The sequence below is a fragment of the Dunckerocampus dactyliophorus genome, chromosome 4 (genome assembly GCF_027744805.1).
Source record: "Dunckerocampus dactyliophorus isolate RoL2022-P2 chromosome 4, RoL_Ddac_1.1, whole genome shotgun sequence".
NCBI lineage: Eukaryota > Metazoa > Chordata > Actinopteri > Syngnathiformes > Syngnathidae > Dunckerocampus > Dunckerocampus dactyliophorus.
In genome coordinates this window covers 6408723-6642293 of record NC_072822.1, presented here as the reverse complement: position 1 = coordinate 6642293, position 233571 = coordinate 6408723, and the positions used below count along the sequence as shown (strand labels likewise).

Genomic DNA, 233571 nt, shown 5'->3' with positions numbered 1-233571 from the left:
GCTTGCTAAAGCTTGTTTGCTTGACAGGCATGCTAAAGAAGTCACTGCTGTCACTGCTTGAACTGTTTGGTCTAACTCAGCATGTGGCTGAGCCCACCCACAACAGAGGGCACACTTTTGATTTGATCATTACTAAGGGTGTTGCTATTGCAAACGTGGATGTTGTGGATGTTGCTTGTTCTGATCACTGAACAACTTTCTTCAGCTAAATTCAGACAGAACTGAAATGATTGTCTGTGACCCACAGAAACAAAGGGAATGTGTTATTAGTCACATTGAAAGTTTCTCCCTAAAACCTAATCATCAGGTTAGAAATCTAGGAGCAATAATGGACTCAGACTTGAACTTTAACAGCCACTTAAAATCAATAACTTCAGCAGCTTTTTACCACCCAATAGTGTCTAAGCCAGCTTTACAGTAGAGAGACTCCAGCAGGCTAGACGACTGTACTGTACTGTAACAGCCATCTCACTGCAGTAGACGAGCTGTAAGACAGCAGCAGTACATACAGAATGCAGAACCAGGAAATATGACCATATTAGTCCAGTACTCAGGTCTCTGCACTGGCTTCCTGTTGCTCAGAGAATAGACTTTAAAACAGTACAAAACAGTACTTGTGTACAAGTCTTTTCATGGCCTAGTGCCAAAGTATATCTCCGACATGTAAGAGTCACATGAATGGTCTCGGGCTCTGAGAAGCTCAGGGCGTGGTCTCCTGCGGGTGCACAGAGTCTGGGGTAAACACGGTGAGGCTGCATCTCCTTTTTATTCTGCCAAAATCTGGAATAATCTTCCAGAAGGTGTGAGACAATCCTCAACTTCGGCCATGTTCAAATCCGGGCTGAAAACACTTCTATTCAGCTAGCTGTGCATGTGACAACAGAAAGCATTTTATCTGCACTCTTTTACTTTGAATTTATTCTTATGTTCATGTTTTATGAAATTATTTAATGAAGTCATTTTACCCTTCTTTTCTGTAAAGCACTTTGAAATAACTTGTGTACGAATTGTGTCATAGACATAGTCATAGACCCGAAAAAGCGATATCACTATTTTGCCACACGGGCCCCTTATAAAAACTGTAGGAAATCGATTCCCTGGACAAATACCATTTTATGACAAATTTGAGTCCTGCCTGGACCCAAATTGTTGTGTTGAGCTTTTATTGACTCTTCTGGACTGAAAAGGGGCCATGGGTGGAAAAAAAATGTGATTTTGCAACACAGCCTTACAAACCAGCAGAATATTGATTTCCCACTCACAAAAAGACCAAATATCGACTCTCCAGAAAAGTGGCATTTTGGTTATTTTCTGGTCAGGCATTTACTTTCTCTACAAAAACGGCTTAGTTTGCCTCCTCTCGCTCAGTGTCATGTCATTATATGACAACAGGTGGAGGGGCAAGAATCAAAATCTTGTTTGATTGATTAGAAGTTGCACAACTTGAAACCGATTTACAGTACAAACAAGCGTGAACACAAGTGTGCACTTCAAAAACGACCTATTATGCTTTTCCTCTCTTCTGACCTATAAATGTTGTTACAATGCGGTATTCTTGTGTGACACACACACCTATAAGCCCAATAAGATGAGGTGAACCTTCTTTAAATTGTTTCATTTTAGGTAATGCCAACACGTCAGAAAATGAGGTTTGCTCATTTGTAGGTAAAGCCCTAAAAGGGGTTTTGGATGGCTCTGCATGCTGTGGTTTTGTTTTTGTTTTTTACACCAAGTTCCATTGACGTCAATGCAACCCCAACTTCCTTATTCCCTCTGTTCAGGGTGTTAACACGTCGAGCAAAGGCTCCCAGGAAATGTTTGTTCGGGTGTGCCTTAAGAGGCAGGCATCAGGCAGAAGTGGTTGGAGTTGCTGATTCCAGCAAGAGAAAAATATGCTCATCTGGCAACGGCACTTCACCCGGGACTGTTTTGTGAACATGGGCCAATACACAGCTGGATTATCCGCCAAACTGTTGCTGAAGTCCAACGCCTTTCAAACGTTACTTGGTCGTGTTGAAGAGTCAGAAGAGCAAGCTGTGAGTACCAATTCATCAGTGTCCTAACTACGTTTATTGTGTGTAAGTAATCGGACAAAAGGGGTTCGGCAGCTGTCCGGAAGTCCTCTGGAGTGCTTGGGAATGTGACCAATCACAGCGGAGTGGGCTCGGCGGAAGGCGTACCTCGAGTAGAGCCGGAGGTGGAGTAAATTACACAGACTGTTTGGGAGGGAGGCAGCAAACCCAAGGAAATACTGCTGAAAGAGAGTCTGGAAGGTCAAGAAAGCTTTCTGTGCGGGTTATCATGTGTAGCTGCTCTATAGGAGTCCAGAAGTCAATACAAAGACCCGAAAAATTGTATAATAGGTCCCCTTTTAGAAGTCTTCATGAATCCGACAAAGATTCTTGTTTACAACATTGTTACATACAAATTCACAAAAATCATTGCGGTTAATTGGTGAAAGATGGCTCCCAATTCAATTTCAAATCCCAGATAAGAACATATTGGCACAGTCAGAGAATTTGTTCACATGACTTGTAGGTGAAGTATAGATCTTTCTAAGTGAAAGCAAACATCATTTTTTGCATATATTTTCCCTCTAACCTTTTTCTGTTTTTGCTTCATGTCACGGACTTGCCACTTAGGGGCAGAGATAAACAGGTCAGAGAGAAAAGCAGCACCCACTGGCTGAAACTCTCGACCTTTTTCTACACCTCGTCTCTTTTCTCAACCTGTCAGCTGACCTCTGGCCGTGAATGTTAAGAGGACCTTTGCATGTTGTCTATGGAGAGAGGGCAGTAAAGGAGGATAGGGAACAGCTCCACCTAATAATGTTAGGACTGAGCACCGGTAGCCTAGCAATGGTACTGTCATAGAAGAACAATATTCTGCGGTGCTGCCCTGTGGGCCAGTTGGAGCATCTTGAATTTGTTGGGATAGCGAAGTGAGCAGTGACCGTAAACGGCGGCAAGCGAGAGTAAATTTAGATTGGTTGAACAGCAGATGGACCGAATTCACCAAAGAGGTTTTAATGCAGGGGTGTCCAGACTTCCTCCACTCAGTGTGGCATCCAGGGCAATCGAAAAGTGTGGTGGGATGCTTTGATACTTTTTGGACATTAAAGATGCTAAAACCAATCCAATGTAGGTCAATATATGCAAAGCTATCTTAACAAAACATCCACATTTAAGCTTTGTCTTCTAGGTAACAAAGCAAATTAGTGCAATAACTATCCATCCATCCATTTTCTATGCCGCTTCTCCTCATCAGGGTCATGGGGGCATGTTGAAGCCTATCCCAGCTGACTTCGGGCGACAGGCGGGTTACACCCTGCAGGGCACATATAGACAAACAACCATTCACACTCACATTCATACCTATGGACAATTTAGAGTCGTCAATTAACCTAACATGCTTTTTTTTGGAAAGTGGGAGGAAACCGGAGTACCCAGAGAAAACCCACACACGCACGGCAACATGCAAAATCCACACAGAAATGCCCAAGGGAGAATCGAACCCAGGTCTTCCCGATCTCCAGACTGAGACTGTGTGGCCAACATGCTAACCACTACACCACTGTGTAATAACTGATACACATTTAATTAATAATGAATATATTTTATTTTTAGGGACATAAGGGACAATAAAAATCGAGCTGTGGGGCAAAAATGGCCCCATGTGACCCTTTGGGCACCCCTGTCTGAAGGCAAATTTGGAAGATGACAAGAGGAAAGTTAATGTTACAATGTTAATGCTTGAGTCATCGTGGGAAATTGTGAAAACCATGCATCACTCAATGCATTAGTAACAAAGAGACACACTAACACACAGCAATGGAGGAGAATGAGAGTCTTCTGTATTTACTTCTAGCTAATGTTGTCAATGAGGAAATTGTGAGCAGCAAAGCAGCTCAGTACCTCAGGTGAGCCTGAGCACGTATTGATTTTCACTCATTGACTAGCTGTCTTTAAATAGATCGACTGGGAGGGCACAAACTTCAACGTGGTGGACAGAAAGTTGGACTTTAGCTTCTGGGCTGCTACAAGTATAATTCTAACAGTCAACTCCCTTGTTACAACGTCTGTCAAGGAGGTACTGCTTTTCCAACATTGTCCACAATCTTCGGAAGCGGGTTTGCCACTTACAGGACTGGAGTGGAACAGCATCATATGCTGTTTTTCCGCTTGTCTTCTTGTTTGTTTGTTTTTTCTTGCTTACTGTACAGTAAGGACGCTGCAGTTCAAACAATCAGATCATTGATCCCACCAACACCTCTTTGATGGGTGCGTGTGGCAAATTCATGGATTTCATGTTTCATTGCATATCGTTTTTCAAGATACCTTTTAACGTGCTGCAGCATGAAGAAATATACTAATTAATGAAATATTTTTATGCCATTATAAAATTAGGGGTGTCACAAGATCCTCACAAGATTAAAACATGACAAGAGTTCCCTTTCAGAAAAAAAAGTCTGGTGTGCACTAGGCCTGGGATGATAATCAATAAATTAATCACACAATAATGAAAATGCACTTGATAATTTTGCCAGTCTCAATATATTTTCCATGTGCATGCGTGTTTGTTTTCTTCGTCTCCCACCTCCAAACAGCCAGGAAGAGGATTCACTCTGTGCATTGGTTTCAGCAAATTGGCCCGTTTGTTCCACAGAACAACGGCATGAACGGAGTGAGTCATACAGTCTCTTTGTCTCGGTTGGTGGAGTTGGGGCCACTAGCATACACACAAAGTAGCAGATTGCAATATACTGTCATATATTTTAAAAATATTTTTTCATTAGCACTTTTCATAAAAGTAATGTTAAAATCTTGTCTCGTCGTGTTCTCATAGACCCAATCTTGTGTATCGTGCCGTCTCTAGTGTCTCATCCATCCATTTTCGTTGCTGTTTATCCTAATTAGGGATGCTGGAGCTTATCCCAGCTGAGTTAGGGTGAGAGGAGGTGTACTGGTCGCCAGCTAATATAGACAAACAACCATTCACACTCACATTCATACCTATGGACAATTTAGAGTCACCAATTAACCTAAGATGTATGTTTTTGGAATGAGGGAGGAAACCGGAGTACCCACGCACGGGGGAGAACATGCAAACTCCACACACACGCCCAAGCGGAGTTTCAAACCCAGGTCTTCCCGATCTACTGACTGTGTGGCCAACATGCTAACCACTCAGCCACCCTGGATAAAATGTCATAAATACTGTAATAACGAATGAAATATATACTGTCTATACAGTATATTATATTGGTCATTAAAGAAGTCATCAATAATTTAATTACTTAATAGATCATTCACATCCTTATTAATTCATATTCTCAATTATCTATTTAATTAATTTATTTATTTTGGTACAAAAACCTCCCTATGGGTGAAACACTGCTGATTATCAATAATATTTTAAAAAGTCATAAAATATTCCTAAAAAAGTATTTCAATTTTGCACATTCTTTGGTGTGAATAGTATTTGATTATACCGTGATCCTGTATTATACGATACTATTATACTGTAGTGGCACTACATAGTTGACTACATATGCTTAATATGCTCACATCTAGCTACGGCCTAATGAGTGTCATTGCAGTTTTGTAATGATAATTACAGCACCTTTAACTAAGTACCTTCATTATCTCAACAAATATTACGAGAAACAAACAAAAACCCATCCAATTTTGCCGGAAAGAAAAAAAGAGAGAACATTAAATACATCTGGTATGGATACTGCAATCTATTTCGGCCATTTGGATAATGTATGCCAGCTTTCCATCAATTATCTAGACCCAGGAGAAATGCAATGCATAATTTTTGTGCCATTACAGTGAGAATGACTCCTAAACTACCCAAAACTGTACTAAAGAGGGAACTGCTGAGTCCAATATTGCTATGCATACACACATATATAGGGTGATATATTAGAGGATTAGGATTTACATTTCATGCTGTCAGCTAGAATGCTCTGCTTTGCATTGACAATAAGTTGCATTGGATAAATATCCCGTTCATACCATGCCCACTCTACACTCACTGGCCACAATATTAAGTACCGTTTAACCTAAATGTGGCACATTTAAATAAATATTAAAATCCTGAGTGGTAGGGGTTAAGCATACACTTTGTGCCCTGCATGTCATGTCGCGGTGAAGCCATGTGACCTGCTTGATGGATGATGTCATTGCGAGGTGTGATTTCGAGCATCCACAAAAGCTTGTGGCCGGTCTTCATACTTTAAAGCACTACGTCCTATGCATGATGAACCCCCCCCCCCCCCCCCCCCCCCCCGCACACGCACACACACGCACACACACACACGCATAAACCCAAAAAGATGAGGTGAACCTTCTTTAAATTGCTTCATTTGAGGTAAACACCAAGCACCTGCCCATCATTGCATTGTTTTTAAACAGTTTTTGTTTTTAAAGTCTCAGTTTGGAAAAGTAGTCATGCTGACTGCTAATGTGTTTTCTACCCCCCTCCCCAATAACCCCAGTAACACAACACCAAATTAAAATAAAATAAAATAAAAAATCGCAGAACGTTACAAATTCTTAGTTGAAACTCCCGGGAGGATGGCAAGACTCTTCAAAAGTAGTGTTGGCATTTAGAAATGTCATTTGAAAAAAGCCTTTACCCCCATCCCATGAGTGAAACATACAGCGGCAGCTCTCTTTAGAAGAAAACATTTCCAATTTATTTTGGTTTCGGGAGAATTTCCAAGCTCCAGTGGGGAAGTTAGGCTTACAAAGCAGCTGGACTCACAAGAATATTAAATGTTGGGAATTTATTTGCCAAGCTTCAAACTGAGATTGATTATGAATGCTTGGACCTATCAGCAGCCTTTTTGCGGCAGGGTTGGGGGTGGGGATGCTACGGCCCACAAGAGCATCATTGAACGCATCACATACGTTGGTATAGCAATAGATAACAAAGGAAAAGTAGCCAGTTGGTTTCACCTCAAGAAATGCATCCAATATCCAGATATTTACTTTATACAGGTGAGATTTCTATTTATAGTCCATAAATCAAATTGAATGATATCATATTGCCAGTATCGATGAACTGGCGGTGAACTGTCACGGGGGGCGTGAGAGGCAGAGAGGACCTTCAATGTTAGTGCAGACTTGCTAACATGTATAAAATTGTCGTACTCAGGATGCAGTTTGACTCTTGTATGCGCTTGTATGCGTCACTGCCCTCCATTTTGTTGCATTTTGCTGGTTTTAGTTTTGACTTCAGTGTGTACAGTACAGATGAATAAATAGATATTATGAGTATCTCAATAGTATCTCAAATCAGGGGTGCACCAAAATAGTTCTGTCCCCCAGTGGGGGCAAGACAGAAACTGACTGAGAACCACTGCACTCCAACACACTTACATCAGCACCTAAATTACACTTAAAAGAAAACAGGACCAAATTTCACATAAATAATGAAAAGTTTGACCGTACAAACCGTTTGACCGTGAAGTTAAATAAAACTGTACCGGTTTCTCTGAAAAAATATGAAATAACAATTTAATAATTGTCTCTTCCGCAGAAAAGCTACAACAGTACATTCTCTTAAAGTTTCACATTTTCTTGTTATTGTTGAAGCTGACATTGGAATTTGCCTGAATTTGTCACACAATCCCTCTCTTTGTTTATCTTTGTGTAAAATTTCTGCAGTCCACAAATCTCCCGTCAGCGAAAGATGTTTTGTTTTGCACCAATACCCATACAATCCTGATTTAACACTCATTTGCACGTTGCTGTGCTGTAAATGAATATTACGCTTGTACATTGTTCATCCTGGGCTCTACAGTTTCAGAGCACGTGAGACACAGCCGTATGACACTGGATTCTGGAAGAACGAACGTATACTGGTCCGCCCATTCACATTTAAATGTTTGTTTTTTTCGATCAACTGTTCTTACTTTGGAGCAAGCCATGGTTCTCATTTGCTTGTCAAGTGAACAATTTCATTGGCTCATTTTGAACGACGTCACTGCTTTTGCTGTCACGTAACCGTAACAACTGAAGTAATTACGCCCGCAAACTGCTGCTAAGATCGGTCCACAAGCATGATTATCTGTTATTATATTTCCCATTCGGTTGGTCAAGGGTCCGTAAAGGGCCATCACTGGGTCCGGATCCGGGCCGAGGTGCGCCATTTGGTGATGGCTGTTCTGGATGAATCGGGTTGTATTATTGTAGATGAGTAGGAGAAGAGGTGGGGTTTTAGCAGTCTTTTAAAGGTTGTCGGGTACTGACATATGCGGACGAAGAGGGGAAGACAGTTCCAGATGGAGGGGGCAGCGATGGAGAAGGCTCGGTGCCCCCAGGTTTGGTGTTGGGTTCCGAGGGGAGGGGACAGCTGGTGGTTGTTAGTGGAACGGAGGTTTCTGGCAGGAGTGTGAATGTTTAATCCAATCATATCATTCTAGATAAGCCAGGCAGTGTTCTTGAAATGAATTGAATCACATCGTTCTACATGAGCCAAGTATCGTTCTTAAACTGAATGGTATTATTAAAGATGAGCCAAATTGAAACATGATATCGTATCATTACCTCTGCCAAGGAGGTTATGCTTTTGCCGGCGTTTATCTGTTTGTGTTCATAATAACTTAAAAAGTTCTGAATGGATTTGGATTACATTTTCAGGGATTTTCGGAAATGGGATAGGGTACAACTGATTGAATTTTGGGGGTAATCTGGATCACCGTCTGGATCCAGGAATTTTTTAAAGGATTCTTTAAGATTGCGAGATAGGACTATTTTCGGCATTTGTGCACATAACTCAACAAAAAATGGTCAGAGCACTTGGAAAGAAATACAGGACAAGTTTCCAACACGTTCCTCAAAATATCCAAGACTGATCCAGATAGTGGAATAACTCCGGATACTATTATCCAGAATATGAAAACATAGAACACCTTTGGAATTTTCATCATAGGAAGACAACAAATGAAGCTACAAACCTGCAACAAACACCTTTATATATATTATATATAACCAAGACACTGTGGAATCTGCAGTGTGCCCATGGATTTGTTGTATCTTCAAAAGCTCTGGAGCTAAATCCAGAAGTAAACCACCATTACGGAAAATATGGAAAATATGACTAACTACTGAACTAATATTGATATGATAAGCAATCCAATTGCTAATGGTATGTTTTCATGGTCAAGGAATCTAAAAATGTACAAACAAACATACTGTAGGAATATTTATGGTGAATATTTATGGTGTAAATCACAATATGGGGGGGAACTATGGCGCACGGGGAAGTCTGGCCTCTCCGAGTGCTTTTCTAGTTCCAGATGAGCCAAGTATCGTTCATGAACCAAATCATATCGTATCGTTCTGGATGAGCCAAGTATGCCTTCTTGAATCAAATCGTATCAAGTTAGATATTTTATTGATCTCCAAGAGAAATTCACATTTCCAGCAGCTCTGAAAAAATGTCATCATGAACTTAAATCACAAAATAAAATAAAACAACCAAGGCAAGACATGACAGACAAGAAAAATAAGAAATAGAATAAAATATTTAACAATAAATGAACCAATAAATACGGGACAGATCATGTCAAGTTTGTAGTGCAATAATCCCTAATGACTAATAATAACACATCATAATAATAATAATACAGCATAATAGTAATACATCATAATTTAATACTGTAAATCCAATCCTGTGTATGTTTTCACCGCTCCCCCTCTGTTGTGTTGAAAAGCCGCATGGCGTGGGGGAGGAATGATCTGCTTAGTCTTTCGGCGGAGCAGGGCAGTGATAGTGATAGCTCCTTGCTCTCTTACCTCTTCCGCAGGCATGTGATACTTATTTTGGACGGTAACTAAAAGTGATGCTCCAAAGCCAAAGTGGGTAGGATGTCCACGAACTTCTTGCAGACACCCGGAGAGCAATCGAACACAATATACTGTCCAACTTTTACGTCCACAGGAAATGTGTCATCCATCACCTTCTTCACTGAGTGTTTCCATCTTTCAAAATGCACTCTGGACTGTTGTCAGCCTTTGCACTGACTCATCTTCATCGGCCTCTGCAATATTGCGCTAAACATTGCTCAATGTCACCGGAAAGAAGAAAGTTTCACGTCGTCAGCACTCCTACAAGAAAAAAAGTCCAGGCTGACCGGGCACCACTGTTGCCCCCACCCGCACCACAAAAGTTGGAATATGGCAGTTGCTGTCATCATGGTCCACCCAGAGATACAATAAAGTAGATACGGCAGTCAGTCAAAGTCAGACTGTAGCTGGGAGCCATAATTGCATTTGGCAATATCCAATGGTAATAACCGCAAAATGTGAGATGGCCAATTTCATTGTTGCAATGGAGTGTGAAGACCACTGCAATTCAAAACGCTCACTCATCAAATTCGGAGATGGGGGCTTGGAATCCTTCATCATCATTCTTTCTCGGGCTGCACGGCCATCACGCGATAGACTGATGGAATACGCTAACATGTAAGTGTCAATCAATAAGCCGTGGGCTCGGCAGGAAGTTCTTGGAAATTTGTGGTAGGTTCAAGGCCATAAAAAGGGAAATTAGAGCTCCACTGTGTGTACCCTCGAGCAAGGCACTAAAAACCCAAATGCTCTTTTGCTCGTTCCCAACCTGTAATTTTAAGAGGAAAATAGGTGTAATGTTATGAGACTCAGGTGGAAATTTTATGAGATTATCGTAGAGATTTTAGGAGCATAAAGTCGTAGTAAAATGTCTTATGAAGTTTTCATTTTACAATAACAGTTTCTATGTTTTTTTTCCAATATATGAAAATAACGTTTTAAAATTATGACAATAAAGTTGTCATTTTAGGAGCAAAATAGCTAAAATATTATCAGACGGAATTAGATTGAAATTTTACAAGAAGAAAAGTAGTGATGTTATGAGACTACGGTTGCAATTTGACATGAAAATAAGATTTACTTTCATAAAAAAAAAAAATATTTTTAAAATAAAAAATCTGCATAGTTGCAGGCATGAGAAGCACTTTTTTTTGTTTTAGCAGGGCCCTTTCTAGCCTGGTAGGGGTCCTAAGCAAGATGATGTTTGAGGGACCCTAGTTTGTTCTAAGATGAAGAGATTCCTAACCCTTAAATGGTCCACTAAGATGCCACAATTTATTACGCCTCATGAGCAAAACAGGCCGCAGTTCCAATAAAACATCCTCAGTTCAACTATAACACAAGCAGAAACATCCCCATGCTAACAAAGTATTTCAAAATAACTTCCCAACATATTGCATATATGAAGCATGGTCACGCACCATTTATGCTCATACATTAAAAAAATAATAACTACCACAGCACGTGACGTCGCAGAAGAGCTGTCGTAAAAATTAGCAAAAGGAGGAAGTGACGTAATCCTTGCGCATGCAGTGTAACAGGTGTAACAGGTAACAGGCCCTGTCACGCAGTCACAAGGCCTGTTACCGTTTTACTGTTAGCATTCTCAACTGACTGCTGAATGGTCTTGTTCAATTCTTTGACTGCGGGCAACACTTTAAAATGTCCATTATTGCCATCTACAGGACAAAAGTAGAACGGCATAGACATGAAAGTAAAGTCTGGATTGCCAGTTAGTTTGTTAGCTTCTGGCGATTAAATCCAGTAATGTGAGTTGTTTGTAAACATTGTTTTAAGTACGTTTGAGGCCTTAAAAATGACTGTAATTCCAAAATGCCACTTTTTTTTTGGTAAAACCTCTAAAGTTCAGATCCGAGTTCAATAAGGATGTTAAAAGAAGAACGAATAAAAGAATGTTGTTCTCCCACGTTTCCCTGTGTCATCATCCTACCACAGTCCCAAAATGCGCTTTCAGCTCGCCAAGTACAATAAACAGTTGTTTGAATTGTGAAATTACAAAGGTTGTCACCATGGAAACGGCTCAGTCCTCTGAGCATCAAGTGGGCCTCTTTTGGTTTCTAAAAAGGAGCAATTATCTCATGACATCAAACACAGGCCATGACGACATTGAAAGGCAAATAGCTGAAGAGAGCCTCATCAAGGCCAAAACCGTTTAGGACTCAGGTGGGGAATTTATGACAAATTACGACATGCATAATGGATACACAAATAAGAGGGAAAAAGATAATATCATAGCATTACAGCAATAAAGTGGTCATTACTAGAAACACAACGGTAATATTATGAGAGTAAAGATGTGATGAGGAAAAATGTGCAGTTTTATCAGATACATTTGTACATTTACGGGGGAAAATGGTTCAAACTAAATGCAAAGCGATAACATGAGAATAAAAAGGCATAAGGGATGTCAATATAGAATTACAAGAATAAAGTGGTAATTATGAAAATTCTGTTGTATGAGAATGGCATCGTAATGTTATGAGAATAATGGTGTAATATTATGAGAAAAAAAATTGTGACTGTATGGGAAAACAATTATAATATGAAAATAAAGTTGTCATTTTACAAGAAGAGCGTGAGAATTAAGTTGTAATTGTATGAGAAATAAAGGTCTTATAAGAGAAGAAGGAAGTCCTTTTATGAGGGTGTACAGTGGAACCTTGGTCAGCATCATTAATTAGTTCCACAAGGTCGGATTCTAACCAAAACCAATCGAATCAATGCTTCCCATAAAAAATAATGTAAATCCAATTAATAAGTTCCAGGAAGCCAAAATGTTAACACAAAACCCGTCTTTATAGTTTTACAATTATAGTTTGACTTACAGAAAACACGTCCAAATGCGTAGAAATACATATAAAAGATGAATGAAAGGTGTGAATGAACATTTCAGGTTTACCTTGATTGAAAACATGATTCTGGATGTGACTGTCACCAAAGACACGATGCGGCAGCGAGATCAACCACCACCACCGTCCTGTTTTCATATGAGTAGTTTCTTGAATGGTTGTTTGTTTGTCTATATGTGCCCTGCAATTGGCTGGCGACCAGTCCAGGGTGTACCCCGCCTCTGGCCCAATGTCAGCTGGGATAGGCTCCAGCATACCCCCACGACCCTAATGAGAATAAGCGGCATAGAAAATTGATTGATGGTTTAATGATTGCTGTTTCGTGGTGGACTATGGTCTATTATGAGTGAAAACATATTGAAATACAAGTGCTAAAGTATTTTGGTCACTAGGCAGCAGTAATGACACAAAACAATGAGACATTAGCTTACATTACATTATCTTATCAACCTTAAGCCATGAAGTCAGCCATGGTATGATTGCGTGGAAAAAAAGTTATCCTCCCATCCCATGGTGAAATGGTAAGTTTTGGGCTACTTAAGTTAGAAGAAATAAATTCAAGGCTAACTGGTGAGCTCGCTAGCTTGTTAGCTCACTAGCTTGCTAGCTAGCAGCCATCTCGAGTCCCTGCAGCATGAGAGTTGCAATGTGGTGTAAACAATGAATAATAGCAGTGCAAAGTTGACTAAAGGGGTGTCATTTCGTGTCCACGGGGCTCTAATAATGTTAAAAAAAACGTATTTAGAAAGTCATTCTATGCTGTAACTATGAAAATATTCCATTTATTAACATTGAATCCTATATTGCGGCAATTCATTTAATGTGCTCAGGTCTGGAACCACTTAACCGTTATAAAGGAGGGACGGGGGTGTATTAAGAACACAGATGGACTCACGCGGTGTATTAATAACACGGGAAGACGTGCGGCATATTGTAAGCTAAATGGCGAATGCACACAAACCGAGGCAAAATTGTGGGGTAAATTTTGAGATAAAAGTTGTGATTTTCTTTTTATTGTTTTACAAGAAAAATGGCGTAAAGTTCTAATTTCACAGAATGAAAATGTTTATTTATGAGAATAAAACATTATGATAATAGAGTTATAATTTTTCACGAGTAAAAAAAATGTGATGTTGTGAGAATAAAGTTGTAATGAGAATGAAGAAGAAATGACGAGGGTGGGAAATGGTGTGACATTCTGAAAACACGGTTATAATTTTAAAAAACTGAGTCTGTGATGAAGTAGTAACAAGAATTAGTGTAAGTGGTAATCGTCCAACAAAAAACACAAAAAGAATTATGACTTTGTTCTCGCAATATTGCGACTTTCCTTGTAAAAAGATTTATTCTTTATCCTTGTTACTACATTTGTGTAGCTTGCGACTTTTTTTATTTATTTTTATTTTTTTACTATTTTTCCAAAGTGAATCTTACGATATACTTTCTAGTGTGGCCCAAGTACTGACTTGATACTCATTATTCATTCTGAATGATTCCTTACTCAGGTGGGCCAAGCAGCTTCAGGCTACAACAGTTGACCAGGAGAAGCCTCAGGCAGTTGAGTTCACACGACGGTTCTGCAGCCCACACAGAAATGAGGACGCGTCATGTGTGAGTTTGTTGCAAGTGTGACTTGTTAAACACACGCGAGTGACACGCGAGGGCCTCCGTTCGACTTGACATTTGCATTCATCGTCCACAGAGACGCAATTTCGTTTCAGTCGAGAGATTCTGATCTTCAGCAAAGTTCAAGGAGGGAAATAAGCCACTCCTGGGCTCTTTGAAGAGTTCTTCTGAATCAGAGGCATGCATCAAAATATGCTGCATGCACGGTTATTAAAAACTAAACATGAACCGCCATAGAACATTATGAAAGAGGATATAGGCCACACAAAACACACAAAAAAGGAAATGGTCAAAATCCATGAAAAATGGCACCAACAAGCCAACATGGCTGACGCCCTGCGAGCCTTACAGAATAGGGTTCTTCCATGATTTTCATGCGTCCTGTCATGATGAACCTGTGTACTGGATTAGGTGTCAATGGGACGCCCTGTTGGCAGGTGCTCATAAAACTCCCTCTCTCCAGGGGGTGCTTCTGAGCAGCTTTTAGAGCCCTAAAACACGTACATTTTCACCAGGGTACTCATGCTTGCAACATTTGCTTTGGAACCCATAACACAAATCATGTAGGCATGTTTTTTTAATTGCTTAGTCCATTTTTAAACAATATATGCAACATTTTTAGCATATTAATAATGACAAGAATGCCAAAGTGGGCCCCCACCATACATTAACATTTTCTGTATGCAGACCTCATTGCAAAACATTCGGAAAGCTCTGGCCCAGATGGCCTTTGCAGTCGCACAAATATAAATAAATGCCAGATCTTGTGTTACGGCCATTTCTTTAAAAGGCTTTTATGATGGCCACAGCTTGACATCGGAACAGATTATTTCTATTTGCATTATTTCCTTTGGGGAAAAACAGTTTCCCACTGCAATAAAGAAACTGTGTTCCTCCACAACTATTCCTCATTTCATAGTTGCCACATTCAGATTTTCTTTTTGTTGACACTAAAACATTATATTTTACGACGGCTTTTTTGAATCATGGTGTTGAGTGGCGGGGCCCGCCTATGTCATCTTTTGTCCGATAACGCTACTGACGAACGAAAGCGAGCAGCCTAAGGCCATCCATTTTTACACAGCCTCCTTCCATATGAAGACATTTACAGTCTGCAAACTTCAGTGGAGTCAGTGAAGCATCCACAGCTCCATATTTTTATGTGTCCATTCAAGGTCGCCGGCTATGAGGATATAAGGCAGCCCCGGAGTTGACGAAATGTACAATCAATATCATTTTCATTAATTTGACCAAGTGGAGAAGATTTAGGAGAGTGTTTTTGTAGAAAAAAACCCACCTTTTAAGAGCAATGTTTCACTTTTTACATTTCTGGCCTGCAAATTGCTCTGCTGATGTAATCAGTCATACCAAGGATTGCTTATCCTCCACTCAAGAATTAGTTTTATTGTCGCGTTGGATGAGCACTTTGTCAAAAGATTTTGCAGCAAAAAAGTACAATTCAACCTCCATAGCATTAACACTGAATGCTAAACATTTTTGACTATTAAAAAACATTCAAGTTTGACCAAAGGCATATGAATAACACTGATTGGCTGCCAATTACAAAGGACGGGGCTAGAGAAGCTGGCTCCCCCAGGTGGTCCATTCATTAGCCATTTTTTATTAAGAAAGGACAAAATCTGGACTCCAATTAAATCCATTTAACTTAATTAAGATATGACGTTAGGTGATACAGTTCCCCTCCAGTCCTGTAGGTGGCAGCAACGATTTCTGCTAATCACATCCAGGATCTATGAATAACGCTAATAAAAAATGGAGGCATTTACAGCAATAAATAGCAATAAAAAATACATTATACATACAACAATCTAAACGTGCTACTATAAAATAAAAACATGAAAAATGATCAGTTCCCCCCCAGTCCCATAGGTGACGGTGATTAGTGTTACAACTCCCCACCTCGCCTTTTCTTCTGCCGGCTCTTGTGGGTGACTTCATCACCTGGCCCCAATGCAAGCAGTCTGTAACGGCAAAAGTCCAAACTAACTAATTTGCACCAAAATGCTCCTTCGCTCTCCCCGCTACAAAGTTGAATAGAAATAGATTATTGCATAATTTTACTTGCTAGTTAGCTAGCTATTTAATTGCTATCAAAACATAGAGTCACATGCTTGGCGGAGGTAGAAGAGAAGATGAAGAGGTAAGCAGTTGAACTGCCGTCAAAGTTAAGAAGTTACTGATGTGTAATGGAAATGCGGTTTCTGCCTAATTTGGCAACAACAAATGACAACAAAAACAAAGCCTCACACTGTTCAAGGTTGTTGCAGGTAGTAATAACCCGTTTCCGTTTGTTCTGTCACCTCAGAGACCTGCAGTAGTTTTCATGTGCACTCAGGCTGTTTGATAAGCAAGCAAAACGCTGGTTGGTTTCTGCTATTGTTCCGTTGTTGTTTTTTCATATAAAAAAAAAGCCTCAAGAGACAAGGTCATATTGCAGTGACGCAAAGGGTGAAGGCAAACAACAACAAAAGGAAATGAGGCACCTGGAGAAAACACGTCCATGGACAGTGTGTGCGCACAGGTGAAGCAGGCTGAATGATTGACTGACAGCAGGCTCAGCACACAGATATCACTTTGAATACATCACGCCTCCTGCTGGAGAGAAATGGAACTTGTTAGCCTAATCGTCAGCATCATTTGGATATATTGACTATGAGCAAAAATGAGCAAACATTCATGACAAAACGCATATAAAGGAGGTGGTGTGAATTTGATGTTAGTTTTTTATTTTCAGAGGGATTTTCCAGAAAAAAAATAAATATTTAAATGGAATTGCAGATAAACCTACAAAAACAAATCATAACACTATTCACCAGAATACAATAAAAATAACAATTATGTTATCCTCATTAATTTTGTCTGTATTGCCTGTCGAAGTGCTGTGAAATTTTTGAAATAAATATTAAAATAATAAATAAAACACAAATGTATATTATATTTAAAATTGAAAATATAATTTGAAATATATTTAATTAAATTTTATATTATATTTTATGTAAAAAATGAAAATTGAAATAATACAAGTTAAAAAAAAAGAAATTTAGTAGGAAACAGCACACATAATAAAATAAAAAATATTTTTAACAGTCAAGTCGTGATTTAATAACCACGTTGGTTCTTAAATTATGTAATTAAATAACAACATATTATAAATAGAATATAAATAGAATAAAATAGAATAATAATATTCTGTACTACAAAAAACATACAATTAAATGAAATAAAACAGACCTCTAAATAAATAAATATCAGAAATTTGGCAATGAGAAACTGCTGACTGCTGTCGGTGCAAAAAAATTCAAGGAGCCCACAACAGCTGCCATTATTCAGAGGCCAGGTGGCTGCAAGAAGGAGGAAGGCTGATAGTTGCTGCAGGCACTATATTAGGTTAGAAATGCATTCTACTACTACGGGGAGTGATGACAGTAGGGTGTATGTAGGCCACCGTATAGACAGTCAGTCAGGCTCACATGATGACTACTTTAAAAGGTAAGACTTGGTTAAAAGAAAGACAAACACCAAGACGTACTTTTCCAAAAGCATAAAGGCACTACCTGCAGTAGCTAATGTTGTGACTGTAACAGCACGTTGCGGCATTTGCCAGTGTTTGCTCCATTGTCATGCAAGCCTGAGCCTCAGTGCGAGCACCATTGTTTCTCTTCGGGAGTGATGACCTCGTCGACCGCAGCCTTCATGCAGGTGACGCTCCGGCGCTGGCCCCCCGCCACCTGCTTCACGCACGCTGCACTCTCCTATAACCCCGCTCTCACATCAGATATTAATTTGGATGGTGCTCAGCCAAAGAGAACAGCAAAGCATTAGTTTTCCTCGACACGACTATTCATCGTAAAAGCCACCTTCGTCTTGTTATTTAAAAGCGTATATTGCTGGGGGACGATGCCCGGTTTTAATGTCACAATTCAGACCTCGCAATAATGAAAGAATAAACTTTCAATGACAAAACTGCAGCTTTCATGTCAACAAAAACAGATATCCTACTTTGTAACACTCAGGTTTGCATGACGGCATGTTTGCGCAACTTTAGCGGCTTATTCTTCACTAAAACTTTAAAAGTTCCACTATTATCCAAAAAGACATGATGAAACTATGGAAGGAGCAGATAAAAGCGTACTGGCTTGAGGCTTTCTTTGATGTGACATAAATAATCTTATTTAGTCCTGACAGCGCATGATATGCTGTTTGCAACGATCGTTCAATGACATCACAAGGCAGATGCGGGGATCGATCGGCCACCGATCAGTATTGGCCGATTTCCATGAAAAACACGTGATCGGCAGCACAAAATTTGATCGGAGTGCGGCCGCAAACCCTACTTGTGTGCTGTGTCACGTCGGGTTGCCAACACCCGTATAGAGCCGACAAGGGACGCAATTTGTCCCGTATTGCCACAAGAATCAACACTAGTCTGTAAAACCTCAATGGTTTCAGTTTGACAGCTTGACACAGGCTACGCCAATCGATGCCAGCATGTTTGATCACTCCCTTATCAAACCTATTACTGTCACTGGTAGGAGCTGGCTAGCTAGCTAGAATTATCCGCCTAGTTTCTCGTCTTCGGACTTCGGATGTGACATTTTACCACAGTGACATTTTGTTTTTAAAACAAACACGCAATGTGGTTACTTCGGAGCTGGTTTTTGTCCCACAGGGAAGTGGATATCACTTTGGTGAGGTACGTGCTAACTTTTTCAAGTGTCACGGAACAATTTTGCTCTTTTGTTGTCATTATGCGAATTACGTCTTGTTCTCAAAACACTATTTGTGTGAGGTCGTTTAATTAACATAAACACATAGTGTGTCCAACTGAATGATGGTCATACTATGACAGGGGTCTCCTATCTCACCAGCTGATGTTGAGTAGCTAACAAAGGTTCAAAGAATACAGTCATGAAAAAATGTTTAGACCACCCTTGTTTCTTCAGTTTATTGATGCGTTTTAATGCCAAGTACAACTAAAGATACATTTATTTGGACAAATGTAATGATGACAACAAATACACTGCCATGTTATTCTTGATAATAACCAAAATTACATGAATAGCTATAGCATTGTACTGCCAAAAAATGTAACTCTTATGAGTTATTTTTGTTGTCATTGTTATATTTGTCCAAACAAAGGTACCTTTAGCTGTATCAGGCATTAAAATGAACAAGAAACTGATGAAACAAGGGTGGTCTAATCATTTTTTCCATGACTGTATGTTGCATGAACTCTTAGTAGTTTTGTATTATAACTGTTCAATTCAGACTTTACGCTTTCATGTAATGACAAATGAGTACAAAATAGCATAAAGACGACGGCCACATAGTTTGAGTGGAGATCTGCTTGGTAAATAAAATAGTGTACAATTGAAATGTTGCCAGTCATAAATAAAACAGAAATAGTTTACAGCTCTAATGGCGATGAAAGTTAGGGACCCCTGGAACATGGACACTCAATTTTTAATTTAAGCAGGAGAGATTTCTACTTAATAAAGATATTTATTTGAGTGTTAATTTTGTTATCTTGAACTAGGAAAGAAATGATTGAGGAATTTATTTCCCATGTATTCTTATTACTCCAAAACATACCGACAATTAAAATTCAGGTTTGTGTCAAATAGTACAAAAAACATTTCACAAAAATAAAGGCAAACAAAACCCCCAAAAAACCTAGCTGCCCAAATGTTTATTTTTTAATGATTACCTATTTGCTAGGGGCCCTTGGAATTGCCTAACGGCGGCCCTTGCCAATAGACCTCCTAAATAAATTGAAAAATGCACAGATAATCCATGCGATCGGCCAAGCTCGCTTGTACGCTAGGTTTACTTTGATGTCACAGAAATAAGATTATTTCATCCTGACAATGGAGACAATGGACAATGGACCCAGAATTGACACTGTGGACAAATACAGGCCCTGGACTGGTCACGTGATCGGTTGGGATATTTTGCTGCATTACACTTTAGTCACATGATCATTGCCTGTTTTGACAGTATCCCTGCAATTTGGTTTGTAGATGTTCTGCATGTCACCATGAAGGATTTTTATCGCAAAATGGCGCACAATTGAGTGGAAAAATCAGGCAGTGATTCTTAATCTTTTCAGTGTTATGCTGAAATAGTAATGCCCGAGCATGCATGATATGCTGCTTTGGCACAAATACTACTCTATATTAGCAGCAGCGTTGTTACTTTTATCATCCGGTTGTGTCCGTCTGTATTCAGAGTCTTCATAACACACACGGCACCCCAGTAAGAAGCTGCGTGTGATTAATGATTAATGTATAGGACCTCCTCTATATAGCAATATAGCCGAAATCTAATTATTACACGTAAACAGAGCTGTGATTGCCGAGAAGCTCTTATTATCCCACCGCTGCGGCATGTGGGCAGCTGCTCTGCGCTAATCCTCCTGCTCCTTGATGTTTAATCCACATCTTTCTGGTGCACATGCAATCCCACATACGTAAAGCAGGACATTACTGCACAGGCTCAACAAATGCTATGTCACATCTGCTGCTGCGCTGCAACTTCATCCACAACGCCCGCTGTGCACCAGCGTTAGCGCTCCCCCTTCATGCAAACAAGCTCACCTCCTACTGAGCAAAGCATACATATCTCTATACATATTTTACATATCTTGACCAGCTTTTCAGGCTACATAAGACGCTACAAACACTACAAACAACTCTCAGTGTGATGTCATGCAACTCTACGTGAAAGAAATAATCATAAACACAGACACATTGCGAAACAAATTGATTATTAACGTATTCGAGTAGTTTGTTGGATAATAATATTAATATTTTGCTTACTTTTTTGGTAGTTGGTTGGTTTTCTGGTTAGAATTTTAATCTGCTGAGGAGTTTGGTTAGTTGTGTGGTTGCTAACTGGATTGTTGGTTATTGTTTAGTTGTATGGTTGATTGATTGTTTGGTTAAAGGGAAAGTTCGGATTTTTTGACATGAAGTTGTATGACATCCTCATCAGCAGTGTAGTCCATCAACAGCGACTTACCCCCACCTTCCTCCCGTGAGCAGACATATGGTCGGATTTTGGTGATGAGGAACGTAGTTACAGTTAGTTGGTGGGGCCACTTAAGTAAAGAACTTGGCTTCTCAAAACAATATGCGTTCAAAAGAGTAATACATTTGCATCACAAAAATCTCCTCGAAAAAAGCAGACCTCACAATCGCTCGGCGTTACTTCCTCTCCAGTTGTATCACTGCGTGCTGTCGCACATGTAAACACTGTGGAATACATACACAACAATGGATGGGCACGTTTTTACTTGACTCGAGACTTGACGTTAAAGACTTGAGGCTTACTTAAAACTTGCTAAACACTGACTTGCTCCCACCTCTGGTTAGTTGTTTGGATAATTCTGTGGCTAGTTGTTTGGTCAATTCATTGGTTAATTTGTTTGAATTCTTAATTTGGTTAATTGTGTGGGCAGTTGTTTGGTTAATCACTTAGTTAGTGGTTTGGTTGATTTGTTGATTAGTTAATTCTGCTGTTTGTTGTTTGGTTGATATATTGGATGGTTGCTTAGTTGGTTAGTTTCTGGTTTGTTGTTTGGGAAATTATTCAATTGGTTAATGATTTGGCTGTGTGTTTAAATATTTTATAGTTGATTGGTTAATTAAATATTTAGTTGTTTGGTTGCTTGGTGTTTTTGGTTAATAGCGTGGTCAGTAGTGTGTTTAAGAAATTGGGTAGTTGTTTGGGTTAGTTTTTTGTTTTGAGTTTCTACTTGATAGTTGTTTGGTTAACTATTCAGTTGGTTAGTCATTTGGCTGTGTGGTTAATTGTTTAGTTTTGGTTGTTTAGTTAACTATGACATTCGTTTGGTCAGTTATGTATGTGATTGTAGGTTGCTTAATTAGAAAATCAGTTGTTAATTATGTGGGTAGCTGATTGGTTCATTATTTGGATAGAGCTTACATTTGTTAGTTTATTAGCACTGTGGTTAACACAACTATTGATGTGAATGTCCTTTGCAGTGGTAGCTCACACGTTACGGCTAGCGGGAAGACCTAAATGCATCATATAAGAAAATAACAGAGCAGGAATGCCTTTGCAGTGAGCGTTGATGTGAACCCTCTGGAGACAACATCAGCGCACACACACACACACACACACACACTGAAAGATAGAGTCGCAGCAGCAAAGACTGTTTAGAGGGGATATCCACCTGCACATCATTGTGTACTTGGACCCCACTTTGAAAGACATGATCCAAGTCTAATGCTTATATAAATATCAACCCTGCTGTGATAAGGAAGTGTCGAGCAGCGGGAAGCTCCAACCTCCAGTGGCCCCTCAGGGACTTCCATGTATTTCAAGTACATCAGCTGGGCTCAAATGTTCTCCTGTTTGCACGCGCGCTCAAGCATCCATAATTTAAACGTGTATTCAAAGGGAAAGTGTAGGGGAAAATAAACAGCCAATAAATATTCTACTTGACTAGCATTTAAACCAAACCATTCCAAATATAGTTGTGAAAGAGGGGAAGTGGCGGATTACAGCACGGAACTGAGGAGTTGCGTCGTCATGGAGGATATCAAAGATGAACAACGAAGATGAGCTGTTTGAATTTGGAACCAAGGAATCTAACCTTTGACCCCACTTGCACCTGAAATAGGATAGTCTTCAAAATAGATTCTCAGCTTTGACATAAAATTATTTAAAGAAAAAAAAATGCAAAAGTTGGAACTAGACCCCAGCACCTCATTCAAAATACGTAAAATCAAAGACAAATGCAACATTTTGATCGACTTTGACATTTAGATGTCATTTTTGACTGTCAGCATACCATTTAAAATGTGTAGGGTGCTTCCTTAACGTTGTTTTTGAAACAATTAGACTTTTGACCTCAGTTACCCCGACGACCCCCAGCATCTTGGATATGAATTTATGTCTCCTGGAATTTTAAAGGAACATACTCGGGCCTTCAACATTATAAAGGCAAAGGTCTCAGGCCACTAAATTCAAAATCAATAGGTCTCTTGTTTTGATATGCAAATACTGATATGTGAAGATTGGTTCAAAAATGTTACTGACTTTAAAATGTAGATTTTTGATCTTATATTCCTTGGCCAGCTTGTATCAGACAGAATTCAAAATGTGCAGGGTTCCTCCTGCAGGGTTCTTCTTTGTGGTGGAACTGTGCGCTAAACCAAAATTGAACCAATCAGACCTTTGACGTCAGCTATCCCCCTCGCATCTTGCATACGAGGCTAGCTTCGATCTACAACTTGAAATGCTGTGAAGAAAAGAATTTGACCTCAGCTCGCTCAGGGCCATATGAGTCCACTGAATTCTAAATGAATAGGTTTCATGGTTTGGTGTGTAACTATGACTTCTGATATCTAATGTAATGTCTTCTAAAACTGAAGAGGGGTTCAGGTCGAGTCAAGTCCGAAGTCTGAAATGTAAAATTTTCCAATCCTTACAAGTCATAAGCACTGTTTAGTGTTTCCCAAATAAAATGCAATTTTAACAATGTAACAATCAATTACATTTGACAAACACAATGAATTCCTTCCTGAGTCACCACTTTATCGTGGTGAAGGAGTTTTGCGTTTTTATTGGCCGGACCTGCACTCATGGGGCCTGGTCGGGCACAGCCCGAAGAGGTAACATGAAGAGGTCCACCCTCCCATGAACTCACCACTCGTGGAAGGGGCCAAAAGGGTCAGGTGCAGTGAGAGCTGGGCGGCGGCCGAAGGGAGACTATGTCTCTCAACGAGTCCACACCTTTGTAAAGCACTTACCATAATTGAACTTTAAATTTAGCAGTGTGTAGCTAGCAATGTTATTTTGTATAGGATATTTAAAATGAATAGCGGTCTGACTTCAGCAGAAGGAAAATGTGTTCACACACACCCACACACACATTTGCAACATTAGCATCCTGCACATACAGTAGATGCTGTAAATAGCTGCATCCCAATATGACGTGCAAATGTAAATGATAAATCACCTCATTCTTGATTCCATCCTCTTTTTTTATCGCGTTAATCCAGCATCACTTTGCATCTTCATCCTCAATGTCCCTGTGTGCTTTTGTGTTGGTTTATCTTCGCCTTGAGTCAGTCGTCTGCATTTTCTCTCATCTGCAGTTTTTTGACATGATTTTCAAACTGTTGGCTTGTGTGTGTGTGCATCACATTGTGTGTATTCTCCTCACCAGATTAAGACAAGAGAAAGGGGATGGGAAAGTAGCCAGGCTTCTGATGTCCTACTTCTGTATGAGAGACAGAAAGTGAAATAGAATATGCATTTTTTAAACTACAGATCAGTTTCTATGAAGTATTAGGGGCACACTGCAAAGAAAAGATTATGAGAAAAAACAGATAGATAACATCAAACCTTTTATTGGCCCGCGGCACATTCCACAAATTAAATTAAACAAAAAAAGAATAACAACAACAACAATGGGGAAAAAGAGCTTTCTGATCCAATACCCTTCTAGTTCGTTGTGATTAATTGTATCGAATGCTTTTGTTAAAGCCATAAATACTGCAGTTGCACACTCTCTGTGGTCTATAGCGTTGGTCATTTTCTTGGCTATTTCGATAAACGCCATTGAAGTTGAAATGTTAGCCCTGTATCCGTATAGGCTGTCTGCGAGTAAGTCATTCTTATTTAGAGCTATTTTCATTGTGGTTGGAAATGCACCTGTTTGAAAGGATAAATTACTGATGTACGTCAGTGCCTCTGCGATCTCATTAATTCTTTTGAATTTTCAATTACTTTTCTTTGTCACTCTTTAACTCACCAACATTTCTGAGACCAAGATCCCTGCAGACGGCCGAGTGGCACTTTGGCCACCCCTACTTTTGTGGATCTTGGTCGGGGTCGGGCTTGTGGCGTTGGCTCTATGTGAGCAAATTACAACTGGCTTGTTGGCCTGGTTTTGGGGACTGAGGCGCATGGGCGTGTTCTGTTGGAGGGGAAGGCACTGATGTGGTAATACATTTTTTTAATAATATTCTCGCGATCAACCGGCAAAGTCCCAACAATCGACCAGTGGCGCACGATCGATGGGTTGGTGACCCCTGCTTTAACTTTTCCCTTTTCCCTGGGTTAGGAGAACAAAATGGGAATGTTATGAGAGGAAAAAAAGATGCAATCCTGTATTACCTGAGTAAAGTCATAATATTGCGACAAAAACATCTGAATGTTCAGAAAAGTAATGTTAAGATAAGATAATAAAGTTGCACCTTTACACGGAAAAAAACCTTGGAAAATAACCTTCCAAGAAAAAGTCACAATGTTACAATATATATATATATATATATATATATATATATATATATATATATATATATATATATAACAAATATATAGGAGTAAAATTACAACTATAGTTCATGTTAAGACAATAAAGTAATATACAGTATTACGGCATAAGTAAACAAACGAAAAAATATAAGATCAAGTCAAGTTAAATAACGCAAAAAGTAGTAAAATAACAATAAAAAAGAAAATAAAGTCATAAAAATAATAAGTTCTGGTAATTCACAATAATTGTTAAAAGAGTAAAGTAGTACCTATTATTACTAGATAAAAAGTCCTAATAATTAAAAAAGTAAGTTAAAATGGAGCACAGTTGTAAATTTACACATAAAAAGGCATAAAATTATTAGAGTTGTAATAAGATGAGAAAGGAGTCAAAACGTTATGAGAATAAAATCTTATTACAAGAAAAAAGTCGCACTATTTTTTGATCCTCAAGATAGATGATTCTTGTAATACAAAAGATGCCCGCTATTTTTGGCGGTTACCTCCCAAGATCCCCTGCAAATGGCGAAAAACCAGGAATAATGGACGCACGGATAAAAAGCCTTAAAGCCTATTTTTGATACTGAAAATTCTTGTCAAAGCATCCTCTGCTGGATTCATAGCTGAAGCATTCTTGTCCCCTGTGGATAGCGCCATCAGGCCACTTTCTATTTAAGTCACCATAAAAATATTATTTATTTACAAATTTAAATTTAAATCCATATATATATATATATACATATACAGGGTCAGGCAAAATGATCTGACACATTTGTAGGTTAAATAAAAGGCAACTGAAGTAAAGAAACAAGAAAGTGTTTTTATTTTCGAAAAGTACATATAATGCCATTCTGTTTCATTATGTCTTCAGTCAGTCAAATGGGATCCATTATTGTCCACACACTCAATGCAGATCCAGTAGCTCTGAAGTTGGTAACCCATAACAAGATGGTGTTTCGAGCTGGTACGGGATCATGCCTACCAAGACTGAAGTGCAAACGGAACGCTCGTTGTGTTGCAGTTACAGATTCGTTTGTTTTGATAAACATTTCCAGAATGAAAGCGCGATGCTCACCAGTCCAATTCATGGCAGCAACTGAAAAAGAAATGAAAAACAATGGCATTATATGAAAAAAATTAGATTATATGTACTTTTCAAAAATAAAAAACACTTTTTTGTTTCTTTACTTTGTCTTTTATTTAACCTACAAATGTGTCAGATCCTTTTGCCTGACCCTGTATATAGATCCATAAATATGCAGGAGGAGCAAATAACAATAAGAAATAATATCGCCTCTTTATGTTGTATTTCCATGACTGTATTCTTGTAATATTACTTTTATGTTTTCTTTTGGTGTGGCCTCAATAAGAATCCAATTAAAATTAGAATAGCGTGTTTGCCAGTTGTTTTACGGTCCATCACATCAGGTGAAAAATCCTGCAGTTTTGTGGGAAAACCCTCAAAATGACAAGGTTCATATTGACATCACGGCACCATCACTGATGTGTGAGCAAACAATGAGAAGCCATGTTTGCCACATTTGTCAGCCAAACAAAGAGTGCACTGGCAAAAAGCCCACAATTGAAGCTACTGTATGCATTGAGATATTGTCTTTCAAGGTCAACTCATTGAAAAATGGAGCACAGTCTTTTCAGTTTCAGGTTTGGCTCATGAGAGCTTCTGATCATTTAGATTTGTTGCACGTCTGATTTTGTCGAAAACAATGTAGCACGTGTGAATGCTATCAGCAGTGGCTCAATGAGAGACGCTTACCTGCAGTGCTTCATAATTCATAGTTTGGCCAGGACCAATTAGTGTTTCTCCAGCACGCTCTCTCATGAGGACTGCATGCACACTGAGGCACAAATACCGCTGGGCTGTCAGTCAAAAGAGGAGCTTCTCTGGGGAATAAATGACACATTAGATCTTATTGAAGGACTTTCAGCCTAATAATAAGAGACCGACAGAACGCTGCAACGTGGGCCATGTCGTCACATTGTATGTTAATAATGCACACACATCCATCATTGTCACTTTCACACGCTTGAATGAGGAAAACCTAGCACCTTTAATATTAATGACTGTACAAACATGACAGAATATCACAAAAAATGTACCATGGAGTACTAGTAATTCATTTTGGGGCAAGGTGTTGGCACACTGATCAACTTGACAGATGCCACAGGTGGTGTGAAGCGGAAAACACCACGCCGCTGTCCCCCCTCGTTATCCTCACATTAGGACTTTGTGGTGTCAGGACTTTTAATTGATATTCATGCTTACTGCTTCAGGTGGGGATGCAACCTTGCACAGTTTTGTTTGTCATCAGGGTAAACTCATTTGGTTGGTTGTTCCCGAATGCATCATCATGAACGACATTAACATACGGATGTGGGGGTAATGCCTATACACGATATGTCTTTATTCATTAGCAAGTTGCAGGTTTACTGAAGTGCTCTCCACAGGACTGCATGGACGGCTTTTGATGGAGATCAATAATCAAGCAGTCTATGATGGCCCTGCAGCATCTTTCTGCTGTGTGTGTGTACACAGGAGGGATTTGGGGGGCAGGGTTGGACATGTCTGTTGAGATCATTCTCCTGTGACACAGCAATCGCGGTCATCCTCTCTGCACTCAAAGTCAACTCATTGCACTCTCATTTCACAGTTGAAGGCAACTGGCACGAGGGGGTGAGGAAGGAAAGGAGGGATCAGGTGCAAAAGGAGGAAGGATTGGATGGGATGGAGGAGGAAAATGATGGAGACTTACAGGAAGGCAAATGAGAAAAGCTTCTGTCTACCATAAACGCTCCGGTTATAGCTGGGGCGTTTATTTACTTAAACCGGGGGGATTCATTGGAGAGAGACTTGTTCGCGAAATTTTAAAACTATGTAATTTTTTCACTTTAAAGAATGATTCGGAGTGCATGAGAAAGTGGAAAGAAAATGGGCCAACAAAGAACCCCTTATGTCACCAGAGTGATGACAAAGGGGAAAATGTGATGAGAGCTAATGCAACACAGGAAAAGGTCTTGAAGTGCTATTCCATTTTGGTCACTATGACAAGGGTGTCCACAGTGCAACTTTGGGGCCATTTGTGGCTCACAGCACATTCTAAAACTACAATGTCTAAAAACAACAACAACAGGAAAAAAAGAGCAAAAGGCGTAATGTATGGAGAAAAAGTAGAAATGTTGATGCTAATAACAAAGTTGACATGTAAGCTATTTTTTCAGCAACTTCTGAGCATATAGGATTGGTATTTTTTACAAAATTAAAAATAAATCAACATGGTCCCCCGCATCCTAAAATTTATTTGTATGCGGCCCTCGGTGGAAAATTTTGGATACCCCTGCACTGTCATATCAATACTGCCGTCCACCACTGCCGTGGATCCCCACGCATTCACTGCCCTGCAAATTCGGATTTTTGTTTTAAAAGAAAATTTAAAAAATTGTTATTTTAAAAAAAAATGGTATTTAGCTTGTTCGCTTCCTTCGCGAGTGAACAATGGCAATTGAAGAGAGATGGCTCTGGAATTGAATCTAATATAATTCCAACACATCACTTTTATTGTAAATGTCAACATCAAGCTAGCAGGAAGGTTTGGAGGAGTAGGCGGGAGCATTGTAAAAATATTCTATTAATAATAATAAAATTATATTAATAATAAAGATATTTTAATGGCCGTATGAAATATTTGCAGGTTTTTACCATGGTGTGGAACGTAACTGCCACAAAAAGCAAGGATCGACCATGTAGTAGGAATTGGCCTGATGTCGAACATAAACACAAACATACTTAACATTTCATGCGTGTTGGTGGTCTGAGCTGTGGTGGGTGATATGTTAGGTATATTTGATCCTAATAGCCGCAAAAAAAAAAAACCCGATTGTAGCCTCATCGCTTTTTATGAATCTCTGACGAGATTCGTTGACATCACATTTCTCTTCCTTTTTCCAATCTGCCGTCTTCCAGTTTCGATCAAGCTCTGTCCAAGTAACTCCTCCAGAAGGGTTTCAGCTGGTTTCAACATGAAAAGCAAGTAATCAAGCAAGTAAAATTTGTGGAACACGAAGACTAAAAAAGCGTCACCATTAAACCTTTCGTGCTGGCAAAAACACACCAGGATATGTGCGAAAATGCTCACTATATGACAAAAGTGACTGTCTCATCCTTTGATTGCCAAAAACAACAAAAGTCATGTACGAGAAGAAAGAGGGTTGAAAGTTGAATGGGTGCAGTGAGGTCAGAGAGGAATATGCGTCTGCTCTAAAAGGAAAAAAAAAAAGAGCAGTGGTGAGCTTCAAACGTCAACCTCTCGTCTTTGTTGTTGTTGGAAGCTTTTCATGAAGTCTCTCTGTGACTCAAGAGCTCTCACGCTGCTCTTTTCCTGTGTGTGTGTGTGTGTGTGTGTGTGTGTGTGCGTGTGCGTGTCCCCACACCACTCGCAATGCCAGACTGAAGCCACTCAACTTGATCAAGGTATTCATATAACACCAATAAAGAAATAAGCATGCATCTATTTCTTTTCTCGCTTTTTTTTTGCCGTGGAGATGGAAGCTTTTTGTGGGATGAACTTGAAAGGCACCCGTTAGAGTGCAGAACTCAACAAATGTCCAGCAATCCTAACTTGGATAAAGAGCAAATTGCACAACTTTGCAGATAGCGCCACCTTCTCCTTATACCTGAATGTTGTCATTGATATCATCAATGCATTACTGACTAAGAAATTAGGAACACTGTAAAAAAAAATTCCTGTCTTTTAATGCCAAAGGTATGAATGTCTAACTGTGCTTAAGTGTTATTTCCCCCTTTATAAATGGAAATTGAGGTGCTCGGTAGAGGTAACAAGAGTTTCAACTCCATCTCATACCTGAATTCTGTTAAGAATTGTGCACTATACTTTGAGAAATTAGGAAAAACAGAAAAATGTTGCAAGATTAACACTGAATTTTCACTGTTATCGAAGCATCAAAGTCCTTCATTGGCCCATGTCCCACCCAGCTGTTGGATAAAGATAAAAGTATTAGAGAAAGGCCTGGAAAGCTTGTAATCTTAAAAGAAGAGAGGAGAAAAAAACTGCACTTTTACCCAGATGTGCACCAAACGTTTTGTAAGTTTTACTTGGCCCATGCCCACCTATCTGTGATATTAACGGCTTCATATAACTATCTCTCATGTGAAAACACTGGATGACTTAAAGGTGAACAAACGTGAATACAGCACATACAGGTAAATGCTATAAAAAACAGGGATTGGTATCGATACTTTGTGCCATTACAGTACACGAAAAACAAAGTAGATATCGGTATCGGTGTTCGGCGCTCATAGTTACAGTGCTATTAATTTAGTGGCACTGAAATGAGGCAAAAATGAGGTATAGTTATTGCTGAGTCAACTGTTGTGATGGCGTTATGCTTGACGTTAGTTTTTATCCTGCACAGACGACGGCGAGCGTGTAGCTAAAATGCTCAGGCCGAAACGCTCCAAAGTTTGGTTGTGCTTCACCAGATACAGACTCAGCCACCTGCAACAAGTGCATGAAGGTAATCTTGTGCAAGTAACGTCGTTTTGCTCAACTAATAACAACATTGTCCAACTGTAAGCAAACATCTGAGAAATATTTGCGGCTAGACATAGCACGGCGTGGCTCGAGGAACTCCACAAGTTTGGTGAATACGGCGTCTTGCACAATGGAAAAGGGATGGTTATCCAGTGATTTCCCGATTGATGGCTTTCGCCGAGGGAATTGGAAGTATTGAAGGAAGAAGTATTGATTCCTCCTCGCATAACCAACACTTTGCAGTCATTGCAAATCGCAAGTTTAATATCCGAAGGAGACACCACAGACCTAATGTTAATCAGGAGTGAGCTAGCTTGTTACTAGCCACCGACGACTGTTTACACAATTCAGACGCGTTTTGATGAGGTCATCATTTCCGCGGAGGAAAATACAGGAGCCCTTAGACCTATATACATAATTTTTTTTAATGGGTCTTCATTACAGGGAAAAAACCTGATACCAATATTGACCGATGTTACATTTTTATGCCAATATCGGACCGATATTATCGGTGGGCCGATATTATCGGGCATCCCTAAGACAAACGCATTGTTTTTGGACAAAATATGTACAGTTTCCTTATTTGAAATACTGGTTTGGGCAACGGCACTGGTATTAGATAATATCTAAGCAATTCCCAACCCGAATTTAAAAAATAGTATAGCGTAGTGTTATATATTATTACACCTTTAGATTCAGTCTATTAGCCCTGTGCATTTTCAGTCTAATAGCTTCTCAATGAAGACCTTCTTGACACACACACTCACAAAGCACAACCAAAGTTGCGCAAGACTTACTGTATATATGACTCAGGCAAAAATACTGGGACAAGAGGCAAGCATGCAACAGGTGCATTGTTTTCTCTCTCTTTCTCTCGCTCTCACATACAAGCTTAACTTTTACTTTATTTTTCTTGAGGGGCGCAGCACCTGCAATATAGACTTTGTGTACTTTCATTCATTGATCGATCTACCCCGACGCTTTAACCAAATAAATCGCTCTTATTTTTTAATACAATTTGAAAACCTTTTAAATTGTGTGATCACTGACTACTTCTCCCACAGCAATGCCGTCCCAAAGCTGAAGAAAAGAAATAGCTTTTAGAGTAGAATCCTAATTGCATTATAGGCTGCACCATTACTGCAGACGGTATGTGTATGCTGGCCTCAGGCACAGTGAGATGATGAGTACCTGAAAATCGAATAAGCTTTAGAGGAGCACATTGATGCAAATCAAGAGATTACAAATGCATGCGCTGCGGACGGACACAAATGGAGGGCCGGGGGGGTGAAACGTCCAACTTATGGGATTCTTAATAACGATCAGGCGCGGACACATAGTTATAACCCACGATGTGCCTTTGTTGCATCATGCAAAAAGAAAACTATTGAGGCAGCTTAATAAGCAAAGCATCTGCATACCACATCCACATGTATGGTGGGAGGGAGCCATGTGGAGCCATGCATTAAATAATAACGCCTAGTCAGTGGAGAAGTACACCATCCAGGATGTGGATGTATTCTTTCCTGACACTTACATTTTTATTTATTATTATTTTTTGGACGGGAGGGCCTCCGTGACCCGTCCATGCTCAGACACAAGGGGCCACTGGAAATCCCAATCCAGCCATTAGTCGCTCAAAACAGAGGAACATTTGATTGAGAAACACCTTCACAGTACCCCAAAGTCATGACTTTCTAGCACTTCTGCCACTTTTTGAAGGTCTAAACCAGGGGTCACCAACACAGTGACCGCGGGCACCAGGTAGCCCCACCCTGATCACATGAGGCGCCCGCAGGCCAGCTTTTCATTCAGGTTTTCAGTTAATAATGTGAGAACACTAGAAAGAAATGTATTCTGAAACATAAAATGTGAGTTGTGGATACCAGCATTTTGTGAATGTTTTGGTAAAACAAGCATATTTGATTTGTTTGGGTTGAAATAAGGTATGAAAATCATTTCTACAAAAATGAGTAGCTTGTGGCCATTTTCATTTTCTAAAAGTAGCTCTCACAAGAAAAAACATTGGTGACCCCTGCTCTAAACACTATGAATATTAATAGACACTTCTTTAGGTACAGATGTACCTAAAGCATTAGGTGCATGATGCTAATAAGATGTTATTAGTACATTATGTAGTACTAGTAGTAGACGTAGTATGGTTGAGTTATGGTGTATCATGCTGCATGAAATACAGCCTGTGAGAATATAAACTAGGCAAAGGCAAGCTACAGTATGGCAGGTGACGGCAACATAGACGTGTGATATACTGTAAGACATGCTCTCGCCATTTATTAACGATAACCACCAACTGGCATAATGGAAATAAACAAACTTGAAAGAATACACAAAGTCAGTGAAAATGGTATGCTCGCTTGAGCACTGGTACGTGTGTACGTGTCACGTATTTATTGCGATTGCTCCTCCCATCAATTATTAATGACAACCATCACCTTGCAGAATTGAAATAAGCTCAGTTAAAACAGTCCAGGTGAGAAACAGTGCATTATGTAAGACCAGTGGGTTTTCCCAACAATTTACTTAAACTATGACGGGGCAGTAGTCCCTTAAAAAAACAATTTAAAAAATAAATTGATTTCAGACAATAATAAACCCCCAAGCGGGATGTAAAAAAAAATGTTGTTTCAGAGTTCTGTCATTCTAGTTGACTTTGCTGATGAGGCACAAGAAAACAAAAACAGTGTTAAGTTTGCATTCATGTGTGTGTGTGTTACATACAATTTTTGAGAGGACCTTCGGCAAGAAGCATGACGATGTGATGTTGCAGCTACACCCACTGTGCCCATCATTTAGCACTATGCACCATCATTTACTGGGAAAAGGTGGGTCATCCAAAGGTGGTCTAAAAGCAATTTTCTTCACATCGATGGTGTCTGTCAGTCTGTCAGGCGAGACTTTCGGGTACATCATTTCAGCCGTGCACCCTTATTCACACACACACACACGCACGCACATGTACAGGCGGCAGTGAGAACCCACAGGACGAGCATGAGACCTCACCACCCATTGGCGAGAAGATATATTCAGTGAAACACCTGACAGAATTGGTTCTCTTACACTAAAAATAAGATAATAACATAAAAAGTCTGCAGGGGCCCAAATCCAACTGTCACCTGACCTACCTGGAATGTAGTCTAAAAAGCAGATTCTAGTGTAAGAAGAGGACTTTTATAAATCAGTGGGAATGATTTGTAGCACCTGAGGCAAACCTGCAGGCCAATCATGTCACAATCAATCTCATCCAGCTAAGTCGTGACCACCTGTGAGGTGCCTGAGCAGCGCGGCAAGGACAAGTTGGATCATTCTCCGGAAAGCCACGTGGCCCTAGCAAGGGGTGGATTGGCCATTGGGAGTATCGGGAGTTTTTCCGGTGGGCCGACCAAAACTGGGCCAAAGGACGGCCGTTTATTTATTAATTTATTGCTGCGCTTTACAATGTTATGGTATATTAAATGTAAATTGAGACAGGTCACGCACTACCACCAAGCGGAAGACGGTCGCTCATGTTGAAGCCTGTTTCCCTTTAGACCGACCAGAAGCTCACCGATTGGCTCTGTGTTTGTTTTTTGCGAACATGTGATTGGCCATCTCCGCCGGTCCTTTCAACAGGTTGACATTATACAGACATTATGCAGATGTATTGTCAATGCATTATGTAGCACCATACTGTCTGTTCTAAAATCAAGTTGTGTTTGTCTGTTTTTCAGATGGTTATATTACTGTTTTCATACTTCAGCCAACTAGTCAAAGTTCTGATTGCATGCACTCTTTTTTTTTTTTTTTGCATGCAATCTTGTTCAAACCTATTCCACACTATTCCTCTACTTTTCATGTCCAGATTTGTGATAAGTGGCAGGCATAGTAGTCTATACAGCCTCTCCAGCAGACATGATCTCATCAAAGACCGCAACAGCCCATTGAGTTCATCCATGAATGATTTCACTTATTTATTTATTCAAGGCTATAAAGGGATGTTTAGTCTGGTGGTGCAATTAAGGGTATGTGTGTATGTATGCACATCAATGGGGCAAGTCGACACTATCTATGTGTGGATTGTAGCAGGCCAGTCTGGACCACAAAGTCCAGGGCCATATTTTTGGCCCAGTCCACCCCTGGGCCTTTGTTTTTTCTTAGTTCATGGATGATAAAAGTTGCATGTCCCATTTTGGTGTCTTCAAGATGCCGGTTGTTTGACCTAACGTCGCACATTACGCAGAAAAAATGATGCTCAAGGCCGAGGTCTTTTTTCATAATGGAAAAAAAATTGAACTAATGATGGAACTTACTGTAAGAGCAGCATAGGGAATGTGTTTTTGGATTATGATGACATACACGTTCACTGAACAGAATTACAAAACATCTTATTTGTTAACCTTAATGGATCAAGAAGGGATCCCTGTGGGACACCACAGGGAGGATATAATGATGGGGGGAAAAAAGATTACATTTACACTTTATGTTGAAACGTAAATATGCAACACACATACAGGGATATTACATATACATGTGTTGTGAGTAAGCTTCCTATTTTTAAAGCAAGGCCTGTTAGATTGATTATTTATTAAAGGAAAACTACTGAATATTACATAAATGGTCAGGGAACACACTGTACAACACACAAACACAACATATAAAAAGCTCGGGTCTGATTCATCACCGAGGACTGATAGTGAGTCACAAGATCGTGAGGTTTTTCCAATGTACAGTATATACGGTGTGTGTACGCAAGACAGACGGTGAGGGTCACAGAAAATAAATGACTGGAGGCTCCATCCACTGGGGGAGATGGATGGTCACTGTCAGAGTGTGAGTTCCCATATTGACCACCATTACTGCTACCAAATTCAAACCTTGAATGTAAATGTAAAAGTGAAATACATACATATACATATACATATATATATACATATATCCATCCATTTTCTATACCGCTTCATCCTCTATATACACATATATATATACATATATATACATATATATATATATATATATATATATATATATGCATATATATATATATATGCATATATATATATATATATATATATATATATATATATGCATATATATATACATATATATACATATATCCATCCATTTTCTATACCGCTTCATCCTCTATATACACATATATATATATATATATATATATATACATGCATATACACATATATATATACATATATATATATACATATATATATATATACATATATATATATATATATATGTATAGGTAAATATATATGTATATGTTGCTGCTTGATTAAAATGTCATATGTCCGTTCAAAAGCCAAAGTAAACCATGGAACATAAAGTATGAATTTACTGTCTATAGGTGATGGGATTTTTGGTGTAATATACGACACAACACAACTACGTCTTCAATCACCACATGCCGTCAAAAACGTTGCGCTTCACTGAAGGTCAATGCAAAAGGTGGCTTCTCTGTCAAACATGACGGGCTGGCTTGAGAGCATATATTGTGACACACCTCTAATGAAAAGAACCTACTATGATAAATTCAGCTGTATGTTAACAACAAAATTGATCAATTTTTTTATGACTTCCGTAAATGCTTTAATTATAGCTGGGGTGTTTATTTACCTAAACCACAAAAAGGGCCGTTAATTGGAAGCAGGCAACACTTGGAGAAAGGCAGTTATTTCTGAAACTCATTACAGAAATCCGTCATTTATCTCAGTTGATTGGTTCCAGACCCGACCCTGATAAGTGAATGTCCAGGAAGTAGGATTTCTTATTATAAATTGAATATTAGTATTAATATAGTTTGGGCATAGGAAACCTGTTAACGACGCTCTAAATACGATTTTTTACATTAGAGCCCTCTAGACATGAAATAAGACCCCGATAGTCGCCTTTACACTCGTACGTCTCGACATAGTAGACATAATACAGAAAATAAGCCGTCTAAATAGACCTGCGCCTGTGTGTGTTGCTATAAATGTGTTCCGAGGGGAGCAGACTGGCAGGTGGACAGGACGTGACGTTGGGGGTTCAGAGTTGAGTTTCAGATTGTCGTGGGTTACGGCCGCAACAGTAGCCCCTGTTTTTATTAGGGATTTTAATTAAAGATTATTGTGTCTGTTGTGAGATCATTCAAACCTGCAATAAAAGCCTGGTGTTCCAGCGATAGAGCCTGGAGTTTGTGTGTCTCACCGAACACTACAGTAGCATTACTGACACCTAGTGACCAGTGTAGAATACTACATATCATCAACGTCTTTGACGTTTCAATGCTTTATGTTTGTATTTTAGTTCATGTAGCCATTTTTATGCCTGAAATGTATTAATTTATTAATTTAGGCAGAAAATATGTAAAATTTGCATCAATATACATAATTTTTGACTCATCATAGGCCATATTCACACACAAAACAGCATGATTAATTAATATATTTCGGAATAACCGTGATAAAGTGAAGCCGTAAAATCCGAAGCGCGAAGTGGCGAGAGATGACTGTATATAAACAAAGTAATTGTAACGGTAATTGTAACTATAATAATGATTGGAGTGCATGGGAAAGTGGGGAAAAAAACATAGCTCTCTTTGACAACATGGTCATTTGAGGACTTTGTGTCCCTTGAGCATGCCTGGCAAATATGGGAAACTGCGGTTAGCTGAACAGAGGTGTTAATTGGGGCTTTTATGGTATTTGTTAGATACAATACAAGGAGTAAAATATTAGAATCACATCTCAGTGTGATGCAGTACACCACTTCCAGAGTAATACTTCCATAAATTTGACAACTTTCAACCTTGCCATTTCATTTGTTTTACTTGAGACATGCGGGCTACAGAGAGGGACTGATCAAAAATGTAATATTCATTATATTATTTATTATTCATATTTGCATTGTCGGTTATCAAAGTGTGTAGACTGTGGGACTTTGTTACACGAGCCTAAAATGATACAGTATCTGAAAGTATGTTGCTAGAAGGTACACAGATGGGCATTTATCTTTCATGTTTTGGAGAATACGGCAGCCTAGCAGTGTCCAGGGCTCTGAGCATTCTTTACGACTTTGTCTGATCTCTCTTTGCCTTGACAAAGACAATATCGCTCAGTTGTGGATATGTTTGGTTGTAGTTCGCAATGGTAGATGCTGAAGTTGAGCCTCTGCACCATAGGGGAAAAGGCTCCGAGGTAATTCGTGATTCGTTTTTAAGAGAGGCTGCTTCTCTGCTCCGCTGTGGACGTCTTTGCAAGCACTGAGCACGCTTTCAAGAGGAAGGCCTCCATGCATGATGGATGAGAAGATCAATGCAGTGGTTCTGAACATTTTACTACTTTTTTTTTGTTCACTGCACTTTGGAAGGGCCTGTGCGCTCCACAGTTTTGCACTGCTATAAAATGAATACATCTTGCAATGGAGACGGCAGAGGTGGAGAATCACAAATTCAACTTGAACAAACGAGGAAGTGAAGGAAACATTCTAACATTTAGTTAACTGAGACTGTTAGCTTTGAAACTTTATTGTGTTGTTTGAACTTACAGCATTGGCTCTTTTTTTTTAAAAAATTGATCTGGAGGTGTCAATAGCAAATAGATTGTTTTGCAAAGCGTAGATCCACATACCAATAATTGTTGTTCATCCTGCAGAGGAGGACATGCTGTGCAAATGCCAGCACTTTAGCTCCATGTTATGAATCAAGGATGCCAATTAACAGAGTGTGTGTGCATGTGTGTGCGTGCTTTTATATCTACTATGAAGTATGAAAAAATGTTATTTTCACCCCTGGGAAGCATGATAATTTGACATTTCACCTCCCACCATGCCCACATCCTTACAATGAACCTTGTTCAGTATTAATAGCACATTTCTTTACAGATTTTAGGCTGCTCTCTCTCGCTCTCTTTCTCTCACACACACACACACACACACACCTACATGAAACAACTGTGTTTGTATAGAAGGGTCGCAAATAAAAAATAAAATGTTTAATTAATCAATTAAATTATTTGAATTATTTATTTATTTTAGGTTATATATTTGATTTATTTATATATTTAAATGTATATGTATTAAATATAATTGTTTTAATCAATATAAAATCTGTTTTATTAAAAAAATGACAAACACATTTTAAAAAATGAAATAAAACGACCCAAAAATACACAAGCTGACAACAGATTTGTATTAAGAAATACTGTATGTCTGAGTATGTCCAGCAGCTTAAACGATGCAATACAAATGTCTCAGACGACGGTACTTTTGCATCTTTAAGGAACCTCACTCTGTTAGGGCCATCAGTATTAGGACAATAACAGTGTTTTGGCAATTTTAACTTTGTACACCATCACACTGGATTTGAAACAAAAAAAAAATCAGTGTAGACTTTCAGTTTTAAATGAAAAGATTCCACAATAATATGACATTTATGAGTAAAAATTACACAGTTGCAATATATGTTGCATTCAAAGACAATACTGACAATACAAAAGCAATACTTCACGTATGCATTGTCGTGGTTAGATGGCATGGCACTGGAAAGAGCAGCCCTCCATCAAAGGCCCCAATTTGGATCACCCTCGTATACACTACTGATCAGAATTTTAAGACAAGTTGAAAAATTGCAAGAATGTACATTTTGCACTGGTGGATCTTAAGGAGGTTCTCAGTAGAGCTTTAAAATGCAAAAAGAAGAAATGGGAGTGAGACAAAAATGATTTATTGCAAACAACCATTAAACTGAAATAGGCTGTTCATCAGCTGATCATAAGTATAAGACCTTGAGATCCTCCGGTATTGGTCTCCTCATCATTCCAAAAGTCAGGACACACACGGGGAGGCTTCTTTTCAATATTATGGCCCCCATTTGTGGAACACTTTGCCAGAGGACCCCGGGGCTGCAGAGAATCTTCAGGGTTTAAGGCCAGGCTGAAGACCCACCTTTTTGATCTGGCTTTCATGTAATATTTATTATTGATCAATTTTATTAGAGCTACAGTGATGGAATAAATGAGTAGACCACCATTGTTTCTTCAGGTTCTTGTTCATTGTAATGCCTGATACAACTAAAGGCACCTTTGTTTGGACAAATATAACAATGACGACAACAAAAATCGTTGTGATAGTTTTTCCTCGCCTGGGTCATCTGTGCTCAGCCATATCTTAAATCCGTATTTCAATTCTATGGGTAAATGTGCGGGTGTAAGTGTGTGTGACTGGGATGCAGTGGTATGGGATAGGGCGTTGTTTTTAACTTGGAAAAGTACCGTGGGTTGCATTTTTAATGTATAAAATGCTCTAAACTAAAGTTTGATTTGATTTGATAAAGCTCAAAGACAATAGCTAAAAAAAAACCCCAAATCCCCCTAAAATAGAAATAAAGTGTTAAAAAAATCTCAGTAATGAGGAGCTGTACCATTCTTATTAATCACCTCAAAAATTGGTTTGGGCGTGCTTGATGCCAGTGTTTCCAGGAGGCTAGTGGGAATGTTGCTCCAGGTGGTGAAGATGGCTTCACGGAGGGCATCCACTGATGTCCATTTTTGTAAACTTTCCTTGCCATCCATCCCCCAATGTTCTCAATTGGATTTAGATCAGGGGAAAACGCAGGATGCTCCAAAAGAGTGAGTTTATTCCTCTGGAAGAAGTCCTTTGTCAGGCAGACGTTGTGAACTGCAGCGTCGTCCTGTTGAAAAAGACAGTCATTACCGCACAGACAAGGGTCAGTTGCCATTTGACGCCCCTGCACAACCTGACGCTCCCTTGTTCCACTGAAGGAAAAAGCACCCCAGATGATGACGCCGCCCCCTCCACTGTGCCGTGTGGAAAACATCTCAGGTGGGATGTCCTTGTCATGCCAGTAACGTTGGAAGCCATCAGGACCGTCAAGGTTACATTTTTTCTCATCAGAGAATAAAACTTTATTCCACCTTTCAATGTCCTGCATTTGGTGCTCTCATGCAAAAGGCAATTTTGTGGCGTTGAAGGAGACGAGGCCTTTGAAGATGTTTTTTGTTCCTAAAACCCTCTCTTACTGATGCCTTCTGATGGTTACTGGACTGCGCTCGGCACCAGTAACAACCTTCATTTGGGCCGAGGATTGTCCCGTGCCTTGACGGACAGCCAATCCAATCGGATCCACCGGCTCAGAGCGAGTGATTTTTTTGGGTAACCACTTGACTTTTTTGTTCAATAACCCCCAGGATCTTTGAAGAAGTTTCAAATGAATGTCTTGCCACGTCAAAACTCAGCAGCGATGGCCTTGCTTATGAAGTCAACCATCCCATTGCGTTCAAAGAGAGAAAGCCTTTTTGCCTTTGCCGTCTCGAGATCATGACAGTGTGAATGGCTGACAGAAAATTACATTGAATGCACATTTTGAGACTTTGGCTGTCTGTGGTCTATTTCACTTTAATGCTTGTTTGCAATAAATTGATTACTCAAAAACATTTATTTGATTCAGTTTAATAGTTGTTTGCAATAAATCATTTTTGTCTCACTCCCATTTCTTCTTTTTGCATTTTGAAGCTCTACTTAGAACCTCCTGAAGGTCCAACAGCGCAAAATGTAAATTCCTGCAATTTTGATCAGGAGTGTATACCTGCACCTCTACATACATGGAATGTATAGTTGGTGACACGAGATACACAGTGAGTAACATACATGAGCAGATGGAAATGACCGAGGAGGAGTTCACAATGAATCATGGGAAACCCTGAGGGGTCTAGGCCTATAGGAAATCACTGAGGGATGATGCAAAATAAGCCTCACTGTACGCCACATCAAAAGAGAGGAGTTCTAAGCCTTTTATGAAATATAGAAAATGTGTCTGCCTTGTAGACTAAATGTAGGAGAAGTTTCTTCTAGAGAAGAGCTGAAAGTTCTGCCGCTTGTTCTACTGTTGGAGATGTTGGAGCCTTAACTCAGTGGATAATATGAGCGCCATGCGTGGTCATTAAAGGTCCCATATTATGCTATTTTTCAACTATTTCTTATAAGTCTCACAATAGTGTAATGAAAGTGTAATACCAAAAATCTACTTAGCCTTCATGCTGGAATTTTGGACATTTAAAAGTGCTTTTATGAAGCCATACTGGAGGACGAGACCTCTCAGTCAGGGGCGAGGGCAACTCACCCAGGTATTCAGAGCCTGAGGACCGTGTAACATCCAGATCTCGCACAATAGAGTAACTCTTTATATTGTACATCACGCTGAATCCTCTACTTTAAAGCTGCTTCCCCTCTTTGGTTTGTTGTACTTGTTAAGGACCAACTAGCATAACTATGAGCTACAGTGCTAACATTACAATCACATTTTAACAGCAACATCACGCTAAGTTAGCCTATCCACTGAAGGAAAACCCACCCCAAACCGTGGCTCCCCGGCCCCCTATTCGGAATCAGCATGAATCAAGCTGGAATTAAACATTTTCAAAGTTTGCGCAACATTCGGGAGAGTGTTACGACTTCGTAAGAATGTCGTTCAAATACTTAGACTACGTTTCAAACCCGTCTCAAATTATTTTTGCATGTAGATGGACCACAGCAAGAATATTAAGAATACTGCTAGAATGCAGTCAGAATATTTCAAAAGCGCTTGGAACGCTGTACGAGTGCCATTCGATTGCTGCCCAAAGTCTGGTCGGAAGGTGTAGGTAACATCTTCAGGAATCATCAGGAATAGGAGCTGGCTCTCTGGCCTGTCCGGTGGTGGAGTTCCTCACCTTGGCTCCTTTTTTCCTCGGCGGCATGACGTGATGTGGCTAAGGGAACGCTTTAATGATGTGTGAGTGACGATTCAGGGGCAGCTGGCTGTGCTTTTATGTGATTATGCGGCGTTCCAAATTACATCCGGACTCATTCGAGAGACAGTTGGGACATTTCAACTGCATTCGAACGGAAATCGAAACATTATGACGGCATTCAAGGTGCATTCCAGATGAATTCTTTTAATATCACAATATATCCCAGCAGCAATTCATATGCATTCAAGCTGCATTCCAGGTAATTCGAGGCATTCTGGCAGGATTTGAAGTGGTTTGTTGTTTCGGTTCTCACTCAAATGCAGTCAGAATGTTCGGAATACTTTTGGAATGCCGTAGGAATATTTAGAATGCAGTAAGAATACCTTTCGAATGTCGTTTGATATTTTTACACTTCGAATGCACCTCGAAAGTTTTTAGCATGAGAGTTTGACGAGGGTTTTAATGAAGTCATGAAAACCCAGACTGTTCAAGCACCTTTTCTTTCAAAAGTGGAGCAAACAAGTGAGGTGCTCTGAGCAGACACATATTACTGTTAGAACATCATTAAAATGTCCATTTTGCATAATCAGAGACCTTTAAAAGCTTTCTAAGTGGGGAGACAGACTTGTAGAGGCTGACTATATGCAAAGTTACATCATCGAACCTAGAAGCTCACAAAGCACAGTCGAATTTTCACTATTCACGTCAAGAGATGAACGGCCGCATTTGATATACTACCGTTGCCTCACGTCAAGGAAAGAATTATGAGGCTAAGTCACAAGATTGATCTTTTGGAAGCATTTTGGTCCAGATTGAAGAGAACATAACAGTGTGATATCACTGCACAAAGCTGAAGAGAAGGTTAAGAGGATCAGCTCAAGAACGTCTAAGCAGTAAATCAAAGATGTATTCCGCAAAGAGGAAGTGAGCGGTTTTTTTTTGCACAGACCAAATTGTCTCATCTCTGTTTGCGGCATGGCCTGTTATTTGTACAGTACATCTTGTACCCTTAACAGAAGACAAGTCACAATTGTACAACGCTATCAGAAAATATAGGTCACTACTGTTGAACTCGCCAAAGAGTCATGCGTCTGTAAACAAACACGGTGCGGCCCAGCCTTTGGCTAGCTGGAGTCATGGCTAGCGATAGTGCCAAGGAGCAGCCAGAGCATTCTCCTATTTGGGAACACTTTCCACTTCCCAGTGAAATACGTAAATGGACCAAGACAGGCGTATGTGATGAAAGCAGTGTGTTCAGATCGGGGTTACAAGCTGGAACTATTAATGCCGCACTTTATAAAGTTAAACAGGGAACTTGAATTTCCTGTTGTTCCTTTGTTTATTCATTAAGTTAAGTTAATTGGTTCCAGACCTGACTGTTTTAAGTGAATGTTCACAAAGTATGATTCCTTATCGTAGTTACAGCACAGAAAACCTGTCGAAGACCTTCTAAATGTAGGCTTCCTCTAGACATGAAATGACACTCCAAAGTCACCTGTACACTCGTACTGCCCAACATTGTAGACATAACAAGAGAAAATGAGCCATTTAAGAGATCAATAAGACTCATGCTCGTGTCTGTTGCTATAAATGCGTTCCGCTGCTCGGAGAGCAGAGTAGCGGGCAGACAGGAAGTGACGTTGGGGGTTCAAAGTTGCGTTTTAGCTTGGCATGGGTTATTAGAGATTATCGTGCCTGTTGTGAAATGATTCTAACCTGCAATAAAAGCCTGTCGTTCCGGCGATCAAGACGAGTGCTTGTGTGTCTCACCAAACATTACAGTAACAATACTGACACCTATTGACCAGTGTACAATACTACAGCATGATTTATTCATGAACATATTTTTGAAACTGTGAGAGAGTGAAACCATAAAGTGGCGTAGGGTGACTGTAGACTATATTTTCATTTTTATTATTGTTACTTTTTGAGAATTGTATTTATTGGAGAATTACCATCCAGCTCGCACTTTTTTATGTTTCATTTTAAAAATCATTAAAAGCTAAACAGTTCTATCTTTCACTGTACCTAAAATGAACCAAACCGTGATCTTAAAACCAAAGTGTGTACATAAAACAGTGATTATGGCGTACCGTTCCAGCGCTACGACATTTGAAATATCATTAATAACTGGTGGGTGGAGTAATAGCATTAATTATATGACGCATTCACATCGTTTGCTCTTGCCTGATCGTCCTGGACCGCCTAGTCGCAGCAACGTAGCAACTTATCTGCGCTGACGCGAGTAAAAAGGACCTTGAGTGCGCCCGAAGTCCAGACTGAATGTTTCTGTCTGCAGCTTGCAGACCAGTTAACATTTGGAGGGTCTGCATAGATCACTCAATGATTACTCACTGAGAAATATCCCCCACGGACCGATAAACTTGATTAAAAGTTTCCATCATTTCAAATGTCATAGTTCAGTGGGGTGCACCCTCTGTGGCCCATGAATCTTCGCAGCATTTCATAAGGCAGCATGTGAGATAGCTCCGTCAAGCACAGAAGCAAATGACCAAATATAGTATTCCCACATTCTTTTGTTTCCGAGAGAACATGTAGGATCCTTGGACTGAAAGAACATCTCTGGAGGGAACATTAGGCAAAAGGAGATAGCAGAAACCTGGCATAATCCCCTGTTGCTGCATGAAAAACAATGATAATGAGTTCTGAGTAAAGTCTATCATTTGCAAATGCTGTACACTGAAGTGTGATGCCATACCCACTGCGTGACATGTCTATGAAGCAGGCAGCATCGCCAAGGGGGGCAGCATTTGACGAGCAAATCCCATCACTGTTCAAATCCTTTCCTCAACGTGAAAATCCTGAAACAAAATTAAAGCTATAAGCAAGCATGGGGTTTCAGAAAGGTGTCTGAACCTGCAAGGTGCCCATTAATCCCTTCTTTATGAGAAGTCACCCTGTCTGACATACGAGGTGGGAGTTGAGGGCCGCTTACGTCACTGTGAAAGCAGGTGCATGCTCATGCCGTCTCCTATATTAACATAGCAACATGAACTGCAGTCACTTTCCATTATAGAACCATCGTGATTGGATGGCAATGATGATAATGCGCTATTGCAGAGTTGGGCACACTTTGTAGCATGTAAAAACTAGACATGCTAGATACTGACTTTCTTACCGATATCCTATATTGTCCGATGTTTCATTGCCGATACTGATATTGGCAGCAGCTCTTCCCTCAAACTAATGTTGTGTCATGAACACACTATGCTTCTTCTACTGTCATGCCACTGGATGCATTTCACAAATAAACAAAATAAGACCAAAATAAGACCAACACTGCAATATGCAATATTTTTGAAAAGTGCCGAAACGCTGCATGTGACTCTGAGTGATGACTCCCGCATGACAGGTTGGTTAGTTTTCATGTTGTTTCCTGTTTTGTGCCCTTATTTTGGTTTTCTGTTTCTTGTATGGGGTGATGCGCAGCTGCTTTGCGGTTGCTGGAAAACGCGTTCAGTGGTACCTTTTTCATAGTAATCAGCGCTACTATTTAGGGGGAGCCGCATTATGCACAAAGAGCAAAACACTTTACAGTCATTGCCAATTGCATATTTACGGAGACTGGCATTTAGGTACCGAAACATGGTACCGTTTGGTTTTACATTCATCGGTGTTCGGTAACACCAACAAAATTCAGCCAATGCCTATAAAAGTACCGAATTGGTTACCTGTCCCTGATTAATGATTAATGAATGATTATGAATAGTAGGATGCTAGCTCGCAAAGGTCAAGCTAGAGTACATCGCTACCAACATGTTACAGGGATCTATTCATTTTGACTAAATGTTGAAATATTTGCAATATTTGACTGAGTCGGTTTGGGTAAGGCCAGACAGGTAGACAGGTAAAAAATGATGGTAAAATAAAAATCAGCTGGGTAGATGGTATATCTGGAGATTTTATTCCATGCTAAAGAAAGACACAGATTTAAAGACTGAGGTCAAAAATCAGTTTGGTACATCTAATTCTTATCAGTGTTTAAGGTTAAAACGTTCACTGATTTTTCTCACTAAACAAGCAAACTCTCCAAGCGGACCACACGCTGTTGTCCTGCTCTCAAATAAATAAAGAAATAAAAAAAGCCGGCCACCAATCAGCCACCAGCAGAGAGAGAGAGAGAGAAACAATGCAGACACAAAGAATGTGTCCTGATGATTTTATTCTCATGGGCGACCCCGGAAGGCGCACACGGTCAAACATCTCAAGAGGCCGACGGTCTGATTATAATTATTTTTTATTATTTCAACCTTTATCAAAGAGCCCATCAGCACCGCCGGTTCAACAACACAGCCTGTTGCCAAATAGGCTCTCAGCCGTTTCGTGGATGCCATTGAGCCAGTTACCACCAACACATGCACTAGCTAATGAAGTGCACTGTTCACACACATTCGGACTGTCAAAGCACTGTACTGGAAATTATTAGCAGAAATAGGCATCAATTTGAGGGACGGCTATTTGAGGATATACTATACATATGCATCACACTAATGGGTTGACTGTTCAACTACCATCTTTAAGAGCTTCTCAGATAGCTATTTACATTCATGCATGACCCTGCGAACAAACAAACAGGAGTGCACACGCTCAATAGACCTTCAAAAGGCAGGGAGTCAGGAATTCTGTGTCCTTCACATGCATTGTCCCCGTAGAATGAGAACGTCTTCATTCGCATTGCACTGAGTGCCTTAAAATGGCGAACAAGCGATAAGCGGACGTTTTAGATTTATAATGCCACTGATAACGGCAGGTTGCGGCCGTTTTAGACGCAGGTCTTATCTGTTGTCTGTCGTGCGCTGCTGCTTATCAACGATTCCTTTCCATTTCCGGGGATAAGGCAAGATTTACTTTAGGATTATTTCTCTTACGGAATTCCACCCGTTACTACTATCATGTCAGGTTGTATGATAACCTGGCACACGGCGCAACAAAAGTGGACTCACAGGTACGAATTAATCTGATTGGACGACATTGCCGTCTATTATTAATTCAAATGAATGATCGTTAATTAGGAGGTATGACAGAAGTGTCAAACTGCAGGTAGAAATACAGCACATCGCTAAGCTAAGTTAGAGTTGCCAGCTTGCACCTGCATCCTGTCAAACTGCACATAGAAATACATTTCCAAGATAAGGTTTTCAGCTTGCACTGTGAGCTGGAGGGGACAGACAGAAGTCATGCAACGCCAGAAAAAAACTGCAGCATATTTTGTTGAGTTTCCTGTTCACTTCATACTCCCGCTCTGAAAACCCCCGCCCTCCCGCCTGGTCACAATCCATCTCATTAACTTGCAGTGTAATCAGGAAAAGACCTGGTGGCAACTTGACGCATTCCGACCAAGTCAATTGCATTGCAACTCAGGTGCCTTTGAATGTTTATTTTTGCCAGACGCTCTGGCCTGGTTTCACTGCCCACAGGGATTTTCACACCCAACCTTGAATCTTTAACCCCCAGAAGCAGAAGCCCACTTCTGTACGCTAAAAACGGTGAAAGTGAGGCCATATATCACACAGGAAGGAAGATTGGGAAAACACATCCAGGTCAGACGAGTGTATTTCTGCTGTGAACATTCGGAAGGTTGGCTCACATTTTGGTGAAAGCATGGATACATCCTGCCTTCTATTAACAGCTCAGGCTGACAGCGGTGGTGGCGGGAGTGTGGATCACCTTCTAATTGCTACTAACTCCTACTCAAGATGGTTTCTTGTTCACTAGACTAAAAATTGACTATATAGTCGTCCCTTGACACACGGCTTTTCAAAAATATATTAAATAAACATATTAAATACATCATACTGTTTTGTGGTTGAATATGGCTTATTATTAGTAAAAAAATATGGATATTGAAGCAAATGTTACATTGTTTGCCTAAATTAAGCATTTTCAAGCATAAAAAGGGCTGAATGAACTAAAACACAAATATAACGCATTCAAAAACAATGATATGTGGTATTCTACACTGGTCACTTGGTGTCGGTACTATTACTGGACTGTTCAGTGAGACACACACACACACACACACACACACACCAGACTTGATCAACAACAGGCTTTCATTGCAGGTTTGAATGATCTCACACAGGCACAAGAATCCCTAATAAAAACATGGGCTACTGTTGCAGCCAAAGCCACGGTAAAACTCAACTCGGAAACTCTATCATCACTGCTGGTGCACCTGGCACTCTGCTCCCGCAGGGAACACATTTATAGCAACACACACGAGCACGAGTCTTTTATGTCTTCAAATGGCTTATTTACTCGTAGTATGTCTACTATATTGGATAATACGAGTGTGAAGGTGACTATAGGGGTGTTGCTTCATGTCTAGAGGGCTCTAATAATGTAAAAAAAAAAAAGAAAGAAACGGATTTAGAAGGTCGTAAACTGGTTTTCTATGCATTAACTACAAAAATATTCTATTTATTAATAAGGAGTCCTACTTCGTGGAAATTCACTTATAAAGGTCGGGTCTGGAAGCAATTAAGTGCGACAAACGAGAGATTACTGTGTTCATCAATCTCAAGTATGAGAACAGGAATTTACAATTATTAATCAGTACACCGAAATTGAAATTACATTGAACAAGGGGCATATGATTTTTTAAATAAATTGTAAAAAAAAAACAAAAAACCCCAATGTAAAATAATAATGCCTCTGCATGTTTTGAAAATCCTGTCAGTCAGAAATGAAACGTGTTACAAAACGTGTGTGTCCAATAAAGGCGGCATCAGTATTCTCAACCTGTTGTGCAGTAATCTTTCGTCTTCTACAAAACTTGTTTCATCCCCACAAACATGGATGTCTATAAGTCAGCCAATTACGGAGCCCCCTAGGGACACGGGGAAAATAATTTTGATGGGTTTATAAAATAAAAAAACAAAAAAAAACACCCCAAATTTGGTCATGGACTTCCGCCATAGATCACAAGCATCATTCATTTGTTGTTTCACCAACCATAAACATTTCTCAGATTCCTTATTAGCCATTATCAGCTGTTGAACCTCAAAAATTGTTATTCTAATTTTTTTAACCCATCAAAATTTCCCCCATTGTCCCCTGGGGACTCCGTAACCAATAGCATAAAGACCTGTCAATACAAACGATGTCTTCCTCGATTTCTAATTTCCTACAATGAAAGCTGAAAAACAGGACTAATTGTTGCGTACTAAAATTGTGAAAAAAAAGGGGGGGGGGGTGCATTAACTGACATTGCCGGCTAAAGCGGAAAATAAGCAACTCAATTTTAAAGCAGAAGCAAGGTCTCCCTTTATTGTCTTGATGAAAAGACGTGATGGGCGCGTTGGTTTCTGCTCAGCAAATGCCCAGAATACCTTCATACTTACTTTGTCATTATTCCTGCCGTGCAAGCTTGTAACCGCTAATTAAGCGGAGGGGGTGGGGGGTCAATGCAGAGCAATTACATGTAGTGAAAATACACCTTTATCTGACAGAACAGCCTACAGCTTCATATAGTCTCATTAGCACAATGTCAGATCAATCTATTCCAATTACAGCATCTGACAAGTGGTGGCTGCATTTGGAACATAGTAAGACTAACACTCTGACACTGCAACAGGAGACTGCACACGCTAAATCGTTTCCAACATACCAGCAGCCTGCAGCTAGAACAAAAAAACAAATGGAGGAAAAGTAGACGTGGCATGTCGATTCTTTGTCCCTTTCTTTTGTCCTCTCAAGAATGACAGTTTATTTTTGCTGTGTCTTAACATGAATGCTTTATGAAATTTGACTTTGCAGCCGCAGCTATGAACTTGGCTGCCTGAACGGCCTGCAGCAGACATTGAAAGTAAACATGAAGAGGTTGTTGTGAGAGCATTTCACACTGAAACACATTCATTTGAAATACTGCATTCCAGTATGAAGCTAAGATACAAGATAATGAATGGAGTGCATTTCAGTGTGACGGGGTTTAGCTCGGAGCCTCGGATCCTGCTGTCTTTACAAGCACTTTTAAAAATAATAATCTAAAATTCATTAATCTAAAGTAAATATAAAATTATAAAAAATAAAATAAATTAACTTAATGTACTAATAATATTTCAGTTTCGTTTTTAGAATTCAGATTTTTTTTAATGTATTTATTGTATTTAATTTTGTAGTGAGAAATAAATACTTTTTTGGACTTAGATGTATTAAATATTAGATACGTTATTAAAATTAAGTTATAATGCAATACAGTAATTTAAAATGTCTTTTTTTTCTGGCAATAAAACCTTCTCATCCCAGGGAATAAAATGTTATCTACCATTAAATTAAATTGAAATAATAACAATCATTAACACAATAGGAGTGTCACAAGATCTTGTGAGATTAAAACTTGACAAGGTTTGGCGTTCAGAAAAGAAAACGCCTCGTGGGCACTAGGCCTGGGACGATAATTAATTAATCACACATGAAAATTAACTCGATAATTTTGCCCGCTTCAATATATTGCCATTTGCATGCGTGTCTGTTTTCCTCGTCTCTCGCCTCCAAACAGGCAGGAAGAGAGTTCACTCTGTGCATTGGTTTCAGCACTTTAGTGCGTTTGTTCCATAGAGCAACGGCATGAACGGAGTGAGCCCTTTTGTCAGTCATACAGTCTCTTTGTCTCGGTGGGTGGAGGCGGGGCCAATAGCATACACAGAGAGTGTAGAAGAGTCTAATGTAGTAAAAAAAAAAATCATTAGTAGATTGCAAGATATTGTCATTTTTTTTAAAACATTTTTTCATTGCACTGTTGTTTAAGGTCTCGTCTCGTCCTTGTAGACCCAATCACGCACATCGTCTCACCTCGTGAACTGAGTGTCTTGTGACACCTCTGTTCACTAATGATCAACTTTGATTTGCAAAATGCTTGACCCATCCTACTACACACATTTTACTGTTTATGACAGAACACTGAAGCATTCTGAGAACATGACGAATTATCATATAGAAAATAATAAAAATCAAATTAATCAACTTAAAAATCAAATGAATACTAATACTAGCTATAATTAATATTAGTTTTGTTACCTAATAAATATAAAATATTAAAAATAAATCAACTTAAACATAAAATGTATACAAGTAATATTAGTAATAATAATAAATAATAATACATTGTTTTTCTTCTTTGAATTGAAAATGTAATTATTGGCCATTAAATAAATTTGAAATAACGATCATTAACTTATTTCCAAATGATCGACGTATCCTACCCCACACATGCATTTTACTGTTTATGGCAGAAGACTGAAATAGTCTCAAAACATGACTAATTACTTAAATATGTGTGGCGTACAAGAATTGCTTTCTAGTGATTACAAACACTTTAAGGACTTGATAATTGTCCATTATTCACATTTACACAACACTTACCCAAAGCAAAACCATGAATCACTGCACCGGTTTGGCACTTAGCATTTATCCTGTTGCGCGCACACATAATAATGGCACCTAGTACAACAACAACAAAAAAAAAAGTGACGTATGGCCAATAAGTGATGGTACAGCTGCCTGGAACTTGTGGTTTTAATTGGAAACATGCACAAGCGCCACTTGCAATCAAAAATCAAAGTAGAGAGACAAATAGGTATACTCACCCATGCGCCGTCACTGTCAGGGTCCAGCGGCAAAACACTCACACACTGACAGATAATTGTCACAGAACACATAAAACCAAAGGTCACACTGAACAATGAGATCTTTTACACACGATAAGACACAAACTCACACGTGCACGTTTTACACACTATAGCTTTTTTCAGGTGTCCACAATCCAATAATGGTGCCTACCACAGACTGATGTTAAAAACAGCATGTGTGAACGATGCTGAAGGACAAAAACATTTAAAAGAACACCACGGGGGAACCTCAGATATTCTACAATGGTCATCAATGTCATCTTCTGGAGTCAACTGCACAGGTTGAATAGAATGGCTGCCAAAGCCCCTAGACACAACAACAACATGGCCAGCTGCTTTTTGTGATCTTGTCCAGTGACACAAAATCAATGGAAAGCCGTTCTGGCTATTGGACGGAGTCAGGCCTGATTTAAAAAGTGTGAGCACTCAAGTTTGAGAACAAATCAGCACTTTTTACGAAAACCCACTGATTTTAACTGTAAATTATTCGTCATTTAGATTAAATATGCAAAAGCCTCAGTCTACATTCACAACCAGAGGTGCTTAAATAACAATATTAACAGTCACCCTACATTTGGGTGAGATGAACATGCTGCTGTCTAATGGAGAAGTGCATAATAATTTCAGTGAAGGCCAACGATAGCCGTATGGCGTGCGGTGGGGCTGCTACTAGTGGGTGTACCTGTGGCTCTCCAAGGACTACAGCAAGAAAAATGACTGACTCTCTTGAATTAGAAGTGTTGGATGTGAAGGTGTGTGGAATCCTTAATAGTCCCTTTGCACTCTATAAATCACATAAGAGGCCACTGTCTGGGAGTACACAAGACAAATTGGCAGGGGCCGGCCACTATCGTCTGCACGGTGCCTTATCTTCTTCATGGCAAAGGAAGGCAAAAGTTAAAAGATGCACTTCTGTTGAAAAGAGCAACAGGAGCATTTTGTTTGGGGAACTTAATGGGCGACACTGTTGGTACAACGCAAACATCATCTTCCTCACGCAGCACATTGCTTGGAAAAGTTATAACAGCCACACGCCACAACATTAGGAACACGTTAACACTCTAATGACACCCAAGAACCGCATCAGAAATGTTTATAGTTAGATGGGCGAGGGCAAAATATTAAATAACCGCATTCTGTAGAGCGCAAACTCCAAGCATAAAAACAAATGCTGTGTTAGATTAATACTTTTCTCACAGTGTCAATCCAAACAGCCAAGTGCAGCTGTATTTGTCAACGTGTCAGATGACTGTACTCTGTATCAAACCATTCATCATTGAAAGGGGCCGTGCAAATGGCCTGCATTAGTACATTATTAATGCATTCAATAGCAAAGACTTAGTTATTAGGGTTCTTAACAATAAACCGATTGACGAAGGAACAATTCAGATTAGCTGGTGGAAGCGTCCCGTATCGATGATAACCATCCATAAATCTTTAGGTTAATCGATTGTGGAGACATGCAGCGGGTATCGCGAGAGTAGCGGTTGGTTGACAGGGTCTCATAAACAACGCTTGGTTGATTCATTTGTTATTTGTAATTATTTTTCCATTATTTTCTCCATGTAAAAATATATTATTGTCTATAAAATATATTTTGTGTTAACATTTTTGGGTATCTGGAACGGATTCATTGGTTTTACATTATTTTCTATGAGAAAATTTGCTTTGGTTACAGTCCATTTTGGTTTGAGTCAGACCTTCTGGAATGGATTAATGACATTAACCAAGTCACCACTGTACAACCTTTACAGGTGAATTTCACCTACAATTTGACCTTCTCTAAACTTTTGAATGTCCAACTTTTGAATATTTCAGTACTTTTTGCACAACTGGATGCTCTCTAGCTTTGATGCGCACCACCTGCATTGTTTGCACATAGGTTGCGGTGCTTCCACGTTGAGTTCACAAATTTGCCTGCCACAAATTTAGAATATTTAAAATTTTTCTTTACGCACTGGCACGCAGTTTACACGTGTTTCACACCTGTTTACGACCAATTTACTCAAAAGTGCGTAACACTGTGGGGTCAAAATGCATTTAAGTGTAAACTAGGCTATACTCTTGCAGACTCTGTTGCAACCCGCTAATGACACGCTAACCTCAGTGGCCGCTTTCACCAGAGAACGTTCTGTTTGAAGCGAGGTATTGTCTCGTCTTGGTCTCATGATGTCAAAATGTAGACAGCAAGCTGAAGAGGGGATTGTTTGAATACCAATTCTGATGAAACCAGGACATTGACGGGTGAATTGATAGATCACACACCTTTGGGAATTTTTGCTGTTCTGCTCCTCGCTAGACAACTGCAAATTAAAAACTCTTGTAACATGGAACAGTTGGATGTGCATTCAAATGAGCGTCAAATGAAGTTGACTTGTAAAAGGTTGTTGTGCATTTTAGCTACACTCTGAAATTTCACCCGAAACCAGAATATCCCTAACTTTTTGTGAGTACAGTCAAACCTACATTTTTGTATGCCCGAGTTTTCATATGACTCAGTTTTCGTACAGTATTGCACGTAACAAACTGACCCTGAACTGGATCGTTCCGTGAAATCGAGTGCCCGAACAAAGCATCCGATGCGTAGTTGATCCGCTGTCGGTGCAAGTTTACAGAGTGCGCCCGCTAAATAACCCACCATGGGGCCAAGAAAGTTGCAAATGGCAGCACTTTCATAAAGAAGGTGAGAAACACTGAATTTGATCTCGCCAGGGTGTACAGGAAGTCCACATTAACAGTAAGTTTCATCCTTCCGTAATTTATAATTATTTTGCATCGTATTCAGCATTTAAAAATATAATTATTCTCGATAGCCTTGGTTTTCCTATGTTTCGGTTTTCGTCCGACCTTGTGGAACTAATGAATAACAGTAACCGAGGTACCACTATAGTGCATATTTAACCGTTCAGCATACTGCCATAAATTCCGGACTATAAGCCGCTACTTTTTCACACACTTTGAACCCAGGGGCTTAAACAATGATGCGGCTAATTTATGAACTTCTGTTCCTATGATGCTTACGAGTGCAGGTCCAGGAAGTGAACTGGACTGTGAAGTGGACACTAGTATCGTGTTTTGATCAGACAAATCTCAAGTTTTATCAAGTGTAGCAGCTGTTGAACTCCGATGAAAAAGGTCTCCCATCTCATCACAGGAGCTAACGAGTGACGCTGGGAACACTGAATGGAAGTAGGATTGCAAGGTTGATAGTATCTTTGTGTGTAAATATCCCAAGTTACAACGTTGACACCTGCGGCTTCCAGACAGGTGCAGCCTATTTATGTACATTTTTGTTCTTTTTAAATTTGGTGGGTGTGGCTTACATTCACGTGAGCGCAACAGTCTGGAATTTACAGTACTTGACCTACATTGGATTGGTTTTAGAAGAGTAAAGAATATCACGGCATCCTTCAATTTTCTTGGTATGAAAAGTCTGAACACTCCTGATTTACAAAAAGCAAAATACTGTATGTGGGAAAGACAAGCAACAGGAATGAAAATTATCTAGTTTAAAACAACAACAAAGCTTCCGCACAACATGTTTATCTCTTGCAGTCATGGAACTTTTAACTTTTTGGCTGATTACTGCATTTTATTGAAGGCTGTGGGGGTAAAAAAAAAAAAAATATTTGTTGTTGCGTCCCCATCAAAACATACACATAACCCAAAAGCAAAACTACTGTGTTGTGTTCAAAAAACAGTGTCCTATAAACAGAATCCAACTATACAGAGATCATCTAGTGTCTTATCTATTTAAGAAACTCTTAAGAAAACAGCTTTTCTTCATGACAGGTAAGGCTGACGAGTTAAATAAGGCCATGAGGCTGACTCCTACTCCTTCCCATTTAGACCGGTCAGAGTGAAACTAAAGAAGTTATGGAGCAATATTATCATCGCCCCTCAACTTTAAAGTCAAATCAAAATGCAAAAATCAACTCCTATAGCAGTATGTTCAGTTCTGGGCTCGAACATTACACATTAAAGGACTTATTTTGTATTTTGAACACTGATGTAGCCTGAATGAAATCAAAATAATGCAACACTGCTTCCATAATTAAATTGAATAGCGCCTCAATAAAGCTGGTCAAATCAAAGGTTGTGACACTAGGGTACGTACACACCATTTTGAAGAAATACTGTTGAATTAAAGACATTTGTACAGCCTGTGCTGCATGCTGCTGCTGCTTACGGCCTTTAAAGTACACTCGTGAGAACATGTAGCAGTGACAACAAGAAGAAACTTTTTTTTTTGGTTATTAAAGTGCTCCGACACGCCCTCGATTAGCAGCAGTACATATACACAACAGGGTGTCCCAAAAAAGTGTATACACTTGCTGCAGCAGTCTGTCATGCCAAGCATTTGAGAAGACTTTGACGATGAGGAGTTTTATTTTCAGCAAGATGGGGCATCCCCAGTATACCATCGCAATGTCAGATCCTTCCTTGATGAGATCTTGACAAACCGCTGGATTGGAATGAGGGGTTTCATTGAAGACCCTCCTCGTTCACCTGACCGAACACCACTAGACTTTTAGTTATGGAAACACCCAAAACACAAAGCCTACGCTATGAGATCTGCAACAGTCGCTAAACTGAGCACAGTCACTGAACGTGAATGCGCGCAAATATCAAAGGAATTGGTTGGTGATACGTGCCATTCCATCGCTGCGCGTTGTCAGCAGTGACCAGAAGGGACGTCAGTGTGAGAAAATATGCAGTAACAAAACAATAAAATGATGTTTCTAGATTCCATTACATTTTGAAAATTGAACAAGTGATGATAAACAACTAGTTTACAATTATTTAAAGTGTGTATACGTTTTTTTGGGACACCTTGTATGTGTGTGTGTGTGTGTGTGTGTGTGTGTATATATATATACACTGTATGTATGTGTATAACGTGGCTTTGCACTTTTAAATCAATGGCTTAAAAAAATGACTAACTTTATAACAAAAAATACTCTTCAGTAGTTACTTCAACTTGACCTCTGGTTATAACAACATGGTCACTTTAAAACATGGAAGAGGGAACAAAGTAAAAACAAACTAAAAAGTAAAAGAACTGCCATGCAGGATATTGTCCATATTTTACATACATACAAAATTACATTCCTTTTTTTTTTTGGGTGATTTTTTTTTTTTTTCCTAGAATATATTTTGTAAACACTGATTTAGGTCCTTCAGTTTCTTTTTCTCCATGTGAGCGCTACAATCAGTTGAGTAGTCCAGGGCTAAGTAAGATTTTCGTTTCCTGAACCTCGACCTCCCCTAAATATTCCATCCATTCAACGTCAAAACTGGGGGGGGGACGAAGAAACTACAAGAGATGAGTGGAAGCTCAGGTGAGGTGATACTGATGTGTTTTACACAAGTATGGAAATAAATCCAATGTTAATTGAAAAAAAAAAAAAAGGGGGGGGGGGGTACAAAGCAATCTAGATTCTTGATGAAGGGACGTGGGCGTGTTAGCAGAGGGGAGTCGGCAAGGCTAGTTGTCAATAAAGATAAGGCATAGCATGGGTAGAGTTTGGGAAGATTTGGATTAGCGGTCCTCACGTGGGGTTGAGACTCAACAGCAAAGGTGTTTGTGTGAGGTGGTGAAGGACTGTGGGTGTCATTCAGAAGCCCTGCAGGAACTCCTGGAGCTGCCTCACGAGCTCAGTGTCCACCGTTTCCATGAGGCTGCTGAAGCCCTGGTCCCCCAGCAGGGTCTGCTGGGCCTTCAGCTTCTCGTAGACAAACTGATGGAGCGAGACACTGTGGACCGGGTCCTCCAGGGCCAACTGCGATATCACAAGAAGAGATGGGGGAGACAGAGAAAAATATTTTAACGGAAGAAGAAGTGCCTTAAACTTACCCAGAACATGAAGAAGTACAAAAACCACATCCGAACACAAACACGGCATTTAAACACTCAAGGTGGTTATGGAACAATCGTGATATTTAACCCTGTGATAGATTATCGATACACTCTCACCGCGTATTGTTTTGTTATTATTAAAATATAGCTGCTAGAAAAGTCTCCAGTCAAGTCACCATTTTACATGTCATCCAGGAGGAGATCCTTGCGAGAGTGGCAGAAAACTGGGGGGGGGGGGGAATCACAGAAGAACAAAATAACAAACAAATGTTGCACTATGGTGGACTCGGGCGGTGAAGTTAAACTCAAAAGTGTGGACTCACTTAGGCTTTGCAGTACGTAAGAAGTGTCTTAGGAAAATAAGACACACAGCAGCACCACAAAACACGCACAGCCTCGTTCGTCACCACGCTCACTGAAAAAACTGAGACAAATGTAGATTATTTATTTATTTATTTATTTTTTATTCAAACACACCCTAAGAGATGAGGAGCTCGGTCATCCGGGAGGGGCTCAGAGTAGAGTCGCTGCTCCTTCACATCAAGAGGAGCCAGTTGAGGGCTCGGGTATCTAGTCCGGATGCGTCCTGGACGCCCAGCCGGGAGGAGGCCCCGGGACAGACCTAGGACACGCTGGAAGGATTACGTCTCACAGCTGGCCTGGAAATGCCTTGGTGTCTTCCCGGTGGAACCGGAAGAGGTGGCTGGAGACTGGGAAGTCTGGGCTTCCCAAATGAGACTGCTGCCCAGGCAACCCGGACCCGGATAAGCAGAAGACAATGGATGGATGGGAATGCAAAATGTTTTTTTACCAAGCCTAGTTCCAAGTGCTGCAAGCCAACGGCCAGAAGGGTGCCAACATCTCAGACACACATCACCTTACCCCGTCACTGTGCCTTAAACGCGGACTCCACAGTCTCCTCGTGAATAAAATTTGTTGTCTTTCGTGCAACGTTGATGTAAAAGAATGATGGCCCTAAATCGAAGCAACTTCGCAGTATCCACTTTTCAGCAGTGGTCTGTGTTATTTTGAAATTAAAAAAAAAACAAACAGAAAAAAACGCAAAGTGACGGCCCCAAATTGAGGCAAGTAAAGCTGAGGCAAGCTGACAGTGGATAAAGAACAAAGGAACTGTTAGAGGGGTGACAGTTTGGGAAATTCAGAACGGCATTAAACAAGTCAGCCTTCATGTGACGAATACTGTGAGGTGGAATGCTCACGTACCATAATATACTGTAACATGATGCAGTTTTGCACGGGGACAACAGCGAGCAGCAATAAAGGTTTTCTTGCCAGAATCACATTTTGTAATCCGAGTCATTCATGTGTAGTGAATAACACAAAAGCTAGCACGTTGCAGAGACACGGCTGACAAACAGCGAGGAAGAGAGCGGAGATGCAGTGTAATTTCCTGTTTTGACCTTTACATCCAACACACCACTAAAAAAATGCTTCTGTATTTTCAGCCGCTGCCCTTTATCATACGCTGAAGGCAGCACTGACAATAGCAACAAAAAACCCACATATGAATAGAACTGTGGATAGCTAATGCATCCATTACTTTTTTGTAATGTGTGAAAAAATGGGAAACAAAAGCAGAGAAAGGTTTGAAATATGAATGACAAAGACTACTGGTGTACTGATTGCACAATGTGCTTGTAGCCTTTTTGTAATACAAATGCAACCTTTGCGTCAACAACATTAAATAACCATAGAACGACTTACAAATAAGCTTGACTGGTATTTGTGTCCTGCCCTGTGATGACTCTTTTCTTCTGCACAGACTAATTATCGCGTTGTTGTTTTTTTTCCACCGTCCTACCCCTTGAAATCAGGTCAGCGTACACAGCCACACCAACTGTGAGCAACACGCTTTGATCACCTTAATCAGCAGAAGTTGCATTTGTACCCGCTGTAGACGTCCGTAAACAGGGGGAAAGAGCACACAAAGAACAATGCGGAGCCCTTGGGAGAGAAACAGTATTGTAAATGGCAACTCTCGGTCCCAAGACAATCATGACACTTGTACTGCTCGTTAGTTTGCTGCCATTACGGTGCAATCAAACTACTCAAGAGTGGCTGCTTGGAGTGGCTTAATGAGAAAAGCTGTCATCTAACCAGCATCATTATTTGAGAACAATGACTGACGAGTGTGTCAATATTCTTCACCATCTGTGTTGGGATGACTGATGACACACAAAAATGTGTGTGGATTTGTTGCATGACATTATCAAAATGACTGCAATCCTCTTAAACATTTTACAATGTGTGGGAAATCAATCAACGCTTGACAGATTGAATTGATCATCTTTATCTTTTCCTGTTATTGTTACTTAAACTTGTTGCATGAATAATAAGAAGAACCATTTCCAATAAAGTGTGGCGTTTGCTTCAGTTTGCCGTGGTAAATATCAGGGATGCTCCGATCGATCGGCCACCGATCAGTATTGGGCGATTTCCAAAATCGTCATGTGGTCGATGGCCGTGCGGCGGCGGCATGACCGTTCATGTCATGACAACACAAACATGACATGAATGTGCATGTGTGCTGTGTCACGTAGGGCTGCCAACACCCGTACTGAGCCGGCAAGGGACGTACTTTGTCCCGTATTGGCGCGGGAATCAACACTAGTCTGTCAATTCTCAATGGTTTCAGTTAGACTGCTTGACACAGGCTAACCCAATCGATGCCAGCGTGTTTGAGCACTGCATCGGTGTTCGACTTTTCTTGCATCTTTTGTTTACACGCTTTGCTTAGCTGTCACTGGCTAGCTAGCTAGCTGGTTAGAATTAGCCGCCTAGCTTCTCGTCTTCGGACTCCAAATGTGACTTTTTACCCCAGTGACATTTTGTTTTTAAAACAAACAAGCAATGCGGTTTGTTCGAAGCTTGTTTTTGTCCACGGGGAAGTGGATATCACGCACATGCGATACCTACTAACTTTTTCAAGTGTCACTGAACAATTTTGCTCTTTTGGTGTAAACAGTTTACCCTGCCTTATGATGGTGATACTATGACAGGGGTCAAAGAATATTTGATTCAACTCTTAGGTGTTTAGTTTTTTTATTAGACTTCATGCCTTTATAATGATAAATGCCCTCAAAATAGCATAATGACAAGGGGCACACTGTTTGAGTGGCAGCAGTGTACAATTGAAATATCACCAGTCATAAATAAAACACAAATAGTTGAAGACCGCTGCAACCTGGTCCCTGAATTTATTCTCTTTTTAAGTTAAGCGGGACAACTAGACCACCCGGGAGGGGACTGTACGCCTGTTATACCCTCATTAAAATATTTGATGGACTCCTTTAGTACATCTGTTCCTTCCATCTGGTAAGTACCGTTTAGCAGCTCCAACGACCGGGCCACAAGTGCAACAAAATCACGTCAAGCAGCTCAAGTGTGTGTTTACACTTGAATTTCAATTAATTTTGATTTTATTTCATTGTATTTATTTTACAGCATCTTTAAACTGTAATATGCAACAGTACAATTTAGCTGGTGTAGGAACACTTGCTTCCGTGTGTGAGGAATGTGAAAGTATCAGCAATTTTAAAGGACTCAGCGTAATTGATCCATCATTATATAGCTCAGGCGTGATCCCCTCGGGTCTATAGTCAGTGGCTTAGTCACTGTGAGTGACACTTCATATATTTATGGTATCTTACATAAGGGAGTTGACATAAAGTGTGTGTTGAGAATCTCTAATTGTGAATGATGTGGCGCGCTTCATCAAAAGTGACAACTTAAGTGCCGTGCGCTACAATCTCGTGGCGTCGTAGCGGAGGGTTTATGGCTTTCCCGGGTCGCAGATGTCGTGTCAAAAATTTGCTAATAGAATTAACATCTGCTTGCCGTGTAATCCACTGAACCTCACGCTGTCAGCAACCATTCGCACACGACACTTCTTCGCTTTACGCTTGAATTCATCAGACAGCCGCCCAGCTCATTACGTGAGAGCGCGTGTGTACGCGCTTTAGCGCACACACTGTGCTGTGACTGTAGACGACACCGTCAAAGCCGTGTGTGGTAAATCTGTGCGCTGATTATCAGTAAATTGAAACCTACTCTGCACCAGTGAGAGATGTGGTTTTATGCTCGTCCCAGCCTTTTAAATGCAACATCTCAACAGCAACTTGAGAGAATTTCCCCAAATTTCACTTACGCCTTCAGGAAGAGCTGATTGGATTTTTTGGCCAAAAATGTCAAGGTCACCTGATGAGACCCCCCTGTCTAATTTCTGTGAATGCAATATCTCATAAATGCCTGGGGGACCTTTCATTACAATCTTAATAAAGGACGGATTGATTAGAGGAGTATTAGCATCGCATTCTTGCATGTCTTATTGCTGCCACAGAGGTATTAGGCTTGTGTTTGTGGAAGGGAAGAAAAAGATGTTTCCTCTTCTACTGGGGGGGTCCAGAGATTAATACATGCAAACCAACAGGTGGCGCCAATGTCCTCATGTGATTCAGAGTTTATCTTCCTCTCATCACACACGCAGACCGGTAGGGATGGGTACATTTCACCTTTGGTACTCAACGGTACCAATTAACTACAAACTACAACTACAACCCAGCTTTATTCCTTTCCTTTCCCTTCTGGAAAAAGTGCGTGATGGGAGTCCATGGAGGGAAATAAGTTTAAAACAAATGAGCAAAAGAGGATAGAGTAAAAATCATTGCTCCTCAATACATTGCAGTTTGAACATCGCTCCCTCACTCTATCGTGGTTTTTCGAAAATGAATACATTTAGAAATGATCGCTGTTTCTTGGTTGAATAAGGCCTATTATTAGTTTAAAAAAAATGCATATTTAAGCATTATTATTATTATTGGCCTAAATTAAGCATTTTCAAGCATAAAAATTGATAAATTAACTAACTAAATGAACTAAAATACAAATACACGGCAGAAGAAGCATTCTAATTATACTGTATTCTATATTGGCCACTAGGTGTCAGTAATTGTTCGGTGAGACAGGTGCTAGACTCATCACTAAGGTTCCCTAGGGGACACACTTACTGTGACACTGTTCCAGCAGGAGTTTTACTTGCGTCATTAAATGGCTTATTAACTCTTATTTTGGCTACTGTATTGGGAAGATCATTTGGTAATGTTACATTAGGCAAGCAGCCCAAGCAATTATTGGAGAATGGTAAACCGTAAGATACAACAGTAAAGGTAATATAAGAGTAAAATATACAGTAACTTCAGCAAGACAACAGCGAGAGGAAAAGATGTGCTGAACAAGACACAATAAGTGCTCTACCCTTTCGTGAAATGTGGCAGGTGGGGCGAAGCAAGGGAGATGAAACGTGCACAAGTGATGATCGGGATGCACAAGAAAACAATCTGCATGGCAGTAAGGAGTGCCAACAATATGATGGAAGGCACCAAGTTGGCCTGAAGAGAGGCTTGGGGATGAGAAGAAATTACGCAGGGAGTGACATGCCCCTACTGGGCTTTACTGATAAACACCAAGTACCGAGTGGCCTTCAAGCCTCTGAAGAAGTAGAAGCTAAATGGGGTGGATTGAGATGACAGATGGTGCAGTTTGACTGTATTGGGTTGCTGTCAATAACTGTGTGATCACCATTTGCCTGAAATACTGTCTATGCTGAACCAGAGCATCCCAAACATACTCAATGGGTGACATGTTGAGTATGCTGTCCTGTCTTGTGGATCGAGTGGCCCATGGTAGCAGTAGGCTAATGGTATGGGCAGATACCGTGGCGAGATCCTGAGGCCGATTATTGTGCCATTCATCCACAACCATCACCTCATGTCGCAGCATGATAATGCACGCCATCCCTTGTACACAATTCCTGGAAGAACAAAAACAAGTGTTGCATATACAGTATTTCTTCTGCGCGTATATTGATGCCGCAGAGCATCAGGAACAACTGGGGGGGCATCGATATTTTGTTTAAATGACACTTTGCTAGACGAGGCTGACGGTTGCTGCGTTCAAGCAGACACGTGGGAAACTGAAGCAGGCTTTCTACAAACAAAACAAAACAAGTTATTCTAATGCAGCAGTTCACCAATTGTTTGTGGTTTGAGCTCACCTTGAAATGTACACTCACGATAAGCAGGTGCTATTTTCTATGAATTACAGGAATTCAGTCGGGTATTATCAAGTTGTTAGCGACACTAAAGCTACTGATCAGTACTGCACAATTCTTTTGTCCCCTGCTTTTATGGGATTGATTGCAGTGATACGGTAACGCCAGCGTATGGTGGCACACTCTGCTGCGAAAACGCATGTTTGATCGGGGTTTTCCTTTTCAAACCATACCATGGTGAGCTGAAACGAACAATATTGCTTGGTGGAAAAGTAGCTTTTGAGTCACTGTCCAAGTCATAGGTACACGCTTATTTAGATTTGGCATCATCTTCAGTTCAGACTCCAAATCCGTAAATTGGCACACCAATGAAAATGGTCTATTAATGTGCAGATACTTCATTAACTTGTGGCTTCCATTGAAGCGCGGCTACAGGAAGTGCTCCAGATCAATAAAGTTGCTGGTTTGAAGGTGTGTGTATATTAAGTTACACTGATTTGACGTATTGATCTCAATCCACTAAAAGCTGAACATAATCATTACGTTAAGTGACCCTGTCAAGACTAAATCAATGGACTTGGTGCTGGTTGTAGTGTGAGACATGAAGGAAGAAGGCTCTAAACAAGACAGATTGCGCAAATGAATCCACCCCACCGCCTCATTTCCCTTCCTGGGGATTCCTTTATGGGCTCTTCATTTGGTGGGAGGATTACAATTTGATTGCAGTAATTTGCTAAGGAAATGAGGCTGCACAAACTGTAACACGGGATTACTAATTGGTATTGTTAGGAAATGATCATTACCACACACATACTAGACTTTCTTTAAGTGCCCAGCTATGTAAGCAAATGCAATTACATAGGACAACCATGGATACAAGGTGTAATCTCACTTGCAAAAAAAAAACAAACAAATACCCGAGCCCTTTGTTTTCCTCCATCAATCGAACTGGACTTGTATTTAACAAAGACGCCCGCTGTGGCAAGGTTACTTATTTTGAATGCCAAATGGATGGTTGACCTTTGTGAGGGGAACAGCTTTGAGGTAAGTGTTCACAAGCAGTCAATACATTTGTTTTCTACCTTTTTTTTTTTTTACTGTTGCTAATGGGGTGCATTCGTTGGGTAGTAATATTTGTTTAATATAAATGCACATTTTCTGCCAATAAGTAAAAAAGAAAAAAAGTATTTCTGTGGCATCATGTCCGACACAGTCAGTGTGAGGTGTGAGATTAAGCCCACCGACAACTTTTGCTGCAAATTATTCAAGGTGAACATTTTATTTACATGACTCCCTCTGTCCTTCACAATTTCCAATTAGTCATAAATTGTCTTGACGGTGTAGTCTGACCAGCCCCGTCGTCAGAGAACTCTCAATGCTTTATTAATCCCAAGGGAATTTTAGAAGCAAGTCGCAGATTCAAAACGGATGTACTTCTTACTCCTTTAAGCAAACAATCAGCGTGGGATTAGTTTGTACGGTCACGAGCCACGTGTGGCACATTTGTAATTAAGATGCATTAGGATCAATTTAACAACCAAATAGATCAGATTTTAATTACTTCCATGAGCGCAATGACAAAATGCCTAACAATATCCCCAAAGAGGTGAAACGGATGAGAAAACAAGTCTTTGGTGCAACTTACGGGAAGAGACATATGTGGGTAAAATAATGATTGCATTATTAACTAGTAACTTGCTCTTGTACTCAAATGGTATCACTGCATATGGCAGAGCCCGACATAGCTGCATTAACATAGATATGGGACACCAGGAAAGATATTGTAGGACGCAACAACAGGTTCACAACAAGGACACAGTATCCCACATACTGTGGTATTGTATGAAATACAATTATAGGCAGCATATGATCTAGTTAATTCTGAAAAATGATATATACCAGCAGAACGTGTTTGCAATCCTGCCACACAGGGGACTGACATGATCAAACAGCAACAGAGATGAAGACTCATTCTGATGGGGAATCTTTACGTCTGCCAGGGCAAAAATAACAGTCAGAGAGGTCTGCAATTCAAGAAAATCCCATTATGCTAATACTGGCGGTCTGCTGAGGCTGTGAGCAATAACACGACAAAATACAAAAGTCTTCATTACAAATGCTTTCTGTATGCCGAAGTGAATTGATAACGCACAGGAAGTCATTTCGTATGACAATATATCTACAGAGGAGTGACGAATGGGCTAAGGGGCGTAGGGGGTGGAATGTAACGGATCATTAAAACATGTATTTTTGCAATTTAGTTGTTTTTTTCATATTTTTGAATAACCATGAATCAGTCTATCAAATGATGGCAACTAATGAGCGGCAATGTAAAAAAACATTTTGCCTTTTGTTTTGAAAGAATTGAAGCAAACAAACTATGATGACTGACAGGTAGGTCTGACCAATGACTGCGTAAACAATGACCGTGCACTCAGATGATCCCGGAAGGCTGGCTGCACAAACCATAGTTCAAACTGAGGTATTCCCTGGAGCATGTTTTTGTTTTTTTTTTTTTTAAGAAGCAAAGTTGGCTGAGATAGTGAGATCCCAAGTAATTTTCAAAACCTCTCAAACAGTAGATGAGTGCACATTTAGCAATAAAGCATTGTATATGCAATATACAATAGGTATATCTTTTTAATAAATACTGTATATACAAAGAGATACATACATAAGTATTATTTTTAAATCACACCAGCTGAAGGATAAATAGTTCCAGCAAAAGATGTGGCAATTTTAAGCTCCCACCTTCTTTATCCTTTACGTCTGTGCCAAAAAATGATGAGGACTAATCTCTAATGCATGCACATGAGTTTTACTGACAAAAAACCCCCCAAAAAGACTGCTGTCAGCTGACTGGATGAAGAACAAAAGAGTTCCAATCACCCATTTTCCAATTACAAGCCTCCAGGGAATGAAACGCTACAAAGTTTATTATTATTAGTCAAGGGGATAACTGAGCCTTTGTAAAATGAGGATGCCATCTGCTTGGAGGCGCGCAGGTCTGATGACATTTTGTTTATTTTAAAATGTCCCGATAATTAGTTTACTAGGTCAGGTGACATTGTAATTGTAAGGAAAGTGGCGGAAACTTTTAAGAGTGAATGCAAATGGCCACAATATAATGTGCTCCCATTTTTTCACCTTTTTGGAACTTGCATATAAATTCTGCCCTATGAAAATGTTGTATCGCCACCTTTGGCTTTTTAACATAATTAGATTTTCTGTGCTCTCCTGCATGTCCTGTTCAACGTATGCTGCCACACAACCGATGAAAACACGTTTAATAATGCCTGCAGCCTGCTTCAAACCCTGTGTGCAGTGTAGTGTCTTGCTCTAACGTCGCGGGGGAGCGTCCCCCTCCCACTTTCCTTCACATCGTGCAGGCGTGCTGATGCCAAAACAAACATGTCTGCTGTGTGGAACTTGGGGAACCTGCCATTTGTGAGAGCGATATAAAGTTTGCATACTACAAAACATGCCACAAATAATATCTTGCGGGGGTATCACGTTAAAAAGCTTTCATTGAATTCGGCATGTGAAGGCTTCACAGAGTATGCTGGTGAGTTTTCAAGGCTCACGGTGCAGTCAGTCAAACAGCAGCTAACGCAGCCAAAACGCTGGACAACAATCGCCCGCATGTGGGTGACAATCAGAAGCAGACAACCCCAAAAATAACTGAATTAATAGGACTCTATGACCAGCCTTTCTCTACGGTAAAAGACAACAGGTTCGCCAACTGCTCTCTCACTTGGAGCCCACCTACATGCTACCTGGAAGTCCTGCTCGAGCTACATCAGTCAATGGACTTCTCAAATAGTGGGCGTGGCCTGTCAGAAGGAGCGTGGGAGGCATGGAAGACTTTCAATATTAGTGCACACCTATCGGCATGTATGAATGTCGTACTCCTCGTGCAAGTTGACTCTTGAATACGCTTGTATGCTTCACTGCGCTCCATTTTGTTGCATTTCGCTGGTTTCAGTTTCGAGTTCAGTCTGTACAGTACAGATCAATAAATAGACATCATCAGTTTCTCAATAGTATTTCAACATTTCTGTCCTCCAGTGGGGGCATGGCAGAAAATAACTGACAACCACTGCCATGTACCCGCATTCTCCACCACGCCCGAAGTCAGCTGGGATAGGCTCCAGCATGCCCCCGCGATCCTAATGAGGAAGAAGCGGTATAGAAAATGGATGGATGGATGGATGGATGGCACTGCCATGTCATCCTCTAAGTTTCACGAGTGAAACGAGTGGTCTTTTGAAAAAGTAAGCAAAACGTGTGACGATGTTTTTGTCTAGATTAAGGTGATTTTATGGTTCCGTTTGTCAGATCATATGTAATTCTGGGCCTCATCAAAACCAAATCAGGTTGGTGGATAAAAACGTACGTCGTTGCTGAACTGATGATGAAACTTGTTTTGTGCTGGCACACCGGTTCATTTTGCACTTCCTCAAATTCAAACTGTACTTTAATGTCTTTTCATTAACGGGACTGTTTGCAACCGGCTCAAAATGACGACGCCAGTGCTTAGCTAAGGCTCCTGCATATGTGTTACCTGGGGTGTAGCTCACATGCGCGGAGCAGGAAGAGGATGTGATATAACGTTTGCAACACCTTCAAAACTTCACTCATAACTGCTGTTTACATGTAAAATTTAAATAAATAAATGTAATTTATTAAATAAAATAGAACATTTGAGAAGTTTTAAGTAAAAAAAAAAAATTCTGCACTTTGTCATTGAAGGGTCCTGCAGGCAAACCATTTGAGAAGCACTGCTACAGTACATACTGTAGCAGTCAACAACCTCTATGTGAGCAAGTGCATACATTTCATACCAGTTTTTCCTCTTCCTGCAGTTTGTTATGTCGGCTAATTAGACATGGCAGTGATTCTGAAGTGCAATAAACCGTTTGTGTAAGGAAGCTCTACATGTTTGTAGTAAAATAAAAATAAAAATAAAAAAAAGAATAAAAGAAAAGAGACCGAGTTTAAGCGTTTTCCCAGAGAGGCACAACTGACTGGGCCCATGTCATCAGTACCCTACGGGTCAGGACTTTCATGTCGCATCCTTCTTTTGGCGTTTGATGCTGCTGCCCTTGTAGATGAAGAACCAGAATCAAAACACACTTTATGTACTACTGAGAGCCAAACACAACGGCAGATAACGGCATCTAGTTGACTGGAACCATTATATCAAAGCAAGGGCCCCCACTCTACACAAGTTGAAGAGGAATAAGTTAGAGGAAAAACACCCCCTGCCGTCCCCCCAAGCTTAAGATTTATACAAAGTGAGTAGGTTTATCCAGTAAATCACAAGAGACACTTGCAAAACTGCAAGTCCCAATGTTTCTGCAGAGGGACTACCAATGCTACGTCGACAACCACAACAAAGGATGACAGATTGGGAATGATGAGCCGTAAGATTTATGAACTCACTTAAATTATTCCATTTATTTGGTCATCTTTATTTTACAGAAAATCAGGATCGATTTGTGTAGATTTTTTTTTTTTAACATAAACTTCTCAAACATCGAATTTATTTGATAAATTACACTTCCATCCATCCATCCTCTATGCCGCTTATCCTCACTAGGGTGGCGGAGCTATGCTGGAGCCTATCCCAGCTGACTTCGGGAGAGAGGCGTGGTATGAGTTACTTATTTATTTAAATTTTAAATGTAAAAAAGTTTGCAACAATTACGGGCAAAATTTCCCCACGCAACACAACGTCAGCTTTTGCTTTATGTTGCGCTCTTCTCCAGTAGATATCTAGCTATCTAGCTGTATCGGACCGACATTGGCTAAAGTTCACACTCAATCTCTTCCCCTCCTGCTCAAGCTTGACCAAGTCGCCCATAAACACGGCATGCACCTCATGGTGGCGTAGCAAGCGAATAGCACTGATGCAAGATGCAAACTCATATGCCGATATATTTAGGTTGAATATCGATATACGATATATATTGCAATATTTTTTCCGCAAAGTGAGTTTTGACAAAATCAAAGCCAAATATATACTGTATGTGTCAAGTTGTTTTATTAAAATAAATACTTGACAAGACAATGTTTTTTTAAGTTTTAAAGCTTCATGCAAGATGCACATTAAAATAAATCTTATCTAAAAATAGCCGCGAAAGTAAAGTAGGCCATTCTCCTTTTAAAATTAATATCGAAAAAGTCAAATATAATCGTTTTTATAACAAACCTTTAGCAACGCTCAAATCGTCAGCTAATAACAAAATCACAAATGACCAAAATATGAAGGAGTGCCCGGTTAAAAAGGAAATTTTAAAATGTCAGCAACTCAAAAATACTTTAAATTGAGTATTTTTTTAGGTAAACATTTTTAGAAGACACAAACATGTCCTTATTTTGTGCCAGGAACAGAAACCTGCCAACTGCATCAGGCTTACCAACCGTCTGACTGACGTACTTGTACATTTGTGGTAGAGGTTGCGTGCTAAACAATTGTGTCTGCATTGTTTTAAGCAGGTTTTCAAATCCTTTTTTCCACTGTTGCAACAAGGACCGTATCTTTAGCAACGAGATGCCACCGCTTTGTGTTGTGGCTGGAGTTGCGCAGCTTCACACGTAGCTCGTATTGGAGTTTGTGCCAAGTTTTAAGGTGGGGAAAAAGATTTTTTTATGCTCTGAATTCAAAGTACCTCCAAATTACTGAGCCATGACGTCCCTTAGCCAATCGAGAAGCAGAAGATAATGCGGGTTCCCCCCTTCGCGAATCAGGACGCAGAACACTATGCTTTCATACGCTATAAAAAGAGAAAAAAAGCATGCTACACTGTAAAAAAATGGCACACAAAAAAAATCTGTGTAGTAGCGAGGCCACGTAAAGCGAGGGAACACTATCAATATCAATATACAGTATTACCCAGCCCTATGTAGTATGTATAATCACACCCACGTATATTTTTTTACATTTTTAAGTAAATGTGATTTGAATGGCCAGATGCCTCAATCTTGTTTTTTCTTTCTCAGTATGTACATTGTATTTACAATATAGCGGTCTAATGGTATTTATTTATTACGTCTTGTGTATAAAACTAAAACAGGCACGGCATCAAATTAAAACCACAGAATGAATACAAAATGAATCCAGTGTCACCATCAGCACGAGCCTGGAGTTTGTTTCTCAGAGAGAGGTTTCTTGGTGTGTGGTGACAGGCATTAATTAAGCTAGCATTAATTAACTTCAGGCTGTGCACCAAACAAATATGCACATTAGCAATCAATAACATCATCAAACATTACCTTTATGCATTCCCAGACTGCATTTGGAAACAAATATGAGGTCAAAGAAGGATGGGAAAAATACAGCCTAAGTCTGCACGGCGTCGGGGAAAGTTGGCACATGCACATACTGTAACTATGGTGCTTTCAAGGACTGTCGTCCAAAGCGGGAAGAGTTGCTTGTGTTCACGGCACTGACCGCTACCGGGCCGCTGATATAGGGGATCTTCGACAAGCATTAAAAAATCGTTTGTGTTTATGATGTTTATGATGTTATTTATGACAATATTATCCCTTTGGTGAAGTCAAAATGTGAAGGGATGACAAAGTTTTACATTGACATTGTATACAACATAAGGGTACCGCTGCAGGAAGAAGTGCATGAAAGAAATGTGGCCCCCAGAAAAATGCTGTTGAACTGCCCTGGTATTGTCCTTTGTAGCATACATATAAAAAAACATCTCAAAATGATACTCCTATTAAAAATAGCCATAATTTGCAGATATACAGAAACTTGTTGGAAAGGTTACTTCTTGATGCTTTTACTTCTTGCAAAGCACCACACAAATGTGCACACAAAGCGGAGCACACAAGTCACAGTACAATTTGGAAGATGAGCTCAAGGGACAGACTGACACCTCGGGCTTTTTGCAGCCACTCAATTTTTATTCCATTTTCCTAAAAAACAGGTAGATTACTTTTTTTTTTTTTTAACTTTCAGGCATGGAGACAAAATAAGAGCTGGATATCAGGTTTAATTTGGATTTCAAGTAATTAGGAGAGGCGATATTTCATATCAACAATAACAAAAGAGTTATTAAAAGTTAAGCGGAAGAAAGGCTGTGATATTCTTAGTTGCCAAAGGGTTCAACATTTAATATAATGCACGAGCATCTTCAAATCTACTCTTTGTTAAAGCACTACTTACCTAGCAGTGACCGTGTACTTTAGGGAGTACATTTGCTACAATACAAATACCCTGTACATTGAATTTTAGGTGCAGTCAGCAAGGAAAGAGTTAAGCACTGCTCATTTGAATAGCCTAGCCAAACTTTAATGTAATGGAAATTTTAGCAAAGTATCTCTTTACAAACTAATAACAAAGCACAATTTTGCTGTTATGTCCATTACACATGTAAATTGCTCCTTTTATATCTGCAAAACAGCTTTAAGTCCACTTAGTCTCTCATCAGCAAAAGTGTTTCTTTCCCACATCCTCCTTTGGGCCCACTTTCTAATTTTGGAATAAATAGTACATTAATATGCATTTCTGTTTGCAACTTTGAAAGTCCTCCAAAAGTTACTAAAAGCTGCATTTGCTTATTTATACATCACAGTTGCTTTTTCCTCAGGACAATCTGTGCCATCCATCTTCTTATAAGTACATAGAAACACAAGATTCATCATTTTAAGGCGTATAAGCAACATTACAGTATAGCCCAGGAGTATCCTGTCCACTAAGAGCCACATACAGAAAAATGTAAAGATGCTGGGGGGCCACTTTGATACATTTGATTACATTAACCTTTCCAGACAGGCAGAGCCTAAGTCAGTGCATCTCTGCAATAAGAATGGATTTCACAAAGTGATAACCATTATCTCCTCACGCAATTAGGAACAATTAGACACGGTCTTCAACACATAAAACCCTGGCAAGGCAGTGCAGCCAGAATAAAGTCAAACTGGAGTCAAAAAGTCCTCTAAAATGTCACAGGGCTGCTCTTTCCTCACAAACTTTCTCCCTCAAAGTGTATCGCACAAACAGACCCATCTCCAGCACACAAGCGTATGCATTAACAGGCAAGACGAGGTGCGACTTTTGAGTCTCCTCTATTCCCCGGAGCAAGAAGTCAGGGTCTGGGATGAGGTGATAAGTGCAGTGGGATAGCGTCAGGAAGCACACGTATAGAAGAACACATAGACACGCACCAGAACAAAAAACAAAACGCTGCTGTACTTCCTCAACCGTACAGCAATGAAATTAACCTGGAATACAATTGAGGGGAAATACATATTCTAACAACAGCATTACAAGTGAACCATGTCTGCAAACTGATGGTGCTGAACTTCCACAAGTTGAGGATTGCCTCCAGAAAGCCTAATCTTCCACATGCATGCATGCTCACATATACTGCAAGCATCTCTCTGCTCATTTCTTATGAAGACGCTTATCAGTGCTCTTCCAACATCACATTAAGTGACTTTATGCATGCTACCATGACCCATCTTGCGTCGTGCAGGAACTAAACTTAAAAGTGATGATGGGGAACACTGTAGCAATTTCTAAAGCTGAAGAATTTGGATTGGAGTATTAAGGAATTTAACTTTTTTTTTCTCTGCGCTACATTTGAGCAATTTTGGAACGTGCCAACATCTGTAACAATACAATTTCTGGATCCTGTCATTAAGGTTGAAAGAATAACAACAATACACAATTTAAGAAATTCTTAATTTTAGGGGTATTACATTTATAGATAAAAAAAAAAAAAAAAAACATGTTCAAAATTATTCATGCCCTAGGTTTACTGAGGCCAATGTCTTTCTTTAATAGTCAATAGCATAGCCTTTGTTGTTTATGACTGCTTCTAGACGATTCTTGTACGTTGCCACAAGCTTCCTGCATGTCTCCTGTGGGATTTTGGTGCATTCTTCCTTGGCAAAAGCCTCAAGCTGGGTCAAGTTGGTCGGTTGCCTAGCCATCACTCTGGCCCTCGCGTCTCGCCACAAGTTCTCAATTGGATTCAGGTCAGGTCTGGGGACGTTGTAGGACGTTGACATCATTGTCCTTGAACCATTTCGTCATTACATTAGCGGTATGTTTTGGATCATTGTCTTGCTGGGACTTCCAGTTGTGGCCAAGCTGGAGTTTCCTTGAAAAGTAACACCCTATTTTAAAATACTTATAATTTATTTTATTATTATATTATATTATATTGTATTTGTATATTGTATTATATTGACACATATACAGTAAATATGACATTTGTTATATATCCATCCATTTTCAATGCCGCTTCTCCTCATTAGGGGTATGCTGGCTGACTATACTACATTTTTTAATATACATATTTTTTAAATCTCTGCATGTTCTGAACTCCTCTTTGAAGCCTGTGCTAATCGCTGCCCGGAGTAAATGCCGTACTAATTCATCATGACTGGTAGTGTAGGTGCTTGTCAAGCCAACAAATGTTTGAAATATATGCATCATGAGACGAAGGGTTTTAGACAGCTGTGTGTGTGTGTGTGTGTGTTGTTGACTGACTAGTTTCTTCCTCTTGTCCTGCTCGGTCGGTGGCTCCTCATCATCGCTCAGCTTGGGCTCTTCAAAGTGGCTCATCAGCATGCAGCTGCAAACACAATAATAACAAAAATATTCAACTCAATATTAATAACCATACATATATTTGCATTGCAGGACAAAATTTCAGAATAGGTAGTATGCACACACACACACTCACACAAAAGGAATATTGCTCGGTATTGTTGTTGGTTAATTGGAATGCGTAAACAAAACAAAAGAAGCCTTTCTGCTGACTCCATAGTCTTTGTAACCTTGTTATGAGCAGATATATGCAAGTCTTTTGTTTCCACTGATCTTGCCTTTGACTAGGAAAATTGGATTGTCCTCAATAAGAAAATCCAAATGCAATGTGCCAACATTCCAATGTACTGTATATTTAAATAAAATGGCGCGTTTAAATAAATGCGAATGAGCGTTGCCAATAAATATTTATGGCTTGGAGTGCTACGTACTAGAAAAACCTTTGCCAATTAAGATTTAATGGTGGAAGACATTTTTTCCATCAACTATAAACAGGAAGAGAAAGTCTGCTCACCTAAAATTGGAAAAAAAATATTACGTTCATTTTTATATATTGTGTGATTCATTCATTTATTATCGTCCCAGGCCTAGTGGCCACAAGACATTTTTTTCAGAACAAGAAATCTTGTCACATTTTAATCTCGTGAGATCTTGTGACGCGAGATCTTGTGACACCCCCTACTTTGCACTGCATCAGTGTCAGCTAACTGCATTTAGAAAGACTACAAGAATGTTTTGACATGCAGAGAAGGAATGCAAAAAATTCAAGCCAACCTTTCTGCTCAAGCTTCAAGTTTATTTTTGCCCTGGCACATTTAGAGCTAGAAAAGAAAAATGTTGACAGTGGAGAGAAGGGCTTTGTAGGTTAGAAATGAGCCAGACGTACTAAGTGGCAGATTTGGTTAAAAAAAAAAAAAAAAGAGCAACTGGCGTTATCTCCTCCACACTGAGCTGGATGTGCATGGGACATTTTCCTCTCAAACCGATTTCAACTTTGACTACAATGTGCTCCACCGACGCCTCTCACCCTCCCTCCGCCCATCAGTCACGATCTGGGACTAAGGCATGCTCTGCTATCCTTTCTCTTATCATTGAAAAGAGGCAAAGGTGCCTCTGTCAATCACAGTTGAATGAACAGATGCCGGGATGGGAGGTATTTGCCACACAGCTACCCTATTTTGTCTCTAAATATCATCCAATTTAAATGTACACTATCAGTAACATGTTTGGATATTTGTGTTACTGTATTAACCCACATATGTGAAACTATATGAAATTTTTAGTCATGTTTCCAATACTATTTAATAATATTTTATCAATCATATGTCATAGTTGTTTGATGACTCTGCTTGATTGATCACTATGATCTTAAAATTTGCCTCATAACTCCTCCTCTGTTGTTCGCTAAGGCGGCTTTCACAGTTGTGGTTCGGTACTCTGGTCTGGGCCAAGAATAATATAAAAAAAAAAAAGATACAGGCGTTCCGAGTTTCAGCTTCGCCGTTTTGTGGTTCATTAATGATCAACGTTGTACAAAAAGAAAAAAAACTACATGCACACAGCGGAGTAATGCGTAGGCAGAGTAACACAGACACGTTGCTACACTGAAAGGAAGGACAACGTCACATTTGTTCGTTTTAGTTAACTATTTAAGCTTCATCTCCATTACGACTCCCAAGGCAGTGAGGCAGACAGTTTGGTAGGAGCACGTAAAAGTCAAATTAAGACACCATAAAACGCTCAGTGGAGGAATCAACATTGGCTGCGTGCCCAGTCCAAGCCACTGAAATGTGGCGACCATCATAAAGGATAAAGACGGTATCTTTGAACATGTGAAAGGGTCTTCTCCTACGCCACGGACATCGATAACAGCATAAGCAGTGTAGTGGTCTCATTATCGAGACTTCCTCTTCCCAATAAGCCTGTCTCTCACGCCTTGTTACGCAACTGAGGGTGCAAGACAACCACAGGGATAAAAGCAAGTAATTATAATTTTTTTTATTACAGTTTCATTTAATTCTTGCATTTAGTGTTGGATTATTGTAATCCCTCGTTTATCATGGTTCATTGGTTCCAGACCTGACCGTGATAAGTGAATTTCCGCCAAGTAGGATTCTGTTTCCAACCTTCTACATATGTTTTTTATTATTAGAGCTGTCTAGACGTGAAATATGATCCCGATTGTCACCTATAATCAGATCGCTTTATAATCAGATAACATAAGCCATTTAAGACATAAATAAGACTCGTGCTCGTGGGTTTGCAATAAATGTCTTCCGGAGGTGTGGCCAGGAAGTGATGTCTAGGCTTCAGAGTAGCCTGTGTTATTACTATAATAATTATGATGATGGTATTACTGTGCCTGTTGTGAGATAAATGCAATCTGCAAAAACAGCCTGTTGTTCCTGCAATCATGTCTGGTGTGTGTTACTAGTGATACCTAGTGACCAGTATAAAATAACACTTGTCATCAATGTCTTTAAACGGTATTCGTATTTTAGTTCATTTAGCCATTTTTATGCTTGACAATGTTTAATTTAGGCTAAGAATATGTCAAATTTGCTAAACTCTGCATATTTTTGTACCAATAATAGGCTGTACTCAACCACAAAACAGCCATCATTTATTAATCTCTGACAAAACAGGGTAAGAGTGAGGGCGTGATGTTCGAACCGCAAAGTGGTGAGGGACGGCTGTACTGGCATAATAGTAGATAACCCGAGGACTGTCTGTACTTTGTGCATATTTTGGTATAGTTCGCTAAGCGCTCACATTTGTAATTCTGTCATCAGACCAAAGGCTGCACAGTTAAGAACATATGCATAAAGTGCGGATATGAGTGTGCAGCTTTTATGACAGAAAACATGGCGTAACTCAAATATTCCAAAGCAAAATGAATATATTGGCTCTTTTTATAGTCTACGGTAATTTTACCAGCTCAAATTTCAGCGAAAGTTTCTAAAATATACCTTTAAAAAGCCCCGATGCCCCACTCAGCCGTGTATGCTACAAGGGTCAAAGACATGGACCAGTGTTAAAAATGACAGCAAAAAGCATCAGAATGATAATTATACATGAGAAAATGTGTCGGTTGCTCTGCTCCATTGAGGCGTGCACTGGCGGATCGGGCAAAGCAACGGTCTGCTGGTATAAACCTGCAGACACCGGCTATAAAACAAACCGTCTTTCTCTTGGGACTAAATACTGTTATATTCGGGTCAATGCAGTTATTAGTAAGACAGACATGCTTACTTACTCTTTAAATGTGCTTGTCTCAGGATCTTCTGTCATCACGTCGTGCAATGACTCTACGCAGATGTTGATAATGCCACAAAACTTGTCTTGGATAACACTGATGACACACAAATGACATCAAGTAATAAACAAGTCATGCTCACTGATGACACAAAAATCTTTGCAAGGAGACATAAATAGGTGCTTGTAATTGAGAGAGACAGTCTGTTCAATCCTGCAACTGATTAAGTGGCTGTCAAAAAACACATGGCGGCCCAGAGAAAAGTCAATCGATTCCATCTATCAATGCTGCAGCGCTTCTTTTTTCTTTTCGGTATGACCCTCAACATTTTACCTTTGGAATTTGAAAGGAACCTTTCTATTACAGACATGCACACTTGAGGGAGCATCATTAATGCATCGCAGTGGAAAAGATCAAGGAAGGCAGAGGGCAACCAAAATATAGCTCAGTGGTGTCAAAAGTGTGGCCCGGGGGCCATTAGCAGCTGTTTTTTTATTGGCCACGCGCCACATTCTTAAAATATAATTTTAAAAAACCCAGAAAACAGCAAAAATGGAAAAATCAGCAGTAATTTTAAAAGATTCAGTCAAAATGTTAAGAAAAAAAATTGTAATCTAAAGAGAAAAGGTTGTAATTTAACGGGAATAACGGCCATAATATTATGAGAACAAACATTATTTTAATGGCAATTAATATTAAGAAAATATTACAAATATTAAAGAAAATATACATTATCTTTTTAATGTCATAATATTATGAGAAACAAACAAAAACAAAGTTGTAATATTTGGACAATTAAGTTGGGGAAAAAGCTATGATATTAGGGGAGTAAAGTCTTAATATTACGAGAAGAAAATATATAAGTAGAAAGTTGAAATAGTTGGAAAATTTAAAAAAACAAAACAGCAGCAGCAAACTGTATTTTTTACAAGAATAATATAAAAATATAAGAGAAAAAAATGTCTAATCATTAGACATTTTTTTCTAATGTCTAATGAGAAAAAAGTTTCATTATATATATATATATATATATATATATATATATATATATATATATATATATATACTGTATATATATATACTGTATATATATATATATATATATATATAGAGTAATGTTATAGAAACAAAGTCATGATATTACGAAAAGAACATTTTCAAAGATTTTTTAAGAAAACAAAACAAAAAAACAACAACACTAAAAATGGAGAAAAAACACCAAAAAAGACCAAAGTTCATACGACTAATATGCTTTTTCACCAAAATCAGAAAGCTGAGATGCAGTGTTTTTCTTTAAATATACGTATATAGTATAACTTCTGAGCATATCTCAGTGGTTCTCAATTATTTTCTGTAATGCCCCCACTGGGAGACAGAAATGTTTTTGTGTCACCCAGATTTGAAATACTATTGAGAAAGATCTATTTATGTACTGTACAGACTGAACTCGAAATTGAAACTAGCGAAATGCAACGAAATGGAGAGCGGTGAAGCATACAAGCGTATTCAAGAGTCAAATTGCATGCTGAGTACGACAAATTCATACATGCTGGCAGGTCTCCACTAATATTGACAGTCCTCCCTTCCTCTCACTGCCCCTCTGACAGTTCACCGCACGCCCTCCCCACTATTTGAGAAGCACTGGCATATCTACATGTGTTGTTTTACAAAATATCACAGTGGCCCATGCATCCTTTCATTTTTCAGCCTGTGGAAAAAGTTTGGACGCCCCTGATATACTGTAAGTACATACACGGTGAATGGAAATACCTTAAAATACTGCATGACCTTTCTTAAGACGGCTAAGCACAGCCGCCAGTTCTAATTTTCCCGAGCGCCTGCAGTGATTACTTTTCTAACAGCTGACAGGTCGGCGCTGCTGGGTACACCAATTTGCAATCTGAAACAGTCTGAAAGTGACAAGCTACATGTACAATGTACAAACTGGCCAATCAGTAATGTGTAACTTCTGGAATCTAAATTGTTGGTAAACAATCACACACTATATACTTCTGTGTTGGACAACACGGTGGCCTGGTGGTTTCTTGTGTATTCAGCCATCTTGGATCACACACCCAAAACTGTATATTGTGATACTTAGTTTACACAATACTACGGTATCCCAGGATTTCCGCTACATGTAATTGATTGTGGCGGTGCGCCACTACAAAATAAAAGCTGCCACACCTTAAAAATGAGGGCTTTGTTTAAAACTTGAAAAAACATTTAAGTAATATATTGCATGACTGGATACATATACTATATAGATACATATATAGTTTATTATTTACACACATATTGACCACAACTAGTTTGAAAACGACTTACAATATCATAAAAATGTTTCACTGCGCTTTATTTTCATAAGCATGCACCGGAATCGCCTGTCTGCCTTGCTGGCACTTGCGTATGTGACCAGATATGTGACACGTTGTGTTGACTTTCATTTTGTTTCTTATTATGGAGAGAATGAACAATAGCCCATAAAATGTGTAGTCAATTGACAGCAACTTCTCACTTGCTAAGCATATCTATGCCAGCATGTGTGATCGCTCACGTTTCAATCTCATTCCACTTTTTGGCATTTTTGTTTACATGCCTGGCTGGAGGCATCTAGCCAGCTCGAAGCTACAAGTGCTATTATGTTCATGGGATACATCAATCATCATCACAACTTCCATCCATCCATCTTCTATGCCGCTTATCCTCACTGGGATAAGGGTATGCCACTAGGCCACTGTGCGGCCTCATCACAACTTACTTTTTGTAAGTGTCATTTAACAATCTTGTTACCATTATACTACTTATGGTTTGTCTTCAAAACACTAGTTGTGTGTCGAAGTTGTGCAACAGAAACATGTAGTGTGTACAGCTTTAGACAGTGATGCTATCACAGGGGTCTCTATAGCTCGCAGTGCCCCCTCTCATGCAGCCCACCACCACAGCTTCAAGAAATCCTAGGGGAAACCCAGGAATCCTGTAAGGCACATTGTTAAACACAATGTTACACAAACTAAATTGAAAACGAAAACAGCTCCCTCTTCTTAAGGTGATTTTATGGTTCCTTTTTTCAGATCATATAGCCAATAGCACTCATCATAATAAATAGAAAAATATATAGTCAATCGATGTGATCGTTATCGGGAGTGATCGGCCAATCTCACTCAAGCATGATCGGTAGTTGTGTCACGAGACGGCCAACTCACAAGACGATATACGAGATTGGGTCCATTAAGTAAAATGGAAAAAAAATGACTGGACAAACAACCGTTTTTATCTAACCAAGGCAACCGTGTATACTGTAAAGATATCCAATTTAATGTATCTAATAGGGATGAGAACTGCATTTCCTTGAACGATACATTGTTTATATTATTGTTAGGGAGCTGGGATAATCCATCTTAATGTTTTGAATTCCTGTTTTGTTTCCCCATGTTGCACTGAGCAGGATAATGCCGCTTCAGTGGAGTTGTGTCATCAGGAATTATTCAAACAATGGACGACTACACAGTATGTGGTGTGAATTAAGCAGTTTTTATTAAAACAAAGGTAGTTTCTCTTCTACTTGTTGAGCTGACAAATCACATTTCCAGTTTTTGTTTTTGTTAAGTGCTTGCCCTTTTCTAAGCAGTTTATACTAATTCTTCCTCTGATTCACTTGTTAAAAGATCCATCGAGTGGCCCAGGGTACCATCGATCATCTACTTTTATTTGCAGGTTGTACTGGCCACTTCTAGAAAAACATCACAGACTGGACAATAAAGTAAGCGTCAAAGTGAATGACAGAGTGAATAATAAAGGCCTATTCAATGAAGGACATACTGCTATTTTCATGTCACGAGCATTGAAGTCCCCAGCGATCTTTGGCAACCCATGAACGAGGAAGTAGCCATCCATGATGCACTGCACTGTCAAGAAACACCACATGGAGAGATGGAGCCAATATAATTGATTCTATAAATACCCTCAGTGCTTTGATGGTCAAATTGCTGACAATTTGAAATGAGGTGAGGGCAAGAGTGCTTGACAAAGTGGTTACTGGCCGCATGACACATTTCCATATTGGGGATCATTCATATAAGATTGTAATGTTAAAGCTGTAGGGTGGCTTAATGATTATTGCACAGAGACCAAATGACTACATGAAATCCAGGAATATAAAATAATAACAGCATCGTCCAATTTATTGTTTGGTATTGTTGACTGAAGATTTGGCAAAGAACAGTTAAGACCGCTTGAATATTCAGCCAGGTACAGCTAAGAAGCACAACTCTGTCATTTTGTAGTTTCCGACATAAATAGCACAATCAGCACACACTCGTCTACTCATAGTGTAAGACTCTGACTTTTCCCCGAGGTGACCATTGTGTTTCTGCGACATCAAAGCACTGATAATAAAATCCAAGTAACTGACCACAGCACCGCATCGCACCAAAACAGCAAAAACAATTGATGATCCAGCCACTGGTCACACTTACCAGCCAGGCACATTTAATCACATTTAGGCAACGTGGAGCTTTTACGAGCCTCCATCTGGTCTGCTACACCTAAGAGCTAATTTGTAGTGCTAAACCTGCCCTGTTGATTGGATTGTTTTTAGGCAAATTAGCAGTACAAGCTGATAAGAGCTGAAGTTGTGGAAACTTTGGAAACCTTTCGACAACTTTTCCGACGCGCTAAGAGAAAGGATGAAAATAATTAGATGCATTATGAAGAACTAGGACCAAGATATGAACCCGCTTCCAATTTTAGCTGTGATGGTATGTGGGATAGTTGATTTGTCATGCAGCAACCAACCAGCCAAGGCTGTCATATCCGATTGGCAATGTCGAGCAAGCACGGGAGCTTGACAAAGGATTTCATGGCTGTCTGACATTACACCATCAGGATTGCAGAAACGTCAGCCTTCCAAGATCTTGATTAAAAAGTGCATCAGTGTGCGTAACTGAAGGATCACAAGAAAAGCTTATCATATATAAACCCGCAGTCACGGCTCGGAACCATTTTGAAGACATGTTTCATTCAAAACTGTATGACATGGGCAAACTGCATTCACATCCATCATACATGGCATTAGTTTTATAGAAAATTGTATTATTCCATCCAAAATTAGAATAAAAAAAAAAACAACGTAAATGCCCTGCTTGTCCTGCTTGCCCAATGTACAAGGGGTGGAGTTGGTTTTCCACTTAACATTGTACCTTGGAAATGACAAAAAGCACGTGGAACAAGACAAAAACAAAATAACACCAAGGGAGGAGAACAAGGCTCTCCTGTATTTACCTCACAGCATGTGACTTCTTGTCACAATTTTTAAAATGAGAGAAAGTGGACAGCAAAGTAGAGACTATGGATTCCCTCACTGAATCAACCACCCACACTACAAATAGTGTATCGTCGTATCTGGTGGTCAATGGAAAAGCATCAGAGCGAATAAAAACGTGTCACGCCAAGTAGGTACCGTGCAGTGAAAAAAGGGCATAAGTCAGGCCCCAAGAGCCTTATAGAACAAATATATTAATACCTCTTCATGTTATGTGGTGACATAATGGGGGCTGTGCACCTTTTTCTTAAATCCCAAATGCACCCAAAGACAGACAAAGACAGACATCTCTTACCTGTTGTCAGAGGGTAAAAGGGAAAGCAGGGCCAGAGATGACAGTTTCCTCCTTTCAGGCTGCGTGATGTTGTCCATGCGGTCCACCCACATCTCAATCACACTGCCCAAAAGCTGGTCAATCTGGTTAGCAAAGAGATGAGAAGCAAGGGTTTGATGTTTTTGTTAAATATGGGAGGGCAGACGTAAATGGTCTTAGAGGACGACTGAATTCATTTCGATGTTTGTGAGAATTGACCTTTATTTTGTCTGCCTCATTTACCACCCAGCCTTTTGGGACAATTAAAGGAAGCGCTTTGCACTGTGAAGTGACAGTTGAGGGATTCTTCAAACAGTATATTCTTTCCTTTTATCCATTTATATTAAGGCCAAACTATAAACAGTAGGTGAAAAAAAATAATCTCTCCTTATGGTTGTGGCAAAAACAATTTCAAAGTTTCAGAATAAAAGGATAGGAGCTTTAACTTAGTGCGGGAAAATGGTACCATTTGCAATTGCATGGCTCATCACTTTGAGTTCGGTTTTCGGAATGACTCACTTTTCACAGGCACTTTGAGGCGCTGTCTTTAACAGGCATTCAAAGAGACTGCTGAGGAGACAGAAATGAAGGGCAGACACTGAATCTCACCTCCTGGCCACACTCTGAGGCCATTTGAGTGAGCAGAGATGAGAAGAAGGTTGAGTTCTGCAGCAGGATGCGGCCCATGATGCCTAAGTAGGTGGACATCACCACAGGATATCTCTGTACAAAAACACACAAGTACAGAACACAAATACATACACATGTGCCTTAATTAACTAATGGGTCATTAAACACTGGAGGAGGTACAGTAGGCGCGCTGACAAAGCACACCGGTGGCTGCTATAACCTTTAACTATGCTGAATGATCAATAAATGCCATTATAAAAAAACTTGGCAACAGAAAAGGACACAAACGTGACCAAAAGAAAGGTTATCGAATATAATGTTAGATACAAATAAGCAAACGGCAATCATCTTAACACATGTGTAAATAAGTGAGGCTAAGAAAACACCCACACAAAAAAAAAACCTTACCTCGCCGTTCACTATACCCCTGAAGACAGCTGGCAGCAGGGGCTGGAACATATGGGCTCCAAATATTGGGCTAACCTTTAAAACTATTTCTACCACCTGCAGAAACACAGAAGGGTGGAAGTTGAAGGAGAAGGAAAGCAAGGAGAATCGCAGGAGGAAAGCTGCGACGAAGCCTGCTATACAAAAATTTAAATAAAATCTAATAAATAACACATGGACAGCCGATGATGGAAAAGACAGCAATGAGCCAGGGGAACACCGGGAGGTAAAAGAGACTTGGTGAGGAAGAAAGTGTTCCTTTTAATTGGGGTGATGACCTACGATATGGGTCAGGTAAGGTTAGTTCTTTGAAGTTCTAATTAAAAGATTTTTTTAGGGGCTCTATATTAGATCATTATGTACTGTACAACGAATATATGAATGAAACTATTTCTGACTTCAATGATAAAGCAAAACAGAACAAAAAGGGAGAAATCATCAATGCGAATGCATTAACATGGACAAAACGACAGCGTCCTGATTACTTGTGTGCCATATACCGTAATTTCCGGTGTATAAGACACACCTCTGTTTGAGCCGCTCCCTAAACTTAGAGAGAAAAAGCAGATGTGTATACACTAAGTTTAATTATTAATTAATTCTACACCACTCACAGAACACTACCTCTTTTAGAAGAGTCTAACGAAGACAATGATTTGTCCTTTTTTTCCAATATCTCCTTCTCCACCACGACGTCTGCGCGACCACTCCTCCTCAAAGGTAAATAACATTTATCATTACGTATTATTATATAATTTTTATTATTGTTTTTTCATTAATAATCCTTGTTTAATATTACTACTGCATCCAAACTCATATTTACATACATACACATATACTGTATATGTATACACGTACATGTAGTACCTATATCATTGGTAATATTACCTTTTCCCCTACTTAAGAACAATTCGATATAAGAACGGTCGTCTGGAACCAATTGTGTTCGTTGGTTGGGGACTTAGTGTATATACAAGCTGCACCGGACTATAAGCCGCACACATCGACGTCATAAAATGGTATATTGTGGCACGCACAAGTCCATTAGGACCAGGTAGCTCTTTATTTGACAGAAGTCAATCATGAGCAATGAGAAAACTCACAAGGAGCTTGATTGGATTGGAAAGCCAATATAAATTAAATCTCCAAGATTAAACACTCATTGCACAAGATAATCATCAAATGTATGTATTTGTTCATATGATGCACACAGAGCAATAACAACTTCATGCTCTGTCTCCTTTCTGCTCCGTTCTCCCTGCGCCGTGAGGTGTCCAGGCGCACTCATTGTGAGTGTTAGGCTCTAATTGTTTTTCATTTCTATTCACGTATCCCTATCACAACTGGCGTACACCACTTTGGGAACCTAGGTATTACGGCATTTGAAGAACAAACACTTGACGGGGTATGGTGACTAGATGACCAAACTTGCTCAGCGGTTTTGCCGGATTTCCTGACAGCTCTCTCACTTGGAGGCCCGCTGCGTGCTACTGGAAGTCCTGCTAGAGCACCGTCAGACAATGTACTCTCACATCCAAAGTCTCCTGAAAGCTTTTTCAGGGAAGCTCCAATCGATAGGCATCCCTAATACACATGCACACATGCTCACCCTATCATTTATGTCTTTGATATTATTCATAATGAACTTTTCAAAGTAACACACGGACGTGGCAGATCATACAGGGTGCGTGTGTGTGGGCTGACATGTTGCTTGAAGTCAGAACAAAGGATCCACATGTGCATGAAGTGTGTTCTCTGCATAAATGGGCCACTTAATCCTGCAGATATTGCAGCAATGATGGTGCAGGCAGAAGAAATACTGCCTGTATGAGAGTTTACCAACGACAGTTATCTGATGACATTCGAGCAGTGAAGACCTACCTTTAGCACGTGGACCTGTCCATCATTCGTGATGTCTTTCAGCAGATCACAGAAGGACTGACACAGTGATTCGGCAAAGTTCTGTTAAAATAAAAAAATTAAATCACAGCATATCATAGCAGATATCATGCCATAGAACTGAGGAGATGACGTCACAGCTTTGTAAGCACAATAAACATCCACAGGGATTAAATAATCAATGAATCAATTACTTAATTGTATGTGATAGGGGTTCTCCAATCCATTGGCCACAATCAGCCACTCATTTTTTCATGGGAAAGTACATGATCGGCATATGCTGATCAATGCCTATCACCTGTAGCTCGTACTACTGCAGCCCGCAGTCTTTTTTTGTGATCAATAGTTTGTCAGTTTTTTCATGCATAATGTTTTTCTCTATATAATTTCTTTTTACTCACTGTGTACTACTAAAACCAAAAATATTTGTAATGATCCACAATTAAAATAAACATGAAACAGATTAATTTACTTGCATTATCTTTTAATAATTGGAAGGCTACATCTACCAACACATTTCCCATTGCACAGAACCAGAAGGAAAAGTAAAGTGCACCACTAGCAGCATGTATAAAATTAACAAACTTCATTTTATTCTGAGTAACCAACACAAAAAGAAATCTGCCATTATTCACAAATAAATAATAGACTTCTGAATTCAAACTAAAATCCTGAGCATTGAATCTCTGACAAAATAATATTTTGCTGTATAGCAAAGTCAAAAACAGCTTTCATACAAAATATAGATTTCTGTACCAGAGGCTGTCATACAAGAATAATGCTTGTAGACGTCAGTATATTATGAATAACCAAAAAAACTAGGCTGCCTTATTCACAGTTGCAGTGTGAATTAAATAATGGTGCAATGGGACGTTGTATTTGGAAAATTAGTTATTCCTGCTCGATGGTTCTCTGGTTGGTGGCAACTTCAGTTTTTCCTCCTGGTTCGGGTGGAAACGTTCTATGTTGTTCTCATATTTGTTGTGTTCCCAAAATATTTTAAGCTTGTATGACAAATCTTGCATATTGTCTGGCTCTTGTCCAGCTCATTTTTAGTGCTTCCAGACGCTCGCTTTTAATCCAGCGGGTGCGGGTCTGAGTTTACGCTCAGCCATTCTGGTAGCGTCTTACACTTAGGTGCACAACCATAAACTGTCCAGTCGGCACTTCCACTTTCCGTTTTTTTTTGTTCTGTCAGCATCGATTACTGACATTTATGAATCGATTAATAATAGTCAATGTCCACACCACGATGCATCTAAGAATGGATTATTTCCCTCACCTTTAGGGGATAGTACACTAAATAGCTTTAATTTAATATGGCATTGTCAGTCAAACGGCAGCTAACATAGTCAACACTCGCCCGTATGTGCGTGACAGTCTGAAGGCTAAGCAAATAATAATTGAATTCATTGGAGTAGATGACCATTCTTTCTCAGCGGTGGAAGACACCGGGCGAGTTCTGCCGACTACTACTACTGTCTCACTTGGAGCCCAGCTACGTACTACCGAGAAGTCCTGCCAGGAAGAGCTCCATTAGACAATGTACTCTCACATCGAAAGTCTCCTTAAAGAAGTAATTTCACAAGTGATATATGTTTCCTTACAAAAAGTAAGTCAAGTATGTTTAGTATAAATTAAGGTGCTTTTTGGCAGTCAGGGGCCCTTGGAATTTTCCCAACTTCCCCCGCCCCCTCATACGAGGTCCCTGGCCAAAAGCACTCACGAAAAATAAATTGAAAGATTTACAGTTAATCCATGTGATTGGCATCAGTATCAGCCAATCTCACTCATGCATGATGGTTTTCGGAATTGGCAGCATAAAACCCTGATCAGAGCACACATAGTATCTCTCTGTATATCTCACCTGGAGGAATTCTGTCGGAGACAAGTACAGGTAGGCGTTGACGATCTGAAAGCAGGTGCGCACGTTTTCCGAGCTCAACTCTAAAGACAAAAGATCAGGCATTAAAAATGTTACTACACTGGCAGTAAAGGTTTGATTGACAGCACAGACGGGGATGTAAAAAGCACAGGGAAAGGACAAGGGTATGTATGAATTAATGAATCAGCAAAAGCAGATTGTTATATGGCACATTTGCATGGAAAAGCTAAGAGCATGGACAGCATAACTTAATACTTTTCCCCCAATAGTTAGGTAAGAAAGTAACAAAACTAAAGTACTGCCTCTGCATGCATTAGTGTGGGATTAGTTTGGGATAGTTCGGATTTTTTGACATGAAGCTGTGTGACATCAACCATCAGCAGTGGACTATTTCAACAGTGACTTACCCCCCCCCATTTGGTCCCGCGAGTCCAGTTCTGGTTGGATTTCCGTGACGACGAACATAGTTCTGCTTAGTTGCTGGGTCATTTAAGTAAAGAGTTTGGCTTCTCAAAACAATATGCCTTCAACAGAATAATACATTTGCATCATACAAATGCCTCCTCAAAAAAATCAGACCTCACAAATCGCTCAGCGTTATACTGTATTTGTCTCCACCGTGTCCCTGTGCACTGCCACCTCTCTATTTGTGTATGTGATGAAGGCGCTTGCATTTTCATCTGTGATGGAGCGCCGCTTCCTCAGCGGAAGAAGATACAAGCGTCTTCATCACATTCACACAAATGTGTAATTTACTTAAATGACCCAGCAACTAAGCAGAACTATGTTCGTCACGGAACCCTGACCAGAACTGGACTTGTGGGACCAAATACGGGAATGTCACACAACTTCACGTCAAAACATCCAAACTATCCCTTTAAGAAGAATTATTCTGAATACAGCGGCACCTCAAAATCCAAACGCTAAAACGTCAAACTATACTACGACTATGGAACTTGAGCCAAATGCAAAACCTCAGTGCACCTCACTGGAACTCAGTTTCGCAACCAATATGGAGACTAGCATCTCTGTAATAACGAGCTGCAATTTATTTGTCTGCAGCGGGATTCAAACCATCACCGTACGGTCCCATACCCCGTGTACTTGCAGACTAGAACAACTCACAGATGTTGACTTATTTATTTACACAGAAAGACGGGCAGACAACAGGTGTTTCGGTGTATGATCAAAGCAAAGTTAGACAATGCCCCTCAGAAAGAAAGACATCACATTGACAAAGTGCCTCAGTGAGAAAGATAAAATTGAAAAATCTGCTAGAGGAGCTTTCCTAATTACCCGTATCGGGATGTGCACGATGCAAACGACTGAAGCCAGCAGCTTTAGGCTTACATGGCTACTAAGAGGCTTCTCATCTGCCAGCAGTAATGTGAGATGCAATATTAACAATGACTTTATTTAAATTATTAAGCATACTCTTGCCTCCGCAGCATCATTAGGCAAGCAATACGGATTTTGTACTTGACCTCCAATGTCTGCCTGACCTGAGCAGAAGTTGAAGCAGTTGGCTTTCATAATACACAGATATTTTCTCCTGTACATGCAGCCAAAGAGGAAAATTAGGGAACAATGAGGAGGAAATTATCAAGAAAAAAAAAAGCCTAATGGCGACACAAGTCTTAGTCAGTACAGCAAGCGGCTGGTCAAACGCATAAATCTGAGTTGGCATGATAAATCTCCCAGTGTAGTTTTTGGGAGGCAAGACCCTGCTGCTGCACACATGCATCACTAACTGAGGCACTGGGCCGATGCTCCAGAGAGCTTTCAATCATAAGTAACGCTGTGTGATTTTTTTTCTTCTCCTTCCCATGTCAGAACAGCAAAAAATCTTGGCCCCCCTAGGAAAATTATACCATACCATTCATATTCCATGTGCATTACCTGCATTGCTGTGGTGAAAATGAGTGGAGTATGATTGCTACACCGCCTGCAGAGTTGCATTTGCTTTGGTTTGGTCCAGTTAAATTTACAAGCAAAGAGGGGCAGAATGTAAATTGACAAGGTGGCTCAGAACTACAAATAAAGCAGTGTGACTGTGGAAATCTGTAATTCAGAGAAATAGAGAGAGGAAAATGTGCCACACACAAAGATAATTATTTTGCCTTCTGGGAAGTAAAGACAGATCCTGAAATATATTTGCTTAAGAACATCTACTGTATATCTAAGAAAGCTGCCTGATACATACATAATAACGGCTTAATACATACAGTGGTGTGCAAAAGTGTTTGCCCCCTTCCTGATTTATCTTTTTGCATATTTGTCACACTTAAATGTTTCAGATCAAACAAATTGAAATATTAGTCGATGACAACACAACTGAACACAAAATGCAGTTTTTAAATGATTTTTTTTTTTTATTAAGGGAGAGAAAGAAACTCCAAACCTACATGGCCCTGTGTGGAAAAAGTGATCGCCCCCGCTGTTAAAACATAACTTAACTGTGGTTTATCACACCTGAGTTCAATTTCTGTAGCCACACCCAGGCCTGATTACCGCCACACCAGTTCTCAATCAAGAAATCACTTAAATAGGACCTGCCTGACAAAGTGAGGTAGACAAAAAGATCCTCATAAGCTAGATATCATGCCGAGATATAAAGTAATTCAGGAACAAATGAGAAAGAAAGTAATTGAGGTTATAAAAGACATTTCTAAAGCTTTGGGACTCCAGCGAACCACAGTTAGAGCCATTATCCACAAATGGTGAAAACATGGAACAGTAGTGAACCTTCCCAGAAGTGGTCGGCTGACCAAAATGATCAGCTGTTGACTCTCAAAAATGTTACCACAAAACACGCTTATACAGTTTTATAATTATAGTTTTACATGCATAAATCAATTCTAAATGCATATAAATTATGAATTAAAGGGCTAAATGAACATTTAGAGTTACCTTCATTGAAGACTGTTTCCAAAGACACGATGTGGCAGCGAGACACCGCACGGACACCATCTTCCTGTTTTGTCACAAGATACTGAATTCTTGAATTCAATAGTGTTTCTCACCTTCTTTATTAAAATGCTGGCACTTGCAACTTTCTTTGTTTTTTTGGAGTGGGGTTAGTTACAGTAGTAAGGTGAGAAACACTATTGAATTCAAGAAACAACTGTTGACATAACAAGATGGTGTCCGTGTGGTGTCTCGCTGCCACATCATGTCTTTGGGAACAGTCTTCAATGAAGGTAAAAGTAATTTTAAATGTTCATTTAGCCCTTTAATAAAGACAAACAGGAAGGTGATTTTGGTTGATCTTGTTGCCACATCATGTCTATGGGGACAGTCAACAATCATGTCCTCTATGAAGGTAAAAGTAAGCTTAGCTATAAAAACGTGTTTTGGGTTAACATTTTTGACTTTCTGCAAGAGATTAATTAGATTTACATTATTTGTAATGGGAAAAAATGATTTGGTTAGTGTCTGTTTCAGTAGAAGTCAGACCTTCTGGAATGAATTAATGACATTACCCAGGGTTCCACTGTATATAGTATACAAAATATGTGATGGTATATCAAGTATATGCTTACTTATCCTCCCACCCCCGCAAAACAGCCTGTAGAAATGTGCATCTTCAAGTCAGTCAAGTAACATTTAAATTCATTGAACATCAAGCCAATGCAAGGCCAGCAAACAACTTGAAAGCCTTTTTGAAAGTAATATAACAGTTGCTCAGCAGATCACAAGAATGAACAGAATACATACAATTTAAATTGTAAAATAAACCCTTTTTTGTTTGTTCAGGCAAAACCTGAAGTAAAAGTAAAAAGAGAAAAAAAAAATCAACGGTTGTAGTTTTGAATCAAAAGCAATTAGTGTCTCGTCTCATGTCATGTAATCGCAATGTTTTGGAAATAAGCTGCAATACAGTACAACCTGAATGTGAGTGTGACAGAAACTGCTTTGATGCAGTCTGCACGAGTAAAAGGAAAGAAGCTTCAGAGCAGTTGTAGCCCTCGAGCATCACACCCTAATGCAATTCTCCCTCCTCAGCACTTTATACACCATCTGTGAGCTGAGGTGCTACGAGGCTTGTCTCCGCAAGCCATTGTGAATGGCACCCATATGAAAGAGAACATTTATGAGCACGGTAAAAGTCGGTGCACCTCAGGCACAGAAAGAGCAACGCTTCTGTTTAGACGGCAGTCAAAATGACAAGTATGACAAAAAGGGTTCATTTGGATTGGAGGATGCCCTTGAGATGAAGAGACCTTGGAGAAAAAAAGCCTAGCTGTAAGTGGTGGCGTAAGGAAAAGCATTTGTCCCTTATGGTCTTCCTTGGCGCTGCTTTAGCTGCTACTGTTACTATACTGATTTTTGTCTAGATAAATCTAACAGACATGTCTTCCATAAAGGTAGGTAATGATATATTATTTGTTCTACACACTTCCAAAGACATGACATAAAGAGCCACACTACTGACATACACAACAAGAGATTATCCTTTTTACTCCTATTATTTACTCCACTGCACAGAAGACCAGGCATCTATTAGGGGCACGATGTTGATTAATCCCTAGAAATGACACCATCTCTAAACAATGTAAGATAGTTGGTTTAAATGCCTCGGTAGGCGCTGCTGTTTTGGTTCGCAAATATTAATGGCAGTGTCTGAAAATAGTGCCTGTGAACACAAGTTAATAAAGGTGCTATTTTTTCCCCCTGAAGGCAAAAAAAAAATGCTTCTTTTTCGGGAGAGGCGCTCATTTTTTTCAAGTACGCTGTTGGGGTGTGGGGGGTTTAGTATTTGGGGTAATACTGGATTTAAGCTAAAGTCAAGGTATTGCCACGGTTTAGGAAAGGACTTTTTCAAGCATTATTTAGAAATATTTCATTTATTTTCCATAGAATGACAATTTGACCACAAGTGTCCATATAACATAACATTTGCATTACATTAACAAGTTCAACAGTAAAGAAGGGCTAATAACCAAATACTTGTGGCTTTTTTGCATTTTCTTTTCATTTCTACACAATGCTGACATTGACGCTAGTGTTTCTGATACTGCTATTACTTACAGCTGAACAGCTATGCGTGCACTACAGCATTACATCGTCAGGGAAAGTTTCGTATGAATCCCAGTACAGGGGCTATTCATCCAAAATGTGGAAAAAAAACAAGTACCGGTATTCTTATTCCAGGTTGACGTCAGGTCACATCGTGTCGCTCAGAGCACTGAGGCCTGGACTTGAGAAGATTTTTATCATCTCCCACTCGCTAGTACAAATGAATCCAAGCAACCCCAGGTGTGGGTGAATGAATACAAACGGCTTGACAAAATACCACCCCGTCGAGATATTGAAAACAAATCCCCTTTCATTTCAACGCCGCTTTCCCCAACACTCCACAGTGTGACGCAAATATAACAAAGATAATAAGAAGGCAACTTGTTTTTTGTACACGTAACAAAAAAATAAACGCAACACTTGTTTTTGCTCCCGTTTTTCATGAGCTGAACCAAACCAATGATCTTAACCAGCCAGTATATGCTGTGACCACCGTTTTCGTCAAACACTGTATACACCGATCATAGCAACATGCGGCTCTGCATTATGCATGATCAACCTGAGGTGATGCTTGTGAATGAATGACACAACAATGGGCCTCAGGCTCTCGTCACAGTATATCTGTGCATTCAAAATGCTATCAATACAGTAAAATGCACCTGTGTTGTGTATGGAGTGACCCCTTGGTGGCAGTGGGGTTGTGGTATGGGCAGGCATGTATGTTATGGACAGCAAACACGTGCATTTTATTGATTGCATTTTGAAGACGGCAAGCATGTTTGGGATGCTCTGATACGCTCATTGGCGTATACGGTATTTGAGGCAAATGGTGGTCTCATCAGCATCTTGATATGCCACACCTGTGAGGTGCATTGATTATGAATCATGAATGATGAATGCTCACAAAGAGATTTACAAAGATTTGTGAACAATATTTGAGAGAGACAGGCCTTTTGTGTACATAGAATAGGTTTTACATCTTTGAGTTCAGCTCATGCTTTGTGAGTGTAAATTTCCTTCTTTTATTTCTCCTCCACTAGAGATGTTTGTCTGTGTACATTTATACATACTGGTATAATTTAAATTTGCATGAATACAGTTTATTATAAGAGAACAATTACATTTGTATGTAATATAAATGTCAAATTACATTTAATAGGGTTGTGTATCGTCTACATGTTATCCAATACTGTTGCCAAATCGGTGTTTTTGAAAAGGAGCCCATGCTTAAACAGTGCCCAAACCCGTACTTAAAAAAAGGAAAAAGGTGCTAATCTGTGTAATTCCAACAAGAAAAAAAACACTGCCTATGCCTTTTTACATCTTGCTAGTATGCCACACATCGACGAAATGTGTCCTACTTTGGTAAATGGTACAAGGGTTGCAGAGGAAAAAGTACTCACTCAACTCAGGCCAAGGCAAGGCTCTTGACATTCTAATTAGGGAATTTGTTGCTCCAGTTTAACAGTGACGGAGCAGGGTTCTTTTATCAGGCAGGCCAGGCCACATACCTGGCAAGATGCACCACCATTTCCAGCCAGACTCTTTTCTACGGCCCACATCTCTGCACTGCTCTCCACGGGAAAAATAAATGAACAGCCGGATGCCGCGATAAAAGGCAGCCAAATGTGATAACGGACTAGTTTGACCAAAAAAAGAAGGACAAAGTTAATTTCTTCAGTGAAATTTGTCATGGGTTTTTATGTAAATGCATGCCTTACTTATTGACCCGTCTGTTGCATCAAAGTGACAGATTTGCAAAATTGTGTGCTAATTTGCTTTGACCTGCTGCCATCATTTTGAGCTATTATCTTTCATTAGCGCCACTGGAGATTGGCCCTCCTGTGGAAAGACTAAGGCCCTGTCCACACTGGCATGCTCCTTTTTGCCTCAATTTTTTTGGCAGGTTGAAAAAAATTCGCACCCACACTGCCGTTTTACTAAATAGTTGCATCCAGAACGGATCACTGAGTGAAAACAACGTAATACATAAGGCACACCTGCAGTACGTGTGGCGCTGTGAACAGACACGCAGATGGTACCTCGTGATACACTAAACCATAGAAGAAGAACCAAGAAGACCAAGAAGAAGAACGCATGCGCATGAGTAAGTCATCATCTGCTTTCCAAGGCTCATCTAGACTTACGAGAAGTGGAATTACTTCTGCGAGTCATTTTGGAGACAACTAAATATCAGGAGAATGTCGACTGGGTTGAGTCATGCTGGTCGAAATATTTAGCTATTACGTTAGTGTATTTGCAGCGCTCACGATGACGAAAAAGATTCCACCGACCCACACCACCCAGTCGCCATCACGTGACCAGAAATGAGTTTTGACAACAAGCCAACATACTGTAATATCTGAATATTTCGAGTGACATGGCTTACCCCATCCAAATGGTTTTGATGTTGTGGTGTGACGTTTTTTAAGAATGGTACGTGGACTGATACCCCCACGCGATTTCTCCAAGCACTTAAGTTTGATGTGAAATCGATTGTTACTCTGCTTGCTAAATATAGAGATACTTCTTCCGCACAGACTTGTGAGCAGCACAGCATTAACTATGTGATTCAGCAATATTGCAACGCTGTGGCTAAAACCTCTACATCGGCTTACAATGTAGGGAACAAAAAAACGATACCGATGTTGGCCAATATCACATTTGTATGCCAACATCGGGCCAATAATTATCAGTGGCCGATATTATCGGACAACCCTAGTTATATTCAGATGTTGCTTTTTCTACTGGCTCAGATTTCGCAAAAAGCTTCTAAAATATACTTTTAAAAAGCAATGTTGCCACGAGAGACAGGAAGATAGAGACAGCGTTTCTGATGCATTTTCTCTTACAGTATATACAGTAAAACGGTTTTCGAATGCCCCGGCTTTTGGATGTTTTTGGACAGTTTGGACAGACAAAAATTTTGGCCAAAAATTTTTGCCTCTATTTTCATACACTGCTTTGGTTATCGTACAATATTTCATGTAACAAACTAGTCCATTTGCCTTGTACAGTGTCATTGCCCACACAAAGCACTATGCGTTGGTGACTCACTCTCCGTGCATTTTGTTTTTATTGAGCTTGACTGCTAAATAACGCGCCATAGAACCAAAGAAAGTTGCGAGTGCCAGCAATTTGATAAAGAGGGTGAGAAACACTATAGAATTCAAAAAGGAATTCATCGCAAAGCACAAAGATGTTCAGGTGGCTGTCTCGCAAGAATGAATGAGAAGTCCGCAAGATGTTGAGACGTGGTTGTTGGTGTAGACCCCATCCTTTCGCTCTGCTCATTGTCAATTTTGTTCATCATTTGTAATTATTGTGCACTGTTTTCTGCATGTAAAACTATAATTATTTTCTATAAATGTACTTTTGCTAATATTTGTGGGTGTCTGGAACAGATTAATTGGTTGTACATTATTCTCTGTAAGAAGAATTGCTTCTGTTTTTGTGCGTTCCGATTTTCATCCAACATTTTGGAATGAATTAATAACAAAAACTGAGGTACCACTGTACTGTAAATCTATAGACCTTGAAAATAAGACAACCTGTCTTTTTGAGAACTTTTAAAGAAAAAATAAAGTTTTATATTCACGTCGAAGAGGTATTTGAATTACAGAAAAATTAATTACATTTAAAGTTTAATTAAAGATTGTATTTTCAGTGCGCTCAGCTTTTTTTTTTTAATGTCAGTCAATTGAGAAGCAGAAAAAAGCAGCACTCCATTGGAGCACATATTGATAGAGAAGAGAACTGTGACAAGTATCCCAAGTAAACACATAAGTCAAAAATCAGGTCACAGAATGTGCTGCCATTTTGACTAAGGAGAGCAAAAAAAAAAAAAAGAAAAAAAAAAGAAAAACAGAAAAACATGGTTTCAGTCTTGCATCTTGCATTGTACAGAGTACGGTGAAACATCTGTGGCAGTCTTTTGAGTCCTGTGCTTTTAAACCCAATTGATTCCAATCCATACTGTAAATGATTAAATGCTCCAGTAAACCAATAAGTCTACACCAGTGTTCATATTAGTTTGTCTCATTCACTGCTGGCAAACGCACCAAAATCAATACTGTTCCTCACCACAGAGAAGGCGCCCCACAACATACACTTCTAACAAGGTATGGAAGAAGGCAGTGTGCTCCCTGCTCCAGGCAGGCCCATGATAAATCACCCAGTTCCATTGAGGCCAGATCCACACAGGAACGCTCCTGATATATATTTTTTTTGGCGGGTTGAAAAAAAAAATTGGCGTCCACGCTGTACTGGATTAGTAAATAGTTGCATTGAGACAGGAACGAATCCCTGGGTGAAAACGACATAACACACAAGGCACAGCTACGTGTGGCGCTGTGAACAAACACGCAGATGGAACCACGTGACACATCAAACCATAGAAGAAAGAACGCTTGCACATAAGTCTGTCGTCTTCCGCTTTCCAAGGCTCATCGAGACTTTCGACAAAGTGGAAGTCCTTCTGGGAGTCATTTTGGAGTTTGATACAATAAAATATCAGGAGAATGTTGACTGGGTGAGTCATGCTAGGCAAAATATTCAAATGTTGGCTTGTCGTCAAAGCTCACTCCTGGTCACATGGCAGGGACGGGTCGGTGACATCATCATTTTCAAAAAGATGTGGGTTGTTTGTCTGCACGAAAACGACAAGCTAGCGTTTTCAAATTGTCCCACTCTGGAAGCAAAAAATACAGTTTCAGGGCACCCGGAATGCCATTTCCTTGTGGATGAGAGGCTGAAACCAAAAAATACTTTGACCTGAAAACGTTTACGTGTGGATAGCCCCTCAGTCTGCCACCATTTTGAGCTCAACAACAGTGGTCCTGACTGCTTTGAGGCTGAGCCAACACCAGGATCATTAAAGGCATACATTCTGAAGTAATAAACTTAAACTTACACCCAGGCTGACCACCACAGATCGCACCAATTTTCTTTCCTACTTGTGTAAAAAATGTAGGTGATTCTCAGGATGGTGGTACAATGTAAAGACTGTCACTACCCGTCATGCTTTTATAGGCTCAGAAATGTGTCTTGTTATTCCTGCTGGTGAATGGGCTTTGGCTCATCTTTGTGCTGGGAGTTTATGATTGTTGGCAGCACCACACGATCTATTCAAATAATTTGACCTTTATATTGCACTGTTCAGAATAAGATGAGCTTCCCTGTCGGTGGTCTAGTACTCTCTGCAGTTGAGTAAATAAACTCTCTTCACCACTACAAGAGGAAATACGGCATTTCCCAATGGTGGCCTGGTACTCTCTGTAGTTGTGTAAATAAACTCTCCTGGCAACTACAAGAGCAAATAAGGCAAATAAGGTACATACTGTACATTCTACTGGCCACTACAAGAGGAAATACGTCATTTTACAATCACTGAGCTTCCTCGTCGGTAGCCTGGTATTCTCTGCAGTTGTGTAAATAAACTCTCCTGTCAACTACAAGAGCAAATAAGGCATTTTACACCAATGAGCTTCCTCATCACTCGTTTTCCCTGCTTGTTACATTATATGGAACCTATAAATACGCCATGAAAAGTGTCATTTTTCTTATAAAATGTGCATGCTGTAACCATTGTATAATGTATTATACAATGTATGTATCTATCTATTTTTCCAGCATATGGCGGTGTCTCTCAGACTTGACCTTGTGTGGTGCTGTGTCTACCTCATGTAAGCTCATGGCGTGCCGGTGGACACATATGCATGAAGCCTTTTAGTTACTGACACTTGTATGAATACTGAAATAATATTAAGAAGAATAATAACATCTGTATCCACAGCTGCCCGGGGGTTGACTGATGGAAACATGGCTGCCAATTTGTGCTTACGGCCTCTCCGACCACCATCAAACATTCATTCACATTCATACACCAGTGTGGGCAGCACCGGAGGCAAGCTGGGTGAAGTGTCTTGCACAAGGACACAACAACACTGACAAGGCAGAGGGAGTGAGGATCGCACAGCCAACCTTACGGTTTCCGGACAAATCACACACAACACACAGAGTCAGGGGCTCACCCAGGAGAGCTGACATGTTTTGGAAAATTCTGAGCAGCTCCGGGGTGATGGCTGGACTGTTCTCCAAAGTCACGTACCTGCACAAGAAGGAGAAGGTACATAGTTCATTTCAAAGCACATAGCATTGCATGCAAGGGAAAAAAAAGAGATTTCTCTCTTAAATATCCTTTGATGGTTGCAAGTGGATTTGACTTGAATGTATGAGGATTGATGGAGACATATTTGATCTTACATAATCACAAGTGTACTGACATGAATCAAGAGAGGCAGTGCAAGAATTTGACAGAAGATAAAAGCAAAAATCACAACTTCCCTTATAAACAAAGCAAATTGACATTTTGAGCGTGACTGTTTATCAGTGAAGATAAAAGAACGGGCAGAAATGCAGGGCTTTGTGCTTACAAGCCCTCATGCGTCATGCTAATCCCGCAGCTCTCCACAGGAATACAAAGAAGAGGGAGATTAAGGACAGAGTTAAAAGAAGACAGATGAACAAAAATGTAACACCTGCAAAAATCCCCACGACTAAGCCAAACCTTTTTGCAGGTGCAACAAAAGGTTACTCGAGGCCGCTTTAGAATGGTATCTGAAACATTAGCTGAAAAGACAGGCTGCGCACCGTACACAATGTATCCACAGCTCCATCAGTGCCTGATTGCCTGTAAAAAGGCAAATTTAAAACAGTATGCCACGGTCAACCCACTTACCACTTCCGACATGCAAAGTGTTTGCATTTGGCCCGTGTATACTAAGTGAATGGATAATGTGGTTGGTGACTAATGCCGCAAAAATTTACTCATAAGTGAGTGGAACACATGGTATGCATAAACAATTAAGTCTCAAACATCTCTCGTACCAAAGCTCCAGTCCATCCTCCAGCAAATACACATGAGGTGGCTGGGAAACATCTGTGCTTAGCTGGATGACAGGAAGAAGGAAGGGGTACAGGTTCTTGCTCTCCGCCCCGAGGCCCTGCGGAAAAACAAAAAAAACAAACCTGTACAAGTGGTTGCTGACCGCTGAGAGCTAAAAAAAAAAACAACAAAAAACAACAAAAAAAAAACTGTATTATCCACCATACAGGTGTTCTTGGCAAGCCATCTAAGAGTGAAGCAGGCAGGACAAATGTTGAGTAAAGTTCAGTGCTCCACTCATTCATTCCTAGTATAACACAATATGTCAAGGCATTCTGTTCTGCCGGCGAGACTAAAATGTCCCTTTAGTTCCATTACTGGAGCATAACTTTGTCTTGGGATAGGCAGGAAGCATGCAGCGCAAGGTCACGTACACTGCTCCTACTCTGAAAAACAACACTGAGTGTCACGGTTCCAGGGACGTCCAATCCACTTTTCTCTCTGTGCCTTAAGATGCAACGATTGCTATTTGAAAGCCAATGTGCATTTAATAGCCCCATTGAAGGACGCAGGACGATTTCCTTCAACTGGTGGAGAAAATGTCCAGGTGTAAATAAAAGGCTGTAGTTCACTGTATTTACTAACCACGCATTTTACGTAATGGCATTTCAAGTGAGGCTGGGGTGCACAGCAAATGATGGAATCCTCATTTCGGAGAAATTGGTACTTAGCACTGACATGGAATTGATATAAAGTGTGTTCCTACTCAATACGACGGGTAAGGGGAGCTGGAGAGCTGAACAGTGGGTCATTTTGGCCTCTATCTAATCATAAGCCACACTGAATCCATTTTCCAGGTATGGAGTAGATGATGAGGAACTGTCTGTCCTGCATTCTGATCTATGTTCTAGAATTCATAGCAAGTCCTTCATCACATTTCAAGTAGACTTTTTTTTATACATATGAAATGGGTTTGACACCAAAATAATTACTCCCAAAAATTTTTTTTTAACTTGTTATATTTCTCAAGCTGCACATCTCCCAAATTAAAAAAACACTTGCAATGCATAAAAGAACAAAGTAAAATGCTAGTTATGTGAATGAACGGGGGTGTCCAAACTTTTTACAGCGAGGGCCACATGGTGAAAAATGAAAAGATGCAAGGGCCAATATTTTTTTAAAGCAACACATACGCTAGGAAGTTATATATAGGTCAAGAAAAACTGAAAAACTAAACCTCTCTTAATATTTTGCCTTTATTCTCAGGGTTTCCGCTACATGTAATTGATTGTGGCGAAGCGTCAAGACAAAATAAACCGCCATACATTAAAAATGAGTTGTTTTTTTTTCAAAACTTGAAAACAATGTTAAGTAAATATTGTATGAATTCATATACATGCTATATAGATACATATATAGCTTATTATTGACCACAATTACTTTCTGGCATCTTTGTTTACAAATTTTGCCTGGCTCTTACTGCCTCTCTGGTGGCAGCTAGCCAGCATGTTTTTGTCCCACAGGCGAGCTACAAGTGGCTATCATGTTCACATCATACATGCTAACTTGCTTTTTTAAAGTGTCACTTAACAATGTTACTCTCTTGTTATCATTCTAATACTTATGGCTTGTCTTCAGAACACTAGTTGTGTGCCTAAGATGTTGACATAAACACGTACAGCTTTAAGATTGTGATGCTATCACAGGGGTCTCCAACAGGTAGCTCGTATGCTAGCAGTAGCTCACTAGCTGATGTCGAGTAGTTCACCAAAGAATATTAGCTTCACCTCTTAGTATTTTAATATGTGACGCCTGTATTTAATGACTAATGAGCACATCGAGTGGAGTTGTGCTTTTTAATAAAGTGCAATTTCAATGTTGGCAGCCACATGAAACACAAATAGCTCACCTCTTCTTTCTTTTTGTCAAAGTAGATTTAATAGTGCTACAAGTTAGGTACACCTGTGCTATCACACCCCTGGACTCTGAATTCATACTGTTTAAACAGGACAGATGTCTATAACAAAAACATTTATATTATTCTATTTTGTTATTTTGAACTAAAAATATATTACTGAACAATTAATTTCCCATGTATTCGTATTACTGTAAAACTGGCATCAAATTAAATTTAGGTTTGTGTGAAAGTGTACAAAATGTTGTACTAGTCACAGTGCTATTGGACTAAATAGGTCAGGTGACAAAAAGAGGCTCGACATTTTAGACTCTCAGTTTAAGTGCTCTCCGCACCTATGCCATTAAATTAACAGTTTTGCAATGTTCTCAGTTCTCAAAAAGTTAAATAAATAAGGAAATAAATAAGTCATAAAAAATGTTATCTGTCATAAATAAATGAAAATTGCAGACGCAGCAGCGGCCCACCACCACAGCTTCAAAAAAATGATTGGGGAAACACTGATTCTTGTAACATTACAACCTTTTCCATAACCTAAGATTCTAAAAATTGTAACTTTGTTGTTGTGTTTGTTTATTATAACATTACTACTTAAAAAAAATATTATTTCTTCCTTAATATTTCAATTCTATGCTACTAAAATGAAATTTTTCCTTATAATATCACAAGTTTATTTTCATAAAATTGTGACTTTATTTCTCGTTCCAATACATCTTTTTTTTCTCTGAATATTTTGCCTTTATTCTCATCACATCACAACTTTATCCACAACTTAATTTTCCACAACCTCATTTTCTAAAAATTACAAAAATAATGTATTTTTTCTTTGATATTTAAACTCTACTAAATACTACTAAAATGACATAATTTTTCCCCATATTATGAGTTTATTTTCATAAAATTGTGTCTTTTTTCCTTCTAGAATAAACCTTTTTCTCTTAATATTCTGCCTCTGTCGTAACATACAACTTTTTTCCACAATCTAATTTTCAAAAAATTACAACTTTATTTGTTGTTTTGTTTTTCATAATATTACGACTTTAAAAAAAATTATCTTTTTATTTCATCGTTATGCTATTAACTTGACAGTATTTTCCCTTGCAAGATTATGTTATTCTTGTAAAAATGACACCTTTTTCTCATTAGATTACAACATTTTTTCTTAATATCTTGACTGCATTATTGTAAAACTACTCCTGATTTTTCCATTTTGCTGTTGTTTTTTTTTTTTTTTAGTTTCTTTGTTAAATTATATGTTAAATTATATTTTTAGAATGTGCTGCGGGCTAATAAAAAAAACAACTGTGGGCTAAAAATGTCCCCCGGGCCACAGTTTGGACACACGTGACTTAGAATATTGTGTATTAACGCAGTATGCTATACTACTAGAACAGGGCTCCATAAAGTACATTCTTCTTTATAGGATGACTTGAACCCAATTTTTAGCAAACAGTCTGGGTGAGTGATTTATTAGAGAGCATATCATCGCCTCACAGGCCTTGTATGGGCGTGTGCCGCCACACTGAACGCACCGGATCAGCAGAACGTGAAAGCCATGCACCCTACAAAAATAATCTTTACCCTTGAAACTTAATTTTTGTGTTTTTTCCTCACATTCCCTCCAACTGCAGTACAGCAGTGAAAAGTGTGAAGTTGACTCAGCAGTGTTACCATCTGAAACTGTGAGGAGACGTTAAAGGGCCCCTGACATGATTCATCAGCTTTGCATAAAAATGTTAGATATTGTTTGTAATCATGTTCTACATTGTTCCATTTTTGAAAGCTAACGGTAAATTCCCAAAAATTACATTTATAGTTCATGGTGCCACCCATGACAAACTAGCTCTCACAGTTCAGCCTGAATTCTGGAAGTGTCATCATCGGAGTATTATCACTCAGCTACACAAACATGGCGGCGTACGAGACAGGATGTTTACAGTAATTATAGCAATGATGAGAAAAGGCAATCGAGAACTTGCAGAACATGGACTTAAGCCTTAAGACATGGAGATGAAGATTGCTCGCCTTCAAAACACAGAATGGTAAGTGTAAATTATTCTGGAGTTGCTTATAATTCAATTATTGTTTTAAATCAGCTTCTTAATGAGTGCAAACAGGATTTTATAGCTTGTTTGAGTGTATATGTGGCCGCACGTTGACGATAAATTTTCCCCCTCAGTATATCTCTGAAAGGATGTTTATAAAACGTACACACACAAATGTACAGTGCTTTGCAGCCTTGTCGCTATGGTGGAACAGTGTTTAGAAGACATTATGTCAACAAGACATGACTTACTCTGCGACGACTTTCATGCAGTGCTCATTCTTCCTTGTTTTGTGTACCCGCGAAATAGCATCCCTTTTCAAAATGCATTGTTACTGTACTTCGAAGCCAAATGCTTCTTGTAAAAGTGTTCCTTCAAAGAAGTCATCACTGAAATGATCACTGCAAAGAACAAAACTCGAGGTGGGCTTCCATCAGTCTCTCATTCTCTGCACTTCCTTTGTCCATTCTTAAACCTTCCTCTTTTGGAAAAGAAAACAAACGTACAGTATCACTCCGATACTGTGAACATCCATCAGCAACACAACATTTTGGTATGGCTACTATTTTGATGAAAAATATGCTGAACCAAGTTGACAAACCTCGAGAAGTGTTTGTTTACTCTGCTTTCGCTGAGAGGTGTCACCCCGATGAAGTCACTTCTGAAATGAGGCTGAACTGTGAGAGCGAGTTCGTCATGGGTGGCGCCATGAACTATAAATGTAATTTTTGCTAATTTACCGTTTGCTTACAAACATCGAACAATGTAGAACATAATTACAAACAATATATAACATATTTAAGCAAAGTTGATAAATCATGTCAGGGACCCTTTAACGTCTTTACCCTTTAAATTAAAAGAAGAAAAGAAGTTAAAGCCTCGGGCTTAACCAGTACCACTTAGCATCTGACGGATGAACATGGTTTTAGGTTCATGAAGATTTTTCGGTTCATTAACCCATTTTAATATAAGTTATGTGTGTGTGTGTAAGTAGAAGACGCCAAAAAATATATTCTCAAAAAGCAGTGGGAATGGCAATATTGCTTTTGTTGATAGGGTGACAAGACAATAATTAGGTGTTAATGCACCACTATATTCAGTTCATACACCTCATTGACTGTATGCTATGACGAACAAATAGGATGGTGTTTTGCAGGCGAGATCATTTTTTGAGCTGTTGGATTTTTCAAGTTTCTAAATCCATTCAAAAGGTGAGACTGGTTTATTTCTGAACGTGTTTTGCTGAGATGACAGTGGAATGAAAGCACGTCAAGGTACCACAAGCTCAGATAACATATTGAGGAAAATAGAAGTGGCACAGTTTGAAATACATCCTACCTGCACCAGATGGATTAAAGTGGTGAGTATGGCACAACGCAGCATGTTATGTTCTTCAGATTGCTTCCAAAGCAGGGGCAGGTATTGAACCAGACAGCCAACGTATGGCCGAATCTATAAAAAGAAAATAATGTATTACAAAATGTAGGGCAAGATGCTGTTGTCATGACGGAAAATTCCAGAACAAAAGGCAGATATTGATATTGCTGCAGATCTGGCATTTTTGCACCTATGCCTTTTACACAGCAAGCCAGGCTATTGCACGCTTTCACACAGCGAGACAGCATCCTTAATCAAAAACACCGACCCCCAGTCCCGGCATTGCGCATTACCTTTACATGCAGGCTGCAGCTGCTTGTGTTACAGCCCTAATGCTACTGTAAGCAGCTGGAAATTGCCAGGTCGATTGCATCCCCTCATCTGTATTTTTACAGATTTTATCCTAGTGGTTTTTCTGTATGAATGCCACTGACAGATGAAAAAAAGGCCTCAATAATGCAATGTGAAAGGGGCCAATGATGGGAAGATCCCATAGGAATAAAAATGACAATTGAGACAAAGTGTTCCCATTTAGCTAACATGCGTCTGTGTAGGCTCTCAGTCGTACAGGAGTTGTCCATCGAGGAAAAGGCTTCTTGAGACGTCATCTGTACTTCTGTGTAGAAGGTGTCGGACGTTTCGCTCCTCATCCGAAGAGCTTCGTCAGCAAACTAATAAGTGCTGGTAGCTTAGGCCTTAAATATAGTAAGAGTGGGCGGAATTGGTGTGCCAACACCCTCCTCCTATTGGTTCGTTACACTAAGCCTGGGCGGAGCAGTGGTATAATCCTATCCTGTTATTCACACCTACGATAAAAGGGAAGTGTCGCTCCCTGAATTGGGTATGAACGACTGATACTGGCTTGTTAGCATCTATTGTTCTGGCTCGGCCCTGCCTTCACCTCATTTGCAAGACTAAGAGCTGTGGGTTTTGGTCTCAGTAACCTGCTGAACACAGGGTCCAAATTGAACCTCAAACCACCATTCCGATTCAATGATGGGTTCTGTTGTTTGACAAAAATAGCTTCCTTTACTCCTCTTTCAAACCATCTGTTTTCTTTGGCCAAAATCTTTACCTCGCTGTCCTGAAAAGAGTGATTGGTAGCTTTCAGGTGTAGATGTACTGCTGATTGAGGACCACTAGCATTGTCCCTGCGATGTTGATAAAGCCTTTTTTGGAGCATTTGCTTAGTTTCCCCAATGTAGTGCTCTTTGCATTCCTCATCTTTACAGTGGATGGAATAGACCACATTGCTCTGTTTCTGGTTTGGAGCCTTGTCTTTAGGATGCACTAATTTTTGTCTCAGGGTATTTACTGGTTTGAAATAGGTAGGAATTTTGTGTTGCCATAAGATCCTCTGGAGTTTTTCGGAGACCCCCGCTACATAAGGGACTACCACTCCTCTCCTTTTTGCTTCTGTGGGCTTTTGGGTTTCTTTCCCTACTCTCTTCTTTTGACATTTGTTAAAAGCCCACCGTGGGTACCCACAGGTTGAGAGCGCTCTCTGGACATGTTGTGTCTCCTTTTTCTTTCCCTCAGCACTAGTTGGTATTTGTTCCGCTCTATGTTGGAGGGTCCTAATAACCCCTAGTTTATGTTGTAGTGGATGGTTTGATTCAAAAAGCAGGTATTGGTCAGTGTGTGTGGCCTTTCTAAAGACCTCTGTAAGTAGCTGTCTGTCCTTTCCTATAATTACCTTGCAGTCTAAGAAGGCTAGTTGGTTTTCTTTAGTGTCCTCGCGAGTAAATTTGATATTGGTGTCCACCGCATTGATGTGATCTGTGAAAGACTGAATTTCTTGTTTTTTGATTATGACAAAGGTGTCATCCACGTATCTAAACCAGTGCCTTGGTTTTGTCCCTGAGAAGGATGTGAGAGCCTGTTTCTCCATCTCTTCCATGTACAGATTCGCCACTATGGGTGAGACTGGTGAGCCCATAGCACAACCATGAATTTGTCTGTAGAATTTCCCTCTAAACTGAAAATATGTGGTGTTAAGGCAAATTTCCAGTAATTGGCAGATGTGGTCAGCACTAAGTTTTGTTCTCCGATGCAGAGTTGAGTCCTCGAGCAGTCTCTTCCTCACCACCGAGACTGCTGCTGAGGTGGGGACAGATGTGAAAAGTGAAGTCACATCATAAGACACCAAAGTTTCCTCTGGCTCCAATCTGAGGTCTTTGATGCTCGCCACAAACCCTTTTGTGTTCTCTATATGATGATCAGTGTTGCCTACCAATGGGGATAAGACTGTTTTTACATATTTCGCTACATTGTACGTGGTAGAGTCAATGCTACAGATAACAGTCTTATCCCCATTGGTAGGCAACACTGATCATCATATAGAGAACACAAAAGGGTTTGTGGCGAGCATCAAAGACCTCAGATTGGAGCCAGAGGAAACTTTGGTGTCTTATGATGTGACTTCACTTTTCACATCTGTCCCCACCTCAGCAGCAGTCTCGGTGGTGAGGAAGAGACTGCTCGAGGACTCAACTCTGCATCGGAGAACAAAACTTAGTGCTGACCACATCTGCCAATTACTGGAAATTTGCCTTAACACCACATATTTTCAGTTTAGAGGGAAATTCTACAGACAAATTCATGGTTGTGCTATGGGCTCACCAGTCTCACCCATAGTGGCGAATCTGTACATGGAAGAGATGGAGAAACAGGCTCTCACATCCTTCTCAGGGACAAAACCAAGGCACTGGTTTAGATACGTGGATGACACCTTTGTCATAATCAAAAAACAAGAAATTCAGTCTTTCACAGATCACATCAATGCGGTGGACACCAATATCAAATTTACTCGCGAGGACACTAAAGAAAACCAACTAGCCTTCTTAGACTGCAAGGTAATTATAGGAAAGGACAGACAGCTACTTACAGAGGTCTTTAGAAAGGCCACACACACTGACCAATACCTGCTTTTTGAATCAAACCATCCACTACAACATAAACTAGGGGTTATTAGGACCCTCCAACATAGAGCGGAACAAATACCAACTAGTGCTGAGGGAAAGAAAAAGGAGACACAACATGTCCAGAGAGCGCTCTCAACCTGTGGGTACCCACGGTGGGCTTTTAACAAATGTCAAAAGAAGAGAGTAGGGAAAGAAACCCAAAAGCCCACAGAAGCAAAAAGGAGAGGAGTGGTAGTCCCTTATGTAGCGGGGGTCTCCGAAAAACTCCAGAGGATCTTATGGCAACACAAAATTCCTACCTATTTCAAACCAGTAAATACCCTGAGACAAAAATTAGTGCATCCTAAAGACAAGGCTCCAAACCAGAAACAGAGCAATGTGGTCTATTCCATCCACTGTAAAGATGAGGAATGCAAAGAGCACTACATTGGGGAAACTAAGCAAATGCTCCAAAAAAGGCTTTATCAACATCGCAGGGACAATGCTAGTGGTCCTCAATCAGCAGTACATCTACACCTGAAAGCTACCAATCACTCTTTTCAGGACAGCGAGGTAAAGATTTTGGCCAAAGAAAACAGATGGTTTGAAAGAGGAGTAAAGGAAGCTATTTTTGTCAAACAACAGAACCCATCATTGAATCGGAATGGTGGTTTGAGGTTCAATTTGGACCCTGTGTTCAGCAGGTTACTGAGACCAAAACCCACAGCTCTTAGTCTTGCAAATGAGGTGAAGGCAGGGCCGAGCCAGAACAATAGATGCTAACAAGCCAGTATCAGTCGTTCATACCCAATTCAGGGAGCGACACTTCCCTTTTATCGTAGGTGTGAATAACAGGATAGGATTATACCACTGCTCCGCCCAGGCTTAGTGTAACGAACCAATAGGAGGAGGGTGTTGGCACACCAATTCCGCCCACTCTTACTATATTTAAGGCCTAAGCTACCAGCACTTATTAGTTTGCTGACGAAGCTCTTCGGATGAGGAGCGAAACGTCCGACACCTTCTACACAGAAGTACAGATGACGTCTCAAGAAGCCTTTTCCTCGATGGACAACTCCTGTACGACTGAGAGCCTACACAGACGCATTGCGACCAACTTTGGGAGAGACATCCTTCTGCTGGTACGTAGCTTAGAAAAGGCCACTCTTAAATTAGCAGATTTAAGGAACCACCTCAGATTCAATCTTAGATGCAGGCAGAGTAGGTTAATCCCCAAATGCATGAGGCAAGCGTCCCTTGAGCAAGGACACTTGGCAAGGAAAATGCAACAAAACTACATCAGAAAAATACAGAATTTGAGAATTAGGAGACTTAACATAGAGATAAAAAATAAACAGTCTGAAGTAGAAACCTTCTATCAGAGATTGCAAACCAAGCTTACGCACGAAACCTATCAGGAGGTTTGTGAATTTACCAAATCAGGTTATATGAAGCACCATAGCAAAACCAAAGAAAGGCATAAGGGAAAATTCCAGAAACTTCTATTGGAAAATCGACCACAGCTTGTCGTAAACACTAAGGATGGGGGGAATCAGACCAATACTAAAGAAAATTGGATCAAAAATCTGTCAGACAGAAGCCTCTCGGAGACAGAGAAGGCAGTATTAACCAAGGGTCTCAACTTCTCAGTGACTCCTAAAACGATACCCACAGTAGACTATATCACAGCAGCTGAATCGGCCATCAGGAACAATAACCTTTCTAGAACAGAGGCAGGGGACCTTCGTCTGAGAATATCGGCCCTTCTCAGTAGTGCCAAACCACCACCGTCCAATATCACGTTAGGTGAGAGGAAAGCATTAGCGGCTCTGCAGAAAGATGAGAGCATCACCATCTTACCAGCTGATAAGGGCAGATGCACAGTGGTTCTCAACACATTGGACTACGAAGAAAAAATAACAAGTCTAATTAGTGATGCCAACACATATGAGCAACTTAAAAGGGACCCATCCAGTAGGTATAAGAAAGAAATCATACACTGTCTCCAAAAGTTAGAGAAGGAAGAACTAATTGACAGACAGATGTATCATAGGTTATACCCTGGGGAGGCTACACCATGTATCTATGGCCTTCCAAAAATCCACAAGGAAGGGTTTCCCCTCAGACCCATTGTCTGTAGCATTGACTCTACCACGTACAATGTAGCGAAATATGTAAAAACAGTCTTATCCCCATTGGTAGGCAACACTGATCATCATATAGAGAACACAAAAGGGTTTGTGGCGAGCATCAAAGACCTCAGATTGGAGCCAGAGGAAACTTTGGTGTCTTATGATGTGACTTCACTTTTCACATCTGTCCCCACCTCAGCAGCAGTCTCGGTGGTGAGGAAGAGACTGCTCGAGGACTCAACTCTGCATCGGAGAACAAAACTTAGTGCTGACCACATCTGCCAATTACTGGAAATTTGCCTTAACACCACATATTTTCAGTTTAGAGGGAAATTCTACAGACAAATTCATGGTTGTGCTATGGGCTCACCAGTCTCACCCATAGTGGCGAATCTGTACATGGAAGAGATGGAGAAACAGGCTCTCACATCCTTCTCAGGGACAAAACCAAGGCACTGGTTTAGATACGTGGATGACACCTTTGTCATAATCAAAAAACAAGAAATTCAGTCTTTCACAGATCACATCAATGCGGTGGACACCAATATCAAATTTACTCGCGAGGACACTAAAGAAAACCAACTAGCCTTCTTAGACTGCAAGGTAATTATAGGAAAGGACAGACAGCTACTTACAGAGGTCTTTAGAAAGGCCACACACACTGACCAATACCTGCTTTTTGAATCAAACCATCCACTACAACATAAACTAGGGGTTATTAGGACCCTCCAACATAGAGCGGAACAAATACCAACTAGTGCTGAGGGAAAGAAAAAGGAGACACAACATGTCCAGAGAGCGCTCTCAACCTGTGGGTACCCACGGTGGGCTTTTAACAAATGTCAAAAGAAGAGAGTAGGGAAAGAAACCCAAAAGCCCACAGAAGCAAAAAGGAGAGGAGTGGTAGTCCCTTATGTAGCGGGGGTCTCCGAAAAACTCCAGAGGATCTTATGGCAACACAAAATTCCTACCTATTTCAAACCAGTAAATACCCTGAGACAAAAATTAGTGCATCCTAAAGACAAGGCTCCAAACCAGAAACAGAGCAATGTGGTCTATTCCATCCACTGTAAAGATGAGGAATGCAAAGAGCACTACATTGGGGAAACTAAGCAAATGCTCCAAAAAAGGCTTTATCAACATCGCAGGGACAATGCTAGTGGTCCTCAATCAGCAGTACATCTACACCTGAAAGCTACCAATCACTCTTTTCAGGACAGCGAGGTAAAGATTTTGGCCAAAGAAAACAGATGGTTTGAAAGAGGAGTAAAGGAAGCTATTTTTGTCAAACAACAGAACCCATCATTGAATCGGAATGGTGGTTTGAGGTTCAATTTGGACCCTGTGTTCAGCAGGTTACTGAGACCAAAACCCACAGCTCTTAGTCTTGCAAATGAGGTGAAGGCAGGGCCGAGCCAGAACAATAGATGCTAACAAGCCAGTATCAGTCGTTCATACCCAATTCAGGGAGCGACACTTCCCTTTTATCGTAGGTGTGAATAACAGGATAGGATTATACCACTGCTCCGCCCAGGCTTAGTGTAACGAACCAATAGGAGGAGGGTGTTGGCACACCAATTCCGCCCACTCTTACTATATTTAAGGCCTAAGCTACCAGCACTTATTAGTTTGCTGACGAACCTCTTCGGATGAGGAGCGAAACGTCCGACACCTTCTACACAGAAGTACAGATGACGTCTCAAGAAGCCTTTTCCTCCATTTAGCTAACAGTTCAGAAAATGCTTAAAAGACAACTTTATTACGAAGATAATAACCAGTACATTTGCTTATAAAAAATTTATATCAATAGTGAAAACCTCTGTAGTGTTACTACTGAGTAGAGAATGCAAATCAGAACAACACGATACGTGCATTTTTACTCAGCTAGTCTAAAAGAACCTCAATCACATAGTAGATTATTATATGATTGAATATGCAGCAAAATAATTGTATACTGTTTAAACTTTATTGTGGTTAAAGCAGCCTCAATAATCAACGTGAAAAGTGTAAAGTGTAAAGTGTTCTCATTATGACGATGCACACCAGCTTTACCCACAGTCATCCTCGCTATGCATAGTTGATAATGTGTGATGCTATTAAAAGCCAGAGGCTAATTGGAGTATTTTTACAACAACAACGCCTGGAGATCTGCTCAACTATTTAGCATATAGTCCACAACATTTTTCTGGTGCTGAATGTTGAATTAGATATTCATTCCCTGTGACAGCTATGTGACCAGGCTATGGAAGCCACACTGGGATCTTTTGCTTGATTACATTTTGAGAGGCAGCTGGAATGCAGACGGGGAAAAAGAAAAGGAGATGAGGAACATTGGCCCGGAGAGAAAACAAAGCCATCAGATGACAAATGTGAAAAAACGAAAAGTTCGACATTTGTTTGTTGTCATCGTCGATTGACGCCGTTCCACACTTGGTCATTTCATTGTGTATTTTTCTCAGGGTCCTGACAGTCTGTGTGGGCTCAAAATCCCTTTGGAGCAGGGTGAGAATGTTAATAGGACTTGCACCTACTCTGGAGGTTTAGTCCCGGGTTGGGGACTGGGGGAAAGACTTAACTAGACTGACAGTTCACAAGGATGAAAGCCATTTCAGTGACAGATTGAAGTCAAGGCATCGTTTAATGGAAGGTGCTTAAAGTGGATCTGAAAAGAGCCTGGGGAGGTCATTAAGAGGGTCAGCTTCCACAGACCCTGAGTTGGCAGGCATGTGGATTAGGGCAACTTATTTCATGTAAAAAAAATGTTTAGTATGGCAATATGGTGAAAGGGGGACTCTGTGCTATGGATGTCAATGAGGAATGACATGGATGCAACAGCTGCCTAAGGCCTTGCAATTCACAGTTAAAAGCATTAAAGTAAAGAACTGGACTTGTGTCCTCAGTGACAGCATGAAAAGTCATTGAGATCCAGTAATCCACTCCAGCAAAACCGTCTGTGTGACTAGTTTGAGTGACCTTTTCTACAAGCAGCAAAAGACTCCACCTTCTCTCCCCAAAAAAACATTTCTCTTTGCTGGAAATGAATTCAAGTTCAAGCGAAACAGACTTGTCAAATCTCACCTGCGTGTTCACTCTTTCAATAACGCAGGAGATGACGTGGAGCACCTGCATTTTGGTGTCACACTCTGTCACCTGCTGCAACAACTGGAAGAGCAGCCCAAAGATAGACTCCAGGTACTGTGGAAGGTTAGCGAGAATTACTAAACATTTACCTTCACTTGTATTTAAAAGGATGGCGCGTACTCACAGGGAGGAACTGCTCAGTCCGGAACTCAAAGTCATCAACGGGTGGCGGTGAATTAAAGAAATTAAACTGAAGAAATATGATGAGTCAACAACAGCTACAAATGCATGGGTGTACACCACCCCAATGTACACCAGTGGATGACATTTTGATTTCAAAAGCACAATTATAATGTTCCTATCTAAAAGGGAACATTTTCACAAACCAAATACACAAAATGTTCCAAATAATAATAGAAAAAAATAAATAGCAGACTATAAACCCTATGTAGCCCAGTGGGATCAACAATACACCGTATTACATTATCTGTTACATTTGTTTTATGAGCAATAATCTCAGTATGGAAAGGATATTAAGTTTCAGGGTTGTAGCCGTCTCAATCCGCACCTGTGGGGAAAAAAAAACAAAAAACACAACAAAAAATATGTTATGAAAAGCAAGAGAAATATCCCACTTCAACTTTTACCAGATAAGTCTGGATTGTGGTGGGACATAATAATCAACTGAGCTTTAGTAATTCAGAGGAATTGCTTGTTGAAGCAATTACGGCAATGTCGAGTGTGCTACCTGGCTGCAACCAGCAGAGGTGCTATTAATTCAGTCTCAATGAAATTAGTTTGCTGCCAAAAGAAGAGACTCTCCCGGATTTTGCGATCATGCCAGTTCACACAAATTCAACCAACCCCCGTGCACCCTCATGACTTTGTCCAATCCCTGCACATTTTGACCTGAGTCGCACTCAAACTCAAAACTATCTGGCCGATGACATGTGTCCCTGCATCTCCCACCCTTGACTTCACTTTTGTTGCAATTCTGTGAAAAATCTGCACTGAAATCAGGCATTTTAGACTGAAACAATCATTAAAAAATAGCCTGCAAAATCCTCGAGGGACTGACAGGACAATCTAACATCAGCTATGGGAAATTGAGTTACATCCACGCACACCTCCCCTGTGGCACAACTCTTCCAGGCAGCATTATGGCACTCAATAGAGGACATATACTTTACTTATCTCCAGCAGTTCTGCAAAAGTGTCCTAATAAGCATAATCAGTTAAAAATAAAACAAAGCAAAATAGGAGAGTTAAGAAAAATAAGAAAATAGAATAAGAATAAATGAATACATAAAAGATCACTTCAATTTCAATAATACATAATAATAATAACACCACATAATAAGTAATTAAGTCCAGTCTTATGTGTGTTTTGAAGTACTGTATCTGCTCATTCTATCAGTGGAGCAAGGTAGTGATAGTAATCTGCCACTGAAATGGCTCTTCTGTCGAGAGATGATGCTCTGCAGCGGATGATGCTGGTTGTCCACGATGGAAAGGAGCCTCCTCAGTGTCCTTTGGTCTGCCACAGATGTCAGGCTGTCCAGCTCAGTGCCAATGACAGACCCTGCCTTTCTCACCAGTTTGTCCATGCTGCTCCCCCAGCACACTACTGCATACAGGAGGGCACTCGCTACCACAATCTGGTAGAAAATCTGTAGCAGCTTCTTGCATTCATTGAAGGACGCCAGCCTTCTGAGGAACAACAGACGGCTTTGCCCTTTCCAGCACAAAGCATCTATGTTGGCAGTCCAGTCCAGTTTATCATCCATATGCACTCCCAGGTATTTGTAGGTGTGAGCCACCTCCACACAGTCACCTTTAATGAGAACAGGTTCTAGGTGTGTCCTGTTTCTCCTGAAGTCCACCACCATTTCCCTTGTCTTGGTGGTGTTAAGGTGGAGGTTGACAAAGTTCTGGATTTCTCTTGGATTTCTCACTCAAATTTCTCTTGGAGATGAATAAAGTATCTAATTTTCATCTTCCCGTCGATTCCTGATAAATCCCACGATGGCCGTGTCGTCCGCGTACTTCTGTACATGGCAGAGGTCAGAGTTGTACTGAAAGTGAGACATGTACAGGGTAAACAGAACAGGAAAGAGCACAGTTCCCTGCGGTGCTCCCGTGCTGCTGATCACAGTGTCAGACCTGCAGTTCCCTAGTCGCACGTACTGAGGTCTGTCAGTCAGGTAGTCTGTGGTCCATGTGATCCAGGTGTGATCCTACTTCCATCTGTGCCAGTTTGTCCCTTTGGAGCTGAGGCTGGATGGTGTTAAAGTCCAAAAATGTAATGCTCACAGCACCACTGCCTCTGTCCAGGTGAGCAAGAGATCAGTGGAGAAAGAAGATGATGGCGTCTTCCGCTATGCAAACTGCAACTGCAGAGGGTCGAGTGTGTGGTGGGTCTGTGGCCTCAGGTGATAGAGTAGCAGCCGTTCCATGGTCTTCATCACATGTTATGTCAGGGCTCCCAGCCTGAAGTCATTGAGCTCACCAGGATGTGGTCTCTTTGCCATGGTATGCGGCATGGAGATAAAAGTTCAGAACAGGTGGCTTCAAAATAACACTAAATAAATTGATTGATTGTTAAATTTCCCCATAGCAAATCATGGACATTTTGTTCAATGCCCATACCACATACAATATAATACAACATGCTTTTGAAGTGTGCACAAGTGATGTACTCACCAACCATGGCTGACATTTAATAAGTTAATTTATGGAAATTAGATGAAAAGTCAGGAATTAATGAAGAGGGCAGCAAATTTCATAGCAATCCATCAACTCAGTTGACAGGGTCGCGGTTTGCACCTTTCCCAGGGTCAAATCAAAACATAAATCACTGTTTCCATCACCCTATAGTGGTGATATGCTAAAGTGCATAGTGACAAGTAAAATCACATTAAAAAGTGTTGTATAAAAGGGTTATTACATTTGTTTTGAAATAGCAGTAAGAGTAAGAATGAAAGGGAAAAATAATTTCCATTGATGGCCAAACGTTCTATTTTACTTCTCCAACTAGTCGTTTATTGGTTAAGAAACAGTAATGTTGTCATTCTGCACTTTTCTAGCATAAAGCACATTTCCGAGCTGTTCATTTCATGTTTGTTCCACTAAACTGATTAATAATGCACTCACACTGGGCCATTCCAACAGTGGCCAGCTCCGGCCGGCTATTGTAAACCTTTCGTTCATGTCTCAGCATTGGCCGTTTTCTGCTTTACAAAGTAGCATCACCCATCCACTTTTAGATCCAAACTGTAATCTCGCCACGTCAGAGTGATGGAGGGGCCAATGACGCCCACGGGAAAAGTGAGCAGATGGAAAAGAGGAATTAAAGAAGGTAAAGGAGTGAAGAAATGGGTGGGAGACTTAAAGATGCACGGGCGTGAATGAGTCAGCAGGACAGATGTTATCAGTGGTGCTCAAATCGATAAAGAGGGTTTTAGAAGGTTTGCAATAAGCTTTCAGAGAACAATACATGAGCACATTTTTCACTGTGTAATGCTACTATCAACGAGGCACATTACATATTATATCATTTTTATTCTACAACAAAGATAGAGTAAACAATACACATCACCAGTTGAAAGCTAGAAAATATTTCAATACATTTATACAAATATGTATTGTCATCATTACCTAAGAATATAAAATATTACGATAGAGTATATGAGTCATTGTGTTGAATAAACTTTTACTGAACCTACCACGCAAAAAGGGTCCTTAAATGTCGCCATCGTGTAGATTTCAACATATTTCTGTTTGTGTTAAAAATCAAACAATTTGCCCTTTGCAGACCTGCTAACACTAAAAAAAATACAATGAGCACTTCCCACCCCTCACTACACATTTATTATTACCTCTTTGTTACTTTGTAAAAAAAAAAAAAAAAAAAAGAATAAAAGAAAGTGATACATATTTTTAGGGGCGTCTTAGAATAGTCGACATTGTACAGTCATTGTACATCTAATATCTCACTCCAGTGATGAACAGAAAGTGCCACCAAGTCAGCTATGGTTGACTTTCAGCATGGGGGAGTTGTGCGTTTTTGAAAACATCCGTGTTCGTGTGGACATACGTAGCCTTAGCTTATTAGCTTCTAGTCACCAGTGAACAATGAAGAGGAGTGTTAGGGGAGTGTTCTTGCTGCTGAAGCTAATCGATGTGTGACAACAGTCAGTGGAGCTGAAATCGGAGGAGAAGGCATTCGCAGAGTTGGGCTGTCTGCCCTCTGAACGAGTCGCATACACACAGGAACTGATCTACAAGCCAACCAATCACAGCCTTAATGGTAAGTGTCGCCGCAGCCGGAGGATTTCTCTGTAGGTGCACATCACACTAAGCGCAGAGGATTGAGCAAGAAAACTGAAACCAGCAAAATGCAACAAAATGCGTACCTATGAGCAGTGAAGCATACAAGCGTAGTTAAGTGTCATAATGCGCGCTGTGTACGAAAAATGCATACATGTCGGCAGGTCTGCATTAGTATTTGCATTAGCAGTTCATTTGCATACAAAAAGTGAAAACAGCTAATTTTCTACACCATTGAAAAATGATATTTGAGTAAACACTTCATTTCATTTCGCAGTGCAATACAGAGCACAAGTAGAAGCGATATCTTATTACCAAGGCAAATGAAAAAAAACATCATGCACTTGCTAAGAACAATTTAAAAATTATCTTTCTCCCCCGAGAACCATAAAGAACCCACAAGTTTTAAACAAACACGGCTGAGTGTTTAGCATGAAAAAAGGATGTCAAAGACCAACATTACGTTGAAAATACGACTCAAAATAAATTCATGTTGCATACTGAAAAGGTTCCTGCATCAGGCCCATTAGATGCCATCAGCACTGGCCTTATTCATTCAGACAAAATAACTCCATTTCTATTCTCCCGCAGAGTGCAAAACACAACATATTGCTTGCTGAAATTTGGTCTCATGAAAAACAAATTGAGTGTCTGGAAATGATTAACTAGAACATTGGCTTAACATTATTAATTAGTCTGAAACTGTATAGCGTAAAAGACACACTGGTGGTAAAGTACTAAAAAAATAAATCAGGAGAAAATTACTTTGGTCATGCTCGCTAATTCCAAAAGGAAACTATTAAACTCTAGGGTAAAAAAAAAAAAAATGGCATGGCGTAGTATATCATAAAACAAGAGTGGCTGCTTCAAGGCCAAAGGCACACACTCCAGATCAAAATTTTAAGACCAGTTGATAAATGGCAAGAATTTACATTTTGCATTGTTGGGTCTTAGGGAGGTTCTAAGTAGAGTTTTAAAATGCAAAAACAAGAAATGGGAGTGAGAGAAATACATTACAGAGTACGCAATTTATTGGAAACAAGCATTAAAGTGAAATAGGCTGTCCATCAGCTGATCAAAAGTTTAATACCACAGTCTTCTTTCTTTTTTTGGGAGAATGAACAGAATAAGAATTTCATTGCATAGTATAACTACCTGTTTTACTGTGCATATGACAATAAAACTCTTGAATCTTGAATCTTAAAAGGTCAAAATCTTGGGAAAAATGTGGATTCAATGTCATTTTCTGTCAAGTATTCACACTGTCATGATCTCTTGATGGCAAAGGCAAAAACGCTTTCTCTCTTTGAATGATTGTTGAGCTGCATAAGCAAGGCCTCTCGCAGCACGCACATGCTGAGTTTTTTTTAATGCCGAGTTTTGACATGGCAAGACAGTCTTTTGAAACTTCTTCAAAGATCCTGAGGGTTATGGTAGACCACCCAAAAAATTGCACCAGCCCTGAGCGGGAGGGTCCGATTGGCTGTCCATCAAGACATGGGTCAATCCTCGGTCCAAATGAAAGTTGTTCCTGATGCGTAGTGCAGACCAATAACCATTAGATGGCATCTGCGAGAGAAGGTTTTAAGAACAAAAAAACGTTTTCAAAGGCCTCATTTCCTTCAATGCCACATGGGACAGTGACAGGTGGAAGAAGGTTTTATTCTCTAAGGAGAAAAAATGAACCTTGATAGTACTGATGACTTCCAACATTACTGGCATGGCAAGAAGATCTCACCTGAGATGTTTTCCACATGGCACAGTGAAGGGGGCGCTATCATGATCTGAGGTGCTTTTTCGTTCAATGAAACAACGGAGCTTCAGGTTGTGCATGGGCGTCAAACGACAGTTGGCTATGTGGAGATGTTGCAGGGAGCATCCGTCATGACTGAAGGCCCTCATGCCACATGTGTGGCAATGACTGTTTTTTTAAACCCTGCAATGCCACAGTTCATAATGCCTGCACGACAAAAGACTTCTTCCAGAGGAATAACAACACCTGCGTGTTCCAATGATCTAAATCCAAATGACACTTGGGGATGGATGACAAGGGAATTAAAAAAAAATGGTTTACAGTTTTAAAAAAATCAGTTCCAGATAGTGGATGCTCTCCATGAAGCCATCTTCACCACCTGGAGCAACATTCCTACGAGCCTCCAGGAAACACTGTCATCAAGCACGCCCAAAACAATTGTTGAGGTAATTAAAAAGAATGGTTAAGCTACTCATTACCGAGTCCTTTTTTGAATATTGTATTTCTACTTTAGGTGGGTTTCTGTTTTTTTTGAGCTATGGTCTTAAACTTTTCATCGGCTGATGAATAGCCTATTTCAGATTCAGGTTGTTTGCAATAAATTGCTTACTCAAACATTTTTTTTGTATCACTCCCATTTCATTTTTTTTTCTTTTTGCATTTTGAAGCTCTGCTTAGTCCTTAAAATTCAACAGTGCAAAATTTAAATTCTTGCAATTTTTCAACTCGTCTTAAAATTTGAGCTAATTTAACACATAAAAAATAACTCTTTTCCTTTGGGGAAATAATTGTAGGGCTCAACTTGCACTTATACTAGATGCATAGATACCATGTCGAACCTTTACCTGATAAAATCAAATGGCAGCTATCTCCATCTACTGTGTTCAGCTGTGATGCGATATGGGCATTTAATTTCACATTTCCTTACCTAGGTTTGTTGGTCCTCCATTACATATTATCTGCTGTACAGTACCATGACTTCATTAAATTGCAAAATGAAGCGTATATCCGTATTTTGAAATCTTCAAAGCCCCACTGCTGCTGAGCAAAAGTAATTAACCGTTTCCTACATCACCACAGTATCAGGTCATTAAAGATGGCTTAACCAAGCAAATTCAAGGAAAATTATAATACCTCCTACTGGGAATACCTGACAAAACTGCTTTAAACTTGACACCTTAACATCTGTGCATATAAACACAGCATAGAAGCAGTAGTGCAACATAACCATTACAGAAGAACGAATGCAGGAACTTTATCCCTCTTTTTATTTTTCAAAGTATAATAGGCTATACTATTATATTATAGGTTTATATGTGGAATAGGTGAATCCCAGTTACGCTCATTCTTAGTGAAAAACTGCCAGCGCTTGGCGGCTATGAAGAGCATACAGAAAAGAGAAAGATGTGTGTTCTTGCCTCATATAGGGATTGTGGATGATGGGCAAAATTCCAAAAAATGTGTTGTTTATAAGCAAAGTTTATTAATTCAATTTGTGACTGCTCAGTCTGGGTGACTCTCAAAACAGAAGTCAAAACAATTAACAGGGATGCCCATTTTTATAGACTTAACATAGTAACATTCAAAAATGTTTTAATTTGCAAACATTTGTCACTCAACAGCTTCATTGTCTAATTCCTTAAAAAAAATAAAGGTATATAAATTGTAATAAATACAGTGCACAATAGAATTTTTGGATCATCGTCGTGCTGCAGAACCCAAGTTGGTGTCAGCTTGAGGTCACAAACAGATGGCCGTATAGTCTCCTTCAGGATTTTTTGGTAGACAGCAGAATTCATGGTTCCATTTATCACAGCAAGTCTTCGAGGTCCTGAAGCAGCAAAACAGCCCCCAGACCATCACACTACCACCACCATATTTTACTGTTGGTATGATGTTCTTTTTCTGAAATGTGGCGTTACTTTTACGCCAGCTTGTAACGGGACACACGCCTTCCATAAAGTTCAAATTTTGTCTTGTCTCGGACCACAAAGTATTTTCCCACAGGTCTTGGGGGTCATCAAAATGCAGCTCTTTGGATGTTGTTGTGGGGTCTTTTGTGAGCTCTTGGTTGAGTCGTCGCTGTGCTCTTGGGGTAATTTTGGTTGGCCGGCCACTCCTGAGAAGGTTCACCACTGTTCCATGTTTTTGCCATTTGTGGATAACGGCTGTCACTGTGGTTCAATGGAGTCCCAAAGCTTTAGAAATGGCTTTGTAACCTTTTCCAGTTGAACTCAGGTATAACAAACCAAAGTTAAGTTATGTTTTAACGGGGGGAATTAATCTCAGTTTTAATGGGGAGGGGAATCACTTTTTCCACACAGGGCCATGTAGGTTTGGATTTTTTTCTCCCTTAATAATGAAAAGTTTCAAGCTGCATTTTGTGTTCAGTTGTGTTGTCCTTGACTAATATTTAAATTAGTTTGATGATCTGAAACATTTAGGTGCAACAAACAAATCAGGAAGGGGACAAACACTTTTTCACACCACTGAATAGGAAAGAAAACATGGTTGCGGTAAAGGTGAGTAAGTGTGGGTCTATCAAAGTGAAATGTTTTGGCTTGCTTCAAAACATAGTATTCATTATTTATTTTAGCCATGTTATGTGTCCATCTATACATTCCAAGATTTAATTAGACCAGAAATTCAAATTAAAATAGTTAATCACACGTCAAAGCAGGGGATGTGCAATTATTAATTTTGTTCTTTATTAATGTTAAGACTTCCCTCACAGCCCTGAGGGCATGGGATTTCATGTGCATTATTTGCTATTAATTAGTGCAATCTTAATTGAGTTATGTAAAATGTGTCATTCAAATGTCAATGCATGGACCTCAAACATACATGTAGTGCTTACATCATAACAAACTTTGAGAGGTAATTAAAAAGTCACTCCATGAAAGATTCAGTTTAATATTGAATCAGGCGACGTGATTAACTCAAACTGTCAAATAATGCACATAATTTTTCAAATGGCTTTTGTATGAATACTGTTCAGAGAAAACTCATCAATCAAGAGCAGAGCTCGTGAGGCAATAAATTAAATCTAAATGAAGGATGACTGTTATTGTTACTGCATGATAACATATTGGCTGAAGAATGCACCGGATGAACCAAAATGGAATTAGCATAGAAAATTCTAAAGACAATCCCTCACTAGCGACAGGGCTTTTGTTTGTTCAGCATCGGGATTTTTGAGGATTACTGTGATAAAACGATCGTAAACAAGAATGGCTTTAGAGGCTGACTTACCACCAAGTCGGGATCCTGCATGAGAGTGAGGATGACCTCGTAGAGTAAAGGCCGAAGGTCTGATTTGAACTTGACCGAGATCCACTGACCTATTAGCCATATGACTCTCCGTCGAATCAGTTTGTACCTGTAGAGCAAAATATGGTTATGGTTAATTTATTTTGAACATGCATACAGTGTACATTGAATGCTTCATGTTACAAGTCACAGTTCCACATGTATGAAAATAATAAAAATAATATTTAATAGATCTCTTCTTTGCAAACGTCTCACAGCATATTTAGGAGAAATTAACCACTTTGCTAACCAATCACTACACGAAACACTCCTCCTGCTGATCAAATGATGAAACAGGCATTTGCTCATAGCATCTGCCACCGACATTCTGATTTTGCATATTCAGGCCCTGTCCTCATGGGAACTCTTCTGGGTTTTTTTTGGTGGGTTGAAAAAAATTCCACACAGTGACTAGTCGGGGTGTCACAAGACACTAAGTTCACAAGACGAGGGTGGTGTAATTGTGTTAGTTAGCAAAGAAACACAGTCAACTGGTTGTGACGTCATACACAGGCGACTGAGCTGGGGGACAATCACTTCACGATTCCAGTTTCCATTTAAAGAGCTAACAGTCTGCGAACAGGCACGTTTTACAATAGGGATACGTTACGAACACAGTTGGACTCACACAGTGTATTTATCATATTACAGTATGGCTCGCGCAATAGCTAAATTGCTCAACTGAAAATCTAATTACTCAATGGGATAGGCTCCAGCCCATGACATCACCACAGTGCTGGTAACATTTGGTGTTTGCAATCCAGGAGAAACCCGCAGCTGTTTGTATCAATAAAGAGGTTGTTGATTGACCACCTCCTCATCATCATTTCAATGCCAGGGCTAAAGCTACAGTATTTTATATCCACACAAAAACATCACAATCCAGGAGATTTGTAACTTCATCTGGGATGTCGGTACACAGGGGCAATTTCTGTGAGTCTTCCGCAGAACCCGGAAGAGTTGGCAGGTCTGTGACGCTAAATAAGAAATGTCGCACAGAGAATGGATGGATGTAGTACAGAAGTATGCATGCCAAAAAGGGATCGAAAAACCACAGCGACACTGGAAACAAGGCATAATGAGTGCTGATGAAAACAAAATCCCGGTGGCTGAGAAGAGTGTAATATGAAATGAAATGCCACCCAGCATCCGTCCTTGTTTCCATCTGAGGCAGCTACTGAATCTAAGGGCTGTCTGCACGGAAATGAGTGGAGGGACACTTCAAGGAGCAGAGAGATAAGAGAACTCTTTGGGTTTGGGTTGCTCAAAATTCCTCTAAACTTGCCAGGAATGAAGGAACAAAAACTAGGCTCATAGTCAGACGATTCTACACAACATGACTCAGGACTTAAAGAGACACAACAATGTGTTTGGACTCGGGATGAGCAAGCACATCACTATCTGTATCTGATGATCTGTATCCGCATCTGTACTCGGAGTGGGCGTGGTTTAACCATAAATAGGTGGGGCTTAAATCAGTACATTATTTTAAGTTTGAAATTGACATGGACTGATCAGAGTTTCTATATTTATTGTTTATTTTTCGGCTATGTGTGTGTAAGTGATCTGTAAGACTTTATTATTTAATTATTTTTTAATGACCAGTGTGAAGTTGGTGATTCATGCAAACATCCAGTGATGGCAAACAGGGAAATAATCTGTCAGCCTTGTTCACTGTAGTTTTCTCAAAAGCACCGTGTTCAGTATTGCTAGCAAAGTTTTCCAACTGAGTTTAATATCACCAGCCAAATTCGAAGCAAGCTGGTGGACAAAAAACAAAAACAACGGCAGTGACCGAAACAACACGAGCCATTTACAAACGCACCACGTACAAAACAAAACAAGTTTACCAAGTAACTTTAGATACCAGCTAAGCTGAGGAAAACCTTTTTTAAAAATTAAAAAAAAGAAAAAAAACAGTCCGGAGTGGAGGCAGTGACCAACGCAACACGAGCTGTTTTCAACTCCTTCATGTCAAATGCACCACGTACATAACCTAACAAGTCTACCAACTAACTTTAAATATACATACCGAAATGAAGCAAAATACAGAACATGAGCTGGAGTCGAGCCAAGCAAGCAGACGGTCATTGTCTGTATTGTTCGTGTGTGAAAGAGTGAGAGGCATGGCTCCTCTCTCTGACTGTAGCGAGTACGTCTAGAGAGGGGCGGTCACTGTGTGACTGGCCAATCACAGAGTGTGCAGAGTGAATACATAAGTAGCCAATGAGGATTTTCCTTCATCACGATTACGGATAATGACGAGCTGTACTCGTTTCATGCTCGTACTCTGCAAAAATGCATTACAGGATACTTGTCTGAAACGAGTATCTGGCTCATCCCTAGTTTGGACATACTGAAAAATCTGTATATGGCAGTCTTTTTGAAATTTAAAGCTTAACGTATTTAATACAGGTACCAACAAGCCTAAATGGAGTTGATTCCTCATCCTCTCAGAAACAAAGAGTGGCATTTAACCAATGGATCAAGCAATAGACGATCATCTAATTACCACAGGGTTTACAGCTAACCCAAGAGCCGACAGATTCTTGCATAGCATTTTGATTATTTTTTTACAAGGTTCTATTGTGACTGAAACATATGGTGTGCTTTTCCAATATGAGCAAACAGGTATGTCAGTGCCAGAGAAAAATGGCTTTGGGAATAGTCCCACAGCGCAACAATTAATCAGGTTGCAAACAGCAGCTCCACTTGAGCATATTAAGTATCAAGTAAGTGACATCACAGGCAAATAAAAGATGATTCCTTGTGGCAGAACAACACAAATCTCGAGAATATCTACAGTAGGAGGTGACAATGACTAACGTTTTAAAGTGAAGGCAGGCTGAGAATTGCGCATATCTCATAAAAACCTGAATCCTAAATTCTGCACAGTATAGAGCAGGGGTCCTCAAATAACAGACTATTTCTCTGCCCTACCAGTCACTATTCAGGGAGTGTAATGGACTGCATCAAAGTTCTGATGTTTCGGCTGAATGTTCCTCCGCAGGTTATTCCTTTGAAGCAGCGTTGACGTTGTTACAAAGTAAACACATTGTCTTCTTTTTGGTAAATGCATATTTTGTAGTCCAGTCGCTGTTAAAAGTCAAATTTTCAGGGTCTGCTTTTCTTTTTTTTTGTTTTTTGGGGTTGATAGCACCATCATTGTTTTTTGGCGAGCAGTCTTCTTCTACTGCTGCTTCATTATAACGCGTACGCCTCATTGCCGCCCCCTGCAGAGCAGAGGGAGTACTGCATGAGCAAACCCTTCTCTAGTTAGACTGAATGGTTTACATTATTTGTGCGATGTTTGGCGGGCCGGATGTGGCCCTCAGGCCGCTTAATGAGGGCCTCTGGTAAAGAGTAATGAAAACAATCAAACTAGATATATGGATTATGAACTACCTACCTGATCGGTCTACAAAAGCAAATAACCACAGGCAACATCCTGACTATAATTAGCATTACATTTAGAGCATTTACGGTATTTATGTATTAGTTAAAACAAAATCATTTTACTCCCTCATTTTGAACATCTACTAAAACTAAGAACCTGGTATAGTCCTTTACTCATAAAGCTAACTAAGGTACCAATGACTGTGGCAAAGTTTTTGTCATTCATTTCTTTTTTGTGATGAGCAAGACAAAATGAAAACCAGGCCAAGGACATCAGGACTTTGACCATCTCGTCAATACACACATTCCAAACGCCTTGCTGTGCACCTGGACTCAGTGCATTTGGCCACATTATTGTGCCACTGCTGGTCCAAGTAGACATCTGCTAGGGGCACGATGGCCCACAGGTTCCACAAGACCCACAGCAGATGTTGCTGGAGTTCTTCTGCTCTATCCTCCAAAGTTTTGTGGACAGGCATTATGCTGGGTCATGTGCTTTGCAGGCTGCACTGCCATTTACACTGAATTGGTCACGTTTATGATTAAAATAAATCATAATCATAAGTATTTCTGATCCTCGTAATGTGCCTCAAGATAACCTCAAAGGGAAAAAAGAGTAAGTAGAGAGTAGTGTGATCTCTGAAAGCTCTAGGATTTAAAATAAATGGCCATGAATGTGTGTTCTGCATAAAAGAAGGGACAATTACAGAAAATGCAAAGTACATTTTCAAAACACGTCTACCTTGCCAAAAACAGCTTTGATTGCGACTCTTGGCGAAAGCCAGCAGAGGAGCAGTCTAATTGTTCGTTACAGGGTCTCGGCGGGTTTCAAGAAGAGAAATTTAGGACTTAAAACTTTTTTTTAAGCCCAGAATGAATAATTTAAGACCGATTTCACACGTCTTCAACCATGCATCCAATTTGTGCTCGTTCTGGAGACACAAATCGTTGACCTTTCACTTACACATCTTACACAAGTAATTTGCTGTAGGTTTTCTTTGAGTTTTATCCACTACTTTGCTCTACTGTAACATACAGCAACACAGACACATTACACAAGGTGGTTGGGCGCGATAAATCCTGCAAAAGAATTCAGAAAATGTCTTACAGGGTCCGAAAAAAAAAAACACAAAAAAGCGAGACCAGTTTATGCATTTGTGACCTTTTTAAAACTGTATTTTATGAGATGTTAAAAGAATTTTAAAACCCCGCAAATTAATGTTATTGGATTGTAGACTTTTTAAGACCCCGCAGATACTTTGTGTTATTATATTTGTCAAAGTAAGTTGCTCCTGTTTTATTCTGAAAGTTTTTAAGCACTTATTGACAACAATGACAATGCAGCTTTTGTACATGCACAAATCTCTCTTTTGGTGGCTCCCAATCTAAAAAACGCAAAGTTAGTGATCATTGATGGGTGCATTCTTTCAGTTGCTGTGATACAATCCGGATTAATACTGCAATGCTTTTATTTTGAAGCTTACTTATAGCGGAGTGAACAGGAAGACAATGTTTGCACATTTTAATGCTCTGTAAATAGACTGTAGTTATGTTGCTGTTCTTCATTTGAGGGGTCTGAATCACTTCATTTCACACTGCTTCGAGATAATGTGGAAATTAACAACACCACAACATGTGTGGACATAAACTGTACATATACTGTAAAGCCTGTGCCATAATTATGATAAAATTACAGTCTATTTAAAGCACTGTATATTAGAGTCTAGTCTACAAGGGATATATGAAGGAAGTGATCTTAATCATCTTTAGAACAACAACAGAACATAGACACTTCTGTGAGTTTTAACTCAGTACTGCGACTGAACATATTAGCATTCTCACCAGCACATTTTCTTTTGTATATGTCAGACCGTATCCTATATCTTCTTAGTAATGCATACCACTGGGAAACATGCATGCCATCCTGTGCATTACAAAGCATTCCTTACAGCTAAGCAACCACATGAGAATGAAAACACAAGCCACTATTTGCTGCAGAGGACAAATGACTATACTCCGGTGAAGAAGATAAAAAAAAGAAGTCCTAGCTTTAATATTCATGAAGAACCTACATATGCATGGATGGCATAAGTATCTTCAAAAAGGAGCATGCAGTACCGAGCAAAACATGCCTTGATTCAGCACGCGAGAACAGAACAAAAAACAGCAGGTGTCACGTGTAAGACTAGATCAGAACTAAGTTAGTTATTATGGACGTGGGTATTCAATGGGACTTCAATGAAGATTAAGACTACATGTAGTGATAAAAAACAGGCTGCTCCTGCAAGTCTCTATAGACTCTGCTCTCAAAGGACACAGGGCTCCTATGGATTTGACACTTCAAAATTTCATACTTTTTCCAGATTGTTCCCAGACTAAGTATATAGATGTATCATGTGAAGTTCCATGTCTCAAGAACCAAGTGGAGGGGTTTCAAGTATCTTGAGGTCTTGTTCACAAGTGAGGGGAAGGTTGGCGTACAAGGTCAACACGTGGATCTGCCACTGTAACAGACTGGAAGGCAAAGCTCTCAATTTACCGGTCGATCTATGTTCCCACCCTCACCTATGGTCATGAGCCTTGGGTTGTGGCCGAAACAACAAGATTGCGGATAAAAATGGCCCAAATGAGTTTCCTCTGTAGGGTAACTGGGTTGACCCAAAAGCTTATGTCTCAACCAGCTGTATGGGCCCCTACGGCCGGTCTATGTGCAAAAAAATGCAAGAAACCCAAGGAGGGTCATATATTTACCAGCAGATTATAGCTAGGCAATGTAGCTCGGACAAATAAGGATGAAACATTGTTGGACTTGGTCTCTGGATTGGGTCGAAAACAAAAAGAAGGTGGTGACCAGATGATGCTTTTTCCCCTGCTTATGACTCACAACTGATGCCACCCCCCATGTTGGAGATGCCAAAAGGTTTACAAAGTCTGCATTTAGTTTTTTGTGTCCATTTGGAATCTTTAGCCAACTCTTCTTTATATTTGAGCTGTCAAAGCCAGTCGGCAGAAAATTCACATTTGCCCATTACGAGTTCTGTCCAAAATGGGGACAGAATGTGGGTGGACATCACCTCTCCGTTGAAGCAGCAGTAAAACGTGCCGTGCCTTAACCCGTGAAGAGTTTTTTCACACATATGCCACAACTGATTTTTTTGCCCAAATTTGGCTCTGTCTTTAAAATGTAATAACTCAGTCATTTCTGAATACTTTTTTACTTTCGACCACTCAAAATTTTCAGTGGCATCAGACCTATCCATACATATATAGTTTTTATTTATTTATTTATTTTTGATACCCTCTATGTACAATAAAAGCAATAATGTGCTTTCAGCAAAAAACAATTATGTGTATATCTATATAAAAAAATTAATTAAAATTGGAATGTTTGATATGAATAATTAGGGCCTTGAATATGTTAAAAAATCACAACAACAGATTTTTTGTGGCATGCACATTTTTTTGACAATGGCAATTTTATGTTAATTACCCCATAACGCGTTTTTTTGTTCAAATATTGACAGACCCTTGGAAGTGTATAATTTCTGAATATTTTTTTTACTTTCAACCACTCAAAATATTCAGTGGCATCAGACCTATCCATGCATATATAGTTTTTTGTATTTATTTATTTTTGAACGTGAATGAACATGAACAATAAACAACTTTTTTTTTTTTCGAACAATTCATGCAAGTCGGCCTCATATGATTTCGTCATACTGATACGCCGCATTTCGAGCAGACATTGGACGCTCTCAGTGGGTGTGTCACAAAGTCCACACTGCTTTCTCTTTCGTGAAGGTCCAGGTGTGGCCTCTGCAGCATGCAAGAAAGCGTTTTGCAAGGTTTTAAAAGCCAAAAAGCTGTCTTGCAGACAAAAAGCTGTTTTATCGACAAAAAGCTGTTTTGCAGAGAAAAAGCTTGTTTTCCAAGGCGAGCCGCATTGGGAAATGCTCTCAAAACACCGCTATCCAATAGGAAGAGGGAGGGGGGGGGTCAGATTCAAACGCTGGACCAATAGAAACATCAAACTACAACTCCCAGCATTCCCCCAAGCAGAGCCGCCATGTTGGAGTGACGCGCCGCTTACGCGCCGCTGACGCGCCGCTGACGCTGCAACCACAGACACGCATGCTCCGTGCATACATGCACAATTTTGCAAATAACACTTTATTTTGCAAAATAACTTCACCCAGCAATGCACACACACACACACGCACCTATTCTAGCAAGATGGACAGTTTCCATGACGTTCATTTTGCACGATTGGGCGCTCATTGCAAAGACGCTATTAGTTAGGCTGTGTCGCCATCCAGTGGATTGTGGGTGTAAATTCAAAAAAAAAAAAAATCCCTCTCTGCTGTTTTTCGACTCGCCACTGAATGGATTGAAGCGGAAATCACGGGAAATGCATGATAAAATATGAGGTTTTCAGTGCATCAAAAAATAGACATTATAATGGGAGTCTATGTGTCAAAACTTGGACTTTTGTAACGTTCTGGAGCATTTTTATTTTGCTCAGAGATGCAACACTTTACAAATGTTGGCATGGTGCCATTTTTTTTGTTTTTCATCTATTTCCAACCTGGGAGACCTTGAAGCAATCAAACGTTTTTTCCCCAAATGCTTTTCTCTTTAAAATAAATCTCACTGTCCAAAATATGGACAATAACTCTTCAAGGGTTAAAAGGAGTTGTTGGAGGACAGGAGCAGAGGGCCTGCCGTTTAACTTGTCAATCTTCTCAAATGTTTTCCAGAATGAGTCACCTACTGTGTGTTCTCACACAAACATCTTAGCTGCTCTAGCAAGCACCTTAGAAAAACAGATCCATCCACAATTTAGTTATTTGTAGTGTTATCGTTAAGAGAACACTAAAGTGGTAACAGTCTTGAAAACATGAATATTTTTCCAAAATTGAGTTTTCACTTTACATACTTTTCCAGACCTGGAAATTTGTCAAATCAAATTCCAGACTTTTCCTTATTTGCATAGGAACCTGAAAAGACTGCTGCTCGAGTGCTGACTAAAACTAAGAGATCATATTTCTTCAGTACTAGCTTCCCCACACTGGCTGCCTGTACAATTCATTGAATATGAAATGCTTCTCACCTAAATGGTCAAGCACTAAAAATGACTAACAATGCTTGTTGATCATAGATGACTACTTTGTATGACACCAGCGATTTAATTGATCTTATTTACATGACGGCATGTCATTTCTGTCTCTACATGGCTGTACGTTTAACAATTCTCTGCTGTACGTCTTGCAGGCGGCAGGAGAAGCGATCGCATTAATTGTATGTATATAGGTTAAAATTTGTTAAAATTGATTTGATTATGTCTCACAGCTGGCCTGGGAACGCCTTGGTGTCTTCCCTGGTGGAACTGGAAGAGGTGGCCGGGGACAGGGAAGTCTGGACTTCCTTACTGACACTGCTGCCCCCACGACCCGGACCCGGATAAGCGGAAGAAAATGAATGAATGGATGAATGAATGGATGGATGGATGAATGGATGAATGGATGGATGGATGGATGGATGGATGGATGGATGGATGGATGGATGGATGGATGGATGGATGGATGGATGGATGGATGGATGGATGGATGGATGGATGGACAATGTATTTAATTCATAAAATTTTACAGTTATCCTATATAAATAGCGAGTAATTCTATGACTCAACAATTGTTTGACTGGTTTGTGAAGCATAGATAAAATCTGAACCAATGCTCCAGGAAAGTCTGCATTCAAAACACTGAATCCTTGGAGTCATGCAGGCTCAAAAAATAAATTAAATAAAATATTGGGCACCTGAGCTGCAGTGTCATTGTGACATCAATACACCAGCTCTCTGAGGTGTGCCTGCGTGGCTGATCTTTTGAGTGCTGCCGGCTACGTGTTTTGATTGCCCTGGCATTTGTGCCTGCAGGGCACTTCTTTGTTCTTCATATCACTCATACCAGCCGCTCACTCTCGCTTTCTCTCTCTCTCTCTAGCACTTTCTCATCACTTTTTAAATGCGCTCATCTCCCGGCTCACTGTCTGAGTCTGCAGATGATGAGACGGTTGATGAGGCTGCTTCGTCAGTTCTACTTCTGTGTCACTAGCTTGCGAGCAAATGAGCGGACACTGGCGGCTGTTGTGATACGGCTGTGAGATATCGGCTGGAAGCTAATGAGGCTTTTTGCAGTATACTCACTGCGCTGATAATTTAAATCAATAGCATGACAGAGGTCAATTGGAAATTAGTTCGTGCTACTCTGACAGGCCTGTTAAATATGCAATGTCGTGAGCACTGCCGATGTTTGAAAATGAGCATATATTAAGTTAAACACCAATTTAAATTGAAGTGGAAACAAATATCACCCTTTGCCATGTACATAGCAGAACATTAAAAATAGATCAAATGATAACATAAGCATGGTAAAAGCTGCCCTGCGATTGACTAGTCCGGTGTGTGCCCAGATGGGATATGCTGCAGTAGATGGATGGATGGTGTATGTGAGCCTCTCAGAGAGAAACCCATATGAACCACCTTTTCAAACTTCACCTGTGATGGCTGACTTGCAACTCTCCAAGAAGCTGATTGTTGAACCACTGGTCAAAGTCCACATTGTCAAACAACTCAAAGGCAGCGAGTCCCACCGCGTTGTAAACTGCAGACAAAAGAAAAACATCAAAACTGAGTCAGCAATTTCATAAATCAGACTACAAAATTGCAGCACTTCCACACTTGTAATATTAAAACATTTTATGTATTGCAATTTCCGGCGTATTTGCCGCTACTTTTTTGTCACGCTTGTGGCACTGTACACGCTTGTGTACAGTGATGCGGCTAATTTGAGATTGCATTCTGCATCGGCTCTTCGTAGGCGCGCCCTCATCATGGAGAACGCGTGGAGAGGTGCATGTGATGCGGCTTGCAGGATGAAGGTGCTCGATCGAGTGGCTTTTGCTGCCAGTTTGCCGTTGGATCTTGGCAGCAGGGAGTGGTGTCAGGAAGTCGACTGTTGCCAGCAGATTTCGGCACGCTGGACTGCTGCGTGGGGAGGGGAGCACGGGCTTGGGGACTGATTTGCCTCGGGGGCGGTTGTGGCGCTGGGAGTGACAACGAAAGAGGGAGAGAAACTGGTGGGGCGTGTGGTGAGGGAATTGTGGGGCTGTTCGGTTCCGACTCTGAAGATTACAACTTTAGTGGTTTAGTACGGAAAGACGAGGATGAGGCCAGCGATGAATGACTTTTCCGGCGGGCTACTGTTTGATCAGATGTATTACACACACCGTTTGGAAAAAACATTTGTTTAATTAAAAGTTTAAAAAATCTTTCTGTGTATCATCTTTCTCTATACTAAATATTCCAAGTTATAACGTGAACACCCGCTTATAGACAGGTGTGGCTTACATGCAGTGGTGTGAAAAAGTGTTTGGCCCTTCCTGAGTTCTTATTTTTCACGTTTGTCACACTTGAATGTTTCAGATCATCAAACAAATTTAAATACTAGTCTGTGACAACACATCTGAACACAAAATGCAGTTATTAAGGGAGAAAAAAATCCAAACCTACATGGCCCTGTGAGAAAAAGTGATTGCCACCCTTAGCAGCAACAACTGCAATCAAGCATTTGCAATAACTTGCAATGAGTCTCTTACAGCGCTGTGGAGGAATTTTGGCTCACTCATCTTTGCAGAATTGTTGTAATTCAGTCAAATTGGAAGGTTTTCAAGCATGTCTTTTCTTTTGTCTCATCAGACCACAGAGTGTCTTCCCAATGGTCTTGGGGATCACCAAGATGTTTTCTGGCAAAACTGAGCCGAGACTTAATGTTCTTTTTGTTCAGCAGCAGGTCTTCATCTTGGAACTCTGCCTTGCAGGCAGTTTTTGCGCAGTGTCTTTCTTATGGTGGAGTCATGAACACTGAGCTTAACTGAGGCAAGTGAGTGAGTGAGCCTGCAGTTCTTTGGATGTTGTTGTGGGGTCTTTTGTGGCTTCTTGGATGAGTCGTTGCTGTACTCTTGGGATAATTTTGGTTGGCCGGCCACTCCTGGGAAGGTTCACCACTGTTCCGTGTTTTTGTTATTTGTGGATAATGGCTCTCACTGTGGTTCTCTGGAGTCCCAAAGCTTTAGAAATGGCTTTATAACCTTTTCCAGACTGAAAAAGCTCACTGAAGACCCAATCACACCGCCCGAACTTTGCTGTAGCGCTCCTGGAGCGGTGAAAAAAATTAATCAACGCTCGTAACCGCGCACAAAATGGGAAAAAAAATCGAAAACACGGGTGTTGTCCTAACGGTGCACCGCTTAAGCCGGCGTTGCTTTAGCGTTGGTTTAACGGTAGCAAACATTGGTTTAGCGGTGACGCGAGCGTTGGTAGAGCGGCGTTCTGCGCATGCGGGCTGGTGGTATCCTCATGAAGTGCTGGAAGGCTTGTGGATCCTCATTCCTCAGCTCCACCATCAGCTTGTCATACAGTCCATGTTCAGGCCTTCTCAGTATCCACTGTCTGACCCACACAACTCTGCCTCTCCTTCTTCTCTCTCTTCTCCTTCTGTCAACAGCTTGTTGCAATCTGAGGAGGTTGATTCTGCTGCTGGACTAGTGCACCAATCATAGCAAGTCTCTCAGCATCCATGGTAGTACAGTTTTACTGTAACTTTAAGCAAATTCGATATACTGTAACTGAGGTCTGCACTCAACAGCTATTCCAAATGGGCTCCTGGTCCATTTCTCCCCCTATTTATAGCCAAATTCTGGTCCCCCTCCGACACCTCCATACCAACGCCAAACCAAAGTTCATCACCGCAATGGATCGCTGCTTCAAGGCCTGACACCGTTGCAGTAATCCCGTGTCCACTCGAAAAAAAGCTTACAACCACTCCACCAAAGTTTGTGCAACGTTTAATCCAGCGTTCAAGATTTCTGCGTTGGCCTAGCGGACCCAAGCGTCCACGAACTTGCGTCTAGCGGCGCCAAACTTTGACTGGGCGTTGTTGGAGCGGTGATGAACTTTGCCGTGGCGGAAAATTGCCCGCTCCTCACCGCTCGCAATATTTTGTGCAGCTCAAAACTTTTGGAGTGGTAGGAGGGACCATCAGCGGTGGCCGAGCGTATACGGCGTTACCTTAACAGGGGCCAACTTCTGTTAAACGGTGGTGAACAGTTACGAGCAGTGATGAATTTTTTTTCACCGCTCCAGGAACGCTACAGCAAAGTTCGGGCGGTGTGACCGGGCTTTTAATCTCAGTCATTTATGTTTTAACAGGGGGGCAATCACTTTTTCATACAGGGATATGTAGGTTTGGATTTTTTTCCTCCCTTAATAATAAAGTTTCATTTAAAAACTGCATTTAGTTTTCAGTTGTGTTGTCATTGACTAATATTTAAATTTGTCTGATGATCTGAAACATTTAAGTGTGACAAACATGCAAAAAAATAATAAATCAGGAAGAGGGTAAACACTTTTTCACACCACTGTCTGTACAAATGTTTTTTTCCTCTTTAAATTTAGCGTGCGTGGCGTATATTCAGGTATGCTAGTCCAGAAATTCCGGTAATTTTTGTATTTTTTTTAATGAAGCTCTGTGGTGCAACAAAACAGTGACTTGTATTCAGATGACCTGCTCTTCAACTGCAGAGAGCAAAAAAAATCAACATGAAAAAAGGCAATTTGCCTGTAGTACACTGCTGGCAAGTGCTTAGGGAACATGGAACTAACACTGAATTCGAAAAAGGGGACAATAAGACAGAAAGCTGGGTAATAGTAGACAGAGTGTGGAACAGGCAACAGAAAAAACATGAATGAATAAACTGAGGAATATCATGCAAGGGCAAGATATGCTTACTACCACTTTCTCATATTTCAACTGCATTTGATTTGGCCTTGCACAATTTTCCCTTCAATGAGGGGACAAGAGGTGCAATATGTTCACTAACAATACAGAAAACATAATAAAAGACAACATTTTACTGTACATTACTTTGATACTCCTGCCTGCATCTTCGAAAATAAATGTGTCTTCAATATAAAGAAAAATACACTCTTATCGCTCCCCAGCAGGAACATTCTCATTGACGACACAGCAGCAGGTACACCTCACATTTGAGGATCTTCTTCAAGGATACTTTGACACGTCCACAACGACAGATCATTGCTTAACAAGCACTCTAGTGCTGGAAGGTAGAAATACTATGCTTGCAGCAGACAAGGGCTTACTTCAAAACCAGGAAAACAAAGTCCAACGTACGCCAAAATATTTGTTTTGTTTGGGGAAGAGACAATTTGGCTTGCCTCAACATTTTTGCTGAATACGTTTATATGAAGATGACATGTCTACACACAAATTTTGACACAGATCAGGTTGTGTTAAGTGCCAATATCTACCATCTATATATCTAGTATCTAATATGTATGCATATATTTGATTACTTAATCAGTATAGTAGTTTTTTAGTGTGCCTCTATTACTACTTAGACCAGGGTGTTTAAAGTGTGACCCACAGCTGATTTTTGATTGGCACATTCTAAAACTATAATTTAACAAAACAAAAAAAAAATCAGCAAAAATGAAAAAATCAGCAGTAATGTTACAAGAACAAAGTCAAAATATTAAGAGACAAAAGTTGTAATCTAACGCAAAAAAAGTCAGAATAACGTTGGAATATTATGAGGAAAAATAATGTCATTTTAGTAGCATAATGCTGAAATATTAAAGAAAGATTTTTTTAAAGTCATAATATTCTGAAAAACAAACAAATATGCATTCAATTGTCATTTCTGGAAAATTACATTATGGAAAAAGTTATAATTTTCCGCGAATAAGTTCAAATATTAACGGAATAAAGTCAGAATTACCAAAAGAAAATTTACAAGTAGAGAGTTTAAAAAAAAAACAGCTTTAATTTTATGAGAATAAAATCAAAATATTACGAGAAAAAAAGTTGAATTCTAAAAAATTAAAGCAGAGAAAACGGGATTTGGGAGAAAAAAATAAAATGGATTTCATAGGGCCCTAAGAGAGTTTGTTTAAAAAAATCTTACTCTACTAAATCACACCAAAAATTGATCTATAACCATGTCAAATAATTTGTCCTACCCTAAAAGTATTTTGCATGCCCATTTTGTCCAATTGTATCTTTTATTGGATATTTCATTGGATTAGGGACCTGACTCACAGAGGTTTGTTACAAAAGCCAAACAATATTCTTGGTCATGCTGTGTAATCCCACAAATTCATGTTTGTAACAAAAGGTTATTATTATTATTATTAAAAAAACTAAAAAGATCGGATCTGATTGGCAAGACTAAAAAAAAATCGGATTGGAAGCCAAAAAATGTGGATCGGGACATCCCTACAGGAAGATGACTAAAATATTTTTCAATTTGACATTTAAAATACAATTTTAAAATTGGTTGTATATTACATATTTTAATGTCTAGCTGTCTGTGACACCACCCGGAACGCATCAGATACCCACTTTTGGGTCACCACCCACCAGTTGAGAACCACTGATCTAAATGGCCATGACAATGGAGCTGCGGAGGATCCCGGAAGAATCCTTCCAGGAATGCATGAAGATGTGGTAGAGGATGCTTGGAAAGTGTGTTAAGACTACATAGGCATTACTTTCGAAAGAGTTTGTAGTTTGGATTTGAAATACAGTCATGGAAAAAATGATTAGACCAAACTTGTTTCTTCAGTTTCTTGTTCATATTAATGACCGGTAGGTACCTTTGTTTGGACAAAAATAACAATGACAACAAAAATAGCTCATCAGAGTTACATTTTTTGGCAGTAAAATGCTATAGCTATTCATGTAAGAACTTAAGTGATTTTGGTCATTATCAAGAAAACCATGTAAGTTGCTAAATATCAGCCCTTAAATTAAACTCTAATGAGATATATTTGTTATCATCATTCAGTTTGTCCAAACAAATGTACCTTTAGTTGTAGTAGGCATTAAAATGGATCAATAAACTGAAGAATCAAAGGTGGTCCATGACTGTATATGTTTTGTGACGTCAGTCCTGGAACTTTTCGGACGCACCACATATTGGCAGAAGGACTTCTTGCTCTTGTGTCAGTGACACCAAAACAGGTGGTAAAAAGCCGGGCTTAACAGGCTGTGTACAGTTATTGATTACTAATGCTGAGTGCATGTCGTTGCACAGACTTGGCAAATGGAGTGCTAGTCAGTGGCACTTTTACTAAGCCAGAATACTCTGACACTGGCATTGGCGCATGCGTCTGCAGGATATTCTTCATGTTGTGGTGATTTTCACAGAAACACTGTAAGGACCTGGTCCAATGATGCTCCTCAAAGCACCATCCAAACAGTGCCCTTAATATTGAAATGACAACAGACCATTACAATTACAGCCACCGATGCAGCCATATGGCCCGTGCCCTTATAGAAACGCTGAAATCATGCAGTCAGTGAAGCATTTAGGATGCAGATTACTTCAGGGCTGCTGCTACTGTGGGGTGCACGACGCCGAGATAATGTCCTCCAAAGTGATGGCGGCAGGAATGTGGCGTGCATGTGCCTCCCGGCAAAAAAAAAAAAAAATTATGATCCAAACGGGGCTTGCGCAGTTTGAGCAGCTCGACGCCTCTCGGTCGCATTTGAGCTCACTCATCCTGACTAACAGATGCATGAGCACAAACAGACGAGACAGATGGGCTGAAGCAGGAGCTTGGATTGTTAGCACTGAAACGTCGCCAGAGGTGAGGATTCAGGAAAGGTAAACGGAACTGTCAAGAAAGTCGGAACCACTCCTAATGGCACAGGGCACATTATGTTGAACCACTTTCTTTCAAACAAATACAAAGATTACAGACGTAGCATATTTACATCTAACTCTAATCATTTTTGGGGGATAGAGCCCAGTGGTTATATGCTGACATGTGTCTTTTGAGTTGAAAAAAGCTTTCTCTGAGGGCTGCAAGATACTGTATATTTACAGAACTATAAAATACCTCGGTGAAGAGAGGGCAGCTAGTTGTAGTTTACGAGCACCCAAGACCATCATTTATACGTCACAAATGCTATATGGTGTACAAGAAGTGCCGGGCCTAGACACTGAGCTCAGGTTATTACTGTGGGACATGACTAAAAACACAACAACACTATAAATGTCAGCTCATATTAAGGCTGCTGTTAAAATCAAAAAGTAATTATTTACTTATGTCTGTGAATATTCTCATTCACCCAGGCCATTTTATCAAATTGTACTCATTCTTGGCCTAAATGAAGCATTTTCAAGGATAAAAATGGCTACATGAAATAACTACAGTATATGAAGTAAAATACAAATACAAGGCAGAAGAGGCATTCTCTGTGATTGTAGTATTCTACATGTCGGTAATTGTTTGGTGAGACAGGCACCAGACGTGATCGCCTGAACAGTCATTTATCTCACAACACAATAATAACATAATAATCATAATAACACAAGCTACTGCTGGGGCCATAACCTACGACAAGCTAAAACTCAACTCTGAACCTCTGACGCCGCTTCCTGTCCTCCACACATCTTTCCACCTAAGGTCTCCCTCAGGAACACATTTACTGCGACAAACACGAGCAGGAGTTTTATTTACGTCTTAAATGGTTTATTTACTCTTATTATGTCTGCTATATTGGGTAATACGAGCGTAAAGCCATTTAAAGCTGTCCAGAAAAAAAACAAGGAACTGCTAACATGTGAGTCTATGTTATCTTATTTACAGTATGCCTAATATTATATCTGATATATCTGATTCATAATTGATTCACTAAAAGGACTAAAAATTATACACATGAATATAAGGAGCCTTCTCCCAAAAATGTATCCGATTAGAGTGTGGGTCATTCAGTATAAACCCCATATACTCACCTTTGCTGAAACATAGCAAAATTAATGATAATGACATTAAACTAGATAATTATATGCAATACAGAGCAGATAGGGGCAACAGAGGAGGAGGTGTGGCTATTTATATTCCCTTGCATTTTAGCTCTGAAATTGTCACTCCAAAAGTACTCCCATCTCTTTTTGAATGTCTTTTTGTTGAGTTAAAACTTCATGAAAATAAACATCTTATTATAGGTAGTATTTACAGACCTCTACCTGTCCACCCTGATTCAACTAAATGTATTTTATCCACTCTCACCTCATTTGAATATCCGCAAGAAAACGGTGTGACATATTATTGATGCTTTGTGTGGGTACTGTGGGCTTGTGGGGCTGGGGTGGTAGCTAGGAGCCCGTGTATGCTGTTTGTGATTGTGTTGTAATGTATATTTTATGTTTTCATGTTGGACCCCCTTAAAAATTTGATGATTCATCTCAAGGGGCTATCCATCAATAAACTTGAACTAATATGTCTTATTTTCTCCTCTTTTTTCCTGAGCATTTTAGCTAGGTGCTCAACTTCTGTGCAGGTGAAAAACTAACGGCAAGCGCAGCACCGTCACAACAGCTGACTCGATGGTCAACATACCCCATGGCTCAACAGAGAGTTTTTCCTTGCCTCTGTCGCCAAGTGCTTGCTCATGTGGGGTTTCACTTGGTTGTCTGTTTTCATTTATGAATGTGACCATCCTCTTTAAAGTGCCATGAGATAACTGCTGTTGTGATTTGGCGCTATAGAAATAAAATGAATTGAACTTAATCATTTTTGTCTCAGTTCAGTGTCACCAAATTCAAATCAAATTCATAGTAACTATTAACTCATTCAATTCCAGCCATTTTTCAAAAGACAACCCCTTTAGTACTGGCCATTTTAGACGATTCTGACTGATTTTTCAAGGCACACAGAATATTGTGTTCTATGGCTATATGAACATGGAACCTGCCAAAAAGAAGATTAGACTCTCGTCCTTTCATCAGAAAAAAAAAATTGTTTCTACCTTTTTCCGTGCTTTAGTAATCAGCAGTAGAACATAGGTAAGTTTCAGGAAAATATCAGCTCCCAACAAGAAAAGGGAGGAAAAACAGCTTTTTGTGAAAAGATACATTTCGAGCATAACTTTCACTTTTCCACACGTTTTGCTTTTGTGACAGCTCAAATATCTGAAACACTCTACCACCAGAAACACAACACAAAAATGGGTTGTTTTACATAAAAAGAACAATTTATTTATAAATATAACACAATGAACTATTTACAATTTTCACATTTGGAACTGAACTGTGTGTGCATGCGTTAAAATGTCCCTACAACGCATAAACTTGTACACGCTACATTCCTCCATGCTCCTCCACTTCCTCCTTGCTATCTAGTGTGTTAATACTGTGCATGCCGAGATCTTACTAAATGCGCTTCTGCCACCTTGTGGCCATTTTTATGGTTTAAAACTGCAGTGACAGTGACATCTATTAGTGTGCAGTTGCGCCATCGCCTCTTTTTGCCTTGCACATAAAAAAATGTAAAAGCCGTAGGCGTTCAGGCTTATAAAAACGTAAAAATACTGTACGTATTTGGCATTGAATGAGTTAATAGGAGCGATTAATTTAGCACAGAAATGAGGCACCAATACCTACTTAGTTTTTCGGTCTGGTTACTACCGTTTACGTGATGACACTGGTGCTGGTGTCATTACGGCAGAGTGTTTCAGTACCCATCCTTATTCAGGAGGCAATCACAAGAGCCTGATGCTGTGACCTTCCACACAAGTATAACCACTGTGAAGACGTAAAGAAAAGAGGTTCAGCTTACCTGCGTCCTTCATGAGCAGCTGAACGGGATCTTCCACATTGGTTGGGCCTGCAACAAAACACACACACACACACACACACACACACACACACACACACACATCAAGTGTTTCACTCCTGAGGAAACGTTCTACTCATAGATGATCTGCATTCAGATAATGCAAACATCATTATGCAAATGTATTATCCCCTTCGCTACCATTCATTTGCTCAGGTGTAAACACAGTAATTGCACTCAAAGAAGCATCTGATTACAAATAAAGTCTGGAAAAGTTTGGGATATTTATGTGATCGAGTGTTTGTTTTTATTCTACCTATTAGTAACAATATCATTTTTATATTTTGGCATTTAAAAAATATGTATTTTATATATTTTTGGTTAATTTAAAAAATATGCAAAATCTGCTTATGTTCACCAAAAATGATATATATTTATATCATTACACTAAGTCTTGGGCAGGAGTGTCAAACTCCTTTTCACCGTGTGCCACATCACATTTATGGTTACCCTCAGAGGGCCGCCTGTAATTCGGAAACCATATAAATGCATCATCACCTTGTGATATTATTACACATTTGATTATTATCATTTTTATTTTGTATTATTTTACAAACAAATTTACATTGAAATCAGAAGTCAAGGTGCCAAGCAGAAATTGGAGTGCAGAACTATTGTATAATTCATTTAAAATGGGGTTTTACTACAAAAAAAAGAAAGTGCCGTCAAAATTGACAGAACAAATACAGTCAGCAAGAATGATTGTAATTTTTTTTTTACTTAATATAATATAAATATATCTTAAAATGTTTTTAAAAAATTAATAAAATTAATCACTATAAAATGTAAATATAAAAAACATTTTTAAATAGTAAAGATAATAAAATAAAATTAAAAAAAGCATATTTTGTGTTATTATTTCCAGGATTTCGTGAGCTACATAAAACGATATGGCGGGCCAAATCTGGCCCCCAGACCTTGAGTTTGATAGCGGTGATGTAGTTGAAGGGTACTTAACACAATAATATGTTAAAAAAAACATGTTTCTTTCCATTGAAAAGCAAAGCAAAGGGAGACACCAGTAGTAAAGATATAAACTTCAGAAAAGACAGCCGGAAGATTCAATGGACACGTTACACACAAGTTGTGATTTTTTTCGATGTTCCGTCGCCTTTTTCACCAGTCTGCTTTCTACTTCTATTAGTCCTCGTTGTGCACTGAGCCCTCAAATCAATATCTGACTCCTTTCAACCATAGAATGATCTAATCTGCTGCCACTCTTGCTCCGGTGGAACGCATTTCCACTCGTGTCACTTGAAAGTGAAAGCAGCGTTGGGAGGTAAGGCCGGAAGCGAACCTTTCAAAACAAGTGGTAGTGCAATGACGCTGTTAATTAAGGAACAAAAAAAGAAAGCCAACAACAGCAACACAAGCAGGAGAAGGGCAGAGGCATTTGTGTATATGTGTGAATGCCACTGGAGAGTGGAGTGGTTTTAATGGTACGATGTCACGGGGGAGTCGAGGGTGCTGACAAAGCTATAGATTCCATGTTACGTATACCGTGACAGCTAAAGGCAACATGAAAGAACCTACATGCTTTTCTGCTTCATAAAATATGTAAAGGTTGACAGGAAGACTACATTTCATGAATAGGGAAAAAAACTGTTCTAAGTTCCAGTTCATATCACAGGCAAACTGAGGCATACATGTGCATCTATTCAATATCCAATCACAAGGCAGGAGGCTAATTAGGAATGGGCAACAATTAGTCAATTAATTGGGAATTATTTTGGTAACCGTAATTTCCGGTGTAAAAATTGTTTTTCTGTGAACCCTGTGGCTTATACAGTGGTGCGGCTAATTGGTGGCTATGTTGTCTCTTGGAGATGAATAAAGTATCTACAAGTACTGTATATCTCCTGACATCTCCTTTACTTCAGAACTGCTACTAATCGTTCAAATACTGACGCTCGCGAGCCAGTGAGGAAACGGCAGCTCTGTCTTTGGCAAAAGCCAATCACGAGCTATGAGTGAACTCACAACGAGTTTGTCAACCCATTGGAAATCGCAGGAGGTCATTACTCAATATAACAGCCCTACTCATGGTGTCATCTTCCAAAGTATGGCAACATCATCACACAGCAACTTAACACTCAAAAGCTAGGTAAGTAATATACAAGGCAAATACCGATATGAGTAGTTTAAAATAAAAAAATAAAAACAAGGCATTTTAACTTCATCCCATAATGCATTTCGCCCCAGCAAAGCATTTCACTGGTTATTGCTGCTGGGATGTTACAATGCTGACTCTGTCCAGGGGGAACCAGATGAGCCCAGAGGGAGGGTGACATCAATGCAGCACCGTGAGTCAGACTGTTATATTGAGTAATGACGATTTTTCAATGGGTTCACAAGCTCATCTGGAGTTTTTTCATAGCTCATGATTGGCTCCTGTCAAATAAAGCGCTACCTGGTCCTCACGGACATGTGCACACCACAATATGCCACTTCAACGTGGACATGTCCATCTTATAGTCCGTTGCGGTTTATATATGTACAAATCTGTTTTTCTCTCTAACTTTAGTGAGGGCGGCTTAAACACCAGTGCGTCTTATACACCGAAAATTACAGTAACTGGGGCAAAATAGAGTGCATCACTTGGCTGCAATCAGCAGAAGCGCTGTCACTCCAGTCTGAACTTGTTGGCAGCCTGAAAACTCTTCCAAGGAGCATTAATCTGCTCGGTGTGACGGTGGTGTGGAAGCAGGAGGTCAGAACATTCAAAGAGAGATTATTCCATCTCTTCACTACTGATGGAAATTGAACACATGAAGGCTAGCGAAGCAAAGTGGAAACAGCAAATGAGTACTTCTGCATTGCTTCAACCGTATTTTTATTTGCTAGGTTGGCTCCAATCATGATGACATGCTCATATTTCTCTACAAGAACCAGTGGCCTATGGGTGCTTTGTTTTGTTTTATGTGGCATGTGCATATGAAATGCAGCCGGGCCTCAAGCTCGACTGTCTCTCCGTCTGCTGCTCTGTTGTTGTCATCTTGTACTTTAAAGTATATATTTAACCAATTGCTGTATAACGTATTATTATTGAAGTAAAGACATCTGTAAAAAAAAAACAAAAAAAAACATACAGTCGTCATTATGGTTCGAACATCACGCCCTTACTCTATCAGGTTTTTTCAGTCATTAATTAATAATTGATCGCTGTTTCGTGGTTGAATGCTGCCTATTATAAATTTTTAGCAAATTGCCTAAATTAAGCATTTCAAAGCATAAAAAGGGCTAAATGAACGAAAATACAAATAAGGCATTCAGAAGACGAAGACGTGATATGTAGTATAATATCTGTGACTTGTGTGCGCCTTTAAGGAGCGGGGCCTTGGGAGTGACGTGTGTGACGTCAGCTAGCTAGAGTTGACAGTTGTGTTTAGCCGATGGTTAGCAGCAGCGTCTTTGGTTAGCAGTGTGGAGGAGCAAATACTGCCGACAACAGCTCCTGTGAGAATGTTCACTGCATATGTGTTCACTACTCGTTAATGAAGTGATTGAAGTGCGTCGTAAGTCGCTCCTTAACCGCAAACAGTATTCTACACTGATCACTCAGTGTCAGTAACATTATACAGATGAGACAGGAAGGAAGCACGTTGTCAAGAATAGCATGCAAGTCTATAATATATATCTTATTTAGAGGTCATATTTTCTATTATTGTGTCTACTATATTGGGTAATATGAGTGTAAAAATGCCTATAGGGGTGTTATTTCATGTGTTGAGGGCTCCAATAATGCTAAAAAGCCTATTTAGAAGGTCGTAAACAGGTTCTGTATGCTATATCTATAAAAATATTTCCACTATAAATTAAACTAGGAGATTGAACCTTGGTTTTCCATAGAAGACAGAAAAAGGCAACAAGTGTTTCTTCATTTAAAAAAAAGCAGTGCCCAAATGTTGCAAAAAGGAAACATGGTAAGTAGTTTAAACAAGCAATTAGACTTGAAGGGGTTGTTAACGAACCCTGGAGTTTCTGCACCATATCCAGGAGCACCGGTGTCAGGGTCTGGCTGTAGTTATGGAAGATATCCAAGAACAATACTTCTGTACATGGCTAAAGAAAAAGCACACAGAGAGAAAACAGGTCATTAGAAAAATATCACAATGCAGCTGCCAAGCCACGGTAATGTGTTTTTCCAAGTTCTCTCCGCTCATATAGTCTCATCTCCTGAGGTTCTGTTGGGCATAAGTGGTGAAGGTAGGGCACAAAACTTAATGTGAGGGTGGGGATCATGTGTACTTTAAGTTTAAAATATTAATAATAAAAGCAATACACCAGTCTTTCCATTTAAAAAAAACTCAAAGTCACAAAAAGTCAAATATAACAGGATTCCAGTGCATAGCCAGTGCCTTATCAGTTTTAGGTGCAACAATCCAAGAAATATGTTGTTAATATGAAGTGAACCATGCGTGAAGTGCCTATTTTTGTCAACCTTAAACCGCCTGGTAGCCTAAAGATCAGAGGGCAGGTGACTCCGCTAAAAAGCAAATTCACTGACAAAAGACAGGTGACGATACTGACAGGTAAAGGTCATTTATAATCAGCCACCGCAATTCATGGCCACGGAAGAACTAGTCGGGCAGTGACATGTCATCCGTGATGCACCCTGAGCGATTCCCCTCATCATAGCATGCTGCAACAAAGGTCAGTGTATGAAATGAATGTTACAGTGATGCCATAGACAATAAGAAGCAGAACTGGATCTCTTCAGAGGGCGTTCAAGTGGTAGGTAGGTAGGTAGGTAGGTAGGTAGATTGGATCTCAATGGAGAAATGGTGCAGAAAGCAACCAAAGTGAGCTACAGTCATGGAAAAAATGATTAGACCACCGTTGCTTCTTCAGTTTCTTGTTCATTTTAATGCCTGATACAACTGAAGGCACCTTTTGTTTGGACAAATATAACAATGACAACAAAAATAGCTCATAAGAGTTACATTTTTGGCAGTACGCTATAGCTATTCATGTAAGAACTTAAGTGATTATGGTTATCATCAAGAAAACCATGGACGTTGCTAGATATCAGCTCTTAAATTCAACCCTCATGAGCTATATTTGTTATCATCGCTATATTTGTCCAAACAAACGTACCTTTAGTTGTACCAGGCATTACAATGGATCAATAAACTGAACAAACAAGGGTGGTCTAATCATTTTTTCCATGACTGTATATAAACTAGTTTTAAATTCCTGTTGCTTAGTCAGATTTGTATGATGCAGCTGTGCTAAAAAAAAAAAAAAAAGAAAAAATTAGGGATGCTCCAATCGATCAGCCACCTATTAGTATCAGCCAATTTCCATAAAACACACACGATCGACATAAGCCGATATATGCTTTTCAAAGCCGATCACACAAACCGATCAGCGTGCGGCGGCAAGCCCTGCGTGTGTGCTGTCACGCAGGGTTGAAAACACCCATATAGAGCCGACAAGGGACGCACTTTGACCCGTATTGCCGCGAAAATCAAGACTAGTCTGTTAAACCTCAATGGCTTCAGTTTGACAGCTTGACACGCTACGCCTATCGTTGCCAGCATGTTTGATCACTTCTTTATCAAACCTATTGCTGTTCCACTTTTCTTGCATCTTTGTTTGCACGCTTTGCCAAGCCATCACTGGCAGCAGCTAGTTATCCGCCCAGCTTTACGTTTTTGGACTCCAAATGTGACTTTTTACCACAGCGACATTTTGGTTTTGAAACAAACAAGCAATGCGGTTAGTTCGGAGCTCATTTCTGTAAAACAAAAATAAAAGGCAAAAAACTAAAAAAAAATATCCGCCCCAATGTTTATTTTGTAATAATTACCTATTTGCCAGGGCCAATAGTACTCATCATAAATACATTAAAAAATGTACAGTTAATCCATGTGATCAGTATCAGCCGATCTCACTCATGGATGATCGTATTGGAATCTGCAGCATAAAACCCTGATTGGAGCATCCCTAGAATAAATATATGAATCTAAAAAAGCAAACCAATTCCTGCGGCAATTAGTGTCCCACTAGTTCCACTGAGATTTAATGCATGGGTTCACTTAGACTTTACTGTTTTAAAGCGGAAAATATGCACTGACATTAATATTTTTTTTTGTTTTATCTGTTGTTTAAAACTTTACAAGACGTACAAAAAAGAACTTTTCTTTGACTCAACTTTTTTTTAATATTCTGCAAAGCCAGCTTTTCCACAGGGTAGCGCCGCTGCTACAATAACATAACACAGGGAAAGGTTGCATTTAACTATGCTAGGAGTGGGAGTATGCGCTATTTTGCAACAGGAAAACCTTTCCAGAGAGTTAATACGATCAGGGAGTGGGGTTAATAATGTCGAGACACGGATGATAAATTAGAGTCCAGTACAAGAAACTACATGAGCCGTAAGAAAGATGGTGGCTTTTAGTTAATATTGATTGCTACTGCTTCTGCAAGTTGGCAAGATTTACTTTACTTACCCGCAAACTGTATTTCCAAGAATCACCTCCGGTCTCCTCAACAGCTAGAAAGGAGAGAGGAAGGTGGGAGTCAAATGGTGGTTGATGACATGTAGAATTTCCCCTAATCTGTAAAGTTTCTACTTTGCTAAGAGATTCCAGTCCTTCATTCGAGTTTAAGATGAAACATCCACAACACCACGGGTCTCTTAACTGCCCATGCGACCTAATGTAGATACTATAAAAGCAGCAAATGAGATTGCGGCTATAATTATGTCCTGTCTAGTTTTTGTCGCATTACAAAAAAAATTCAATAACAAAATATGGAGCAGTCTGCAGAAAAAGTCAGTAGTAGAACTGGTTAACCCTTGCAGCTCTGAAAGGGCTTGTTGAGTCTGTCAATCTCAAGTGGAGCTCTGAGAAGTCTGGATTCAATCTGTGAATTTACCAAAACTCTCGGGATCCTCTTCCCACATTGCCAGCTCCTCTTCTGTGAGGAGGAAATAATGCGAGACGAGCCGGCGTCCTATCTCTGTAAGCGTGGGGTGTGTGAAGAAAGCAGTCTTGATCTTGTGAGCCTCAAGACTTTCAGGTTTGCTGTCTATGATGACAAGACAAGGAATCTGTTAAAAACAAGTTAAATCCAGCAGCTTTTGTTCCTGTTCCATGAGTTTTAACAATTACATGTTTTGCAACAATGCAGAAAAAACATGCATATGCAGATATGTTCAGTCAGTCGATGGTGGACAAAGTCATGCCCTATTTCTCTTTCATTATTGCTGCAGCGCTTTGTTGTGCTCGCAGATGCACAAGAGGCTTCCTGTCTATCTATATGACTGACAGGGTGGGTCAAATAAATAAGTCAGGCGGCTGCCAATGTCTGAACTGTTCAGTCGAGGCTCGACATTCCCCTTAGCAACATAACCTTGCTCTTCGCAATAATGCCGTGTCTGGAGGTGTGAATACAAAAGCAAAACTGTCGGGCTAAACTCAGTCTGAGTTCGTTAAACGTAAAGGTGCATTCTAGAGCCTTAGCAAAGGATTAAACGAGTACGAGGGTAGGACTATACGTGAGTATTTCAACACAGATTAGCTGAAGTGAGGAACTGATGAAAAGGCATAGCCTACCCTCAATGTTCTTGGCAGGTTTGTAGGCGTCATTCTTCACAATCATCTTGATGAGGTTCATGCACTGGACAATGAAGCGCTCGAAGGTGACGCCTTCCCCGGCTGGCGTGAACACGTAGCTCACAGCGAATTCCAGCGAGCGCTGGATCAGAGGTATAAACGCGCAGGGATGGTACTCCAGGAAATCTAACAACTAACAGACAGAGAAATGGAGAACACGCGGGGGGAGGACATTTTTCATTAGCTGAACTAGTGTGTCATTTTTAATAACACTGCATTGAGGTGCAACTCCACTCACAACTTTAGTGTATAGTATAATCGTCTTCTCCAGCTTTTCTCGACAAGTGCTCTCTCGACCAATTTGTCGACCTGAAACACACAAACACAGACAGTGCTTTTCAACAACAGCACCAATCTTTACTCTATAGATACTACGTATTTAGTGTGTGTATCGTCGTCCCTCGTTAACAGCAGTTGATTGGCTCCACACCCGACTGGGGTAAGTGAATTTCCGGAACGTAAGATTCAATATTAATATTAATATCCTGTTTATGACCTTCTAAAAACAGTTTAAAATTATTAGAGCCCGGTAGCGATGAAATAACACCCCTATTTACACCTATTACCTGATAAAGTAGACATGATAAGCAATAATAAGACATAATAACTCGTTAGCATTGGATATGGGTCTTGCATATAAATTTGAACTATAAATGCATATAAATGACAAATGAAAGGGATAAATGAACATTTAAGGGTACTTTTCTCTTCATTGAAGACTACTGTTCACAAAGACACCACATGGACACTAGCTTCCGGTTTTGTCAGGAGTTATTGCTTGGATTCAACAGCTTCTCACCTTCTTTATCAAAATGGGTTACAGTACTGAGGTGGGAAACATACAATTTCCAGGGGATTACAGCTAGGTAATGTAGCTGATTTAAAGAGTTGGAAGAGGACAAGAGCAGAGGGCTGGCCATTCAACTTCTCAATCTTCCCAACTGTTTTCTGGGATACGTCACCCACATCTTAGTTGCCCTTGCCAGCGCCTTAGAAAAACTGATGCATCCATCCATCCATTTTCTATGCCACTTGTCCTTACTATGGACGCGGGGGTATCTTGGAGCCTATCGCAGCTGACTTTGGCCGGGAGGCAGGATTAAACCTGGACTGGTCGCCAGCCAACTGCAGGTGCATCCACTTCTTCTTTTTAAATTTTTTTACAGTTATTCAAAATTTTATCTTTTAGAAAACAGAACAGTAATAACAGTCTTAGAAACAAATATCTTTCCATGCTGTCGTAGGAACCCTGAATCAGTTCCACACAGTGATGTTGCGCTGCGTGAAGTGCACTACTTGGTTGCCAGTAGAGGCACTGTTGATTCAGTCACTAGTTTGCAGTTTAAAGGAGAAAAATATGAGTTAAATTAAGGGAAGATGAGCTATTTGTCTCCTTGTACCATGTTGAAGGCGTCACTGCCATGAAAACAGGAGTTCAGGAAGTTCAGAGAGAGAGATTGTACTCCATCCTTTAAGAAATGATGATGATGAAAATGATACGTCTTGAAGTAACTGGATGGGAGAAGAAGTATATTAGAGAAGCAAAGTACTCACAGCATTCCAAGAACTGCTTTAGCCTTTCAAACACCGCATTCAGGAAACCCTAAAAAGCGAAAAGAGGAGAGACAACATTGAATTGCTAGCATTTGGGCACTTCAAGCACTCACTATTTTAGCAAAGTTTTCTTTGCACACACGTGCATTTGTACACCTGCTTCTCCACTCAGGAGGATAAATAACAGTGCCAGCCCCACACAGTATGAAAGCGAATCAATTTTCCAGAGGCCTGGTGGAGCCGTGACTAAACATGGCAAATTAGATGATAGATGGAGATGCAGTCCTTTTAGATCTGCATTAGTGGTGAGCCATGAAGTCAACAGTGGCGTCATTAATCACCTATCTAGCAGCCACAGGACTGGCAACCTTTTATTGAGTCCCCAAAAACAGTGAAGGGGAAGGAAAAGAGTAACAAAGAAAGTAGGAGATGATAGAGCGCAACGTCCACGACAGTCATTTTATTAAGTTAGGAGAAGGGAATGAAATATACTACAAAAATGAACAGATGTTGCACATGGGGGATGAGTGATGACAAAATATATCAATTTTTCATCAGGATGATATAAAAAAAAATAATAATAAAAAAAATAAAAAGTCAATACTGACACAGACAAAACACTTGGGAAGAATCCGCAAGGATAAGAAAAGTAAATTAATGACAGTCTGAGACTAAGATTTTTTTTAATAAACTACAAAATGGGCATAAAATCAATATGTCAAAAGCAGAGAATGGCTTGAGCAGTGCTTTATCACAAGTACTGCATTACGTAAGTTGAGAGACAATGCAATAAAAGCAACATTCAAAAACTTGTCATCAATTAAAAAGAACATCCTCTTCCAAGAGAGATTTCATTTATTGGAGTCTAATTTGTGGCTGTGTGATTTGCAGAGGAGGAACACTATTCAAGCATATTCACAAAAGCATTTTATCTTGCACGTAGTATCCAACACTAGATAAAATGATCTAAAAATGTGACTCACATTCACATCCTCCAGCTTCACCATACACATGCCCACTTGTTATGAAAATGTATAAATTCCATTTACATAATGTGACCTGCATATTAACCAAGCTACAGCGACATTGTTATTGTAGGTGCTACCACCAAAGAACTTATTTTCTGGCGTAGTGACACCTCACCACACCACACCACACCTGCTAGCTACTAGCCGGCTAGCTTCACCACACACTCATTCACAGCGCCTCTCTCAGGATGCCTCAGGCCACCACCGAAAGGTAATGCAACATATGGGAGCTGCTGCCGCTGCCGCTGTGTTTTTGTTTTTAAGTTTGGAAAAGTCAACGCTAGGTGTAGCGTTCATTTACTATGTGAAATCAATGCACCCAGGAAGGAAGTTCCAGTAATGCTTAAAATGACCAAAATAAGGCAAAGTACTCTAAGTATTACATGTTATCATGAATGTACCTGTTACTACATGTTCACAGCATGGATATAAAACCATAAAACGTAGAAGGTTTTTGGAGGGGTTATAATTATATTATTAATTATATTATAATGCACAGAAAAAAGAAAGACGTGTGTGGGCAAAATTCCAAAACAGTGCAGTTTTCCTTTAAGGCTGACTGTTTTGAGTTTATGTCTTTATATTAACAATGGTTAACTAATTTTTACACTTGCATGATTCAGGTTTTATGATGTTGATAGAAGATCAGGATATCGAAAAATAGTACTGTCAGCTAAAACAGGAACTAGTCTGCGATGCCAACATCCGATCTGAACATGAAATATTAACTCTAAAGCCATTATGTTCGCTCGCTGGGCTGGAATAAGCAGCTCCAGGCAATTGACATTTTAATGTTAGCTTTACAGCCGCTGCAGGACCTTGAGCCTGGTAGCTAGAACTTGACTCATTAGTGCTAGAACAGAGTGAACGATTATTCACGATAAAAAACTAACTTTGACCTCTCCAAGATGACGGACTGAGGCTGCAAGAGGGAACCAAAATGAACAGATTGAAATATGAAACAGAAATAGTGTGATGGAGTGACGGGAAAACAAGGTTGATGTAAACAGAGGGCGCCGGCCCAACTCTAAATGACGCTATGACCTTTAATGGCTGCTTCTATCTGCACTGTATCCCAAGTCTATTTGAAGCTACAAGACATACAAAGCAATACTCTAATTAGAACATACAATTGCATGTTTAGCTATAAAAATGTCCATCTATAATACATGACAACATTCTTTGGATAAATCATTTTATGGGCCACTTAGACGACATCATACTGTCAGCTCACTGCTCATTGAAGTTACTCTGTAAAGCGGACTGAACATGCGCTCAAGTTCAAAGGGATGAAATATTTGCACAATATATTTAATTAACTGTGAGCCGTGAGAGCAAAAGGAGAGAAAGACTTGGGGAAAGCAAATTGACCAACTTCAGGGACTTGGACTGTGTTTGCAGTGACAGCTAGAGACAAGCTCAAACAAAACTCTTGACTCTTTGAACACAGGAAATGGCTCCGGGCACTTAAAATCACCAGTCATCCACAGTTTTTGAACACAGACTTTAACCGACAATAAAGTATGGGAAAAAATGCTGAAATGTCATTTTGAAATAATAAGCACGATATAAGCAAAATGTGACTAATTCCTGCAAGACTCACCATCACTTCCATGTTCTGTTGTGGCTCTTGGAATCCATGGACTGTCAACTTACGTAGTACTGAGGAGAAGGGGTAAAAAAAACATAATACCATAAATTCCGGACCTGAAAAGTCGCACCCACCAAATTTTAATAGAATTTTTGTGTTTGTTTTTTTTTTTGTTTTTTTTTTTACTTATATGGGCCGCACGTCTCTATAAGCCACCGATGTCCACTTTGTAATGTTTACATCAAAAGGCACACTATAAACCTTGCAATCCTATCCACACTCTGCGTTCCCCACGTCACTTGTTAGCTCCAAGGAGTGAGTCATGAGATGTTCAGCTTTCAATGAAATGCTTTGCTGGGATGAAATGCATTATAAGGCTAAGTTAAAATTGTTGTTGTTTATTTTAAACTTGTATTGGTAAATGTATTGTATCTCTCTTAGCTACCTTTTGAGTATTAAGTTGCTGTCTGATGAGTTTTAGCGTTCTTTGTAAGATGACACAGAGTCAGACTTATATTGAGTAATGACCTCCTGCGATTTCCAATGGGTTGACAAGCTCGTCCTGAGTTTTTTCATAGCTCAAGATTGGCTCCTGTCAAATAAAGAGCTACATGGTCCTCATGGACTCATGTGCTCCACAATATGCCATTTTACGACGCGGCCACTGCGGCTTATATATGTACAAATGTTTTTCCTCTCTAAATTTACTAGGTGCGACTTATACACCGGAAATTATGGTAATTTGCTTTTAAGTCTGGAGAAACATTTTGTGTGTTAATGCGAAGGGTCTAGAAATTAAAAGGTTTAGGTATATTATTTTCCTTTTGTTTCTCCATCTAACAATTCGGTCAGGTAGAACAATGCACTTGGAACAAATTATACAACCGAATGCCATTTCAGATACAAAAGGTAACAATAATAAATTATGGCACTACCTTGCATGAAACTGCCTGACAGGAGAGGTGTCAAAAACCACTTGGACTGTGTTGTGCTGCAGGTGTGTGCCAGTTACCTTTGAGAGAGAGCAGCGTTCTCTCCAGCGAGGCCAGCGCTGCCGTCTCATCTCGGGCACAGATCTGCTGGAGGAAGCAGTCCGTGTGGTGGCTCCACAGGGAGCAGGCAAAGCTGTAAATGCCTGACGCCAGCTGCCAATACACACACAACACAGTCAATCACACGCTGATCAAATTAGTCTGGATCAGTGGCTGCTTTTGACAACACGCGGGTGAGTGCATGCAATGAATCTAACGTTGTCAAATAACATTCACAACAGAGTATCAGACGAGCAGACCTACCAAAAAGCTTCTCATAAACGAATGGACTCCTCGTAATACACAAGATACAGAAGAAAAACACACAAGTGGGGAGCTAATAAGGACCTCTGAGTCACAGGCCTCATTTAAGTCTAAATGAACTTGTTATTTCCCTTGCTCCCATAACATTATTTGGGCCCCAAACCAATTACATTTTCTCCAAGGAAGGCATACTCCAGTAGAACAAAATAAGATGATCAAAGGCAAACAAAAGCACTGCTGGTCCTTTTAACTATGCAGTACATCGTGTGGCCCAGTAGCTCTGACAACTGTGGCCCAATAATGATATTTGGATTATGCTTTGATAGGGAGTTTTTATACAAATAACACTCACTCATGCATTCCAACAGGTATACAGAGAGAAACTACACTTAGAGTTACAGTGTAAATATGGGCGCTTCAGGCACGCCATTCATTCCCATAAAGGAATTTAACTATCTTGAACGGTAATCTCTAATTTGCACTAGCAAAGCAGTTGTCAAAATATTAGGCTTTGTAAAAGATGCAAAAACAACAAATTCCTTCCGTCGACTATTTGTTACCAGTCATCTCGCTTTTAGGTCTAATGTCCTTTTTGTTCTTCTTGTTGAGGTCAGTGAAACATTGCAGCAAGAAGCATATCATGGACTGCCTTATGTCATTTTATGCCTAACTACAAGCATGCAAAGGCTATCCATATGTTCATCTATGTGCTACACCCAAAGTAAGAGCACTTGATTCCAAAAGACTGCTGCTGTGCACATTTTGGGTCAAAATCAATGGCCATTTTGGAAAAAAATAAGCCAGCACTACCGGCACTAGTGGCCGGAAACGATTTTTTTAAGCCACACCTTGTAACACTGGTCGGTTTGGTGTAGTGTAACATAATCCCCTTTGTCATTGTCACATAAAATTAATTTAAAGGTATCACGCAACCAATCAACAGAAATGGTGCCAAAAAGCACCTGTTTTGGTAACGTATGCAACTGGTTACTTCACCAGAAAACAACATTAAAGAGCTCTGCGGGGCTGTGCTCTGACCTGACCTAAGTCATTGACTGTTGGTTTGTGAGTGACAAAAGTAGGCTTGGACACTGGTCATTGGCTTTAAAAGTTGTTGCTCTAGTTATAAATTCTCCTGTTCACTTGACGGACTGCTCTAACAGACTGTGAAACCGTTAGTGCACAGAGTTATGAGTAGATTCCCCCAAACTAAGCCCTACCCCCCCACTACGCCTACACTACACAAGCGGATGAACAGCATGCTAAAATTGTGTTGTGAAGGGTGCAGTTTTTTGAGTTTTTGGCACAGATCAAGGTACAGATGACAAGGGAAGCTTAGCTGCTGTGGACAATAGAATCTATCAATCCATCCGTTTTCTATGCCGCTTAGCCTCAACTAGGGTGGACGAGAGAATCCCAATACAAAATTTTGTTGCAGTGTTCCCCATGCGTTCATTTACTAGTGGCTTAAAAGTAGAAAGGGAGGTACAGCCTTTGGCTATCAGGCTCTTCTCTTGTGGAGCCTTCTTACTGATTCAGTCTGGGGGTGCAGACACGCTCTCTTTATTCAAAAGCAACTTAAATGTCACATTTTGTTCAAAGCTTATAGTCAGGGCTGACTCCAGCATATCCTGGGTCATCTCTTAACTCTTTCACTGCCAAAGACGTCTATTGACGTCTTTTGCTTTTTTTCGCAGTAGCTACAGATCAAAGTCTTATTCATCTTGTGTGGGAATTTCTGACTTGTAGGCAATGTATTTCTGTCCCAGTATGGGGCAACAGTTCTCTTTTCCTCCCACCGGCAGCGACAGATTGTCTATGAAGAAGACGGACTGTGGGTTGAGAGAGGAAAATACCGAAACACATGCAGAAATCGAGCGGAGGCTAAAAAATACAGGCAGCTAACACTGGCACAGAGCTTGTCTGGCAGTGGATCTGCCTTTAGTAGTGACGCGATCGCAAAAGATTGAGGTGACATGGGTGATGTAGCTGACGTAGACACAAATGCAGTTGACAATGGCAGCCGAAGCAACAAGCTAGTGGTTAGCGTTGCTGAGCCATGTGGCATGAAACCGGAGCCTGACACCGGAAGCAGTTCTGAGTCGGGTGACTCAGAATCTGACCCTGATTCTTCTGACAAGTGGCTGTCGTCTGGATCGGTCAGCAGCAGGGATTCATCCCCGCATCCAGCAGACCCCACCGTCACTCTGCATGAATTTGCTTCTCTGCAGAAAAAGCTCGTTTTCTCTGTTTTTTGGTCAAAATCAGGTGTTTTTGCTGAAACTACGCTATGTTCTACCGCCAATATCTAAAGACCCAAAAAGGCTAGAAACAAACTTATTTTTTCTGATAAAAGAAGACAGTCTAAAGTTGAGATATTTTCAATATTTATGTAGCCCTAAAAGTCAATATTCTGTGGGTCTTGAAAGCTCAGCAAAAATGCCCAAAAACTCTGGCAGTATGGAGCTCTCCTCTCTGAACATGGCTGGCAGTCAATGAGTTAATTATGCCCACTTTTTCGCATTGAGGGCCGTATACAGACAGATTAAAGATGCAGGAGCCAATGTTCACCTTCATTTTTCAAGTATCTGAGCATACGCAAAAACAACCTGAACCTCTGATCGGCATCAGACTTGCACACTGTAGTATCGCACCTGCCCAAAACCTGAGAACTGAGAACTTCCATTCTCTCATACTTTGTTAATGAGTGGTTTCAAACAGATGGCAAGAAGGATTCCACAATGTAGCTTTCTTTATTCGCAACCTCAGACAAAACAAGGCATGGAACTATCTCATACAATTAACCACCCGAATCTTATAGAAAACCCCTAGTTTATGATTTCATTTCCCATTTCTTTTCTTGTTTACCATTTATATTGTTAATTGGGTATACTTTAACATCCTGGTTTGATTTTCAACTTTCTGTTTTAAAGCAGCCTGTTGTGGCACTATTTTATCCTGCAAATTTACTTGAAATTGATGCCATATTTGTGGTATATGTTTACTTTTGTCTGAATGAAAAAAAAAAAAAAAAAAAGTAACCTTCCGGTCCCTTCTGCAACACAAACTCGGTGTAACACTTCCTGTATCATGCGTCCGGACATCAAAATAAAAGCACGGCAGTAAAACATGCACAGTTATGCCACACATGCACTCCACATAAGCTGGCTTGCTACTTTGGCCTTTTTTTTTGTTTGTTTGTTTTTTTTTTTTAAGAGAAGCCCTTTCTCAATCGAAAGAGAAAAAACCTCTTCCAGTTTCACCTCTTGTTGTCGCAAGCCCACCTTAAAAGAACTGCCATAATGCGGAGTTAGCAAGGAACATTTAGCTCGTTTAACTCCTGCTGCAGAATTAGATATACGCTAACTTGCAAAACAGCAGCATGTACGATGTAACACGCTGTTAATGAATTGATAGGCTGCGGAGGTAAATACAGTAGGTACCAACAGGATCTCATTGTTGGCTGGACGGTGCTCGTCATTGTGTTATATCTTGTTACCGCTTGTTGTCGCCTGTCACTCAATGAGATGCGTTGCAAAATGGTAGAGAATAAATTGTTATGTGTTTATTCCATTTACAGTTCAGGTTGGAATGTATTTTGTGCGAAGCAAGGATTTGCTGTGTGCAGAGAACGCAAGAGCAGAGCGCGTTTGCGCACGCGCACAGCTTAGAGGGAGACCAAATAAACCACTGTTATTATAAAATATACAAAATCATAAATAATAATTAAACTATATATAATTATACTATTATAATTAGTTGTTGTTACACGTTATGTATACACTAGGTCTCCAACTTACAAACACAATTGGTTCCAGATGACCGTTCTTATGTTGAATTGTTCTTAAGTAGGGAAAAGGTATTATTACCAATGATATAGGTACTACACGTACGTGTATACATATACAGTATATGTGTATGTATGTAAATATGAGTTTGGATGCAGAATTAATATTAAATGAAGATAATTCATGAAAAAAACAATTAAAAAAATGATATAATAATACGTAATGATAAATGTTATTTACCTTTGAAGAGGAGTGGTCGAGCATACATCGTTGTGAAGGAGGAGGAGGAGTTATTGAAAAAAAGGACAAATCTTCGTCGTGGTTAGACTCTTCTAAAAGAGGTAGTGTTCTGTGGGTGGTGTAGAATTAAGCAGGCCTATTAACTCTTCATAAACTTTAATCACACGCTCTGTCCGGGTTGTACAATTTAGCTTTCCATTTAGCTTTATCTCCCCAGCGTCTAACTCTTCCTCTGTTGGTCCCAGTAGCTCTAACGCTGCCTCTGTTGGTCCCATTAGCAGTGTCACAGTGCCCTCTACTGGTCAAGCATGTACAGTAGAAGTATAAATAATGATTGAGCGACTACGGGCAAAATAAAATAAAATATAGACCAGTCTGCGTGTGTTCGTATCCGCGAATGTTCGCTAGTCGGGTGTTTAGAAGTTGGGGACCTAGTGTATTATGATTATATATATTATATAATAATGAAAAAAATACTGCAATGCAATAATTCCTTTAATTTGTCATCTTTCACCCTGTATATTTGCGGAATTGGCATTTGTGACGTGTATTTTCTCACCGGCAATTTATCTGTCAAACTTAAAGACAAATCTTTGTGCTTGTATTAGTTATCAGTAACAATATTTTAGCCTTTTCTAGTTTCATTATGCCCTCTTGCTCTATTTTGTTGGGTTTGGTTTATTTTATGTCTCCACTGAGCCATGTTCCACAGGTGGCCCCTGGGCCACACTTTGGACACCCATGCGTGTTCGAGCTGCATTATGGTGGGGCGGATGCAGCTTTTAGACCAACATGGATATTTCAAGCGAGAAACACTTCCTGACTTTCACTTTTAATGCGCATCCCTTCTCGCTAAATATAACGACCATGTCGCTCAGTTGTCAACACAAAAAACAGCCACACGTCACTTGCTGGGAACACCGAGGTAGGTGGCAAGGTGTGTGTTAAGCACTAAATGTGCATAATGCCTTGCGCACTGCCACTTCCATATTACGTGTATTATCATTCATAGTAGCGATGCAATAGTTCCCAGTCTGACTGGCTTCTGGCTGCTGTGTTCTCACAAGACAGCTTTTATCCAAACGAGAAATCTTGTCATGTTTTAATCAAGACCAGATCCCGCTACACCCCTACTTAATAATAATAATAATAATAATAATAATAATAAGGCCATAGCCCACAATAAGCTAAAACTCAACTCTGAATCCCCAACGTCACTTCCTGTCCACCGTCGATTCTGCTCCCCTACAAGGTAAACTGTCTTAATTAGATGAAGTACGTGCCCCACTTTGGGCAGCTAGGATCTACTATATTGGGGAATATGAATGTAAAGGTGACTATATGGGTGTAATTTCATGTCTAGATGTCTAATCATGTAAAAATAAACATTTAGAAAATCGTAAACAGGTTCTCTTTGCTATAACTATGAAAATATTCCATTTATCAAGAAGGAATCCTAATTGGCGAAAATTCACTTTCTGGAACCAATTATCCGCGATAAACGAGGGATTACTGTACAACTTTTAACCAGAAGCAGGAGTATAGCCGGGTCAGACTATAGTCCATTTTCAATAACATGACTTGCATAGTAGGTGCTGTCGGACCAAGTCAAGAGGCAAAATGCCGTTAGCTGCTGGAAGTGTGTGCGGTATTTACAGCCACACATAAGTAGATAAAAGAGAAACATGTGAAAAATCCATGTAGGTATGGAAAAACCTTCAGAAGGTGATCACAGTGCACATTAAAAATGCTAAGACAGAAATATTTATCAACAAATCTAAGGAGAGCAACTCAAAAAACCTGCTCACTTCCAACACAAATCACTGCATGAGATGAGCACATGTGCTATGTTTCCGGGGAAAAGAAAATATGAGAAAAGCCTAGGAAAAGATTAGAAGGGAGTGCAGCTATAGGGAGCTTCAAAGATGAGGGAGTACAGTGATGCTTTCACTCTTACTCCATCTGTTAAGTCTGTTTGATCATTTCTCTGCCCTATAACCCTTTTTTTCCCTCTTTAACTCCATCTTTTTGCCGTATCCTTATGTTCTTGAAACCCTGGATGGCATTTCTAAAAAAGCTCTGATTTGATGAGCATCACAGCCTCTTTTGAAAGAAACATTACATCACACAAACAGCCTTGCCTCTACACCCATGACACACACACACACACAGGAAATGCTATTCACAAACATGTCAATCATGTAAAAATATGAGCACACTTGTATGCAAAGGGAATGGGACTGCTATAAATCTCATTGACAGATTGACGTTTAACAGCAGCTAAACAGCATCTCCTATAGGCAACACATGGAACCACGCATGTGTTGCAGGAAAAAGGGCGGAAAATTCAACGTAAGTAGATTGGCAAAGGCACATGTTATGATCAAATTTAACAAGAAGACAGAATTAAGGCCACAAATCAAACTGCTTGGCAAGGTACTGATGACAAAAAGAGCCGACTCACATCCTGAAAAAGCCGCCTGTCCTGTGCCAGACGTTTGGACGCGAGGGTTTTGGTAACGTGATAGAAAGTGAGTAGAGCTCTGTGCTGCTGCAGGCCATCCTGGCCCTTGACCGACTCCAGCAGAATAGGGATGAGCTCCGGCCATTGCCTGGGGCAGTCCAGACGGGCTACCTTGGCTATCAGCACCGCGATCTGGGTCGCTATCTGTTGGCAAAGCACACAGAGGGGAAAGAGAAAGACCAGGGGCAAGGCATGAGACTGCAGAAGAAGGAGTGCATCAATGCAGACAGTTAGAAACCTCACTTCAGAAGCTACTTTTAAAATACATTACAAAAAAAAAAGTCAAATCAAATCATTTAGCTTAGATTGCTTTATTTGCTGTTAGAAACGGGCATTTGTTTTGTTTAAAGTTGATAAATGCGTGCTGTCATTAAAAAAGTACACTAAGTGCTAAAAACATTGGGCATGCAGTCTGGATTTTGTTTGGCAGCGAGAGGCTACGACTGTGGAGACATATGGTATCTAAATGGCATTCCCAGCCTGCCGTATGGACACTAACAGCCCTGATGTTTGAGGGCCATCCCTCAGGCCCCAACAAGCTGGTGAAAGCAGGATGGATGGTCACCATTCAGGGCCATCTTCCACGTCCTGCCATGCTGACACACACCACTTGTTTCCTGAATTATTGCTTCTTTTGCAGCAGCAGTAGCTGGAGAACAGTGAAAACAGTGGGCAGTCTTTACTTGCAAATGCTGTCAAACATGTTGTATTTTGGAGGCGGTTTTCATTTTTGTTTCTATGCCATGTATTCTACAAAATGTAATTTGGGAGATAATGAAGGTTTCAAAAGAACTGAAAGCATGCACAGAGAAAAAGGATGAATTTAGGCTGTGTGGTGAATGTCATATAATTGGCATAGACTGTAATTAGGGATGTCCGATAATATCGGTCAACCGATATTATAGGCCCAATATTGGCATAAAAATCGGTCTATATCGGTATCTTCCCTATAATGAAAGCCGATAATAAACAATGCTTTTTATAGGCCTATGGCCTCCCGCATTTACTGGTCTGCATAAAATGACCTCATCAAACTGCCTCTCAAATGTGGAAACAACTATGGGTGGCTAGTAGCAAGATGGATTACTTCTTCCTCTTCAATTTTGTATCGAATTTACACAGAGTGTTGGACCACATCAACTCATACGACAGCTTTGAATGTTACAGTAAGTCCAACTTTAAGTCTTTCAAACTCATGGATCGGAGCTTCAGGACAAGATGAAAGATATGTAGGACACAAATTCACTTTAATATCTATGTGCAGATAAAATTTCATAAAAATCTGATGGTGAAAAATATTTTAACTTTGGCCCGGAAATACTGGGTAAATGCAATTTGTAATGTGGCATGGAAACAAATACAGCATGTCGCTGCACTGAAAGTGCTAGGCATACATAACCTTGATTTTCTTCCCTGGACTTTTTGATGATCAAAAAAATGTAAATGACTGTTCTGTTGACTTTTAAAACTTTTTTCCTGAGCTTAATAAATGATAGTTGTTTTGTGTTGACTATGGTCTATTATTAGTGAAAAAATATTGAAAGACAAGTTATATGTATTCTGGTCACTAGGCATCAGCATTGTTTTGAGACATGACATGAGATTATATTACCTTTCACACTGCATGAAGAGCCGAGCCGACATGCCATGGCTGAGATCAAGTGGAAAAAAGGTTCTCCTCTCATTCCGTGTGGAAGTGGTATCTTTCTCCCCACTCCGTTTGAAACACTTTAAGTTTAGAATAAGTAAATTGGAGAGGCTAACTAGTTAGCTTGGTAGCTTGCTATCCTAGCAGCAGCTGGCTTTTGTCCATGCTGTAGGCTGTGCAACGTGATGTAAACAAAGAATAATAAAGGGTGAAAGTGACTATAGGGTGTTATTTCATGTCAAAAGAGCTCTAATAATTTCTGTGAGTCAGTCATAAACAGCAAAAATTAGGGAAAAAAGAGCTACGAGCGAAGTTCATACTAATACATTTATCTCCTATATCACAAAGCTGAGATGCTGTTTTGTCTTGAAATACATAGAATTTATTAGCATATCAACTCGTGGTGGAAAAAATGATTAGACCAGCCTTGTTTCTTCAGTTTATTGATCCATTTTAATGTCAAGTACAACTAAAGGCACCCATATTTGTTATCATCCAATGATGATAACAAATACAGCTCATAAGAGTTGTAAAGTTGTTCTTACATGAATAGCTATAGCATTGTACTGCCAAAAAAGGTAACTCTGATGAGCTAATTTTGTTGTCATTGTTATATTTGTCCAAACAAAAGGTACCTTTAGCTGTATCAGGCATTAAAATGAACAAGAACCTGAAGAAAGAAGGGTGGTCTAATCATTTTTCCATGACTGTATTATCAAAGTGGCCCTTGCATCCTTTCATTTTTCAGTATGTGGCCCTCGGTGGAAGAAGTTGAGACACCCCTGATCTGGAGGCTGCAAGCAGGGGTGTCTTTTTTTTCCCTTTCAAATAGCGTCAGACATCTATTTAGCCACACAGTGCATTCGCAAAGGGAGCAAATTACTTCATTTCTCGGTTCTTTCATCTTGCCAGCTGTGTCCAGTTTGCAGCCACAATATCTCTCAATGGCTGATTGTGTATTGTGCCTCTCAAAGAGCTCCTTGCAGTCGTAACTCATTGTATCATTGTCATTTCCATGAAGCCACACCATTTCACCTGCTATACTGCACTGTATGTAGCTTTGTTCCTGCCAGTATTGAGCGCCAAACCTTTATTGAGTGAGGGAAAGATATAATCTATCTTTTAGAATCATTAATAACAACATACTGTGCACTACTTGAGGAACTTTGGCAACAGTATTTGTTCTGATCCTTTCCTATACTTTTGCATTTCTAACTCTAAAAGATCATTTGAATAAAATTGCTCACTACCTACTTGTAGACAGCTCAGGTTGATGTCAATGGGTGGCAATCAGTGTTCTACATAATGCTACCTCATTCAAACCGCATATGATCACCATTTCATTTCCAGGTAGGTTCTTTGATAGAGTCCACCATCAAGGCAGGTGTAATTTCAGCAGAGTGGAGTACCACCACTAACCTGATTGACAGGCTCGTTGAAGTTTGTGATGAGCCCGGCACGTAATGTTGTCTTCTCCTCCTCTGATAAAGCACTGCGTATGAGGCAGAGAGAAAAAAAATGATCAGAGGAAGCAAGGCATGAGGACACAAACATTTTGTATGAAGAAAGTGCCATGTTTGGGAAAACTGCACTTTTTGGGAATGTTGCCCATCATCCACAATCCTTATGTGAGACATGAACACATGTCTTTCTCTTCTCTGTGCGTACTAAAGATAAAAACAGATAAAAAGAGACAGCTCATTACAGCACTTCATGGGATACACCTATGCCGCCTATGAAGACCGTTATTAAAACGCTTCCAAAAACCTCCAACAAGGTTTTATATTACATGCTGTGACCATGTAGTAACAGGTACATTCATGACAACATGTAACGGTATCTTTCTGTATTTTGGTCCTTTTTAGCATTACCAAAACTTCCTTCCACAGTGCATTGATTTCACATAGCAATATAGAAACAAACGCCTACATTTCATGAACTTTTCCAAACTCAAAAACAAAAAACACAGCAGCAGTGGCGGCAGCTACGAAAAGAAGCGTTACCTTTTTGGTAGTGGTCTGAGGCACTGTGAGCGTGGCGCTGACGTGCTGCGGGCGAGTCTGTGGTGAAGAAGTGTCTATACGCCAGTAACCTAGTTCAATCGGCGTGACAATGTTAATAACAATAATAATAACAATGTCGCTGTAGCTTGGTTAATATGCACGTCACATTATACGTAAATGGAGCGTTGTTGGCGCATTTTCAGAAGGATTTATAAGCTAGTATTTATAAGTTTCCCATTACGTGCAGTAATGAGCTGTTTCTTCTTATCTATTTTCGTATCTTTAGAACACACAGGAAAGAGACAGATATATGTGTTCATGTCTCACATAAAGATTGTGGATGATGGACAAAATTCCCCCCAAAAAGTGCAGTTTTCCTATAATCCCTGCAGCGACTTGCTGCAAGGTGCTTAGCGGTGCTGAGCCTCTTTTGCATTGTGGGGACAGCAAGCCTGTCGCACAAGCGTATGCTGAATATGAGGCTGGTTTGATGGGGGAGCCTTATTTTTAAATCTAAACATGCAAAGTCCAAACATAACTATCTAAAATAGCTCCGTCTATTAGGATATTACAGGATGAATTCAAATTCAGGGCCAGCCTTCACTAAATCCCCTGCTTTGCCTTCATCTTACAGTTGACAAAATTGCATGTGACGCTTTTACATCGCAGGTTTGTGCAAACTGTCAGTGTGTTTTTGCAAAATATACGAAAAAGAACAGTGCTGTAGACTTTAACGGCAGCTGATGGAGTGGGGGACAGCTCGATGATGATGGGGATGTGTCAATGAGCGTTTGGGAACATGGAAAGCATAAAGATTTACAACGCTTAGGAGGAGTATGCTGAAGTGAAACAGGATTTATGCACACATGTTGGCAATGCTAACAAGATTAAAATATATATCAACGTGACTGCAAGGCTGTGTTAACAACGGGTAACCAGGGACTCATAACACATGAGTAAACAAGACGGTTGGAAATTCAAGGACAGAGAAGACACACATAAGGCAAAAGCTCTAAATCCAAATGTCCTAAAAGTTGTGCAAATTGAAAACAAAATGCACCACAAAAGTCAAATACAAACCAACTTTAGCTTACTGAGCATCTAAATTATTAACTTTTTCTTGAGCTTTTTTGTCATGCCACCACAGAGTGGTGCCATTTATTACAAAGAAGGAAAGTGTGATGATAGTTACAGGACCCGAAACAGCGATGATCATGAGGAGTAGTGACAGAATAATAATAATATTCATGACGATGCATTTTATTTGTAAGCGCCTTTCAAGGAACCCAAGGACACTGTACATTGAAACAGATAAAAGCTTCGCACAACATAAAATAGAATAAAATAAAATGGCATAGTCAATTACAAGGAGAAAGAGGTCCTGAATACGTGACTTTTGTGTCTGGACTTGAAAAGAGGAAGAGAGTCTATGATATGGAGGTCCGGTGGGAGTGAGTTTGAGAGCAGAGCGGCTGAAAACTCTGCAACCCATGGTGCTGAGGCGAGCAGGTGGAACCGTGAGGTGGATGGAGGAGAATGATCTGAGGGAGCTGGAGGATGTGGCAATGTTGGGGAGGGGGGTGACAGGGCGCCAGTGGAGGTGTTGCAACACAGGGGTGATGAAATGCAGGGGTTCTGGTGATGATGTAGGCGGCTGAAAAGTGGTACACTCGCCTCTGTCCTGGCTGCTCAGTAAAATATGTCTAAGGCAAAGTCCTTTGAAATTCCTTTATCATCATTTTCAGTGTGTATACATATAAACAAGAGAATGAAATGCTGGTCACAACCAGCGCTGCAATGCAGATACAAACATACTCTCACACTTAGACCTACATGCCCACCTACATGCCCTAAATTAACATCATTAATGAGAGAACAACAGATTTTCTGGACTATAGTGCGCACCGGTATATTAGCCACACCCACTACATTTTAAGAGAAAAAAAAAAGATGTGTACATACTGTATAGGCCGCACCTGTCCATATGCCACAGGTGTCCACGTCGTAACACGCAATATTTAGTACACAGAAAGATTTTTTTTTATTAAATTTTTTTGATTAAATGAATGATTTTTTTCAGTGCATGTAACATGGCTAGTTAAACAGTAGCCTTCCACAAAAGTCATTCATCACCATCCTCCTCCTCTTCCTCCTCCTGGGAACTACAACCACTAAAGTCTTCTTCTGCTCATAATTGAAAAGACTCATAATTCCTCTGTCACACACTTTTGTCAGTCTCTCTCTCATTCGTTGTTGCTCTCTGTGTCATTTCAAGTTCAAGTTCAAGAGTTTTATTATCATATGCACAGTAAAACAGGTAGTTCTGCTATGCAATGAAATTGTTGTTCTGTTCATTCTCCCAGAAAAAGAAAGAAAGATAAACAGAAGAAAATGAATAAGAACATCAGAAACATAAATACCAATAAATTAAGCAACTACAGAAGAGACATTAATACAAACAAACAAGCAAACAAACAAACAAATAAATAAATAAAGTGCTATGAGTTTGTGCGTGTGTTGCATGCGGCATGTGTGAGTGCTTCGTTGAGAAGCCTGATGGCCGGTGGGTAAAAGCTGTTTGCCAGCTTTGTGGTCCTGGACTTCAAACTCCTGTAGCGTCTGCCTGACGGTAGGAGTGTGTTGTGGATGTGTGCTGTCCTTGATGAGGTTGTTTGTTCTTCGTAGGACTCTAGTTTTATAAATGTCTTGCAGTGAGGGGAGGGCTGCCCCAACAATGTTCTGTGAGGTCTTGATCACCCGTTGGAGTGCCTTCCTATCACGTGTTGTACAGTTACCGTACCAAACAGTGATGGAGGCGGTAAGCACACTTTTGAGTGTGTGCATACGACATGCATACACATCAAACACTGGAGCAGAGCAAAATGTGTTATTGTTTCTGCGGGCTTTCTGCTGTATGCAACCGCTGCTACTTCATTATTGCCTCCACTGCTTCCGAGTGAGACAGAAAGGCTGACATAGATCCAGTTCAATTTGAGAATAAAAACATTCTGTGTTAAAAACAAATCGTTGTGGAAACACTGCAACATGTTTTGTTTATACAGGAGTAACACTACTGTGTGTGTGTGTGCGTCTGGCAGATGATAATAATAATAATAAATTTGCTTTTCCCTTATTTACAGAGTGGGCAGGCAGCAGGCAACTGTAACGCTACAGTTGGCACAGCTATATCATCATCTGCCAAGAATAGTATAATTTGTGTGTTATTTGTGTGTGTGTGTCTTAATAAAACTTTAAAAGACTTCAGTGTGTGTATCGGTACTTTTTAAACATTTTGAGCATATTCAACAATGTCATGATAATAATAATAATCGTGATAATTTTGGTCACAGTAATAGCAATATGAAATTTTGTTACATCCCTACTCAGGAACTGATGATTTTTTTGTCGTTTGGGTTAAATTGTTTCAAAACAAGGCAACCTTCCCTGATCTTAGCTTTTTTGTTACATTTCAACAGGCGCCATGCATTTTGCTGAGGTTCCGTTAATCTGTTACAGCACATTACATTTCAAATTACAGTTATTACCAGAGCACAACAGCTGTATAATGTGGCCTACACGTTCTACTGTGACACCACATTTATCCTGCTCTATCGGGCATCGCACTGCTCTTCAATTCATGGCAATGAGCCCAAAGGTAATCAAATTACTTGTGGGGTTGGGGCGGGAGGGGGGGTACACAGTACTCTAAAAAATGAAACCGACTTCACTAAACTACTGACAAGTGCAAAACAAACTTGGTAAAAGGCGGAGGAGAAAGGCTTTGCAGAACAACAAAATAACAGCAAGACAGAAAGTGGTCACACAAAGAGTGCTGAGGCAGAGCTCAGGACCTCGGGCCAGCAGCTGTCCTGTGGATTTATCGTCCAATGTTCCATTCAAATCCAACTAAAGTCAGCTTATAAAGTACCCTAAGACACACACAGCTCAGTGAAAGCTCAGAGGCCACATACATCAGCGCACATTAAAAGACACAAGAATAAAAAACTGCGGGGGTGTGTAAATAATCAGGGTGGAAGGCAAAGAGAGAGGACATAAGCTCCAACTGTTAAGGGTTAGCGCATAAGGGACCCATAATAGGAAAATGGAACACCAAAACAAATGTGAGTGCAATGGCAATAAACAGAGTGAAATAAAGACTGTGGAACAGTCAGGCCAGCAGCGAGGGAGAAATAAAACATGCTGCAGAAGAAAGAACAGAAGACAGCACAGTGAGGCTGACAGCATGGGGGAGCCAGCAGGTAGTAGAGCATGTACTTACTGGGGGGCAACTCTCCTCCAATATCTGTCAATGCCATTTTTGAAGTACAGCACTGCCAGCCACCTGACGTTCACATCCAGCATGTGGTTATTGAAGATGTTCTGAGGAGAAGGAAGCCGTGCATTTCATCAGCTCAGGGCAGAATTGATCTGAGTATCGTGTTTTTTTGTAGCAAAAAGAAAGTTGTTTCTTCCAAATCAGAGCATCTGCATGTTTACAATGCAAAATGTACACTGCAACCTCCAACGCTGCTAACAAAAATATGACAATTTGGAGATTTCAGCTCACTGATCATCTGAAGAACTGACTCTAAAAATGTGTTTAGTTTTTTTTGTGTGTTTTTTATGCCACTATGTCAGAAGGGTACCAGTGATAACTAAGAATAAAAGTGTGATGATAATCCGAAATGGAATTTACTACGAAGGTCTGGCTGCTTAGTGCAATATGAGCAATTATTCTACTTCAATGACAATGACTCATGGAACAAAGACACTGGACCAGAGGGAAATTCTTAGATATCTTGCCCACCAGGAGGACCGAGTAGAAGCCCGGCTGCGTCTCCCACTGCTTGAGCTGCTCCTCTGCAGGCTTTAGCACAGCTGTGTCCTGACTGGTGGCTTGGGTTAAGGCCTGCAGCACCACCGAACTAGCACCGTCCATATCCATCACTGGATATATCTGGAGGGAGGGAAACACAAGGCAGGAAGTCACAAACAACATCAGCATTTTAGCAACTTTAGTTCTGGGTGTCTTTATTGTTGCTTTGTATTTATCCTCCTAGCTCTGCTGAGTGAGCCTTTCCATACTGTTCAAGCCCCACAGGTCCAAATTAATCTTCACTGGACTTAGAAAGCATAGAGTTGTTCCTTCCTTGTTCATTTTCAAGACGCCTCGTTCAGTAATGGGAGGTTTTTAGCAACTAATTGTGAAGGATGTCTTTTTGCACGTGAAAACCTTTGAGCATTACTAATGATAAGGAGAGAAAGTGCTTTATTACGTTGACTACTTGCAAGGAATCTGTCGTCAGGAACTGTTGACAGGCAGTTAATTCAACACATTTAATATTAATGCATACTGCCAGACTGCTGGCCTTAAATATTGAGATCCAACTACTATTAATCAATAAATAAATCAGTCAGCGATTGATCTAGACCCCCTCTAATTGTTTTTTCTTTACCTTAGACTCATGTGAACAGTGTGAGGAGGTCCCTTTTCTTTTCAGGATGAGTTTAGTGTGGACGAACCCCATCAAAAGCATTCCCAGGTCCAACATCAGTGACTTCTTATCTCACAGACAAACACACAAATTTCCAGAGACACACTCCAACATCTGACAGAAGGGACGACTCCATACTTTCACTTTCTAAAAGGCTATATAGCCAAGCGTCCCAATATATTTGGCACAGCCTTAGCAGGTGGATGTGTGCCTACTGCCATCTATTGGCCGGTAGTAGATTTTCAAAAGGAGTGATCTGTTCTTGCTCAAGGTTCAGACGCATTTAGCATCAATATTTGTCAATAGTTGGAGTGTTAGTAGTATGAAAAAAGTAGTATGTATGAATAAAAGGGGGGGATGATGCCGGGATTTTTCACATGATCAGAATTACCTTTAGGATCAAAAACATTTCTACAAAACTTGAGCAAAAAACAAGAGCACACAGACAGAACCCAGTTCCGAATAATAGCTAAATGTTTGCATGCACGTCATCTTAGGGATTGTGTCACATGATGTTTTAATATAGACTGTCTGTTTACACGGATGACAAGGTGACTTAAGAATCGCAAAATGTGTTGGAGTATGTGCAGAGAAGCAGAAAGGCTGTCAGCATGTAAACAGATTATTTTATTATCATTTTGTAAATACGCATAAATGTGCTGCTGTGATGCTGAGGTGTTTGATGTTATGTACCAGCAAGGTATTTCATAAGGTGCCCAAAAATAAACTTGTCCAACTTTAAAATGTGACAAAAAGTGGATAAAAAGCGGTAATATGAGGGATCACCATAAAGAAAAGTTGTACCAAGGAAACACGCCACAACATGCGCCACAAGCATTTTATCATTTAAAAGAGTGTTTGTGTTGCAGGTAGGGGTGTCAAGATTAAAATGTGACAAGACTTCTTATCTAGAAAAAAAAAGGTCTCCTGGGCACTAAGCCTGGGACGTTAATAAATTAATTAATTAATCACGCATTACAAGAAAATGAACTTGGATTATGTTGTCTAAATATTTTGGCATGTGCATGCGTGTCTGTTTTCCTTGTCTCTTGCCTCCAAACAGACAGGAAGAGTTGTGCATTGGTTTCAGCATCTTTATGCGTTTGTTCCATAGAACAACGGTATGAACGGAGTGAGCCCTTTTGTCAGTCATACAATCTCTTTGTCTCGGTGGGTGGAGGCGGGGCTGTTAGCATATACACAGAGTGTGGTCACTAGGTGGCTTCCGATCCGATCCGATTTTTTTTTTTTTAATAGTCTTGCCAATCCATTCGGATACAGTAACAATCCTTTTTTTCCTGTTTTTTTTTTTTTTAATAATAAACTTTTGTTACAAACATGAATTTGTGGAATTGAATAAGGTTATGAAAATAGCTCTTCAAAGCATTAAAAATAATGCAACCAAAGTATTGCTGAATTCAGTTTTTATATCATAGTATTTTACTGTTATTGATATTGTTACACGCTGCACAGTGGCCGAGTGGTGGCCGAGTGGTTAGCACGTTGGCCACACAGTGAGGAAATCGGAAAGACCTGGGTTTGAATCTCTGGGTTTGCATGTTCTGCCCGTGCGTGTTTGTGTTTTCTCCTGGTACTCCAGTTTCCTCCCACATTTCAAAAACATGAATGTTAGTTTAACTGGCAACTCTAATTTGTCCATAGGTACGAATGTGAGCGTGAATGACTGTCTATATGTGCCCTGCGATTGGCTGGCGACCAGTCCAGGGTGTACCCCGCCTCTCGCCCAAAGTCACCTGGGATAGGCGCCAGCATACCTGCGAGACCCTAATAAGGATAAGCGGCATAGAAAGTGGATAGATAGTGTTACACACATTGTCCCGCTACTCTGCCTCTGCACCTTGGCCCAAACAGGTTGAGATAGACGGCCGCCCCGCAGAGTCTGTGTTCTGCTCAGAGTTTCTTCCCTCAAAGGAGTTTTTCCTTGCTACCATTGCCAAGACCTTCTCCATGGGCCTTGAAATATTATCTGTTGTGAATTGGCAAAACAGTATAGAAATAAAACCTGTTATTCCAAGTCAAGAACATGTATTGCAAAAACTGTCTTGCATGCACCATTGCGTGCCTCTTACAACTGCTGCAGACAATAATGATCAAGTACAGCCATGGTGCTAGCTAGCTGTCAAAAGTTAGCAAGCAACAGCAAAACCGCTTTTGTAGTTGCGCAAACCAAGAGGGCGCTGGCATTCCAATGACTGTAGTATTTCGCCTCATCCTATAAGCATCCAAAGCCCTTTTGTGGACAACATTTGTCGCCTGTACGCAAAAGCAAACACGTTTAAATGCAAAATAGTTGTGCGAGGTGCGACTGACACTGATGCAACGTTAACCAGCTCATCAGCAACTATGTAATCATTTACACATGACGGTGATGTTCATTAGAAGGCGTTTGCAGCTTTTCGTGTAGCTCACCACGAAAACAAATTCCAAAAAATATGTGAATAACAACCGAGCTAACTTTAAGGCTAGCAAGTAAGCAAGCAGGCTAAACTTACTCAATACCAGACATGGGTCCGACATTTAGCAGCGAATTTTGCCTTTGCGCAGGTTAATGGGCAAAGGCCACACAGGAGGGATAAAATATAGCATGACTCACCTCAAAGAAGGACTGGAGGTGAAGAAAAGCAGACTACCGGCCTGTGACAGAAGCAAAGAAAAGCTCTGTTTAGTGGTACTAAGAGAAGATGGGGAACACACGCTTGTCAGAATGGCGCCAGCAACATAAGTTGGCGCATGTTGATGACGTCACGAGAATGCATCGTTCTGTGACTACTATTAGTATCGTATTCAATATCCTTAATTTAATTTAATTTTCATTGCTCATGTCCCCTGGTATATATTACCTTATTGTGTGTTGTTGTTATCCAACTGTTATTTGTTAATGCCCATGTCTTGACCTTATGTTATTGTAAATTGTAAGGCATTAATAAAGTTGAATGGAATATATATATATATATATATATATATATATATATATATATATATATATATATATATATATATACTATTAATATCGTATTCTTCTTGTATGTTGTTGGTACTGTACATATCCATTAAAATGGTCTTTTTTTAATAAATACAATGTTAAATTTAAAAACAAGGAGCCCGGCATTTCATTTATTCTATACTACTACTACTACACATGTAAAAACTACACAGTACCTTGTACTGGAACAATCATAATCAATCAATAATAACCAACTTAATCTTCAGTTTTATTCTTTTCATAACAAAATTACATACATATACAAATGGTAAAGCTGTTAAGACTCACACTTTATTATCTACAATGTCTTTATTTAAAGTTTTTCTGCATATGTTTGCCTTTTTGCAACCTCCCTGGTGTGTGTTTTTTTTTTTGTCCTTTTGTTTACTGTGTAATTTTCAGAGCTGTATATACAATACTTAAGATTTTGCTCCACTTGCATTACTTCCATATAGACAGTATGTACTGGTGTTCAATAAAACCAAAACTTTCAAAAAAAAAAACACATTTTAAACATTTAAAAAGGGGGTAATACATACATACAAACACACATGCAGGTAATGCAGGCAAGAAAAAAAAACTAAGAATGCTTTCAAAAATGGAAGTGTCAACTGTTTATTTCCATCAGTTAATAAAAGGCATTGAATGAACAGAAGAGAAATTTAAATCAAATCAATATTTGGTGTGACCACCTTTTGCCTTCAAGACAGCATCAATTCGTCTAAGTAAGCTGCACACAGTTTTTGAAGGAACTCGGTCGTTACATCTTGGAGAACTGACCACAGATCTTCTGTACCTTGTTTCTTCATGTATTCCCAGACACACCTGATGATGTAGAGATCAGGGCTCTGTGGGGGCCGTGCCATCACTTCCAGGACTTCTTGTTCTTTATGCTGAAGATAGCTCTTAATGACCTTGGCTGTATGTTTGGGGTCATTGTCCTTCCTTGTCCAAATAAATGTGTGGCCAATCGTACCTCCCGGATGTTACTGCATGATGGATAAGTATCTGCCTGTATTTCTCAGCATTGAGGACACCATGCATTAAACCTGACACAAAACTCCATTTGCAGAAATGCAGCCGCAAACATGCAAGGAACCCCCACCATGCTTCCTGTTGCCGGCAGACATTCATTAGTGTATCGCTCCCCAGCCCTTCAGCGAACAAACTGCTTTCTGCTACAGCCAAATACAAATTTTGACTCATCACTCCAGAGCACCTTTTGCCATTTTTGAGCACCCCAGTTCCTATGTTTTTGTGCATAGTTCAGTCGCTTGGTCTTTTTTCCATGTCGGAGGAATGGCTTTTTGGCTGCAACTCGTCCATGAAGACCACTCCAGACAGTAGATAGGCGTAACTGAGTCCAACCGGTTTCTTCCAGTTCTGAGCTGATGGCACTGCTGGATATCTTGCGATTTCGTAGGGAAATAAGCTTGATGTGTTTTCATCTGCCGCAATAAGTTTCCTTGGCCGACCACTGTGTCTACAACCCTCAGCGTTGCCTGTTTCTTCAGGGGGCTTCAACAGCACATCTTGAAACACCAGTTTGCTTTGAAATAAATGTCTGGGAGAGACCTCGCTGATGCAGTACAACTACCTTGTGTCTTGCTATCACATATGACCTCATAAAACTGTCATCCACAACCTCTCCTTTGTAGCAAAGTGTGGCTGCTCCTCACCCAGTTTTAAGTGTCCTACACAACTGTTTCTGTTTCAGTAAATGACTGTTTCAGCCTACATGTGATGGCCTGGTTGGTATAATTGGTTGATCATACACCTGACGACAATCTATAAAATCCGACTTTTTGCAAATGTACCTATAAGAAGTGATGCTGGTTTGGCGGCAAAGGGTAGTGACACCAAATATTGATGTGATTTAAACCAACATAACACAAATAACTGCATCATCATTAGAAAGAGCTTTGAATATCTCGTTTACCCTGTTAAGCTACACGAGCAGGGGACAGTGTACTACAAACTGCTGTCATCATGATGCAGTGCAGTTTAACATTATTACTGGATGACTATACAGTATGTTCAGGAAAGGGTGCAAATGCCTTGTGTATGCACATGACAACGACCTTTGTACATGACGCGTGTTACTCAAAGCAGTTTTTCAAGTTAAACCTCTCTCTGCTAAAGGATAAGACAAGTTCCAGCCAGTCACACACCTTCCTATACTGCATGCTGACATGTTCACTACAGTAGTTTGCTGCTCAGTGCTGGACAGAGAGAGCGTGTGAGTGTGTTGTTCTTAAATGGGGAGTGTCTTCTGGCAGGACCGTCACTAGTTTCTGTTTATATTTGTTTTTGGGTGACTCGCTGACCAACGTTCTTTCAGAGCACACTCACAATATCCACCGGACGAGCATGAAGAGTTTACTGGAATTGTTTTTCACTAGCCTTGGTGGTGCAGTTGTTGTTTATTATGGAGTGAAGCTGCTGCTTGTCACCAGGATGCTTTATCCCAAAATGTGGTTCCCACTGCCAAAGTCTTTCTTTTCGTCCATGGGAGAGTGGGCAGGTAAGCTTGCTGTGTACTGTATGTCTTTCTTGGAACAGATTAGATGCTATCAGCATCACTGCATGCATTTTTGAAAATGAAGAGCTTAATTGGTGCAGTGCAAACTCCAAAGTCAAACACCCCAAAAGCTGCACAATTGGGAGTTCAAAGTCAATTTTTTTCACGCTTCACGTCAGCAAATGTTCATTTTAGGGGGCGTCGAAAGGGTTAACTTTCAAAAACACTTTGAGCGCCAACTGCAAAATCTACATCAAGTCAAATGAAGGATCGGAGGAAGCCAAAGTACTTGATGTCAAAGCATTCATGGATCTGGACAAATATTGAAGGTGACATCTCGGCTACCAGGAGCTTGCAGTCATCAACAATAGACTAAAACACAACAATAATAACATAGATTAAGCCAAATTCAACAATATTAAGCGTGTTTCTGTCCAAATTTTACTCCAGTATTTATATTTTCATGCTTAATGTTTTTATTTTATTTTCTTTTATATGTGTCATTAATTTTATTTAGTCTTACGTTATTCATTCTTATTACATATCCATTTCCTTTAACACTGCATAAGCTGTGTACTGTCAGCTATTTCCTTTTTTATACTCATATTTGTTTATTTTTTTCAACCCCTTTTGATTCTTTTCTTTCCTTCGTCCATTGCTGGACATTCTTTATTCTTTTGTCTTTAATTAGAATGAAGGCACATGAAGGTGCCGGCACGGTGGCCTAGTGTTTACCATGCTGGCTACACAGCCTCTTGCCCACAAGTTAGTTGGGGTAGGCATCAGCATACCCCCATGAGCCCAGTGAGCACAAGCGGCGTATAAAATGGATGGATGGGTAGCACATAAACACAGGAAGTGAACAAGCTTGACATTATATCCCACCCCACGCCCCAAGTAATGTCATTTCACGATAGCAATTTGGCAAAGTTTAGCTACTAATGCTAGCTATCACTGAATGCATTACCTTTCCTAACAACAGAATGACTCCAAACTGTCGGTCGCTTTCCTGAGACTGCTTTTATGTGTGGGTGTGTGTACGCTACGGGCGTATCTAGCAATCATCTTATTCATTATTAAATGCAGTTTAATTTATAATTGTGAAAAATATAGACAGACTGAAACCACTATTGGTAACATACGCTAGCCGGTGATGGTGATCTTATATTTTTCATTGGAAAAAAAAAAGTAATCGAGCAAGTTACAAACTTGTTTGTCTATTTATGGAACAAATTACTTGGGCTTACATTATTTCTTAGGGGAAAAATGTATTTGGTTAACGTCCGTTTCGGTTTGAGTCGACGAATCAATGACGCTAACCAAGGTTCGACTGTATTTGCTATGGGAAAATGTGTTATTCTGAAACTAGAACTACTTGTACAACGACAATGAATGCCACAGCTGATTCAGCACTGGTCCAGTCCAGTCTTAAGACAAAAACATTCCTCTTGGAGTCCCCGAGCGCTCTTGTTGACTTACAACATTTCCTTTGGCGTCACCAAAAGAGACACTTCACTCTCCCACAGCACTGAAAGAATCCTTAGGAAAAACACACAAAGCAAGGCGCAGCCGGTCTTTCCTCTTCTTCCCAAAGTTCACCTCAGAGTGGAACAGCGTGTTCTCGCCTGGACAATTGCCTCAGTACCTCATTTCTCATGGGGAAATGGTGAATTTTTACATGATCTCATCAACGTCACAGTTTAGCGTTTACACTTTGCCACTGATGTGTTCTAGAGCAGTGATTCTCAACTAGTGGGTCTCAGACAGCTTGTCAAAAATTACATTCAAATATGTAACATACAACCAATGTTTGACTTGTTTTTTTATTTTGAAATAACATTTTAGTCAATAATTGGCTAGCGACAAGTCCGGGGTGTACCTAGTGAGGATAAGCGGCATAGAAAAAGGATGGATGGATGGATTTTAGTCAATGTTTTAGTCATCTTCCTCCTTGATATACACCTATTGCATGTTTACTTGATTTAGTGCAATTTTGCTATTGAATTTGAATCTATGCATTATTTGTATGCGTGCAGTTATCATCTTCCTTGTCATTTCTTGAATAAAACGCCTTAACAAATTAATCTGAAATGCACTTTGGGCAAATAATTGTGTGTTTTAAAGTTAAAGAAGAAGACATTTCAAAAACAACTTAAGTAAAAGTGGTTTGTGACTTACAGAGTGTTGGAAAACGTGGGTCCCAGATTGAGATCATTTGAGAACCCCTGTTCTAAAGTGACCCCTGCAAAACATTTCACCCACATATCCCCATCATAATAAATATAGTCATGGTTGTTAAAGCACCGTGACGGTTTGCCATTGTTCTTCAGCTTCATTGGTACATAAGCTAAATAAATGTTGGTATTCAACCATCCATCTATTTTCTATACCACATGTCCTCATTAGGGGCGCAGGTGAGCTGCAGCCAATCTCAGTTGACTTTTAGGGTTAAGAGGCGGGGTACAGTTCGAATTTTGCGGCTCGCTGCTTTTCAAAAATATATTCATTCATAAATCATGATGTTTCGTGGTTGAATATGGCCGCTTATTAGGCAAAACCAGGGATTCTCTGATCAGGTTTTTATGCTGCCGATACCGATATCGATCATCCACAAGTGAAATCGGCCGATACCAATACAGGTCTTATAGATTAGGTGTAAATTTTTAAATAAAAAACATTTGAAACATATGTTTGTTTCTCTATAAACCATAAACAAAATGGTTGCATCCACAACTCACATTTTGAATTTCATTATGCATTTCTTCCTGGTGTTCTCACATTATTAACTGAAAACCTGAATGAAAAGCAGGCTTGCAGGCGCCTCGTGGTGGTGGGGAGGGCTCCCTGGTCCCGGCAGGCACCACGTTGGTCACCGCTGGGCTATATGATATGAAAGGGAAACCATAAAATTTAGACAAAAACATATTTGACTTACTTTTCCAAAATCTGGTGAAACTTAGAGCATCAGGCACCTTCTTTAAGGAGACTTTGGATGCAACAGCATCCAGCAGGACTCCAGGCAGTCGGAAAACCTGGTTTCCTCCACCGCCGCCTACGTCCGGCCATACAGTCTGACGAATCCAACCATTGTTCAAGCTATCACGGGCGCATTTCCCGCGCTTTGGCTAATTAGCCACCGCCAGACCGACATTCACATCGCAAGTCGCAAAAATTTACCACACCCTGCCAAGTGTCCGCCCCCCAAATGCCGCACCAAACTAAAGCTTTTTAAAGATATCATATCACTCTCACGATGACAAGAAGTCCCACACGGCTAAATGAACTAAAATAAAAACATAAGCCATTCAGAAGACGTATTCATAGATGTTGCTGATTGTAATATTCTACACTGGTCACTTGGTGTCAGTAATGTTACTGTAATGTTTGGTGAGACACACAAGCACCAGACTTCATCACCAGCCAGAACAACAGGCTTTTATTGCAGGTTTGAACGATCTCACAACAGGCACAATAATCTCTAACAAAAGCACAGGCTACTGTTGCGTGCAAGCTGAAACTCAACTCTGAATCCCCAACGTCACTTCCTGTCCTTCCCTCACTTATCTCCCCTAAGGAACACATTTATAGCGACACACACAAGGATGAGTTGTATTTAAGTCTTAAACGGCTTATTTACTCTCATTATGTCCACTATATTGGGTATTACGAGTGCAAAGGTGACTATAGGGGTGTTATTTATGCATCCATATGTCTAGAGGGCTCTAATGTTAAAAAAAAAAACATATTTAGAAGGTGGTAAACAATTACAAAAATATTTGATTTATAAATAAGGAATCCCACTTCGCTGAAATTCAGTTATCACAATCACGTCTGGAACCAATAAGATGAAAAGATAACTGCCTATGTCCTAATGTTGCATTTACTTTGCTGTATTGTCATTGAACACAAAAGGTCAAAGTTAAGAGAAACCAGCAGAACATACAATAATTCCCATCACATCACAGTATGATGTTTTGAAACACTAGCTGAGTCATGATCACCATATACAGTATCATCATATTAATTCAAAACAACAATAATGTAACTACAAAGTCAAACTAAATGAAAGATGGGTCAAGAAAGGATCCCTGTGGGACTCCCTCAAGATCGTTTCAGCGGATTTTATGCAAATGTTAGGGGCGATTGGGTAGCTCCTCTTGGGCTAACATTCTTGATGATTTGGCCATTTTAGACTTTAAGTATGTCGCTGTAGTAGCAAACGAAAAGATTACAAATAGACAGAGAGGGAAATAGGGTTGCTATAGGCTGGCTGGAGGCGGAGCTGATCGGCAAAGGGGATCAGTGTTTAAAAGCAAGTATCGGCATGCCGATACCGTGCTTTTTCACTGAAATCGGACGATACTGATCAGTGGCTTATCTATCGGAGCACCCCTAGTCAAAACATATGAATATTCAAGCACATTTTTTAGCCTAAATTAAGCGTTTTCAGCATATAAATGGCTAAATGAATTAAAAATATATATATAAGCCATTCGGAAGACGCATTCAAAGATGTTGCAGATTGTAGTATTCTACACTCGCTTGATGTCAGTAATTTTACTGTAATGTTTACAAAATCCTTTTGGGGTTAATAACAACACAATATGTGACATATATCTGATATATCTGATATAACAATATGTGTCTTATGATGTACTGCAAACTACTGTTAAGCATATTCTTCAATTAACACCCAAAAGTGAGCATTAATATCTTTGTAAAGACAAAATTAGTGATAGATCAGTTGTAATGGATTGTATTTTCTTATTTTGCCATACACAGTCAAACGTGTTGATAAGAATAATCCACACAAAACAGGCTACATTTGTTCTGACTTGAAAATATGACTTCTCCAGTGACTTACACGGTTGGCCCACTCTTTTGTTTTAACACTTCCAGTACATCCCGTGTGATTTAAAGCCCTAACACTACACTTTCCAGACAAGAAACCAGAAACATGCCTGTTATCTGGAGAGGGGGGGCGGGTGGCTGAGGAGATGAGAGGGTAGTGGGCACTCAGACACAAGTAGTTCCTGTTTGTTTTCTCCGTGTTCTTTATCAGAGCTGGGGAACATGCTGTAAGTACAGCTGGTTGGAACAAGATGAGTAAGCAAACACTGCCGGCGTGATGACATAATTTTTGATGCCCCTGGTGGTGAGAATGGAAACTGCTGTAAATGCAGACAAGTAATAGGAAGTGTTCTGGTTTCAGTGGTGACTGGTGCATCCGAGGGCATAGGAAGAGAATACGCCTTTGCGGTAAGTTTTGCTTTAAATCATTAGAGTCATTCAAATGATTCATTAGCTTTCTTAGTGCATAATTGTGATATATTTCCTGAAAATGACATAAATCAAAGCAGTGTTTCCCAACCAAGGAACATGTTTTATTTAGAATACTATGTATAAAATATGCCAAGACATATATACAGTGGAACCTTGGTCAGCGTCCGCCTGGAGAGTGTCATTTTTGATAAAATTTTCGCCACAGTTTCACCTCGGTTTGCGTGCATTCTGCGGTTAGAATACAATACCGCGCATCTTGTCCTGTTATTAATACACCGCGGGACTCCATCAGTGTTGGGAGCCCTATAGCAACCTGCAAGGATACGAGGCTGGGCCAAAGGTAAGAAACAGGCAGGCCTTTTTATCTCATAATTTCTACTTTTTATGACTCTTAATCTTGTAATTTCAACTTTTTATCTCATACTTATGACTTTTAATCTCGTAATTTTTACGCTTTATCTCATAATTATGATTTTTTTATCTGGTAATTTTGACCTTTTCATCTGATCATTCTGACTTTTTTCTCATAATTATGACTTTCAATCTCGTAATTTCTACTTTTTATCTCAATTATGACTTTCTTACCTCATAATTATGACTTTTTATTTTATAATTTCGAGTTTTTATCTCATAATTATGACTTAGCATTGGGATATTTTTTTCTTTCAGTGGCGGAAACAGGTTTCCATAAGTCTATCTGTGCTGCGGGGGAGAAAGTTAGCACCCGATGGTGCGTCAATGGTGCGGGTTGCTGCTCGCAACAAACAACATAAACATAGAAAAACTTTGGGATTTCTAACTGAATATATTTTTTTTTAAATAATGACCCGTGTTTGCAAAATTGATAGGCATTTACATAAAATTTGATGTATTTTTTCAAGTTTTTTTTTTTTTATCATTGCGCCTGAAGTTTCCTGCGCGGTTCATCCCCGCCCAAGGTCCAGTACTGGGACTCCTGTTCTAGTAGACGCTGCATCACCAGTGCCTCTACTGCTTGCAAATCAACACCTTACAGATGCTATGCCGCCTTGGCTCCAAATTGTTTCACCCAAAAAAGACAAGAACACCACCAACAACTCATATACTGTATGTTACCAATAGTGGCTTCACAGAACAGATTGTACAAAAATGTCAACATTACCTAAGCGTGACAGACCGCACCTTGAATGACAGATGAATTGACTATCATCCCCATCTGTACTTTCCACTGGTCCACCATGTCATCAGCTGGCTGAACAAGGGATGAATGTGGTTATCATGAGTAGAACCAAAGTCACTTTGGACCATGTGGCCAAGGAAATAGGTAAGACTAATCTATTAAGTGTGTACCTGCCACTGTTACATCATCTTGTGGACTAACAAGGTTGTCTGCTATTCATGCGTAGGTAACACTACAGGTCGTAAGGTTAAAGTGTTGGTGACAGACTTCACCATGGACAATGTCTTCAGTGACATCGAGGAGCAGCTGAAGGACCTCAACATCGGAGTATTAGGTGCACCATTTTTGCGGTGTTTGACATAATACGTGAATCATGTCTTGCTTCAGCAAAAAAAAAACAAAAGAAAAAACACAATTGCGGCTGTTCATTTACAATCGTACTGTTCCCTCTAACCAAACAAACTACTGAACTGCATGTTCTTGCTATTGTCTGCCAGTTAATAATGTAGGCATGCTGCCCAGTATTGTCCCCTGCAGATTCCTTGAAAACGCAGATTTGGATCAGGTCAGTGGTGGCCCAGATATTGATATATAACTTTTACATAAATATATACAGGTTGCGAGAACCGAAGTACCATTTTTCATGTTATTTACATTTGCTTCCAGAAGATTCAGTGCAATCCCTGTTTATCTTTCAGACAATTACAAGAGTGATAAACTGCAATGTGAAAACTATGGTTAAGGTAAGAGCGTATATATGCTCTGGCATTTATATATATGTCGTGTAAATCTTTGGCATCTTTTCTCTGAAAATTCTAATAGTAATTTTTTTGTTTAACAGATGTGCAAAACAATCCTTCCAGGCATGGAAAACAGGTTTCCTGCCCATGTTTTCTCCATTGGATGTAACGTATACAGTGGCTGCTTTTTTTGGTTAATTGAACAATGTGTTGATGATTGTGGTTGTAGCTTGCAGTGCTACGCATAAGAAGGGTAAGGGTGGCAGATATTGTGCAGATGTATCAAATTTAAAGGGCAATGAGCGTATTTCTTTGCTTTAATGTATTCGTGTTTGTGTTTGTGTCATGTCGTACAGGGGAAGAGGTGTGATCTTAAACGTTTCCTCTGGAATTGCCTCCATTCCCTTCCCCTTGTACTCGCTGTACGCCGCGTCCAAGGTGAGCGAAGAGCATCAATTTATCTCCCTGCCTTTGGCTTCAGACAGAGTACAGCACAGGGCCGCTCCAAAGTCCAACACGATCCAAACAATTGCTACCAATGGAAATTATGTAAAGTGGACTCATCTGTTCCAGGGCCAAACTGTCCCTTCCATAAAACCTTTAACTACCGGTAACGTTTGAAATAACATTTTAACATCTAAGTGTAAAAAGAAGTTAACCACTGTGTAGTAGAACTGAAATAAATTGGAGCTGCTTCAAGCTAAATGCTAGTTTTGTTATCTTCTTGATAAAATTGATATGCGTTTAATTGGATCGCTCATATTGTGGTAAGTAGGGGTGTCCCGATACGACTACTTGACTGCCAATACAATAACAATTATTGCATCCTTGAGTTTCGGCCGATACCGACATCAATCTGATCCAATATCACATTTTTCAAAAACAAAACGGATGATGTTGTTTTGACCTCTAAATTGTAAGATTTTCTTCAGGGGACTTTGGAGGCTCCTGTACTCCAATCAACTTGTGGCATCTCTGATGTGTGTGTCGCCTTCTTGCAGATATTCGTGGAGAGATTTTCTCAAGGTCTTCAGGCGGAATACAAAGAAACCGGGATTATTATACAGGTACTAAAACCCCCTAAGTCTTAAAGGGATAGTTAGGATTTTGTGACATGAAGTTGTATGACATCTCCATCAGAGGTGTAGTGCATCAACAGCAACTTACCCCCCACTTTGTTCCGTGAGTGGCGTTCTGGTCGGATTTCAGTGAGGAGGAACGTAGTTCCGGTTAGTTGCTGGTGTCTCTTAATTTAAGCATTTTGCTTCTCAAAACAATATGCGTTCAAAAGAGTAATACATTTGCATCACAAAACCACTCTCGCCTGTCTGTTGTTTTGTGTGTGTTCCACAGTTTTTGCTCAAGACTTTACTCTCGCGTTGCAGCAGTCTTCCTCCGCTGTGGAACACACACACAACAATGGACAGGCGAGAATGTGTAGTGATACGAACGGAGAGGAAATAACGCCGAGCGACTGCGAGGTCTGACTTTTTTGATGGAGACGGTTTTGTGATGCAAATGTAGTATTACTCTCTTGAGAAGCCAAATTCTTTACTTAAGAGACCTCAGCAACTAACCGGAACCAGGGTCCTCCGACCAGAACTCACAGAACAAAGGGGGGGGGGGGGGGGGGGGGGGGGGGGGGGGTTTGTCACTGTTGATACACTACACTGTAAATGGGGACGTCATACAACTTCATGTCAAAAAATCTGAACTATCCCTTTAAGTAAACAAAAGGCATAGCCAATCTGTAACTATTACCTCATCTTGCTTTTTCTTGTGGCTTTCTCAGACTGTTGCTCCCTTTGGGGTCTCCACTCGAATGAATAGTTACCAGGCAACGAACGTGGTCACATTGTCTCCACGTGACTTTGTGAAGAGCTCCCTGCAGTACGTCAGAGCTGGAGACAGAACATACGGCAGCATCTGTCACATGTTCCTGGTAAGGCTCACTGGCATCAAGGCTGAGTTAGTTCCGTGAGTTCAACACGGAGGCTGATGTCAATGTCCTTGTGCACACGCAGGGCTGGCTACTACAGACCTTGCCACTCAAGATTGTCTACGCAGACTATGTGCTAAACGGCCTGCAAGAGTTTGTGGCGAGGAAACAAGCGCAGAAGAGAGCCATCTCAGCTTTGAGCGCAGCTTAATCACATACCACTCTAAAGACAAGGGGTGTCCAAGCTTTTCCCAGCGAGGGCCACGTACTGAAAAATGAAAGGATGCAAGGTCCACTTTGATATTTTGTAAAGCACACATGTACCTGTATATATGCTAAGATGTTAGATGTATTTCAAGAAAAAACTGCATCTCAGCTTTGTGATATAGGTGAAAAAGCATTATAAGTATGAACTTTGGTCTTCACTCTTTTTTCCCCTTTTGGCTGTTTTTTTATTTTAATTTTACAAATATTTCAACTTTCTTCTTAAATAATCTTCATGAATATTATTTTCCTAATTTTATGACTTTATTCCCATAATATTTTGACTTCACACCATAATATTACAAGTTTTTCCCCAACCTAGTTTTCCAGAAATTATAATTTGTCTCCCAAAATATTACGACTTTTGAAAAATAGTATCCTTTTTTTTCTTTAATATTTCAACTCAATTATTTCTCATTCTCTGCAGGACAGGAAGGGTGACTTCCTGTCTGGTGCTCTTACTTTGTGTGGTGTGCAGCCGCTTCGCCCCAGTGAATCTGTGCGCAGCTGTGTCCAATTACAATGAATTGGGTTCATAAGCCGCTTATGAACCCAATTCATTGCCTGTGTTCTCCTCGCACATGCTGTCACATGAACAGTTTCCTTTCCTGTGGCTACGTCCTGAAACTACCGGTTGTGTTTCACCTTTTGTTGCCTGTATTCTACACAACTGTGAGTACATGCACCTACTTGTGCCTAATAAAAGGACTTTTAATTGCACGCTGTGTCTGTCTCTGCATACCGGGGGGTCTAGCGTTCAACAGCTCCACCACAAATACTAATATATATAATACTAAAATGACATTATTTTTCTCATAATGTTACAAGTTTTACTTGTAAGATTGCAACTTTTTTCTCATTAGAATAAAACGACAGCTAGTTCTGCTGTTTTAATTTTCCAACTATTGAAACTCTTGAAAATGTTCTCGTAATTTGGACTTTATTCCCATAATGTTTTGACAGAATTCTTGGAAGATTCAAACTTTTTCCGCAACCTAAATTTTCAAAAATTATATTGTTTTGTTTCTCATGATATTACCACTTTTAAAAATAACGCCTCTTTCTTTAATATTGCAACGTTATGCTGTCAAGATGACATTATTTTTCCTTAATATTACATTATTTCTGTTTTTTAAAGATTTCTTGTTAAATTCTACGTGCCGGGGGCCAATTAAAAAGACGTCACGGGCCGCAAATAGCCCCAAGTCTACACTTTGGGTATATCGTGTCAAGGAGCATGACACTAGGAGAATACACATCTGCAAGTATAAATATTATAAGCGGAGTACCTCAGGGGTCAATACTGGGACCAAAACTGTTCAACTTGTATATTAATGACATCTGTAAAGTGACAAAAGACCTAAAGCTAGTAGAGGAAATGACTATACTAAAAGGATGGTTTGATAAAAATAGATTATCCTTGAGTCTAAGTAAAACTGAAATAATGCTATATGGGATAGCAGAAAGGATACGCATGCACAAATATCAATAGACGGTGTGGACATTGAAAGGGTAAATGAAAATAAATTTCTGGGGATCATAATAGATAAAAAAAAATATGAGCTGGAACTCACAGTAAAAATATACAACATAAGGTGGCAAGAAATACCTCAATATTTAAAAAAGCAAAATTAGTCCTTCACCAAAAAATCACTCCATACTCTTTACTGCTCTCTGGTATTACCATATGTAACTTATTGTGTGGAGATATGGAGTAATAACTATAAAAGCGATCTTCACTCATTAAATGTACTGTAAAAAAAAAAATCAGTTAGGATAATCCATAATGCCGTATAGAGAACGTACAAACCCTCCATTTCTAAAATCACAAATATTAAAATTCACTGATCTAGTAACATTTAAAACAGCTAAAATGATGCATACAATAACCTGCTACCCAAAAAAGCCATACAGTACTTTTCAACAAGAGAGAAGAAATATGATCTCAGGGAAAAACTAAAGCTAAAACACTTACACGCGCGAACAACACTAAAAACCCGCAGCATTTCAGTATGTGGAATCAAATTATGAAATGGATTCAGTAAGGAACTCAAACAAAACACCAGGAGTGATTTCAAGAAACAATAGAAGCAGCTGACGTTTGCAAAATACAAGGAAGGAAGAGTCTTGAACCACTGTGTCCAAAATGCTATGTCCAATCACTACAACACTCATTACTCTTCATTCTTATGAGTTCATCGTCTGTACTCATATACCCATTATTCCAACTACGTTCTGTTGAGTCTATTTATACTGATTATTGTTTATTATACTGATTATTATTTATTATGATTGCGGGAAAAACCTTGACAATTATAGCACCACATTGTTACATTACTTTATCATTTTCCTGTGCATTAACTGGTAAAGACCACATATGGAATACAGGAAGTGAATAAATGTATTGCAATTGATGTGAAACGGGCGGGGGCAGGATTAAATGAGCTTTGCTTCTTCCTCCTCCTTTTGGACATGTGGAACTGCGAATTGTACTATGGGATGTATTCCATTGTAACTTGTATGCGTGTTCAAATAAAATTAAACCATTACCATTACCATTACCAGTGTCTACTATACATAGTAAATAAAATCTTGCAACAACTAGTTCATTCAAATTGACGTTTTGATAGGAAAACTACTGGAAAAAGAAAAATACCACAATGAGTGTTATTTGCTTACTGTTTATGAATGGCCAAATAAATAGTTAAAAGCTGTTTGGTCATGGGTTTTCTGTTGATGCTGAATGTATGACAGACTACTGTATAGACAGTACTGTATATTGTACAGTATAGTCTAGTCTAGTCTAGTCTATCTGGAGTCCACCAGAGGGCGCAAAAGTCCAGGGCTTGGCTGATTGGTGATGTAATTTGTGGCCGTCTCACAATACCTTTAATTTTGTTTTGCATGGACTATGTGGCATTATTATTAGAGTTATAGAGTGTTCAGTGTAAATTAGTACGTGTCCAACATTACTTTGAAAACGCATATATCATTGTTTAATTAGTGGACCATTACAAGATCAAATATATATGCATGTTTGGTATATTAGTAAATATATCAGCGGCAAAAGCAAAATTGGGAAGGCATGTATGAACATGTTGCAAATATATATGACAAGTTCCCCAAACCTGCAGAGACCTTTACAGTGATGTTCTATTCTGTATGTACATTTAGAAATTGTTAGTTGTAGGTGGCATGGCAATTCCATGGTTGTAATTGCTACGTTATCGAGGTATGGTGATGATAAAGTGAATCTTGGATTGGTTTTCTTGACTGATGATTTCATCCTGAACATTGGGGGGGGTAAAAACAGATACAAAAACCTAACATGGCGTGATTGAATGGCTCTCTGGTAAGAACTGTAATTGCACCCTGTAAAATACGCACACAATGTCGTTACCTTTTGTGTCCACAACCGTCACGTGCGTTAATTGACGGATGGGATGTGCTTTAAACGCCTTCTGTTTTGCATCTAATACCTACCAGCTGCAAAGCAAATGCATATTTAAGCAAATTAAACTTATTCTTGGCCTTAATTAAGCATTTACAAGCATTTAAAAAAATGACTAAATGAACTATCTAAATGAAGTACAATACAAATACAAGGCAGAAGAAGCATTCTCACGGTGAATGTAATATTTTATATTGGCCACTAGGTGTCAGTAATTGTTTGGTGAGACAATTATCAGACGTGATCGCCAGAACAGTAACTTATCTCACAACAGGCACAATAATAACATGATAATCATAATAACACGGGCTACTGTTGGGGCCATAACCCACGATAAGCTAAAAGTCAACTCTGAACCTCTGACATCACTTCCTGTCCGCCACACATCTGTCCACCTGCCACTAAGGTCTGCTAGGGAACACATTTACTGTGACACACGAGGAGTTTTGTTTATGTCTTAAATGGCTTATTTTTCTCTTACTCTATATTTCTCTTACTCTCTACTATATTGGGTAATACCATTCAAAGCCGAGATTAAAATAAATTGGCCACCGGGGGAAGTACGCTGTTCAGAAAAAAACAAGGCATTGCGTAACGTGCGAGTCTACAGTATGTTATTTTTCGTCTATCTAATTTTCTCTGATTATATCTCCTATATTGGATCACACAAACGTAAAGGTGACTATAGGGGTGTTACTTAATGTTAAGAGTGCTCTAATAATGTTAAAAAATGTATTTATAAGCTCTTAAACAGGTTTTCTATGCTAACTATGCTAGCTAACTGTGAAGATATTCTATTTATTAATATTGAATCCTAATTCATGGTAATTCACTTACCGCGGTCAGGTCTACAACCAATTAACCGCAATAAACAATGTATGACTGTAGTTCTTGTATTATTATAATAATTATATATACTGTATATATATACACAGTATATATTAAAATAAATTATAAAATAATGTATACATGTATATATGTATACATGTATATGTTTTTTGTCATGAGAAAAACTTTTTTCCCTTCTTATTACTTATAAATTTATGTATTTTTTAAAATAAATTATTAATAATATTTATTTTTATTTATCTATCAATTGTTATTTATGATTATTAATTTATTTATTGTTAAATACACACGGCAGGCCAATAAAAAAACGTCCATACTTTGGAAAACCATGCCCTAAGGGTTTGCACGACACATGCAGCATAACAATTTAACCAAAATATTAGAAAAGCCTCATTGGATCAAAACAATACACAGTAACATAAATAGAAGTACTAATAAACAATACCAGTCAAAAGTCTGGACTTGTCAACTTTTGACAGGTGGGGTACATTAAATGTATGTACTGTAACATGACACTGAAGTTCAGTGCAGTTGCTATTGTTCGCATTAAGAGCATTATCATCTTCTTAAAGGTGCTTCTCATATTGAATCTCATTAGATTGTGCAGGTATATCTAATAAAGTGTCCATTGCATGTATGATACATGAGCAAAATGTACGTATGTACGTAATGTATGCATTTTAACAAATGAGCTAAATTATTGCACAAAAACTGGCTCAGGGGTGTCCCAAGTGAAGCCTGGGGTCCATTTGTGGACTGCGGCTGATTTTTATTTGATAGGCCTGCGGCACATTCGAAAAATCTAATTTAACAAGGAAAACTAAAACAAACAACTGTAAAAATAGTACAAATCTGCAAAAATTACGTCAAAATATGAGGAAAACATTGTTGTAACCTAACAAGAAAATGTTATGATGTTATACAAATAACATCGTAATTTTTTTCTCATAATGTTTTGCTACTGAAAAGTTATAATATTATGGGAATTAAGTGAAAATATTACAGGAATAAACTCATAATATTACCAGAAGTAAATATGCAAAGATTATTTTAAAAGAAAGTTGAAGTATTGGGAAAATTAAAAACGCTTTTTCACCTATGGCACAAAGCTGAGATGCATTTTTCTTGAAATATGTATAACTTCATAGCATATCTACATGTGTTGCTTTACAAAATAGCAAATTGGCCCTTGCATCCTTTCATTTTTAAGTATGTGGCCCTTGGTGCAAAACGTTTGGACACCCTGTCTTAGCATATCTACATATGTTGGTTGACAAAGTATCCAAGTGGCCCTTGCATCCTTTCCATTTTCAGTATGTGGCCCTCAGTGGAAAAAGTTTGGATGTAAATGTGACACTTTCTCCACTTATGGGAATTTCCAGGTGTGCTCCACTTCTTACACATTTGTGTTTATGTGATGTGCAGCTGAAATCAAAAGTTGTTTACTGCACTGATACAAGAACAAGGGGTTTTCCTCACCTCAGGTGCAGGTCTAGTGCTGCACAGACTTTAAATTTTCTACTTTTCAAAGCCTGCTCTCATCCCTCAGAATATGACTTTGATCATAATAAGAGCAGTTGGCGTGTTTGAACTATATGGGAGGGCTTCTCTCCACTCACTGAACCTTGAACAGGATGACAATTTAGCACAAATGCACCAAACAAAAGGGGCGAGAAATGGGAAATGGTTGTTTTGGCGTCAAGGGGGACAACCACAGGGCCTGTGGGTGGTCAGGTCTGAGGACACATGAGTTATCGGGCGTGCGCGTGTTCGCGTGTTGAAGAGGGGGAGGACGCCTCACCCCGCCCTGACGCGCCTTGCTTGTTGTCTCAGTAAACACAACGGTCCAGAGATGATCCAACACAAGCACACAGTCACCATCACAGCAGCAATAGCAGCAGAAGCCCACCCAGGAGACAGGGTCAGGACCACTGAGCAACCTTTTTCAAAGCCAGGAACTCGTTCACCTTACCGTTATTGACACAATCCTTTAACCGCAATGTGTAATGAAAAGATAGCTATGAATTTGAGAAATGATCTGTTATCAGTATGTGGTACATCTGCACTATGCAATGACATCCATCCATCCATCCTTTTTCAGTACTGCTTGTCCTCTAATGACACCCAATACATAAAACATTTTGTTTATTTTAAAAGTAAATGTAAAGTTGAAACCCACCAGTGCCGACACATCAGGTCTACTTCCTCAAAGATGGCTCCATATCTGAAAACATTTCAAGGCACAATCAATACAAGCATCAAAACAAGCTTTTCTAACAAGTTTAACTACAACCACAAACATGTTGCTAGATTGTGCCGGTGTACCTAATTTTGTATATGTCATTTTTTATTAACCTCAGTTTATTGGAATTTGATGCATTTTACCCCGTGACTGTATACTACATTCAATATTATCCTATACAAAATAGCCTATTTCCTCATATAGTGTACAGTGTAGGGGTGTCACAAGGTCTCGCGAGACTAAAACGTAACAAGATTTCTTGTTCAGGAAAAAACGATCTCATGGGCACTAGGTGTGTTTGTTCCATAAAACAACGGCATCAACAGAGTGAGCCCTGTAGTCAGTCATAGTCTCTTTGTCTCTGTGGATGGAGCATCCACACAGAGTGCAGAAGTGTGTAACGTAGTAAAAATTATATATTTCATATATATTTTTATATTTTTTCATTGTACTTTCTTAAAAGTAATGTTGAAATCTCGTCTCGTTCTCGTAGACCCAGTTCCTCTCGTGAACTCAGTGTCTCCTGAAGACCCTCGGACAGGGGCATTCGTGTATTTAACTGCAAAGAGTACAAGGTGTCTACAAAGGGTAAGGCATTTCTTTTTTATTTACACAAATGTATTTTGTTTTTATAATAATTCTAAATAATATACATAATTTTACATAATCATTCCCACAAATACATAATGCTAATTTACTACAAATAATGCATATCTTAATAAATATAATTTCTGATCATATTTATGATCCTATACGTATATGATCCTATACCTATCGCTTTATACTTCTCGTTTGGAATAAATCCACTCTAAGTCCTCTCTTCCTTGAACCTGTATCATAAAGGTCAGCTTTACAGATGCCACGTGTACGTCTACTGTGACAAAGTAACGAAAGGACAACACACGCCCAATCGGAGAATGGCCTCTACGAAAGTGGACTTTGCCATTTGTGTCAATAAGATTTGTGATTATTTGACTATTCCAACAGGCTGATTAGTATTTATGTGACATAATTAGGGTGCCATCATTCAAAATGCTTCATTCGGAGATAGAAGGGCTGACGATTGTTTGTGCATGAGAAGGGGAAATTATACCAATTCTCTCTCTGTTCAAGGATGGAGGGCTTTGAAACCTAAGAAGATAATTTCAACCTTACATCGCCAGAGACGGTCTGCACTCTCAGCAAGGGACGCAAGACGGGAAGGTGGTAGAAGAAGAATGAAAAGGTAGAGAAAGAGGGGAGAGGCTAAAGAAAAAGCCCAGTGACTTCTCCATCAGGCCAGGCGTTCACATATGGCTCAGCTTTGCTTGTCTAGGCCCACTTCAAGGCGAAGGGCCCAGCAAACATAAACAGTGGAGGGGTTGCAGCTGGAGCACAGAGGCAGCCACTTGTTTACTGAGATCTCTGTTCGCTAAACAATGGATCAAGTGACGCACGGACACTTGGCAGCGCTACAGAGAGGCCGGCAGTTTAGGAAAATCCATCCTTTCTTCCATACGTTTATTTCTGCTCGCTCAATATTTACCCCTGTGAGAAAACACACCATTTTCTTCTGAAAGGAGCCAAACAGTGGACCTCCCTCCATCCTACTCGCTCTTTTGCTGGGTCACAGAGGACAACTAAATATTTTCATCACTGGATCTGACCTCCAGAATGTCAAGCATTCAGTCAATTGCAATTAGTAGCTAAATTCAGTCAAACAGAGGGTCTTTGACTTGCATTTTTGCAGTAGTTCCTTAAAAACAACAATGTTCCTGTCATATAGAGGATCTTTGATGAGTATTTTTTGCAGTATATCCTTAAAGACAGCAGAACATGCCTGTCATATACAGGATCTTTGACTAGCGTTTTTGCAGTAGGTCCTTAAAAACAACAATGTTCCGGTCATGGAGAGGATCTCTGACTCGCGTTATTGCAGTCAGTTCTTTAAAAACAACAGTGTTCCTGTCATATAGAGGATCTTTGGCTAGCATTTTTGCGGTAGATCCTTAAAAACAACAGTGTTCCTGTCATATTGAGGATCTTTGACGAGCATGTTTGCAGTAGGTCCTTGAAAAGAGCAGTGCTCCTGTCATACAAAACAAGTGTTCCTGTCATATTAAGGATCTTTGACTAGTATTTTTGCAGTAGTTCTTTAAAAATATCAGTGTGCTCCCATCATATAGAAGATCTTCACAGATGATAAAGTTGATCTAATCTTATGTTAGTAGGTCCTTGAAAACAACAGTTCCTGTCATGTAGAGGATCTTTGACTAGGATTTTTTCTTGCAGTAGGTCCTTAAAAACAGTGTTCCTGTCTTAAAGAAGATCTCTGACAAACATTTTTGCGGTAGATCCAGAAAAACAGCAGTGTTTGTCCCATATATAGGATCTTTGACCAATGTACTGCTTCCAAAAGGATTAGTTCATAGCCCAAATAACATCGTAGAAATGATAACATCAGTGTAGTTATGTATATTAAAGCCTTTTTTAAAGATATTCTTTAAAGATTCTCATGCATGGCCTTCTTTCAAAATGAGAATTTGCCAATGTAGTTGTGCGTGTGGGAAATATCTCTTTTATGACGGGGCAAAATGAGGGGAACGGAAGGGAAGGGAATTAACCCAAATTGCAGTTAAAAGTCGCCAGGGTAAACATACTGCACACAGGAATGTGAAGTAAATGGTACATAGTGCACTGATGAAAGTTGGGGTTTTTGTATTATGAGGCCTCCGCAGCTTGTAAATAACAAGAAGAATGCCCATAATGATGTTTTTTGCTGGCTAAGTGGTGGTATACCTTCAAAGGTGCTGCTATACTTAACGTACCTTGGAATACAATAATTAGCCTTATTTGGTACATAGTGACACAAATTGACTCCTTCTCAACCCCTATTCCTGACAGTGTACTTAGGATGTGTTTCATCACTTTGTTATGTACGCATTTCTACAAGTACTTCAGAGTCTCGATGTTGGAAACCTGATTTGCATGGTCCGTTGGACTACAGGTTGACGAGGGCCACCGGTCATTCACAGCTTTTTCACAAATCAAACTAGGTGTCACCAAGTCTTGACTTCTGCAAATAAACCACCACACAAGGCTGTGACCATCCACTTTTATGACACGCTCACCAACGGCCAGCTTATTTTGGCAGGAAATGTAAACAGACGTCTCACCTTTCCCTTGTCACACTAATGGTGGAGGAACTAAGGGCAGAAAAACACAGTTCCTCCAGGATCTGGTGGTGAAATGAAGCTTTGCAGCTGTGGGGATCCTTCTGTAAGGAACACAGTGAAACACAGTTATAATTGAAGCAGTTTCCCTTATCATTCACGGTGGTTGGCTACTGCACCTCCGCCTAAACATCAGAAGCACTGCCCTACATTCACAACTTAATAGTATTTGTTTGATGAAATTGTATGAATTTATTCCCAACAGTCTTTTATCTTCATTTTGTAGCATGTCTCCTGGCTGCACTGCTTCACTGCTTCAAATACAGTCTTGTCTCATAACAAAATAATGTACGATAGAAATTATACTTTCCTTTAAAAACACAACACAACACAAACCATCAGAACATAAAGTCAGGGTGGTTTGGTAAGAAAAATTAATATTGTGTATGACTCCCATGAGCTTGGAGGACTCCAGCAATGACTCAAATAACTAAATGATAAAATCATCCGGAATGGGAAAGAAATCAGTCTTGCACAACTCCCAGACTTTATCAAGATTATTTAGTTTCATCTTCCAAGCCTCCTCCTTCATCTAAAGCCCAAATATGCTCAATAATGTTCATGTCTGGTGACTGGGCCGGGAAAACCTAAAGCATCTTCTGCTGTGGAGTCTCAAGTATGAGAAGGAGCTCCATCCTGCTGAAGAATTTGCCCTCTCTTGTAATTTGGAAGGTAATGGGCAGCAAGAATTTAGAGACAACTATGGTAAACAGTGGTGCTGCATTTGCTAAGGCCCACCGCTTGCAGAAAGGATGGACAGAGGAAAAGTGGCAGAAGGTTGATTTTTCTCATGACTCATTCATTAAACTGCATCGCAATCACTGCAAAGACCTGTTGGAACCCACATGAACCCAAGATTCACCCAGAAAACGGTCACGTTTTGTGGAGGAATATTATGGCTTGGGGTTACATCCAGTATGGAGGTGTGCAAGAGATCTGCAGAGTGGATGACAATACATGCACTGTAGCGGTTTGGAGCTGTCTGAACCCTTTTATCACCAAGCCGTTCTATTTACACTTGGAACGGTTTGTTGAGTGTTACATAATGCTCAAATACGCTTGTATTGTGTTTTTGTATATTATTGCTGGTTTGTATAATTGTGACGTGACAGTTAAGAGGTTGGTTAAGTCCCCATTAAAGGCCCAGGTACCAAATGCACCGCCCGCTAACCGCTTTTTACACTTCCATGACCGTTACTTAAAACATTGCCTGTACAGTTAAGAATGATTTTTACAGTGGTGACAGTCTGACCCTAGAAAATGAAAAAATTACTTCCATTTCCATTATTTTCTATTGGGAAAAGTGTTTCAATATCCAAACAAATCAGAGTTTAATCAGTATTGGGCCTTAGAGGTTCTACTGTAATGCAGCTGCCTAGCAGGAGACAAGCCAGTTGACCTCCAAGTGCTAGTGTCCGTCAGTTACCCGAGCTATCTCTCTTGACTCAAGCTCTGGCTGCAAAAAGAGCGATAGGGATCTAAAAAATCAAGAGTTGTGGGTGGAAGAGAAAAGATGGAAAAGGTTGAGGGGTTGAAAAGCGTGAAAGGGCCTTTTCTTCTCCTCTGGCTGCGATGTAAACAGGTGTGACGGATGTGTGCACGCGCATGTTGCAAAGACAGCCAGTGATCTAACCACCCATGCACACAAAAGATATTCCATGTGTCCTGTTGAGGCACGCACCTCCGCTCTTGTTTATTGATAGCTATCTAGGGCTTTCTCATTTCTGCAAAACAAACTGAAAATCTGCTCACCTCGGTGCGGCAGCTGAAAGCCGTCAAACAAACCCGAGAGGAGCGTGTGTGTTTTTAAAAGGTTTTACATTTCATTACCATTGGGGATGCCCTTCTCATTTGGACGTGGCCTGACCTGGACAAATACAACATTGGAGACACAAGTGTTTCAATGCAGTGGGACCATTCAAAGATTTCTCTGCTGGGCCACCAACATACTGGAGGTGGTGGTGTGTGTGTGTGTGTGTGTGGGGGGGGTCATAGTATCTTATTACTGTAAGGGCTAATACTCACAGCTGGTGGGCTTTTCTTGCCAAATCATCCACTTGACATCACAATCAGGTGCAGAAAGTTGAAACAGTGATGCTGACCTGCAGCTGAAGTTAAATGTGGAGGTTAAATCCTGCTTTACAAATCCTGTAGACTCTGAGGAAACAGGTTGGCTAGAGAAAGTGAACACAGAACAGCTTCATGTAAACTTATACGTATTCAAATATAAGAAATATAAAATATATAAAAAATTTAAAAAAAAACATTTTAAAAAATGTAAAATTGTTGCCGCACCTTTCGCATTGTCTTTTATGGATAGGAGTCTACCAGCATTTTGACTTACAATATATTTTCATAATATTCAAAAGTGCACCAAATCTGTCTAAAAGTGTGAGGGCATCTCTTGTGCACATAGCACCTTTAAGGTCACCCCACTGTTTTTCAATTTGATTTAGGTCTAGGCTCTGACTGGGCTACTCCAATATTCTTTTTTGTGGCATAAAATAATAATTGAGGGTACATGAAAACATATTCCAAGGCTGACAAGGGTATATCAAAAAACAATAGGTGGCACTGTAACCCCTAATTGGATGTCTGTTTTAGCCAATCAGAATTCAGAAGAAAGTCATATCTTACAAAGGTAGAAAAACAGCAAGGCAAAAAGGGAGCTGTGTTAACTGATAGTAGAGTTACACCTGAATAACAGCATTGTCCAATGAAAAACATCATTTAACTTTGTTTAATGTTTGTGGATAAAAGAAAGTCACAACACTTCTGGATGTAGTCAGATTTGAAGTAAAATAGAAAAAAAAAAAACATTCTGCTTTTTAATGGCCACCGACGAAAAAAAAAACATTCTGCTTTTTAATGAAACGACGAAATATAAAATATCAGAAATGTAAAAAAAGCCACATTAAAACACGTTTACAAGCGATCAAGTGCATGCCAAGGCAGCAGGTGGCACTATCACTCTTAATTTTAAGGCAAATAAAAGTCTGAAGAAAGTCATATGTGGAAAAGTTACAGTAACAAAAAGGTTACTCATACATTATAAGAGATATTCGTAAAATGGCACATAAAATGTGCATAGAAAAAGGTGGATAAATTCTGGCTTCAACAGGCCAAATGAAAGGGGATTATGATATCATACAACAGTGACAATGCCGGGTTAAACCCCCCTCCAAAAAAACAAGGGATGAGTTTACAATTTATTTTTATTCCGATCTAAATCCTTCAAAATATGTTATGTAAACATCCATCCATCTTCTACGCAGCTTGTCCTCACTAGGGTCATGGGGGTATGGTGGAGCCTATCCCAGCTGACTTATGGGCGAGAGGCACAGTACACGCTGGACTGGTCGCCAGCCAGCCAGCTAGCCAATCGCAGGGCAAACAACCAACCAATCATACTCACATTCATACCTATGGACAATGAACCTAACATGCATGTTTTTGTAATGTGGGAGGAATCCGCAGCACCCGGAGAAAAGCCACTCATGCACGGGGAGAACATGCAAACTTCACAGAGATGCCCAAACAGAGATTCAACCCCAAATCTTTCCGATCTCTCGACTGTGTGGCCAACATGCTAACCACTCGACCACCGTGCGGCCCGTTATATAAACATAAATTAGCAAATGTTTTAAAATTGATAGTAGGAAGGAAATGACTACACCACCATCAATAGCTTGATTAGAAAATTAATAAACATGTAACTTTGTAGTAAAAATCTAAAACCCATAAACAATCATCTCTTCCATAAAAACTTGTCATTGGTCTTCCACAGACTTTTGCTCTCCTCCACAGAATGAGCTCTGGCTGCAATAGTCGTACTGACGCAAACCCTCTGAACCTCCTCCAGGTCTGTGAGCCTGTTGATGCTCTCTTCGTTGCCCTCATTCAGAATGTCCCAGAAGTCTTTGCGGCTGCCTCGTGACTGCTGAGACGAGAGCGAGTCATGTGAATGCGGGTTAATGGTATGTCTGGGTGGAGGTGAAGCAGCCAGGCCTGTGGACGACAAGGAGGGTGATGGTTTTGGGGGGGAACCTCTGTGCTGTGTGCTTCTGGATTTGGGTTTCAACAAATCATCAAGAATGGAGGTGTCTCCTAGGAGTTCTGTGAGGATGGACCTGCGACAAGAGGTGCGTTCTTGGGAGTGCTCTGTCTGCTCTTCAGCACGATCAATTGTTTTTGAAGCAGACTCCAGAGATTCGAGACTACCGCTGCTGCTGTCCTGATCCCCACCAAGACCACCAACAGCTCTGAATGCTCCACAAGCAGACACACTAGTCTTCTTTGTCCTCTTATGACCTCTTGATTTGCACACCGCCTCCACCTGCTGCTCAGTATCAACAGTTGGAACATCACTTGGAGGCTCCTGCACATTCTTCTGAGATTTCCTCCTCTTCTTCTTCTCAGGCTCCGAACACGTCTGATTAGATGTAGACCTTGCAACCTTTTGCAAAGCTCTGGTCGCACAGTTTTTGGGAAGTGGATGATGCCCCACTGATGTAGATGGAGTTATGTCAGCAGGCAGGAAGTCGCTGGTGATGAAACTGTCGACTTCAGGGTGGCTCATGTCGGTGTAATAGCGTCGGAGCCACGCTATTCTCTGCGGTGAGTCGCTGGTGAGAATCTCGGCAGCAAACTGATGGGCTGAGGGAAAACTGAACTTGGACGCCATCTCCTGCAGCTGTTGCCTACGCACAATGCACAAGCACACACACACACTTGCATGAGAATGTGAGCTTTTCAAATCTGGTAAACTATTCAACACTACTTATAATGTCTATTTTAAAAAGAAGCCACAAGTCCAATGCTATTATTAATCAGATATTCTGTGGGCACATCACAAGATGAATACTTCTCCATCATGGGTTTTTTTTTTTAGTGCTTTGAGGCACTTGTTATTAAAACTTTGCTCCTGAAACACTTCAAAGTCACAGACGAAGCTGCGGTGTTGGTTACTAGCACTTGCGGCTTTGACTGGAAAAACAATAAATTAAAGTAATGGCAGTAAAACCTCGGTGTGGATACAAATAATTAAACGGATGGGATTATTGAAAGGGGGTGAGGAGGGGGATCAATAAGGTATGTGTTTTCACACTCTGCTGAGCCTCTGGGCAGAGATACCTTCTTCTTTCACCTGTGGAATGAGATCACAGCCAAAGAAGGTGCCTGTGTGTGGTGGCATGTTTATGAGTGTGTTTTTGTGAGGCGTGTACATTTACGTCTGTGTTAAGAAGTATGTGCACATTGGTCGTGAAATCCCTGGGGGCCATCTTTTTTTTTCCTCTCTCTCTCTCAATGTGGTTGCAGTGTGTGGAGAAAACTCCAGCACCGTCGGGTCTGAACACAACTATGTAATGTTTGGCATGATGCTGGGAAATGGGTGGTGGTGGCGCGAGCTCAGAGGTGGTCTCTGTGTGAACGCATGCCATTGCCAGGGCCCAGGTGGGGGCGCTAAACATTTAATCCGCGGTCAGTACTGGCCTGCTTCCCTACACTGCCAGGAATCTATCCCAGTTTCCTCCACTTGCCTGATATACTGTACATAGGGTTTTCCCAGCCACCATACCTTCCATGTTTCTTATCATATTTAGTCTCCTGTACATTCCTTCGTATGCACCTCATCTTCTTGTACGCTCTTGCCATACCTGCGCACAGCCAAAGGAGTCTCCCCCAGTATGACGGTGGTATGACTGGTGTGCTGTATGTTCTTCTTGGTGAAGGTAACAGGGCGTGGCTCAGGAAGCTGCTGTGGTGGAGCGAGGCGGGGCTGGCGGTCTGCTGGGCTAGGCGGCAACATTTCCTGGTACATTAATTTAAAAAAAAAAAAAGAAAAAAAAGGTTGGTTCCTTCAGATTGGGTGCTCAATGTGTTTGGATGAGATCACGGTGTAGATTACCTCGCATGGGGTGAGAAATTCATTTGCAGGGAGTTGAGAGTACATCTGGCGTTCAAACACATCTCTCAAGGCGGCTCTGGTGATCAGATCCTCAGCTTTGCTCCCGCCCACCACACGCTGGTTAGAGTGGGCATACGCCACCTCCTGAACCCCACCTTCAATTAAGAATATACAGTATCTCACAAAACTGCCATGTGGCCCAGTTGCAATAAGGGAGGTCATCATGCTCTGCTTCAGAGTTTCACAGTACATTTTGTTTTCCTTCCATGAACTGCAGCTCTCCAGTGCCGGGAGCACTCATGGAGCCCCAGATCATGAGGCTACCACCAGCAGTCTTGACTGTAGGCTAGACGCAATTATCATGCTACTCACTGGCAACTGAATCATTTTCTACCCCGCTTTCCAAGCTGTACACGGACTACTCTAAAGTATATCCAAGTTTCATTTCTATTGTACTGTCGTGTTCCTTGAGAATGTACACTGTCATCAAAGTGGTCTGTGTGCAATTCAAGCCAACACTTTTATATTCAAAAAGAAAATATTACCCAAGACAGTGTCAATCGTTCCTTTAGATGCGGGAGATGTTTGACTTTTCAGATTAGTGAACAGGACACCATTCGACACGGCCACTTGTCTCTCTGTGCTTCTTCCAATTTGTCCACACATTGAGGGCGTCGCTTTGGCTTTATCTGGAGGTGTAGTTTTGGTGTGACGTCCTCCGGTGTGCTCATCCTCTGAAGAAGTGAAGGTCTCAATGTCCTCACTGAAACCTGTCCCTCTGGTCTTGTCCCTCATACTGGTATGTCTCTTCCTGTTGTCTCCTCCTCTGTCCATAGTATCCTTCTCGGACTTTGTGATCGTCTCCATGTCCAAATCATCTGACTCATCGGAATACTCATCAAAGTGGTGTGATTTGGGAATGGCAGGCATTTTGTCTTTCTTTTCGACTAATGAGGAGCGTCTTTCGCTTGCTTCTAAATTTGTCTTACATGATTTTACTGTAGGGAGACATCCTTTATTCTCGATATTGGAGTTACAATCAATGCTGGAGTCTGAACTGTCATTCTCCTCACCACCTGAACTACTGTCCCCTTCGCCTGACTCCGGCACTGCTTTGATCCTTTGAAGCAGTTTGGAGAAACCGTGCTGGAGGAGACTGGTTGGACCAGGGCCAGCAGAGGGTTCCCTGCTCCATGTGTCATCCTTTCTGCTGGGACCTCCCCACTCCTCCTCTTCCTCATCACTCCCGCTACTGAAGTCTAGCGCCCCTCTGGGAATCCTGGACGCATCCATGCTCTCCATAGATACATCTCCAGAGTCCTGTAATCACAAATACAGCATATATAAAGGAATAGTATGTTGGCATGGAAAGGCCAGGAAGCAATGAAAAACAGCCTATGAGAATGTTGCGGCTGTGTAATACAAACCAGATGTTCATAATAGCAAATCATAATAGACCTGAGTGTGACACAGGATCCCATTATGATGTAATATGAGGAACCAACAGGGTCATAACATGTCCAGCAGCTATAAGCATTTGGACCTCATTGGGACCACCAACCATGATCCAAATTTTTGTATTCCTATATGAATGGACCTCTCTATATTAGGAGAGCTGTGTTAAGGGTGCAGATCGAAGAATTTATATTCAGTTTTTGCTGTTGCAGTCTGCTTGTATTGAGACCAGATCCAGTACCGTAGTAGCTGTGGTAAAAAAAAATGTTTTTGAAAGCTGTTTGTGGCAGCGTGCACCTATTTGTAACACGCATTACCACCACCTACAGGACTGGAGTGAAACAGCATTATCCGAAAAGCGCTGATTTGTTAAACAAACAAGTTAGGCGGCCATTTTTAGGAGTGGATAGACCACTTAGGTCAAAATGAGGCTCGAAGCCAAAGGCGATGTTATTAGTTGTTTGACTGACACACAGGAAGGCCCCCCATATGAGGTATTTTAGAATGGGAATGGGAGCTTCGAGCGGGGCCACAGGGGATATGAGATGAGTGAGCAAAGGGATGGGAAAGATAAATGCCCTATGTTCCAGGTCTCTGAGAAAGGCAAGAGCGACTCACGCTAACTCTTTGCATATCCTCCATCTCCACGGTTGTGTGTGTGCTGGTTGTCATGACGCCCGCCTCCACTTGTCCTGTTCTCTTTCATGAGGAGGACAAACACACATTTGTTAGCATTTTTAATAACATAAATAAATGACACAAGACTATAGCTGTACACCACTGCAACTGACACAAAAATATCCAAACAGTCACAGCTATGTGCCACAGCTATGAATCCAGCAGTGGGCGCTGTCTCAAAAGCCAATGCACTCAATATTTTCCAGCAACAGAAGAGACTTTCAGAAGACATGTTGCATACCTGCTTAGTTTGTAAGTACAACCCCTGTACAATATTGCATACTACATGCCTGTAATTGTTTCTTAAAATGTAAAGCTGAATTAAAATGTGTTTAATGACTGCAAGAAGCATATTTTAGGTTTTAGCATATCAAAAATACACATTTTTTAGAGCTTTTTATGGGTGTGTCCATTATTTGCAGTTTTTTGCCGATCGTGGGGAGGTCTTGGAATCTAATACATTGTTATATTAATACATCTCTGACAATGACAATTCAAATTGCGCAACGTGGTACCATACTGACACCAGGGCCGGTGTAAACCACAGTAACCACAACGTAAAACTATAAAACTAAGTAGACATCAGTGCTTCATTTCACTAGAAGCCATGTAACCCGCTAAAATTTTATTGTAAAAGGTCAAATTTTGATAAAGGTTTTACATGAGAAATGATAAAGAGATAAGATGTGAATTTCTCCTGGAGATGAGTAAAGTATCTAAATATTCGTCTTACATATCTTTTATTTTAGCCGGATGTTGGGATCCTTCCCTTTTAATGGGTTGAACTTGAGCTTTACTTTTGTCCACTTGCAATCACTATGATTGTAAACTGCATGTTAATTTGACACCAAATTGAAAGGGAAAGTTGAACAAACATGATAAAGCAGTATCCAAAGTACAAAAATACATACAAGAAGCGATAAAGCCTCATTTTCAGGGGAATCTCCACTCTCATCCTGACACGCACATACATTGACAGGTATTCACAGTGCGGGGATTGGAACACCAATATAAGTTAAACCTTCAAGATTAAACACTCTTAATACACAACATAATCAAACTTACTTACTGATTCATATAACACACAGAGCAATGAACTTCATGCCGTGTCTCCTTCCTTCTTTCTGCTATGATGGTGCACTCGGTGCTATGAGGCATTCAGGTGTGTTCGTAATTGTGAGTGTTAGCTGCTAATTGTTTTTTTTTTTTCCACATACCCCTAATGACAATTGGCGTTCCCCACTTTGGGAACCTAGGATGTAAACGATACGTAACCCTATTGATGAAGTGTCTGTATTGTATGCTACCTCTACACCACATCTTACCTCTAGTATCTTGCGAGTGAGGCATGTCCCTTGGGTCTGCAGCCTGAAGAGGTTATTGATCCCAAACAGCTCACCCTTATGGATGTCGTGGCCTTGCACAGCTTCAAAGTAGCGCCGTGCACTCTCCATACCGACGACAGAACTCTGCAATTGCTGGTACCACACAATGGGAAGCAAATAGCTTATACTCTAAAGATAACACTGTCATATAAGTGCAGATGAATGCACATCTTAAATCATCTGATTACCTGTTTGTAGATTTGTCTGAGGTAGGTAATTTCCTCCACAGTCCCCAGTGAGATGAGTCTGAGGACGGTCACGTCTCTGCACTGGCCAATGCGGTAAGCTCTAAAGCAACGAAAAGTTCAAATATGTTTCCAGGAATATTAAAACAGCTGGACTTGTACGTTTGCTGTAGGCAAATATCTGCAAATACAAACCTGTCAATAGCCTGGAGATCATTGGCTGGGTTCCATGTTGGGTCAAATAATATCACAACATTGGCCCCAACAAAGTTAAGACCAAGACCACCTGCCCTGGAATGATAAAAGAGTCAACATATAAGCTGTGTTATTATTAATATGATTATTATTATTATTATTGAGTGTGAATTTGCAGACTGACATTGTGGACACCAGGCAGAGGTTGACGTGAGGGGAACTGTTGAAGTCTTTGACAATGTGGACTCGCTCCTTGGATTTGGTGGTCCCATCTAGCCTGCTGTAGTCGAGCCCCTCGGCCATGCAGTAGCTCTCCAGAACATCCAGCAGCTGCCAGTTGAAAATAAAAAGAAAGAAAAAAACTCTGAAATAGACATGAAAATTTTATTACCAGAATTAACAGGAATATAATGGCAATTTTTACTGAAATATTGTGTGCAAATGTGTGAAATTTGAGGTTTCCTTATCACCAGGGAGCTTATATGTAGCTGAAAACATCTCGCAAACATTCAATCAAAAGTCAATCAAAACTGAGCATTATCATCAACATTTTTCTCATTAGACCGAACAAGCAAAATAATAGATTGCCTGATTGCTCTCAAAAGTGGAAAAACGATTACCTCAGCAGTTCATAATGTTATCATTGCGTCTCAAGTGACATCTGCACAGCACTGCACAGTCTCAGTTTCCTAAAAGCTCTAATTGCTTTCACTTTTATAAAGCCCCCAGGCTTACCAGCTAATCTGTGTCATGAGAGAGCCACGTCTCCCAGATTGTATTTTGTCTCTAAACAAGGCACGGGCTCTAACAGGAGCAGCAATTAAGTCTCTTTTTCGAGGCGTCTTCTAGCGTGTGGCTGGATGTGAATGGGCGTTAAACATCTAATAATGCTGACGCCTGTAAACATAACAAATCATCAAATTTCCAATTTCCTATGGCTGCCCATCCAATAAGGCATGTACTCGCTGTCCAATTCATTAGGTACACCAACAATATGTTGTGACTTGAGTGCTCTGCTGTTTTTAAGGTCCTAGTCAAAAATCCTCTATATGGCAGGAGCACTTTTTCAAAAACCTTAGATCTTACATATAACTTACCTTGGTCGAGAGTGAAAAAAGAAGCACCTTGTCTTTCCTTTGCAGATAATATTTGAGAAGTTTCTGCAAAACCTAAGAGGAGGGAAAACAATGGTCCTTAACAACATGAAGCGAAGCTGACTGGACCTTGGTCCTGCACTTGTACCTTCATTTTGCCACTATACGTCGGGTCGGACAGGGCTGCAAACGCTTCATCTTTGCACCGCCGCACAAAGTCTGGAAACTTCTGGAACACCTTTTGACAAATGGCGCTCACGTACTTTTCCTATTAGAATAAATGAGGCGCGTGAGGGGTACGCCCATTGTTACTGGAATAAGGCACTTATGTTGGTGTTCAATCAAGCAGGTTCAATTCCCTGCCATGAATGTTGTGTTGTTGAGAAATTACATTGCTCACAATATCACAATGTTAGATGACCTCAAATGGGAATGTTTAACAGTGAAAACAAGAGTCGTATAATTAGAAATACATGCCCTTTTGGGATTATAGTTGCCCCTCATTAATAGCAGTTTATTGGTTCCAGACCCGCAATAAGTGAATTACCGCCAAGTACAATTCTATATTATTACATGGAATATTTTTGTAGTTGTTTATTTACTTGTTTATGACCTTCTACAAAAGTTTTTTTTACAATTACTGAGCCCTGTAGACATGAAACAACTCCCCTATAGTCATCCTTACACTTGTATTACCCAATATAGTAGACGTAATATTAGAAAATAAGACATCTTAGACAAAAATAAGATAAGACAGACTCACACGTTAGTATTGACTGCGTACTTCTAGGTGGCTATTGTCTCATTAATGTATTGTTACTGACACCTAGAGACCAGTGCAGAATACGACTATACTGCTGCTGTTTGTGGTTAAGGAGACTCACAATGCACTTGAAGCGCTTTATTAACATGCCGAGAACACATGCAGTGAACATTCACACAGGAGATACTGTCAGACACTCTCTACACTGCGAACCTGCTGCTAGCAATCAGCTAACAGTCAACTCTAGCTAGCTGATGTCACACACATCACTTCGCAGGGCCTGCTTCTTAAAAGGTGCACGCAACAAGTCACAGATACTGAACTACACTTCAATATCACGTCTTTATTTGTATTTTCATTCATTTTGCCATTTTTATCGTTGAAAATGCTTAATTTAGGCCATGAATATGTACAATTTGCTGAAATATGCATATTTTTAATGTAATAAGTGACTATATTCAACCAAGAAACAGCAATAATTTATTAATTCATCCATTTTTTACAAACCGTGATAAGAATGAGGGTGCAATGTTCGAACTGCGATCTAGCAAGGGACAACATGTACATAGTCAAAAACATGTGTAATGATTAAAACTTTTCAGTGGCATTAAAGGAAATTGGATGCTGCAGACAGTTCAAATCTGATTCTACCTGCTTCTTGCTTGTTCCTGCAGTGGACTGGAGCAGTGCAACATGACTGGCAACCTTCCTCAATATGGTCAGGTAGGAAAAGTACAGCCCTTTTGTTGGCACACCCTCCAAATTAGTCTAAAAGAGAACCCATTTTTTAATTATTACATCTCTGACCGTTCCAATCAAATGTGAGCATTAATACATCCTCGGGTTTCGTCACTGAACCGTTCCAAAAGCTCAGACAAAAAAAAGGGAATTTATGAAAACCGAAACAATTTTTCACAGAAAAAAAATCATGTAAATCAAATTAATACGTTCCGGACACCCAAAAATATTAACACAAAACACATTTTATAGCAAACAATTAGTTTTACATGCAGAAAACAATGGAAAATACATATAAGTGACAAAAGAAATGGATAAATGAACATTAAAGTAATCATTTTTACTTTTATTGGAGACTTGTTGGTGAACGATGGAAAAGCCCCACGGATTCTGTTTCATTGTAGTCCGTGTAGTCCTTGAATTTAATCGTGTTCCTCACCTGCTTTATCAAAGTTCTAGCACTTACAACTTTCTTGCAGCCGTACTCGATTCCGTGTAATATAACCAAGATTGTGTACAAAAGCAGAGACAAATCTGCGGCAATTAGGGATGTCTCGATCCAATCTTTTGAAAGGCAGACTCCTGCCAATATCACATATCCTAGAGGTAAACTGACCTTATAGCAGCATCTCCTTCGAGTGTATCCACTTTGACAGTCACACTTCTCTGACGACCTCAGCAGTAATTTCACATCTTCAGTGTCCAGTACAGTTTGATACACCGTCCGCTGAAAGTCCGTCAGGGAGCAGTACACCACCTACAGTGGAACAAAACACAGCATGACAGATGATCGTTATGGATGATGGTTGGACTATCCTACCCTGTCATCCTTCTTGGGCAGTTGGTCACTGATCAGAGCTTTGGTCCTTCTGAGGAAAAAGTGGGCAATCTTCCTGACCAGGTCACTGATGGTCTTCCTGGCTGTCGCTAAGGCACGTTTTGTTGCACTGTGTCTCTGGCCTTGCTCAATCGGATCTGACATCTTGTTCTTAAAATGCCCTAAGCTGCCAAGACAACCGGGGACCGCCCTGTGTGGAATGACATTACACAAATCAAACATGTGACGCAAAGTTAATAGGAGCTATTTTTCCCCCCATACTAAATCCTAGAAATAATCAATTTCAGGGTCAAACTTTCGCCATATCATAAAACCTTTATTAACGCAAAGTACATCAAATTGCTCATTAATTTAATAGTGCAAAACTGTTGCTATTTGTTTATGCCATTAACAATTTTTCCAGTTACTTTTAGCCATGGAAGGAATTAGTGGATTGACTTTGCAAGGCTTACTTTGCACTTCAGCTAATCAGAAAATCAATCTCACCCACCACCTCGTTAATGGATGACTATAGTGGTAGGTTAATTAAAGAAATCAGTTGTGAAATATATTTAACAATTTAGCAACACTAATTAAGAGTATAACCATTAATAATCATTAATGATATAATACTTTTGTTATTCAGTTAATATTTTCGTTCATTCAAATTGTAATTATTTGGTTACTTGGAATCATATTTATTTATTTTGGCCACAAAATACCAACTTGCATAGTGGTACCTTTGCATGTTGAACAAAAGTACAGGGGCACTGCTGGAGTGTTGCATAAAAAAAGTACAAAAAAGGCAAAGGAAAAGCAAAACACAAATATGATCATGCTTGTTGATGTCATACATAACATTGCATTCAAATTCTCAACAACCAAATCATGTTGAAAAGAAAAACAACATAAAAAAACACCTACCAGTCCATGACACACCACAGCTCCTCGAGGTTGTTCTGAAGGATGGTACCAGTGAGGCCAATTCTGACCTGATGAAAGAAACTGAGCATTATCACCATAAAGGCATAATTTTTTGGATCTCATTGGATAGTGTTATATATTTCAGTCAAATGTACCTGACCTGACATTTCAGACCCTTCATGGCTTGAGTGATTTGAGAATTTGGATTTTTTATCTTGTGAGCTTCGTCTACAAACACAGCAGACCAGTCAATGCTGCAGAAGTGGAAGAGGTCGTGTGAGGAATAATAATGTAATATATAGCAAATTGTAGAACAATGACATTCTGAAATCTTTAACATGCCACACAAATAAGTGTTTGGCAAAGCATTAATGCATTCAGAAAATGTCTTATTAAAAGACAACGCTCACTCATTAACTTGATCCATACACAGGCGAAGTGTCTCATAGGTGGTGAGAGCGATCTCAACGCGGCCCTTCTTAATGCGAGCCAGCTCCTCCTGTTTCCTCAGCCCGTGGACCACCACGTACTGGAAGTGGCCCCAGGTGTCTAGTTCATCTTTCCAGTTATACAGCACTGACAGCGGGGCCACAATCAGGAAAACCTACAACAGATCGCAAAAACACTCACGCTGATGACATTTGCAGACACCCACCCCCCTGCACTATTGTTGCACTTAATGCAGTCTTCATCTGGGTGAATGTCATCTGAAAACAAATGTCAGCATCAGGCATTTATGCCATTTGTCTGAGCTCTCAGGTCAGCATTCAATTTTGCACCCACTTTATTTGGCCTCATCTGCTTGGATGGAGTTTGAGTCTGGAGAAAGTGAGGCTTGTTGTTCTCAATGTCCTCCCAAGTTCCCTTTTTGTGCAACACTGCTCCAAGGAAACCAATGACCTGCAAGAAGGAGGAGGACACAAGCAGGAATGCAATTTGTGAGATGAAGGCAAGTTGGAAAGTTTTGGCATTTTTCAAGCATTGTTTTGATTTGCGTTGACAAAACGAAAACATATTACAAAGGTGGAAAGCCCTCATCACAAGCTTTTATATGAAATATGACTTGGTTTGAGTCAAATGTTATCATATTATTGCTAAACCTCAACCAAAGCAAGCTCCGTTGGACTACGCCCTAGTGTACTAGATAAAAATTAAAGATATATTTTTTTACTTTTGTGCATGTGAACTTGCTGCTATCATGCATAACTCCCTGAAATCAAAGAAACCCTTTGTGGAATATCTTTTTTGAAAATCCCACAAACAAACAGATAAGCAACATATTTGAGTTTCTTAACAAGCATCAAATATTTTCAGAAGTAGCTTTCGTTTTTACCTGTACAGTCTTTCCAAGACCCATGTCATCTCCTAGGATACAGCCTCTTGAACGGATATAATTACTGTAAATGAACCTTATTCCTTCTCTTTGGTAATCCCTCAGGTATCTGTTGATGGTGTAGGGGACACTGTCTTCACCAAGATCACATAGTTTTAAGGGAAAGCATGACCCGGAATGTTCGGCACCGCCGGAAAACAACGGTTTCTCTCTGTTGAAGAGTTTTAAATCAGCTCTTGTGTCTTCTGTTAAAGGTGCAGCTTCTTCCTCTTTATTGTCCTCCTGCTCATTCATGCCATTGTGCCCTTCAGTGAACACCATCATAGCTGTGGTGTGATCAATGTGAGATGGAGATGAGTTTTGGCAGGATGCTATGAAAAAAGTCAAATGTGTTTTATTATTGTATTGAAACTGTTATACAATACATATTGAACAGTAAGTTATTACCTGATCTTAACGTAATAAGCAACACTACTAGTTGTGGATTGACAATCCATTCCCCGGCCCCACTATTGGTAGCTGTCATTGTATCCAAAACTACATTTGTATTCCGACTGGTCTGACGAATACAACAATGGTAAATATCCATGCAAAACACATATTTAAAAGCTATCCAAGGACATGAAAGTACAAATAAGGTATACCTTCTTCCTCTGAAGTAGCCTCCATGATGCTACCTTGTTAGTAGCAGCTCTTCTTGCGGAGTCATGCTTTCTACTAATTTCGAGCTAGCTCGGAACGAACATTTCCGCATAGTGTAAACCTTTTCTATGGAACAAAAGCCTCATCTACGGCACATTTTGCTAAATGTTTTATAAACGTGTTAAAACGTTTCCTCCTCCGTGCCTTGTCTGTCAAGCATAATCAGCGTCTGCACTGTTTATGTATTTGCCCATTCGCCCTCGCACTTTAGTCATTTTATGCCGCGTTAGAATATGTCTATTAAATGCTGGTTCACAAATGATTCAAGTACTATTTTCACATCATTTAGCTATGTTTCTACGTAACTTAACATGACAAATATTCTACTACTGCACGCTTAACTGTGTACTGTATTTTGAGTGCGTTACGTCTGTGACGAAAGTGCGGCTCTGAAATTACAGGCTTTGTTTACATTTGGATACAATGCAACTTTATTGACTTTACAAGTGTCTCCGTTTGTTGTGACTGTGAAAAAGGTTGACACATTCGGTAGTTTTGATTTTTTTAAAAAATGCTTTCACTAGCCTGCTCCTGTTCTCTGCAGTGTTGCCAACTCCTCAGTAAGAAAAGTAGGTATTTGCTGCCCTAGAAGTCGCTCGATGACGCATCAGTTAATTTGCATATTATTTGCATTTAAATAAATGCGTGCATTTTTTTTAGGCAAGACCAACAATTTTACAATATAGTATTTATTAGTTTAGCATTTTTTATAGTATTTATTATTTTCAATAATGTTGTTATACTGAAGGTAATCAATAAATAAAATACTTCTTACCATTAATGTGACTTATGGTGCTGCATGGTTTACGTCTGCCGACTCATCGAAAGCGGGGGAAAAGTTTACCGCTGCAGTTATGTGCTTCACTTGTGTTTCCTCCACTTGATTTGCCATCATGATGGTGCGATCGTGAACAGTTCTTGCTGACAAACGCATGTCTTTTATTCGTTTGATTATCTTGTCTTTATCCGAAAAGTCGTCAAAAAGTTCATTCGCCACCTCAAGCGTAAATGTTTTGCCAAATTTGCTATCTGTGGATGGTTTTCCGTTCCTCAATATTAATAAAGAAGACCAGTCAGCTTGTTGGCTCCATGCACAGAGTTGCTGCTGGCGAGCTGCACTTTGAGTAACTCTTGGCATATACCTTCTTCTGCTGGATATTTACCAGTAGATGCAAATGTAGCATGACGTGTGTCAAAGTGCCGCTTTGTATTTGACCGTTTTATTGATAAAATTTTATCACTGCATATTAGACACACCGCCAAACGTGCTCTCTCCGCGAAGGCGAATTCCTCTTTCCATTTGTGCTGAAATGTACGGTACTCCTCATCTTTCTTTGTTTCCGTCAACAGTGTTCACGCTAGCTACAGAATTAGGTAGGCGGGAAGTTCACTGCTTGACTACTCAATGACCCAGTAGGCTACGGCCTTGTCCAATTATAATCGTGTTTTGGCGATTGACCCGGAAACTATCGTAAGGACAGTCATTTTGTTACAAAATGGATAGACGGATTAAAATACATGTTTTATATTTTTAACACTGATATCTGTCATGTTTTACTTTAAATTGTCAGTGAAAAAAAAAGAAAATTGAAAAAAATAGTGTTAAGAAAAGTGTGAGAGCCAGAGGCAGACATCAAAAGAGCCATATATGTCTCACGAGCAGAGGTTCCCGACCCCTGTTGTAACAGATACGGTAGGAAAAAAGCAGAACCTCGTAGGAGGTACAAAAAAGTGAGTAAAAACACCTTAATTATGTTAAGAACTACAAATAAACTTGATCGCTTCATCAAAATAAAATAATATTTTATCTCAGCCAGCGCCTCTCAAAGTCTAGACAGTGTAATAAATACATCTGGACTCCACCTTTTATCTTGTAGTTAGGGCTACTTGTTTCATTTATCACACATCGTTCTGTAATTTAATGAAGATTAAGAAATGTTTCCGTTTTAGATACCGCTCTGTGAAGCAGGGCAAAATCCACCCTCGTGGCATCACGCTTCGCGCATGCGTGATTCATGCATGCGTGGAGCTTCACTGAGTTGACAGTGCACTGACGGCTTGTGACTTCTTTGAGGGTGGGGCGGATGTCTCAGGAGCACCCGTTGCTGCTCAGTGAGAACACAAACTGCAGATTAATGCATGCTTTCACTTTTAAGTCCCCAAATACCAGGAATCTCTCCAACAACGCCAGAAAAAGTAGCTACATTTGTCGCGAGTTGCCCTTGAGAAAATATGTCGCCAAGATGGTTTGGAAAGTTGCCAGATTTAGCGACAAAGTCGCCAAGTTGGCAACACGGCTTCTCCGCTCGAATGGAGTAACTCCGTGCCAACAAGTGTGTTTCGTTCCCGTCTTCCGGAATCAATGTGCACATGCGCAGTAACATGGAATAGTCCATTGCATGAGAAGGAAGGGGCAGAAACGCCTATAAAAGATTATGCATTTTGATGTCGTTTTAACCACGTGAATTAAGACTAAAACAGTAGTATGTACTTTAAATGAAAGAAAATAATCAATAATCAGTTTTTATGAGATGTTTGGGGGCTCCTGGAAATCACGGGGGCCCCAGGCAATTGCCTGTGCGGTAAGTCCGCCTCTGGCCCTTAGCACAGAAATCTAACAAAAAGAGGCTCTGATATTTGTTTGTTTTATTGTATTCTGCTTTAAACTACCCCATCTCAAAGTTGCTGGTTCTGGAGTGAACTATCTGGCTGCATGACAATACACCTCCCAACCTATTATTCCACTCTCCTACAGCACCCCTAACCCAACAGGAACACCATCAGAGCTGCATGACTGCATGCACCAACAATGAGGCCACACAAAAAGCACCAGCTCAGCAGAACTGGACGTCCATTTCTCAGGCGTTTAAGCATGCAATTATGCCCCCACCACCACCGAATCACAATCAGGATTGGGAGGGGGGGTGGATGTCTTTAGTGGCTCACTTCCTACTTGGGATAAGTGGAGACAAGGGCAAATTGCTATCCTGTCGTGTGCAAGGGGAGATAAAAGTTGAAAGGGGGGTTTGTGTGCATCCATTTTTTTTTTACAACGCTTGTCCTGTTCAGCTAACTGGGGGCGAAAGCCTACATCAGTCGAGTGAACTGATGACACATTTGAAAAAGTCATTATTTCAAAGCAGAGTAGTTTTCCCTTATTAAACTGGCATTTTCTGGCATTGTGGTTGTGTTCACACTTGTGGGTTGGTACTCTGGTGCGGACCAAAAATACAAATAATTGGTGTTTGCTTTGGTGAAACGTTGGTAAAAATCAGCTTTTCTACCTATTTTGCACATCTGTTATGTTCTGTTTAAAGGGCACTGACGCCAAATAGGAGACGAAGTCAATCTGGCAATTTTCTGCCTATGGAGATACTATGAGAGCTGTAATAGTGATGGCACGTAGCCTGTGCCCAAGACTCACTTGTTACTATATGTCCTGTCGTGTTGCAGGTAATTGTCGCTGTAATAACCAGGCGAAATAAGGGAGAAATGTGACAAAAAATGTGACAAGAAATTGTCTATGGAAAATCTGGATGTTTGGCAAGTATGTTGGGTTCTGTATAAAAGGTGCAGATGATTGTCCATCCATCCATTTTCTATACCGCTTCTCCTCGTATGATTTGATTTTCGTCTAAAGTTTTTGCCCAGGTTTTCGTACAATATTGCACGCAAAATACTAGTCCTTTGCCTTGTGCTGTATCGTTCTGCAAAATGGAGTGCCCAAACAAAGCACCCTCCCGTGGTGGTGAATGTCCATGCATTTTTTTATTGAGTGTGACTGCTAAATAACCTGCCATGGGGCCAAAGAAAGTACTGCGAGTGTCAATACTTTGATAAAAAAGGTGAGAAACACTGCTGAACTCAATCTCGCCAGGATGTACGGGACGACCACGTCAAGAATAAGTTCCATTCATCCAGGATTTATAATTATTTTTCAGTTGTTTTCTGCATGTAAAACTATAATTATTTTCTATAAAATGTATTTTTTGTTATTATTTTTGGTTGTCTGCAACAGATCCATTTGACTTACATTATTTCTTATGGGAAAAATTGCCTCGGTTTTCGTACGTTTCAGTTGCCGTCAAACCTTTTGGAACAAATTAATTACAAAAATCAAGGTACCACTGTCCTTGACTCGCCCCTGGTGCTCGCAACACACGCTACACCACTGCTAACAACTTACACTGACTCTACACATCAAAATCGTTCTAAGCGAGTAAGAAAGGCAACAGGTGAAAATGAATTTGTTTATCCAGACCTTTTTGAAGCACGGTGGAGTAGTTTTTATCTGTTTCTATCAAAAACTAGCTGTCAAGTTGCTTCTAGATGCCACACATCTATGCATAGTTTTTAACCTTTTCCACGCTTGATGCTCTTCATATGTGACCATGTGTTTGCAGATGTGTGTCAGTGTTTTATGGGATGGTATCCAGTGGGGAGGTGTCCTGCTGAGGACCAGGCCATGCATCCATGCATGATGCGTGCGTGCACACACACAAACCCACACACACACACACACCATATGGGGTTTGCTTTGCAGGGCCAGACCAATGCCACGCTTAAGGACCATTTAGCATACATTTCTCTCCTTTTCACTGCACTGTACTGCACTCCCATTTATACATATCCAAATCTGAGCTTTACAAGTTTACATTGCACGATAAAATTCCAAGAAACTAACAACATGTCTTTAACCAGCCAATTTAGAATATTGTGAATAAAAAAAAGACATATTTGATACATTTTGTCTTATATAACTAGTGGCCACATGTAGCTAGTATGTATATTATATGGCATCATACACATCCTCATCTTTTTTCTTCCTTTCGTTCTTCATATGTGCCCTCCATCCATCCCTCCCTCCCATGCGTGCATGTGTGTGGTCTGAAACACTGTAAATACGCTCGACTCACACGCTGCGCCACCCAAAACGACACTCAACACGTCCTTATTCATGGTATCAGCTGCTATGTCGGACCGACTATGTCATCTGTAGCTCCTGAAATGAGCAAATTCAAAACAAATAAATTAAAGTATGTGCACGTTGAAGCACTAGTCTGTATTAACTATATAATTAATATTGGAAAGAAAGCAAAAGCAAAACACCATGTGCTGTTATTGTGGTTATTTCTTTTCACTCGTGTGAGTGAAAATAGATTTTGTCTTTTCACCCATTCCTTCAGTATATCATCGTATATCATCCTCCGTACGCAAGGAAGCAGCTTGCCAACTAACACAGCGACTGCTCTATGATTTTTGGTAAAATAATTTGGTCAGGGTCCGTTTTGCCGTTTGAGTCAAAAAGTAGTTTTACCATGTGAGTGATGATGGAACTGTTCCCCCTGCCTCAGAATCAAAAATGACAGTCCCATTGTTTATAGCACCCTCCGTCAACCAGGAAATAGCCTACTAAGCCTACTTTTTAATCTTAGTAGTCATTTTTAAAAGCTGTTTTTTTAAGTCAGGGTACAATAGTTCACCGTGTCCCAGAATCCAAAATGGTACAATCCTGTAGTCTTTAGGAATTTATTGGCTCTTTTCACTGTTTCAGTCATGATGGAAACGTTCCCCCTGCCTCAGTATCAAAAACGGTCCGGTCCCATTGTCTTACATGATCCTCCATGAACCAGGAAGTACCCCATAAACATGACGCACGTGTCAACAATTGTTTTTACTTTTGTTCGAGGAATTTATTGCACCAATTGTGTGAAATGGAACCAGTCCCCCAGCCTTGGAATCAAAACAATTATGGTCCCGCGTTTTCTTACTGTCCATTATCCTCTCTGAACCAGGAAGTAGCCTGATAAGATTTTACTTTTGTTGAAGGATTTTTGAATCTCTTTTTACTAGGGCTGTCAAAAATAGCGCGTTAACTGCGGTAACTAATTTATTTCATTAATTACCGTATTTTCCGGACTGTAAGTCACACTTTTTTTCATGTTTTGGCTGGTCATGCGATTTATACTCCGGAGCGACTTCTATTTGTTTGTTTTTTCACACTGACAGCCACGAGAGGGGGCGCTAGGCTTGTGCGCCAGTATCCGCTACTCCTACCACTCATGTACCACTGAAAATGCACAATGTAAACATCAACTTATAAAGACAACTGAGAAAGACGGAACACAAATACCCCCTCCAAGAAAGTCATATTCTGCAGCGTACAAGCTGAAGTAAACTACTTATGTTATGTTGTTTAGGCTATAGTGATCTGAATAACTTAATATGTTATGTTAACATACCACCTATTCACGTTACGTTAACAGACACCTATTTAGCCTGTTGTTCTCTCATTTTATTGTTATTACGATAACTTGCCTTTCAAGATGAAATGTCTGTTCTTGGTCTGTTCTTTTGTACAATAAATTTCCCCCCACAAATGTGACTTATAATCCAGTGCAACATATGTTTTTTTTCTACTTCATTGTGCATTTTGGCTGGTGCGATTTATACTCCGGGGCGACTTATAGTCCGGAAAACATGGTCCATTAAAATGTTTAATGTAATTAACTCATTGCATGCCACGCATCTCTGCATCCCAACAGTCACACATAGTCCAATTCACTTTTATAACTTTATTCTAAACTTTATTCTCAACAGCAGTGTAATTCCAACAACATATACTGTATGTATCTCCGGCTCACAAGGCACTTCCTCACTGACACTAAAAGACCACGAGGTGCATTCACGGACAAGCCGTGTGTGGTCTTAATAAACAGAAAGACAAAGAAAAACAGTAAGTGGATATTCATATCACTCACTAACGTAAGTCTTACTGCGGAAGTACAATTTGCTGCATTTAATATGCTCGTAAATCCCAGAAAATAAATGTACACTCGTGAATTCAACTTAAATTACGTTTTTGAACGCAACCCCACGTTGCCAATAATAACAAAGTTGAAGTGTGATTCAAATGTTGTGCTACTATTAAAGAGACCAGTGTTAGTGTTAGGCAAATAGATCAGTGGTATCTTTTTGACTTACATTTTCAGTTCATTTGGAGCTGTTAATGCATACATAAATTTCATGTCCTGTCACTCCTGTTCATAAAATAAGTTGAAAATGGTGATTAGTCATGATTAATTCATTTGAAAACTGATTAATGTGATTAGCAATTTTAATCATTTGAAAGCCCTGCTTTTTACCCTTTGAGTTGTTGTAGAACTATCTGGCAGAATAGAAAATGGTACAGTCCCATTGTCTTACATCATCTTACATCAGGGGTCAGAAATCTTGAGCATCAAAAGAGCCATTTGGGCCAGTGGGCACCTAATTAAAACCCACTTGGAGCCACAATAAATATTTGACCACTAAACTGAAGGTAACCCAACATACAGTATATAGCTTCCTTAAGCGCATTGTCACGTTCCTCTTGTGTCTTCCTGTTCCTCCTGGCAGAGTGACGAGTCACACCTGTCGCCACCTGGCAATTAGTCATGTTTCTTAAGTCTTCTCCTCCGATTTCAGATCAACATTTGCAAAATTTGCAAGTGTTGTAACACATCTATTAGTTTCACTTCCACAACCGCTCTCCGTGTTGCTTTAGTTGTTATTGTTCATTAACGACAAAGGAAGCTAAGAAGCTAAATAGTTGCCCAGTGTCATGATTTGTCACCTGGTTGACTCACCAGAAAACACTGCCCCTTGCAAGAATTGCAGAGCACACGTTCTTTGAAAGGCTCGTGACGGCATCAGAAGAGACAGCATAGTGACTAGACAGAAGCATAAACCAGCTGGAGCCACAGCAGGAGGATAAAAGAGACTCCTGTCCTACAACCAGGAAGTAGCCTGCTACCATTCTTTTCTCCAAATGTTTCTTTTTGCCATTTAAGTCATGGTAAAACTGTTCCCAGAATCAAAAATGGTACAAGCCATTCTCTTTGAACCAGGAAGTGACCTGCTAACATACAGAGGGAGAAGCAAACATATGCACATTCTACCAAGCTAGTAATCTAATTAGTGGATTTGTCCTGGAGGTACAAGTGCTTTTTGCTTGAAGGCTAACTTTAACATTATTCTGTCATGTATGCCTGCAGCTTCATCTATACAAAGACATCCCGTCTTTCACCTGAACGCTACACAACAAATCACGCACACGGTGACAGGGTGGGATTAATCTCACCCCGCCCAAGGCTCTGGGAAGAGTGGAGGCGTTGAAAAATAAAAAGGCTCTGAAAACTTTGTGTGCGACTGCATCTGACTGGGTGGTCTCTCAGGCACAAATATCATAGCAAATGACCATCCTCTCTACAGTTCATATCAACACGCACAAACAAACACGCTAGCAGAGTGGAGATAAAGACATGCAACAGAGGACAGATGGCCTCTGAGGCTGCCTTCGGGCGAGCTGGGAGGGTGAGAGAGGGCAAATATGGAAAGAGAGAAAGAAGAGAGTCATAGTGTGAAGAAGGAGGAGAGATCTTCTCACTGCTCCGTGTGTGGTCTAAAAGACCTCCAGGCTTGTTCCGGGGTGACCGTATGAGTGTGCCCTTCCATGGCTGCCAGTGGAACAGAGAGGTGAAAGACACAAGTATGCACAATGAGGGGAATGTTTGCCTTGCTCTTGTATGAGGAAGGCAAAGGGGAGAGCTGTTCCTTTTATGTGAAATACGCAAGCAAATAGTGGCGTGTTTGGCCTGCAATGGGGAGATTATCATGTTATTTGTCAGATATGTCAGCAAGCCCACCAAAGAGGGTGATAACATGTCACAGTGCACACGCAACAAAGACTCGACTACTCTGATTATCACACTTTGGGAGTGGGACAAAATTATTATTAATAAATATATTACTACAATTTCATTTTTGTCTTTCCACTATTGAGTCAATTACACGTTTGGTATAGGTCGATTTTTACCCCGGATGCCCTTCCTGATGCAATCCTCCCATTTATCGGGCTTGGGACCAGCACTGGAGAACTTCAATGGCTGGGTGTCGGGGCCCTGGCCAGGAATCAAACATGTGCCTGTCAGCACGAAAGGCATCAGCATGTACCATTACACCACCAAGGCAAAAATACTGCTACTAAAAATACTACTACTACTACCAATAATAATATCAATAATAATCAAACATTGCTTTTATATTTATAATAATACATAAATATGCTAAACAAATATGTAAAACATAAAAATAAAAATACAAAACAAATGTATAAAACATCAAAATACATTTTATAATATATTATTATTATTATATAATAACATGAATAAAAATATCAAATATTGTTTCTCCAATGATGCAATATTGATACATAGGTGTCAAATATCAACAAAGTGGAACCTTTTTTTTTGTCATTAATTCGTTCCAAAAAGTCAGACAAAAACCAAAAAGTACCAAAACCGAGGGAATTTTTTTCATAGGAAATTATGGAAATCCAATGAATCCCTTCCAGGCACCCAAAATATTCATAAATAATACATTTTATAGAGCATAATTATAGTTTTACATGCAGAGAACAATGTAAAATAATTACAAATGTAGAATGGATGGAATGTATTTTTGATGCAGACCTCTGGTACATCCTGGCAAGATTGAATTCAATAGTGTTTCTCGCCTTTTTTATCAAATTGCTGGCACTCGCAACTTTCTTTGGCTTTATTTAGCAGTCGCACTCAATAAAAAATACAATACAAAACCGGGGCAAAATTTTGGCATAACTTTTCAATGAAAGCGGCATCATACCAAAACTGGGGTGTACGAAAACTGAGGTTTGACTGTATTATGAATGTCTGATGTGCCTGGAAGTAGACAATCTTGACTATCATAATCATACAGTAAAACCTCCAAAGTTGAAAGTGTAAATCACTTTGGGTATATGAAAGGCACCATATAAATCCAATCCATTATCATTACTATGGGTTTGCTTGCAATGCAAGCACCCACTCACTGCTGCTTAGAAGCGTTGATCATTATTAATATAGAGCATTACCTTGGTTAACGTCCGCCCCGGTTAGCGCGTTTTCTGGTAAACATCCCAAATTTTTCCTAAATGTTTGTCTTTAGCGTCCAAAATGTCATCTGGTTTGTTTACGCCGCCATCTTCGCCATGTTTGTTGGTTCTAGAACGTTGATATTTATTTGTTTTTTTACATTTTTGCAAATTGTGGTTGCAGCAGAATAATGTCTTTTTTCCCAACAAAACTAGGTAAAAGTGATGTTAAATGTCCAGTTGTCCATTCATTTGTCATTTGCAATTATTTTTGCATTATATTCTGCATGTAAAACTGTACTTTTGGGTGTCTGGAACAGATTAATTCGATTTACATTATTTTATATAGGAAAATTTGCTTTCGTCCGTGTTGGTTTGAGACGGAACTTCTGGAACGGATTAATGATGTTAACCAAGGCACCACTGTATTAATAAAACATGTTGAAAGAGAATGTCTGACATCTGACTTTCAGTGGTGCAATTCGTTCCTGTTCTTTCAGTTTTATTGTCCACTTAAGCAGCCAGAACAGAGACATTTGTACCACTTTTGAGGCTGTGCTGCTACTATAGTAAGTCCATTTTCAGATCTATGGTTATCAATATACTGTATTTGTCCTCTTCGTCATCACTGGTAAACGGTCTCAGACATGCCAGCTAGTTGCTGCTTTCAATGTGTTTTTCTCACTGCTAGTAAACATGTAAATTAATGTCTCTCTGTCATGCACTCATGTTTCAGTGCACTCTTTCATATGTCACATGAGATCATGCAGATTAAAGCCCTTCCAGCACATGATCTTACCATGACAATGAGGCCATTTGGGTGGAAGGATGTCAAGATAGCACATATGTAGTGGCGCTCAGAGCCACATCAAACCCACACATAATTGCGCTCAATTAAAAGCAACAATCGCTGAGGCCTCGCAGCCCTGAAACGATTTCCATAGACGTTTTTATGCGGCATCAGTGAAGCGAACCGTGTGGTGCTGAACACACAGGCTTGCAAATGAGCACAAAGAGAGCCAGAATAAAGACTGTGATTGGATTCCATCATCAGTTGTGGTTCAGGTTTTTACTACCTTTGACTGAGAGGGACTCGTGCCAGCACAAATCACTTCAGGAGGCTGCGTATAAAAGGCGCTTGTGTTATTCCATGTATATTAATGATTCTGTATGGCACATGTCTGCGTCTTTCAACTGTGAAAAACATTAGCTTGACATGCAGCATTTGTTGGCATGACGACATCCGCGCCAAACGCTGATGTATGGAGCGAGTGTTTATTGAGGCAGGATTTTTTTTGTTTCTCCGCATTACACCATGTGTTGAGGTCATCAACAGCGGCACATATGGACTTTACACCCAAGCAGGACGTCCTGTCTGACATCTAGAAATAATCGCTTTCATTAGTCACTCCGTCAAGACGCATGAAGCCGCAAAGAATCAGGCATATGTGGTGGTCCAACTGGTAGCAAAACAGAGTGCTGCACAAACACAAACATAGTTAAATATGCATGGACATGCATGGGTGTGGAAACATGGACCAGTGCATTTCACTACTGTCGAGTTTGAAACATAAGTGTGTGAATGGTAAATGTGCCATCCATTCACATTCATACTAGCAAATACACTCCTGCTCAAAAAAGAACAATTGAATTTTGCACTGTTGGATCTTGAGAAGTTTCTAAGCAGAGCTTCAAAATGCAAAAAGAAGAAATGGAAGCTGTTCATCAGCTGATCAAAAGTTAGTCAAAAGACCATAGCTCAAAAACCCTGAAACCTAAACCCTACAAGAGAAATAACATTTTGGAAAAAAAGGACTCACTAATGAGTAGCTGCACCATTCTTGTTAATAACCTCAAAAATTGGTTTGGGCGTGCTTGATGCCAGTGTTTCCAGGAGGCAAGTGGGAAAGTTGCTCCAGGTTGTGAAGATGGCTTCATGGAGGGCATCTACTGTCTGGAACTGATGTCTATTTTTGTAAACTTCCCTTACCATCCATCCCCAAATCTTCTCAATTGGATTTAGATCAGGGGAACACGCAGGATGCTCCAAAAGAGTGAGTTTATTCCTCTGGAAGAAGTCCTTTGTCAGACGGGCTTTGTAAACTTTCAATGTCCCATGTTTGTTGCTCTTGTGCAAATTTGGGCAAAACGGGCAATTTTGTGGTGGTGAAAAAGACGTGGCCTTTTAAGATGTTTTTTGTTCTTAAAACCATTCTCTTGCAGATGCCGTCCGGGGGTTATTGGACTGCACTCGACACCAGCAACAACCTTCATTTGGGCTTTGGACCAGCTAATCGCTAATCGCTACTGAAAATGGAACAGCAAATGTAAAAAAACATCACTACTTAGTGGGACACCGGCCCTATCTACTGCACTGTTGCCATTGTTGTTTATATTATGGACATCAAATAAAATGCAGGACTAACATTGTCCTGACTCTGAGGGTTCTTTCAACTTTTGAGTCTCAAATCAAGTTAATGAGTTTTGAACTGGTGCTGATCCAACTCTTGATGACACAGGATTGAGCCCATTCAGACTCAACTAGACACATTATACACAGGACAAAGTGGGTAAGCAGACTCACACTGTGTCTGGGTCTGTACTGTACCACTAATTGTTGTGTTTTGCAGGGAAAGGGAGAGTTGTTGTTGTTTTACAAGGATAGCTTGTAGCCTGAGGAGCTTTCCCACATTTTACATCCACACAGGTGTGCCAGGCAGGCCCCATGTGTGCACTGTATAGACGGCAATGCCACTTCCTTGTGTTTTCCCACTTGTCCTCCTCATCAGACACGGTTACCATTAACAGGAATGTTTATGAAACTCTGTTAAATATAAACGCTGGCCCGGATTGTCTCCATGAATTAAGGTTTCTCCTATAAAAAGAAGAAAAGGAGACCTCCCCAGGGCCATTTTAAAGTCCCCATCTTTGCACCACAATGGTTTTAAATTCTGGATCGCTGCAGCACACTTCACAGCCTCAGCCTATTAATATAAATAAATACAAGCCTGGAAGCATACCTGACATTTGTGGAGTTTTAAAGGTGAGTTACAAATGTGGAAGAGTTGGACTTGACAGATGCAAAGACCTCAGGAATTAGACCCCAAAAATGAGATCTTATATGAACCAGTATCTACGGTGCAGATGTTATCATAAAGGTCAAGCACTGTGAAAACAATAAACATTTCAGGGATATCAGAACCAGAAAGTAATTGCAAATGAAATGTTACAGCCTGCTTATTATGTTTTCAGCGTTTAAACATTTCATCCACGGAATGACAAGGCTAAACATCTCATCCACTTTGTTTTTCACTTGTGACACGCAAGAAAACAACAAGCGGGGGTGAAACAAAAGGGCCCCTCAACTCGAGCAGAGCCAGATGTGCCTCTCAAGATGCTGATTATGTTTGTCTTGTTTACAAATTCACCAGAGAGCAAATTCCCAATTTTCTCTGTTATTTTCCACCCTCGCTGTTATTCCCCACTCCTGTGAATGTATACACATTCTTTCGGATGTAAACGGCAAAGAAAGGGCATTTGGAACATGTCATATAAAAGTTAGAAAAGATTCCTCAGGGCGACAGTACTTTTTACAGCACACACAGCGGGAGTCCCGCTCATATCTGCTTATTGCTTATTCAGACAAAAAATACACAGTTTTTTCTATAAGATTTGTGTAGGGATGGTGATGACATTTGGTCTCAGTGTGGATACAAATTTGGATATAGGAGTCCATTTGTGGCCGCAAGGCGGCTGAGTGGTTAGCATGTTGGCCACACAGTCAAGAGATCGGGAAGATCTGGGTTTGAATCAAATCTCCGCTTGGGCATCTCTGTGTGGAGTTTGCATGTTCTCCCTGTGTGTGCGTGGGTTTCCTCTGGGTACTCCAGTTTCCTCCCACATTCCAAAAATATGCATCTTAGGTTAATTGGCGGCTCTTAAACTGTCCATAGGTATGAATGTGAGCAAATTATTAAATTAATGATTGTTCATCTATAGCTCAATATGTGCCCTGCGATTGACTGGCGACCAGTCCAGGGTGTACCCCACCTCTCGCCTGAAGTCAGCTGGGATAGGCTCCAGCATACCCCCGCGACCCTAATGAGGATGAATGGAGCCCATTTGAGTTACAATGGAACCATTCCCCCACATCTACAACGCAAATGGTGGAGTCCAATCCTGTCCATCTAAGTCAAATACAATACATAATTCGAGAAGTAGCTTTCTAGCAAGAGGAACAAACAAACACAAATATGGTGCACCATGATATTTTTGTATTTTTGGAAGAATTGGCTTTGTCTTTTCGTTGTTTGAGTGAAGATGAAACCATTCCCTTCATCCTAGAACAAAAAATGGTACGGTCCCATCAGTTTATGTCATTCTCCATGAACCAGAAAGTAGCCTGCTAGTTAACAAATGGACAAACGAAAAAACAAAAATGGCGACCCACAATTTTCCCCCAAAACATAATCTAAATATTGTGTTGCCCTGCTGGCTGGCTTCCAACATCATCAGGCCTCCCACTGTGGCCCCAGTTTCAGGTCAAACAATGTGCCTCCATTTTGCGTCCCTCACGGTCCCTCAGGCAGGAAATGACCTCACACACAGAGAATGAACCCACACCGACACACAACCACCCCTTTCACCTAAGGTCAGAGGTTGGCGGAGTCAGGAGGGAGTCAGGATGTATGTCTTAGAAACATGTCTCTGATCAAATGTGAGCGGCGGACAGTTGTTAGCTTGCGTGGTATGCGTGAAGGATTCTTTGATATGCCAAGCATGTATGTTTGCTTTTAATGGGGACATAATTGTGTTTTGTGTTTGGGATTTGGGGGATGACAACATTTGTGTTTCCCTTCAAGTCACAAATGACCTTGCTAGGAAAGGTTTGCGCTGAACGATGATGAGGCAAGGCCACTTGAGTTATTGGAAGTCGTCTTTCTTTGGGGTGGATGTGTCATTCTCCAACAACAATATATGCGATAATCTGACATTAAAAACACAGCCTTACAATCATGTTGATGGTCCAGTGAATTGTAAAAATGAGAATTGAGTTGCCATTGTGCTAGTGGTTGGTGATTGGTGTACAAGTGGTTAGCATGTTGACCACACAGTCAGAAGATCTGGGTTCGAATCTCCGTTTGGGCATCTCTGTGTGGAGTTTGCATGTTCTCCCTATGCATGCGAGGGTTTTCTCCGGGTACTCCAGTTTCCTCCCAAAAAATACGCATGTTAGGTTAATTGGAGAATCTAAATTGTCCATAGGTATGAATGTGAGTGTGAATGGTTGTTTGTCTATATGTGCCCTGCGATTGGCTGGCGACCAGTCCAGGGTGTACCCTGCCTCTTGCCCAAAGTCAGCTGGGATAGGCTCCAGCATACCCGCGGACCTCAGTGAGGATAAGAACCATAGGAGATGGATGGAGTTGCCATTGTTGCCTTGGTGACACGGGATCGCCTACTTTTAGTGATCTATAACAGCAGTGGAACAGCCAGACACCTCTTATGTTAGCGCTAGCATCATTGCTAATGTTGTTAATGTTGTGTACAAACTTTATCACACATGAAAAGTAATAATGATAGTGATTTTTGACACAAAATGGCTGGTGAAATAAGTACACAGGTCACTCTTAAGTAAGATCAAAGTAGCTGGGGTCAAAGGTCATAGTGATAATCTGTGAGTGCTCTATCGGTCGCAAATCAGTGAAAGCTTCATCTGCATTAAATTCCTTTTTTTGCAAATATGCAGCTCAAATGATAACGTTAAGCGCAATATACTGTAGGCCTTCCATATTAGAGATGTGTCCATATGAGCTATTATTGGGCTCCACTGCTTGGTTCACAAGTGGTGCCAGGGTTGTTGTGGCGCTCAAATGGAGCAGCAATATCATGGCGACACAGGCGATTAAACTGAATAATTTAACAAAAATAATGACGTAGACCGTGAGAGCGATTGTTGCCAAATGATATGGCTCACTGGAGCCAGAATTCCCATCGTCTTTTTAATTATGCTGTGCTTCAAAATACAAACAGAGAATGCATTTCATATTGTCTGCTTGGGTGTGCATTATTGCGTGGGAGCGTTATTTTTGAGGCGTCACACTGCACCAGACTTTTCAATCTGCCACACTGGGGACCACTAGTGGTCCACAGACCACACTGACTGTATGGTGCACGTGGCACCTACAGTCCGCTTTGTTTGACTGATGCGAATGCTCTCATCTATACTCACACTTCCCTGGAAGAAGTGGGCTTGGGCACGACGAGCACGTGCTGATGCAAAAATGTGGAGCAACTTCCCAGCTCGCCAGTTATTAATAATCATTGCTACCTTGTGTCACAGAAACAAACAGAGAAACTCAACATAATCCATCCATCCATCCATTTTCTATACCGCTTCATTCTCATTAGGGTCGCGGGGGCATGCTGAAGCCTATCCTAGCTGACTTTGGGCGACAGGCGGGGTACACCCTGGACTGGTCGCCAGCCAATCGCAGGGCACATATAGACAAACAACCATTCACACTCACATTCATACCTATGGGCAATTTAGAGTCACCAATTAACCTCACATGCATGTTTTTGGGAATGTGGGAGGAAGCCGGAGTACCCGGAGAAAACCCACGCGCACACGGGCAGAACATGCAAACTCCACAGAGAAATGCCCAAGGTAGAATCGAACTCAGGTCTTCCCGATCTCCAGGTCAACATAATCCACCAAGTCAAAACCCAAGGTACACATGCATGAGCAAGTCAAGGCCAGCAAGGCCTAACCGTTGTTAGTATTTTACAATTACAATTGTAGTATTTGTTCTATTAGATTATATTATTTTATTCCCAAGAGTCTATCATTTTCATTTTGTAGCTTGTTTCTTGGCTGCAGCGGCTCCAGTTGCTTATGATTTCAGCTTCAGTGTGCTGCTATATCAATGTAATCTGCCCAGGGCCTTCAGAATCAGGAGTATTGGCCCCTGTCACATTCACACTACTAGCAATGGGGCTGTTTTTTCAGCCAGTCAGACTTCTGATTCGCCTCTCAAAGCCAGCTTGCAGGCCCCCAGTTCTGATTGGTTGATCAAAGCACAGAGGCAGGCCCCCGGTCCTGAATGATTGAGCAGAGCAAAACTGTTCAACAGTTACACCCACTGTGGCTGACTGAGGAGCAGGAGGAGAGACAGATGTATTTTACTTGTAAAGTTGGTAAGTAATGTAAGTAATGTAAGTCAGACGTATTCGTGACTATGTGGTGGTGCAAAAAAGTGTTTGCCCCCTTTTTGTCACACTTAAATGTTTCAGATCATCAAACAAATTTAAATATTAGTCAATGACAACACAACTGAAAACAAAAGTTTTTAAATGAAACTTTTTATTATTAAAGGAGAAGAAATCAAAACCTACATGGCCCTGTGAAGTGATTTGCTGCTAAGGGTGGCCCAAGTAGTTATTAGGTTTAGGGGGCAATCACTTTTTCACAAAGAGCCATGCAGGTTTGGATTTTTTTCTCCCTTAACAATAAAAAGGTTCATTTAAATATTTGCACATATTTGCATTTTGTGTTGAGTTGTGTTGTCAGTTGTGTTGTACTATCATTGCGTTTTTTGATACTGGCTGTCACAGTGTCTGGCAAAAAATTTGGCCCGCCCACTGAAGGTCCAGGTACCAAATGCACCGTCCGCCACTCTTGCGCAACATACAGTATGTGTAATGTATTTAATGTGATCACTTCTCCCGCCATCCATCCATCCACCTTCAATGTCGCTTATCCTTACTATGGTCGCGGGGATGGGCTGGAGCCTATCCCAGCTGACTTCGGGCGAGAGGCGAGGTACACCCTGCACTGGCCGCCAGGGCACATATAGACAAACAACCATTCACACTCACATTGATTCATGCGTATGGACAATTTAGAGTCTCCAATTAACCTAACATGCATGTTTTTGGAATGTGGGAGGAAACCCGAGTACCCGGAGAAAACCCACACACGCATGGGGAGAACATGCAAACTCCACACAGAGATGCCCAACGGAGATTTGAACCTGGGTCTTCCCGATCTCCTGACTGTGTGGCCAACATGCTAACCAACTTAGTTTTCCCACCAGTTAATAATAAACACCACCTTGCATGACAGAAATAAACAGAATGACTAGAAATAATGCACCAAGTCAAAGCCCACAGTACACTCGCTCACACATGAGTATATGTACACTGTGTGAGTGCTAGATGTGTGATTAGCAAGAATGCTCCTCCTGCCAGTTGTCACTGATAACTGCCACCTTGCGCAATAGACATCTACTGAACAATTGGAAATTACTGCAGGTTTCTTGACTTTGTGGCTTATTAAATAAGCTAATCAGGTTATTAATGAGCCACAAAGTCAGGAAATCATTAAATAAGCTAATAAGGTTATTAATTAGCGACAAAGTCAGGAAACCTGCAGTAATACAATCCTACATTATGAAGTGATGGCACACAAACAGAGCAGTGGGAGCCAGCACACTTGGAAAGCCTAGTATGAGTGTGCACTATTCTATCTCGGCTCAGGGGAAATGCTTCCATTGTGGGTCAAATGGCAAAAAAATCAAATTAATTCCAGCATAATGACTTTTATCCAGAATTATTGCAGTTTCTGTAAACTAATGAGCAGAATTTTACCGTTAGTGTTATGGACATGGACACCAAACTGTTTCCAAAAATGCTGTTTGAAGGGCATTTCCTTGATATCGTTAATGTCATTTATTGCGTGCTTTTAATGATGCAGTAGTCCAAACCAGCATGCAGCCTGAACTGTTTCTCACGCTGATGCTGCTAGTTTACGGCCTTGAAATCCCGCAGAGAGTTCAGACAGTTCCCGCTGTTGTTCCGACCCAACTGAACAGGAGGTCCGGGTGAGTAAACAGGTCTGGACAGCTTATGAGCTTCTTACCTACCTAAATGTGTCGCTTTTTCCATGTGGGCCTCCCACGGAGCCCCCTGCCTCACCTCAAGCGGAGGTAAACAAACCTTAGCGATGTGCTTTGCAGAACGTATATTTGTTTTTGCGTGGAAAGAATCTCCCGTCCTTCTATTTTAAGTTTGGCTTTATTTCTTTTTCTCTGTCTATCTGTGGAGCTGCAGCACTGATATGAAATTAGACTGCTTATTTGTTGAGGCTGTATGTATATCCAAAGCTGCGCACATTTCCTGTTAATGTTGGACGCTGAGACGCCTTCCAAAAATTATAGCTTCTCAGGCCAGTTGTGCAGAACAGACCGCTGCCTTGTCTAAATATCGTCCGCTTCCAACATTGTCTACCCCAAAAGTTAAGGTAAATATTGGCCTGATGGAGAATTGCGCTGCCATGTGAACTCAAGCCTTCAATAGTCGTGAGGAATGTAAAGCTCTGTTTTCACTAAAACCTTTATGTAAAAAAGGGGTCACAATGCAGGCATACACAAGATAAATATTTACCAGTCCTACTTTTAATTTACCTCCAGAAAACATTCCTCCATTCAGTTCCTCCGCTGTGTGTCTTGCAAAGCGTTGCCATGTTGGATTCCTTCCCTGATTGTGCACACAAAGCCAGAAATTAGGAAAAGGTAAACACAAAGTCAGGCGGTGCTGCGAGCTGTCAAACAGCTCTGTGTATGATTGAAGACAACATTGAGTTGGAACATAAACATCCCTGCAGGCACTTCATTTGCACTCTGCTGCTGCTGCTTCACAGGCGGCCATGAGGTGAGCTGGGGGGGGGGTATATGGCATGCAAGAATTATTACAAATGGTACCGATGGGGGTTTCAAAGGGGTATGCATGGTAGGCAAAGTAACTAAAAATGGACGTTGTTGCAGTGGTGTTGCTGTCACCCGTTGGTTTGTTGGTTAGCGGTATTACAGAAACAGCAACCATTTTATTATCTCCTCAGGGGACAATACTATAAATATGACATTTGGATATACTTTAGAGTAGTCAGTGGACAGCTTGTATAGCAGTATACTGTATATTTACTATCCATTGAAAATGAGTCAACACACAGCCATTATGGACTAAATAGCTGGGAACATAAAAACCATATGGTGGTGGTCTGGGCTGTATGAATGCTGCTGGGTAGCTGTGGTTCACTGAGGAAAAACATGAACGTGTGAAATTTGGTGAATTCCATGCCTAAGAGTTAAGGCAGTGGTAGATAACTAAAATGCTTACGCAAAATCGTGACACTTGACACGTCCACTGTGAAATGTACTCACAGACAATAATGGCTGTGTGTTGCATCCTTTTTAGTGGATAGTAACTCCATACTGCTATACAAGCTGAGCACAGACTACTCTAAGGTATAACCAAGTTTCATTTTTATACTATTGTCCCTGAGAAGATGTGAGAGTTGTACTCACTTTTGTGAGGTGGCACGTGTGCAAAGGAAGAACCCATCAGATTTTAGTGAGAATGGGAATTTTCCTCAGTCTCCTTAAATATCCCAGATACAAATGGAACTCTATCTAGGCACATGGTAGTTTAAAAAAAAACTTCCTCTACAGTATGCTTGATGTCCTACAGTATACCCAGGGTCAACGGTTGTTTGGGTTTTGCTGACGCTTCATGTCCTGCGAGAGTTTTCCAGTTACGATTTGTATTTTCCATCATTAATAGCGATTGCATCTTATCTGGAATTAAACCTCTTGTTGCTACAGTGAAAACAAAAACAAAGCAACACTTCATTCGAAGGTCACCACCCGTAGGTCAGCACACCTGATTTGTTTGACAAAATCTGTAATTTGCATCGACACACAGCGCAGTGATTAGATTCCACTGTGATGTCATGACTGTGTGCTGTAATTACGGAAGTAAGGGAACGGTGCAGTGCAGTGCTGAGCTTCTGTTTGACTAACTAATAATAATAACCCCTTCCCGGCATTACTTGCTATGTTTGGTGTTTGGAGTTGAGGGTTCAAAGTTGTTTCATTGAATCTATATTTTACATTCATCGAATGTGGTCAAATGAAGCTGTGGGAAAGAAGGTTTGTCGTAATTATAATGACCACGAGGTGAACTTCAAGACAAGGACATCAATGTGTTGGCCCACCACAAGGTCCAACAATAATCCACCTGCAATTCATAACTAGATGTATGCGCTAATCAATGTCCATACACTCTTCCCATGGCCATGCTCCAGCCACCAGCCTCAGGGACTATAAATGACCCTGCCAGGGGTCAGCCAAGGTGATCGGCTGATGAAGTCATTCC

At 40.1% G+C, this 233571-nt stretch overlaps 3 protein-coding genes across 13 annotated transcripts; 1 reads left to right on the top strand and 2 right to left on the bottom strand.

The window, feature by feature from the left end:
• Positions 1-56121: 56121 nt before the first annotated feature.
• On the bottom strand, positions 56122-174328 carry ipo11 (importin 11). Of its 3 annotated transcripts, XM_054772929.1 has the most exons (31): positions 174197-174300; positions 173415-173569; positions 170895-171044; positions 170367-170467; positions 165504-165576; positions 162377-162580; positions 155602-155734; positions 154602-154660; positions 151971-152019; positions 150655-150725; positions 150357-150549; positions 149677-149829; positions 149250-149293; positions 146766-146856; positions 142738-142785; positions 133588-133693; positions 123582-123708; positions 114782-114815; positions 114432-114472; positions 114245-114361; positions 106093-106206; positions 100797-100912; positions 99941-100017; positions 88872-88951; positions 86987-87067; positions 85067-85162; positions 84638-84751; positions 84011-84132; positions 78393-78488; positions 75077-75161; positions 56122-58410 (listed from the first exon to the last, which is right to left on the bottom strand). In XM_054772929.1, the coding sequence occupies exons 3-31, from the start codon at positions 171030-171032 to the stop codon at positions 58246-58248; spliced, it is 2928 nt and encodes a 975-aa protein (XP_054628904.1). In that variant the 5' UTR covers positions 171033-171044; positions 173415-173569; positions 174197-174300; the 3' UTR covers positions 56122-58245. The 3 variants fall into 3 exon arrangements, with proteins under 3 accessions (XP_054628904.1, XP_054628903.1, XP_054628905.1); XM_054772928.1 differs by lacking the exon at positions 173415-173569 and having other exon boundaries at positions 174197-174328; XM_054772930.1 differs by lacking the exons at positions 56122-58410; positions 75077-75161; positions 78393-78488; positions 173415-173569 and adding an exon at positions 79652-82300 and having other exon boundaries at positions 174197-174328.
• Positions 174329-176759: 2431 nt separating this feature from the next.
• On the top strand, positions 176760-187205 carry hsd17b3 (hydroxysteroid (17-beta) dehydrogenase 3). 5 transcript variants are annotated; one of them, XM_054774730.1, is made up of 12 exons: positions 176760-177110; positions 182320-182366; positions 183618-183693; positions 183776-183883; positions 184047-184114; positions 184248-184292; positions 184391-184425; positions 184646-184727; positions 185291-185356; positions 185675-185770; positions 186082-186231; positions 186314-187205. In XM_054774730.1, exons 1-12 carry the CDS (start codon positions 176957-176959, stop codon positions 186437-186439), a joined length of 1053 nt encoding a protein of 350 aa, XP_054630705.1. In that variant the 5' UTR covers positions 176760-176956; the 3' UTR covers positions 186440-187205. The 5 variants fall into 5 exon arrangements, with proteins under 5 accessions (XP_054630705.1, XP_054630706.1, XP_054630709.1 ...); XM_054774731.1 differs by lacking the exon at positions 185675-185770; XM_054774734.1 differs by lacking the exon at positions 186314-187205 and having other exon boundaries at positions 185643-185770; positions 186082-186229.
• Positions 187206-198739: 11534 nt separating this feature from the next.
• On the bottom strand, positions 198740-213725 carry ercc6l2 (excision repair cross-complementation group 6-like 2). Of its 5 annotated transcripts, XM_054774721.1 has the most exons (21): positions 212366-213725; positions 211722-212092; positions 211172-211288; positions 210799-210992; positions 210549-210642; positions 210389-210456; positions 210205-210237; positions 209468-209675; positions 209264-209404; positions 208561-208677; positions 207295-207414; positions 207150-207221; positions 206237-206382; positions 206053-206148; positions 205861-205960; positions 205613-205765; positions 204228-204308; positions 202700-203474; positions 202155-202309; positions 201904-202058; positions 198742-200946 (listed from the first exon to the last, which is right to left on the bottom strand). In XM_054774721.1, exons 1-21 carry the CDS (start codon positions 212388-212390, stop codon positions 199995-199997), a joined length of 4173 nt encoding a protein of 1390 aa, XP_054630696.1. In that variant the 5' UTR covers positions 212391-213725; the 3' UTR covers positions 198742-199994. The 5 variants fall into 5 exon arrangements, with proteins under 5 accessions (XP_054630699.1, XP_054630700.1, XP_054630701.1 ...); XM_054774724.1 differs by lacking the exon at positions 212366-213725 and having other exon boundaries at positions 198740-200946; positions 210799-211095; positions 211722-211754; XM_054774723.1 differs by lacking the exon at positions 210205-210237 and having other exon boundaries at positions 198743-200946; positions 212366-213722.
• Between the last annotated feature and the right edge of the window lie 19846 nt (positions 213726-233571).

Bases quoted from the DNA above. Each gene is read 5' to 3' on its own strand.
- ipo11 (XM_054772928.1), bottom strand. From the start codon at position 171,032: ATGGATATGGACGGTGCTAGTTCGGTGGTGCTGCAGGCCTTAACCCAA. The intron at 123,709-133,587 runs GTGAAGTTTGAA...TTTGCTCTACAG, and splicing joins TTGCAAGTCAGCCATCACAG to GTACAAACTGATTCGACGGA. The intron at 106,207-114,244 runs GTGAGATTTGAC...TTCTTTTTATAG, and splicing joins TTGAAAGAGTGAACACGCAG to ATTCGGCCATACGTTGGCTG.
- hsd17b3 (XM_054774730.1), top strand. From the start codon at position 176,957: ATGAAGAGTTTACTGGAATTGTTTTTCACTAGCCTTGGTGGTGCAGTT. The intron at 182,367-183,617 runs GTAAGTTTTGCT...CCATGTCATCAG, and splicing joins GAAGAGAATACGCCTTTGCG to CTGGCTGAACAAGGGATGAA. The intron at 184,728-185,290 runs GTGAGCGAAGAG...GCCTTCTTGCAG, and splicing joins CGCTGTACGCCGCGTCCAAG to ATATTCGTGGAGAGATTTTC.
- ercc6l2 (XM_054774721.1), bottom strand. From the start codon at position 212,390: ATGGAGGCTACTTCAGAGGAAGAAG. The intron at 208,678-209,263 runs GTCAGTTTACCT...GTTCTCTTTTAG, and splicing joins GAAGGAGATGCTGCTATAAG to ACTAATTTGGAGGGTGTGCC. The intron at 206,149-206,236 runs GTCAGTCTGCAA...TTATCATTCCAG, and splicing joins CTCTGCCTGGTGTCCACAAT to GGCAGGTGGTCTTGGTCTTA.